We start from the raw sequence: 209,095 nt of genomic DNA on the forward strand, positions 1-209,095 counted from the left end.
TCTCTCTCCTCTTCCTCTGGTTCCCCCCCGCTCTCTCTCTCTCCTCTTCCTCTGGTTCCCCCCCCGCTCTCTCTCCTCTTCCTCTGGTCCCCCCCGCTCTCTCTCCTCTTCCTCTGGTTCCCCCCCCGCTCTCTCTCCTCTTCCTCTGGTTCCCCCCCGCTCTCTCTCCTCTTCCTCTGGTTCCCCGCTCTCTCTCTCCTTCCTCTGGTCACCCCCCGCTCTCTCTCCTCCTTCCTCTGGTCACCCCCCGCTCTCTCTCCTCCTTCCTCTGGTTCCCCCCCGCTCTCTCTCCTCCTTCCTCTGGTTCCCCCGCTCTCTCTCCTCTTCCTCTGGTCACCCCCCCGCTCTCTCTCCTCCTTCCTCTGGTTCCCCCCCGCTCTCTCTCCTCTTCCTCTGGTTCCCCCCCGCTCTCTCTCCTTTTCCTCTGGTTCCCCCCCGCTATCTCTCCTTTTCCTCTGGTTCCCCCCCGCTCTCTCTCCTCCTTCCTCTCGGTCCCCCGCTCTCTCCCCTCTCTCTCCAGTTCCCCTCCCCCATTCCCTTCGTTCCCCGCTCCCCCCTTCCTTTCTCTCCCCCTTCCTTTCTCTCCCCCTTCCTCTCTTTCTCTCCCCCTTCCTCCATCTCTCTCTCCCCTTCCTCCATCTCTCCCCCTTCCTCCCTCTCTCTCCCCCTTCCTCCCTCTCTCTCCCCCTTCCTCCCTCTCTCTCCCCCTTCCTCCCTCTCTCTCCCCCTTCCTCCCTCTCTCCCCCTTCCTCCCTCTCTCTCCCCCTTCCTCCCTCTTCCTCCCTTTCTCTCCCCCTTCCCCCCTCTCCCCCCCCCTCTCTCTCTCCTCTCTCCCCCCTCTCTCTCTCTCTCTCTCTCTCCTCCCTCTCTCTCTCCCCCTCTCTCTCTCTCCCCCCTCTCTCTCTCTCCCCCCTCTCTCTTCTCTCTCCATCTCTCCTCTCTCCCCCCTCCTCTCTCTCTCTTTCTCTCCCCCCTCTCTCTTTCTCCCCCCCCCCTCTCTCTCTTTCTCTCCCCCCCCTCTCTCTCTTTCTCTCCCCCCTCTCTCTTTCTCTTCCCCCTCTCTCTCCCCTCTCTTTCTCTCTTTCTCTCTTTCTCTCTTTCTCCTCTTTCTCTCTTTCTCTCTTTCTCTCTTTCTCTCTTTCTCTCTTTCTCTCTTTCTCTCTTTCTCTCTTTCTCTCTTTCTCTCTCTCTCTCTCTCTCTCTCTCTCTCTCTCTCTCTCTCTCTCTCTCTCTCCCTTCTCCTTCTCCTTCTCCTTCTCCTTCTCCTCACTGGGTGATATGTCCTTACTCGTGAGTGTCCTTACACCGGGGTATGTTGGTATAATCTGGTCCTATGATTGATGTCCCACAGGAGCAGTACTCCCCGGATACTCGCACATTGGAGCAGCAGCAAGAACTGCGCCGGCTGTATGAGAGGCAGCGGGCGAAAGGAGGAATCATCGACCTCGAGGCCGAGAGAAACCGCTTCTTCATCAGCATCCAGGGGGTGAGCAGTGGGGCGCGGGGGGCGAGATGGACGGGGCGTGCAGTGAGGCACAAGGGGCGAGCGGCAGAGCTGTGGGGCGAGCGGCAGAGCAGTGAGGCACAAGAGGCGAGCGGCAGAGCTGTGGGGCGAGCGGCAGAGCAGTGAGGCACAAGGGGCGAGCGGCAGAGCTGTGGGGCGAGCGGCAGAGCAGTGAGGCACAAGAGGCGAGTGGCAGAGCTGTGGGGCGAGCGGCAGAGCAGTGAGGCGCACGGGGCGAGCGGCGGTGCAGTGAGGCGCACGGAGCGAGCGGCGGAGCAGTCAGGCGCACGGGGCGAGCGGCGGAGCAGTCAGGCGCACGGGGGCGAGCGGCGGAGCAGTGAGGCGCATTGGGCGAGCGGCGGAGCAGTGAGGCGCACGGGGCGAGTGGCGGAGCAGTGAGGCGCACGGGGGCGAGTGGCGGAGCAGTGAGGCGCACGGGGCGAGCGGCGGAGCAGTGAGGCACACGGGGCGAGCGGCGGAGCAGTATTTGGGATACAATGTCTGCCTCTTGTTTTACCAGCCTCACCCGCCGGACCCTCAGACGGCCCTCCCGCCGGACCCTCAGACGGCCCTCCCGCCGGACCCTCAGACGGCCCTCCCGCCGGACCCTCAGACGGCCCTCCCGCCGGACCCTCAGACGGCCCTCCCGCCGGACCCTCAGACGGCCCTCCCGCCGGACCCTCAGACGGCCCCCCCGCCGGACCCTCAGACGGCCCCCCCGCCGGACCCTCAGACGGCCCCCCCCGCCGGACCCTCAGACGGCCCCCCCCCGCCGGACCCTCAGACGGCCCCCCCGCCGGACCCTCAGACGGCCCCCCCCGCCGGACCCTCAGACGGCCCTCCCGCCGGACCCTCAGACGGCCCTCCCGCCGGACCCTCAGACGGCCCTCCCGCCGGACCCTCAGACGGCCCTCCCGCCGGACCCTCTATCTAAGCACCATGGCTGCAGAAGAAGCGTTGGTGGCAGGAGGTCGGGGTTCAGAGGTCGGCAGCATTCAGCTAGGCCTCTTTACAGTGACCGGCCGGACACTTGGCAGCAGATGCGGGATTACAGCGAGGGGACACATGAGAGCAGAAGTGAGAGACGGGACGCGCGGCGCGCTCTGCGCCTCTCGCAGCGCATGCAATAGGGGGGCTGCAGACAGAGGGGAGGCGCATGTTTCTGCCATCTTTAAACCAGCTGTAACCAGAGACCGTGGAAGCTATGGGAGGTCCAAGTTCAGAGAGCGGCGGCGCTGTGCGTCTGGCCGCGCCGCGTCCCTAGGAAGGAGAGAGACCGTCTGCCCCGAGAGGACGGGAGGTCCAAGTTCAGAGACCGGCGGCGCTGTGCGTCTGGCCGCGCCACGTCCCTAGGAAGGAGAGAGACCGTCTGCCCGTGAACAGGAACAGTTCCTAACACTCATCATAAGCCTCAATGTCAGAGCACAGCACTGTGTATACTCTCTGCGGGAGTAATAAAGGTGTTGCACAGCACTGTGTATACTCTCTGCGGGAGTAATAAAGGTGTTGCACAGCACTGTGTATACTCTCTGCGGGAGTAATAAAGGTGTTGCACAGCACTGTGTATACTCTCTGCGGGAGTAATAAAGGTGTTGCACAGCACTGTGTATACTCTGCGGGAGTAATAAAGGTGTTGCACAGCACTGTGTATACTCTGCGGGAGTAATAAAGGTGTTGCACAGCACTGTGTATACTCTCTGCGGGAGTAATAAAGGTGTTGCACAGCACTGTGTATACTCTGCGGGAGTAATAAAGGTGTTGCACAGCACTGTGTATACTCTGCGGGAGTAATAAAGGTGTTGCACAGCACTGTGTATACTCTGCGGGAGTAATAAAGGTGTTGCACAGCACTGTGTATACTCTGCGGGAGTAATAAAGGTGTTGCACAGCACTGTGTATACTCTGCGGGAGTAATAAAGGTGTTGCACAGCACTGTGTATACTCTCTGCGGGAGTAATAAAGGTGTTGCACAGCACTGTGTATACTCTGCGGGAGTAATAAAGGTGTTGCACAGCACTGTGTATACTCTGCGGGAGTAATAAAGGTGTTGCACAGCACTGTGTATACTCTCTGCGGGAGTAATAAAGGTGTTGCACAGCACTGTGTATACTCTCTGCGGAGTAATAAAGGTGTTGCACAGCACTGTGTATACTCTGCGGGAGTAATAAAGGTGTTGCACAGCACTGTGTATACTCTGCGGTAGTAATAAAGGTGTTGCACAGCACTGTGTATACTCTGCGGGAGTAATAAAGGTGTTGCACAGCACTGTGTATACTCTGCGGGAGTAATAAAGGTGTTGCACAGCACTGTGTATACTCTCTGCGGGAGTAATAAAGGTGTTGCACAGCACTGTGTATACTCTCTGCGGGAGTAATAAAGGTGTTGCACAGCACTGTGTATACTCTGCGGGAGTAATAAAGGTGTTGCACAGCACTGTGTATACTCTGCGGGAGTAATAAAGGTGTTGCACAGCACTGTGTATACTCTGCGGGAGTAATAAAGGTGTTGCACAGCACTGTGTATACTCTGCGGGAGTAATAAAGGTGTTGCACAGCACTGTGTATACTCTCTGCGGGAGTAATAAAGGTGTTGCACAGCACTGTGTATACTCTGCGGGAGTAATAAAGGTGTTGCACAGCACTGTGTATACTCTGCGGGAGTAATAAAGGTGTTGCACAGCACTGTGTATACTCTGCGGGAGTAATAAAGGTGTTGCACAGCACTGTGTATACTCTCTGCGGGAGTAATAAAGGTGTTGCACAGCACTGTGTATACTCTGCGGAGTAATAAAGGTGTTGCACAGCACTGTGTATACTCTCTGCGGGAGTAATAAAGGTGTTGCACAGCACTGTGTATACTCTCTGCGGGAGTAATAAAGGTGTTGCACAGCACTGTGTATACTCTCTGCGGGAGTAATAAAGGTGTTGCACAGCACTGTGTATACTCTGCGGAGTAATAAAGGTGTTGCACAGCACTGTGTATACTCTCTGCGGGAGTAATAAAGGTGTTGCACAGCACTGTGTATACTCTGCGGGAGTAATAAAGGTGTTGCACAGCACTGTGTATACTCTCTGCGGGAGTAATAAAGGTGTTGCACAGCACTGTGTATACTCTGCGGGAGTAATAAAGGTGTTGCACAGGACTGTGTATACTCTGCGGGAGTAATAAAGGTGTTGCACAGGACTGTGTATACTCTGCGGGAGTAATAAAGGTGTTGCACAGCACTGTGTATACTCTGCGGGAGTAATAAAGGTGTTGCACAGCACTGTGTATACTCTGCGGGAGTAATAAAGGTGTTGCACAGCACTGTATACTCTGCAGGAGTAATAAAGGTGTTGCACAGCACTGTGTATACTCTGCGGGAGTAATAAAGGTGTTGCACAGCACTGTGTATACTCTCTGCGGGAGTAATAAAGGTGTTGCACAGCACTGTGTATACTCTGCGGGAGTAATAAAGGTGTTGCACAGCACTGTGTATACTCTGCGGGAGTAATAAAGGTGTTGCACAGCACTGTGTATACTCTGCGGGAGTAATAAAGGTGTTGCACAGCACTGTGTATACTCTGCGGGAGTCAATAAAGGTGTTGCACAGCACTGTGTATACTCTCTGCGGGAGTAATAAAGGTGTTGCACAGCACTGTGTATACTCTGCGGGAGTAATAAAGGTGTTGCACAGCACTGTGTATACTCTGCGGGAGTAATAAAGGTGTTGCACAGCACTGTGTATACTCCGTGTGGGCGTAATATCAGAATTGAGGTGTCGTATCGCATAGCATAATTATTGGAGAGATACTCGGCGAGCCTCGAGAGTAATAATTATTGGAGTGATACTCTGCGGGCCTCGGGAGAGTAATAATTATTGGAGAGATACTCGGCGGGCCTCGGGGGAGTAATAATTATTGGAGTGATACTCTGCGGGCCTCGGGAGAGTAATAATTATTGGAGTGATACTCTGCGGGCCTCGGGAGAGTAATAATTATTGGAGTGATACTCTGCGGGCCTCGGGAGAGTAATAATTATTGGAGTGATACTCTGCGGGCCTCGGGAGAGTAATAATTATTGGAGAGATACTCGCGAGCCTCGAGAGTAATAATTATTGGAGTGATACTCAGCGGGCCTCGGGGGAGTAATAATTATTGGAGAGATACTCGGCGGGCCTCGAGAGTAATAATTATTGGAGTGATACTTGGCGGGCCTCGGGGGAGTAATAATTATTGGAAAGATACTCGGCGGGCCTCGAGAGTAATAATTATTGGAGTGATACTCTGCGGGCCTCGGGAGATTAATAATTATTGGAGTGATACTCTGCGGGCCTCGGGAGAGTAATAATTATTGGAGTGATACTCGGCGGGCCTCGGGAGAGTAATAATTATTGGAGTGATACTCTGCGGGCCTCGGGAGAGTAATAATTATTGGAGTGATACTCTGCGGGCCTCGGGGGAGTAATAATTATTGGAGTGATACTCTGCGGGCCTCGGGAGAGTAATAATTATTGGAGTGATACTCAGCGGGCCTCGGGAGAGTAATAATTAATTGGAGTGATACTCTGCGGGCCTCGGGGAGTAATAATTATTGGAGTGATACTCTGCGGGCCTCGGGAGAGTAATAATTATTGGAGTGATACTCTGCGGGCCTCGGGAGAGTAATAATTATTGGAGAGATACTCGGCGAGCCTCGAGAGTAATAATTATTGGAGTGATACTCTGCGGGCCTCGGGGGAGTAATAATTATTGGAGTGATACTCTGCGGGCCTCGGGGGAGTAATAATTATTGGAGTGATACTCTGCGGGCCTCGGGGGAGTAATAATTATTGGAGTGATACTAAGCGGGCCTCGGGGGAGTAATAATTATTGGAGTGATACTCTGCGGGCCTCGGGAGAGTAATAATTATTGGAGAGATACTCTGCGGGCCTCGGGAGAGTAATAATTATTGGAGAGATACTCGGCGAGCCTCGAGAGTAATAATTATTGGAGTGATACTCTGCGGGCCTCGGGAGAGTAATAATTATTGGAGTGATACTCTGCGGGCCTCGAGAGTAATAATTATTGGAGTGATACTCTGCGGGCCTCGGGAGAGTAATAATTATTGGAGTGATACTCTGCGGGCCTCGGGAGAGTAATAATTATTGGAGTGATACTCTGCGGGCCTCGGGAGAGTAATAATTATTGGAGTGATACTCTGCGGGCCTCGGGGAGTAATAATTATTGGAGTGATACTCTGCGGGCCTCGGGAGAGTAATAATTATTGGAGTTATACTCTGCGGGCCTCGGGGGAGTAATAATTATTGGAGTGATACTCTGCGGGCCTCGGGAGAGTAATAATTATTGGAGTGATACTCTGCGGGCCTCGGGAGAGTAATAATTATTGGAGTGATACTCTGCGGGCCTCGGGAGAGTAATAATTATTGGAGTGATACTCTGCGGGCCTCGGGGAGTAATAATTATTGGAGTGATACTCTGCGGGCCTCGGGAGAGTAATAATTATTGGAGTTATACTCTGCGGGCCTCGGGGGAGTAATAATTATTGGAGTGATACTCTGCGGGCCTCGGGAGAGTAATAATTATTGGAGTGATACTCTGCGGGCCTCGGGAGAGTAATAATTATTGGAGTGATACTCTGCGGGCCTCGGGAGTAATAATTATTGGAGTGATACTCTGCGGGCCTCGGGAGTAATAATTATTGGAGTGATACTCTGCGGGCCTCGGGAGTAATAATTATTGGAGTGATACTCTGCGGGCCTCGGGGGAGTAATAATTATTGGAGTGATACTCTGCGGGCCTCGAGAGTAATAATTATTGGAGTGATACTCTGCGGGCCTCGGGGGAGTAATAATTATTGGAGAGATACTCGGCGAGCCTCAGGGGAGTAATAATTATTGGAGTGATACTCTGCGGGCCTCGGGAGAGTAATAATTATTGGAGTGATACTCTGCGGGCCTCGGGAGAGTAATAATTATTGGAGTGATACTCTGCGGGCCTCGGGGGAGTAATAATTATTGGAGTGATACTCTGCGGGCCTCGGGAGAGTAATAATTATTGGAGTGATACTCTGCGGGCCTCGGGAGATTAATAATTATTGGAGTGATACTCTGCGGGCCTCGGGAGAGTAATAATTATTGGAGTGATACTCTGCGGGCCTCGGGAGAGTAATAATTATTGGAGTGATACTCAGCGGGCCTCGGGAGAGTAATAATTATTGGAGTGATACTCTGCGGGCCTCGAGAGAGTAATAATTATTGGAGTGATACTCTGCGGGCCTCGGGAGAGTAATAATTATTGGAGAGATACTCGGCGGGCCTCGGGGGAGTAATAATTATTGGAGTGATACTCTGCGGGCCTCGAGAGTAATAATTATTGGAGTGATACTCTGCGGGCCTCGGGAGAGTAATAATTATTGGAGTGATACTCTGCGGGCCTCGGGAGAGTAATAATTATTGGAGTGATACTCTGCGGGCCTCGGGGGAGTAATAATTATTGGAGTGATACTCTGCGGGCCTCGGGAGAGTAATAATTATTGGAGTGATACTCTGCGGGCCTCGGGAGAGTAATAATTATTGGAGTGAGACTCTGCGGGCCTCGGGAGAGTAATAATTATTGGAGTGAGACTCTGCGGGCCTCGGGAGAGTAATAATTATTGGAGTGATACTCTGCGGGCCTCGGGAGAGTAATAATTATTGGAGAGATACTCGGCGAGCAGGAATATAAAATATAAAGAGACAGAATATAACTAATTTCATTTATTTATTATGGAAGATGAAGTATCTTTCATAGAATAACATGTACAAAAGGATACACACATTACACACACACCCCACACGCATGTATATAAACCCACACGCATGTATATAAATCCACACGCATGTATATAAACCCACACGCATGTATATAAACCCACACGCATGTATATAAACCCACACGCATGTATATAAACCCACACGCATGTATATAAACCCACACGCATGTATATAAACCCACACGCATGTATATAAACCCACACGCATGTATACAAAACCACACGCATGTATATAAATCCACACGCATGTATATAAATCCACACGCATGTATATAAAACCACACGTATGTATATAAACCCACACGCATGTATATAAACCCACACGCATGTATATAAACCCACACGCATGTATATAAACCCACATGCATGTATATAAACCCACACGCATGTACTGTACATAGGCGAGCACAATTAGCTCCTAGTTTATGATGTACAATGTTATCTTGTAATATAGTTATAGGAGCCCAACATGTCCCGGGACCCTGGGGTTTTACTTAAAGGCCCCTGGGGGGTGAGTATGGGTCGGTGATGGCAGTTAGGGCCCCTGAGGGGTGAGTATGGGTCGGGTGATGGCTGTTTAGGCCCCTGAGGGGTGAGTATGGGTCGGGTGATGGCAGTTAGGGCCCCTGAGGGGTGAGTATGGGTCGGGTGATGGCAGTTAGGGCCCCTGAGGGGTGCGTATGGGTTGGGTGATGGCACAGGGCAGTTAGGCCCCTGAGGGGTGAGTATGGGTCGGGTGATGGCAGTTAGGCCCCTGAGGGGTGAGTATGGATCGGGAGATGGCACAGGGTAGTTAGGGCCCCTGAGGGGTGAGTATGGGTTGGGTGATGGCAGTTAGGGCCCCTGAGGGGTGAGTATGGGTCGGGTGATGGCAGTTTAGGCCCCTGAGGGGTGAGTATGGGTCGGGTGATGGCAGTTAGGGCCCCTGAGGGGTGAGTATGGGTCGGGTGATGGCAGTTAGGGCCCCTGAGGGGTGCGTATGGGTTGGGTGATGGCACAGGGCAGTTAGGCCCCTGAGGGGTGAGTATGGGTCGGGTGATGGCAGTTAGGCCCCTGAGGGGTGAGTATGGATCGGGAGATGGCACAGGGTAGTTAGGGCCCCTGAGGGGTGAGTATGGGTTGGGTGATGGCACAGGGCAGTTAGGGCCCCTGAGGGGTGAGTATGGGTTGGGTGATGGCACAGGGCAGTTGGGGCCCCTGAGGGGTGAGTATGGGTCGGGAGATGGCACAGGGCAGTTGGGGCCCCTGAGGGGTGAGTATGGGTCGGGAGATGGCACAGAGCAGTTGGGGCCCCTGAGGGGTGAGTATGGGTCGGGAGATGGCACAGGGCTATTGGGGCCCCTGAGGGGTGAGTATGGGTTGGGAGATGGCACAGGGCTATTGGGGCCCCTGAGGGGTGAGTATGGGTTGGGAGATGGTAGTTAGGGCCCCTGAGGGGTGAGTATGGGTCGGGAGATGGCACAGGGCAGTTGGGGCCCCTGAGGGGTGAGTAAGGGTCGGGTGATGGCACAGGGCAGTTGGGGCCCCTGAGGGGTGAGTATGGGTTGGGTGATGGTAGTTAGGGCCCCTGAGGGGTGAGTATGGGTCGGGAGATGGCTCAGGGCAGTTAGGGCCCCTGAGGGGTGAGTATGGGTCGGGAGATGGCACAGGGCAGTTGGGGCCCCTGAGGGGTGAGTATGGGTCGGGAGATGGCACAGGGCTATTGGGGCCCCTGAGGGGTGCGTATGGGTCGGGAGATGGTAGTTAGGGCCCCTGAGGGGTGAGTATGGGTCGGGAGATGGCACAGGGCAGTTGGGGCCCCTGAGGGGTGAGTTAGGGTCGGGTGATGGCACAGGGCAGTTTAGGCCCCTGAGGGGTGCGTATGGGTCGGGAGATGGCACAGGGCAGTTGGGGCCCCTGAGGGGTGAGTAAGGGTCGGGTGATGGCACAGGGCAGTTGGGGCCCCTGAGGGGTGAGTATGGGTTGGGTGATGGTAGTTAGGGCCCCTGAGGGGTGAGTAATAATTAGGGTTATAGAGTAATAATTATTGGAGAGATACTCGGCGGGCCTCGGGGGAGTAATAATTATTGGAGTGATACTCTGCGGGCCTCGAGAGTAATAATTATTGGAGTGATACTCTGCGGGCCTCGGGAGAGTAATAATTATTGGAGTGATACTCTGCGGGCCTCGGGAGAGTAATAATTATTGGAGTGATACTCTGCGGGCCTCGGGGGAGTAATAATTATTGGAGTGATACTCTGCGGGCCTCGGGAGAGTAATAATTATTGGAGTGATACTCTGCGGGCCTCGGGAGAGTAATAATTATTGGAGTGAGACTCTGCGGGCCTCGGGAGAGTAATAATTATTGGAGTGAGACTCTGCGGGCCTCGGGAGAGTAATAATTATTGGAGTGATACTCTGCGGGCCTCGGGAGAGTAATAATTATTGGAGAGATACTCGGCGAGCAGGAATATAAAATATAAAGAGACAGAATATAACTAATTTCATTTATTTATTATGGAAGATGAAGTATCTTTCATAGAATAACATGTACAAAAGGATACACACATTACACACACACCCCACACGCATGTATATAAACCCACACGCATGTATATAAATCCACACGCATGTATATAAACCCACACGCATGTATATAAACCCACACGCATGTATATAAACCCACACGCATGTATATAAACCCACACGCATGTATATAAACCCACACGCATGTATATAAACCCACACGCATGTATACAAAACCACACGCATGTATATAAATCCACACGCATGTATATAAATCCACACGCATGTATATAAATCCACACGCATGTATATAAAACCACACGTATGTATATAAACCCACACGCATGTATATAAACCCACACGCATGTATATAAACCCACACGCATGTATATAAACCCACACGCATGTACTGTACATAGGCGAGCACAATTAGCTCCTAGTTTATGATGTACAATGTTATCTTGTAATATAGTTATAGGAGCCCAACATGTCCCGGGACCCTGGGGTTTTACTTAAAGGCCCCTGGGGGGTGAGTATGGGTCGGTGATGGCAGTTAGGGCCCCTGAGGGGTGAGTATGGGTCGGGTGATGGCTGTTTAGGCCCCTGAGGGGTGAGTATGGGTCGGGTGATGGCAGTTAGGGCCCCTGAGGGGTGAGTATGGGTCGGGTGATGGCAGTTAGGGCCCCTGAGGGGTGCGTATGGGTTGGGTGATGGCACAGGGCAGTTAGGCCCCTGAGGGGTGAGTATGGGTCGGGTGATGGCAGTTAGGCCCCTGAGGGGTGAGTATGGATCGGGAGATGGCACAGGGTAGTTAGGGCCCCTGAGGGGTGAGTATGGGTTGGGTGATGGCAGTTAGGGCCCCTGAGGGGTGAGTATGGGTCGGGTGATGGCAGTTTAGGCCCCTGAGGGGTGAGTATGGGTCGGGTGATGGCAGTTAGGGCCCCTGAGGGGTGAGTATGGGTCGGGTGATGGCAGTTAGGGCCCCTGAGGGGTGCGTATGGGTTGGGTGATGGCACAGGGCAGTTAGGCCCCTGAGGGGTGAGTATGGGTCGGGTGATGGCAGTTAGGCCCCTGAGGGGTGAGTATGGATCGGGAGATGGCACAGGGTAGTTAGGGCCCCTGAGGGGTGAGTATGGGTTGGGTGATGGCACAGGGCAGTTAGGGCCCCTGAGGGGTGAGTATGGGTTGGGTGATGGCACAGGGCAGTTGGGGCCCCTGAGGGGTGAGTATGGGTCGGGAGATGGCACAGGGCAGTTGGGGCCCCTGAGGGGTGAGTATGGGTCGGGAGATGGCACAGAGCAGTTGGGGCCCCTGAGGGGTGAGTATGGGTCGGGAGATGGCACAGGGCTATTGGGGCCCCTGAGGGGTGAGTATGGGTTGGGAGATGGCACAGGGCTATTGGGGCCCCTGAGGGGTGAGTATGGGTTGGGAGATGGTAGTTAGGGCCCCTGAGGGGTGAGTATGGGTCGGGAGATGGCACAGGGCAGTTGGGGCCCCTGAGGGGTGAGTAAGGGTCGGGTGATGGCACAGGGCAGTTGGGGCCCCTGAGGGGTGAGTATGGGTTGGGTGATGGTAGTTAGGGCCCCTGAGGGGTGAGTATGGGTCGGGAGATGGCTCAGGGCAGTTAGGGCCCCTGAGGGGTGAGTATGGGTCGGGAGATGGCACAGGGCAGTTGGGGCCCCTGAGGGGTGAATATGGGTCGGGAGATGGCACAGGGCTATTGGGGCCCCTGAGGGGTGCGTATGGGTCGGGAGATGGTAGTTAGGGCCCCTGAGGGGTGAGTATGGGTCGGGAGATGGCACAGGGCAGTTGGGGCCCCTGAGGGGTGAGTTAGGGTCGGGTGATGGCACAGGGCAGTTTAGGCCCCTGAGGGGTGCGTATGGGTCGGGAGATGGCACAGGGCAGTTGGGGCCCCTGAGGGGTGAGTAAGGGTCGGGTGATGGCACAGGGCAGTTGGGGCCCCTGAGGGGTGAGTATGGGTTGGGTGATGGTAGTTAGGGCCCCTGAGGGGTGAGTATGGGTCGGGTGATGGCACAGGGTAGTTAGGGCCCCTGAGGGGTGAGTATGGGTCGGGAGATGGCACAGGGCAGTTGGGGCCCCTGAGGGGTGAGTATGGGTCGGGAGATAGCACAGGGCAGTTAGGGCCCCTGAGGGGTGAGTATGGGTCGGGAGATGGCACAGGGCAGTTGGGGCCCCTGAGGGGTAAGTATGGGTCGGGAGATGGCACAGGGCAGTTAGGGCCCCTAAGGGGTGAGTATGGGTCGGGAGATGGCACAGGGCAGTTAGGGCCCCTAAGGGGTGAGTATGGGTTGGGTGATAGCACAGGGCAGTTAGGGCCCCTGAGGGGTGAGTATGGGTTGGGTGATGGCAGTTAGGGCCCCTGAGGGGTGAGTATGGGTTGGGTGATGGCAGTTAGGGCCCCTGAGGGGTGAGTATGGGTTGGGTGATGGTAGTTAGGGCCCTGAGGGGTAAGTATGGGTCGGGAGATGGCACAGGGCAGTTGGGGCCCCTGAGGGGTGAGTATGGGTCGGGAGATGGCACAGGGCAGTTGGGGCCCCTGAGGGGTGAGTATGGGTTGGGTGATAGCACAGGGCAGTTAGGGCCCCTGAGGGGTAAGTATGGGTTGGGTGATGGCAGTTGGGGCCCCTGAGGGGTGAGTATGGGTTGGATGATGCACAGGGCAGTAAGGGCCCCTGAGGGGTGAGTATGGGTTGGGTGATGGCACAGGGCAGTTAGGGCCCCTGAGGGGCGAGTAAGGGTCGGGTGATGGCACAGGGCAGTTAGGGCCCCTGAGGGGTGAGTATGGGTCGGGTGTGGCAGTTGGGGCCCCTGAGGGGTGAGTATGGGTCGGGTGATGGCACAGGGCAGTTTGGGCCCCTGAGGGGTGAGTATGGGTCGGGTGATGGCAGTTTGGGCCCCTGATGGGTGAGTATGGGTTGGGTGATGGCACAGGGCAGTTAGGGCCCCTGAGGGGTGAGTATGGGTCGGGTGATGGCAGTTAGGGCCCCTGAGGGGTGAGTATGGGTTGGGTGATGGCACAGGGCAGTTAGGGCCCCTGAGGGTTGAGTAAGGGTTGGGTGATGGCACAGGGCAGTTGGGGCCCCTGAGGGGTGAGTATGGGTCGGGTGGTGGCAGTTAGGGCCCCTGAGGGGTGAGTATGGGTCGGATGATGGCACAGGGCAGTTAGGGCCCCTGAGGGGTGAGTATTGGTCGGGTGATGGCACAGGGCAGTTGGGGCCCCTGAGGGGTGAGTATGGGTCGGGAGATGGCACAGGGCAGTTAGGGCCCCTGAGGGGTTAGTATGGGTCGGGAGATGGCACTGGGCAGTTAGGGCCCCTGAGGGGTGAGTATGGGTCGGGAGATGGCACAGGGCAGTTAGGGCCCCTGAGGGGTTAGTATGGGTTGGGTGATGGCACAGGGCAGTTAGGGCCCCTGAGGGGTGAGTATGGGTCGGGAGATGGCACAGGGCAGTTGGGGCCCTGAGGGGTGAGTATGGGTCGGGAGATGGCACAGGGCAGTTAGGGCCCCTGAGGGGTTAGTATGGGTTGGGTGATGGCACAGGGCAGTTAGGGCCCCTGAGGGGTGAGTATGGATTGGATGACGGCACAGGGCAGTTAGGGCCCCTGAGGGGTGAGTATGGGTCGGGTGATGGCACAGGGCAGTTAGAGCCCCTGAGGGGTGAGTATGGGTCGGGTGATGGCACAGGGCAGTTGGGGCCCCTGAGGGGTGAGTATTGGTCGGGATATGGCACAGGGCAGTTAGGGCCCCTGAGGGGTAAGTATGGGTTGGGTGATGGCACAGGGCAGTTAGGGCCCCTGAGGGGTGAGTATGGGTTGGGATATGGCACAGGGCAGTTAGGGCCCCTGAGGGGTGAGTATGGGTTGGGTGATGGCAGTTGGGGCCCCTGAGGGGTGAGTATGGGTTGGGTGATGGCACAGGGCAGTTAGGGCCCTGAGGGGTGAGTATGGGTTGGGTGATGGCACAGGGCAGTTGGGGCCCCTGAGGGGTGAGTATGGGTTGGGATATGGCACAGGGCAGTTAGGGCCCCTGAGGGGTGAGTATGGGTTGGGTGATGGCAGTTGGGGCCCCTGAGGGGTGAGTATGGGTTGGGTGATGGCACAGGGCAGTTAGGGCCCTGAGGGGCGAGTATGGGTCGGGTGATGGCACAGGGCAGTTGGGGCCCCTGAGGGGTGAGTATGGGTTGGGTGATGGCACAGGGCAGTTGGGGCCCCTGAGGGGTGAGTATGGGTTGGGTGATGGCAGTTAGTACCCCTGAGGGGTGAGTATGGGTTGGGTGATGGCACAGGGCATTTGGGGCCCCTGAGGGGTAAGTATGGGTTGGGAGATGGCACAGGGCAGTTGGGGCCCCTGAGGGGTGAGTATGGGTTGGGTGATGGCACAGGGCAGTTAGGGCCCCTGAGGGGTGAGTATGGGTTGGGTGATCGCAGTTAGGGCCCCTGAGGGGTGAGTATGGGTCGGGTGATGGCACAGGGCAGTTAGGGCCCCTGAGGGGTGAGTATGGGTTGGGTGATGGCACAGGGCAGTTGGGGCCCCTGAGGGGTAAGTATGGGTTGGGATATGGCACAGGGCAGTTAGGGCCCCTGAGGGGTGAGTATGGGTTGGGTGATGGCAGTTGGGGCCCCTGAGGGGTGAGTATGGGTCGGGTGATGGCACAGGGCAGTTAGGGCCCTGAGGGGGGAGTATGGGTTGTGTGATGGCACAGGGCAGTTGGGGCCCCTGAGGGGTGAGTATGAGTTGGGTGATGGCACAGGGCAGTTGGGGCCCCTGAGGGGTGAGTATGGGTTGGGTGATGGCAGTTAGGGTCCCTGAGGGGTGTGTATGGGTCGGGTGATGGCACAGGGCAGTTAGGTCCCCTGAGGGGTGAGTATGGGTTGGGTGATGGCACAGGGCAGTTGGGGCCCCTGAGGGGTAAGTATGGGTCGGGAGATGGCACAGGGCAGTTGGGGCCCCTGAGGGGTAAGTATGGGTTGGGTGATGGCACAGGGCAGTTAGGGCCCCTGAGGGGTGAGTATGGGTTGGGTGATGGCACAGGGCAGTTGGGGCCCCTGAGGGGTAAGTATGGGTCGGGAGATGGCACAGGGCAGTTGGGGCCCCTGAGGGGTAAGTATGGGTCGGGAGATGGCACAGGGCAGTTAGGGCCCCTGAGGGGTGAGTATGGGTCGGGTGATGGCACAGGGCAGTTGGGGCCCCTGAGGGGTGAGTATGGGTTGGGTGATGGCACAGGGCAGTTGGGGCCCCTGAGGGGTGAGTATGGGTTGGGTGATGGCACAGGGCAGTTGGGGCCCCTGAGGGGTGAGTATGAGTTGGGTGATGGCACAGGGCAGTTGGGGCCCCTGAGGGGTGAGTATGGGTTGGGTGATGGCAGTTAGTACCCCTGAGGGGTGAGTATGGGTTGGGTGATGGCACAGGGCAGTTGGGGCCCCTGAGGGGTAAGTATGGGTCCGGAGATGGCACAGGGCAGTTGGGGCCCCTGAGGGGTAAGTATGGGTCGGGAGATGGCACAGGGCAGTTGGGGCCCCTGAGGGGTGAGTATGGGTTGGGTGATGGCACAGGGCAGTTGGGGCCCCTGAGTGGTGAGTATGGGTCGGGAGATGGCACAGGGCAGTTGGGGGCCCTGAGGGGTGAGTAAGGGTCGGGTGATGGCACAGGGCAGTTGGGGCCCCTGAGGGGTGAGTATGGGTCGGGTGATGGCAGTTAGGGCCCCTGAGGGGTGATTATGGGTCGGGATATGGCACAGGGCAGTTAGGGCCCCTGAGGGGTAAGTATGGGTTGGGTGATGGCACAGGGCAGTTAGGGCCCCTGAGGGGTGAGTATGGGTTGGGATATGGCACAGGGCAGTTAGGGCCCCTGAGGGGTGAGTATGGGTTGGGTGATGGCAGTTGGGGCCCCTGAGGGGTGAGTATGGGTTGGGTGATGGCACAGGGCAGTTGGGGCCCCTGAGGGGTGAGTATTGGTCGGGATATGGCACAGGGCAGTTAGGGCCCCTGAGGGGTAAGTATGGGTTGGGTGATGGCACAGAGCAGTTGGGGCCCCTGAGGGGTGAGTATGGGTCGGGAGATGGCACAGGGCTATTGGGGCCCCTGAGGGGTGAGTATGGGTTGGGAGATGGCACAGGGCTATTGGGGCCCCTGAGGGGTGAGTATGGGTTGGGAGATGGTAGTTAGGGCCCCTGAGGGGTGAGTATGGGTCGGGAGATGGCACAGGGCAGTTGGGGCCCCTGAGGGGTGAGTAAGGGTCGGGTGATGGCACAGGGCAGTTGGGGCCCCTGAGGGGTGAGTATGGGTTGGGTGATGGTAGTTTGGGCCCCTGAGGGGTGAGTATGGGTCGGGAGATGGCTCAGGGCAGTTAGGGCCCCTGAGGGGTGAGTATGGGTCGGGAGATGGCACAGGGCAGTTGGGGCCCCTGAGGGGTGAGTATGGGTCGGGAGATGGCACAGGGCTATTGGGGCCCCTGAGGGGTGCGTATGGGTCGGGAGATGGTAGTTAGGGCCCCTGAGGGGTGAGTATGGGTCGGGAGATGGCACAGGGCAGTTGGGGCCCCTGAGGGGTGAGTTAGGGTCGGGTGATGGCACAGGGCAGTTTAGGCCCCTGAGGGGTGAGTATGGGTTGGGTGATGGCACAGGGCATTTGGGGCCCCTGAGGGGTGAGTAAGGGTCGGGTGATGGCACAGGGCAGTTGGGGCCCCTGAGGGGTGAGTATGGGTTGGGTGATGGTAGTTAGGGCCCCTGAGGGGTGAGTATGGGTCGGGTGATGGCACAGGGTAGTTAGGGCCCCTGAGGGGTGAGTATGGGTCGGGAGATGGCACAGGGCAGTTGGGGCCCCTGAGGGGTGAGTATGGGTCGGGAGATAGCACAGGGCAGTTAGGGCCCCTGAGGGGTGAGTATGGGTCGGGAGATGGCACAGGGCAGTTGGGGCCCCTGAGGGGTAAGTATGGGTCGGGAGATGGCACAGGGCAGTTAGGGCCCCTAAGGGGTGAGTATGGGTCGGGAGATGGCACAGGGCAGTTAGGGCCCCTAAGGGGTGAGTATGGGTTGGGTGATAGCACAGGGCAGTTAGGGCCCCTGAGGGGTGAGTATGGGTTGGGTGATGGCAGTTAGGGCCCCTGAGGGGTGAGTATGGGTTGGGTGATGGCAGTTAGGGCCCCTGAGGGGTGAGTATGGGTTGGGTGATGGTAGTTAGGGCCCTGAGGGGTAAGTATGGGTCGGGAGATGGCACAGGGCAGTTGGGGCCCCTGAGGGGTGAGTATGGGTCGGGAGATGGCACAGGGCAGTTGGGGCCCCTGAGGGGTGAGTATGGGTTGGGTGATAGCACAGGGCAGTTAGGGCCCCTGAGGGGTAAGTATGGGTTGGGTGATGGCAGTTGGGGCCCCTGAGGGGTGAGTATGGGTTGGATGATGGCACAGGGCAGTAAGGGCCCCTGAGGGGCGAGTAAGGGTCGGGTGATGGCACAGGGCAGTTAGGGCCCCTGAGGGGTGAGTATGGGTCGGGTGTGGCAGTTGGGGCCCCTGAGGGGTGAGTATGGGTCGGGTGATGGCACAGGGCAGTTTGGGCCCCTGAGGGGTGAGTATGGGTCGGGTGATGGCAGTTTGGGCCCCTGATGGGTGAGTATGGGTTGGGTGATGGCACAGGGCAGTTAGGGCCCCTGAGGGGTGAGTATGGGTCGGGTGATGGCAGTTAGGGCCCCTGAGGGGTGAGTATGGGTTGGGTGATGGCACAGGGCAGTTAGGGCCCCTGAGGGTTGAGTAAGGGTCGGGTGATGGCACAGGGCAGTTGGGGCCCCTGAGGGGTGAGTATGGGTCGGGTGGTGGCAGTTAGGGCCCCTGAGGGGTGAGTATGGGTCGGATGATGGCACAGGGCAGTTAGGGCCCCTGAGGGGTGAGTATTGGTCGGGTGATGGCACAGGGCAGTTGGGGCCCCTGAGGGGTGAGTATGGGTCGGGAGATGGCACAGGGCAGTTAGGGCCCCTGAGGGGTTAGTATGGGTCGGGAGATGGCACTGGGCAGTTAGGGCCCCTGAGGGGTGAGTATGGGTCGGGAGATGGCACAGGGCAGTTAGGGCCCCTGAGGGGTTAGTATGGGTTGGGTGATGGCACAGGGCAGTTAGGGCCCCTGAGGGGTGAGTATGGGTCGGGAGATGGCACAGGGCAGTTGGGGCCCTGAGGGGTGAGTATGGGTCGGGAGATGGCACAGGGCAGTTAGGGCCCCTGAGGGGTTAGTATGGGTTGGGTGATGGCACAGGGCAGTTAGGGCCCCTGAGGGGTGAGTATGGATTGGATGACGGCACAGGGCAGTTAGGGCCCCTGAGGGGTGAGTATGGGTCGGGTGATGGCACAGGGCAGTTAGAGCCCCTGAGGGGTGAGTATGGGTCGGGTGATGGCACAGGGCAGTTGGGGCCCCTGAGGGGTGAGTATTGGTCGGGATATGGCACAGGGCAGTTAGGGCCCCTGAGGGGTAAGTATGGGTTGGGTGATGGCACAGGGCAGTTAGGGCCCCTGAGGGGTGAGTATGGGTTGGGATATGGCACAGGGCAGTTAGGGCCCCTGAGGGGTGAGTATGGGTTGGGTGATGGCAGTTGGGGCCCCTGAGGGGTGAGTATGGGTTGGGTGATGGCACAGGGCAGTTAGGGCCCTGAGGGGTGAGTATGGGTTGGGTGATGGCACAGGGCAGTTGGGGCCCCTGAGGGGTGAGTATGGGTTGGGATATGGCACAGGGCAGTTAGGGCCCCTGAGGGGTGAGTATGGGTTGGGTGATGGCAGTTGGGGCCCCTGAGGGGTGAGTATGGGTTGGGTGATGGCACAGGGCAGTTAGGGCCCTGAGGGGCGAGTATGGGTCGGGTGATGGCACAGGGCAGTTGGGGCCCCTGAGGGGTGAGTATGGGTTGGGTGATGGCACAGGGCAGTTGGGGCCCCTGAGGGGTGAGTATGGGTTGGGTGATGGCAGTTAGTACCCCTGAGGGGTGAGTATGGGTTGGGTGATGGCACAGGGCATTTGGGGCCCCTGAGGGGTAAGTATGGGTTGGGAGATGGCACAGGGCAGTTGGGGCCCCTGAGGGGTGAGTATGGGTTGGGTGATGGCACAGGGCAGTTAGGGCCCCTGAGGGGTGAGTATGGGTTGGGTGATCGCAGTTAGGGCCCCTGAGGGGTGAGTATGGGTCGGGTGATGGCACAGGGCAGTTAGGGCCCCTGAGGGGTGAGTATGGGTTGGGTGATGGCACAGGGCAGTTGGGGCCCCTGAGGGGTGAGTATGGGTTGGGATATGGCACAGGGCAGTTAGGGCCCCTGAGGGGTGAGTATGGGTTGGGTGATGGCAGTTGGGGCCCCTGAGGGGTGAGTATGGGTCGGGTGATGGCACAGGGCAGTTAGGGCCCTGAGGGGGGAGTATGGGTTGTGTGATGGCACAGGGCAGTTGGGGCCCCTGAGGGGTGAGTATGAGTTGGGTGATGGCACAGGGCAGTTGGGGCCCCTGAGGGGTGAGTATGGGTTGGGTGATGGCAGTTAGGGTCCCTGAGGGGTGAGTATGGGTCGGGTGATGGCACAGGGCAGTTAGGTCCCCTGAGGGGTGAGTATGGGTTGGGTGATGGCACAGGGCAGTTGGGGCCCCTGAGGGGTAAGTATGGGTCGGGAGATGGCACAGGGCAGTTGGGGCCCCTGAGGGGTAAGTATGGGTTGGGTGATGGCACAGGGCAGTTAGGGCCCCTGAGGGGTGAGTATGGGTTGGGTGATGGCACAGGGCAGTTGGGGCCCCTGAGGGGTAAGTATGGGTCGGGAGATGGCACAGGGCAGTTGGGGCCCCTGAGGGGTAAGTATGGGTCGGGAGATGGCACAGGGCAGTTAGGGCCCCTGAGGGGTGAGTATGGGTCGGGTGATGGCACAGGGCAGTTGGGGCCCCTGAGGGGTGAGTATGGGTTGGGTGATGGCACAGGGCAGTTGGGGCCCCTGAGGGGTGAGTATGGGTTGGGTGATGGCACAGGGCAGTTGGGGCCCCTGAGGGGTGAGTATGAGTTGGGTGATGGCACAGGGCAGTTGGGGCCCCTGAGGGGTGAGTATGGGTTGGGTGATGGCAGTTAGTACCCCTGAGGGGTGAGTATGGGTTGGGTGATGGCACAGGGCAGTTGGGGCCCCTGAGGGGTAAGTATGGGTCGGGAGATGGCACAGGGCAGTTGGGGCCCCTGAGGGGTAAGTATGGGTCGGGAGATGGCACAGGGCAGTTGGGGCCCCTGAGGGGTGAGTATGGGTTGGGTGATGGCACAGGGCAGTTGGGGCCCCTGAGTGGTGAGTATGGGTCGGGAGATGGCACAGGGCAGTTGGGGGCCCTGAGGGGTGAGTAAGGGTCGGGTGATGGCACAGGGCAGTTGGGGCCCCTGAGGGGTGAGTATGGGTCGGGTGATGGCAGTTAGGGCCCCTGAGGGGTGATTATGGGTCGGGATATGGCACAGGGCAGTTAGGGCCCCTGAGGGGTAAGTATGGGTTGGGTGATGGCACAGGGCAGTTAGGGCCCCTGAGGGGTGAGTATGGGTTGGGATATGGCACAGGGCAGTTAGGGCCCCTGAGGGGTGAGTATGGGTTGGGTGATGGCAGTTGGGGCCCCTGAGGGGTGAGTATGGGTTGGGTGATGGCACAGGGCAGTTGGGGCCCCTGAGGGGTGAGTATTGGTCGGGATATGGCACAGGGCAGTTAGGGCCCCTGAGGGGTAAGTATGGGTTGGGTGATGGCACAGGGCAGTTAGGGCCCCTGAGGGGTGAGTATGGGTTGGGATATGGCACAGGGCAGTTAGGGCCCCTGAGGGGTGAGTATGGGTTGGGTGATGGCAGTTGGGGCCCCTGAGGGGTGAGTATGGGTTGGGTGATGGCACAGGGCAGTTAGGGCCCCTGAGGGGTGAGTATGGGTTGGGTGATCGCAGTTAGGGCCCCTGAGGGGTGAGTATGGGTCGGGAGATGGCACAGGGCAGTTAGGGCCCCTGAGGGGTGAGTATGGGTCGGGTGATGGCACAGGGCAGTTAGGGCCCCTGAGGGGTGAGTATGGGTTGGGTGATGGCACAGGGCAGTTGGGGCCCCTGAGGGGTGAGTATGGGTTGGGATATGGCACAGGGCAGTTAGGGCCCCTGAGGGGTGAGTATGGGTTGGGTGATGGCAGTTGGGGCCCCTGAGGGGTGAGTATGGGTTGGGTGATGGCACAGGGCAGTTAGGGCCCTGAGGGGGGAGTATGGGTTGTGTGATGGCACAGGGCAGTTGGGGCCCCTGAGGGGTGAGTATGAGTTGGGTGATGGCACAGGGCAGTTGGGGCCCCTGAGGGGTGAGTATGGGTTGGGTGATGGCAGTTAGGGTCCCTGAGGGGTGAGTATGGGTCGGGTGATGGCACAGGGCAGTTAGGTCCCCTGAGGGGTGAGTATGGGTTGGGTGATGGCACAGGGCAGTTGGGGCCCCTGAGGGGTAAGTATGGGTCGGGAGATGGCACAGGGCAGTTGGGGCCCCTGAGGGATGAGTATGGGTTGGGTGATGGCACAGGGCAGTTAGGGCCCCTGAGGGGTGAGTATGGGTTGGGTGATGGCACAGGGCAGTTGGGGCCCCTGAGGGGTGAGTATGGGTTGGATGATGGCACAGGGCAGTTAGGGCCCCTGAGGGGTGAGTATGGGTTGGGTGATGGTAGTTAGGCCCCTGAGGGGTGAGTATGGGTTGGATGATGGCACAGGGCAGTTGGGGCCCCTGAGGGGTGAGTATGGGTTGGATGATGGCACAGGGCAGTTGGGGCCCCTGAGGGGTGAGTATGGGTTGGATGATGGCACAGGGCAGTTAGGGCCCCTGAGGGGTGAGTATGGGTCGGGAGATGGCACAGGGCAGTTAGGGCCCCTGAGGGGTGAGTATGGGTCGGGAGATGGCACAGGGCAGTTAGGGCCCCTGAGGGGTGAGTATGGGTCGGGAGATGGCACAGGGCAGTTAGGGCCCCTGAGGGGTGAGTTTGGGTTGGGAGATGGCACAGGGCAGTTGGGGCCCCTGAGGGGTGAGTATGGGTCGGTAGATGGCACAGGGCAGTTGGGGCCCCTGAGGGGTGAGTATGGGTCGGTAGATGGCACAGGGCAATTGGGGCCCCTGAGGGGTGCGTATGGGTCGGTAGATGGCACAGGGCAGCTAGGGCCCCTGAGGGGTGAGTATGGGTCGGGTGATGGCACAGGGCAGCTAGGGCCCCTGAGGGGTGAGTATGGGTCGGGTGATGGCAGTTAGGCCCCTGAGGGGTGAGTATGGGTCGGGTGATGGCACAGGGCAGTTAGGGCCCCTGAGGGGTGAGTATGGGTTGGGTGATGGCACAGGGCAGTTAGGGCCCCTGAGGGGTGAGTTAGGGTCGGGTGATGGCACAGGGCAGCTAGGGCCCCTGAGGGGTGAGTATGGGTCGGGTGTTGGCACAGGGCAGTTGGGGCCCCTGAGGGGTGAGTATGGGTCGGGTGATGGCACAGGGCAGTTGGGGCCCCTGAGGGGTGAGTATGGGTCGGGAGATGGCACTGGGCAGTTAGGGCCCCTGAGGGGTGAGTATGGGTCGGGAGATGGCACAGGGCAGTTAGGGCCCCTGAGGGGTGAGTATGAGTCGGGTGATGGCACAGGGCAGTTAGGGCCCCTGAGGGGTGAGTATGGATTGGATGATGGCACAGGGCAGTTAGGGCCCCTGAGGGGTGAGTATGGGTCGGGTGATGGCAGTTAGAGCCCCTGAGGGGTGAGTATGGGTTGGGTGATGTCACAGGGCAGTTAGGGCCCCTGAGGGGTGAGTATGGGTCGGGTGATGGCAGTTAGGCCCCTGAGGGGTGAGTATGGGTCGGATGATGGCACAGGGTAGTTAGGGCCCTGAGGGGTGAGTGTGGGTCGGGTGATGGCACAGGGCAGTTGGGGCCCCTGAGGGGTGAGTATGGGTTGGGAGATGGCACAGGGCAGTTAGGGCCCCTGAGGGGTGAGTATGGGTCGGGTGATGGCACAGGGCAGTTGGGGCCCCTGAGGGGTGAGTATGGGTTGTGTGATGGCACAGGGCAGTTAGGGCCCCTGAGGGGTTAGTATGGGTCGGGAGATGGCACCGGGAAGTTAGGGCCCCTGAGGGGTGAGTATTGGTTGGGTGATGGCACAGGGCAGTTAGGGCCCCTGAGGGGTGAGTTTGGGTTGGCTGATGGCACAGGGCAGTTGGGGCCCCTGAGGGGTGAGTATGGGTTTGGATATGGCACAGGGCAGTTAGGGCCCCTGAGGGGTGAGTATGGGTTGGGTGATGGCAGTTGGGGCCCCTGAGGGGTGAGTATGGGTTGGGTGATGGCACAGGGCAGTTAGGGCCCCTGAGGGGTGAGTATGGGTTGGGTGATCGCAGTTAGGGCCCCTGAGGGGTGAGTATGGGTCGGGAGATGGCACAGGGCAGTTAGGGCCCCTGAGGGGTGAGTATGGGTCGGGTGATGGCACAGGGCAGTTAGGGCCCCTGAGGGGTGAGTATGGGTTGGGTGATGGCACAGGGCAGTTGGGGCCCCTGAGGGGTGAGTATGGGTTGGGATATGGCACAGGGCAGTTAGGGCCCCTGAGGGGTGAGTATGGGTTGGGTGATGGCAGTTGGGGCCCCTGAGGGGTGAGTATGGGTTGGGTGATGGCACAGGGCAGTTAGGGCCCTGAGGGGGGAGTATGGGTTGTGTGATGGCACAGGGCAGTTGGGGCCCCTGAGGGGTGAGTATGGGTTGGGTGATGGCAGTTATGGTCCCTGAGGGGTGAGTATGGGTCGGGTGATGGCACAGGGCAGTTAGGTCCCCTGAGGGGTGAGTATGGGTCGGGAGATGGCACAGGGCAGTTGGGGCCCCTGAGGGGTGAGTATGGGTTGGGTGATGGCACAGGGCAGTTAGGGCCCCTGAGGGGTGAGTATGGGTTGGGTGATGGCACAGGGCAGTTGGGGCCCCTGAGGGGTGAGTATGGGTTGGATGATGGCACAGGGCAGTTAGGGCCCCTGAGGGGTGAGTATGGGTTGGGTGATGGTAGTTAGGCCCCTGGGGGGTGAGTATGGGTCGGGTGATGGCACAGGGCAGTTAGGGCCCCTGAGGGGTGAGTATGGGTTGGGTGATGGCAGTTAGGCCCCTGAGGGGTGAGTATGGGTTGGATGATGGCACAGGGCAGTTGGGGCCCCTGAGGGGTGAGTATGGGTTGGATGATGGCACAGGGCAGTTAGGGCCCCTGAGGGGTGAGTATGGGTCGGGAGATGGCACAGGGCAGTTAGGGCCCCTGAGGGGTGAGTATGGGTCGGGAGATGGCACAGGGCAGTTAGGGCCCCTGAGGGGTGAGTATGGGTCGGGAGATGGCACAGGGCAGTTAGGGCCCCTGAGGGGTGAGTTTGGGTTGGGAGATGGCACAGGGCAGTTGGGGCCCCTGAGGGGTGAGTATGGGTCGGTAGATGGCACAGGGCAGTTGGGGCCCCTGAGGGGTGAGTATGGGTCGGTAGATGGCACAGGGCAGTTGGGGCCCCTGAGGGGTGAGTATGGGTCGGTAGATGGCACAGGGCAGCTAGGGCCCCTGAGGGGTGAATATGGGTCGGGTGATGGCACAGGGCAGCTAGGGCCCCTGAGGGGTGAGTATGGGTCGGGTGATGGCAGTTAGGCCCCTGAGGGGTGAGTATGGGTCGGGTGATGGCACAGGGCAGTTAGGGCCCCTGAGGGGTGAGTATGGGTTGGGTGATGGCACAGGGCAGTTAGGGCCCCTGAGGGGTGAGTTAGGGTCGGGTGATGGCACAGGGCAGCTAGGGCCCCTGAGGGGTGAGTATGGGTCGGGTGATGGCACAGGGCAGTTGGGGCCCCTGAGGGGTGAGTATGGGTCGGGAGATGGCACAGGGCAGTTAGGGCCCCTGAGGGGTGAGTATGAGTCGGGCGATGGCACAGGGCAGTTAGGGCCCCTGAGGGGTGAGTATGGATTGGATGATGGCACAGGGCAGTTAGGGCCCCTGAGGGGTGAGTATGGGTCGGGTGATGGCAGTTAGAGCCCCTGAGGGGTGAGTATGGGTTGGGTGATGTCACAGGGCAGTTAGGGCCCCTGAGGGGTGAGAATGGGTCGGGTGATGGCAGTTAGGCCCCTGAGGGGTGAGTATGGGTCGGATGATGGCACAGGGTAGTTAGGGCCCTGAGGGGTGAGTGTGGGTCGGGTGATGGCACAGGGCAGTTGGGGCCCCTGAGGGGTGAGTATGGGTTGGGAGATGGCACAGGGCAGTTAGGGCCCCTGAGGGGTGAGTATGGGTCGGGTGATGGCACAGGGCAGTTGGGGCCCCTGAGGGGTGAGTATGGGTTGTGTGATGGCACAGGGCAGTTAGGGCCCCTGAGGGGTTAGTATGGGTCGGGAGATGGCACCGGGAAGTTAGGGCCCCTGAGGGGTGAGTATGGGTTGGGTGATGGCACAGGGCAGTTAGGGCCCCTGAGGGGTGAGTATGGGTTGGGTGATGGCACAGGGCAGTTGGGGCCCCTGAGGGGTGAGTATGGGTTGGGTGATGGCACAGGGCAGTTAGGGCCCCTGAGGGGTGAGTATGGATTGGATGATGGCACAGGGCAGTTAGGGCCCCTGAGGGGTGAGTATGGGTCGGGTGATGGTAGTTAGGGCCCCTGAGGGGTGAGTATGGGTCGGGTGTTGGTAGTTAGGGCCCCTGAGGGGTGAGTATGGGTTGGGTGATGGTAGTTAGGGCCCCTGGGGGGTGAGTATGGGTCGGGTGATGCCACAGGGCAGTTCGGGCCCCTGAGGGGTGCGTATGGGTCAGGTGATGGCAGTTAGGGCCCCTGAGGGGTGAGTATGGGTTGGGTGATGGCAGTTAGTGCCCCTGAGGGGTGAGTATGGGTCGGGTGATGGCACAGGGCAGTTGGGGCCCCTGAGGGGTGAGTATGGGTCGGGAGATGGCACAGGGCAGTTGGGGCCCCTGAGGGGTGAGTATGGGTCGGGTGATGGCAGTTGGGGCCCCTGAGGGGTGAGTATGGGTCGGGTGATGGCAGTTGGGGCCCCTGAGGGGTGAGTATGGGTCGGGAGATGGCACAGGGCAGTTGGGGCCCCTGAGGGGTGAGTATGGGTCGGGTGATGGCAGTTGGGGCCCCTGAGGGGTGAGTATGGGTCGGGAGATGGCACAGGGCAGTTGGGGCCCCTGAGGGGTGAGTATGGGTTGGGTGATGGCACAGGGCAGTTAGAGCCCCTGAGGGGTGAGTATGGGTCGGGTGATGGTAGTTAGGGCCCCTGAGGGGTGAGTATGGGTTGGGTGATGGTAGTTAGGGCCCCTGGGGGGGTGAGTATGGGTCGGGTGATGCCACAGGGCAGTTGGGGCCCCTGAGGGGTGCGTATGGGTCGGGTGATGGCAGTTAGGGCCCCTGAGGGGTGAGTATGGGTTGGGTGATGGCACAGGGCAGTTAGAGCCCCTGAGGGGTGAGTATGGGTCGGGTGATGGCAGTTGGGGCCCCTGAGGGGTGAGTATGGGTCGGGAGATGGCACAGGGCAGTTGGGGCCCCTGAGGGGTGAGTATGGGTCGGGAGATGGCACAGGGCAGTTGGGGCCCCTAAGGGGTGAGTATGGGTCGGGAGATGGCACAGGGCAGTTGGGGCCCCTGAGGGGTGAGTATGGGTCGGGAGATGGCACAGGGCAGTTAGGGCCCCTGAGGGGTGAGTATGGGTCGGGTGATGGCACAGGGCAGTTAGGGCCCCTGAGGGGTGAGTATGGGTCGGGTGATGGCACAGAGCAGTTGGGGCCCCTGAGGGGTGAGTATGGGTCGGGAGATGGCACAGGGCAGTTGGGGCCCCTGAGGGGTGAGTATGGGTCGGGAGATGGCACAGGGCAGTTGGGGCCCCTGAGGGGTGAGCATTGGTCGGGAGATGGCACAGGGCAGTTGGGGCCCCAGAGGGGTGAGTATGGGTTGGGTGATGGCAGTTAGGGCCCCTGAGGGGTGAGTATGGGTTGGGTGATGGCACAGGGCAGTTGGGGCCCCTGAGGGGTGAGTATGGGTTGGGTGATGGCACAGGCTAGTTGGGGCCCCTGAGGGGTGAGTATGGGTTGGGTGATCGCAGTTAGGGCCCCTGAGGGGTGAGTATGGGTTGGGTGATGGCACAGGGTAGTTGGGGCCCCTGAGGGGTGAGTATGGGTTGGATGATGGCACAGGGCAGTTGGGGCCCCTGAGGGGTGAGTATGGGTCGGGTGATGGCAGTTAGGGCCCCTGTTGCTGTAGTAGTATGAGAGCTGAGATAAGGGCCATACAGGGAGCTGTGTGCGAAGCGGCGCTGGTTGTTGCAGGTGAGCCGCGGGGAGCAGACGTGCTGTTTGCATCGAGCAGTGGGACGGGTACAAATGAGGCCTGGACTCCCCGAGTCCCAGGGAGCTGAAGGGGGCGGAAAACATTCAGCAAAGGCTCAAACTCCCCAGAAACGTTGTGAGAAAGACGGGACGAGAATGCTTCAATCTGAAAAGTAGAGCTCAGTATTACCCTGAGAAAGGAGAGAGCAGCGATACAGGGGCAGATAAAGAGGGGTGGGGGAGCAGACAGTCTGTGAGAGGTGAGTGGGGGGGAGCAGACTGAGAGGTGAGTGGGGGGGGAGCAGACAGTCTGTCAGGTGAGTGGGGGGGAGCAGACAGTCTCTGAGAGGTGAGTGGGGGGAGCAGGCAGTCTGAGAGGTGCGTGGGGGGGAGCAGACAGTCTGTGAGAGGTGAGTGGGGGGGGAGCAGACAGTCTGTGTGGTGCGTGGGGGGGGAGCAGACAGTCTGTGAGAGGTGAGTGGGGGGAGCAGACAGTCTGAGAGGTGAGTGGGGGGGAGCAGACAGTCTGTGAGAGGTGAGTGGGGGGGGGAGCAGACAGTCTGTGAGAGGTGAGTGGGGGGGGAGCAGACAGTCTGTGAGAGGTGAGTGGGGGGGGAGCAGACAGTTTGTGAGAGGTGAGTGGGGGGGGAGCAGACAGTCTGTGGGAGGTGAGTGGGGGGGAGCAGACAGTCTGTGAGAGGTGAGTGGGGGGGGAGCAGACAGTGTGTGAGAGGTGAGTGGGGGGGGAGCAGACAGTCTGTGGGAGGTGAGTGGGGGGGAGCAGACAGTCTGTGAGAGGTGAGGGGGGGAGCAGACAGTCTCTGAGAGCTGAGTGGGGGGGAGCAGACAGTCTGTGAGAGGTGAGTGGGGGGGAGCAGACAGTCTGTGAGAGGTGAGTGGGGGGAGAGCAGACAGTCTATGTGAGTCTCACCACGCTGGCCGGGACCTTGATGGGATTCTTGAAGACTGTCCACACGACGGCCTCGTCACACGTCGGGGTAGTGAGAGAGCCCAAGTATCGAAAAAACTGACTGCGATCAACATCCCCCAAGAGAGCGTCCAGTGACACAGAGGAATTCAGAAGCAGCTTGGACCCTGAGATCACAAGAGTGTCAGAAACCAGAGAGATCACAAGAGAGTGTCAGAAACCAGAGAGATCACAAGAGAGTGTCAAAAACCAGAGAGATCACAAGAGTGTGTCAGAGACCGGAGATATCACAAGAGAGTGTCAGAAACCAGAGAGATCACAAGAGAGTGTCAGAAACCAGAGAGATCACAAGTGTCAGAAACCGGGGAGATCACAAGAAATTGTCAGAAACCAGAGAGATCACAAGAGTGTCAGAAACCAGAGAGATCACAAGAGAGTGTCAGAAACCAGAGAGATCACAAAAGTGTCAGAAACCAGAGAGATCACAAGAGAGTGTCAGAAACCAGAGAGATCACAAGAGAGTGTCAAAAACCAGAGAGATCACAAGAGTGTGTCAGAGACCGGAGATATCACAAGAGAGTGTCAGAAACCAGAGAGATCACAAGAGAGTGTCAGAAACCAGAGAGATCACAAGTGTCAGAAACCGGGGAGATCACAAGAAATTGTCAGAAACCAGAGAGATCACAAGAGTGTCAGAAACCAGAGAGATCACAAGAGAGTGTCAGAAACCAGAGAGATCACAAGAGAGTGTCAGAAACCAGAGAGATCACAAGAGAGTGTCAGAAACCAGAGAGATCACAAGAGATTGTCAGAAACCAGAGAGATCACAAGAGTGTCAGAAACCAGAGAGATCACAAGAGTGTCAGAAACCGGAGAGATCACAAGAGAGTGTCAGAAACCAGAGAGATCACAAGAGAGTGTCAGAAACCAGAGAGATCACAAGAGAGTGTCAGAAACCAGAGAGATCACAAGAGTGTCAGAAACCAGAGAGATCACAAGAGTGTCAGAAACCGGAGAGATCACAAGAGAGTGTCAGAAACCAGAGAGATCACAAGAGAGTGTCAGAAACCAGAGAGATCACAAGAGAGTGTCAGAAACCAGAGAGATCACAAGAGAGTGTCAAACCAGAGAGATCACAAGAGTGTCAAACCAGAGAGATCACAAGAGTGTCAGAAACCAGAGAGATCACAAGAGTGTCAGAAACCAGAGAGATCACAAGAGAGTGTCAGAAACCAGAGAGATCACAAGAGAGTGTCAGAAACCGGGGAGATCACAAGAGAGTGTCAGAAACCAGAGAGATCACAAGAGTGTCAGAAACCAGAGAGATCACAAGAGAGTGTCAGAAACCAGAGAGATCACAAGAGAGTGTCAGAAACCGGGGAGATCACAAGAGAGTGTCAGAAACCAGAGAGATCACAAGAGTGTCAGAAACCGGGGAGATCACAAGAGTGTCAGAAACCAGAGAGATCACAAGCGTGTCAGAAACCAGAGAGATCACAAGAGAGTGTCAGAAACCAGAGAGATCACAAGAGAGTGTCAGAAACTAGAGACATCACAAGAGAGTGTCAGAAACTAGAGAGATCACAAGAGAGTGTCAGAAACCAGAGAGATCACAAGAGAGTGTCAGAAACCGATGAGATCACAAGAGTGTGTCAGAAACCAGAAAGATCACAAGAGAGTGTCAGAAACCAGAAAGATCACAAGAGAATGTCAGAAAGCAGAGAGATCACAAGAGAGTGTCAGAAACCAGAGAGATCACAAGAGTGTCAAACCAGAGAGATCACAATGGTGTCAGAAACCAGAGAGATCACAAGAGAGTGTCAGAAACTAGAGAGATCACAAGAGTGTCAGAAACCAGAGAGATCACAAGAGAGTGTCAGAAACCGATGAGATCAGAAGAGTGTGTCAGAAACCAGAAAGATCACAAGAGTGTCAGAAACCAGAGAGATCACAAGAAAGTGTCAGAAACCAGAGAGGTCACAAGAGAGTGTCAGAAACCAGAGAGGTCACAAGAGAGTGTCAGAAACCGATGAGATAACAAGAGTGTCAGAAACCAGAGAGATCACAAGAGAGTGTCAGAAACCGGAGAGATCACAAGAGAGTGTCAGAAACCAGAGAGATCACAAGAGAGTGTCAGAAACCAGAGAGATCACAAGAGAGTGTCAGAAACCAGAGAGATCACAAGAGAGTGTCAGAAACCAGAGAGATCACAAGAGAGTGTCAGAAACCAGAGAGATCACAAGAGAGTGTCAGAAACCAGAGAGATCACAAGAGAGTGTCAGAAACCAGAGAGATCACAAGAGTGTCAGAAACCAGAAAGATCACAAGAGAGTGTCAGAAACTGGGGAGATCACAAGAGAGTATCAGAAACCAGAGAGATCACAAGAGAGTGTCAGAAACCGGGGAGATCACAAGAGAGTGTCAGAAACCGGGGAGATCACAAGAGTGTCAGAAACCAGAGAGATCACAAGAGAGTGTCAGAAACCAGAGAGATCACAAGAGAGTGTCAGAAACCGGGGAGATCACAAGAGAGTGTCAGAAACCAGAGAGATCACAAGAGTGTCAAACCAGAGAGATCACAAGAGTGTCAGAAACCAGAGAGATCACAAGAGTGTCAGAAACCAGAGAGATCACAAGAGAGTGTCAGAAACCAGAGAGATCACAATAGAGTGTCAGAAACTTGAGAGATCACAAGAGAGTGTCAGAAACTAGAGAGATCACAAGAGAGTGTCAGAAACCAGAGAGATCACAAGAGAGTGTCAGAAACCGATGAGATCACAAGAGTGTGTCAGAAACCAGAAAGATCACAAGAGTGTCAGAAACCAGAGAGATCACAAGAAAGTGTCAGAAACCAGAGAGATCACAAGAGAGTGTCAGAAACCAGAGAGATCACAAGAGAATGTCAGAAAGTAGAGAGATCACAAGAGAATGTCAGAAACCAGAGAGATCACAAGAGAGTGTCAGAAACCAGAGAGATCACAAGAGTGTCAAACCAGAGAGATCACAAGAGTGTCAGAAACCAGAGAGATCACAAGAGTGTCAGAAACCAGAGAGATCACAAGAGAGTGTCAGAAACCAGAGAGATCACAATAGAGTGTCAGAAACTTGAGAGATCACAAGAGAGTGTCAGAAACTAGAGAGATCACAAGAGAGTGTCAGAAACCAGAGAGATCACAAGAGAATGTCAGAAAGCAGAGAGATCACAAGAGAGTGTCAGAAACCAGAGAGATCACAAGAGTGTCAAACCAGAGAGATCACAAGAGTGTCAGAAACCAGAGAGATCACAAGAGAGTGTCAGAAACCAGAGAGATCACAAGAGAGTGTCAGAAACCGGAGAGATCACAAGAGAGTGTCAGAAACCGGAGAGATCACAAGAGAGTGTCAGAAACCAGAGAGATCACAAGAGAGTGTCAGAAACCAGAGAGATCACAAGAGTGTCAGAAACCAGAGAGATCACAAGAGAGTGTCAGAAACCAGAGAGATCACAAGAGAGTGTCAGAAACCAGAGAGATCACAAGAAAGTGTCAGAAACCAGAGAGATCACAAGAGAGTGTCAGAAACAGAGAGATCACAAGAGAGTGTCAGAAACCAGAGAGATCACAAGAGAGTGTCAGAAACCAGAGAGATCACAAGAGAGTGTCAGAAACCAGAGAGATCACAAGAGTGTCAAACCAGAGAGATCACAAGAGTGTCAGAAACCAGAGAGATCACAAGAGTGTCAGAAACCAGAGAGATCACAAGAGAGTGTCAGAAACCAGAGAGATCACAAGAGAGTGTCAAACCAGAGAGATCACAAGAGTGTCAAACCAGAGAGATCACAAGAGTGTCAGAAACCAGAGAGATCACAAGAGTGTCAGAAACCAGAGAGATCACAAGAGAGTGTCAGAAACCGGGGAGATCACAAGAGAGTGTCAGAAACCAGAGAGATCACAAGAGAGTGTCAGAAACCGGGGAGATCACAAGAGAGTGTCAGAAACCAGAGAGATCACAAGAGTGTCAGAAACCAGAGAGATCACAAGAGAGTGTCAGAAACCAGAGAGATCACAAGAGAGTGTCAGAAACCAGGGAGATCACAAGAGAGTGTCAGAAACCAGAGAGATCACAAGAGTGTCAGAAACCGGGGAGATCACAAGCGTGTCAGAAACCAGAGAGATCACAAGAGAGTGTCAGAAACCAGAGAGATCACAAGAGAGTGTCGGAAACTAGAGAGATCACAAGAGAGTGTCAGAAACTAGAGAGATCACAAGAGAGTGTCAGAAACCAGAGAGATCACAAGAGAGTGTCAGAAACTAGAGAGATCACAAGAGAGTGTCAGAAACCAGAGAGATCAAAGAGAGTGTCAGAAACCGATGAGATCACAAGAGTGTGTCAGAAACCAGAACGATCACAAGAGTGTCAGAAACCAGAGAGATCACAAGAAAGTGTCAGAAACCAGAGAGATCACAAGAGAGTGTCAGAAACCAGAGAGATCACAAGAGAATGTCAGAAAGCAGAGAGATCACAAGAGAGTGTCAGAAACCAGAGAGATCACAAGTGTCAGAAACCAGAGAGATCACAAGAGTGTCAGAAACCAGAGAGATCACAAGAGTGTCAGAAACCAGAGAGATCACAAGAGAGTGTCAGAAACCAGAGATATCACAAGAGAGTGTCAGAAACTAGAGAGATCACAAGAGAGTGTCAGAAACTAGAGAGATCACAAGAGTGTCAGAAACCAGAGAGATCACAAGAGAGTGTCAGAAACTAGAGAGATCACAAGAGAGTGTCAGAAACCAGAGAGATCACAAGAGAGTGTCAGAAACCGATGAGATCACAAGAGTGTGTCAGAAACCAGAAAGATCACAAGAGTGTCAGAAACCAGAGAGATCACAAGAAAGTGTCAGAAACCAGAGAGATCACAAGAGAGTGTCAGAAACCAGAGAGATCACAAGAGAATGTCAGAAAGTAGAGAGATCACAAGAGAGTGTCAGAAACCAGAGAGATCACAAGAGTGTCAAACCAGACAGATCACAAGAGTGTCAGAAACCAGAGAGATCACAAGAGTGTCAGAAACCAGAGAGATCACAAGAGAGTGTCAGAAACCAGAGAGATCACAAGAGAGTGTCAAACCAGAGAGATCACAAGAGTGTCAAACCAGAGAGATCACAAGAGTGTCAGAAACCAGAGAGATCACAAGAGTGTTAGAAACCAGAAATATCACAAGAGAGTGTCAGAAACCGGGGAGATCACAAGAGAGTGTCAGAAACCAGAGAGATCACAAGAGAGTGTCAGAAACCGGGGAGATCACAAGAGAGTGTCAGAAACCAGAGAGATCACAAGAGTGTCAGAAACCAGAGAGATCACAAGAGAGTGTCAGAAACCAGAGAGATCACAAGAGAGTGTCAGAAATCAGGGAGATCACAAGAGAGTGTCAGAAACCGGGGAGATCACAAGAGTGTCAGAAACCGGGGAGATCACAAGAGTGTCAGAAACCAGAGAGATCACAAGCGTGTCAGAAACCAGAGAGATCACAAGAGAGTGTCAGAAACCAGAGAGATCACAAGAGAGTGTCAGAAACTAGAGAGATCACAAGAGAGTGTCAGAAACCAGAGAGATCACAAGAGAGTGTCAGAAACTAGAGAGATCACAAGAGAGTGTCAGAAACCAGAGAGATCAAATAGAGTGTCAGAAACCGATGAGATCACAAGAGTGTGTCAGAAACCAGAACGATCACAAGAGTGTCAGAAACCAGAGAGATCACAAGAAAGTGTAAGAAACCAGAGAGATCACAAGAGAGTGTCAGAAACCAGAGAGATCACAAGAGAATGTCAGAAAGCAGAGAGATCACAAGAGAGTGTCAGAAACCAGAGAGATCACAAGAGTGTCAGAAACCAGAGAGATCACAAGAGTGTCAGAAACCAGAGAGATCACAAGAGTGTCAGAAACCAGAGAGATCACAAGAGAGTGTCAGAAACCAGAGATATCACAAGAGAGTGTCAGAAACTAGAGAGATCACAAGAGAGTGTCAGAAACTAGAGAGATCACAAGAGTGTCAGAAACCAGAGAGATCACAAGAGAGTGTCAGAAACTAGAGAGATCACAAGAGAGTGTCAGAAACCAGAGAGATCACAAGAGAGTGTCAGAAACCGATGAGATCACAAGAGTGTGTCAGAAACCAGAAAGATCACAAGAGTGTCAGAAACCAGAGAGATCACAAGAAAGTGTCAGAAACCAGAGAGATCACAAGAGAGTATCAGAAACCAGAGAGATCACAAGAGAATGTCAGAAAGTAGAGAGATCACAAGAGAATGTCAGAAACCAGAGAGATCACAAGAGAGTGTCAGAAACCAGAGAGATCACAAGAGTGTCAAACCAGAGAGATCACAAGAGTGTCAGAAACCAGAGAGATCACAAGAGTGTCAGAAACCAGAGAGATCACAAGAGAGTGTCAGAAACCAGAGAGATCACAAGAGAGTGTCAGAAACCAGAGAGATCACAAGAGAGTGTCAGAAACCAGAGAGATCACAAGAGAGTGTCAGAAACCGGAGAGATCACAAATGAGTGTCAGAAACCAGAGAGATCACAAGAGAGTGTCAGAAACCAGAGAGATCACAAGAGAGTGTCAGAAACCAGAGAGATCACAAGAGAGTGTCAGAAAACAGAGAGATCACAAGAGACTGTCAGAAACCGGAGAGATCACAAGAGAGTGTCAGAAACCGGAGAGATCACAAGAGAGTGTCAGAAACCGGGGAGATCACAAGAGAGTCAGAAACCAGAGAGATCACAAGAGAGTGTCAGAAACCGGGGAGATCACAAGAGAGTGTCAGAAACCAGAGAGATCACAAGAGTGTCAGAAACCAGAGAGATCACAAGAGAGTGTCAGAAACCAGAGAGATCACAAGAGTGTCAGAAACCAGAGAGATCACAAGAGAGTGTCAGAAACCAGAGAGATCACAAGAGAGTGTCAGAAACCGGGGAGATCACAAGAGAGTGTCAGAAACCAGAGAGATCACAAGAGTGTCAAACCAGAGAGATCACAAGAGTGTCAGAAACCAGAGAGATCACAAGAGTGTCAGAAACCAGAGAGATCACAAGAGAGTGTCAGAAACCAGAGAGATCACAATAGAGTGTCAGAAACTAGAGAGATCACAAGAGAGTGTCAGAAACTAGAGAGATCACAAGAGAGTGTCAGAAACCAGAGAGATCACAAGAGAATGTCAGAAAGCAGAGAGATCACAAGAGAGTGTCAGAAACCAGAGAGATCACAAGAGTGTCAAACCAGAGAGATCACAAGAGTGTCAGAAACCAGAGAGATCACAAGAGTGTCAGAAACCAGAGAGATCACAAGAGAGTGTCAGAAACCAGAGAGATCACAAGAGAGTGTCAGAAACCGGAGAGATCACAAGAGAGTGTCAGAAACCAGAGAGATCACAAGAGAGTGTCAGAAACCAGAGAGATCACAAGAGAGTGTCAGAAACCAGAGAGATCACAAGAGTGTCAGAAACCAGAGAGATCACAAGAGAGTGTCAGAAACCAGAGAGATCACAAGAGAGTGTCAGAAACCAGAGAGATCACAAGAAAGTGTCAGAAACCAGAGAGATCACAAGAGAGTGTCAGAAACCAGAGAGATCACAAGAGAGTGTCAGAAACCAGAGAGATCACAAGAGAGTGTCAGAAACCAGAGAGATCACAAGAGAGTGTCAGAAACCAGAGAGATCACAAGAGTGTCAAACCAGAGAGATCACAAGAGTGTCAGAAACCAGAGAGATCACAAGAGTGTCAGAAACCAGAGAGATCACAAGAGAGTGTCAGAAACCAGAGAGATCACAAGAGAGTGTCAAACCAGAGAGATCACAAGAGTGTCAAACCAGAGAGATCACAAGAGTGTCAGAAACCAGAGAGATCACAAGAGTGTCAGAAACCAGAAAGATCACAAGAGAGTGTCAGGAACCGGGGAGATCACAAGAGAGTGTCAGAAACCAGAGAGATCACAAGAGAGTGTCAGAAACCGGGGAGATCACAAGAGAGTGTCAGAAACCAGAGAGATCACAAGAGTGTCAGAAACCAGAGAGATCACAAGAGAGTGTCAGAAACCAGAGAGATCACAAGAGAGTGTCAGAAACCAGGGAGATCACAAGAGAGTGTCAGAAACCAGAGAGATCACAAGAGTGTCAGAAACCAGAGAGATCACAAGCGTGTCAGAAACCAGAGAGATCACAAGAGAGTGTCAGAAACCAGAGAGATCACAAGAGAGTGTCGGAAACTAGAGAGATCACAAGAGAGTGTCAGAAACTAGAGAGATCACAAGAGAGTGTCAGAAACCAGAGAGATCACAAGAGAGTGTCAGAAACTAGAGAGATCACAAGAGAGTGTCAGAAACCAGAGAGATCAAAGAGAGTGTCAGAAACCGATGAGATCACAAGAGTGTGTCAGAAACCAGAACGATCACAAGAGTGTCAGAAACCAGAGAGATCACAAGAAAGTGTAAGAAACCAGAGAGATCACAAGAGAGTGTCAGAAACCAGAGAGATCACAAGAGAATGTCAGAAAGCAGAGAGATCACAAGAGAGTGTCAGAAACCAGAGAGATCACAAGTGTCAGAAACCAGAGAGATCACAAGAGTGTCAGAAACCAGAGTGATCACAAGAGTGTCAGAAACCAGAGAGATCACAAGAGTGTCAGAAACCAGAGATATCACAAGAGACTGTCAGAAACTAGAGAGATCACAAGAGAGTGTCAGAAACTAGAGAGATCACAAGAGTGTCAGAAACCAGAGAGATCACAAGAGAGTGTCAGAAACTAGAGAGATCACAAGAGAGTGTCAGAAACCAGAGAGATCACAAGAGAGTGTCAGAAACCGATGAGATCACAAGAGTGTGTCAGAAACCAGAAAGATCACAAGAGTGTCAGAAACCAGAGAGATCACAAGAAAGTGTCAGAAACCAGAGAGATCACAAGAGAGTGTCAGAAACCATAGAGATCACAAGAGAATGTCAGAAAGTAGAGAGATCACAAGAGAGTGTCAGAAACCAGAGAGATCACAAGAGTGTCAAACCAGAGAGATCACAAGAGTGTCAGAAACCAGAGAGATCACAAGAGTGTCAGAAACCAGAGAGATCACAAGAGAGTGTCAGAAACCAGAGAGATCACAAGAGAGTGTCAAACCAGAGAGATCACAAGAGTGTCAAACCAGAGAGATCACAAGAGTGTCAGAAACCAGAGAGATCACAAGAGTGTCAGAAACCAGAAAGATCACAAGAGAGTGTCAGAAACCGGGGAGATCACAAGAGAGTGTCAGAAACCAGAGAGATCACAAGAGAGTGTCAGAAACCGGGGAGATCACAAGAGAGTGTCAGAAACCAGAGAGATCACAAGAGTGTCAGAAACCAGAGAGATCACAAGAGAGTGTCAGAAACCAGAGAGATCACAAGAGAGTGTCAGAAATCAGGGCGATCACAAGAGAGTGTCAGAAACCAGAGAGATCACAAGAGTGTCAGAAACCGGGGAGATCACAAGAGTGTCAGAAACCAGAGAGATCACAAGCGTGTCAGAAACCAGAGAGATCACAAGAGAGTGTCAGAAACCAGAGAGATCACAAGAGAGTGTCAGAAACTAGAGAGATCACAAGAGAGTGTCAGAAACTAGAGAGATCACAAGAGAGTGTCAGAAACCAGAGAGATCACAAGAGAGTGTCAGAAACTAGAGAGATCACAAGAGAGTGTCAGAAACCAGAGAGATCAAAGAGAGTGTCAGAAACTGATGAGATCACAAGAGTGTGTCAGAAACCAGAACGATCACAAGAGTGTCAGAAACCAGAGAGATCACAAGAAAGTGTAAGAAACCAGAGAGATCACAAGAGAGTGTCAGAAACCAGAGAGATCACAAGAGAATGTCAGAAAGCAGAGAGATCACAAGAGAGTGTCAGAAACCAGAGAGATCACAAGAGTGTCAGAAACCAGAGAGATCACAAGAGTGTCAGAAACCAGAGAGATCACAAGAGTGTCAGAAACCAGAGAGATCACAAGAGAGTGTCAGAAACCAGAGATATCACAAGAGAGTGTCAGAAACTAGAGAGATCACAAGAGTGTCAGAAACTAGAGAGATCACAAGAGTGTCAGAAATCAGAGAGATCACAAGAGAGTGTCAGAAACTAGAGAGATCACAAGAGAGTGTCAGAAACCAGAGAGATCACAAGAGAGTGTCAGAAACCGATGAGATCACAAGAGTGTGTCAGAAACCAGAAAGATCACAAGAGTGTCAGAAACCAGAGAGATCACAAGAAAGTGTCAGAAACCAGAGAGATCACAAGAGAGTGTCAGAAACCAGAGAGATCACAAGAGAATGTCAGAAAGTAGAGAGATCACAAGAGAGTGTCAGAAACCAGAGAGATCACAAGAGTGTCAAACCAGAGAGATCACAAGAGTGTCAGAAACCAGAGAGATCACAAGAGTGTCAGAAACCAGAGAGATCACAAGAGAGTGTCAGAAACCAGAGAGATCACAAGAGAGTGTCAAACCAGAGAGATCACAAGAGTGTCAAACCAGAGAGATCACAAGAGTGTCAGAAACCAGAGAGATCACAAGAGTGTCAGAAACCAGAAAGATCACAAGAGAGTGTCAGAAACCGGGGAGATCACAAGAGAGTGTCAGAAACCAGAGAGATCACAAGAGAGTGTCAGAAACCGGGGAGATCACAAGAGAGTGTCAGAAACCAGAGAGATCACAAGAGTGTCAGAAACCAGAGAGATCACAAGAGAGTGTCAGAAACCAGAGAGATCACAAGAGAGTGTCAGAAATCAGGGCGATCACAAGAGAGTGTCAGAAACCAGAGAGATCACAAGAGTGTCAGAAACCGGGGAGATCACAAGAGTGTCAGAAACCAGAGAGATCACAAGAGTGTCAGAAACCAGAGAGATCACAAGAGAGTGTCAGAAACCAGAGAGATCACAAGAGAGTGTCAGAAATCAGGGCGATCACAAGAGAGTGTCAGAAACCAGAGAGATCACAAGCGTGTCAGAAACCAGAGAGATCACAAGAGAGTGTCAGAAACCAGAGAGATCACAAGAGAGTGTCAGAAACTAGAGAGATCACAAGAGAGTGTCAGAAACTAGAGAGATCACAAGAGAGTGTCAGAAACCAGAGAGATCACAAGAGAGTGTCAGAAACTAGAGAGATCACAAGAGAGTGTCAGAAACCAGAGAGATCAAAGAGAGTGTCAGAAACCGATGAGATCACAAGAGTGTGTCAGAAACCAGAACGATCACAAGAGTGTCAGAAACCAGAGAGATCACAAGAAAGTGTAAGAAACCAGAGAGATCACAAGAGAGTGTCAGAAACCAGAGAGATCACAAGAGAATGTCAGAAAGCAGAGAGATCACAAGAGAGTGTCAGAAACCAGAGAGATCACAAGAGTGTCAGAAACCAGAGAGATCACAAGAGTGTCAGAAACCAGAGAGATCACAAGAGTGTCAGAAACCAGAGAGATCACAAGAGAGTGTCAGAAACCAGAGATATCACAAGAGAGTGTCAGAAACTAGAGAGATCACAAGAGAGTGTCAGAAACCGGAGAGATCACAAGAGAGTGTCAGAAACCAGAGAGATCACAAGAGAGTGTCAGAAACCGGAGAGATCACAAATGAGTGTCAGAAACCAGAGAGATCACAAGAGTGTCAAACCAGAGAGATCACAAGAGTGTCAGAAACCAGAGAGATCACAAGAGTGTCAGAAACCAGAGAGATCACAAGAGAGTGTCAGAAACCAGATATATCACAAGAGAGTGTCAAAAACTAGAGAGATCACAAGAGAGTGTCAGAAACTAGAGAGATCACAAGAGTGTCAGAAACCAGAGAGATCACAAGAGAGTGTCAGAAACTAGAGAGATCACAAGAGAGTGTCAGAAACCAGAGAGATCACAAGAGAGTGTCAGAAACCGATGAGATCACAAGAGTGTGTCAGAAACCAGAAAGATCACAAGAGTGTCAGAAACCAGAGAGATCACAAGAAAGTGTCAGAAACCAGAGAGATCACAAGAGAGTGTCAGAAACCAGAGAGATCACAAGAGAATGTCAGAAAGTAGAGAGATCACAAGAGAATGTCAGAAACCAGAGAGATCACAAGAGAGTGTCAGAAACCAGAGAGATCACAAGAGTGTCAAACCAGAGAGATCACAAGAGTGTCAGAAACCAGAGAGATCACAAGAGTGTCAGAAACCAGAGAGATCACAAGAGAGTGTCAGAAACCAGAGAGATCACAAGAGAGTGTCAGAAACCGGAGAGATCACAAGAGAGTGTCAGAAACCAGAGAGATCACAAGAGAGTGTCAGAAACCGGAGAGATCACAAATGAGTGTCAGAAACCAGAGAGATCACAAGAGAGTGTCAGAAAACAGAGAGATCACAAGAGACTGTCAGAAACCGGAGAGATCACAAGAGAGTGTCAGAAACCGGAGAGATCACAAGAGAGTGTCAGAAACCGGGGAGATCACAAGAGAGTCAGAAACCAGAGAGATCACAAGAGAGTGTCAGAAACCGGGGAGATCACAAGAGAGTGTCAGAAACCAGAGAGATCACAAGAGTGTCAGAAACCAGAGAGATTACAAGAGAGTGTCAGAAACCGGGGAGATCACAAGAGAGTGTCAGAAACCAGAGAGATCACAAGAGTGTCAGAAACCAGAGAGATCACAAGAGAGTGTCAGAAACCAGAGAGATCACAAGAGAGTGTCAGAAACCGGGGAGATCACAAGAGAGTGTCAGAAACCAGAGAGATCACAAGAGTGTCAAACCAGAGAGATCACAAGAGTGTCAGAAACCAGAGAGATCACAAGAGTGTCAGAAACCAGAGAGATCACAAGAGAGTGTCAGAAACCAGAGAGATCACAATAGAGTGTCAGAAACTAGAGAGATCACAAGAGAGTGTCAGAAACTAGAGAGATCACAAGAGAGTGTCAGAAACCAGAGAGATCACAAGAGAGTGTCAGAAAGCAGAGAGATCACAAGAGAGTGTCAGAAACCAGAGAGATCACAAGAGTGTCAAACCAGAGAGATCACAAGAGTGTCAGAAACCAGAGAGATCACAAGAGTGTCAGAAACCAGAGAGATCACAAGAGAGTGTCAGAAACCAGAGAGATCACAAGAGAGTGTCAGAAACCGGAGAGATCACAAGAGAGTGTCAGAAACCGGAGAGATCACAAGAGAGTGTCAGAAACCAGAGAGATCACAAGAGAGTGTCAGAAACCAGAGAGATCACAAGAGTGTCAGAAACCAGAGAGATCACAAGAGAGTGTCAGAAACCAGAGAGATCACAAGAGAGTGTCAGAAACCAGAGAGATCACAAGAAAGTGTCAGAAACCAGAGAGATCACAAGAGAGTGTCAGAAACCAGAGAGATCACAAGAGTGTCAGAAACCAGAGAGATCACCAGAGTGTCAGAAACCAGAGAGATCACAAGAGAGTGTCAGAAACCAGAGAGATCACAAGAGTGTCAAACCAGAGAGATCACAAGAGTGTCAGAAACCAGAGAGATCACAAGAGTGTCAGAAACCAGAGAGATCACAAGAGAGTGTCAGAAACCAGAGAGATCACAAGAGAGTGTCAAACCAGAGAGATCACAAGAGTGTCAAACCAGAGAGATCACAAGAGTGTCAGAAACCAGAGAGATCACAAGAGTGTCAGAAACCAGAAAGATCACAAGAGAGTGTCAGAAACCGGGGAGATCACAAGAGAGTGTCAGATACCAGAGAGATCACAAGAGAGTGTCAGAAACCGGAGAGATCACAAGAGAGTGTCAGAAACCAGAGAGATCACAAGAGTGTCAGAAACCAGAGAGATCACAAGAGAGTGTCAGAAACCAGAGAGATCACAAGAGAGTGTCAGAAACCAGGGAGATCACAAGAGAGTGTCAGAAACCAGAGAGATCACAAGAGTGTCAGAAACCGGGGAGATCACAAGAGTGTCAGAAACCAGAGAGATCACAAGCGTGTCAGAAACCAGAGAGATCACAAGAGAGTGTCAGAAACCAGAGAGATCACAAGAGAGTGTCGGAAACTAGAGAGATCACAAGAGAGTGTCAGAAACTAGAGAGATCACAAGAGAGTGTCAGAAACCAGAGAGATCACAAGAGAGTGTCAGAAACTAGAGAGATCACAAGAGAGTGTCAGAAACCAGAGAGATCAAAGAGAGTGTCAGAAACCGATGAGATCACAAGAGTGTGTCAGAAACCAGAACGATCACAAGAGTGTCAGAAACCAGAGAGATCACAAGAAAGTGTCAGAAACCAGAGAGATCACAAGAGAGTGTCAGAAACCAGAGAGATCACAAGAGAATGTCAGAAAGCAGAGAGATCACAAGAGAGTGTCAGAAACCAGAGAGATCACAAGAGTGTCAGAAACCAGAGAGATCACAAGAGTGTCAGAAACCAGAGAGATCACAAGAGTGTCAGAAACCAGAGAGATCACAAGAGAGTGTCAGAAACCAGAGATATCACAAGAGAGTGTCAGAAACCGGGGAGATCACAAGAGAGTGTCAGAAACCAGAGAGATCACAAGAGTGTCAGAAACCAGAGAGATCACAAGAGAGTGTCAGAAACCAGAGAGATCACAAGAGAGTGTCAGAAATCAGGGCGATCACAAGAGAGTGTCAGAAACCAGAGAGATCACAAGAGTGTCAGAAACCGGGGAGATCACAAGAGTGTCAGAAACCAGAGAGATCACAAGCGTGTCAGAAACCAGAGAGATCACAAGAGAGTGTCAGAAACCAGAGAGATCACAAGAGAGTGTCAGAAACTAGAGAGATCACAAGAGAGTGTCAGAAACTAGAGAGATCACAAGAGAGTGTCAGAAACCAGAGAGATCACAAGAGAGTGTCAGAAACTAGAGAGATCACAAGAGAGTGTCAGAAACCAGAGAGATCAAAGAGAGTGTCAGAAACCGATGAGATAACAAGAGTGTGTCAGAAACCAGAACGATCACAAGAGTGTCAGAAACCAGAGAGATCACAAGAAAGTGTAAGAAACCAGAGAGATCACAAGAGAGTGTCAGAAACCAGAGAGATCACAAGAGAATGTCAGAAAGCAGAGAGATCACAAGAGAGTGTCAGAAACCAGAGAGATCACAAGAGTGTCAGAAACCAGAGAGATCACAAGAGTGTCAGAAACCAGAGAGATCACAAGAGTGTCAGAAACCAGAGAGATCACAAGAGAGTGTCAGAAACCAGAGATATCACAAGAGAGTGTCAGAAACTAGAGAGATCACAAGAGAGTGTCAGAAACTAGAGAGATCACAAGAGTGTCAGAAATCAGAGAGATCACAAGAGAGTGTCAGAAACTAGAGAGATCACAAGAGAGTGTCAGAAACCAGAGAGATCACAAGAGAGTGTCAGAAACCGATGAGATCACAAGAGTGTGTCAGAAACCAGAAAGATCACAAGAGTGTCAGAAACCAGAGAGATCACAAGAAAGTGTCAGAAACCAGAGAGATCACAAGAGAGTGTCAGAAACCAGAGAGATCACAAGAGAATGTCAGAAAGTAGAGAGATCACAAGAGAGTGTCAGAAACCAGAGAGATCACAAGAGTGTCAAACCAGAGAGATCACAAGAGTGTCAGAAACCAGAGAGATCACAAGAGTGTCAGAAACCAGAGAGATCACAAGAGAGTGTCAGAAACCAGAGAGATCACAAGAGAGTGTCAAACCAGAGAGATCACAAGAGTGTCAAACCAGAGAGATCACAAGAGTGTCAGAAACCAGAGAGATCACAAGAGTGTCAGAAACCAGAAAGATCACAAGAGAGTGTCAGAAACCAGGGAGATCACAAGAGAGTGTCAGAAACCAGAGAGATCACAAGAGAGTGTCAGAAACCGGGGAGATCACAAGAGAGTGTCAGAAACCAGAGAGATCACAAGAGTGTCAGAAACCAGAGAGATCACAAGAGAGTGTCAGAAACCAGAGAGATCACAAGAGAGTGTCAGAAATCAGGGCGATCACAAGAGAGTGTCAGAAACCAGAGAGATCACAAGAGTGTCAGAAACCGGGGAGATCACAAGAGTGTCAGAAACCAGAGAGATCACAAGCGTGTCAGAAACCAGAGAGATCACAAGAGAGTGTCAGAAACCAGAGAGATCACAAGAGAGTGTCAGAAACTAGAGAGATCACAAGAGAGTGTCAGAAACTAGAGAGATCACAAGAGAGTGTCAGAAACCAGAGAGATCACAAGAGAGTGTCAGAAACCAGAGAGATCACAAGAGAGTGTCAGAAACCGATGAGATCACAAGAGTGTGTCAGAAACCAGAAAGATCACAAGAGTGTCAGAAACCAGAGAGATCACAAGAAAGTGTCAGAAACCAGAGAGATCACAAGAGAGTGTCAGAAACCAGAGAGATCACAAGAGAATGTCAGAAAGTAGAGAGATCACAAGAGAATGTCAGAAACCAGAGAGATCACAAGAGAGTGTCAGAAACCAGAGAGATCACAAGAGTGTCAAACCAGAGAGATCACAAGAGTGTCAGAAACCAGAGAGATCACAAGAGTGTCAGAAACCAGAGAGATCACAAGAGAGTGTCAGAAACCAGAGAGATCACAAGAGAGTGTCAGAAACCGGAGAGATCACAAGAGAGTGTCAGAAACCAGAGAGATCACAAGAGAGTGTCAGAAACCGGAGAGATCACAAATGAGTGTCAGAAACCAGAGAGATCACAAGAGTGTCAAACCAGAGAGATCACAAGAGTGTCAGAAACCAGAGAGATCACAAGAGTGTCAGAAACCAGAGAGATCACAAGAGAGTGTCAGAAACCAGATATATCACAAGAGAGTGTCAAAAACTAGAGAGATCACAAGAGAGTGTCAGAAACTAGAGAGATCACAAGAGTGTCAGAAACCAGAGAGATCACAAGAGAGTGTCAGAAACTAGAGAGATCACAAGAGAGTGTCAGAAACCAGAGAGATCACAAGAGAGTGTCAGAAACCGATGAGATCACAAGAGTGTGTCAGAAACCAGAAAGATCACAAGAGTGTCAGAAACCAGAGAGATCACAAGAAAGTGTCAGAAACCAGAGAGATCACAAGAGAGTGTCAGAAACCAGAGAGATCACAAGAGAATGTCAGAAAGTAGAGAGATCACAAGAGAATGTCAGAAACCAGAGAGATCACAAGAGAGTGTCAGAAACCAGAGAGATCACAAGAGTGTCAAACCAGAGAGATCACAAGAGTGTCAGAAACCAGAGAGATCACAAGAGTGTCAGAAACCAGAGAGATCACAAGAGAGTGTCAGAAACCAGAGAGATCACAAGAGAGTGTCAGAAACCGGAGAGATCACAAGAGAGTGTCAGAAACCAGAGAGATCACAAGAGAGTGTCAGAAACCGGAGAGATCACAAATGAGTGTCAGAAACCAGAGAGATCACAAGAGAGTGTCAGAAACCAGAGAGATCACAAGAGAGTGTCAGAAACCAGAGAGATCACAAGAGAGTGCCAGAAAACAGAGAGATCTCAAGAGACTGTCAGAAACCGGAGAGATCACAAGAGAGTGTCAGAAACCGGAGAGATCACAAGAGAGTGTCAGAAACCGGGGAGATCACAAGAGAGTCAGAAACCAGAGAGATCACAAGAGAGTGTCAGAAACCGGGGAGATCACAAGAGAGTGTCAGAAACCAGAGAGATCACAAGAGTGTCAGAAACCAGAGAGATTACAAGAGAGTGTCAGAAACCGGGGAGATCACAAGAGAGTGTCAGAAACCAGAGAGATCACAAGAGTGTCAGAAACCAGAGAGATCACAAGAGAGTGTCAGAAACCAGAGAGATCACAAGAGAGTGTCAGAAACCGGGGAGATCACAAGAGAGTGTCAGAAACCAGAGAGATCACAAGAGTGTCAAACCAGAGAGATCACAAGAGTGTCAGAAACCAGAGAGATCACAAGAGTGTCAGAAACCAGAGAGATCACAAGAGAGTGTCAGAAACCAGAGAGATCACAATAGAGTGTCAGAAACTAGAGAGATCACAAGAGAGTGTCAGAAACTAGAGAGATCACAAGAGAGTGTCAGAAACCAGAGAGATCACAAGAGAATGTCAGAAAGTAGAGAGATCACAAGAGAGTGTCAGAAACCAGAGAGATCACAAGAGTGTCAAACCAGAGAGATCACAAGAGTGTCAGAAACCAGAGAGATCACAAGAGTGTCAGAAACCAGAGAGATCACAAGAGAGTGTCAGAAACCAGAGAGATCACAAGAGAGTGTCAAACCAGAGAGATCACAAGAGTGTCAAACCAGAGAGATCACAAGAGTGTCAGAAACCAGAGAGATCACAAGAGTGTCAGAAACCAGAAAGATCACAAGAGAGTGTCAGAAACCGGGGAGATCACAAGAGAGTGTCAGAAACCAGAGAGATCACAAGAGAGTGTCAGAAACCGGGGAGATCACAAGAGAGTGTCAGAAACCAGAGAGATCACAAGAGTGTCAGAAACCAGAGAGATCACAAGAGAGTGTCAGAAACCAGAGAGATCACAAGAGAGTGTCAGAAATCAGGGCGATCACAAGAGAGTGTCAGAAACCAGAGAGATCACAAGAGTGTCAGAAACCGGGGAGATCACAAGAGTGTCAGAAACCAGAGAGATCACAAGCGTGTCAGAAACCAGAGAGATCACAAGAGAGTGTCAGAAACCAGAGAGATCACAAGAGAGTGTCAGAAACTAGAGAGATCACAAGAGAGTGTCAGAAACTAGAGAGATCACAAGAGAGTGTCAGAAACCAGAGAGATCACAAGAGAGTGTCAGAAACCAGAGAGATCACAAGAGAGTGTCAGAAACCGATGAGATCACAAGAGTGTGTCAGAAACCAGAAAGATCACAAGAGTGTCAGAAACCAGAGAGATCACAAGAAAGTGTCAGAAACCAGAGAGATCACAAGAGAGTGTCAGAAACCAGAGAGATCACAAGAGAATGTCAGAAAGTAGAGAGATCACAAGAGAATGTCAGAAACCAGAGAGATCACAAGAGAGTGTCAGAAACCAGAGAGATCACAAGAGTGTCAAACCAGAGAGATCACAAGAGTGTCAGAAACCAGAGAGATCACAAGAGTGTCAGAAACCAGAGAGATCACAAGAGAGTGTCAGAAACCAGAGAGATCACAAGAGAGTGTCAGAAACCGGAGAGATCACAAGAGAGTGTCAGAAACCAGAGAGATCACAAGAGAGTGTCAGAAACCGGAGAGATCACAAATGAGTGTCAGAAACCAGAGAGATCACAAGAGTGTCAAACCAGAGAGATCACAAGAGTGTCAGAAACCAGAGAGATCACAAGAGTGTCAGAAACCAGAGAGATCACAAGAGAGTGTCAGAAACCAGATATATCACAAGAGAGTGTCAAAAACTAGAGAGATCACAAGAGAGTGTCAGAAACTAGAGAGATCACAAGAGTGTCAGAAACCAGAGAGATCACAAGAGTGTCAGAAACTAGAGAGATCACAAGAGAGTGTCAGAAACCAGAGAGATCACAAGAGAGTGTCAGAAACCGATGAGATCACAAGAGTGTGTCAGAAACCAGAAAGATCACAAGAGTGTCAGAAACCAGAGAGATCACAAGAAAGTGTCAGAAACCAGAGAGATCACAAGAGAGTGTCAGAAACCAGAGAGATCACAAGAGAATGTCAGAAAGTAGAGAGATCACAAGAGAATGTCAGAAACCAGAGAGATCACAAGAGAGTGTCAGAAACCAGAGAGATCACAAGAGTGTCAAACCAGAGAGATCACAAGAGTGTCAGAAACCAGAGAGATCACAAGAGTGTCAGAAACCAGAGAGATCACAAGAGAGTGTCAGAAACCAGAGAGATCACAAGAGAGTGTCAGAAACCGGAGAGATCACAAGAGAGTGTCAGAAACCAGAGAGATCACAAGAGAGTGTCAGAAACCGGAGAGATCACAAATGAGTGTCAGAAACCAGAGAGATCACAAGAGAGTGTCAGAAACCAGAGAGATCACAAGAGAGTGTCAGAAACCAGAGAGATCACAAGAGAGTGCCAGAAAACAGAGAGATCTCAAGAGACTGTCAGAAACCGGAGAGATCACAAGAGAGTGTCAGAAACCGGAGAGATCACAAGAGAGTGTCAGAAACCGGGGAGATCACAAGAGAGTCAGAAACCAGAGAGATCACAAGAGAGTGTCAGAAACCGGGGAGATCACAAGAGAGTGTCAGAAACCAGAGAGATCACAAGAGTGTCAGAAACCAGAGAGATTACAAGAGAGTGTCAGAAACCGGGGAGATCACAAGAGAGTGTCAGAAACCAGAGAGATCACAAGAGTGTCAGAAACCAGAGAGATCACAAGAGAGTGTCAGAAACCAGAGAGATCACAAGAGAGTGTCAGAAACCGGGGAGATCACAAGAGAGTGTCAGAAACCAGAGAGATCACAAGAGTGTCAAACCAGAGAGATCACAAGAGTGTCAGAAACCAGAGAGATCACAAGAGTGTCAGAAACCAGAGAGATCACAAGAGAGTGTCAGAAACCAGAGAGATCACAATAGAGTGTCAGAAACTAGAGAGATCACAAGAGAGTGTCAGAAACTAGAGAGATCACAAGAGAGTGTCAGAAACCAGAGAGATCACAAGAGAGTGTCAGAAACCAGAGAGATCACAAGAGAGTGTCAGAAACCGGAGAGATCACAAGAGAGTGTCAGAAACCGGAGAGATCACAAGAGAGTGTCAGAAACCAGAGAGATCACAAGAGAGTGTCAGAAACCAGAGAGATCACAAGAGTGTCAGAAACCAGAGAGATCACAAGAGAGTGTCAGAAACCAGAGAGATCACAAGAGAGTGTCAGAAACCAGAGAGATCACAAGAAAGTGTCAGAAACCAGAGAGATCACAAGAGAGTGTCAGAAACCAGAGAGATCACAAGAGTGTCAGAAACCAGAGAGATCACCAGAGTGTCAGAAACCAGAGAGATCACAAGAGAGTGTCAGAAACCAGAGAGATCACAAGAGTGTCAAACCAGAGAGATCACAAGAGTGTCAGAAACCAGAGAGATCACAAGAGTGTCAGAAACCAGAGAGATCACAAGAGAGTGTCAGAAACCAGAGAGATCACAAGAGAGTGTCAAACCAGAGAGATCACAAGAGTGTCAAACCAGAGAGATCACAAGAGTGTCAGAAACCAGAGAGATCACAAGAGTGTCAGAAACCAGAAAGATCACAAGAGAGTGTCAGAAACCGGGGAGATCACAAGAGAGTGTCAGATACCAGAGAGATCACAAGAGAGTGTCAGAAACCGGAGAGATCACAAGAGAGTGTCAGAAACCAGAGAGATCACAAGAGTGTCAGAAACCAGAGAGATCACAAGAGAGTGTCAGAAACCAGAGAGATCACAAGAGAGTGTCAGAAACCAGGGAGATCACAAGAGAGTGTCAGAAACCAGAGAGATCACAAGAGTGTCAGAAACCGGGGAGATCACAAGAGTGTCAGAAACCAGAGAGATCACAAGCGTGTCAGAAACCAGAGAGATCACAAGAGAGTGTCAGAAACCAGAGAGATCACAAGAGAGTGTCGGAAACTAGAGAGATCACAAGAGAGTGTCAGAAACTAGAGAGATCACAAGAGAGTGTCAGAAACCAGAGAGATCACAAGAGAGTGTCAGAAACTAGAGAGATCACAAGAGAGTGTCAGAAACCAGAGAGATCAAAGAGAGTGTCAGAAACCGATGAGATCACAAGAGTGTGTCAGAAACCAGAACGATCACAAGAGTGTCAGAAACCAGAGAGATCACAAGAAAGTGTCAGAAACCAGAGAGATCACAAGAGAGTGTCAGAAACCAGAGAGATCACAAGAGAATGTCAGAAAGCAGAGAGATCACAAGAGAGTGTCAGAAACCAGAGAGATCACAAGAGTGTCAGAAACCAGAGAGATCACAAGAGTGTCAGAAACCAGAGAGATCACAAGAGTGTCAGAAACCAGAGAGATCACAAGAGAGTGTCAGAAACCAGAGATATCACAAGAGAGTGTCAGAAACCGGGGAGATCACAAGAGAGTGTCAGAAACCAGAGAGATCACAAGAGTGTCAGAAACCAGAGAGATCACAAGAGAGTGTCAGAAACCAGAGAGATCACAAGAGAGTGTCAGAAATCAGGGCGATCACAAGAGAGTGTCAGAAACCAGAGAGATCACAAGAGTGTCAGAAACCGGGGAGATCACAAGAGTGTCAGAAACCAGAGAGATCACAAGCGTGTCAGAAACCAGAGAGATCACAAGAGAGTGTCAGAAACCAGAGAGATCACAAGAGAGTGTCAGAAACTAGAGAGATCACAAGAGAGTGTCAGAAACTAGAGAGATCACAAGAGAGTGTCAGAAACCAGAGAGATCACAAGAGAGTGTCAGAAACTAGAGAGATCACAAGAGAGTGTCAGAAACCAGAGAGATCAAAGAGAGTGTCAGAAACCGATGAGATCACAAGAGTGTGTCAGAAACCAGAACGATCACAAGAGTGTCAGAAACCAGAGAGATCACAAGAAAGTGTAAGAAACCAGAGAGATCACAAGAGAGTGTCAGAAACCAGAGAGATCACAAGAGAATGTCAGAAAGCAGAGAGATCACAAGAGAGTGTCAGAAACCAGAGAGATCACAAGAGTGTCAGAAACCAGAGAGATCACAAGAGTGTCAGAAACCAGAGAGATCACAAGAGTGTCAGAAACCAGAGAGATCACAAGAGAGTGTCAGAAACCAGAGATATCACAAGAGAGTGTCAGAAACTAGAGAGATCACAAGAGAGTGTCAGAAACTAGAGAGATCACAAGAGTGTCAGAAATCAGAGAGATCACAAGAGAGTGTCAGAAACTAGAGAGATCACAAGAGAGTGTCAGAAACCAGAGAGATCACAAGAGAGTGTCAGAAACCGATGAGATCACAAGAGTGTGTCAGAAACCAGAAAGATCACAAGAGTGTCAGAAACCAGAGAGATCACAAGAAAGTGTCAGAAACCAGAGAGATCACAAGAGAGTGTCAGAAACCAGAGAGATCACAAGAGAATGTCAGAAAGTAGAGAGATCACAAGAGAGTGTCAGAAACCAGAGAGATCACAAGAGTGTCAAACCAGAGAGATCACAAGAGTGTCAGAAACCAGAGAGATCACAAGAGTGTCAGAAACCAGAGAGATCACAAGAGAGTGTCAGAAACCAGAGAGATCACAAGAGAGTGTCAAACCAGAGAGATCACAAGAGTGTCAAACCAGAGAGATCACAAGAGTGTCAGAAACCAGAGAGATCACAAGAGTGTCAGAAACCAGAAAGATCACAAGAGAGTGTCAGAAACCGGGGAGATCACAAGAGAGTGTCAGAAACCAGAGAGATCACAAGAGAGTGTCAGAAACCGGGGAGATCACAAGAGAGTGTCAGAAACCAGAGAGATCACAAGAGTGTCAGAAACCAGAGAGATCACAAGAGAGTGTCAGAAACCAGAGAGATCACAAGAGAGTGTCAGAAATCAGGGCGATCACAAGAGAGTGTCAGAAACCAGAGAGATCACAAGAGTGTCAGAAACCGGGGAGATCACAAGAGTGTCAGAAACCAGAGAGATCACAAGCGTGTCAGAAACCAGAGAGATCACAAGAGAGTGTCAGAAACCAGAGAGATCACAAGAGAGTGTCAGAAACTAGAGAGATCACAAGAGAGTGTCAGAAACTAGAGAGATCACAAGAGAGTGTCAGAAACCAGAGAGATCACAAGAGAGTGTCAGAAACTAGAGAGATCACAAGAGAGTGTCAGAAACCAGAGAGATCAAAGAGAGTGTCAGAAACCGATGAGATCACAAGAGTGTGTCAGAAACCAGAACGATCACAAGAGTGTCAGAAACCAGAGAGATCACAAGAAAGTGTAAGAAACCAGAGAGATCACAAGAGAGTGTCAGAAACCAGAGAGATCACAAGAGAATGTCAGAAAGCAGAGAGATCACAAGAGAGTGTCAGAAACCAGAGAGATCACAAGAGTGTCAGAAACCAGAGAGATCACAAGAGTGTCAGAAACCAGAGAGATCACAAGAGTGTCAGAAACCAGAGAGATCACAAGAGAGTGTCAGAAACCAGAGATATCACAAGAGAGTGTCAGAAACTAGAGAGATCACAAGAGAGTGTCAGAAACTAGAGAGATCACAAGAGTGTCAGAAACCAGAGAGATCACAAGAGAGTGTCAGAAACTAGAGAGATCACAAGAGAGTGTCAGAAACCAGAGAGATCACAAGAGAGTGTCAGAAACCGATGAGATCACAAGAGTGTGTCAGAAACCAGAAAGATCACAAGAGTGTCAGAAACCAGAGAGATCACAAGAAAGTGTCAGAAACCAGAGAGATCACAAGAGAGTGTCAGAAACCAGAGAGATCACAAGAGAATGTCAGAAAGTAGAGAGATCACAAGAGAATGTCAGAAACCAGAGAGATCACAAGAGAGTTTCAGAAACCAGAGAGATCACAAGAGTGTCAAACCAGAGAGATCACAAGAGTGTCAGAAACCAGAGAGATCACAAGAGTGTCAGAAACCAGAGAGATCACAAGAGAGTGTCAGAAACCAGAGAGATCACAAGAGAGTGTCAGAAACCGGAGAGATCACAAGAGAGTGTCAGAAACCAGAGAGATCACAAGAGAGTGTCAGAAACCGGAGAGATCACAAATGAGTGTCAGAAACCAGAGAGATCACAAGAGTGTCAAACCAGAGAGATCACAAGAGTGTCAGAAACCAGAGAGATCACAAGAGTGTCAGAAACCAGAGAGATCACAAGAGAGTGTCAGAAACCAGATATATCACAAGAGAGTGTCAAAAACTAGAGAGATCACAAGAGAGTGTCAGAAACTAGAGAGATCACAAGAGTGTCAGAAACCAGAGAGATCACAAGAGAGTGTCAGAAACTAGAGAGATCACAAGAGAGTGTCAGAAACCAGAGAGATCACAAGAGAGTGTCAGAAACCGATGAGATCACAAGAGTGTGTCAGAAACCAGAAAGATCACAAGAGTGTCAGAAACCAGAGAGATCACAAGAAAGTGTCAGAAACCAGAGAGATCACAAGAGAGTGTCAGAAACCAGAGAGATCACAAGAGAATGTCAGAAAGTAGAGAGATCACAAGAGAATGTCAGAAACCAGAGAGATCACAAGAGAGTGTCAGAAACCAGAGAGATCACAAGAGTGTCAAACCAGAGAGATCACAAGAGTGTCAGAAACCAGAGAGATCACAAGAGTGTCAGAAACCAGAGAGATCACAAGAGAGTGTCAGAAACCAGAGAGATCACAAGAGAGTGTCAGAAACCGGAGAGATCACAAGAGAGTGTCAGAAACCAGAGAGATCACAAGAGAGTGTCAGAAACCGGAGAGATCACAAATGAGTGTCAGAAACCAGAGAGATCACAAGAGAGTGTCAGAAACCAGAGAGATCACAAGAGAGTGTCAGAAACCAGAGAGATCACAAGAGAGTGTCAGAAAACAGAGAGATCACAAGAGACTGTCAGAAACCGGAGAGATCACAAGAGAGTGTCAGAAACCGGAGAGATCACAAGAGAGTGTCAGAAACCGGGGAGATCACAAGAGAGTCAGAAACCAGAGAGATCACAAGAGAGTGTCAGAAACCGGGGAGATCACAAGAGAGTGTCAGAAACCAGAGAGATCACAAGAGTGTCAGAAACCAGAGAGATTACAAGAGAGTGTCAGAAACCGGGGAGATCACAAGAGAGTGTCAGAAACCAGAGAGATCACAAGAGTGTCAGAAACCAGAGAGATCACAAGAGAGTGTCAGAAACCAGAGAGATCACAAGAGAGTGTCAGAAACCGGGGAGATCACAAGAGAGTGTCAGAAACCAGAGAGATCACAAGAGTGTCAAACCAGAGAGATCACAAGAGTGTCAGAAACCAGAGAGATCACAAGAGTGTCAGAAACCAGAGAGATCACAAGAGAGTGTCAGAAACCAGAGAGATCACAATAGAGTGTCAGAAACTAGAGAGATCACAAGAGAGTGTCAGAAACTAGAGAGATCACAAGAGAGTGTCAGAAACCAGAGAGATCACAAGAGAGTGTCAGAAAGCAGAGAGATCACAAGAGAGTGTCAGAAACCAGAGAGATCACAAGAGTGTCAAACCAGAGAGATCACAAGAGTGTCAGAAACCAGAGAGATCACAAGAGTGTCAGAAACCAGAGAGATCACAAGAGAGTGTCAGAAACCAGAGAGATCACAAGAGAGTGTCAGAAACCGGAGAGATCACAAGAGAGTGTCAGAAACCGGAGAGATCACAAGAGAGTGTCAGAAACCAGAGAGATCACAAGAGAGTGTCAGAAACCAGAGAGATCACAAGAGTGTCAGAAACCAGAGAGATCACAAGAGAGTGTCAGAAACCAGAGAGATCACAAGAGAGTGTCAGAAACCAGAGAGATCACAAGAAAGTGTCAGAAACCAGAGAGATCACAAGAGTGTCAGAAACCAGAGAGATCACCAGAGTGTCAGAAACCAGAGAGATCACAAGAGAGTGTCAGAAACCAGAGAGATCACAAGAGTGTCAAACCAGAGAGATCACAAGAGTGTCAGAAACCAGAGAGATCACAAGAGTTTCAGAAACCAGAGAGATCACAAGAGAGTGTCAGAAACCAGAGAGATCACAAGAGAGTGTCAAACCAGAGAGATCACAAGAGTGTCAAACCAGAGAGATCACAAGAGTGTCAGAAACCAGAGAGATCACAAGAGTGTCAGAAACCAGAAAGATCACAAGAGAGTGTCAGAAACCGGGGAGATCACAAGAGAGTGTCAGATACCAGAGAGATCACAAGAGAGTGTCAGAAACCGGAGAGATCACAAGAGAGTGTCAGAAACCAGAGAGATCACAAGAGTGTCAGAAACCAGAGAGATCACAAGAGAGTGTCAGAAACCAGAGAGATCACAAGAGAGTGTCAGAAACCAGGGAGATCACAAGAGAGTGTCAGAAACCAGAGAGATCACAAGAGTGTCAGAAACCGGGGAGATCACAAGATTGTCAGAAACCAGAGAGATCACAAGCGTGTCAGAAACCAGAGAGATCACAAGAGAGTGTCAGAAACCAGAGAGATCACAAGAGAGTGTCGGAAACTAGAGAGATCACAAGAGAGTGTCAGAAACTAGAGAGATCACAAGAGAGTGTCAGAAACCAGAGAGATCACAAGAGAGTGTCAGAAACTAGAGAGATCACAAGAGAGTGTCAGAAACCAGAGAGATCAAAGAGAGTGTCAGAAACCGATGAGATCACAAGAGTGTGTCAGAAACCAGAACGATCACAAGAGTGTCAGAAACCAGAGAGATCACAAGAAAGTGTCAGAAACCAGAGAGATCACAAGAGAGTGTCAGAAACCAGAGAGATCACAAGAGAATGTCAGAAAGCAGAGAGATCACAAGAGAGTGTCAGAAACCAGAGAGATCACAAGAGTGTCAGAAACCAGAGAGATCACAAGAGTGTCAGAAACCAGAGAGATCACAAGAGTGTCAGAAACCAGAGAGATCACAAGAGAGTGTCAGAAACCAGAGATATCACAAGAGAGTGTCAGAAACCGGGGAGATCACAAGAGAGTGTCAGAAACCAGAGAGATCACAAGAGTGTCAGAAACCAGAGAGATCACAAGAGAGTGTCAGAAACCAGAGAGATCACAAGAGAGTGTCAGAAATCAGGGCGATCACAAGAGAGTGTCAGAAACCAGAGAGATCACAAGAGTGTCAGAAACCGGGGAGATCACAAGAGTGTCAGAAACCAGAGAGATCACAAGCGTGTCAGAAACCAGAGAGATCACAAGAGAGTGTCAGAAACCAGAGAGATCACAAGAGAGTGTCAGAAACTAGAGAGATCACAAGAGAGTGTCAGAAACTAGAGAGATCACAAGAGAGTGTCAGAAACCAGAGAGATCACAAGAGAGTGTCAGAAACTAGAGAGATCACAAGAGAGTGTCAGAAACCAGAGAGATCAAAGAGAGTGTCAGAAACCGATGAGATCACAAGAGTGTGTCAGAAACCAGAACGATCACAAGAGTGTCAGAAACCAGAGAGATCACAAGAAAGTGTAAGAAACCAGAGAGATCACAAGAGAGTGTCAGAAACCAGAGAGATCACAAGAGAATGTCAGAAAGCAGAGAGATCACAAGAGAGTGTCAGAAACCAGAGAGATCACAAGAGTGTCAGAAACCAGAGAGATCACAAGAGTGTCAGAAACCAGAGAGATCACAAGAGTGTCAGAAACCAGAGAGATCACAAGAGAGTGTCAGAAACCAGAGATATCACAAGAGAGTGTCAGAAACTAGAGAGATCACAAGAGAGTGTCAGAAACTAGAGAGATCACAAGAGTGTCAGAAATCAGAGAGATCACAAGAGAGTGTCAGAAACTAGAGAGATCACAAGAGAGTGTCAGAAACCAGAGAGATCACAAGAGTGTCAGAAACCGATGAGATCACAAGAGTGTGTCAGAAACCAGAAAGATCACAAGAGTGTCAGAAACCAGAGAGATCACAAGAAAGTGTCAGAAACCAGAGAGATCACAAGAGAGTGTCAGAAACCAGAGAGATCACAAGAGAATGTCAGAAAGTAGAGAGATCACAAGAGAGTGTCAGAAACCAGAGAGATCACAAGAGTGTCAAACCAGAGAGATCACAAGAGTGTCAGAAACCAGAGAGATCACAAGAGTGTCAGAAACCAGAGAGATCACAAGAGAGTGTCAGAAACCAGAGAGATCACAAGAGAGTGTCAAACCAGAGAGATCACAAGAGTGTCAAACCAGAGAGATCACAAGAGTGTCAGAAACCAGAGAGATCACAAGAGTGTCAGAAACCAGAAAGATCACAAGAGAGTGTCAGAAACCGGGGAGATCACAAGAGAGTGTCAGAAACCAGAGAGATCACAAGAGAGTGTCAGAAACCGGGGAGATCACAAGAGAGTGTCAGAAACCAGAGAGATCACAAGAGTGTCAGAAACCAGAGAGATCACAAGAGAGTGTCAGAAACCAGAGAGATCACAAGAGAGTGTCAGAAATCAGGGCGATCACAAGAGAGTGTCAGAAACCAGAGAGATCACAAGAGTGTCAGAAACCGGGGAGATCACAAGAGTGTCAGAAACCAGAGAGATCACAAGCGTGTCAGAAACCAGAGAGATCACAAGAGAGTGTCAGAAACCAGAGAGATCACAAGAGAGTGTCAGAAACTAGAGAGATCACAAGAGAGTGTCAGAAACTAGAGAGATCACAAGAGAGTGTCAGAAACCAGAGAGATCACAAGAGAGTGTCAGAAACTAGAGAGATCACAAGAGAGTGTCAGAAACCAGAGAGATCAAAGAGAGTGTCAGAAACCGATGAGATCACAAGAGTGTGTCAGAAACCAGAACGATCACAAGAGTGTCAGAAACCAGAGAGATCACAAGAAAGTGTAAGAAACCAGAGAGATCACAAGAGAGTGTCAGAAACCAGAGAGATCACAAGAGAATGTCAGAAAGCAGAGAGATCACAAGAGAGTGTCAGAAACCAGAGAGATCACAAGAGTGTCAGAAACCAGAGAGATCACAAGAGTGTCAGAAACCAGAGAGATCACAAGAGTGTCAGAAACCAGAGAGATCACAAGAGAGTGTCAGAAACCAGAGATATCACAAGAGAGTGTCAGAAACTAGAGAGATCACAAGAGAGTGTCAGAAACTAGAGAGATCACAAGAGTGTCAGAAACCAGAGAGATCACAAGAGAGTGTCAGAAACTAGAGAGATCACAAGAGAGTGTCAGAAACCAGAGAGATCACAAGAGAGTGTCAGAAACCGATGAGATCACAAGAGTGTGTCAGAAACCAGAAAGATCACAAGAGTGTCAGAAACCAGAGAGATCACAAGAAAGTGTCAGAAACCAGAGAGATCACAAGAGAGTGTCAGAAACCAGAGAGATCACAAGAGAATGTCAGAAAGTAGAGAGATCACAAGAGAATGTCAGAAACCAGAGAGATCACAAGAGAGTTTCAGAAACCAGAGAGATCACAAGAGTGTCAAACCAGAGAGATCACAAGAGTGTCAGAAACCAGAGAGATCACAAGAGTGTCAGAAACCAGAGAGATCACAAGAGAGTGTCAGAAACCAGAGAGATCACAAGAGAGTGTCAGAAACCGGAGAGATCACAAGAGAGTGTCAGAAACCAGAGAGATCACAAGAGAGTGTCAGAAACCGGAGAGATCACAAATGAGTGTCAGAAACCAGAGAGATCACAAGAGTGTCAGAAACCAGAGAGATCACAAGAGAGTGTCAGAAACCAGATATATCACAAGAGAGTGTCAAAAACTAGAGAGATCACAAGAGAGTGTCAGAAACTAGAGAGATCACAAGAGTGTCAGAAACCAGAGAGATCACAAGAGAGTGTCAGAAACTAGAGAGATCACAAGAGAGTGTCAGAAACCAGAGAGATCACAAGAGAGTGTCAGAAACCGATGAGATCACAAGAGTGTGTCAGAAACCAGAAAGATCACAAGAGTGTCAGAAACCAGAGAGATCACAAGAAAGTGTCAGAAACCAGAGAGATCACAAGAGAGTGTCAGAAACCAGAGAGATCACAAGAGAATGTCAGAAAGTAGAGAGATCACAAGAGAATGTCAGAAACCAGAGAGATCACAAGAGAGTGTCAGAAACCAGAGAGATCACAAGAGTGTCAAACCAGAGAGATCACAAGAGTGTCAGAAACCAGAGAGATCACAAGAGTGTCAGAAACCAGAGAGATCACAAGAGAGTGTCAGAAACCAGAGAGATCACAAGAGAGTGTCAGAAACCGGAGAGATCACAAGAGAGTGTCAGAAACCAGAGAGATCACAAGAGAGTGTCAGAAACCGGAGAGATCACAAATGAGTGTCAGAAACCAGAGAGATCACAAGAGAGTGTCAGAAACCAGAGAGATCACAAGAGAGTGTCAGAAACCAGAGAGATCACAAGAGAGTGTCAGAAAACAGAGAGATCACAAGAGACTGTCAGAAACCGGAGAGATCACAAGAGAGTGTCAGAAACCGGAGAGATCACAAGAGAGTGTCAGAAACCGGGGAGATCACAAGAGAGTCAGAAACCAGAGAGATCACAAGAGAGTGTCAGAAACCGGGGAGATCACAAGAGAGTGTCAGAAACCAGAGAGATCACAAGAGTGTCAGAAACCAGAGAGATTACAAGAGAGTGTCAGAAACCGGGGAGATCACAAGAGAGTGTCAGAAACCAGAGAGATCACAAGAGTGTCAGAAACCAGAGAGATCACAAGAGAGTGTCAGAAACCAGAGAGATCACAAGAGAGTGTCAGAAACCGGGGAGATCACAAGAGAGTGTCAGAAACCAGAGAGATCACAAGAGTGTCAAACCAGAGAGATCACAAGAGTGTCAGAAACCAGAGAGATCACAAGAGTGTCAGAAACCAGAGAGATCACAAGAGAGTGTCAGAAACCAGAGAGATCACAATAGAGTGTCAGAAACTAGAGAGATCACAAGAGAGTGTCAGAAACTAGAGAGATCACAAGAGAGTGTCAGAAACCAGAGAGATCACAAGAGAGTGTCAGAAAGCAGAGAGATCACAAGAGAGTGTCAGAAACCAGAGAGATCACAAGAGTGTCAAACCAGAGAGATCACAAGAGTGTCAGAAACCAGAGAGATCACAAGAGTGTCAGAAACCAGAGAGATCACAAGAGAGTGTCAGAAACCAGAGAGATCACAAGAGAGTGTCAGAAACCGGAGAGATCACAAGAGAGTGTCAGAAACCGGAGAGATTACAAGAGAGTGTCAGAAACCAGAGAGATCACAAGAGAGTGTCAGAAACCAGAGAGATCACAAGAGTGTCAGAAACCAGAGAGATCACAAGAGAGTGTCAGAAACCAGAGAGATCACAAGAGAGTGTCAGAAACCAGAGAGATCACAAGAAAGTGTCAGAAACCAGAGAGATCACAAGAGTGTCAGAAACCAGAGAGATCACCAGAGTGTCAGAAACCAGAGAGATCACAAGAGAGTGTCAGAAACCAGAGAGATCACAAGAGTGTCAAACCAGAGAGATCACAAGAGTGTCAGAAACCAGAGAGATCACAAGAGTGTCAGAAACCAGAGAGATCACAAGAGAGTGTCAGAAACCAGAGAGATCACAAGAGAGTGTCAAACCAGAGAGATCACAAGAGTGTCAAACCAGAGAGATCACAAGAGTGTCAGAAACCAGAGAGATCACAAGAGTGTCAGAAACCAGAAAGATCACAAGAGAGTGTCAGAAACCGGGGAGATCACAAGAGAGTGTCAGATACCAGAGAGATCACAAGAGAGTGTCAGAAACCGGAGAGATCACAAGAGAGTGTCAGAAACCAGAGAGATCACAAGAGTGTCAGAAACCAGAGAGATCACAAGAGAGTGTCAGAAACCAGAGAGATCACAAGAGAGTGTCAGAAACCAGGGAGATCACAAGAGAGTGTCAGAAACCAGAGAGATCACAAGAGTGTCAGAAACCGGGGAGATCACAAGATTGTCAGAAACCAGAGAGATCACAAGCGTGTCAGAAACCAGAGAGATCACAAGAGAGTGTCAGAAACCAGAGAGATCACAAGAGAGTGTCGGAAACTAGAGAGATCACAAGAGAGTGTCAGAAACTAGAGAGATCACAAGAGAGTGTCAGAAACCAGAGAGATCACAAGAGAGTGTCAGAAACTAGAGAGATCACAAGAGAGTGTCAGAAACCAGAGAGATCAAAGAGAGTGTCAGAAACCGATGAGATCACAAGAGTGTGTCAGAAACCAGAACGATCACAAGAGTGTCAGAAACCAGAGAGATCACAAGAAAGTGTCAGAAACCAGAGAGATCACAAGAAAGTGTCAGAAACCAGAGAGATCACAAGAGAATGTCAGAAAGCAGAGAGATCACAAGAGAGTGTCAGAAACCAGAGAGATCACAAGTGTCAGAAACCAGAGAGATCACAAGAGTGTCAGAAACCAGAGAGATCACAAGAGTGTCAGAAACCAGAGAGATCACAAGAGTGTCAGAAACCAGAGATATCACAAGAGAGTGTCAGAAACTAGAGAGATCACAAGAGAGTGTCAGAAACTAGAGAGATCACAAGAGTGTCAGAAACCAGAGAGATCACAAGAGAGTGTCAGAAACTAGAGAGATCACAAGAGAGTGTCAGAAACCAGAGAGATCACAAGAGAGTGTCAGAAACCGATGAGATCACAAGAGTGTGTCAGAAACCAGAAAGATCACAAGAGTGTCAGAAACCAGAGAGATCACAAGAAAGTGTCAGAAACCAGAGAGATCACAAGAGAGTGTCAGAAACCAGAGAGATCACAAGAGAATGTCAGAAAGTAGAGAGATCACAAGAGAGTGTCAGAAACCAGAGAGATCACAAGAGTGTCAAACCAGAGAGATCACAAGAGTGTCAGAAACCAGAGAGATCACAAGAGTGTCAGAAACCAGAGAGATCACAAGAGAGTGTCAGAAACCAGAGAGATCACAAGAGAGTGTCAAACCAGAGAGATCACAAGAGTGTCAAACCAGAGAGATCACAAGAGTGTCAGAAACCAGAGAGATCACAAGAGTGTCAGAAACCAGAAAGATCACAAGAGAGTGTCAGAAACCGGGGAGATCACAAGAGAGTGTCAGAAACCAGAGAGATCACAAGAGAGTGTCAGAAACCGGGGAGATCACAAGAGAGTGTCAGAAACCAGAGAGATCACAAGAGTGTCAGAAACCAGAGAGATCACAAGAGAGTGTCAGAAACCAGAGAGATCACAAGAGAGTGTCAGAAATCAGGGAGATCACAAGAGAGTGTCAGAAACCAGAGAGATCACAAGAGTGTCAGAAACCGGGGAGATCACAAGAGTGTCAGAAACCAGAGAGATCACAAGCGTGTCAGAAACCAGAGAGATCACAAGAGAGTGTCAGAAACCAGAGAGATCACAAGAGAGTGTCAGAAACTAGAGAGATCACAAGAGAGTGTCAGAAACTAGAGAGATCACAAGAGAGTGTCAGAAACCAGAGAGATCACAAGAGAGTGTCAGAAACTAGAGAGATCACAAGAGAGTGTCAGAAACCAGAGAGATCAAAGAGAGTGTCAGAAACCGATGAGATCACAAGAGTGTGTCAGAAACCAGAACGATCACAAGAGTGTCAGAAACCAGAGAGATCACAAGAAAGTGTAAGAAACCAGAGAGATCACAAGAGAGTGTCAGAAACCAGAGAGATCACAAGAGAATGTCAGAAAGCAGAGAGATCACAAGAGAGTGTCAGAAACCAGAGAGATCACAAGAGTGTCAGAAACCAGAGAGATCACAAGAGTGTCAGAAACCAGAGAGATCACAAGAGTGTCAGAAACCAGAGAGATCACAAGAGAGTGTCAGAAACCAGAGATATCACAAGAGAGTGTCAGAAACTAGAGAGATCACAAGAGAGTGTCAGAAACTAGAGAGATCACAAGAGTGTCAGAAACCAGAGAGATCACAAGAGAGTGTCAGAAACCAGAGAGATCACAAGAGAGTGTCAGAAACCAGAGAGATCACAAGAGAGTGTCAGAAACCGATGAGATCACAAGAGTGTGTCAGAAACCAGAAAGATCACAAGAGTGTCAGAAACCAGAGAGATCACAAGAAAGTGTCAGAAACCAGAGAGATCACAAGAGAGTGTCAGAAACCAGAGAGATCACAAGAGAATGTCAGAAAGTAGAGAGATCACAAGAGAATGTCAGAAACCAGAGAGATCACAAGAGAGTGTCAGAAACCAGAGAGATCACAAGAGTGTCAAACCAGAGAGATCACAAGAGTGTCAGAAACCAGAGAGATCACAAGAGTGTCAGAAACCAGAGAGATCACAAGAGAGTGTCAGAAACCAGAGAGATCACAAGAGAGTGTCAGAAACCAGAGAGATCACAAGAGAGTGTCAGAAACCAGAGAGATCACAAGAGAGTGTCAGAAACCAGAGAGATCACAAGAGTGTCAGAAACCAGAGAGATCACAAGAGAGTGTCAGAAACCAGAGAGATCACAAGAGAGTGTCAGAAATCAGGGAGATCACAAGAGAGTGTCAGAAACCAGAGAGATCACAAGAGTGTCAGAAACCGGGGAGATCACAAGAGTGTCAGAAACCAGAGAGATCACAAGCGTGTCAGAAACCAGAGAGATCACAAGAGAGTGTCAGAAACCAGAGAGATCACAAGAGAGTGTCAGAAACTAGAGAGATCACAAGAGAGTGTCAGAAACTAGAGAGATCACAAGAGAGTGTCAGAAACCAGAGAGATCACAAGAGAGTGTCAGAAACTAGAGAGATCACAAGAGAGTGTCAGAAACCAGAGAGATCAAAGAGAGTGTCAGAAACCGATGAGATCACAAGAGTGTGTCAGAAACCAGAACGATCACAAGAGTGTCAGAAACCAGAGAGATCACAAGAAAGTGTAAGAAACCAGAGAGATCACAAGAGAGTGTCAGAAACCAGAGAGATCACAAGAGAATGTCAGAAAGCAGAGAGATCACAAGAGAGTGTCAGAAACCAGAGAGATCACAAGAGTGTCAGAAACCAGAGAGATCACAAGAGTGTCAGAAACCAGAGAGATCACAAGAGTGTCAGAAACCAGAGAGATCACAAGAGAGTGTCAGAAACCAGAGATATCACAAGAGAGTGTCAGAAACTAGAGAGATCACAAGAGAGTGTCAGAAACTAGAGAGATCACAAGAGTGTCAGAAACCAGAGAGATCACAAGAGAGTGTCAGAAACCAGAGAGATCACAAGAGAGTGTCAGAAACCAGAGAGATCACAAGAGAGTGTCAGAAACCGATGAGATCACAAGAGTGTGTCAGAAACCAGAAAGATCACAAGAGTGTCAGAAACCAGAGAGATCACAAGAAAGTGTCAGAAACCAGAGAGATCACAAGAGAGTGTCAGAAACCAGAGAGATCACAAGAGAATGTCAGAAAGTAGAGAGATCACAAGAGAATGTCAGAAACCAGAGAGATCACAAGAGAGTGTCAGAAACCAGAGAGATCACAAGAGTGTCAAACCAGAGAGATCACAAGAGTGTCAGAAACCAGAGAGATCACAAGAGTGTCAGAAACCAGAGAGATCACAAGAGAGTGTCAGAAACCAGAGAGATCACAAGAGAGTGTCAGAAACCAGAGAGATCACAAGAGAGTGTCAGAAACCAGAGAGATCACAAGAGAGTGTCAGAAACCGGAGAGATCACAAATGAGTGTCAGAAACCAGAGAGATCACAAGAGAGTGTCAGAAACCAGAGAGATCACAAGAGAGTGTCAGAAACCAGAGAGATCACAAGAGAGTGTCAGAAAACAGAGAGATCACAAGAGACTGTCAGAAACCGGAGAGATCACAAGAGAGTGTCAGAAACCGGAGAGATCACAAGAGAGTGTCAGAAACCGGGGAGATCACAAGAGAGTCAGAAACCAGAGAGATCACAAGAGAGTGTCAGAAACCGGGGAGATCACAAGAGAGTGTCAGATACCAGAGAGATCACAAGAGTGTCAGAAACCAGAGAGATCACAAGAGAGTGTCAGAAACCAGAGAGATCACAAGAGAGTGTCAGAAACCAGAGAGATCACAAGAGTGTCAGAAACCGGGGAGATCACAAGAGTGTCAGAAACCAGAGAGATCACAAGCGTGTCAGAAACCAGAGAGATCACAAGAGAGTGTCAGAAACCAGAGAGATCACAAGAGAGTGTCAGAAACCAGAGAGATCACAAGAGTGTCAAACCAGAGAGATCACAAGAGTGTCAGAAACCAGAGAGATCACAAGAGTGTCAGAAACCAGAGAGATCACAAGAGAGTGTCAGAAACCAGAGAGATCACAAGAGAGTGTCAAACCAGAGAGATCACAAGAGTGTCAAACCAGAGAGATCACAAGAGTGTCAGAAACCAGAGAGATCACAAGAGTGTCAGAAACCAGAAAGATCACAAGAGAGTGTCAGAAACCGGGGAGATCACAAGAGAGTGTCAGAAACCAGAGAGATCACAAGAGAGTGTCAGAAACCGGGGAGATCACAAGAGAGTGTCAGAAACCAGAGAGATCACAAGAGTGTCAGAAACCAGAGAGATCACAAGAGAGTGTCAGAAACCAGAGAGATCACAAGAGAGTGTCAGAAACCAGGGAGATCACAAGAGAGTGTCAGAAACCAGAGAGATCACAAGAGTGTCAGAAACCGGGGAGATCACAAGAGTGTCAGAAACCAGAGAGATCACAAGCGTGTCAGAAACCAGAGAGATCACAAGAGAGTGTCAGAAACCAGAGAGATCACAAGAGAGTGTCGGAAACTAGAGAGATCACAAGAGAGTGTCAGAAACTAGAGAGATCACAAGAGAGTGTCAGAAACCAGAGAGATCACAAGAGAGTGTCAGAAACTAGAGAGATCACAAGAGAGTGTCAGAAACCAGAGAGATCAAAGAGAGTGTCAGAAACCGATGAGATCACAAGAGTGTGTCAGAAACCAGAACGATCACAAGAGTGTCAGAAACCAGAGAGATCACAAGAAAGTGTCAGAAACCAGAGAGATCACAAGAGAGTGTCAGAAACCAGAGAGATCACAAGAGAATGTCAGAAAGCAGAGAGATCACAAGAGAGTGTCAGAAACCAGAGAGATCACAAGTGTCAGAAACCAGAGAGATCACAAGAGTGTCAGAAACCAGAGAGATCACAAGAGTGTCAGAAACCAGAGAGATCACAAGAGTGTCAGAAACCAGAGATATCACAAGAGAGTGTCAGAAACTAGAGAGATCACAAGAGAGTGTCAGAAACTAGAGAGATCACAAGAGTGTCAGAAACCAGAGAGATCACAAGAGAGTGTCAGAAACTAGAGAGATCACAAGAGAGTGTCAGAAACCAGAGAGATCACAAGAGAGTGTCAGAAACCGATGAGATCACAAGAGTGTGTCAGAAACCAGAAAGATCACAAGAGTGTCAGAAACCAGAGAGATCACAAGAAAGTGTCAGAAACCAGAGAGATCACAAGAGAGTGTCAGAAACCAGAGAGATCACAAGAGAATGTCAGAAAGTAGAGAGATCACAAGAGAGTGTCAGAAACCAGAGAGATCACAAGAGTGTCAAACCAGAGAGATCACAAGAGTGTCAGAAACCAGAGAGATCACAAGAGTGTCAGAAACCAGAGAGATCACAAGAGAGTGTCAGAAACCAGAGAGATCACAAGAGAGTGTCAAACCAGAGAGATCACAAGAGTGTCAAACCAGAGAGATCACAAGAGTGTCAGAAACCAGAGAGATCACAAGAGTGTCAGAAACCAGAAAGATCACAAGAGAGTGTCAGAAACCGGGGAGATCACAAGAGAGTGTCAGAAACCAGAGAGATCACAAGAGAGTGTCAGAAACCGGGGAGATCACAAGAGAGTGTCAGAAACCAGAGAGATCACAAGAGTGTCAGAAACCAGAGAGATCACAAGAGAGTGTCAGAAACCAGAGAGATCACAAGAGAGTGTCAGAAATCAGGGAGATCACAAGAGAGTGTCAGAAACCAGAGAGATCACAAGAGTGTCAGAAACCGGGGAGATCACAAGAGTGTCAGAAACCAGAGAGATCACAAGCGTGTCAGAAACCAGAGAGATCACAAGAGAGTGTCAGAAACCAGAGAGATCACAAGAGAGTGTCAGAAACTAGAGAGATCACAAGAGAGTGTCAGAAACTAGAGAGATCACAAGAGAGTGTCAGAAACCAGAGAGATCACAAGAGAGTGTCAGAAACTAGAGAGATCACAAGAGAGTGTCAGAAACCAGAGAGATCAAAGAGAGTGTCAGAAACCGATGAGATCACAAGAGTGTGTCAGAAACCAGAACGATCACAAGAGTGTCAGAAACCAGAGAGATCACAAGAAAGTGTAAGAAACCAGAGAGATCACAAGAGAGTGTCAGAAACCAGAGAGATCACAAGAGAATGTCAGAAAGCAGAGAGATCACAAGAGAGTGTCAGAAACCAGAGAGATCACAAGAGTGTCAGAAACCAGAGAGATCACAAGAGTGTCAGAAACCAGAGAGATCACAAGAGTGTCAGAAACCAGAGAGATCACAAGAGAGTGTCAGAAACCAGAGATATCACAAGAGAGTGTCAGAAACTAGAGAGATCACAAGAGAGTGTCAGAAACTAGAGAGATCACAAGAGTGTCAGAAACCAGAGAGATCACAAGAGAGTGTCAGAAACTAGAGAGATCACAAGAGAGTGTCAGAAACCAGAGAGATCACAAGAGAGTGTCAGAAACCGATGAGATCACAAGAGTGTGTCAGAAACCAGAAAGATCACAAGAGTGTCAGAAACCAGAGAGATCACAAGAAAGTGTCAGAAACCAGAGAGATCACAAGAGAGTGTCAGAAACCAGAGAGATCACAAGAGAATGTCAGAAAGTAGAGAGATCACAAGAGAATGTCAGAAACCAGAGAGATCACAAGAGAGTGTCAGAAACCAGAGAGATCACAAGAGTGTCAAACCAGAGAGATCACAAGAGTGTCAGAAACCAGAGAGATCACAAGAGTGTCAGAAACCAGAGAGATCACAAGAGAGTGTCAGAAACCAGAGAGATCACAAGAGAGTGTCAGAAACCAGAGAGATCACAAGAGAGTGTCAGAAACCAGAGAGATCACAAGAGAGTGTCAGAAACCGGAGAGATCACAAATGAGTGTCAGAAACCAGAGAGATCACAAGAGAGTGTCAGAAACCAGAGAGATCACAAGAGAGTGTCAGAAACCAGAGAGATCACAAGAGAGTGTCAGAAAACAGAGAGATCACAAGAGACTGTCAGAAACCGGAGAGATCACAAGAGAGTGTCAGAAACCGGAGAGATCACAAGAGAGTGTCAGAAACCGGGGAGATCACAAGAGAGTCAGAAACCAGAGAGATCACAAGAGAGTGTCAGAAACCGGGGAGATCACAAGAGAGTGTCAGATACCAGAGAGATCACAAGAGTGTCAGAAACCAGAGAGATCACAAGAGAGTGTCAGAAACCAGAGAGATCACAAGAGAGTGTCAGAAACCAGAGAGATCACAAGAATGTCAGAAACCGGGGAGATCACAAGAGTGTCAGAAACCAGAGAGATCACAAGCGTGTCAGAAATCAGAGAGATCACAAGAGAGTGTCAGAAACCAGAGAGATCACAAGAGAGTGTCAGAAACTAGAGAGATCACAAGAGAGTGTCAGAAACTAGAGAGATCACAAGAGAGTGTCAGAAACCAGAGAGATCACAAGAGAGTGTCAGAAACTAGAGAGATCACAAGAGAGTGTCAGAAACCAGAGAGATCACAAGAGAGTGTCAGAAACCGATGAGATCACAAGAGTGTGTCAGAAACCAGAAAGATCACAAGAGTGTCAGAAACCAGAGAGATCACAAGAAAGTGTCAGAAACCAGAGAGATCACAAGAGAGTGTCAGAAACCAGAGAGATCACAAGAGAATGTCAGAAAGCAGAGAGATCACAAGAGAGTGTCAGAAACCAGAGAGATCACAAGAGTGTCAGAAACCAGAGAGATCACAAGAGTGTCAGAAACCAGAGAGATCACAAGAGTGTCAGAAACCAGAGAGATCACAAGAGAGTGTCAGAAACCAGAGATATCACAAGAGAGTGTCAGAAACTAGAGAGATCACAAGAGAGTGTCAGAAACTAGAGAGATCACAAGAGTGTCAGAAACCAGAGAGATCACAAGAGAGTGTCAGAAACTAGAGAGATCACAAGAGAGTGTCAGAAACCACAGAGATCACAAGAGAGTGTCAGAAACCGATGAGATCACAAGAGTGTGTCAGAAACCAGAAAGATCACAAGAGTGTCAGAAACCAGAGAGATCACAAGAAAGTGTCAGAAACCAGAGAGATCACAAGAGTGTCAGAAACCAGAGAGATCACAAGAGTGTCAGAAACCAGAGAGATCACAAGAGAATGTCAGAAAGTAGAGAGATCACAAGAGAGTGTCAGAAACCAGAGAGATCACAAGAGTGTCAAACCAGAGAGATCACAAGAGTGTCAGAAACCAGAGAGATCACAAGAGAGTGTCAGAAACCAGAGAGATCACAAGAGAGTGTCAGAAACCAGAGAGATCACAAGAGAGTGTCAGAAACCAGAGAGATCACAAGAGAGTGTCAGAAACCGGAGAGATCACAAATGAGTGTCAGAAACCAGAGAGATCACAAGAGAGTGTCAGAAACCAGAGAGATCACAAGAGAGTGTCAGAAACCAGAGAGATCACAAGAGAGTGTCAGAAAACAGAGAGATCACAAGAGAGTGTCAGAAACCAGAGAGATCACAAGAGAGTGTCAGAAACCGAGGAGATCACAAGAGAGTGTCAGAAACCAGAGAGATCACAAGAGAGTGTCAGAAACCAGAGAGATCACAGGTGTCAGAAACCAGAGAGATCACAAGAGAGTGTCAGAAACCAGAGAGATCACAAGAGAGTGTCAGAAACCGGGGAGATCACAAGAGAGTGTCAGAAACCAGAGAGATCACAAGAGAATGTCAGAAAGTAGAGAGATCACAAGAGAGTGTCAGAAACCAGAGAGATCACAAGAGTGTCAAACCAGAGAGATCACAAGAGTGTCAGAAACCAGAGAGATCACAAGAGTGTCAGAAACCAGAGAGATCACAAGAGAGTGTCAGAAACCAGAGAGATCACAAGAGAGTGTCAAACCAGAGAGATCACAAGAGTGTCAAACCAGAGAGATCACAAGAGTGTCAGAAACCAGAGAGATCACAAGAGTGTCAGAAACCAGAAAGATCACAAGAGAGTGTCAGAAACCGGGGAGATCACAAGAGAGTGTCAGAAACCAGAGAGATCACAAGAGAGTGTCAGAAACCGGGGAGATCACAAGAGAGTGTCAGAAACCAGAGAGATCACAAGAGTGTCAGAAACCAGAGAGATCACAAGAGAGTGTCAGAAACCAGAGAGATCACAAGAGAGTGTCAGAAATCAGGGAGATCACAAGAGAGTGTCAGAAACCAGAGAGATCACAAGAGTGTCAGAAACCGGGGAGATCACAAGAGTGTCAGAAACCAGAGAGATCACAAGCGTGTCAGAAACCAGAGAGATCACAAGAGAGTGTCAGAAACCAGAGAGATCACAAGAGAGTGTCAGAAACTAGAGAGATCACAAGAGAGTGTCAGAAACTAGAGAGATCACAAGAGAGTGTCAGAAACCAGAGAGATCACAAGAGAGTGTCAGAAACTAGAGAGATCACAAGAGAGTGTCAGAAACCAGAGAGATCAAAGAGAGTGTCAGAAACCGATGAGATCACAAGAGTGTGTCAGAAACCAGAACGATCACAAGAGTGTCAGAAACCAGAGAGATCACAAGAAAGTGTAAGAAACCAGAGAGATCACAAGAGAGTGTCAGAAACCAGAGAGATCACAAGAGAATGTCAGAAAGCAGAGAGATCACAAGAGAGTGTCAGAAACCAGAGAGATCACAAGAGTGTCAGAAACCAGAGAGATCACAAGAGTGTCAGAAACCAGAGAGATCACAAGAGTGTCAGAAACCAGAGAGATCACAAGAGAGTGTCAGAAACCAGAGATATCACAAGAGAGTGTCAGAAACTAGAGAGATCACAAGAGAGTGTCAGAAACTAGAGAGATCACAAGAGTGTCAGAAACCAGAGAGATCACAAGAGAGTGTCAGAAACTAGAGAGATCACAAGAGAGTGTCAGAAACCAGAGAGATCACAAGAGAGTGTCAGAAACCGATGAGATCACAAGAGTGTGTCAGAAACCAGAAAGATCACAAGAGTGTCAGAAACCAGAGAGATCACAAGAAAGTGTCAGAAACCAGAGAGATCACAAGAGAGTGTCAGAAACCAGAGAGATCACAAGAGAATGTCAGAAAGTAGAGAGATCACAAGAGAATGTCAGAAACCAGAGAGATCACAAGAGAGTGTCAGAAACCAGAGAGATCACAAGAGTGTCAAACCAGAGAGATCACAAGAGTGTCAGAAACCAGAGAGATCACAAGAGTGTCAGAAACCAGAGAGATCACAAGAGAGTGTCAGAAACCAGAGAGATCACAAGAGAGTGTCAGAAACCAGAGAGATCACAAGAGAGTGTCAGAAACCAGAGAGATCACAAGAGAGTGTCAGAAACCGGAGAGATCACAAATGAGTGTCAGAAACCAGAGAGATCACAAGAGAGTGTCAGAAACCAGAGAGATCACAAGAGAGTGTCAGAAACCAGAGAGATCACAAGAGAGTGTCAGAAAACAGAGAGATCACAAGAGACTGTCAGAAACCGGAGAGATCACAAGAGAGTGTCAGAAACCGGAGAGATCACAAGAGAGTGTCAGAAACCGGGGAGATCACAAGAGAGTCAGAAACCAGAGAGATCACAAGAGAGTGTCAGAAACCGGGGAGATCACAAGAGAGTGTCAGATACCAGAGAGATCACAAGAGTGTCAGAAACCAGAGAGATCACAAGAGAGTGTCAGAAACCAGAGAGATCACAAGAGAGTGTCAGAAACCAGAGAGATCACAAGAATGTCAGAAACCGGGGAGATCACAAGAGTGTCAGAAACCAGAGAGATCACAAGCGTGTCAGAAATCAGAGAGATCACAAGAGAGTGTCAGAAACCAGAGAGATCACAAGAGAGTGTCAGAAACTAGAGAGATCACAAGAGAGTGTCAGAAACTAGAGAGATCACAAGAGAGTGTCAGAAACCAGAGAGATCACAAGAGAGTGTCAGAAACTAGAGAGATCACAAGAGAGTGTCAGAAACCAGAGAGATCACAAGAGAGTGTCAGAAACCGATGAGATCACAAGAGTGTGTCAGAAACCAGAAAGATCACAAGAGTGTCAGAAACCAGAGAGATCACAAGAAAGTGTCAGAAACCAGAGAGATCACAAGAGAGTGTCAGAAACCAGAGAGATCACAAGAGAATGTCAGAAAGCAGAGAGATCACAAGAGAGTGTCAGAAACCAGAGAGATCACAAGAGTGTCAGAAACCAGAGAGATCACAAGAGTGTCAGAAACCAGAGAGATCACAAGAGTGTCAGAAACCAGAGAGATCACAAGAGAGTGTCAGAAACCAGAGATATCACAAGAGAGTGTCAGAAACTAGAGAGATCACAAGAGAGTGTCAGAAACTAGAGAGATCACAAGAGTGTCAGAAACCAGAGAGATCACAAGAGAGTGTCAGAAACTAGAGAGATCACAAGAGAGTGTCAGAAACCACAGAGATCACAAGAGAGTGTCAGAAACCGATGAGATCACAAGAGTGTGTCAGAAACCAGAAAGATCACAAGAGTGTCAGAAACCAGAGAGATCACAAGAAAGTGTCAGAAACCAGAGAGATCACAAGAGTGTCAGAAACCAGAGAGATCACAAGAGTGTCAGAAACCAGAGAGATCACAAGAGAATGTCAGAAAGTAGAGAGATCACAAGAGAGTGTCAGAAACCAGAGAGATCACAAGAGTGTCAAACCAGAGAGATCACAAGAGTGTCAGAAACCAGAGAGATCACAAGAGAGTGTCAGAAACCAGAGAGATCACAAGAGAGTGTCAGAAACCAGAGAGATCACAAGAGAGTGTCAGAAACCAGAGAGATCACAAGAGAGTGTCAGAAACCGGAGAGATCACAAATGAGTGTCAGAAACCAGAGAGATCACAAGAGAGTGTCAGAAACCAGAGAGATCACAAGAGAGTGTCAGAAACCAGAGAGATCACAAGAGAGTGTCAGAAAACAGAGAGATCACAAGAGAGTGTCAGAAACCAGAGAGATCACAAGAGAGTGTCAGAAACCGAGGAGATCACAAGAGAGTGTCAGAAACCAGAGAGATCACAAGAGAGTGTCAGAAACCAGAGAGATCACAGGTGTCAGAAACCAGAGAGATCACAAGAGAGTGTCAGAAACCAGAGAGATCACAAGAGAGTGTCAGAAACCGGGGAGATCACAAGAGAGTGTCAGAAACCAGAGAGATCACAAGAGAGTGTCAGAAATCAGAGAGATCACAAGAGAGTGTCAGAAACCAGAGAGATCACAAGTGTCAGAAATCAGAGAGATCACAAGAGAGTGTCAAAAACCAGAGAGATCACAAGAGTGTCAGAAACCAGAGAGATCACAAGAGTGTGTCAGAAACCAGAGAGATCACAAGAGAGTGTCAGAAACCAGAGAGATCACAAGAGAGTGTCAGAAACCAGAGAGATCACAAGAGAGTGTCAGAAACCAGAGAGTTCACAAGAGAGTGTCAGAAACCAGAGAGATCACAAGAGAGTTTCAGAAATCAGAGAGATCACAAGAGAGTGTCAGAAACCGGAGAGATCACAAAAGAGTGTCAGAAACCGGAAAGTTCACAAGAGAGTGTCAGAAACCGGAGAGATCACAAGAGAGTGTCAGAAACCGGAGAGATCACAAGAGTGTCAGAAACCGGGGAGATCACAAGAGAGTGTCAGAAACCAGAGAGATCACAAGAGAGTGTCAGAAACCAGAGAGATCACAAGTGTCAGAAACCAGAGAGATCACAAGAGAGTGTCAGAAACCAGAGAGATCACAAGTGTCAGAAACAAGAGAGATCACAAGAGAGTGTCAGAAACCAGAGAGATCACAAGAGTGTGTCAGAAACCAGAAAGATCACAAGAGAGTGTCAGAAACCGGGGAGATCACAAGAGAGTGTCAGAAACCAGAGAGATCACAAGAGAGTGTCAGAAACCAGAGAGATCACAAGTGTCAGAAACCAGAGAGATCACGAGATTGTCAGAAACTAGAGAGATCACAAGAGAGTGTCAGAAACCACAGAGATCACAAGAGAGTGTCAGAAACCGATGAGATCACAAGAGTGTGTCAGAAACCAGAAAGATCACAAGAGTGTCAGAAACCAGAGAGATCACAAGAAAGTGTCAGAAACCAGAGAGATCACAAGAGTGTCAGAAACCAGAGAGATCACAAGAGTGTCAGAAACCAGAGAGATCACAAGAGAATGTCAGAAAGTAGAGAGATCACAAGAGAGTGTCAGAAACCAGAGAGATCACAAGAGTGTCAAACCAGAGAGATCACAAGAGTGTCAGAAACCAGAGAGATCACAAGAGAGTGTCAGAAACCAGAGAGATCACAAGAGAGTGTCAGAAACCAGAGAGATCACAAGAGAGTGTCAGAAACCAGAGAGATCACAAGAGAGTGTCAGAAACCGGAGAGATCACAAATGAGTGTCAGAAACCAGAGAGATCACAAGAGAGTGTCAGAAACCAGAGAGATCACAAGAGAGTGTCAGAAACCAGAGAGATCACAAGAGAGTGTCAGAAAACAGAGAGATCACAAGAGAGTGTCAGAAACCAGAGAGATCACAAGAGAGTGTCAGAAACCGAGGAGATCACAAGAGAGTGTCAGAAACCAGAGAGATCACAAGAGAGTGTCAGAAACCAGAGAGATCACAGGTGTCAGAAACCAGAGAGATCACAAGAGAGTGTCAGAAACCAGAGAGATCACAAGAGAGTGTCAGAAACCGGGGAGATCACAAGAGAGTGTCAGAAACCAGAGAGATCACAAGAGAGTGTCAGAAATCAGAGAGATCACAAGAGAGTGTCAGAAACCAGAGAGATCACAAGTGTCAGAAATCAGAGAGATCACAAGAGAGTGTCAAAAACCAGAGAGATCACAAGAGTGTCAGAAACCAGAGAGATCACAAGAGTGTGTCAGAAACCAGAGAGATCACAAGAGAGTGTCAGAAACCAGAGAGATCACAAGAGAGTGTCAGAAACCAGAGAGATCACAAGAGAGTGTCAGAAACCAGAGAGTTCACAAGAGAGTGTCAGAAACCAGAGAGATCACAAGAGAGTTTCAGAAATCAGAGAGATCACAAGAGAGTGTCAGAAACCGGAGAGATCACAAAAGAGTGTCAGAAACCGGAAAGTTCACAAGAGAGTGTCAGAAACCGGAGAGATCACAAGAGAGTGTCAGAAACCGGAGAGATCACAAGAGTGTCAGAAACCGGGGAGATCACAAGAGAGTGTCAGAAACCAGAGAGATCACAAGAGAGTGTCAGAAACCAGAGAGATCACAAGTGTCAGAAACCAGAGAGATCACAAGAGAGTGTCAGAAACCAGAGAGATCACAAGTGTCAGAAACAAGAGAGATCACAAGAGAGTGTCAGAAACCAGAGAGATCACAAGAGTGTGTCAGAAACCAGAAAGATCACAAGAGAGTGTCAGAAACCGGGGAGATCACAAGAGAGTGTCAGAAACCAGAGAGATCACAAGAGAGTGTCAGAAACCAGAGAGATCACAAGTGTCAGAAACCAGAGAGATCACGAGATTGTCAGAAACCAGAGAGATCACAAGTGTCAGAAACCAGAGAGATCACAAGAGTGTCAGAGACCAGAGAGATCACAAGAGAGTGTCAGAAACCAGAGAGATCACAAGAGTGTGTCGGAAACCAGAGAGATCACAAGAGAGTGTCAGAAACCAGAGAGATCACAAGTGTCAGAAACCAGAGAGATCACAAGAGAGTGTCAGAGACCAGAGAGATCACAAGAGAGTGTCAGAAACCAAAGAGATCACAAGAGAGTGTCAGAAACCAGAGAGATCACAAGAGTGGCAGAAACCAGAGAGATCACAAGAGAGTGTCAGAAACCAGAGAGATCACAAGAGAGTGTCAGAAACCAGAGAGATCACAAGAGAGTGTCAGAAACCAGAGAGATCACAAGAGAGTGTCAGAAACCAGAGAGATCACAAGTGTGTCAGAAACCAGAGAGATCACAAGAGTGTCAGAAACCAGAGAGATCACAAAAGTGTCAGAAACCAGAGAGATCACAAGAGAGTGTAAGAAACCAGAGAGATCACAAGAGAGTGTCAGAAACCAGAGAGATCACAAGAGAGTGTCAGAAACCAGAGAGATCACAAGAGAGTGTCAGAAACCAGAGAGATCACAAGAGAGTGTCAGAAACCAGAGAGATCACAAGTGTGTCAGAAACCAGAGAGATCACAAGAGTGTCAGAAACCAGAGAGATCACAAGAGTGTCAGAAACCAGAGAGATCACAAGAGAGTGTAAGAAACCAGAGAGATCACAAGAGAGTGTCAGAAACCAGAGAGATCACAAGTGTGTCAGAAACCAGAGAGATCACAAGAGAGTGTCATAAACCGGAGAGATCACAAGAGAGTGTCAGAAACCGGAGAGATCACAAAAGAGTGTCAGAAACCGGAGAGATCACAAGAGAGTGTCAGAAACCGGAGAGATCACAAGAGGGTGTCAGAAACCAGAGAGATCACAAGAGTGTGTCAGAAACCAGAGAGATCACAAGAGAGTGTCAGAAACCAGAGAGATCACAAGAGAGTGTCAGAAACCAGAGAGATCACAAGAGAGTGTCAGAAACCAGAGAGATCACAAGTGTCAGAAACCAGAGAGATCACAAGTGTCAGAAACCAGAGAGATCACAAGTGTCAGAAACCAGAGAGATCACAAGAGAGTGTCAGAAACCAGAGAGATCACAAGAGAGTGTCAGAAACCAGAGAGATCACAAGAGAGTGTCAGAAACCAGAGAGATCACGAGAGTGTCAGAAACCAGAGAGATCACAAGAGAGTGTCAGAAACCAGAGAGATCACAAGAGTGTCAGAAACCAGAGAGATCACAAGAGAGTGTCAGAAACCAGAGAGATCACAAGAGTGTGTCAGAAACCAGAAAGATCACAAGAGAGTGTCAGAAACCGGGGAGATCACAAGAGAGTGTCCGAAACCAGAGAGATCACAAGAGAGTGTCAGAAACCAGAGAGATCACAAGTGTCAGAAACCAGAGAGATCACAAGAGAGTGTCAGAAACCAGAGAGATCACAAGAGTGTCAGAAACCAGAGAGATCACAAGAGAGTGTCAGAGACCAGAGAGATCACAAGAGAGTGTCAGTAACCAAAGAGATCACAAGAGAGTGTCAGAAACCAGAGAGATCACAAGAGTGTCAGAAACCAGAGAGATCACAAGAGAGTGTCAGAAACCAGAGAGATCACAAGAGAGTGTCAGAAACCAGAGAGATCACAAGAGAGTGTCAGAAACCAGACAGATCACAAGAGAGTGTCAGAAACCAGAGAGATCACAAGTGTGTCAGAAACCAGAGAGATCACAAGAGTGTCAGAAACCAGAGAGATCACAAGAGTGTCAGAAACCAGAGAGATCACAAGAGTGTCAGAAACCAGAGAGATCACAAGAGAGTGTCAGAAACCAGAGAGCTCACAAGAGAGTGTCAGAAACCAGAGAGATCAAAAGAGAGTGTCAGAAACCAGAGAGATCACAAGAGAGTGTCAGAAACCAGAGAGATCACAAGAGAGTGTAAGAAACCAGAGAGATCACAAGAGAGTGTCAGAAACCAGAGAGATCACAAGTGTGTCAGAAACCAGAGAGATCACAAGAGAGTGTCATAAACCGGAGAGATCACAAAAGAGTGTCAGAAACCGGAGAGATCACAAAAGAGTATCAGAAACCGGAGAGATCACAAGAGAGTGTCAGAAACCAGAGAGATCACAAGTGTGTCAGAAACCAGAGAGATCACAAGAGTGTCAGAAACCAGAGAGATCACAAGAGTGTCAGAAACCAGAGAGATCACAAGAGAGTGTAAGAAACCAGAGAGATCACAAGAGAGTGTCAGAAACCAGAGAGATCACAAGTGTGTCAGAAACCAGAGAGATCACAAGAGAGTGTCATAAACCGGAGAGATCACAAGAGAGTGTCAGAAACCGGAGAGATCACAAAAGAGTGTCAGAAACCGGAGAGATCACAAGAGAGTGTCAGAAACCAGAGAGATCACAAGAGAGTGTCAGAAACCAGAGAAATCACAAGAGAGTGTCAGAAACCAGAGAGATCACAAGTGTCAGAAACCAGAGAGATCACAAGTGTCAGAAACCAGAGAGATCACAAGAGAGTGTCAGAAACCAGAGAGATCACAAGAGAGTGTCAGAAACCAGAGAGATCACAAGAGAGTGTCAGAAACCAGAGAGATCACAAGAGAGTGTCAGAAACCAGAGAGATCACGAGAGTGTCAGAAACCAGAGAGATCACAAGAGAGTGTCAGAAACCAGAGAGATCACAAGAGTGTCAGAAACCAGAGAGATCACAAGAGAGTGTCAGAAACCAGAGAGATCACAAGAGTGTGTCAGAAACCAGAAAGATCACAAGAGAGTGTCAGAAACCGGGGAGATCACAAGAGAGTGTCCGAAACCAGAGAGATCACAAGAGAGTGTCAGAAACCAGAGAGATCACAAGTGTCAGAAACCAGAGAGATCACAAGAGAGTGTCAGAAACCAGAGAGATCACAAGAGTGTCAGAAACCAGAGAGATCACAAGAGAGTGTCAGAGACCAGAGAGATCACAAGAGAGTGTCAGAAACCAAAGAGATCACAAGAGAGTGTCAGAAACCAGAGAGATCACAAGAGTGTCAGAAACCAGAGAGATCACAAGAGAGTGTCAGAAACCAGAGAGATCACAAGAGAGTGTCAGAAACCAGAGAGATCACAAGAGAGTGTCAGAAACCAGAGAGATCACAAGAGAGTGTCAGAAACCAGAGAGATCACAAGTGTGTCAGAAACCAGAGAGATCACAAGAGTGTCAGAAACCAGAGAGATCACAAGAGTGTCAGAAACCAGAGAGATCACAAGAGTGTCAGAAACCAGAGAGATCACAAGAGAGTGTCAGAAACCAGAGAGCTCACAAGAGAGTGTCAGAAACCAGAGAGATCAAAAGAGAGTGTCAGAAACCAGAGAGATCACAAGAGAGTGTCAGAAACCAGAGAGATCACAAGAGAGTGTAAGAAACCAGAGAGATCACAAGAGTGTGTCAGAAACCAGAGAGATCACAAGTGTGTCAGAAACCAGAGAGATCACAAGAGAGTGTCATAAACCGGAGAGATCACAAGAGAGTGTCAGAAACCGGAGAGATCACAAGAGGGTGTCAGAAACCAGAGAGATCACAATAGTGTGTCAGAAACCAGAGAGATCACAAGAGAGTGTCAGAAACCAGAGAGATCACAAGAGAGTGTCAGAAACCAGAGAGATTACAAGAGAGTGTCAGAAACCAGAGAGATCACAAGTGTCAGAAACCAGAGAGATCACAAGTGTCAGAAACCAGAGAGATCACAAGTGTCAGAAACCAGAGAGATCACAAGAGTGTCAGAAACCAGAGAGATCACAAGAGAGTGTCAGAAACCAGAGAGATCACAAGAGAGTGTCAGAAACCAGAGAGATCACGAGAGTGTCAGAAACCAGAGAGATCACAAGAGAGTGTCAGAAACCAGAGAGATCACAAGAGTGTCAGAAACCAGAGAGATCACAAGAGAGTGTCAGAAACCAGAGAGATCACAAGAGAGTGTCAGAAACCAGAGAGATCACAAGAGAGTGTCAGAAACCAGAGAGATCACAAGAGTGTGTCAGAAACCAGAGAGATCACAAGAGAGTGTCAGAAACCAGAGAGATCACAAGAGTGTGTCAGAAACCAGAGAGATCACAAGAGAGTGTCAGAAACCAGAGAGATCACAAGAGAGTGTCAGAAACCAGAGAGATCACAAGAGAGTGTCAGAAACCGGAGAGATCACAAGAGAGTGTCAGAAACCGGAGAGATCACAAGAGAGTGTCAGAAACCGGAGAGATCACAAGAGAGTGTCAGAAACCGGAGAGATCACAAGAGAGTGTCAGAAACCGGAGAGATCACAAGAGGGTGTCAGAAACCAGAAAGATCACAAGAGAGTGTCAGAAACCGGAGAGATCACAAGAGAGTGTCAGAAACCGGAGAGATCACAAGAGGGTGTCAGAAACCAGAGAGATCACAAGAGTGTGTCAGAAACCAGAGAGATCACAAGAGAGTGTCAGAAACCAGAGAGATCACAAGAGAGTGTCAGAAACCAGAGAGATCACAAGAGAGTGTCAGAAACCAGAGAGATCACAAGTGTCAGAAACCAGAGAGATCACAAGTGTCAGAAACCAGAGAGATCACAAGTGTCAGAAACCAGAGTGATCACAAGAGAGTGTCAGAAACCAGAGAGATCACAAGAGAGTGTCAGAAACCAGAGAGATCACAAGAGAGTGTCAGAAACCAGAGAGATCACGAGAGTGTCAGAAACCAGAGAGATCACAAGAGAGTGTCAGAAACCAGAGAGATCACAAGAGTGTCAGAAACCAGAGAGATCACAAGAGAGTGTCAGAAACCAGAGAGATCACAAGAGAGTATCAGAAACCAGAGAGATCACAAGAGAGTGTCAGAAACCAGAGAGATCACAAGAGTGTGTCAGAAACCAGAGAGATCACAAGAGAGTGTCAGAAACCAGAGAGATCACAAGAGAGTGTCAGAAACCGGAGAGATCACAAGAGAGTGTCAGAAACCGGAGAGATCACAAGAGAGTGTCAGAAACCGGAGAGATCACAAGAGGGTGTCAGAAACCAGAGAGATCACAAGAGAGTGTCAGAAACCAGAGAGATCACAAGAGAGTGTCAGAAACCAGAGAGATCACAAGAGAGTGTAAGAAACCAGAGAGATCACAAGAGAGTGTCAGAAACCAGAGAGATCACAAGAGAGTGTCAGAAACCAGAGAGATCACAAGAGAGTGTCAGAAACCAGAGAGATCACAAGAGAGTGTCAGAAACCAGAGAGATCACAAGAGAGTGTCAGAAACCAGAGAGATCACAAGAGAGTGTCAGAAACCAGAGAGATCACAAGAGTGTGTAAAAAACCAGGGAGATCACAAGAGAGTGTCAGAAACCAGAGAGATCACAAGAGTGTCAGAAACCAGAGAGATCACAAGAGAGTGTCAGAAACCAGAGAGATCACGAGAGTGTCAGAAACCAGAGAGATCACAAGAGAGTGTCAGAAACCAGAGAGATCACAAGAGAGTGTCAGAAACCAGAGAAATCACAAGAGAGTGTCAGAAACCAGAGAGATCACAAGAGAGTGTCAGAAACCAGAGAGATCAAAGGAGAGTGTCAGAAACCAGAGAGATCACAAGAGTGTGTCAAAAACCGGGGAGATCACAAGAGAGTGTCAGAAACCAGAGAGATCACAAGAGTGTGTCAGAAACCAGAGAGATCACAAGAGAGTGTCAGAAACCAGAGAGATCACAAGAGAGTGTCAGAAACCAGAGAGATCACAAGAGTGTCAGAAACCAGAGAGATCACAAGAGAGTGTCAGAAACCGGAGAGCTCACTAGCACGCAGAAAAACGGAAGAATATAGAAACCGCAGCCAGACAAAAGTGAATGAGAGTGTCAGAGGAACGCGTTACCCGGAGCGGAGACATGTCCTAATAAGTCAGACAAAGCTGTGAGATGGGAAGTGCTGGCGGTGACCGAGACCTGGGGGGAGAAGAGAGAGCCATGAAGGGAGCGCTGGCAACCCAACATCACAGGGCTGGTACCCCAACACATCACAGGGCTGGTACCCCAACACATCACAGGGCTGGCACCCCAACACATCACAGGGCTGGTACCCCAACACATCACAGGGCTGGCACCCCAACACATCACAGGGCTGGCACCCCAACACATCACAGGGCTGGCACCCCAACACATCACAGGGCGGGCACCCCAACACATCACAGGGCTGGCACCCCAACACATCACAGGGCTGGCACCCCAACACATCACAGGGCTGGCACCCCAACACATCACAGGGCTGGCACCCCAACACATCACAGGGCTGGCACCCCAACACATCACAGGGCTGGCACCACAACACATCTCAGGGCTGGCACCCCAACACATCACAGGGCTGGCACCCCAACACATCACAGGGCTGTCACCCCAACACATCACAGGGCTGGCACCCCAACACATCACAGGGCTGGTACCCCGTCACCCCAACACATCACAGGGCTGGCACCCCAACACATCACAGGGCTGGTACCCCGTCACCCCAACACATCACAGGGCTGGTACCCCGTCACCCCAACACATCACAGGGCTGGTACCCCGTCACCCCAACACATCACAGGGCTGGTACCCCATCACCCCAACACATCACAGGGCTGGTACCCCGTCACCCCAACACATCACAGGGCTGGTACCCCATCACCCCAACACATCACAGGGCTGGTACCCCGTCACCCCAACACATCACAGGGCTGGTACCCCGTCACCCCAACACATCACAGGGCTGGTACCCCGTCACCCCAACACATCACAGCGCTGGTACCCTGTCACCCCAACACATCACAGGGCTGGTACCCTGTCACCCCAACACATCACTGGGCTGGTACCCTGTCACCCCAACACATCCCAGGGCTGGTACCCCGTCACCTGTCACCCCAACACATCACAGGGCTGGTACCCCGTCACCCCAACACATCACAGCGCTTGTACCCCGTCACCCCAACACATCACAGGGCTGGTACCCTGTCACCCCAACACATCACAGGGCTGGTACCCCGTCACCCCAACACATCACAGGGCTGATACCCCATCACCAGTCACCCCAACACATCACAGGGCTGGTACCCCATCACCGGTCACCCCAACACATCACAGGGCTGGTACCCCATCACCGGTCACCCCAACAAATCACAGGGCTGGTACCCTGTCACCCCAACACATCACAGGGCTGGTACCCCGTCACCCCAACACATCACAGGGCTGGTACCCTGTCACCCCAACACACCACTGGGCTGGTACCCTATCACCGGTCACCCCAACAAATCACAGGGCTGGTACCCCGTCACGCCAACACATCACTGGGCTGGTACCCCGTCACCCCAACACATTACTGGGCTGGTACCCTGTCACCCCAACACATCACAGGGCTGGTACCCTGTCACCCCAACACATCACAGGTCTGGTACCCCGTCACCCCAACACATCACAGGGCTGGTACCCTGTCACCCCAACACATCACAGGGCTGGTACCCTGTCACCCCAACACATCACAGGGCTGGTACCCTGTCACCCCAACACATCACAGGGCTGGTACCCTGTCACCCCAACACATCACAGGACTGGTACCCTGTCACCCCAACACATCACAGGGCTGGTACCCCGTCACCCCAACACATCACAGGGCTGGTACCCCATCACCCCAACACATCACAGGGCTGGTACCCTGTCACCCCAACACATCACAGGGCTGGTACCCCGTCACCCCAACACATCAAAGGGCTGGTACCCCGTCACCCCAACACATCACAGGGCTGGTACCCTGTCACCCCAACACATCACAGGGCTGGTACCCTGTCACCCCAACACATCACAGGGCTGGTACCCTGTGACCCCAACAAATCACAGGGCTGGTACCCCAACACCCCAACACATCACAGGGCTGGTACCCTGTCACCCCAACACATCACAGGGCTGGTACCCCAACACCCCAACACATCACAGGGCTGGTACCCTGTCACCCCAACACATCACAGCGCTGGTACCCTGTCACCCCAACACATCACAGAGCTGGTACCCCAACACACCAACACATCACAGGGCTGGTACCCTGTCACCCCAACACATCACAGGGCTGGTACCCCGTCACCCCAACACATCACAGGGCTGGTACCCCGTCACCCCAACACATCACAGGGCTGGTACCCTGTCACCCCAACACATCACAGGGCTGGTACCCCGTCACCCCAACACATCACAGGGCTGGTACCCTGTCACCCCAACACATCACAGGGCTGGTACCCTGTCACCCCAACACATCACAGGGCTGGTACCCTGTCACCCCAACACATCACAGCGCTGGTACCCCGTCACCCCAACACATCACAGGGCTGGTACCCTGTCACCCCAACACATCACAGGGCTGGTACCCCGTCACCCCAACACATCACAGTGCTGATACCCCATCACCGGTCACCCCAACACATCACAGGGCTGGTACCCCATCACCGGTCACCCCAACACATCACAGGGCTGGTACCCCATCACCGGTCACCCCAACACATCACAGGGCTGGTACCCCATCACCGGTCACCCCAACACATCACAGGGCTGGTACCCCATCACCGGTCACCCCAACACATCACAGGGCTGGTACCCCATCACCGGTCACCCCAACAAATCACAGGGCTGGTACCCTGTTACCCCAACACATCACAGGGCTGGTACCCCGTCACCCCAACACATTACAGGGCTGGTACCCTGTCACCCCAACACACCACTGGGCTGGTACCCTATCACCGGTCACCCCAACAAATCACAGGGCTGGTACCCCGTCATCCCAACACATCACTGGGCTGGTACCCCGTCACCCCAACACATCACTGGGCTGGTACCCTGTCACCCCAACACATCACAGGGCTGGTACCCCGTCACCCCAACACATCACAGGGCTGGTACCCTGTCACCCCAACACATCACAGGGCTGGTACCCTGTCACCCCAACACATCACAGGTCTGGTACCCCGTCACCCCAACACATCACAGGTCTGGTACCCCGTCACCCCAACACATCACAGGGCTGGTACCCTGTCACCCCAACACATCACAGGGCTGGTACCCCGTCACCCAACACATCACAGGGCTGGTACCCTGTCACCCCAACACATCACAGGGCTGGTACCCCGTCACTCCAACACATCACAGGGCTGGTACCCCATCACCCCAACACATCACAGGGCTGGTACCCTGTCACCCCAACACATCACAGGGCTGGTACCCCGTCACCCCAACACATCACAGGGCTGGTACCCTGTCACCCCAACACATCACAGGGCTGGTACCCTGTCACCCCAACACATCACAGGGCTGGTACCCTGTCACCCCAACACATCACAGGGCTGGTACCCCAACACCACAACACATCACAGGGCTGGTACCCCGTCACCCCAACACATCACAGGGCTGGTACCCCATCACCCCAACACATCACAGGGCTGGTACCCCGTCACCCCAACACATTACAGGGCTGGTACCCCGTCACCCCAACACATCACAGGGCTGGTACCCTATCACCCCAACACATCACAGGGCTGGTACCCCGTCACCCCAACACATTACAGGGCTGGTACCCCGTCACCCCAACACATCACAGGGCTGGTACCCCATCACCCCAACACATCACAGGGCTGGTACCCCGTCACCCCAACACATTACAGGGCTGGTACCCCGTCACCCCAACACATCACAGGGCTGGTACCCCATCACCCCAACACATCACAGGGCTGGTACCCCGTCACCCCAACACATTACAGGGCTGGTACCCCGTCACCCCAACACATCACAGGGCTGGTACCCCAACACCCCAACACATCACAGGGCTGGTACCCTGTCACCCCAACACATCACAGGGCTGGTACCCCAACACCCCAACACATCACAGAGCTGGTACCCTGTCACCCCAACACATCACAGCGCTGGTACCCTGTCACCCCAACACATCACAGGGCTGGTACCCCAACACACCAACACATCACAGGGCTGGTACCCTGTCACCCCAACACATCACAGGGCTGGTACCCCGTCACCCCAACACATCACAGGGCTGGTACCCCGTCACCCCAACACATCACAGGGCTGGTACCCCGTCACCCCAACACATCACAGGGCTGGTACCCTGTCACCCCAACACATCACAGGGCTGGTACCCTGTCACCCCAACACATCACAGGGCTGGTACCCTGTCACCCCAACACATCACAGCGCTGGTACCCCGTCACCCCAACACATCACAGGGCTGGTACCCTGTCACCCCAACACATCACAGGGCTGGTACCCCGTCACCCCAACACATCACAGGGCTGATACCCCATCACCGGTCACCCCAACACATCACAGGGCTGGTACCCTGTCACCCCAACACATCACAGGGCTGGTACCCCATCACCTGTCACCCCAACACATCACAGGGCTGGTACCCCGTCACCCCAACACATCACAGGGCTGGTACCCCGTCACCTGTCACCCCAACACATCACAGGGCTGGTACCCTGTCACCCCAACACATCACAGGGCTGGTACCCTGTCACCCCAACACATCACAGGGCTGGTAACCCGTCACCCCAACACATCACAGGGCTGGTACCCTGTCACCCCAACACATCACAGGGCTGGTACCCCGTCACCCCAACACATCACAGGGCTGGTACCCTGTCACCCCAACACATCACAGGGCTGGTACCCATCACCCCAACACATCACAGGGCTGGTACCCCATCACCCCAACACATCACAGCGCTGGTACCCTGTCACCCCAACACATCACAGGGCTGGTACCCTGTCACCCCAACACATCACAGGGCTGGTACCCTGTCACCCCAACACATCACAGGGCTGGTACCCCGTCACCCCAACACATCACAGGGCTGGTACCCTGTCACCCCAACACATCACAGGGCTGGTACCCCATCACCCCAACACATCACAGGGCTGGTACCCCAACACATCACAGGGCTGGTACCCCGTCACCCCAACACATCACAGGGCTGGTACCCTGTCACCCCAACACATCACAGGGCTGGTACCCTGTCACCCCAACACATAACAGGGCTGGTACCCCGTCACCCCAACACATCACAGGGCTGGTACCCTGTCACCCCAACCCATCACAGGGCTGGTACCCTGTCACCCCAACACATCACAGGGCTGGTACCCCGTCACTCCAACACATCACAGGGCTGGTACCCCATCACCCCAACACATCACAGGGCTGGTACCCTGTCACCCCAACACATCACAGGGCTGGTACCCCGTCACCCCAACACATCACAGGGCTGGTACCCTGTCACCCCAACACATCACAGGGCTGGTACCCTGTCACCCCAACACATCACAGGGCTGGTACCCTGTCACCCCAACACATCACAGGGCTGGTACCCCAACACCACAACACATCACAGGGCTGGTACCCCGTCACCCCAACACATCACAGGGCTGGTACCCCATCACCCCAACACATCACAGGGCTGGTACCCCGTCACCCCAACACATTACAGGGCTGGTACCCCGTCACCCCAACACATCACAGGGCTGGTACCCTATCACCCCAACACATCACAGGGCTGGTACCCCGTCACCCCAACACATTACAGGGCTGGTACCCCGTCACCCCAACACATCACAGGGCTGGTACCCCATCACCCCAACACATCACAGGGCTGGTACCCCGTCACCCCAACACATTACAGGGCTGGTACCCCGTCACCCCAACACATCACAGGGCTGGTACCCCATCACCCCAACACATCACAGGGCTGGTACCCCGTCACCCCAACACATTACAGGGCTGGTACCCCGTCACCCCAACACATCACAGGGCTGGTACCCCAACACCCCAACACATCACAGGGCTGGTACCCTGTCACCCCAACACATCACAGGGCTGGTACCCCAACACCCCAACACATCACAGAGCTGGTACCCTGTCACCCCAACACATCACAGCGCTGGTACCCTGTCACCCCAACACATCACAGGGCTGGTACCCCAACACACCAACACATCACAGGGCTGGTACCCTGTCACCCCAACACATCACAGGGCTGGTACCCCGTCACCCCAACACATCACAGGGCTGGTACCCCGTCACCCCAACACATCACAGGGCTGGTACCCCGTCACCCCAACACATCACAGGGCTGGTACCCTGTCACCCCAACACATCACAGGGCTGGTACCCTGTCACCCCAACACATCACAGGGCTGGTACCCTGTCACCCCAACACATCACAGCGCTGGTACCCCGTCACCCCAACACATCACAGGGCTGGTACCCTGTCACCCCAACACATCACAGGGCTGGTACCCCGTCACCCCAACACATCACAGGGCTGATACCCCATCACCGGTCACCCCAACACATCACAGGGCTGGTACCCTGTCACCCCAACACATCACAGGGCTGGTACCCCATCACCTGTCACCCCAACACATCACAGGGCTGGTACCCCGTCACCCCAACACATCACAGGGCTGGTACCCCGTCACCTGTCACCCCAACACATCACAGGGCTGGTACCCTGTCACCCCAACACATCACAGGGCTGGTACCCTGTCACCCCAACACATCACAGGGCTGGTAACCCGTCACCCCAACACATCACAGGGCTGGTACCCTGTCACCCCAACACATCACAGGGCTGGTACCCCGTCACCCCAACACATCACAGGGCTGGTACCCTGTCACCCCAACACATCACAGGGCTGGTACCCATCACCCCAACACATCACAGGGCTGGTACCCCGTCACCCCAACACATCACAGCGCTGGTACCCTGTCACCCCAACACATCACAGGGCTGGTACCCTGTCACCCCAACACATCACAGGGCTGGTACCCTGTCACCCCAACACATCACAGGGCTGGTACCCCGTCACCCCAACACATCACAGGGCTGGTACCCTGTCACCCCAACACATCACAGGGCTGGTACCCCATCACCCCAACACATCACAGGGCTGGTACCCCAACACATCACAGGGCTGGTACCCCGTCACCCCAACACATCACAGGGCTGGTACCCTGTCACCCCAACACATCACAGGGCTGGTACCCTGTCACCCCAACACATAACAGGGCTGGTACCCCGTCACCCCAACACATCACAGGGCTGGTACCCTGTCACCCCAACCCATCACAGGGCTGGTACCCTGTCACCCCAACACATCACAGGGCTGGTACCCCGTCACCCCAACACATCACAGGGCTGGTACCCCGTCACCCCAACACATCACAGGGCTGGTACCCCGTCACCTGTCACCCCAACACATCACAGGGCTGGTACCCTGTCACCCCAACACATCACATGGCTGGTACCCTGTCACCCCAACACATCACAGGGCTGGTACCCCGTCACCCCAACACATCACAGGGCTGGTACCTCGTCACCCCAACACATCACAGGGCTGGTACCCCATCACCCCAACACATCACAGGGCTGGTACCTTGTCACCCCAACACATCACAGGGCTGGTACCCCGTCACCCCAACACATCACAGCGCTGGTACCCCAACACATCACAGGGCTGGTACCCCATCACCCCAACACATTACAGCATTGGTACCCTGTCACCCCAACACATCACAGGGCTGGTACCCCGTCACCCCAACACATCACAGTGCTTGTGCCCTGTCACCCCAACACATCACAGGGCTGGTACCCTGTCACCCCAACACATCACAGGGCTGGTACTCTGTCACCCTAAACACATCACAGGGCTGGTACCCCGTCACCTGTCACCCCAACACATCACAGGGCTGGTACCCTGTCACCCCAACACATCACAGGGCTGGTACCGCAACACCCCAACACATCACAGGGCTGGTACCCCGTCACCCCAACACATCACAGGGCTGGTACCGCAACACCCCAACACATCACAGGGCTGGTACCCCGTCACCCCAACACATCACAGGGCTGGTACCCCGTCACCCCAACACATCACAGGGCTGGTACCCCATCACCCCAACACATCACAGGGCTGATACCCCATCACCCCAACACATCACAGGGCTGGTACCTCGTCACCCCAACACATCACAGGGCTGGTACCCCGTCACCCCAACACATCACAGGGCTGGTACCCCGTCACCTGTCACCCCAACACATCACAGGGCTGGTACCCTGTCACCCCAACACATCACAGGGCTGGTACCCTGTCACCCCAACACATCACAGGGCTGGTACCCCGTCACCCCAACACATCACAGGGCTGGTACCCCGTCACCCCAACACATCACAGGGCTGGTACCCCATCACCCCAACACATCACAGGGCTGATACCCCATCACCCCAACACATCACAGGGCTGGTACCTCGTCACCCCAACACATCACAGGGCTGGTACCCTGTCACCCCAACACATCACAGGGCTGGTACCCCATCACCTGTCACCCCAACACATCACAGGGCTGGTACCCCGTCACCCCAACACATCACAGGGCTGGTAGCCCGTCACCCCAACACATCACTGGGCTGGTACCCTGTCACCCCAACACATCACAGGGCTGGAACCTTGTCACCCCAACACATCACAGGGCTGGTACCCTGTCACCCCAACACATCACAGGGCTGGTACCCTGTCACCCCAACACATCACAGCGCTGGTACCCTGTCACCCCAACACATCACAGGGCTGGTACCCCGTCACCTGTCACCCCAACACATCACAGGGCTGGTACCTCGTCACCCCAACACATCACAGGGCTGGTACCCCGTCACCCCAACACATCACAGGGCTGGTACCCCAACACCCCAACACCCCAACACATCACAGGGCTGGTACCCTGTCACCCCAACACATCACAGGGCTGGTACCCCATCACCCCAACACATCACAGGGCTGGTACCCCAACACCCCAACACATCACAGGGCTGGTACCCCGTCACCCCAACACATCACAGCGCTGGTACCCCGTCACCCCAACACATCACAGGGCTGGTACCCCATCACCCCAACACATCACAGGGCTGGTACCCCGTCACCCCAACACATCACAGGGCTGGTACCCCATCACCGGTCACCCCAACACATCACAGGGCTGGTACCCTGTCACCCCAACACATCACAGCGCTGGTACCCCGTCACCCCAACACATCACAGGGCTGGTACCCCATCACCCGTCACCCCAACACATCACAGGGCTGGTAACCCGTCGCCCCAACACATCACAGGGCTGGTACCCTGTCACCCCAACACATCAAAGCGCTGGTACCCTGTCACCCCAACACATCACAGGGCTGGTACCCCGTCACCCCAACACATCACAGGGCTGGTACCCCGTCACCCCAACACATCACAGGGCTGGTACCCTGTCACCCCAACACATCACAGGGCTGGAACCTTGTCACCCCAACACATCACAGGGCTGGTACCCCGTCACCCCAACACATCACAGGGCTGGTACCCCATCACCTGTCACCCCAACACATCACTGGGCTGGTACCCCGTCACCCCAACACATCACAGGGCTGGTACCCCGTCACCTGTCACCCCAACACATCACAGGGCTGGTACCCCGTCACCCCAACACATCACAGGGCTGGTACCCCGTCACCTGTCACCCCAACACATCACAGGGCTGGTACCCTGTCACCCCAACACATCACAGGGCTGGTAACCCGTCACCCCAACACATCACAGGGCTGGTACCCCGTCACCCCAACACATCACAGGGCTGGTACCCCGTCACCCCAACACATCACAGGGCTGGTACCCCATCACCCCAACACATCACAGGGCTGATACCCCGTCACCCCAACACATCACAGGGCTGGTACCTCGTCACCCCAACACATCACAGGGCTGGTACCCTGTCACCCCAACACATCACAGGGCTGATACCCCGTCACCCCAACACATCACAGGGCTGGTACCTCGTCACCCCAACACATCACAGGGCTGGTACCCTGTCACCCCAACACATCACAGGGCTGGTAACCCGTCACCCCAACACATCACAGCGCTGGTACCCTGTCTCCCCAACACATCACAGGGCTGGTAACCCATCACCTGTCACCCCAACACATCACAGGGCTGGTACCCCGTCACCCCAACACATCACAGGGCTGGTACCCCGTCACCTGTCACCCCAACACATCACAGGGCTGGTACCCTGTCACCCCAACACATCACAGGGCTGGTACCCTGTCACCCCAACACATCACAGGGCTGGTAACCCGTCACCCCAACACATCACAGGGCTGGTACCCTGTCACCCCAACACATCACAGGGCTGGTACCCTGTCACCCCAACACATCACAGGGCTGGTACCCTGTCACCCCAACACATCACAGGGCTGGTAACCCGTCACCCCAACACATCACAGGGCTGGTACCCTGTCACCCCAACACATCACAGGGCTGGTACCCCGTCACCTGTCACCCCAACACATCACAGGGCTGGTACCCTGTCACCCCAACACATCACAGGGCTGGTACCCCGTCACCCCAACACATCACAGGGCTGGTACCCTGTCACCCCAACACATCACAGGGCTGGTACCCGTCACCCCAACACATCACAGGGCTGGTACCCCGTCACCCCAACACATCACAGCGCTGGTACCCTGTCACCCCAACACATCACAGGGCTGGTACCCTGTCACCCCAACACATCACAGGGCTGGTACCCTGTCACCCCAACACATCACAGGGCTGGTACCCTGTCACCCCAACACATCACAGGGCTGGTACCCTGTCACCCCAACACATCACAGGGCTGGTACCCTGTCACCCCAACACATCACAGGGCTGGTACCCTGTCACCCCAACACATCACAGGGCTGGTACCCCGTCACCCCAACACATCACAGGGCTGGTACCCTGTCACCCCAACACATCACAGGGCTGGTACCCTGTCACCCCAACACATCACAGGGCTGGTACCCTGTCACCCCAACACATCACAGGGCTGGTACCCCGTCACCCCAACACATCACAGGGCTGGTACCCCGTCACCGCAACACATCACAGGGCTGGTACCCTGTCACCCCAACACATCACTGGGCTGGTACCAAGGCACCCCAACACATCACAGGGCTGGTACGCTGTCACCCCAACACATCACAGGGCTGGTACCCTGTCACCCCAACACATCACAGGGCTGGTACCCCAACACCCCAACACATCACAGGGCTGGTACCCTGTCACCCCAACACATCACAGGGCTGGTACCCCGTCACCCCAACACATCACAGGGCTGGTACCCCGCCACCCCAACACATCACTGGGCTGGTACCCCGTCACCCCAACACATCACAGGGCTGGTACCCCATCACCCCAACACATCACAGGGCTGGTACCCCGTCACCCCAACACATCACAGGGCTGGTACCCCGTCACCCCAACACATCACAGGGCTGGTACCCCGTCACCCCAACACATCACAGGGCTGGTACCACGTCATCCCAACACATCACAGGGCTGGTACCCCGTCACCCCAACACATCACAGGGCTGGTACCCAGTCATCCCAACACATCACAGCGCTGGTACCCTGTCACCCCAACACATCACAGGGCTGGTACCCTGTCACCCCAACACATCACAGGGCTGGTACCCCGTCACCCCAACACATCACAGGGCTGGTACCCCGTCACCCCAACACATCACAGGGCTGGTACCCTGTCACCCCAACACATCACAGGGCTGGTACCCCGTCACCCCAACACATCACAGGGCTGGTACCCTGTCACCCCAACACATCACAGGGCTGGTACCCTGTCACCCCAACACATCACAGGGCTGGTACCCCATCACCCCAACACATCACAGGGCTGGTACCCCGTCACCCCAACACATCACAGGGCTGGTACCCCGTCACCCCAACACATCACAGGGCTGGTACCCCGTCACCCCAACACATCACAGGGCTGGTACCCTGTCACCCCAACACATCACAGGGCTGGTACCCCATCACCCCAACACATCACAGGGCTGGTACCCTGTCACCCCAACACATCACAGGGCTGGTACCCCGTCACCTGTCACCCCAACACATCACAGGGCTGGTACCCTGTCACCCCAACACATCACAGGGCTGGTACCCTGTCACCCCAACACATCACAGGGCTGGTAACCCGTCACCCCAACACATCACAGGGCTGGTACCCTGTCACCCCAACACATCACAGGGCTGGTACCCTGTCACCCCAACACATCACAGGGCTGGTACCCCGTCACCTGTCACCCCAACACATCACAGGGCTGGTACCCGTCACCCCAACACATCACAGGGCTGGTACCCCGTCACCCCAACACATCACAGCGCTGGTACCCTGTCACCCCAACACATCACAGGGCTGGTACCCCGTCACCCCAACACATCACAGGGCTGGTACCCCGTCACCCCAACACATCACAGGGCTGGTACCCTGTCACCCCAACACATCACAGGGCTGGTACCCCGTCATCCCAACACATCACAGGGCTGGTACCCCGTCACCCCAACACATCACAGGGCTGGTACCCTGTCACCCCAACACATCACAGGGCTGGTAACCGTCACCACAACACATCACAGGGCTGGTACCCTGTCACCCCAACACATCACAGGGCTGGTAACCCATCACCCCAACACATCACAAGGCTGGTACCCCGTCACCCCAACACATCACAGGGCTGGTACCCCGTCACCCCAACACATCACAGGGCTGGTACCCCAACACATCACAGGGCTGGTACGCCGTCACCCCAACACATCACAGGGCTGGTACCCCGTCACCCCAACACATCACAGGGCTGGTACCCTGTCACCCCAACACATCACAGGGCTGGTACCCTGTCACCCCAACACATCACAGGGCTGGTACCCCATCACCCCAACACATCACAGGGCTGGTACCCTGTCACCCGAACACATCACAGGGCTGGTACCCCATCACCCCAACACATCACAGGGCTGGTACCCCGTCACCCCAACACATCACAGCGCTGGTACCCCGTCACCCCAACACATCACAGGGCTGGTACCCCGTCACCCCAACACATCACAGCGCTGGTACCCCGTCACCCCAACACATCACAGGGCTGGTACCCTGTCACCCCAACACATCACAGCGCTGGTACCCCGTCACCCCAACACATCACAGGGCTGGTACCCTGTCACCCCAACACATCACAGGGCTGGTACCCTGTCACCCCAACACATCACAGGGCTGGTACCCTGTCACCCCAACACATCACTGGGCTGGTACCCCGTCACCCCAACACATCAGAGGGCTGGTACCCCATCACCTGTCACCTCAACACATCACAGGGCTGGTACCCCGTCACCCCAACACATCACAGGGCTGGTACCCCGTCACCCCAACACATCACAGGGCTGGTACCCCGTCACCCCAACACATCACAGGGCTGGTACCCTGTCACCTGTCACCCCAACACATCACAGGGCTGGTACCCCGTCACCCCAACACATCACAGGGCTGGTACCCCGTCACCCCAACACATCACAGGGCTGGTACCCCGTCACCCCAACACATCACAGGGCTGGTACCCCAACACATCACAGGGCTGGTACCCCGTCACCCCAACACATCACAGGGCTGGTACCCCGTCACCCCAACACATCACAGGGATGGTAACCCGTCACCCCAACACATCACAGGGCTGGTAACCCATCACCCCAACACATCACAGGGCTGGTAACTCGTCACCCCAACACATCACAGGGCTGGTACCCCGTCACCCCAACACATCACAGGGCTGGTACCCCAACACATCATAGGGCTGGTACCCCGTCACCCCAACACATCACAGGGCTGGTACCCTGTCACCCCAACACATCACAGGGCTGGTACCCCGTCACCCCAACACATCACAGGGCTGGTACCCCATCACCTGTCACCCCAACACATCACAGGGCTGGTACCCCGTCATCCCAACACATCCCAGGGCTGGTACCCCGTCACCTGTCACCCCAACACATCACAGGGCTGGTACCCCGTCACCCCAACACATCACAGGGCTGGTACCCCGTCACCCCAACACATCACAGGGCTGGTACCCTGTCACCCCAACACATCACAGGGCTGGTACCCCGTCACCCCAACACATCACAGGGCTGGTACCCTGTCACCCCAACATGTTACAGAGCTGGTACCCCAACACATCACAGGGCTGGTACCCTGTCACCCCAACACATCACAGGGCTGGTACCCTGTCACCCCAACACATCACAGGGCTGGTACCCCGTCACCCCAACACATCACAGGGCTGGTACCCCGTCACCCCAACACATCACAGGGCTGGTACCCTGTCACCCCAACACATCACAGCGCTGGTATCCTGTCACCCCAACACATCACAGGGCTGGTACCCTGTCACCCCAACACATCACAGCGCTGGTACCCCGTCACCCCAACACATCACAGGGCTGATACCCTGTCACCCCAACACATCACAGGGCTGGTATCCTGTCACCCCAACACATCACAGGGCTGGTACAATGTCACCCCAACACATCACAGGGCTGGTACCCTGTCACCCCAACACATCACAGGGCTGGTACCCCGTCACCTGTCACCCCAACACATCACTGGGCTGGTACCCTGTCACCCCAACACATCACAGCGCTGGTATCCTGTCACCCCAACACATCACAGGGCTGGTACCCTGTCACCCCAACACATCACAGCGCTGGTACCCCGTCACCCCAACACATCACAGGGCTGGTACCCCGTCACCCCAACACATCACAGCGCTGGTACCCCGTCACCCCAACACATCACAGGGCTGGTACCCTGTCACCCCAACACATCACAGCGCTGGTACCCCATCACCCCAACACATCACAGGGCTGGTACCCTGTCACCCCAACACATCACAGCGCTGGTACCCCGTCACCCCAACACATCACAGGGCTGGTACCCTGTCACCCCAACACATCACAGGGCTGGTACCCCGTCACCCCAACACATCACAGGGCTGGTACCCTGTCACCCCAACACATCACAGCGCTGGTATCCTGTCACCCCAACACATCACAGGGCTGGTACCCCATCACCCGTCACCCCAACACATCACAGGGCTGGTACCCTGTCACCCCAACACATCACAGGGCTGGTACCCTGTCACCCCAACACATCACAGGGCTGGTACCCTGTCACCCCAACACACCACTGGGCTGGTACCCTGTCACCCCAACACATCACAGGGCTGGTACCCCGTCACCCCAACACATCACTGGGCTGGTACCCCGTCACCCCAACACATCAGAGGGCTGGTACCCCATCACCTGTCACCTCAACACATCACAGGGCTGGTACCCCGTCACCCCAACACATCACAGGGCTGGTACCCCGTCACCCCAACACATCACAGGGCTGGTACCCCGTCACCCCAACACATCACAGGTCTGGTACCCCGTCACCTGTCACCCCAACACATCACAGGGCTGCTACCCCGTCACCCCAACACATCACAGGGCTGGTACCCCGTCACCCCAACACATCACAGGGCTGGTACCCCGTCACCCCAACACATCACAGGGCTGGTACCCCAACACATCACAGGGCTGGTACCCCGTCACCCCAACACATCACAGGGCTGGTACCCCGTCACCCCAACACATCACAGGGCTGGTACCCCGTCACCCCAACACATCACAGGGCTGGTACCCCATCACCTGTCACCTCAACACATCTCAGGGCTGGTACCCCATCACCTGTCACCTCAACACATCACAGTGCTGGTACTCCGTCACCCCAACACATCACAGGGCTGGTACCCCGTCACCCCAACACATCACAGGGCTGGTACCCCATCACCTGTCACCCCAACACATCACAGGGCTGGTACCCTGTCACCCCAACACATCACAGGGCTGGTTCCCCATCACCTGTCACCCCAACACATCACAGGGCTGGTACCCCGTCACCCCAACACATCATAGGGCTGGTACCCCGTCACCCCAACACATCACAAGGCTGGTACCCCAACACATCACAGGGCTGGTACCCCGTCACCCCAACACATCACAGGGCTGGTACCCCAACACATCACAGGGCTGGTACCCCGTCACCCCAACACATCACAGGGCTGGTACCCCAACACATCACAGGGCTGGTACCCCGTCACCCCAACACGTTACAGGGCTGGCACCAGTAAAAAGGGGATTCATATCTGGTCAAAAGGTTTCATCATTGTACAGCACAATTACTGGGGAAGGGTTTCAGCGCGGCGCTGTCTGACGCCGGGGGAAGGGTTTAATCGTTGCGCAGCCTGACGCCGGGGGAAGGGTTTCATCGCTGCGCAGTCTGATATCAGGGGTAGGGTTTCATCACTGCGCAGTCTGATGCCGGGGGAAGGGTTTAATCTGCGCAGTCGGATGCCGGGGGAAGGTTTTCATCGCTGCGCAGTTAGAGGATTTATTTATTTATTTATAACATGTGTTACCAGGAAGTAATACATTGAGAGTTACCTCTCGTTCTCACGCATGTCCTGGGCACACAGTAAAACAAATAGTACATGTTTACAAATACTGTTACATGAGCAGGGTTTACATTATATACAAGACATTGCATGCACAGTTACAGATATATATTATAGGCGTATGTAACAGTTACAGATATATATTATAGGCGTATGTAACAGTTATAGACCAGATTAAAATGTGAGACAGCCTTAGATTTGAAAGAACTTAAAATGGTGGTGGATGTGAGAGTCTCTGGTAGGTTGTTCCAGTTGTGGGGTGCACGGTAAGAGAAGGAGGAGCGACCGGATACTTTGTTGAGCCTTGGGACCATGAACAGTCTTTTGGAGTCAGATCTCAGATGATAAGGGCTGCATGTGGTAGGGGTGAGGAGCTTGTTCAGATAAGTGGGTAGCTTGTCCATGAAGAATTTAAAGGCAAGACAGGAAAGGTGAACTTTGCGCCTAGACTCGAGTGATGACCAATCTAGTTCTTTGAGCATTTTGCAGTGATGTGTGTTATAGTTGCATTGCAGAACGAAACGACAAATTGAATTGTAGAAGGTGTCAAGTTTGCTAAGGTGGGTTTGGGGTGCCGAGCCATTTACTATGTCTCCATAGTCAATAATTAGCATCTGCTGTGCGATACGCTTTCTGACTATGAGACTTAGGGAGGATTTGTTCCTGTAAAGTACCCCTAGTTTGGCATAGATCTTGGTTGTCAGGGTATCAATGTGCATCCCGAATGTTAAGTGGGAGTCAAACCATAAGCCCAGGTATTTAAAACTAGTGACAGGGATTAGGGTGGTGTTAGCGTTGGTTCTGATCTGGAGCTCAGTCACTGAAAGCTTCAAAATGTAGTCTTGGTCCCAAAATACCATTGTTACAGTCTTGTCGGTGTTTAAAAACAGTTTTGTTTTGGGAAATCCAGTTTTCGAGTCTCAAAAAGTCAGGGCCCCAGAACAGAGCCTTGCGGGACGCCACAGGTGATATCCAGGGGGTTGGATTTAGAGGATGGTGTCGTGTTAGACGTAATATGACCACAAAAGTCCCTTCTGATGTTTTCTGTTTTCCAGATGAATAATATCTTAGGAAGTGTGGCTATAGAGATGTAAATGAAAGGGAGAGGTCCCAAAATGGGTCCGTCACCGGCATAATGGTTGCTGTGCATCTAGGGGGTACATGCGCTGGCTGTCTTTCCTTCCCCCCTCCCCCTACCACAAGGTTTGCCAGATTCGCGGGCATGCCAACGGGGGCAGGGGGGGGGGTACTCGCGTGGGCTATTTAAACCCTGCGCTTGCAGGAGCTGCTCACTGATTTTGTTTTTCCCACCCACCCGTCCCAGTGAGAATGTAATGTTGTGTTGTGCTATATCTGACTATATCTTATGAATCTGTTATCAGATCCATCGTCACAGCTTCGTCAGGCAAGTCATCGTAGGGACACCGTAAAGACCCGAAATGGGGCTCCACCCGATGCGGATGGGCCCCAGGTAACGGTCCCCCTGAAAAGATTGTGCGAGCTGGAGGCACCGACGCAGGCGGTCGGGCGCTGTACCCCTGGCACCAATCTTAGGTAGCTGGGCTCTATCCTATGCGGGTAGGCCCAGGTGGCCCTGACAAGGGGGACTGTAAGGGAGTGAAGAGGTTAACTACCTTCCTAGACTGCACGGGTGTTGGATTTCACACCTGAACAGGGAGGTGTGGACAATCAACTCCTGATGTAACAGGGATAAAAGTCAGGAAGCTCACAGAGACTGCTTTCCTCCACAGAGAGAGAGGAAGTGAAAGTTCTCCCAGCCAGGGAGAGTCTGGCTGTTATGGACCCTAGGACTGAAAGAAGCAGGCCTGCGGGATCCAGCTGGGAATCACACCCAGGATAAAGACAAGGACTAACAGATAAGCAAAAACCCTTTATTTTTCTGGCCAGGCTCTGTTACTTTGTTCCATATACCAGGGCATGTTTTGGGCTGGGAACCAGGTTAGTTGGCCAGCACCGTTAGCTAGGGACCTGCTGGTGTAGTTAGTTTCCCTAACGGGAATAGGATTTGATTTAATTATTTTTGTGTTTTGCCTTAAAGGGGCAGCAGTCCCAATGTTTTGGTTGCTGTTTGGTGGCAAATAAATCACTATAGTTAAGCGTAACCCTTGTCTGTGCATCTATCTGCCCTCGCCTACAGGCCGCTCCGTCACAGGGACCTAGGGTGAGCGGATGACGGGGCGGTTGAGAATATTCTCCTGGTAGATTAGGGCGGTTGGAGAAGGGCTCCCACCAGAGGATACCGAGAATAAGGATGACAAAGGACTAAGATTATGGCTAACAGTTATTTCCAAGTATTATTAAAACAATAAAGCTGTGACCAATTTTACTCACAAAACTGTGTCGTCTCAGTTTGTTAGGTGTAGGTAAGTAAACCACGCGGTTGGCACACTAAGCCTTTGAGTGTTATACACAGAGTAATGGGGAATTGGAGTGAAGGTGTGAGGTGGAGAAAGCAGAATATATATCGGGGTACCTCATATATAAATACACACACACCATATGTTTGTGTCACAGGGAAGAGGCAGCGACACGAGAATACGTCTGAGCACGGCTTTTATTCAGCTAAAAACAAGTATGAGTGAGAAATCTCCTCCTCAGTCAGACCGGGAGACCGAGAGCCCCCTACTACTAGCAGCTGCGTTCGTATAAACCCTAACCCTCCTCAGTCAGACGGGGAGAGCCCCCTACTACTAGCATCTGCCCTCTTATATAGCTGCATTTGTATAAAGCTGCCTGATTGCCTAGCTAAACTTTCTGGATTAAATCATGTGCCCTGACGATGGCCACGAGGTTGCATCAAGCGTGGGTGCTGAACAATGTTCTGATGGGTGCACCCTATTTCCCGGGCTTCAGGATCAGCCGATGGCACGAAAGCCAGGACCCCATCCAAGAGATGTGACTGGCTCAGACAGGAGTCAGGGTCCCGTCCCATCCCTGCCCCTCCTCTAATCTTCACCAGAGGGAGGGGGCCAAGCGACAGCCAATACCGAACGACTGCTGAAGACAAAGGAGGAGCCGGATGTGGCTGACCTTACCCTCAGTTTTTCGTAGCCTGGCTCAGAGAGTGGAGCTAACTTACCCTTTCTCCTACCGTTGCACTTTATCCACGCCTGCGATGGCGAACTGCGACTTTGCTTATTACCATCTTCCAGGTGGACTCCTGGTAGTGCAGGTTGATGAGACGCGATTCTTGAAGTGCCTGTGCCCTAAGTGTGACTTTCCAGGCGGGGACCTTGTCTGGGGAGCTATTTGCCCAAGGTGCGGAGCACGCTATCTCACGCCCATGCTGCTATGGCCTATGGTTCTTTCTTACTGAGAATCGACTGACCCCAATACCTGGGTGGTCGATGCCGCTAATTCAACTGCCTCAAGGTGGGAGGTTATAGAGGGTCTGTGTGCCCTGATGAGTAGTGTGTGTTACAATTCGGCTCCAGACTCGGTCTCCGCAGAGGAACCAGAGACGGTCAGGGAGCTGGAACCCTTCCAAGTGCCATCCGAGGTGTCATCGTTTTCATCCAGCCAGAGTGGCGGTCAGACGTCTGTGGTGCTTCGCCCGCTGGCGTGTACTCCTACAGACCGGACTATGGATGACAGCGGTACCATGTACCTCGAGCCAGGATGCAGTCCGGTCCCGAGGACAGCGATGGTGTTATCTGAGCTGCAGAGGAGCACCCATTCGTGGTGGTCCCCAGTATCCTGGTCGCTGAACCAGCATCCCGATCGGCGGGTCCCAGGTTTCCAGCAACACAGCGGAGCGGTGAGAGTTCATCTCCTCACTTCCAGCAGGAACTGATGGAGACTTTCAGTGAAAAGGTACCGGACAACAGCGATTTCTACACGGAGGACGTCGATCTCTATCCGAATCCTGCAAGATCAGCTGACGTCAACCGAGAGGCTACCGCCGGAGCGGATGAGGAACGGACTATTCCCGCTCCGGTGAGTACCACTATGACCAGCACTGGCGTGGGAAGATTTATGGACTCTATACGGTTACGCATGGAATGCAAGCCGGCTGCGACTGCGGTGAGCACTAAGACACTTATCCCAGAACCCTTGGCCGCGTACCCTGACCAGTTTATGGCTCTTAAGCCTACGCCAAAGCCAGATGCGGAACCATATACTGTCAGTATCGGGCTGGTATCCAGTCCGGAGGGGGCGTTAGACCAAGAACTCAGACCGAGACTTGAAAGACATTGTGGTCTCAAACCCGGGGATCAGTACCATTTTTACTGCCCTTCTGCTTTCCACTGTGTCTAACCGCTCTGCTCGGTGGGCTCGCAATCAGTTGCGATCAGCACTTTATTCTCAGCCATCGGGGTAGTGAGATTGAGTTGGAGTATAGTTCTGAAGTGGATGAAGAATCAGGGGGATCCTCTACTAGGGCCTTCAAGTTTAGGGAAGGTATTCCTCGCAGGGTCCCTGGTGGAGGTAACATAATGGAAAATTGGGATTCAGATAGTACCAAGGGGAATTGGAATTCTGAGTATTCCGATGAGAATTGGGATAGTGATTGGGAGGAGAATGATAATTTGGGAATATCTTCAGATGAGTGCTCGGGGTATGACTCTCCCGGACAGGTGGTGGCTATGCCTAGAGTAGTACCAGGTTGCCGATGCTCGGTGTGCTACATGGAGTATGGGATGTAGGAAGATCCATCTATATGGATAGGGTGGAGTATGTGTCAGAAAGGCATCTCTAACCAGAATACTTTCTGTAACTGTGTCTGATCGTACAGGGGCACTTGTCCGCAAACCAGACCCCGAGCATGTCTACTGAATAATACTAGGTTCTTCATGTTGGATGGAACCGGGATTGAGTTAAAGGAATGTTGTGCTTATGTTCTTAGTACTGATGTAACAGCAAAATGTCTATCATTGGATTGTTATGATTATGTACTACTTGTAAGGATCGGTGAGTCCCGCTACCCTCGGCGCGCCCCCTCTTTTTACCTCGGCCCGCGATCGGGTGCTCCGCTTCCCCTGCCTCCTGTGGCACGTCACCTGAGTCATCTATCAGCCGTCGGACTACGGGCGGACATAACGCGTGGAAGGTTATACCAAGCCCTCTGGTCCCTCCTCCGGGTTACGCCAGCGGGGGCATCATCGGCACGGGATGTGCGCGTCACCAGCCACCGCCTGTAAGCCCTCCCACACCTGTCTCCTGCACCAATCGCAGCAGGCGTTCCTGACGCGCCTCCTCTTGCCTTGTCCTCATTGGTTCCTGTTTGCCTTATATGCTCAGCCATTTCACTGGTTCATCGGCTGACCATAAACCTTTCTGTTCTCCTGACCTTGGCTATGTACGACCATCCGCACCTCTTCATCCCAACCCCTGCTAGCTCCTCGACGATCCGCTACTCTCCAATACTGACCTCGGCTAAGTACCTCCTACGATCAGCTACTCTCCAACACCGACCTCGGCAAGTATTACTGACCATCCAGACCTCTCCTACCCGACCCGGTTACCTCGACCAATCTACACTCCAGATGCGCCCACCTGCTGTGGGTTGGTGTTATATCAAATCCCCACCTCGGCCTCGCGGTCACGCCTTGTTTGTGGTGAGCGCGCCGTTACACTACTGTTCAGTACATTCTTCTGTTCGGTTTAGGTTAAGCATCTGAAGGATGGTACCCACAAATTTCGGTCCCAGTGAGGACATGGGAGTTTCCACCAAAGGGAGGGTGTAGGCAGGACTGGTTCTTGGCTACTAGTTTGCCTCCCTGGCAGTAAGTCCTGGTAAGAGCAGGCCTGCCAGTACATAGATAGATGAGGTAGCAAAGTGCTTAAATGCCAGGCCAAATCAGAATATAATGCCAGAACCAACATCCAAGGGAAATCAGAAATATTGAGTAGTGGAAATGCAGCTAACAATAATGGGTACAGTCCTCCTGAAGACAGGTAGTGGGTAGGGTAAGGCCACCCACGATCAATCTCATTGGTAGCTTCCCCTGTAGCAATAATTACTCACGTTCCTTGGTGTGGCTGGCTGGCTGTGCGGCTTCCAATGATGCTATGCAGAATATAGATGGTAGGAAGGAGTGCACGTGATAAAGAACATGGTGACGTTCGAAACGCGTTGGATTGGTCTCATGAAACAATAAAGTACCTTTTTTGATATTTGGATTTTGGGTCCTTTCCTGCTCCTTTTGGTTCGTGCGCTCCTCCCTACCATCTATATTCTGCCAGTACGTACCATGGGGTTTCCCCACTCCCAGCATTACTCTTGAGTGACAGGGGAGGAGATGGAACCAGGCCTGGGTTCTATCCAATTCTGGGTCAGACCGTGTGCCCTGCTCCTGGTTGTACTTAAGGGGATTGCCGCCCAAATGTAGCAGTGCCTCTCCCCACTGAGAGAGGCAGGTCACACACAGGTTGACTGAATACTGGCCTTCCCTGTTCCTCTCCCCCTTGGGGGAGAGTGAGTGTGCACCTTTCCCCTGATCCTGATAGAGAATCAGGGAAGAGCAAGGACTGCTACGAGGGCCCTTGATCTGTAGTGCAGGTCCAGGGACCATCCTTCAGCTGGAGATATCACCAGAGACTGCATTGGGCAGAAGCCTGCTGTGACTGCATTGTGCTGAACACAATAAACCGTTCCAGTTATTATACCTCCTGCCTGGTGTGTGATCTTTCTGGGAAAGGAGAGGGGATTGTGTTCTACTGTAGGAGGTCGCCTCCATACACCTGGAGCCTGCGGAAGATGGAGGCGCTGTACAACTAGAGATCTATGTCGGGTATGTACCCAGAAGCCTGTCCGGTGTCCCCACAAATATCGGTGGACAACTCAGCCCTCCTGCTAACCAACAGGTAGCATGCACCACACACGCTGTAATGGCAGAATCTCCCATCGTGTGGGGGAACCACTGTTACATATAAATACACACACACCCTACGTTTGTGTCGCAGGGAAGAGGCAGCGACACGAGGAGCTGCACTCCTGTATAGCTGCACTCCTGTATAGCTGCACTCCTGTATAGCTGCACTCCTGTATAGCTGCACTCCTGTATAGCTGCACTCCTGTATAGCTGCACTCCTGTATAGATGCACTCCTGTATAGATGCACTCCTGTATAGATGCACTCCTGTATAGCTGCACTCCTGTATAGCTGCACTCCTGTATAGATGCACTCCTGTATAGATGCACTCCTGTATAGATGCACTCCTGTATAGATGCACTCCAGTATAGATGCACTCCTGTATAGCTGCACTCCAGTATAGATGCACTCCAGTATAGATGCACTCCTGTATAGATGCACTCAGGTATACACTTTGTAATGAGGTACCCCGATATACAGATATCCTGCTTTCCCCACCTCACACCTTCACTCCAATTCCTCGTTACTCTGTGTATAACACTTATTTACATCTGCATGAGGAAGACACCTTTGTGGTGCTGAGAGCTTGCATTCTTTTTAACCACGAATTCGCAATTAAAGGTATCACTTCTACCCTACTTTTCTATGTCTAATGTTGCGCAGGCTGACGCTGGGGAAGGTGTTACTTGTTGCGCAGGCTGACGCTAGGGAAGGGTTACTTGTTGCGCAGGCTGACGCTGGGGAAGGAGTTACTTGTTGCACAGGCTGACGCTGGGGAAGGGGTTACTTATTGTGCAGGCTGACGCTGGGGAAGGGGTTACTTGTTGCACAGGCTGACGCTGGGAATGGGTTACTTATTGCGCAGGCTGGGGAAGGGGTTACTTGTTAAGCAGGCTGATGTTGGGGTTACTTGTTGCACAGACTGACGCTGGGGAAGGGGTTACTTGTTGCGCAGGCTGACGCTGGGGAAGGGTTACTTGTTGCGCAGGCTGACGCTGGGGAAGGGGTTACTTGTTGCGCAGGCTGACGCTGGGGAAGGGTTTACTTGTTGCGCAGGCTGACGCTGGGGAAGGGGTTACTTGTTGCGCAGGCTGACGCTGGGGAAGGGGTTACTTGTTGCACCGGCTAACGCTGGGGAAGGGGTTACTTATTGCGCAGGCTGACGCTGGGGAAGGGGTTACTTGTTGCACAGACTGACGCTGGGGAAGGGTTACTTGTTGCACAGGCTGACGCTGGGGAAGGGGTTACTTATTGCGCAGGCTGACGCTGGGGAAGGGGTTACATGTTGCACAGGCTGACGCTGGGAATGGGTTACATGTTGCACAGGCTGACGCTGGGAATGGGTTACTTGTTAAGCAGGCTGATGTTGGGGAAGGGGTTTCTTGTTGCACAGACTGACGCTGGGGAAGGGGTTACTTGTTGCGCAGGCTGACGCTGGGGAAGGGGTTACTTATTGCGCAGGCTGGGGAAGGGGTTACTTGTTGCACAGGCTGACGCTGGGGAAGGGTTTACTTGTTGCACAGACTGACGCTGGGGAAGGGGTTACTTATTGCGCAGGCTGACGCTGGGGAAGGGGTTACTTGTTGCGCAGGCTGACGCTGGGGAAGGGTTTACTTGTTGCACAGGCTGACGCTGGGGAAGGGGTTACTTATTGCGCAGGCTGACGCTGGGGAAGGGTTTACTTGTTGCACAGACTGACGCTGGGGAAGGGTTACTTGTTGCGCAGGCTGATGTTTGGGAAGGGGTTACTTGTTGCGCAGGCTGATGTTGGGGAAGGGGTTACTTGTTGCGCAGGCTGACGCTGGGGAAGGGGTTACTTATTGCGCAGGCTGGGGAAGGGGTTACTTGTTGCACAGGCTGACGCTGGGGAAGGGGTTACTTATTGCGCAGGCTGACGCTGGGGAAGGGTTTATTTGTTGCGCAGGCTGACGCTGGGGAAGGGTTTACTTGTTGCATAGGCTGACGCTGGGGAAGGGGTTACTTATTGCGCAGGCTGGGGAAGGGGTTACTTGTTGCACAGACTGACACTGGGGAAGGGGTTTCTTGTTGCACAGACTGACGCTGGGGAGGGGTTTCTTGTTGCGCCGGCTGATGTTGGGGAAGGGGTTTCTTGTTGCACAGACTGACGCTGGGGAAGGGGTTTCTTGTTGCACAGACTGACGCTGGGGAAGGGGTTACTTGTTGCGCAGCCTGACGCTGGGGAGGGGTTTCTTGTTGCGCCGGCTGATGTTGGGGAAGGAGTTTCTTGTTGCACAGACTGACGCTGGGGAAGGGGTTTCTTGTTGCACAGACTGACGCTGGGGAAGGGGTTTCTTGTTGCGCCGGCTGATGTTGGGGAAGGGGTTATTTGTTGTGCAGGCTGACGCTGGGGAAGGGGTTACTTGTTGCGCAGCCTGACGCTGGGGAGGGGTTTCTTGTTGCGCCGGCTGATGTTGGGGAAGGAGTTTCTTGTTGCACAGACTGACGCTGGGGAAGGGGTTTCTTGTTGCACAGACTGACGCTGGGGAAGGGGTTTCTTGTTGCGCCGGCTGATGTTGGGGAAGGGGTTATTTGTTGCGCAGGCTGACGCTGGGGAAGGGATTACTTGTTGCGCAGCCTTACACTGGGGAAGGGGTTTCTTGTTGCACTGGCTGACGCTGGGGAAGGGGTTTCTTGTTGCGCAGGCTGATGTTGGGGAATGGGTTTCTTGTTGCGCAGGCTGACGCTGGGGAAGGGGTTTCTTGTTGCGCAGGCTGACGCTGGGGAAGGGGTTTCTTGTTGCGCCGGCTGACGCTGGGGAAGGGGTTTCTTGTTGCACAGGCTGATGCTGGGAAGGGGTTACTTATTGCGCAGGCTGACGCTGGGAAGGGGTTACTTGTTGCGCAGGCTGACGCTGGGGAAGGGGTTTCTTGTTGCACAGGCTGACGCTGGGGAAGGGGTTACTTGTTGCACAGGCTGACGCTGGGGAAGGGGTTTCTTGTTGCACAGGCTGACGCTGGGGAAGGGGGTTCTTGTTGCACAGGCTGACGCTGGGGAAGGGGTTTCTTGTTGCACAGGCTGACGCTGGGGAAGGGGTTACTTGTTGCGCAGGCTGATGCTGGGGAAGGGGTTTCTTGTTGCGCAGGCTGACGCTGGGGAAGGGGTTTCTTGTTGCGCAGGCTGACGCTGGGGAAGGGGGTTCTTGTTGCGCAGGCTGATGTTGGGGAAGGGGTTTCTTGTTGCACAGGCTGACGCTGGGGAAGGGGTTACTTGTTGCGCAGGCTGACGCTGGGGAAGGGGTTTCTTGTTGCACAGGCTGATGCTGGGGAAGGGGTTTCTTGTTGCATAGGCTGACGCTGGGGAAGGGGGTTCTTGTTGCGCAGGCTGATGCTGGGGAAGGGGTTTCTTGTTGCGCAGGCTGACGCTGGGGAAGGGGTTTCTTGTTGCGCAGGCTGTCACTGGGGAAGGGGGTTCTTGTTGCACAGGCTGACGCTGGGGAAGGGGTTTCTTGTTGCACAGGCTGTCGCTGGGGAAGGGGTTACTTGTTGCGCGGGCTGACGCTGGGGAAGGGGTTACTTGTTGCGCAGGCTGTCACTGGGGAAGGGGGTTCTTGTTGCGCAGGCTGATGTTGGGGAAGGGGTTTCTTGTTGCACAGGCTGATGCTGGGAAGGGGTTACTTGTTGCGCAGGCTGACGCTGGGAAGGGGTTACTTGTTGCGCAGGCTGACGCTGGGGAAGGGGTTTCTTGTTGCACAGGCTGACGCTGGGGAAGGGGTTACTTGTTGCACAGGCTGACGCTGGGGAAGGGGTTTCTTGTTGCACAGGCTGTCGCTGGGGAAGAGGTTACTTGTTGCGCGGGCTGACGCTGGGGAAGGGGTTACTTGTTGCGCAGGCTGTCACTGGGGAAGGGGGTTCTTGTTGCGCAGGCTGATGTTGGGGAAGGGGTTTCTTGTTGCACAGGCTGATGCTGGGAAGGGGTTACTTGTTGCGCAGGCTGACGCTGGGAAGGGGTTACTTGTTGCGCAGGCTGACGCTGGGGAAGGGGTTTCTTGTTGCACAGGCTGACGCTGGGGAAGGGGTTACTTGTTGCACAGGCTGACGCTGGGGAAGGGGTTTCTTGTTGCACAGGCTGACGCTGGGGAAGGGGGTTCTTGTTGCACAGGCTGACGCTGGGGAAGGGGTTTCTTGTTGCACAGGCTGACGCTGGGGAAGGGGTTACTTGTTGCGCAGGCTGATGCTGGGGAAGGGGTTTCTTGTTGCGCAGGCTGACACTGGGGAAGGGGTTTCTTGTTGCGCAGGCTGACGCTGGGGAAGGGGGTTCTTGTTGCGCAGGCTGATGTTGGGGAAGGGGTTTCTTGTTGCACAGGCTGACGCTGGGGAAGGGGTTACTTGTTGCGCAGGCTGACGCTGGGGAAGGGGTTTCTTGTTGCACAGGCTGATGCTGGGGAAGGGGTTTCTTGTTGCATAGGCTGACGCTGGGGAAGGGGGTTCTTGTTGCGCAGGCTGATGCTGGGGAAGGGGTTTCTTGTTGCGCAGGCTGACGCTGGGGAAGGGGTTTCTTGTTGCACAGGCTGACGCTGGGGAAGGGGGTTCTTGTTGCGCAGGCTGATGTTGGGGAAGGGGTTTCTTGTTGCACAGGCTGATGCTGGGGAAGGGGTTTCTTGTTGCACAGGCTGATGCTGGGGAAGGGGTTTCTTGTTGCATAGGCTGACGCTGGGGAAGGGGGTTCTTGTTGCGCAGGCTGATGTTGGGGAAGGGGTTTCTTGTTGCACAGGCTGACGCTGGGGAAGGGGTTTCTTGTTGCACAGGCTGACGCTGGGGAAGGGGTTTCTTGTTGCACAGGCTGACGCTGGGGAAGGGGTTTTTTGTTGCACAGGCTGACGCTGGGGAAGTGGTTACTTGTTGCACAGGCTGTCGCTGGGGAAGGGGTTACTTGTTGCGCGGGCTGACGCTGGGGAAGGGGTTACTTGTTGCGCAGGCTGTCACTGGGGAAGGGGGTTCTTGTTGCGCAGGCTGATGTTGGGGAAGGGGTTTCTTGTTGCACAGGCTGATGCTGGGGAAGGGGTTTCTTGTTGCACAGGCTGATGCTGGGGAAGGGGTTTCTTGTTGCATAGGCTGACGCTGGGGAAGGGGGTTCTTGTTGCACAGGCTGTCGCTGGGGAAGGGGTTACTTGTTGCGCGGGCTGACGCTGGGGAAGGGGTTACTTGTTGCGCAGGCTGTCACTGGGGAAGGGGATTCTTGTTGCGCAGGCTGATGTTGGGGAAGGGGTTTCTTGTTGCACAGGCTGATGCTGGGGAAGGGGTTTCTTGTTGCACAGGCTGATGCTGGGGAAGGGGTTTCTTGTTGCATAGGCTGACGCTGGGGAAGGGGGTTCTTGTTGCGCAGGCTGATGCTGGGGAAGGGGTTTCTTGTTGCACAGGCTGATGCTGGGGAAGGGGTTTCTTGTTGCATAGGCTGACGCTGGGGAAGGGGGTTCTTGTTGCGCAGGCTGATGCTGGGGAAGGGGTTTCTTGTTGCGCAGGCTGACGCTGGGGAAGGGGTTTCTTGTTGCGCAGGCTGTCACTGGGGAAGGGGGTTCTTGTTGCACAGGCTGACGCTGGGGAAGGGGTTTCTTGTTGCACAGGCTGTCGCTGGGGAAGGGGTTACTTGTTGCGCGGGCTGACGCTGGGGAAGGGGTTACTTGTTGCGCAGGCTGTCACTGGGGAAGGGGGTTCTTGTTGCGCAGGCTGATGTTGGGGAAGGGGTTTCTTGTTGCACAGGCTGATGCTGGGAAGGGGTTACTTGTTGCGCAGGCTGACGCTGGGAAGGGGTTACTTGTTGCGCAGGCTGACGCTGGGGAAGGGGTTTCTTGTTGCACAGGCTGACGCTGGGGAAGGGGTTACTTGTTGCACAGGCTGACGCTGGGGAAGGGGTTTCTTGTTGCACAGGCTTTCGCTGGGGAAGAGGTTACTTGTTGCGCGGGCTAACGCTGGGGAAGGGGTTACTTGTTGCGCAGGCTGTCACTGGGGAAGGGGGTTCTTGTTGCGCAGGCTGATGTTGGGGAAGGGGTTTCTTGTTGCACAGGCTGATGCTGGGAAGGGGTTACTTGTTGCGCAGGCTGACGCTGGGAAGGGGTTACTTGTTGCGCAGGCTGACGCTGGGGAAGGGGTTTCTTGTTGCACAGGCTGACGCTGGGGAAGGGGTTACTTGTTGCACAGGCTGACGCTGGGGAAGGGGTTTCTTGTTGCACAGGCTGACGCTGGGGAAGGGGGTTCTTGTTGCACAGGCTGACGCTGGGGAAGGGGTTTCTTGTTGCACAGGCTGACGCTGGGGAAGGGGTTACTTGTTGCGCAGGCTGATGCTGGGGAAGGGGTTTCTTGTTGCGCAGGCTGACACTGGGGAAGGGGTTTCTTGTTGCGCAGGCTGACGCTGGGGAAGGGGGTTCTTGTTGCGCAGGCTGATGTTGGGGAAGGGGTTTCTTGTTGCACAGGCTGACGCTGGGGAAGGGGTTACTTGTTGCGCAGGCTGACGCTGGGGAAGGGGTTTCTTGTTGCACAGGCTGATGCTGGGGAAGGGGTTTCTTGTTGCATAGGCTGACGCTGGGGAAGGGGGTTCTTGTTGCGCAGGCTGATGCTGGGGAAGGGGTTTCTTGTTGCGCAGGCTGACGCTGGGGAAGGGGTTTCTTGTTGCACAGGCTGACGCTGGGGAAGGGGGTTCTTGTTGCGCAGGCTGATGTTGGGGAAGGGGTTTCTTGTTGCACAGGCTGATGCTGGGGAAGGGGTTTCTTGTTGCACAGGCTGATGCTGGGGAAGGGGTTTCTTGTTGCATAGGCTGACGCTGGGGAAGGGGGTTCTTGTTGCGCAGGCTGATGTTGGGGAAGGGGTTTCTTGTTGCACAGGCTGACGCTGGGGAAGGGGTTTCTTGTTGCACAGGCTGACGCTGGGGAAGGGGTTTCTTGTTGCACAGGCTGACGCTGGGGAAGGGGTTTTTTGTTGCACAGGCTGACGCTGGGGAAGTGGTTACTTGTTGCACAGGCTGTCGCTGGGGAAGGGGTTACTTGTTGCGCGGGCTGACGCTGGGGAAGGGGTTACTTGTTGCGCAGGCTGTCACTGGGGAAGGGGGTTCTTGTTGCGCAGGCTGATGTTGGGGAAGGGGTTTCTTGTTGCACAGGCTGATGCTGGGGAAGGGGTTTCTTGTTGCACAGGCTGATGCTGGGGAAGGGGTTTCTTGTTGCATAGGCTGACGCTGGGGAAGGGGGTTCTTGTTGCACAGGCTGTCGCTGGGGAAGGGGTTACTTGTTGCGCGGGCTGACGCTGGGGAAGGGGTTACTTGTTGCGCAGGCTGTCACTGGGGAAGGGGATTCTTGTTGCGCAGGCTGATGTTGGGGAAGGGGTTTCTTGTTGCACAGGCTGATGCTGGGGAAGGGGTTTCTTGTTGCACAGGCTGATGCTGGGGAAGGGGTTTCTTGTTGCATAGGCTGACGCTGGGGAAGGGGGTTCTTGTTGCGCAGGCTGATGCTGGGGAAGGGGTTTCTTGTTGCGCAGGCTGACGCTGGGGAAGGGGTTTCTTGTTGCACAGGCTGACGCTGGGGAAGGGGTTACTTTTTGCGCAGGCTGACGCTGGGGAAGGGGTTACTTGTTGCGCAGGCAGACGCTGGGGAAGGGGTTACTTGTTGCGCAGGCTGTCACTGGGGAAGGGGGTTCTTGTTGCGCAGGCTGATGTTGGGGAAGGGGTTTCTTGTTGCACAGGCTGACGCTGGGGAAGGGGTTACTTGTTGCGCAGGCTGACGCTGGGGAAGGGGTTACTTGTTGCGCAGGCTGACGCTGGGGAAGGGGTTACTTGTTGCGCAGGCTGTCACTGGGGAAGGGGGTTCTTGTTGCGCAGGCTGATGTTGGGGAAGGGGTTTCTTGTTGCACAGGCTGACGCTGGGGAAGGGGTTACTTGTTGCGCAGGCTGTCACTGGGGAAGGGGGTTACTTGTTGCACAGGCTGATGTTGGGGAAGGGGTTTCTTGTTGCACAGGCTGACGCTGGGGAAGGGGTTACTTGTTGTGCAGGCTGATGCTGGGGAAGGGTTACTTGTTGCACAGGCTGTCGCTGGGGAAGGGGTTACTTGTTGCGCAGGCTGCCGCTGGGGAAGGGGTTACTTGTTGCGCAGGCTGTCACTGGGGAAGGGGTTTCTTGTTGCACAGGCTGATGCTGGGAAGGGGTTACTTGTTGCGCAGGCTGACGCTGGGAAGGGGTTACTTGTTGCACAGGCTGACGCTGGGGAAGGGGTTACTGGTTGCGCAGGCTGTCACTGGGGAAGGGGGTTCTTGTTGCACAGGCTGATGTTGGGGAAGGGGTTTCTTGTTGCGCAGGCTGTCACTGGGGAAGGGGTTTCTTGTTGCACAGGCTGATGTTGGGGAAGGGGTTTCTTGTTGCGCAGGCTGTCACTGGGGAAGGGGTTTCTTGTTGCACAGGCTGACGCTGGGGAAGGGGTTACTTGTTGCACAGGCTGACGCTGGGGAAGGGGGTTCTTGTTGCACAGGCTGATGTTGGGGAAGGGGTTTCTTGTTGCACAGGCTGATGTTGGGGAAGGGGTTTCTTATTGCACAGGCTGATGTTGGGGAAGGGGTTTCTTGTTGCACAGGCTGACGCTGGGGAAGGGGTTTCTTGTTGCGCAGGCTGTCACTGGGTAAGGGGGTTCTTGTTGCACAGGCTGACGCTGGGGAAGGGGTTTCTTGTTGCGCAGGCTGTCACTGGGGAAGGGGGTTCTTGTTGCACAGGCTGATGTTGGGGAAGGGGTTTCTTGTTGCACAGGCTGACGCTGGGGAAGGGGTTTCTTGTTGCGCAGGCTGTCACTGGGGAAGGGGGTTCTTGTTGCACAGGCTGATGTTGGGGAAGGGGTTACTTGTTGCACAGGCTGATGCTGGGGAAGGGGTTACTTGTTGCACAGGCTGACGCTGGGGAAGGGGTTTCTTGTTGCACAGGCTGATGTTGGGGAAGGGGTTTCTTGTTGCACAGGCTGACGCTGGGGAAGGGGTTACTTGTTGCGCAGGCTGATGCTGGGGAAGGGGTTTCTTGTTGCACAGGCTGACGCTGGGGAAGGGGTTTCTTGTTGCACAGGCTGATTTTGGGGAAGGGGTTTCTTGTTGCACAGGCTGATTTTGGGGAAGGGGTTTCTTGTTGCACAGGCTGACGCTGGGGAAGGGGTTTCTTGTTGCACAGGCTGACGTTGGGGAAGGGGTTTCTTGTTGCACAGGCTGACGCTGGGGAAGGGGTTTCTTGTTGCGCAGGCTGACGCTGGGGAAGGGGTTACTTGTTGCGCAGGCTGACGCTGGGGAAGGGGTTACTTGTTGCGCAGGCTGATGCTGGGGAAGGGGTTTCTTGTTGCACAGGCTGACGCTGGGGAAGGGGTTACTTGTTGCGCAGGCTGACGCTGGGGAAGGGGTTTCTTGTTGCACAGGCTGACACTGGGGAAGGGGTTTCTTGTTGCACAGGCTGATGTTGGGGAAGGGGTTACTTGTTGCGCAGGCTGACGCTGGGGAAGGGGTTTCTTGTTGCACAGGCTGACGCTGGGGAAGGGGTTTCTTGTTGCACAGGCTGACGCTGGGGAAGGGGTTTCTTGTTGCACAGGCTGACGCTGGGGAAGGGGTTACTGGTTGCGCAGGCTGACGCTGGGGAAGGGGTTTCTTGTTGCACAGGCTGACGCTGGGGAAGGGGTTTCTTGTTGCGCAGGCTGACGCTGGGGAAGGGGTTACTTGTTGCGCAGGCTGACGCTGGGGAAGGGGTTACTTGTTGCACAGGCTGACGCTGGGGAAGGGGTTTCTTGTTGCACAGGCTGATGCTGGGGAAGGGGTTTCTTGTTGCACAGGCTGACGCTGGGGAAGGGGTTTCTTGTTGCGCAGGCTGTCACTGGGGAAGGGGGTTCTTGTTGCACAGGCTGACGCTGGGGAAGGGGTTTCTTGTTGCACAGGCTGACGCTGGGGAAGGGGGTTCTTGTTGCGCAGGCTGTCACTGGGGAAGGGGGTTCTTGTTGCACAGGCTGATGCTGGGGAAGGGGTTTCTTGTTGCGCAGGCTGTCACTGGGGAAGGGGGTTCTTGTTGCACAGGCTGACGCTGGGGAAGGGGTTTCTTGTTGCACAGGCTGACGCTGGGGAAGGGGTTACTGGTTGCGCAGGCTGACGCTGGGGAAGGGGTTTCTTGTTGCACAGGCTGACGCTGGGGAAGGGGGTTCTTGTTGCACAGGCTGATTTTGGGGAAGGGGTTTCTTGTTGCACAGGCTGACGCTGGGGAAGGGGTTTCTTGTTGCGCAGGCTGACGCTGGGGAAGGGGTTTCTTGTTGCACAGGCTGACGCTGGGGAAGGGGTTTCTTGTTGCGCAGGCTGACGCTGGGGAAGGGGTTTCTTGTTGCACAGGCTGACGCTGGGGAAGGGGTTTCTTGTTGCACTTCTGGACTTACATCAATGAAGAATCCCAGGACTGCGAGCCCAGCTGGGTCTTTCTTGGCATCTGCCACAGTTAGGTCCCCCTTTGTATGAACGATGTGCATCTACAGAGAGAGTGTGAGGGAGTGACGGTTAACCAGGCTCAATAATAAAGGTTCAGCACACTTGGTTATCCCTGATCCGTGTGTAGAGTGTCAGCTCTTGGACCCAACTGTCGCGTATGCATCACTGTGACTGTGTATAAATGATGTGACAATTCAGTATTTCTGTGTTTTGCCTTTCCAGGGGTGCTGGGCAGCGGAGCTCGTGAGGCTGTGAGTTTGAGGGGGGGGGGGGGGGGGGGGGTTTGCAGAGAAACTTCAATCAGATTGTTGCTAGGTATCGGGGTTCCTGAGTTACGGGGTACCCCAATGATGTACCCGGGAATCAGGTAAGATTCTCTGGCACATTGAGGCACAGTGCTCCGGCAAAATCCAACCCTGGAAACGTTCTTGCGACTAACCGCCAGTGTTTCCTGCTTCAGCACAAACTGGAAAAGTAAAGAGGGCATGGGGGATCAATGTATCCCCAGAATGGTCCCGGGGTCCCTCGCATAAGGTGGGATGCCCAGGCCATGCCCAAGTCACCCTGAACCTGGCATGGGGGTTCAGGGGGTGCTCTAGCTATGTTGGAAAGATGCAAGGGGTTTCATTGTGTGGGTGCAGTTTAAGTCGGGGTTGTGCAGTGTGCCAGGGATAAGGCTGGTGAGAATAGGGAACACATTCTTATTCTATCCGGGACACCGGACCAGAAGACTTATACCAGCTAAAACACAAAGCCACTTAAGCAGAGAGAATGTTATAAAAGGTTTTATTTAATAAATGTGAATGCTTATGGCCATGTACAGTATCTGTGGGATTCCAAGTCCGTGGTTCCGAGAGACCAGGTGGCTACCAAGCGTGGCGCCACTGAGTCTACTCGGGACCTGGAGTTGAAAGCCTCAGGGATGCCACGGTGTTAGAACAGGAGGAGAACTGTAGTTATACCTGAGTACCTCCGTCCTGGGCTATCCGGCCACCATTTGCCCTGCCCCAGACTCTGCGGAGCCTGGACAGCGAGTGGGCTCGATATGCTGAAAGGCCGAGTGCCAGGTTGGAACATGCCCCTTAGCAGAATCCAAATCGGTGCCCACCTGGCTTCAGAATACCGGCAAATCGGTGATAGGCTGGCAGGAGAATTCCCGCGCGCTGATTGGTTGTAGAGGTTTCCGAATGGGATTCTAAAACCTATAAGAAACCTTGCAGCCAATCAGGACCTCATATTCCAAGCGCCAAACCATCCGCGGCAAATACAAAGACGCTCTGTGAGGAACAGACGCCCGCCGGCTTCAGAGATTCTGACTGAAGAAATGTTCTAAGTCCCGCTTTTTGAGGACGTAGCGGTCGCGGCTGAGATTGCGCCGAATTGCGATCCAGGACTTTCATGAGTACCTCACGGGCATTGTCCCTCCCGGGCATTGTCCCTCCCGAGCATTGTCCCTCCCGGGCATTGTCCCTCCCGGGCATTGTCCCTCCCGGGCATTGTCCCTCCCGGGCATTGTCCCTCCCGGGCATTGTCCCTCCCGGGCATTGTCCCTCCCGGGCATTGTACCTCCCGGGCATTGTCCCTCCCGGGCATTGTACCTCCCGGGCATTGTACCTCCCAGGCATTGTCCCTCCCGAGCATTGTCCCTCCCGGGCATTGTACCTCCCGAGCATTGTCCCTCCCGGGCATTGTACCTCCCGGGCATTGGATTGGGCTCCTACAGAGGTCGGTTGTTAACTTTTCATTTTGAAGATTTATTTTGCTCAATCAAATGATCAGAGAGGGAGAGAGGGGCGCGTCTCTCTGTGTCTGTGTCTCTCTCTGTGTCTGTGTCTCTCTGTGTCTGTGTCTCTCTCTGTGTCTGTGTCTCTCTGTGTCTGTGTCTCTCTCTGTGTCTGTGTCTCTCTCTGTGTCTGTGTCTCTCTGTGTCTGTGTCTCTCTGTGTCTCTCTCTGTGTCTGTGTCTCTCTGTGTCTCTCTCTGTGTCTGTGTCTCTCTGTGTCTCTCTCTGTGTCTGTGTCTCTCTGTCTCTCTGCGTCTGTCTCTCTGCGTCTGTCTCTCTGCGTCTGTCTCTCTGCGTCTGTCTCTCTGCGTCTGTCTCTCTGCGTCTGTCTCTCTGCGTCTGTCTCTCTGCGTCTGTCTCCCTGCGTCTCTCTCCCTGCGTCTCTCTCTCTGCGTCTCTCTCTCTGCGTCTCTCTCTCTGCGTCTCTCTCTGCGTCTCTCTCTCTGCGTCTCTCTCTCTGCGTCTCTCTCTCTGCGTCTGTCTGTGTCCTCACCTCCATCGGATACTGCTTCCCACTCAGTCGATGCTCAGAGCCGGGAGATGTCCTGTTCCCCCAGTGAAAGTGAAAAGCAACAGCCTTGTATATGTTGGAGAGACTCCCTCCTGAGAGCGTCACTCCGTCACCCAGCGAGACCTCCACTACAAGGCAAAAAGAGACTGTCAGACAATGCGGGAAGCCAGTGAAGTGCATAGGGAGAGGTATTAGCAGCAGGGTGTTAGGGTGTATAGGGAGAGGTATTAGCAGCGGGATGTTAGGGTGTATAGGGAGAGGTATTAGCAGCAGGGTGTTAGGGTGTATAGGGAGAGGTATTAGCAGCAGGGTGTTAGGGTGTATAGGGAGAGGTATTAGCAGCAGGGTGTTAGGGTGTATAGGGAGAGGTATTAGCAGCAGGATGTTAGGGTGGAGATGGGAGAGGTATTAGCAGCGGGGTGTTAGGGTGTATAGGGAGAGGTATTAGCAGCGGGGTGTTAGGGTGTATAGGGAGAGGTATTAGCAGCGGGGTGTTAGGGTGTATAAGGAGAGGTATTAGCAGCGGGATGTTAGGGTGTATAGGGAGAGGTATTAGCAGTGGGGTGTTGGGGTGTATAGGGAGAGGTATTAGCAGAGGGATGTTGGGGTGTATAGGGAGAGGTATTAGCAGCGGGTGTTAGGGTGTATAGGGAGAGGTATTAGCAGCTGGATGTTAGGGTGTATAGGGAGAGGTATTAGTAGCAGGATGTTAGGGTGTATAGGGAGAGGTATTAGCAGCAGGGTGTATAGGGAGAGGTATTAGCAGCAGGATGTTAGGGTGTATAGGGAGAGGTATTAGCAGCGGGGTGTTAGGGTGTTTAGGGAGAGGTATTAGCAGCGGGATGTTGGGGTGTATAGGGAGAGGTATTAGCAGAGGGATGTTGGGGTGTATAGGGAGAGGTATTAGCAGCGGGGTGTTAGGGTGTATAGGGAGAGGTATTAGCAGCAGGGTGTTAGGGTGTATAGGGAGAGGTATTAGCAGCAGGATGTTAGGGTGGAGATGGGAGAGGTATTAGCAGCGGGGTGTTAGGATGTATAGGGAGAGGTATTAGCAGCGGGGTGTTAGGGTGTATAAGGAGAGGTATTAGTAGCAGGGTGTATAGGGAGAGGTATTAGCAGCGGGGTGTTAGGGTGTAATAGGGTGAGGTATTAGCAGAGGGATGTTAGGGTGTATAGGGAGAGGTATTAGCAGCGGGATGTTAGGGTGTATAGGGAGAGGTATTAGCAGCAGGATGTTAGGGTGTATAGGGAGAGGTATTAGCAGCAGGGTGTTAGGGTGTATAGGGGGAGGTATTAGCAGCGGGATATTAGGGTGCATAGGGAGAGGTATTAGCAGCAGGATGTTAGTGTGTATAGGGAGAGGTATTAGCAGCGGGATGTTAGGGTGTATAGGGAGAGGTATTAGCAGCAGGATGTTCGGGTGTATAGGGAGAGGTATTAGCAGCGGGGTGTTAGGGTGTATAGGGAGAGGTATTAGCAGCAGGATGTTAGGGTGTATAGGGAGAGGTATTAGCAGCAGGGTGTTAGGGTGTATAGGGGGAGGTATTAGCAGCGGGATGTTAGGGTGCATAGGGAGAGGTATTAGCAGCAGGGTGTTAGGGTGTATAGGGAGAGGTATTAGCAGCAGGGTGTTAGGGTGTATAGGGGGAGGTATTAGCAGCGGGATGTTAGGGTGTATAGGGAGAGGTATTAGCAGCGGGATGTTAGGGTGTATAGGGAGAGGTATTAGCAGCGGGGTGTTAGGGTGTATAGGGAGAGTGTGACAGTCAACCCCTATCAGTTATGCCTGGGAAACATATGTGTGAGTGCTGCATCCAGCACTCAGAAGGTTAACTCAGGAGGAAGCTAGGTAATCAGGATGTAAGCTGACACCTGATAGCCAGCAAGGTAGAAAAGGATCTTGTTACTGGCAGTAGCTGCCTGCTTTAGACCAGAGCACACTGCTATGTGAGCTGTTAGCCAGAGGGATTTCACCAAAGTCACTACTTCAACACAAGTAAGGATTGTTCATTTGTTTTCCTGACTGCTGAAGTACACTTATGGTTTGGTTATGGTCTAGCCAGCCAGCCTGCTAGATAGGCCTGGTGTGTTAGTCAGATCTCCCAATGTGGAGCAGGTTTTGTTTTGGTTTGAAGGGACAGTGTACCCGCATGTTATATTATGTTGTGGAGAAATAAAGCCACTGAAAGTTTTCATTATCCTGAAACTACACGTGTGGACTGTTCCCTGACCTCGGCTACAGGCCGTCCTGCCACAGGTGGTGTCAGAAGTGGGATGTCGGACGACCCCTGTATCTGAAGGGCCACACAGAGAAAAAAAAATGGAGAAATTTTTTTCTCAGTTCCTTGAGCAACAGCTCCAGCTAGCAGAGAAGCAAGCAGAGCGAGAGGCCCAGCAAGATGAGCGACAGGCCCGGCAAATAGAATGGAGGGCCAAGCAAGCAGAACATCAAGCTCAGTAAACTGAGCGACATGCCCAGCAAGATGAGCAACAGGCCCGGCGAGAGGAAAAGCTACTCCAACTGCTGGCCGAAGGCCGAGCCCCAGGCAGACCAGAGATTCCAAATAACCCACCAGTGATGCTGCCCAAAATGGAGCCAACCGACAACCCAGAGGCATTTCTCCTCACTTTTGAAAGGGTAGCCACGGCTGGACAGTTGAACGCTGGATAACGACTCTGGCTCCACTCCTCATAGGAGAAGCTCAGGCAGCCTATCAAGCTCTTCCAGCAGACGAGGCCATGGACTATCAGCAACTAAAGGCTGCTATTCTGGATCGCCTAGGCCTTACTCCAGAGACCTACCGTCAGTGGTTCCGGACAGTCAAATATACAAACAGAGACAGACCCCGGGTCATAACCCACCGCTTAGTAGACTTATGTACCAGGTGGATACAACCGGAGAAGCATACCAAGGCAGAGATCCTTGAACAGTTTGTGCTCGAGCAGTTCATACAGATACTGCCCCCCTCCTCCCGCTCCTGGATAAAAAGACACGCTGCATTTTCCCTGGATTCAGCGGTCCGCTTGGTGGAAAACTTCCTTGGCGACGACACCCAACAGGATAGCTGTGAACGGTCCGTGCAAACACCAGTTTCTTCCGGTGATACTAGAGGCAGGAGAGCAGACAATCGAGGGGTCTATAACCCGCCAGCTCGGGAGATCCAGTCAATCCGATCGGAAGACCCTTTCCCATCTCGGAGGGTTCCTGGTAAAAACTCATGCAGAGACGCCCGTCCCGGGTCCGAGGCCATTGGATCACTCAAGGGAGGCCGCCACCCACAGTATTCCCCGAAAACCTGGGCTTCAGTCACCCATCCGGTGGAGAGGATACCACCACCAACCAGAAGGGAGGATCCCATCCAACAGTGGAGAGGTCCAAACAACAAACCCCGCCGAGAGCTTCCGCTGACGACCGAGTTTGTGGACTCAGGAGATGATGAGATGGACTGTTCATATGGCAGAACCACTGCCACAGGTTGTCTCCGAGGGGACCACAATCCGTGGTTAGTCCCAGCATCTCTGGAGGGGAAAATAGTAAAACCCATGCTGGACTCGGGATCTGGAAAAACCCTGATCCTAGAGGGCCTAATTCCAAGCAACAGACTATCCTATGACTCTCCTTGGAATATCGAGTGTATCCATGGGGATACAAAGAGATACCCGACGGCGAACATTCTACTGCGTATCCAGGATCAAGAGGCTAGCCTAACAGTGGGAGTTGCTCCCTGGCTACCTGCTCCTGTTCTACTTGGCCGAGACTGGCCCTACTTCGAAACATTGTTGGCCCCTACTCCTACGGAGCCTACTTCTCTGGTACTGGAGAAGCCCGGAGACTTGTTCTCTTTTTCCCCAGAGATTTTTCCCCGTAGACACCATGTCCCAAAGACACGTAAACAGAGACGTGCGGAAAAAGAGGACTGGTTAAGAAAGGCTGGGACTCTTGGTAACATTAGTCAGCCCAAAGGACTGCAGGTCATGGCCGGAGATGACCAGGGTGGGGAACAGATAGATACAGGAATTTTGCCAGACCTGGATCTTCCTGACTTCCGTCAGAGGCAGAGGGAGGACCCAGCTCTGGCTAGACAATATGAGAAGGTGGTACAGGTCAACAACGAGATAATGGATGAACAAGGTGTAAGAGTGTTTCCACATTTTGAACTGTTGAATGACATCCTATATCGTGTGAATAAGGTTACACAAACAGGGGAGGTCATTCGACAGATGCTAGTCCCTAAAGGGTTGATTAAAACAGTGTTCACCCTAGCCCATACTCTCCCATGGGGTGGTCATTTGGGCAGAGATAAGACCACGGACCGCATCTCGTCCCGGTTTTACTGGCCAGGCATACATGCTGACATCATGAAACTATGTGAGACATGTCCTGAATGCCAGTTAACTAGCCAAAAAGGACAGAAGCCGACTCCCTTGGTCCCTCTGCCCTTGGTAGCCGTCCCATTCGAGAGAATTGGGGTAGATCTGGTTGGACCTTTAGAACCCTCTGCGAAGGGACATAAATTTATACTCGTTGTGGTAGATTATGCCACCAGATATCCTGAGGCCTTCCCTCTGAGATCAGCCACTGCTAAACAGGTTGCTCACAGGCTTTTAGAACTGTTCTCTAGGGTAGGACTTCCCCAAGTAATGTTAACTGACCAGGGAACAAATTTCATGGCAAAGTTAATGCAGGATGTCCTGAAGTTATTGGAGGTAAAATCCGTCCGGACCTCAGTCTACCATCCTCAGACTGATGGATTGGTAGAGAGGTTTAACCGTACTTTAAAAACTACGCTTAGGAAGTTTTTGGACACTGAAAAGCGAGCTTGGGATGAACTTCTCCCTTTCCTGTTGTTTGCAATACGAGAAGTTCCCCAATCATCCACAGGCTTCTCCCCGTTTGAGCTCCTATATGGACGCCAACCTCTGGGTATTCTCGACCTACTGAAGGAATCCTGGGAGGAGGAGCCCTCCCCCTCCAAGAATACCCTTCAGTATGTCATAGACCTTAGAAACCGCCTAGACATGATAGGTCAGTTTGTTAAGGAAAACCTCAAAGCTGCTCAAGAACGTCAAGAGAGGCAGTACAACCAAAATGCTCGCTTGAGGGTCTTCCAACCTGGGGACCAAGTGATGCTACTACTACCGACATCAGAGAGTAAACTCCTGGCGAAGTGGCAGGGTCCTTTCCAAGTTCTCCGCCGCACCGGGGAGGGGAACTATGAGATCTCTCAACCAGGATCCAGGAAGGGTAAACAAATCTACCACGTAAACCTCCTGAAACCCTGGAAAACGATGAGATCGCTGTTCATCCACCCTCGGGAAGGAGAGACGGATTTGGGTCCACAGCTTCCAAAGGGTAGTACAAACAATGACCAGCAGGTTCCCAAGGGAGGGCAGTTAACGACAGAACAAAGGTCAGACCTACTAGAATTATGTGACCAGTTCCCAGATGTTTTTTCTGAGCTGCCAGGGCAGACTGATTTAGTGTCCCATAGGATTGAGACAGAACCTGGCGTAAAAGTACGGTCCCGTCCCTATAGATTGCCAGAGGGCCGAAAAGACCTGGTAGAGAGGGAGATAATAGACATGTAGGAATTGGGCGTGATCGAGGAGTCCCACAGCGAATGGTGTAGCCCTATAGTGTTGGTCCCTAAACCAGATGGGAAGGTGAGGTTTTGCGTGGATCTGCGAAAGGTAAATGCTGTATCCAGATTTGATGCATATCCAATGCCTAGGGTGGATGAATTGCTTGATTCGCTTGGTAAAGCAGAGTATATCTCCACCCTAGATCTGACGAAAGGATATTGGCAGATACTTCTAGCGGAAGAATCCAAATGCAAAACTGCCTTCGCCACCCCTCTTGGTTTATACCAATTCGTCACTATGCCATTTGGGTTACATGGGGCTCCAGCCACATTCCAAAGGTTAATGGACAAGGTACTACGACCCCATAGGAAATATGCCGCGGCCTACTTGGATGACATTGTCATCTATAGCAGACACTGGCAGTCTCATATAAAAAGGTTAAGGGCAGTCCTAACGTCCTTAAGAGAAGCAGGGCTCACTGCAAATCCCAAAAAATGTGCCCTGGGTAAATCCACTACAAAATACTTGGGCTATGCCGTTGGGGGAGGGATAGTAAGGCCACTAGCTAGCAAGGTGGCCACCATAAAGGAAGTCCCCACCCCACAGACAAAGACACAGGTCCGCTCCCTTTTGGGGTTAGCAGGGTATTACAGGCGGTTTATCCCCAATTTTTCAGAAATATCTGCACCCCTAACAGATCTGACAAAAAAGAGTGCCCCGACCCAAGTTAAATGGTCTTGGGAGTGCCAAGACGCCTTTGACATGACAAAAAAGTGCCTGTCAGAGGGCCCCACTCTTCGGAGCCCAGATTTTAAAGAGTCCTTCATCATCCAGACGGATGCCTCAGAGGTAGGACTGGGAGCAGTGCTGTCCCAGCAATTTGATGGTGTTGAACACCCCATACTGTTCATCAGCCGGAAGCTGTTCCCAAGGGAAGTGAGGTATTCCGTCATTGAGAAGGAGTGGCTCGCTGTAAAATGGGCAATTGAGGCCTTGAGACATTATGTCGCCGGAGTACACTTTACCCTGGTCACTGACCATGCGCCCTTGAAATGGTTAAACACCATGAAGGACACAAACTCAAGGTTGACCAGGTGGTACATGGCCCTCCAACCCTTCTCGTTTGAAATACAGCATAGACCTGGAAAGGACCATGGAAATGCTGATTTTTTGTCAAGAGAAGGAGTGGAGGGTCGGGCTTCAGCCGTGTGGGACACTAGCCACACACAAACAGGGGAGGTATGTGACAGGGTGAAGTCAACCCCTATCAGTTATGTCTGGGAAACATATGTCTGAGTGCTGCATCCAGCACTCAGAAGGTTAACTCAGGAGGAAGCTAGGTAATCAGGAGGTAAGCTGACACCTGATAGCCAGCAAGGTAGAAAAGGATCTTGTTACTGGCAGTAGCTGCCTGCCTTAGACCAGAGCACACTGCTATGTCAGCTGTTAGCCAGAGGGATTTCACCAAAGTCACTACTTCAACACAAGTAAGGATTGTTCATTTGTTTTCCTGACTGCTGAAGTACACTTATGGTTTGGTTATGGTCTAGCCAGCCAGCCTGCTAGATAGGCCTGGAGTGTTAGTCAGTTTCTCCCAATGTGGAGCAGGTTTTGTTTTGGTTTAAAGGGACAGTGTACCCGCATGTTATATTATGTTGTGGAGAAATAAAGCCACTGAACGTTTTCATTATCCTGAAACTACACGTGTGGACTGTTCCCTGACCTCGGCTACAGGCCGTCCTGCAACAGAGAGGTATTAGCAGCAGGATGTTAGGGTGTATAGGGAGAGGTATTAGCAGCGGGATGTTAGGGTGTATAGGGAGAGATATTAGCAGCAGGATGTTAGGGTGTATAGGGAGAGGTATTAGCAGCGGGATGTTAGGGTGTATAGGGAGAGGAATTAGCAGCAGGGTGTTAGGGTGTATAGGGAGAGGTATTAGCAGCGGGGTGTTAGGGTGTATAGGGAGAGGTATTAGCAGCAGGGTGTTAGGGTGTATAGGGAGAGGTATTAGCAGCAGTGTGTTAGGGTGTATAGGGAGAGATATTAGCAGCAGGGTGTTAGGGTGTATAGGGAGAGGTATTAGCAGCAGGGTGTTAGGGTGTATAGGGAGAGGTATTAGCAGCAGTGTGTTAGGGTGTATAGGGAGAGGTATTAGCAGCGGGATGTTAGGGTGTACAGGGGGAGGTATTAGCAGCGGGATGTTAGGGTGTATAGGGAGAGGTATTAGCAGCGGGATGTTAGGGTGTACAGGGGGAGGTATTAGCAGCGGGATGTTAGGGTGTATAGGGAGAGGTATTACCAGTAGGGTGTTAGGCTGTATAGGGAGAGGTATTAGCAGCAGGGTGTTAGGATGTACAGGGGGAGGTATTAGCAGCGGGATGTTAGGGTGTATAGGGAGAGGTATTAGCAGCAGGATGTTAGGGTGTATAGGGAGAGGTATTAGCAGCAGGGTGTTAGGATGTATAGGGAGAGGTATTAGCAGCGGGGTGTTAGGGTGTATAGGGAGAGGTATTAGCAGCAGGATGTTAGGATGTATAGGGAGAGGTATTAGCAGTGGGATGTCAGGGTGTATAGGGAGAGGCATTAGCATTAGGGTGTATAATATAATGTGTGCCCTGTACCTGTGTGCCCGGTGTGGGTGGGTGCCAGCAGTGTGCCCTGTACCTGTGTGCCCAGAGTGGGTGGGTGCCAGCAGTGTGCCCTGTACCTGTGTGCCCGGTGTGGGTGGGTGCCAGCAGTGTACCCTGTACCTGTGTGCCCGGTGTGGGTGGGTGCCAGCAGTGTACCCTGTACCTGTGTGCCCGGTGTGGGTGGGTGCCAGCAGTGTACCCTGTACCTGTGTGCCCGGTGTGGGTGGGTGCCAGCAGTGTGCCCTGTACCTGTGTGCCCAGTGTGGGTGGGTGCCAGCAGTGTGCCCTGTACCTGTGTGCCCGGTGTGGGTGAGTGCCAGCAGTGTGCCCTGTACCTGTGTGCCCGGTGTGGGTGGGTGCCAGCAGTGTGCCCTGTACCTGTGTGCCCGGTGTGGGTGGGTGCCAGCAGTGTGCCCTGTACCTGTGTGCCCGGTGTGGGTGGGTGCCAGCAGTGTACCCTGTACCTGTGTGCCCGGTGTGGGTGGGTGCCAGCAGTGTACCCTGTACCTGTGTGCCCGGTGTGGGTGGGTGCCAGCAGTGTACCCTGTACCTGTGTGCCCGGTGTGGGTGGGTGCCAGCAGTGTGCCCTGTACCTGTGTGCCCAGTGTGGGTGGGTGCCAGCAGTGTGCCCTGTACCTGTGTGCCCGGTGTGGGTGGGTGCCAGCAGTGTACCCTGTACCTGTGTGCCCGGTGTGGGTGGGTGCCAGCAGTGTGCCCTGTACCTGTGTGCCCAGTGTGGGTGGGTGCCAGCAGTGTGCCCTGTACCTGTGTGCCCGGTGTGGGTGGGTGCCAGCAGTGTGCCCTGTACCTGTGTGCCCAGTGTGGGTGGGTGCCAGCAGTGTGCCCTGTACCTGTGTGCCCGGTGTGGGTGGGTGCCAGCAGTGTGCCCTGTACCTGTGTGCCCAGTGTGGGTGGGTGCCAGCAGTGTGCCCTGTACCTGTGTGCCCGGTGTGGGTGGGTGCCAGCAGTGTACCCTGTACCTGTGTGCCCGGTGTGGGTGGGTGCCAGCAGTGTACCCTGTACCTGTGTGCCCGGTGTGGGTGGGTGCCTGCAGTGTGCCCTGTACCTGTGTGCCCAGTGTGGGTGGGTGCCAGCAGTGTGCCCTGTACCTGTGGGCCCGGTGTGGGTGGGTGCCAGCAGTGTGCCCTGTACCTGTGTGCCCGGTGTGGGTGAGTGCCAGCAGTGTGCCCTGTACCTGTGTGCCCGGTGTGGGTGAGTGCCAGCAGTGTGCCCTCTACCTGTGTGCCCGGTGTGGGTGGGTGCCAGCAGTGTGCCCTGTACCTGTTTGCCCGGTGTGGGTGAGTGCCAGCAGTGTGCCCTGTACTTGTGTGCCCGGTGTGGGTGGGTGCCAGCAGTGTGCCCTGTACCTGTGTGCCCGTGTGGGTGAGTGCCAGCAGTGTGCCCTGTACTTGTGTGCCCGGTGTGGGTGAGTGCCAGCAGTGTGCCCTGTACCTGTTTGCCCAGTGTGGGTGAGTGCCAGCAGTGTGCCCTGTACCTGTGTGCCCGGTGTGGGTGGGTGCCAGCAGTGTGCCCCCTACCTGTGTGCCCGGTGTGGGTGGGTGCCTGCAGTGTGCCCTGTACCTGTGTGCCCAGTGTGGGTGGGTGCCAGCAGTGTGCCCTGTACCTGTGTGCCCGTTGTGGGTGAGTGCCAGCAGTGTGCCCTGTACCTGTGTGCCCGGTGTGGGTGAGTGCCAGCAGTGTGCCCTGTACCTGTGTGCCCGGTGTGGGTGAGTGCCAGCAGTGTGCCCTGTACCTGTGTGCCCGGTGTGGGTGATTTCCAGCAGTGTGCCCTGTACCTGTGTGCCCAGTGTGGGTGAGTGCCAGCAGTGTGCCCTGTACCTGTGTGCCCGGTGTGGGTGAGTGCCAGCAGTGTGCCCTGTACCTGTGTGCCCAGTGTGGGTGAGTGCCAGCAGTGTGCCCTGTACCTGTGTGCCCAGTGTGGGTGAGTGCCAGCAGTGTGCCCTGTACCTGTGTGCCCGGTGTGGGTGAGTGCCAGCAGTGTGCCCTGTACCTGTGTGCCCGGTGTGGGTGAGTGCCAGCAGTGTGCCCTGTACCTGTGTGCCCGGTGTGGGTGATTTCCAGCAGTGTGCCCTGTACCTGTGTGCCCAGTGTGGGTGAGTGCCAGCAGTGTGCCCTGTACCTGTGTGCCCGGTGTGGGTGAGTGCCAGCAGTGTGCCCTGTACCTGTGTGCCCGGTGTGGGTGGGTGCCAGCAGTGTGCCCTGTACCTGTGTGCCCAGTGTGGGTGGGTGCCAGCAGTGTGCCCTGTACCTGTGTGCCCGGTGTGGGTGGGTGCCAGCAGTGTACCCTGTACCTGTGTGCCCGGTGTGGGTGGGTGCCAGCAGTGTACCCTGTACCTGTGTGCCCGGTGTGGGTGGGTGCCTGCAGTGTGCCCTGTACCTGTGTGCCCAGTGTGGGTGGGTGCCAGCAGTGTGCCCTGTACCTGTGGGCCCGGTGTGGGTGGGTGCCAGCAGTGTGCCCTGTACCTGTGTGCCCGGTGTGGGTGAGTGCCAGCAGTGTGCCCTGTACCTGTGTGCCCGGTGTGGGTGAGTGCCAGCAGTGTGCCCTCTACCTGTGTGCCCGGTGTGGGTGGGTGCCAGCAGTGTGCCCTGTACCTGTTTGCCCGGTGTGGGTGAGTGCCAGCAGTGTGCCCTGTACTTGTGTGCCCGGTGTGGGTGGGTGCCAGCAGTGTGCCCTGTACCTGTGTGCCCGTGTGGGTGAGTGCCAGCAGTGTGCCCTGTACTTGTGTGCCCGGTGTGGGTGAGTGCCAGCAGTGTGCCCTGTACCTGTTTGCCCAGTGTGGGTGAGTGCCAGCAGTGTGCCCTGTACCTGTGTGCCCGGTGTGGGTGGGTGCCAGCAGTGTGCCCCCTACCTGTGTGCCCGGTGTGGGTGGGTGCCTGCAGTGTGCCCTGTACCTGTGTGCCCAGTGTGGGTGGGTGCCAGCAGTGTGCCCTGTACCTGTGTGCCCGTTGTGGGTGAGTGCCAGCAGTGTGCCCTGTACCTGTGTGCCCGGTGTGGGTGAGTGCCAGCAGTGTGCCCTGTACCTGTGTGCCCGGTGTGGGTGAGTGCCAGCAGTGTGCCCTGTACCTGTGTGCCCGGTGTGGGTGATTTCCAGCAGTGTGCCCTGTACCTGTGTGCCCAGTGTGGGTGAGTGCCAGCAGTGTGCCCTGTACCTGTGTGCCCGGTGTGGGTGAGTGCCAGCAGTGTGCCCTGTACCTGTGTGCCCAGTGTGGGTGAGTGCCAGCAGTGTGCCCTGTACCTGTGTGCCCAGTGTGGGTGAGTGCCAGCAGTGTGCCCTGTACCTGTGTGCCCGGTGTGGGTGAGTGCCAGCAGTGTGCCCTGTACCTGTGTGCCCGGTGTGGGTGAGTGCCAGCAGTGTGCCCTGTACCTGTGTGCCCGGTGTGGGTGATTTCCAGCAGTGTGCCCTGTACCTGTGTGCCCAGTGTGGGTGAGTGCCAGCAGTGTGCCCTGTACCTGTGTGCCCGGTGTGGGTGAGTGCCAGCAGTGTGCCCTGTACCTGTGTGCCCGGTGTGGGTGAGTGCCAGCAGTGTGCCCTGTACCTGTGTGCCCATTGTGGGTGAGTGCCAGCAGTGTGCCCTGTACCTGTGTGCCCAGTGTGGGTGAGTGCCAGCAGTGTGCCCTGTACCTGTGTGCCCGGTGTGGGTGAGTGCCAGCAGTGTGCCCTGTACCTGTGTGCCCGGTGTGGGTGGGTGCCAGCAGTGTGCCCTGTACTTGTGTGCCCGGTGTGGGTGGGTGCCAACAGTGTGCCCTGTACCTGTGTGCCCATTGTGGGTGAGTGCCAGCAGTGTGCCCTGTACCTGTGTGCCCAGTGTGGGTGAGTGCCAGCAGTGTGCCCTGTACCTGTGTGCCCGGTGTGGGTGAGTGCCAGCAGTGTGCCCTGTACCTGTGTGCCCGGTGTGGGTTGGTGGCAGCAGTGTGCCCTGCACCTGTGTGCCCGGTGTGGGTGAGTGCCAGCAGTGTGCCCTGTACCTGTGTGCCCAGTGTGGGTGAGTGCCAGCAGTGTGCCCTGTACCTGTGTGCCCGGCGTGGGTGAGATCCAGCAGTGTGCCCTGTACCTGTGTGCCCGGTGTGGGTGGGTGCCAGAAGTGTGCCCTGTACCTGTGTGCCCGGTGTGGGTGAGTGCTAGCAGTGTGCCCTGTACCTGTGTGCCCGGTGTGGGTGGGTGCCAGCAGTGTGCCCTGTACCTGTGTGCCCGGTGTGGGTGAGTGCCAGCAGTGTGCCCTGTACCTGTGTGCCCGGTGTGGGTGATTTCAAGCAGTGTGCCCTGTACCTGTGTGCCCAGTGTGGGTGAGTGCCAGCAGTGTGCCCTGTACCTGTGTGCCCGGTGTGGGTGAGTGCCAGCAGTGTGCCCTGTACCTGTGTGCCCAGTGTGGGTGAGTGCCAGCAGTGTGCCCTGTACCTGTGTGCCCAGTGTGGGTGAGTGCCAGCAGTGTGCCCTGTACCTGTGTGCCCGGTGTGGGTGAGTGCCAGCAGTGTGCCCTGTACCTGTGTGCCCAGTGTGGGTGAGTGCCAGCAGTGTGCCCTGTACCTGTGTGCCCGGTGTGGGTGGGTGCCAGCAGTGTACCCTGTACCTGTGTGCCCGGTGTGGGTGGGTGCCAGCAGTGTGCCCTGTACCTGTGTGCCCAGTGTGGGTGGGTGCCAGCAGTGTGCCCTGTACCTGTGTGCCCGGTGTGGGTGGGTGCCAGCAGTGTACCCTGTACCTGTGTGCCCGGTGTGGGTGGGTGCCAGCAGTGTGCCCTGTACCTGTGTGCCCAGTGTGGGTGGGTGCCAGCAGTGTGCCCTGTACCTGTGTGCCCGGTGTGGGTGGGTGCCAGCAGTGTGCCCTGTACCTGTGTGCCCAGTGTGGGTGGGTGCCAGCAGTGTGCCCTGTACCTGTGTGCCCGGTGTGGGTGGGTGCCAGCAGTGTGCCCTGTACCTGTGTGCCCAGTGTGGGTGGGTGCCAGCAGTGTGCCCTGTACCTGTGTGCCCAGTGTGGGTGGGTGCCAGCAGTGTGCCCTGTACCTCTGTGCCCGGTGTGGGTGGGTGCCAGCAGTGTACCCTGTACCTGTGTGCCCGGTGTGGGTGGGTGCCTGCAGTGTGCCCTGTACCTGTGTGCCCAGTGTGGGTGGGTGCCAGCAGTGTGCCCTGTACCTGTGTGCCCAGTGTGGGTGGGTGCCAGCAGTGTGCCCTGTACCTGTGGGCCCGGTGTGGGTGGGTGCCAGCAGTGTGCCCTGTACCTGTGTGCCCGGTGTGGGTGAGTGCCAGCAGTGTGCCCTGTACCTGTGTGCCCGGTGTGGGTGAGTGCCAGCAGTGTGCCCTGTACCTGTGTGCCCGGTGTGGGTTGGTGCCAGCAGTGTGCCCTGTACCTGTGTGCCCGGTGTGGGTGAGTGCCAGCAGTGTGCCCTGTACTTGTGTGCCCGGTGTGGGTGGGTGCCAGCAGTGTGCCCTGTACCTGTGTGCCCAGTGTGGGTGAGTGCCAGCAGTGTGCCCTGTACCTGTGTGCCCAGTGTGGGTGAGTGCCAGCAGTGTGCCCTGTACCTGTGTGCCCGGTGTGGGTGAGTGCCAGCAGTGTGCCCTGTACCTGTGTGCCCGGTGTGGGTGAGTGCCAGCAGTGTGCCCTGTACCTGTGTGCCCGGTGTGGGTGATTTCCAGCAGTGTGCCCTGTACCTGTGTGCCCAGTGTGGGTGAGTGCCAGCAGTGTGCCCTGTACCTGTGTGCCCGGTGTGGGTGAGTGCCAGCAGTGTGCCCTGTACCTGTGTGCCCGGTGTGGGTGAGTGCCAGCAGTGTGCCCTGTACCTGTGTGCCCGGTGTGGGTGGGTGCCAGCAGTGTGCCCTGTACCTGTGTGCCCGGTATGTGTGGGTGCCAGCAGTGTGCCCTGTACCTGTGTGCCCGGTGTGGGTGAGTGCCAGCAGTGTGCCCTGTACCTGTGTGCCCGGTGTGGGTGAGTGCCAGCAGTGTGCCCTGTACCTGTGTGCCCGGTGTGGGTGGGTGCCAGCAGTGTGCCCTGTACCTGTGTGCCCAGTGTGGGTGGGTGCCAGCAGTGTGCCCTGTACTTGTGTGCCCGGTGTGGGTGAGTGCCAGCAGTGTGCCCTGTACCTGTGTGCCCGGTGTGGGTGAGTGCCAGCAGTGTGCCCTGTACCTGTGTGCCCGGTGTGGGTGAATGCCAGCTGTGTGCCCTGTACCTGTGTGCCCGGTGTGGGTGGGTGCCAACAGTGTGCCCTGTACCTGTGCCCATTGTGGGTGAGTGCCAGCAGTGTGCCCTGTACCTGTGTGCCCAGTGTGGGTGAGTGCCAGCAGTGTGCCCTGTACCTGTGTGCCCGGTGTGGGTGAGTGCCAGCAGTGTGCCCTGTACCTGTGTGCCCGGTGTGGGTGGGTGCCAGCAGTGTGCCCTGTACCTGTGTGCCCGGTGTGGGTGGGTGCCAACAGTGTGCCCTGTACCTGTGTGCCCATTGTGGGTGAGTGCCAGCAGTGTGCCCTGTACCTGTGTGCCCAGTGTGGGTGAGTGCCAGCAGTGTGCCCTGTACCTGTGTGCCCGGTGTGGGTGAGTGCCAGCAGTGTGCCCTGTACCTGTGTGCCCGGTGTGGGTTGGTGGCAGCAGTGTGCCCTGCACCTGTGTGCCCGGTGTGGGTGAGTGCCAGCAGTGTGCCCTGTACCTGTGTGCCCGGCGTGGGTGAGATCCAGCAGTGTGCCCTGTACCTGTGTGCCCGGTGTGGGTGGGTGCCAGAAGTGTGCCCTGTACCTGTGTGCCCGGTGTGGGTGAGTGCTAGCAGTGTGCCCTGTACCTGTGTGCCCGGTGTGGGTGGGTGCCAGCAGTGTGCCCTGTACCTGTGTGCCCGGTGTGGGTGAGTGCCAGCAGTGTGCCCTGTACCTGTGTGCCCGGTGTGGGTGATTTCCAGCAGTGTGCCCTGTACCTGTGTGCCCAGTGTGGGTGAGTGCCAGCAGTGTGCCCTGTACCTGTGTGCCCGGTGTGGGTGAGTGCCAGCAGTGTGCCCTGTACCTGTGTGCCCAGTGTGGGTGAGTGCCAGCAGTGTGCCCTGTACCTGTGTGCCCAGTGTGGGTGAGTGCCAGCAGTGTGCCCTGTACCTGTGTGCCCGGTGTGGGTGAGTGCCAGCAGTGTGCCCTGTACCTGTGTGCCCAGTGTGGGTGAGTGCCAGCAGTGTGCCCTGTACCTGTGTGCCCGGTGTGGGTGGGTGCCAGCAGTGTACCCTGTACCTGTGTGCCCGGTGTGGGTGGGTGCCAGCAGTGTGCCCTGTACCTGTGTGCCCAGTGTGGGTGGGTGGCAGAATTGTGCCCTGTACCTGTGTGCCCGGTGTGGGTGGGTGCCAGCAGTGTACCCTGTACCTGTGTGCCCGGTGTGGGTGGGTGCCAGCAGTGTGCCCTGTACCTGTGTGCCCAGTGTGGGTGGGTGCCAGCAGTGTGCCCTGTACCTGTGTGCCCGGTGTGGGTGGGTGCCAGCAGTGTGCCCTGTACCTGTGTGCCCAGTGTGGGTGGGTGCCAGCAGCGTGGCCTGTACCTGTGTGCCCGGTGTGGGTGGGTGCCTGCAGTGTGCCCTGTACCTGTGTGCCCAGTGTGGGTGGGTGCCAGCAGTGTGCCCTGTACCTGTGTGCCCAGTGTGGGTGGGTGCCAGCAGTGTGCCCTGTACCTGTGTGCCCGGTGTGGGTGGGTGCCAGCAGTGTACCCTGTACCTGTGTGCCCGGTGTGGGTGGGTGCCTGCAGTGTGCCCTGTACCTGTGTGCCCAGTGTGGGTGGGTGCCAGCAGTGTGCCCTGTACCTGTGTGCCCAGTGTGGGTGGGTGCCAGCAGTGTGCCCTGTACCTGTGGGCCCGGTGTGGGTGGGTGCCAGCAGTGTGCCCTGTACCTGTGTGCCCGGTGTGGGTGAGTGCCAGCAGTGTGCCCTGTACCTGTGTGCCCGGTGTGGGTGAGTGCCAGCAGTGTGCCCTGTACCTGTGTGCCCGGTGTGGGTGGGTGCCAGCAGTGTGCCCTGTACCTGTGTGCCCGGTGTGGGTGAGTGCCAGCAGTGTGCCCTGTACTTGTGTGCCCGGTGTGGGTGGGTGCCAGCAGTGTGCCCTGTACCTGTGTGCCCGTGTGGGTGAGTGCCAGCAGTGTGCCCTGTACTTGTGTGCCCGGTGTGGGTGAGTGCCAGCAGTGTGCCCTGTACCTGTTTGCCCAGTGTGGGTGAGTGCCAGCAGTGTGCCCTGTACCTGTGTGCCCGGTGTGGGTGGGTGCCAGCAGTGTGCCCCCTACCTGTGTGCCCGGTGTGGGTGGGTGCCTGCAGTGTGCCCTGTACCTGTGTGCCCAGTGTGGGTGGGTGCCAGCAGTGTGCCCTGTACCTGTGTGCCCGTTGTGGGTGGGTGCCAGCAGTGTGCCCTGTACCTGTGTGCCCGGTGTGGGTGAGTGCCAGCAGTGTGCCCTGTACCTGTGTGCCCGGTGTGGGTGAGTGCCAGCAGTGTGCCCTGTACCTGTGTGCCCGGTGTGGGTGATTTCCAGCAGTGTGCCCTGTACCTGTGTGCCCAGTGTGGGTGAGTGCCAGCAGTGTGCCCTGTACCTGTGTGCCCAGTGTGGGTGAGTGCCAGCCGTGTGCCCTGTACCTGTGTGCCCGGTGTGGGTGAGTGCCAGCAGTGTGCCCTGTACCTGTGTGCCCAGTGTGGGTGAGTGCCAGCAGTGTGCCCTGTACCTGTGTGCCCGGTGTGGGTGATTTCCAGCAGTGTGCCCTGTACCTGTGTGCCCAGTGTGGGTGAGTGCCAGCAGTGTGCCCTGTACCTGTGTGCCCGGTGTGGGTGAGTGCCAGCAGTGTGCCCTGTACCTGTGTGCCCAGTGTGGGTGAGTGCCAGCAGTGTGCCCTGTACCTGTGTGCCCGGTGTGGGTGGGTGCCAGCAGTGTGCCCTGTACCTGTGTGCCCGGTATGTGTGGGTGCCAGCAGTGTGCCCTGTACCTGTGTGCCCGGTGTGGGTGAGTGCCAGCAGTGTGCCCTGTACCTGTGTGCCCGGTGTGGGTGAGTGCCAGCAGTGTGCCCTGTACCTGTGTGCCCGGTGTGGGTGGGTGCCAGCAGTGTGCCCTGTACCTGTGTGCCCAGTGTGGGTGGGTGCCAGCAGTGTGCCCTGTACTTGTGTGCCCGGTGTGGGTGAGTGCCAGCAGTGTGCCCTGTACCTGTGTGCCCGGTGTGGGTGAGTGCCAGCAGTGTGCCCTGTACCTGTGTGCCCGGTGTGGGTGAATGCCAGCTGTGTGCCCTGTACCTGTGTGCCCGGTGTGGGTGGGTGCCAACAGTGTGCCCTGTACCTGTGTGCCCATTGTGGGTGAGTGCCAGCAGTGTGCCCTGTACCTGTGTGCCCAGTGTGGGTGAGTGCCAGCAGTGTGCCCTGTACCTGTGTGCCCGGTGTGGGTGAGTGCCAGCAGTGTGCCCTGTACCTGTGTGCCCGGTGTGGGTGGGTGCCAGCAGTGTGCCCTGTACCTGTGTGCCCGGTGTGGGTGGGTGCCAACAGTGTGCCCTGTACCTGTGTGCCCATTGTGGGTGAGTGCCAGCAGTGTGCCCTGTACCTGTGTGCCCAGTGTGGGTGAGTGCCAGCAGTGTGCCCTGTACCTGTGTGACCGGTGTGGGTGAGTGCCAGCAGTGTGCCCTGTACCTGTGTGCCCGGTGTGGGTTGGTGGCAGCAGTGTGCCCTGTACCTGTGTGCCCGGTGTGGGTGAGTGCCAGCAGTGTGCCCTGTACCTGTGTGCCCAGTGTGGGTGAGTGCCAGCAGTGTGCCCTGTACCTGTGTGCCCGGCGTGGGTGAGATCCAGCAGTGTGCCCTGTACCTTTGTGCCCGGTGTCGGTGGGTGCCAGAAGTGTGCCCTGTACCTGTGTGCCCGGTGTGGGTGAGTGCCAGCAGTGTGCCCTGTACCTGTGTGCCCGGTGTGGGTGATTTCCAGCAGTGTGCCCTGTACCTGTGTGCCCAGTGTGGGTGAGTGCCAGCAGTGTGCCCTGTACCTGTGTGCCCGGTGTGGGTGAGTGCCAGCAGTGTGCCCTGTACCTGTGTGCCCAGTGTGGGTGAGTGCCAGCAGTGTGCCCTGTACCTGTGTGCCCAGTGTGGGTGAGTGCCAGCAGTGTGCCCTGTACCTGTGTGCCCGGTGTGGGTGAGTGCCAGCAGTGTGCCCTGTACCTGTGTGCCCGGTGTGGGTGAGTGCCAGCAGTGTGCCCTGTACCTGTTTGCCCGGTGTGGGTGATTTCCAGCAGTGTGCCCTGTACCTGTGTGCCCAGTGTGGGTGAGTGCCAGCAGTGTGCCCTGTACCTGTGTGCCCGGTGTGGGTGAGTGCCAGCAGTGTGCCCTGTACCTGTGTGCCCAGTGTGGGTGAGTGCCAGCAGTGTGCCCTGTACCTGTGTGCCCGGTGTGGGTGGGTGCCAGCAGTGTGCCCTGTACCTGTGTGCCTGGTGTGGGTGAGTGCCAGCAGTGTGCCCTGTACCTGTGTGCCCGGTGTGGGTGAGTGCCAGCAGTGTGCCCTGTACCTGTGTGCCCGGTGTGGGTGGGTGCCAGCAGTGTGCCCTGTACCTGTGTGCCCAGTGTGGGTGGGTGCCAGCAGTGTGCCCTGTACATGTGTGCCCGGTGTGGGTGAGTGCCAGCAGTGTGCCCTGTACCTGTGTGCCCGGTGTGGGTGAGTGCCAGCAGTGTGCCCTGTACCTGTGTGCCCGGTGTGGGTGAATGCCAGCTGTGTGCCCTGTACCTGTGTGCCCGGTGTGGGTGGGTGCCAACAGTGTGCCCTGTACCTGTGTGCCCATTGTGGGTGAGTGCCAGCAGTGTGCCCTGTACCTGTGTGCCCAGTGTGGGTGAGTGCCAGCAGTGTGCCCTGTACCTGTGTGCCCGGTGTGGGTGAGTGCCAGCAGTGTGCCCTGTACCTGTGTGCCCGGTGTGGGTGGGTGCCAGCAGTGTGCCCTGTACCTGTGTGCCCGGTGTGGGTGGGTGCCAACAGTGTGCCCTGTACCTGTGTGCCCATTGTGGGTGAGTGCCAGCAGTGTGCCCTGTACCTGTGTGCCCAGTGTGGGTGAGTGCCAGCAGTGTGCCCTGTACCTGTGTGCCCGGTGTGGGTGAGTGCCAGCAGTGTGCCCTGTACCTGTGTGCCCGGTGTGGGTGAGTGCCAGCAGTGTGCCCTGTACCTGTGTGCCCGGTGTGGGTGAGTGCCAGCAGTGTGCCCTGTACCTGTGTGCCCGGCGTGGGTGAGATCCAGCAGTGTGCCCTGTACCTGTGTGCCCGTGTGGGTGGGAGCCAGAAGTGTGCCCTGTACCTGTGTGCCCGGTGTGGGTGAGTGCCAGCAGTGTGCCCTGTACCTGTGTGCCCGGTGTGGGTGGGTGCCAGCAGTGTGCCCTGTACCTGTGTGCCCGGTGTGGGTGAGTGCCAGAAGTGTGCCCCCTACCTGTGTGCCCGTGTGGGTGGGTGCCAGCAGTGTGCCCTGTACCTGTGTGCCCGGTGTGGGTGGGTGCCTGCAGTATGTCCTGTACCTGTGTGCCCGGTGTGGGTGAGTGCCTGCAGTGTGCCCAGTACCTGTGTGCCCGGTGTGGGTGAGTGCCAGAAGTGTGCCCCCTACCTGTGTGCCCGTGTGGGTGGGTGCCAGCAGTGTGCCCTGTACCTGTGTGCCCGGTGTGGGTGAGTGCCAGCAGTGTGCCCTGTACCTGTGTGCCCAGTGTGGGTGAGTGCCAGCAGTGTGCCCTGTACCTGTGTGCCCGGTGTGGGTGGGTGCCAGCAGTGTGCCCTGTACCTGTGTGCCCGGTGTGGGTGGGTGGGTGCCAGCAGTGTGCCCTGTACCTGTGTGCCCGGTGTGGGTGAGTGCCAGCAGTGTGCCCTGTACCTGTGTGCCCGGTGTGGGTGAGTGCCAGCAGTGTGCCCTGTACCTGTGTGCCCGGTGTGGGTGGGTGCCAGCAGTGTGCCCTGTACCTGTGTGCCCAGTGTGGGTGGGTGCCAGCAGTGTGCCCTGTACTTGTGTGCCCGGTGTGGGTGAGTGCCAGCAGTGTGCCCTGTACCTGTGTGCCCGGTGTGGGTGAGTGCCAGCAGTGTGCCCTGTACCTGTGTGCCCGGTGTGGGTGAATGCCAGCTGTGTGCCCTGTACCTGTGTGCCCGGTGTGGGTGGGTGCCAACAGTGTGCCCTGTACCTGTGTGCCCATTGTGGGTGAGTGCCAGCAGTGTGCCCTGTACCTGTGTGCCCAGTGTGGGTGAGTGCCAGCAGTGTGCCCTGTACCTGTGTGCCCGGTGTGGGTGAGTGCCAGCAGTGTGCCCTGTACCTGTGTGCCCGGTGTGGGTGGGTGCCAGCAGTGTGCCCTGTACCTGTGTGCCCGGTGTGGGTGGGTGCCAACAGTGTGCCCTGTACCTGTGTGCCCATTGTGGGTGAGTGCCAGCAGTGTGCCCTGTACCTGTGTGCCCAGTGTGGGTGAGTGCCAGCAGTGTGCCCTGTACCTGTGTGACCGGTGTGGGTGAGTGCCAGCAGTGTGCCCTGTACCTGTGTGCCCGGTGTGGGTTGGTGGCAGCAGTGTGCCCTGTACCTGTGTGCCCGGTGTGGGTGAGTGCCAGCAGTGTGCCCTGTACCTGTGTGCCCAGTGTGGGTGAGTGCCAGCAGTGTGCCCTGTACCTGTGTGCCCGGCGTGGGTGAGATCCAGCAGTGTGCCCTGTACCTTTGTGCCCGGTGTGGGTGGGTGCCAGAAGTGTGCCCTGTACCTGTGTGCCCGGTGTGGGTGAGTGCCAGCAGTGTACCCTGTACCTGTGTGCCCGGTGTGGGTGGGTGCCAGCAGTGTGCCCTGTACCTGTGTGCCCGGTGTGGGTGAGTGCCAGCAGTGTGCCCTGTACCTGTGTGCCCGGTGTGGGTGATTTCCAGCAGTGTGCCCTGTACCTGTGTGCCCAGTGTGGGTGAGTGCCAGCAGTGTGCCCTGTACCTGTGTGCCCGGTGTGGGTGAGTGCCAGCAGTGTGCCCTGTACCTGTGTGCCCAGTGTGGGTGAGTGCCAGCAGTGTGCCCTGTACCTGTGTGCCCAGTGTGGGTGAGTGCCAGCAGTGTGCCCTGTACCTGTGTGCCCGGTGTGGGTGAGTGCCAGCAGTGTGCCCTGTACCTGTGTGCCCGGTGTGGGTGAGTGCCAGCAGTGTGCCCTGTACCTGTTTGCCCGGTGTGGGTGATTTCCAGCAGTGTGCCCTGTACCTGTGTGCCCAGTGTGGGTGAGTGCCAGCAGTGTGCCCTGTACCTGTGTGCCCGGTGTGGGTGAGTGCCAGCAGTGTGCCCTGTACCTGTGTGCCCAGTGTGGGTGAGTGCCAGCAGTGTGCCCTGTACCTGTGTGCCCGGTGTGGGTGGGTGCAAGCATTGTGCCCTGTACCTGTGTGCCCGGTATGTGTGGGTGCCAGCAGTGTGCCCTGTACCTGTGTGCCTGGTGTGGGTGAGTGCCAGCAGTGTGCCCTGTACCTGTGTGCCCGGTGTGGGTGAGTGCCAGCAGTGTGCCCTGTACCTGTGTGCCCGGTGTGGGTGGGTGCCAGCAGTGTGCCCTGTACCTGTGTGCCCAGTGTGGGTGGGTGCCAGCAGTGTGCCCTGTACATGTGTGCCCGGTGTGGGTGAGTGCCAGCAGTGTGCCCTGTACCTGTGTGCCCGGTGTGGGTGAGTGCCTGCAGTGTGCCCTGTACCTGTGTGCCCGGTGTGGGTGAATGCCAGCTGTGTGCCCTGTACCTGTGTGCCCGGTGTGGGTGGGTGCCAACAGTGTGCCCTGTACCTGTGTGCCCATTGTGGGTGAGTGCCAGCAGTGTGCCCTGTACCTGTGTGCCCAGTGTGGGTGAGTGCCAGCAGTGTGCCCTGTACCTGTGTGCCCGGTGTGGGTGAGTGCCAGCAGTGTGCCCTGTACCTGTGTGCCCGGTGTGGGTGGGTGCCAGCAGTGTGCCCTGTACCTGTGTGCCCGGTGTGGGTGGGTGCCAACAGTGTGCCCTGTACCTGTGTGCCCATTGTGGGTGAGTGCCAGCAGTGTGCCCTGTACCTGTGTGCCCAGTGTGGGTGAGTGCCAGCAGTGTGCCCTGTACCTGTGTGCCCGGTGTGGGTGAGTGCCAGCAGTGTGCCCTGTACCTGTGTGCCCGGTGTGGGTGAGTACCAGCAGTGTGCCCTGTACCTGTGTGCCCGGTGTGGGTGAGTGCCAGCAGTGTGCCCTGTACCTGTGTGCCCGGCGTGGGTGAGATCCAGCAGTGTGCCCTGTACCTGTGTGCCCGTGTGGGTGGGAGCCAGAAGTGTGCCCTGTACCTGTGTGCCCGGTGTGGGTGAGTGCCAGCAGTGTGCCCTGTACCTGTGTGCCCGGTGTGGGTGGGTGCCAGCAGTGTGCCCTGTACCTGTGTGCCCGGTGTGGGTGAGTGCCAGAAGTGTGCCCCCTACCTGTGTGCCCGTGTGGGTGGGTGCCAGCAGTGTGCCCTGTACCTGTGTGCCCGGTGTGGGTGGGTGCCTGCAGTATGTCCTGTACCTGTGTGCCCGGTGTGGGTGAGTGCCTGCAGTGTGCCCGGTACCTGTGTGCCCGGTGTGGGTGAGTGCCAGAAGTGTGCCCCCTACCTGTGTGCCCGTGTGGGTGGGTGCCAGCAGTGTGCCCTGTACCTGTGTGCCCGGTGTGGGTGAGTGCCAGCAGTGTGCCCTGTACCTGTGTGCCCAGTGTGGGTGAGTGCCAGCAGTGTGCCCTGTACCTGTGTGCCCGGTGTGGGTGGGTGCCAGCAGTGTGCCCTGTACCTGTGTGCCCGGTGTGGGTGGGTGGGTGCCAGCAGTGTGCCCTGTACCTGTGTGCCCGGTGTGGGTGGGTGCCAGCAGTGTGCCCTGTACCTGTGTGCCCGGTGTGGGTGGGTGCCAGCAGTGTGCCCTGTACCTGTGTGCCCGGTGTGGGTGGGTGCCAGCAGTGTGCCCTGTACCTGTGTGCCCGGTGTGGGTGGGTGCCAGCAGTGTGCCCTGTACCTGTGTGCCCGGTGTGGGTGGGTGCCAGCAGTGTGCCCTGTACCTGTGTGCCCGGTGTGGGTGGGTGCCAGCAGTGTGCCCTGTACCTGTGTGCCCGGTGTGGGTGGGTGCCAGCAGTGTGCCCTGTACCTGTGTGCCCGGTGTGGGTGGGTGCCAGCAGTGTGCCCTGTACCTGTGTGCCCGGTGTGGGTGGGTGCCAGCAGTGTGCCCTGTACCTGTGTGCCCAGTGTGGGTGGGTGCCAGGAGTGTGCCCTGTACCTGTGTGCCCGGTGTGGGTGGGTGCCAGCAGTGTGCCCTGTACCTGTGTGCCCGGTGTGGGTGAGTGCCAGCAGTATGTCCTGTACCTGTGTGCCCGGTGTGGGTGAGTGCCAGCAGTGTGCCCTGTACCTGTGTGCCCGGTGTGGGTGGGTGCCAGCAGTGTGCCCTGTACCTGTGTGCCCAGTGTGGGTGAGTGCCAGCAGTGTGCCCTGTACCTGTGTGCCCAGTGTGGGTGAGTGCCAGCAGTGTGCCCTGTACCTGTGTGGGTGAGTGCCAGCAGTGTGCCCTGTACCTGTGTGCTTGGTGTGGGTGGGTGCCAGCAGTATGTCCTGTACCTGTGTGCCCGGTGTGGGTGGGTGCCAGCAGTGTGCGCTGTACCTGTGTGCCCGGTGTGTGTGAGTGCCAGCAGTGTGCCCTGTACCTGTGTGCCCGGTGTGGGTGAGTGCCAGCAGTGTGCCCTGTACCTGTGTGCCCGGTGTGGGTGGGTGCCAGCAGTGTGCCCTGTACCTGTGTGCCCAGTGTGGGTGAGTGCCAGCAGTGTGCCCTGTACCTGTGTGCCCAGTGTGGGTGAGTGCCAGCAGTGTGCCCTGTACCTGTGTGCCCAGTGTGGGTGAGTGCCAGCAGTGTGCCCTGTACCTGTGTGCCCGGTGTGGGTGGGTGCCAGCAGTGTGCCCTGTACCTGTGTGCCCGGTGTGGGTGGGTGCCAGCAGTGTGCCCTGTACCTGTGTGCCCGGTGTGGGTGGGTGCCAGCAGTGTGCCCTGTACCTGTGTGCCCGGTGTGGGTGGGTGCCAGCAGTGTGCCCTGTACCTGTGTGCCCGGTGTGGGTGGGTGCCAGCAGTGTGCCCTGTACCTGTGTGCCCGGTGTGGGTGGGTGCCAGCAGTGTGCCCTGTACCTGTGTGCCCGGTGTGGGTGGGTGCCAGCAGTGTGCCCTGTACCTGTGTGCCCGGTGTGGGTGGGTGCCAGCAGTGTGCCCTGTACCTGTGTGCCCAGTGTGGGTGGGTGCCAGCACTGTGCCCTGTACCTGTGTCCCCGGTGTGGGTGGGTGCCAGCAGTGTGCCCTGTACCTGTGTGCCCGGTGTGGGTGAGTGCCAGCAGTATGTCCTGTACCTGTATGCCCGGTGTGGGTGAGTGCCAGCAGTGTGCCCTGTACCTGTGTGCCCGGTGTGGGTGGGTGCCAGCAGTGTGCCCTGTACCTGTGTGCCCGGTGTGGGTGGGTGCCAGCAGTGTGCGCTGTACCTGTGTGCCCGGTGTGGGTGAGTGCCAGCAGTGTGCCCTGTACCTGTGTGCCCGGTGTGGGTGAGTGCCAGCAGTGTGCCCTGTACCTGTGTGCCCAGTGTGGGTGAGTGCCAGCAGTGTGCCCTGTACCTGTGTGCCCGGTGTGGGTAAGTGCCAGCAGTGTGCCCTGTAACTGTGTGCTTGGTGTGGGTGGGTGCCAGCAGTATGTCCTGTACCTGTGTGCCCGGTGTGGGTGGGTGCCAGCAGTGTGCGCTGTACCTGTGTGCCCGGTGTGTGTGTGAGTGCCAGCAGTGTGCCCTGTACCTGTGTGCCCGGTGTGGGTGGGTGCCAGCAGTGTGCCCTGTACCTGTGTGCCCGGTGTGGGTGGGTGCCAGCAGTGTGCCCTGTACCTGTGTGCCCAGTGTGGGTGAGTGCCAGCAGTGTGCCCTGTACCTGTGTGCCCGGTGTGGGTGAGTGCCAGCAGTGTGCCCTGTACCTGTGTGCCCGGTGTGGGTGGGTGCCAGCAGTGTGCCCTGTACCTGTGTGCCCGGTGTGGGTGAGTGCCAGCAGTGTGCCCTGTACCTGTGTGCCCAGTGTGGGTGGGTGCCAGCAGTGTGCCCTGTACCTGTGTGCCCGGTGTGGGTGGGTGCCAGCAGTGTGCCCTGTATACCTGTGTGCCCGGTGTGGGTGAGTGCCAGAAGTGTGCCCTGTACCTGTGTGCCCGGTGTGGGTGAGTGCCAGCAGTGTGCCCTGTACCTGTGTGCCTGGTGTGGGTGGGTGCCAGCAGTGTGCCCTGTACCTGTGTGCCCGGTGTGGGTGAGTGCCAGCAGTGTGCCCTGTACCTGTGTGCCCGGTGTGGGTGAGTGCCAGCAGTGTGCCCTGTACCTGTGTGCCCGGTGTGGGTGAGTGCCAGCAGTGTGCCCTGTACCTGTGTGCCCGGTGTGGGTGAGTGCCAGCAGTGTGCCCTGTACCTGTGTGCCCAGTGTGGGTGAGTGCCAGCAGTGTGCCCTGTACCTGTGTGCCCGGTGTGGGTGGGTGTCAGCAGTGTGCCCTGTACCTGTGTGCCCAGTGTGGGTGGGTGTCAGCAGTGTGCCCTGTACCTGTGTGCCCAGTGTGGGTGGGTGTCAGCAGTGTGCCCTGTACCTGTGTGCCCGGTGTGGGTGAGTGCCAGCAGTGTGCCCTGTACCTGTGTGCCCAGTGTGGGTGAGTGCCAGCAGTGTGCCCTGTACCTGTGTGCCCGGTGTGGGTGGGTGCTAGCAGTGTGCCCTGTACCTGTGTGCCCGGTGTGGGTGGGTGCCAGCAGTGTGCCCTGTACCTGTGTGCCCGGTGTGGGTGGGTGCCTGCAGTGTGCCCTGTACCTGTGTGCCCAGTGTGGGTGAGTGCCAGCAGTGTGCCCTGTACCTGTGTGCCCGGTGTGGGTGGGTGCCAGCAGTGTGCCCTGTACCTGAGTGCCCGGTGTGGGTGAGTGCCAGCAGTGTGCCCTGTACCTGTGTGCCCGGTGTGGGTGGGTGCCAGCAGTGTGCCCTGTACCTGTGTGCCCGGTGTGGGTGGGTGCCAGCAGTGTGCCCTGTATACCTGTGTGCCCGGTGTGGGTGAGTGCCAGCAGTGTGCCCTGTACCTGTGTGCCCGGTATGGGTGGATGCCAGCAGTGTGCCCTGTACCTGTGTGCCCGGTGTGGGTGGGTGCCAGCAGTGTGCCCGGTACCTGTGTGCCCGGTGTGGGTGAGTGCTAGCAGTGTGCCCTGTACCTGAGTGCCCGGTGTGGGTGAGTGCCAGCAGTGTGCCCTGTACCTGTGTGCCCGGTGTGGGTGAGTGCCAGCAGTGTGCCCTGTACCTGTGTGCCCGGTGTGAGTGGGGGCCAGCAGTGTGCCCTGTACCTGTGTGCCCGGTGTGGGTGGGTGCCAGCAGTGTGCCCCCTACCTGTGTGCCCGGTGTGGGTGGGTGCCAGCAGTGTGCCCTGTACCTGTGTGCCTGGTGTGGGTGGGGGCCAGCAGTGTGCCCTGTACCTGTGTGCCCGGTGTGGGTGGGTGCCAGCAGTGTGCCCCCTACCTGTGTGCCCGGTGTGGGTGGGTGCCAGCAGTGTGCCTTGTACCTGTGTGCCCGGTGTGGGTGGGTGCCAGCAGTGTGCCCTTTACCTGTGTGCCCGGTGTGGGTGGGTGCCTGCAGTGTGCCCTGTACCTGTGTGCCCGGTGTGGGTGAGTGCCAGCAGTGTGCCCTGTACCTGTGTGCCCGGTGTGGGTGGGTGCCAGCAGTGTGCCCTGTACCTGTGTGCCCGGTGTGGGTGGGTGCCAGCAGTGTGCCCTGTACCTGTGTGCCCAGTGTAGGTGAGTGCCAGCAGTGTGCCCTGTACCTGTGTGCCCGGTGTGGGTGGGTGCCAGCAGTGTGCCCCCTACCTGTGTGCCCGGTGTGGGTGGGTGCCAGCAGTGTGCCCCCTACCTGTGTGCCCGGTGTGGGTGGGTGCCAGCAGTGTGCCCTGTACCTGTGTGCCCAGTGTGGGTGAGTGCCAGCAATGTGCCCTGTACCTGTGTGCCCGGTGTTGGTGAGTGCCAGCAGTGTGCCCTATACCTGTGTGCCCGGTGTGGGTGAGTGCCAGCAGTGTGCCCTGTACCTGTGTGCCCGGTGTGGTTGAGTGCCAGCAGTGTGCCCTGTACCTGTGTGCCCGGTGTGGGTGAGTGCCAGCAGTGTGCCCTGTACCTGTGTGCCCGGTGTGGGTGAGTGCCAGCAGTGTGCCCTGTACCTGTGTGCCCAGTGTGGGTGAGTGCCAGCAGTGTGCCCTGTACCTGTGTGCCCGGTGTGGGTGAGTGCCAGCAGTGTGCCCTGTACCTGTGTGCACGGTGTGGGTGAGTGCCAGCAGTGTGCCCTGTACCTGTGTGCCCAGTGTGGGTGAGTGCCAGCAGTGTGCCCTGTACCTGTGTGCCCGGTGTGGGTGAGTGCCAGCAGTGTGCCCTGTACCTGTGTGCCCAGTGTGGGTGAGTGCCAGCAGTGTGCCCTGTACCTGTGTGCCTGGTGTGGGTGAGTGCCAGCAGTGTGCCCTGTACCTGTGTGCCTGGTGTGGGTGAGTGCCAGCAGTGTGCCCTGTACCTGTGTGCCCGGTGTGGGTGAATGCCAGCAGTGTGCCCTGTACCTGTGTGCCCGGTGTGGGTGGGTGCCAGCAGTGTGCCCTGTACCTGTGTGCCCGGTGTGGGTGGGTGCCAGCAGTGTGCCCTGTACCTGTGTGCCCGGTATGTGTGGGTGCCAGCAGTGTACCCTGTACCTGTGTACCCGGTGTGGGTGAGTGCCAGCAGTGTGCCCTGTACCTGTGTGCCCGGTGTGGGTGGGTGCCAGCAGTGTGCCCTGTACCTGTGTGCCCAGTGTGGGTGGGTGCCAGCAGTGTGCCCTGTACCTGTGTGCCCGGTGTGGGTGGGTGCCAGCAGTGTGCCCTGTACCTGTGTGCCCAGTGTGGGTGGGTGCCAGCAGTGTGCCCTGTACCTGTGTGCCCGGTGTGGGTGGGTGCCAGCAGTGTGCCCTGTACCTGTGTGCCTGGTGTGGGTGAGTGCCAGCAGTGTGCCCTGTACCTGTGTGCCTGGTGTGGGTGCCAGCAGTGTGCCCTGTACCTGTGTGCCCGGTATGGGTGAGTGCCAGCAGTGTGCCCTGTACCTGTGTGCCCGGTGTGGGTGAGTGCCAGCAGTGTGCCCTGTACCTGTGTGCCCGGTGTGGGTGAGTGCCAGCAGTGTGCCCTGTACCTGTGTGCCCGGTGTGGGTGAGTGCCAGCAGTGTGCCCTGTACCTGTGTGCCCGGTGTGGGTGAGTGCCAGCAGTGTGCCCTGTACCTGTGTGCCCGGTGTGGGTGAGTGCCAGCAGTGTGCCCTGTACCTGTGTACCCGGTGTGGGTGGGTGCCAGCAGTGTGCCCTGTACCTGTGTGCCCGGTGTGGGTGAGTGCCAGCAGTGTGCCCTGTACCTGTGTACCCAGTGTGGGTGGGTGCCAGCAGTGTGCCCTGTACCTGTGTGCCCGGTGTGGGTGGGTGCCAGCAGTGTGCCCTGTACCTGTGTGCCCGGTGTGGGTGGGTGCCAGCAGTGTGCCCTGTACCTGTGTGCCTGGTGTGGGTGGGTGCCAGCAGTGTGCCCTGTACCTGTGTGCCCGGTGTGGGTGAGTGCCAGCAGTGTGCCCTGTACCTGTGTGCCCGGTGTGGGTGAGTGCCAGCAGTGTGCCCTGTACCTGTGTGCCCAGTGTGGGTGAGTGCCAGCAGTGTGCCCTGTACCTGTGTACCCGGTGTGGGTGGGTGCCAGCAGTGTGCCCTGTACCTGTGTGCCCGGTGTGGGTGGGTGCCAGCAGTGTGCCCTGTACCTGTGTGCCTGGTGTGGGTGTGTGCCAGCAGTGTGCCCTGTACCTGTGTGCCCGGTGTGGGTGAGTGCCAGTAGTGTGCCCTGTACCTGTGTGCCCGGTGTGGGTGGGTGCCAGCAGTGTGCCCTGTACCTGTGTGCCCGGTGTGGGTGGGTGCCAGCAGTGTGCCCTGTACCTGTGTGCCTGGTGTGGGTGTGTGCCAGCAGTGTGCCCTGTACCTGTGTGCCCGGTGTGGGTGAGTGCCAGCAGTGTGCCCTGTACCTGTGTGCCCGTTGTGGGTGGGTGCCAGCAGTGTGCCCTGTACCTGTGTGCCCGGTGTGGGTGGGTGCCAGCATTGTGCCCTGTACCTGTGTGCCCGGTATGTGTGGGTGCCAGCAGTGTGCCCTGTACCTGTGTACCCGGTGTGGGTGAGTGCCAGCAGTGTGCCCTGTACCTGTGTGCCCGGTGTGGGTGAGTGCCAGCAGCTTGCTGGCGTTGTTGTAGCTGCTGAAGGTGAAGGACCCCAGGCTGATATTGGGCTGCACAGAAATCTCAGGAATGTCTATGGGGGATTGACGGGACCCTGAACATGAGCCGAGAGCCCCCCATGAACTGGGACCTGTGAGGAGAGAGACTATATCATCCGCTGTAACCACTATACTTCTGTTAGTTAGCGTGCGCCAGTCTGTGTCCTCGGGTACATAACACCTGCGTGCGCCAGTCTGTGTCCTCGGGTACATAACACCTGCGTGCGCCAGTCTGTGTCCTCGGGTACATAACACCTGCGTGCGCCAGTCTGCGTCCTCGGGTACATAATGCCTGCGTGCGCCAGTCTGTGTCCTCGGGTACATAACGCCTGCGTGCGCCAGTCTGTGTCCTCGGGTACATAACGCCTGCGTGCGCCAGTCTGTGTCCTCGGGTACATAACGCCTGCGTGTGCCAGTCTGCGTCCTCGGGTACATAACGCCTGCGTGCGCCAGTCTGTGTCCTCAGGTACATAACGCCTGCGTGTGCCAGTCTGTGTCCTCGGGTACATAACGCCTGCGTGTGCCAGTCTGTGTCCTCGGGTACATAACACCTGCGTGCGCCAGTCTGTGTCCTCAGGTACATAATGCCTGCGTACGCCAGTCTGTGTCCTCGGGTACATAACGCCTGCGTGCGCCAGTCTGTGTCCTCGGGTACATAACGCCTGCGTGTGCCAGTCTGTGTCCTCGGGTACATAACGCCTGCGTGCGCCAGTCTGTGTCCTCGGGTACATAACGCCTGCGTGCGCCAGTCTGTGTCCTCAGGTACATAACGCCTGCGTGCGCCAGTCTGTGTCCTCGGGTACATAACGCCTGCGTGTGCCAGTCTGTGTCCTCAGGAACATAACGCCTGCGTGCGCCAGTCTGTGTCCTCGGGTACATAACGCCTGCGTGCGCCAGTCTGTGTCCTCGGGTACATAACGCCTGCATGCGCCAGTCTGTGTCCTCAGGTACATAACGCCTGCATGTGCCAGTCTGTGTCCTCAGGTACATAACGCCTGCATGTGACAGTCTGTGTCCTCAGGTACATAACGCCTGCGTGTGCCAGTCTGTGTCCTCAGGTACATAACGCCTGCGTGTGCCAGTCTGTGTCCTCGGGTACATAACGCCTGCGTGCGCCAGTCTGTGTCCTCGGGTACATAACGCCTGCGTGCGCCAGTCTGTGTCCTCAGGTACATAACGCCTGCGTGCGCCAGTCTGTGTCCTCAGGTACATAACGCCTGCGTGTGCCAGTCTGTGTCCTCGGGTACATAACACCTGCGTGTGCCAGTCTGTGTCCTCGGGTACATAACACCTGCGTGTGCCAGTCTGTGTCCTCGGGTACATAACGCCTGCGTGCGCCAGTCTGTGTCCTCAGGTACATAACGCCTGCGTGTGCCAGTCTGTGTCCTCAGGTACATAACGCCTGCGTGCGCCAGTCTGCGTCCTCGGGTACATAACACCTGCGTGTGCCAGTCTGTGTCCTCGGGTACATAACACCTGCGTGCGCCAGTCTGTGTCCTCGGGTACATAACGCCGGCGTGCGCCAGTCTGTGTCCTCAGGTACATAACGCCTGCGTGCGCCAGTCTGTGTCCTCGGGTAAATAACGCCTGCGTGTGCCAGTCTGTGTCCTCGGGTACATAACGCCTGCGTGTGCCAGTCTGTGTCCTCGGGTACATAACGCCTGCGTGTGCCAGTCTGTGTCCTCGGGTACATAACACCTGCGTGTGACAGTCTGTGTCCTCAGGTACATAACGCCTGCGTGTGCCTGTCTGTGTCCTCGGGTACATAACACCTGTGTGCGCCAGTCTGTGTCCTCGGGTACATAACGCCTGCGTGCACCAGTCTGTGTCCTCAGGTACATAACGCCTGCGTGTGCCAGTCTGTGTCCTCGGGTACATAACGCCTGCGTGTGCCAGTCTTTGTCCTCAGGTATATAACGCCTGCGTGCGCCAGTCTGTGTCCTCGGGTACATAACGCCTGCGTGTGCCAGTCTGTGTCCTCGGGTACATAACGCCTGCGTGTGCCAGTCTGTGTCCTCGGGTACATAACGCCTGCATGTGCCAGTCTTTGTCCTCAGGTACATAACACCTGCGTGCGCCAGTCTGTGTCCTCGGGTACATAACGCCTGCGTGCGCCAGTCTGTGTCCTCGGGTACATAACTCCTGCGTGCGCCAGTCTGTGTCCTCGGGTACATAACGCCTGCGTGCGCCAGTCTGTGTCCTCGGGTACATAACGCCTGCGTGCGCCAGTCTGTGTCCTCAGGTACATAATGCCTGCGTGCGCCAGTCTGTGTCCTCAGGTACATAACACCTGCGTGCGCCAGTCTGTGTCCTCGGGTACATAACACCTGCGTGCGCCAGTCTGTGTCCTCAGGTACATAACGCCTGCGTGCGCCAGTCTGTGTCCTCGGGTACATAACGCCTGCGTGCGCCAGTCTGTGTCCTCAGGTACATAACGCCTGCGTGTGCCAGTCTGTGTCCTCGGGTACATAACGCCTGCGTGCGCCAGTCTGTGTCCTCAGGTACATAATGCCTGCGTGTGCCAGTCTGTGTCCTCGGGTACATAACGCCTGCGTGCGCCAGTCTGTGTCCTCGGGTACATAACGCCTGCGTGTGCCAGTCTGTGTCCTCAGGTACATAACGCCTGCGTGCGCCAGTCTGTGTCCTCGGGTACATAACGCCTGCGTGTGCCAGTCTGTGTCCTCAGGTACATAACGCCTGCGTGCGCCAGTCTGTGTCCTTAGGTACATAATGCCTGCGTGCGCCAGTCTGTGTCCTCAGGTACATAACGCCTGCGTGCGCCAGTCTGTGTCCTCGGGTACATAACGCCCGCGTGTGCCAGTCTGTGTCCTCGGGTACATAACACCTGCGTGCGCCAGTCTGTGTCCTCGGGTACATAACGCCTGCGTGTGCCAGTCTGTGTCCTCAGGTACATAACGCCTGCGTGCGCCAGTCTGTGTCCTCGGGTACATAACGCCTGCGTGTGCCAGTCTGTGTCCTCAGGTACATAACGCCTGCGTGCGCCAGTCTGTGTCCTCGGGTACATAACGCCTGCGTGCGCCAGTCTGTGTCCTCGGGTACATAACGCCTGCATGTGCCAGTCTTTGTCCTCAGGTACATAACGCCTGCGTGTGCCAGTCTGTGTCCTCAGGTACATAACGCCTGCATGTGCCAGTCTGTGTCCTGGGGTACATAACGCCTGCGTGCGCCAGTCTGTGTCCTCAGGTACATAATGCCTGCGTGCGCCAGTCTGTGTCCTCGGGTACATAACGCCTGCGTGCGCCAGTCTGTGTCCTCGGGTACATAACGCCTGCATGTGCCAGTCTGTGCCTCAGGTACATAACGCCTGCGTGTGACAGTCTGTGTCCTCGGGTACATAACGCCTGCGTGCGCCAGTCTGTGTCCTCGGGTACAGAACGCCTGCGTGCGCCAGTCTGTGTCCTCAGGTACATAACGCCTGCGTGTGCCAGTCTGTGTCCTCAGGTACATAACGCCTGCATGTGCCAGTCTGTGTCCTCAGGTACATAATGCCTGCGTGTGACAGTCTGCGTCCTCGGGTACATAACACCTGCGTGTGCCAGTCTGTGTCCTCGGGTACATAACGCCTGCATGTGCCAGTCTGCGTCCTCGGGTACAGAACGCCTGCGTGTGACAGTCTGCGTCCTCGGGTACATAACACCTGCGTGTGCCAGTCTGTGTCCTCGGGTACATAACACCTGCGTGTGACAGTCTGCGTCCTCGGGTACATAACACCTGCGTGTGCCAGTCTGTGTCCTCGGGTACATTACGCCTGCGTGTGCCAGTCTGCGTCCTCGGGTACAGAACGCCTGTATGATGCGTAAGTGTAATGTTTAATAACTGTAGATATACTGTACATAAGGTTCTCTCACCACACAGTTCCTCTGTATAACACCAATCTAAACAAAAGGGAAGATAAAAGGTGTATCTATGTATTTATTTATTTATTTATTTATAACATGTGTTACCAGGAACAGTGAGAGTTACGTCTCGTTTTCATGTATGTCCTGGGCACAAATAATAGTGAAGACAAATAATACATGGTTACAAATACAGTTACATAATGAGCAGGGTATACATTATATACAGGACATTGCATGCACAGTTACAGATAATATATATTATGGGCATATGTAACAGTTACAGACCAGATTAAAATGTGAGACAGCTTTAGTTTATTTATTTATTTATAACGTGTTACAGGCAGTAATACAGTGAGAGTTACCTCTCGTTCTCACGCATGTCCTGGGCACAGAGTTATAACGTGTGTTACAGGCAGTAATACAGTGAGAGTTACCTCTCGTTCTCACGCATGTCCTGGGCACAGAGTTATAAGATGTGTTACAGGAAGTAATACAGTGAGAGTTACCTCTCATTCTCACGTATGTCCTGGGCACAGAGTTATAAAATGTGTTACAGGCAGTAATACAGTGAGAGTTACCTCTCGTTCTCACGTATGTCCTGGGCACAGAGTTATAACGTGTTACAGGCAGTAATACAGTGAGAGTTACCTCTCGTTCTCACGCATGTCCTGGGCACAGAGTTATAACGTGTTACAGGCAGTAATACAGTGAGAGTTACCTCTCGTTCTCACGCATGTCCTGGGCACAGAGTTATAACGTGTTACAGGCAGTAATACAGTGAGAGTTACCTCTCGTTCTCACGCATGTCCTGGGCACAGAGTTATAACATGTGTTACAGGCAGTAATACAGTGAGAGTTACCTCTCGTTCTCACGCATGTCCTGGGCACAGAGTTATAACATGTGTTACAGGAAGTAATACAGTGAGAGTTACCTCTCGTTCTCTCGCATGTCCTGGGCACAGAGTTATAACGTGTGTTACAGGAAGTAATACAGTGAGAGTTACCTCTCGCTCTCACGCATGTCCTGGGCACAGAGTTATAACATGTGTTACAGGCAGTAATACAGTGAGAGTTACCTCTCGTTCTCACGCATGTCCTGGGCACAGAGTTATAACGTGTTACAGGAAGTAATACAGTGAGAGTTACCTCTCGTTCTCACGCATGTCCTGAGCACAGAGTTATAACATGTGCTACAGGCAGTAATACAGTGAGAGTAACCTCTCGTTCTCACGTATGTCCTGGGCACAGAGTTATAACATGTGTTACAGGCAGTAATACAGTGAGAGTTACCTCTCGTTCTCACGCATGTCCTGAGCACAGAGTTATAACATGTGTTACAGGCAGTAATACAGTGAGAGTTACCTCTCGTTCTCACGCATGTCCTGGGCACAGAGTTATAACATGTGTTACAGGCAGTAATACAGTGAGAGTTACCTCTCGTTCTCACGTATGTCCTGGGCACAGTTAATATGACAAATAATACATAGTTACAAATACTGTTACATAAATGAGCAGGGTATACATTATATACAATACATTGCATGCACAGTTACAGATAATATATATTATAGGCGTATGTAACAGTTACAGATAATATATATTATGGGCGTATGTAACAGTTATAGACCAGATTAAAATGTGAGACAGCTTTAGATTTGAAAGAACTTAAACTGGTGGATGTGAGAGTCTCTGTTAGGTTGTTCCAGTTTTGGGGTGCACGGTAAGAGAAGGAGGAACGGCCGGATACTTTGCTGAGCCTTGGGACCATGAATAGTCTTTTGGAGTCTGATCTCAGGTGATAGGTGCTGCATGTGGTAGGGGTGAGGAGCTTGTTCAGATAGGTGGGTAGCTTGCCCAGAAAGTATTTGAAGGCAAGACAGGAAAGGTATACTTTGCGCCTAGACTCTAGTGTTGACCAATCTAGTTCTTTGAGCATTTCGCAGTGATATGTGTTGTTGTTGCATTGCAGAACGAAACGACAAATTGAATTGTAGAGGGTATCAAGTTTGCTAAGGTGGGTTTGAGGTGCCGAGCCATATACTATGTCTCCATAGTCAATAATTGGCATTAGCATCTGCTGTGCGATACGCTTTCTGACCAGGAGACTTAGGGAGGATTTGTTCCTGTAAAGTACCCCTAGTTTGGCATAGGTCTTGGTTGTCAGGGTATCAATGTGCATCCCGAATGTTAAGTGGGAGTCAAACCATAAGCTCAGGTATTTAAAACTAGTAACAGGGGTTAGGGTGGTGTTAGCGTTGGTTCTAATCAGGAGCTCAGTCGCTGGAAGCTTAAAAATTTAGTCTTGGTCCCAAATACCATTGTTACAGTCTTGTCAGTGTTTAAAAACAGTTTGTTTTGGGAAATCCAGTTTCCGAGTCTCATTAAGTCAGACTGAAGTATGTGTTGAAGGTCGGAGAGGCTATGGCTGTGTGCATATAGGATTGTGTCATCTGCATACATGTGTATTGAGGCTTCCTTACAAGCTGTGGGAAGATCATTGATGAACACTGAGAAGAGTAGGGGCCCCAGAACAGAGCCTTGCGGGACACCACAGGTGATATCCAGGGGGTTGGAGTTAGAGCCTGAGATGGACACATGTTGGGATCTACCTGGTAGGTAGGACTGAAACCAGTTTAAAGCATGCTTCCCTATTCCAGAGCTCTGGAGTTTGTTAAGCAGGATAGCATGATCAACAGTATCAAAAGCCTTTGCAAAATCTAGGAATACTGCACCAGTGAGTTGTCCCCGTTCCATTCCACACTGGATCTCATTGCAAACTTTTAGCAGGGTAGTTACGGTGGGGTGTTTGGGGCAAAAGCCAGATTGGAATTGGCTAGGGAAATTTGTCTTGTTATAGTAATCGCTTAATTGGGAGTGGACACATTTTCCATGACTTTGGATAGGATTGGGAGAAGGGAGGTTGGCCTGTAGTTTGAGACAGTGTTTTTGTCCCCACTTTTGAAGATTGGGACAACTCTGGCAGTTTTCCAGGTCTTAAGGATATGGCCTGCAGACAGGATAGAGTTGACTATGGAAGAAATTGGTTTGGCAATTGCTGGGAAACCAAGTCTTAGGAACCTAGATTGTAGTAAGTCAGGTCCACATTGGCTGCTTAGTTTTAATTTGAGGAGCACTTGTGTCATCTCCTCTTCGGATACTGGGCCAAATTAAAAATTGTGGGCAGTGTTGGGAGGGGGTGGAGCTGTGTGGGCAGTGTTGGGAGGGGGTGGGGCTGTGTGGGCAGTGTTGGGAGGGGGTGGGACTATAGAGGTACTCCCAGGATGAGATTCAGGTTTGGGGTTTGGGTTGCGTTTCGCTAATAAGTTCGTAGCACACCTCACAAAGTAATCATTGAATGCATTTGCAATGTCAGTGGGGTTTGTCAGAGTAATATCCCCCTTAGTGATATTACTTGGTTGTTGATGGTTAGGAGGCTTCAATATATTGTTGATAACCTTCCAGAAGTTAGCTGGGTTTGATGTGTTCTGGAGGAGATTGTCAGAGTAATATTGTGCGTTTGTGTGCCTTGTTTGCCTTGTGCACATGTTCCGCAGGCATCTGTAGTGATTGAGATCCTTGGTAGTGCCAGTTACTTTGTAGCTTTTCCACAAGGTATCCCTGAGCTGGTAGAGTGCAATAAGGTCAGGTGTTACCCATGGAAGGTGGGCCCCCCGTACCCTTATTTTGCGTAGTGGAGCATGGGTATCGCAGAGTTTTAAGATCTCTGACTGTAAATAGTCGAGCGCAGAATCAGGGTCGGGAATTAAATCGATTCTCTGCCATGGGCAGTTGGTAAGGTCATCCAGAAACTGTTGTGGGTTAAAGTTTTTAAATGTTCTATTTATGAAAGAACTTAAACTGGTGGCTGTGAGAGTCTCTGGTAGGTTGTTCCAGTTTTGGGGTGCACAGTAAGAGAAGGAGGAACGGCCGGATACTTTGTTGAGCCTTGGGACCATGACCAGTCTTTTGGAGTCAGATCTCAGGTGATAGGTGCTGCATGTGGTAGGGGTGAGGAGCTTGTTCAGGTAGCTGGGTAGCTTGCCCAGAAAGTATTTAAAGGCAAGACAGGAAAGGTGAACTTTGCGCCTAGACTCAAGTGATGACCAATCTAGTTCTTTGAGCATTTTTCAGTATATACATGCATACATATTGCTATATCTATTATCCTATAACTATTATAATATGTATGCATGTATATATATATAAATATATAGACCATACGATACCGGTTGCAACACGACATCAAGGGACAGCACGCAGTAAGTAAATCAAAAATGTTCTATATTTGATAGAAGACACAAAAACCGACGTTTCGGTCCCCCAGTGGGACCTTTCTCAAGGTGGTGCAATTGAATGCAGTGCACAATACATATATATACCCCAAACCCCAGTGCAATTCAACAAAACCAATCACAGTTAATGTGCCTCACCTGCCTATGTGACATGCATCCACAGTATCAGCAGGTAAAGAGCGGCCATTTTGAATATATTAACCCTATATTTGTTTACCTGATATGTGTTTGGGCATGCGCAAAAGGCTCAGGAATTGCATAATGTTACTGCTGAGAGACTACATAAGTCTGCCAGACCCAGCGATATCTTGGGTAACCGGAGAGAGTGCGCATGGGCTAAACTGATCTGGAGCTGATACCTGGATAGATTAACTATTTCAGGGACGTGCAAAATACACATTGTAACTGCAAGTTAAGCGAAACATGTGAAACACCTGATGTGCTCACCGTAAATGTGCAAAAAAATGTGAGGGATTAAAACATATATACACACGTGTAGATGACGTGGCTGACTGGAATCTAGGTCAGTATATAAATGCTGAAAGCACTCAGCCATATAACGCCTAATGCATAGTGTAAGAAATGATAATGCAATGATGACTCTATGTATCCTGTCAGGAAGCGACACCTTAAAACCCAACAAAAATACATAATGCAGACACTGTCACATAGAGAAACTGGTAATCAGTTAGAATAAATGCTGTGTCACACTCTCGGCAAACATGGCCACAGGTGGCTCTTGACTAAAAGGTTACCTGAGGAATCTGACACACAGTTTCGCTTCACTTGCAGTTACAATGTGTATTTTGCACGTCCCTGCAATAGTTAATCGGTATCGTATGGTCTGTTATTGCTTTATGGGATAAGCACCAAAACGTATTTACTTGCATATGGTGTGCCGGCTGTGCATTGGATTATATATATATATATACATGCATACATATTATATGAGGAGGAGTGAAAGGTACAGGACAGTTATAGGGGGAGGGGTCCCTGTAATAGAGGAGGGATAGGTACAGGACAGTTATAGGGGAGGGTCCTGTAATAGAGGAGAGATAGGTACAGGACAGTTATAGGGGGGAGGGGTCCCTGTAATAGAGGAGGGATAGGTACAGGACAGTTATAGGGGGAGGGGTCCCTGTAATAGAGGAGAGATAGGTACAGGACAGTTATTGGGGGAGGGGTCCCTGTAATAGAGGGGAGATAGGTACAGGACAGTTATAGGGGGGGGTCCCTGTAATAGAGGAGAGAGAGGTACAGGACAGTTATAGGGGAAGGGTCCCTGTAATAGAGGAGAGATAGGTACAGGACAGTTATAGGGGGAGGGGTCCCTGTAATAGAGGAGTGACAGGTACAGGACAGTTATAGGGGGAGGGTCCCTGTAACAGAGGAGTGATAGGTACAGGACAGTTATAGGGGGAGGGTCCCTGTAACAGAGGAGTGATGAAACATTACAGTTATAGGGTGGGATAGATACATGATTTAGGGGTCACATGATTTGTAGGGTTTTACCTGCTGTCGCTTGCTTGAGCGATACACCGATCATTATAAGGAGCATCTGATGTAGACGCCTCATTGTGATAAAGAACCTGGAAATACACAATATGTGCCGTATAGAGCTCACCGAGGCAGGCGTGGTCGTCCTCACTTTAATAGAGGTCCGTTACAGAGGGGATTCAGGGTAACACATACTGTACAGGGGTGAAATAGGAAACAATGAGTGGTCTCTAAACTATTAGTGATATCAGAGTAATAGGGTGAAGTGCGCCCTGCAGCTAGTCAGGGAGATACTCATCCATCAGGGCCTGGACATGGGAAGAAAAGACCGGCGCAAACTCCCATATAGCAGACAAACAAGAGAGGTGGGTAAAATAGTGTTTTAACTGCACATATTAGAACAGAGACATAGTATCACGTGAGAAAAAAGAGAATATGTGTTCACAGCGCTGATGCTCAAAGTGAATAATTGTAATATAAATCGATACTACAGTGATTACTATAACTTTTGCTTAAAAGTGAGGCTGCCTAGGCAAAAAATGACCAACACAGAATCAAACAACCCAAACAACAAATACACACAGCGGCGCCTAAAATACAATGAAATATCCCAGTGAATAAACTCTGACCAAATGTGCTGTGAGACTTCAGTCAAGGTCCTTCTCAGGGACTCTTTGAACACCGTGATTGGACTCGTCATTTGGTCAGAGACATAGTATCAGTCAAATAACCATGAAGAGTTCTCATAGTATCCGAGCACTGCAAATAACCCCAGATTGGTGGAATCTTGCAGGAGAACTCAGCTACGCTGGTACCGGCCGTGAGATGGAATCAAGTCCACAACTGCTGCACTTTTAAAGAGTCTATTTCTGTAGGGAAAGCATCCGCTCCCGGTTCCAAATGTACATACGTTCACTGTAATGCTAGGGGTATCTGCTCTGGTAGGGAAGGCACCCGCTCCCGGTTCCAAATGTACATACGTTCACTGTAATGCTAGGGGTATCTGCTCTGGTAGGGAAGGCACCCGCTCCCGGTTCCAAATGTACATACGTTCACTGTAATGCTAGGGGTATCTGCTCTGGTAGGGAAGGCACCCGCTCCCGGTTCCAAATGTACATACGTTCACGGTAATGCTAGGGGTATCTGCTCTGGTAGGGAAGGCACCCGCTCCCGGTTCCAAATATACATACGTTCACGGTAATGCTAGGGGTATCTGCTCTGGTAGGGAAGGCATCCACTCCCGGTTCAAGGCGTCCACACCTCGTGTCCCGCTCTGCTTAGCAGCTCAAGCTGAGGTGATCTCCATTTGGGAAACAGCTGAGAGGGAGGCGCTCAGAGATGACGTCACCGCGTAGACAGGAGCCCGATTAGTAGAACAGCCGCCAGTAGCTCAAAGCAAATGAATTCAGTGACAATTGGGAAAGTTCAAATGAACAAGTTGAAAAAAGGCTCAATGAGACCAGTAAAAGATAGCACAAAGTATCATCCAACGCGTTTCGTAGCAGGTGCTACTTCATCAGGGAGGGACCACAGAGGGAGAATATGTGCTATTTAAATCCACCTGTACCTTGGGATTGGTTGAGGTCCCAGGTGTTGGTGCTTGAGGCAAAACAGACCAGATTGGTAGATTGACATATAATACCTCTCACTCGGAAAAAGCAACAATATAAGACACAGAATTTAAATAATAAAAAATATTTTGGAAACAAAAAATGGAATTAGTATTAAAAAAAAACCATGTATGTCGTAGACACTTTAGAATGAACAAGGGGGGTTTCTATGGAAAGATAGAAACAATGCGTTAATATATTGATAGATATAGCAATAAAAAGAAACAGAAGGTGAAAACAAAAGCCTGTGGTAGAGTAAAAAAACTTCAAAGTGTATTAAATTCATCAGAGCCAACAAGGTAACGTTTCTGGACAGAGTCCAGTGAGTTGTTTGCTCTGAAGAAGGGACTCTTTGTCCAGAAACTTTACCTTGTTGGCTCTGATGAATTTAATACACTTTGAAGTTTTTTTGACACTGCCACAGTCTTCTGTGCGCTCCTTCTATTTCTTGTTTATTGCTATTACGTGGATCCAGCTTTGGGTCGCCGGGATCAGCAGGAGATAAGCACCAAAAGGGAATACACTGTATATTTATTTTTCTAAGCAGTGGTGTGCCATTTATACCTTCTCTTTTCCTAATACTGTATATTGATAGATGATATAGCTACCCCAAAGTATCATATATATTCATTGATATTTAGAAGTACAAATGACCATAGATTGAAGCTTCCCAAAAGCTTATTAGGAGCTAGAGAAATGGAGCGCAAAGTAGTATACCGAATATTGGTAATATGGGACTAAGCCCCCATACATGCTTTAAATCTGTGGGAGAATAGATCACCACACGCCACTTGGGGATAATTGAATATGATGGTGCTCATCTCCGATCAGGAAGCGGACTCCCAGGGCTGAGGTAGGGAAGCAAATTAACTGACCACAGCCCAGGAACAGAGTCCTGTAAGAGTTTCCGTAGTCGGTAAGCAGGCAGGGGTCAGGGCTGGTGGCAGTGGTGCAAAGTCCAGGCAACAGGCTAAGGGTCAGGGCAGGCGGCAGGCAGCGAGGTCGGGGTCACGGTTCAGGGTCAGCAACAGTGATTCCAAATTAACAGGCTAGCCTCCGGAACAGGGAAGCCACAGGAATAGCTCACGAAGAAGGAAGGCACAGCAACAGGCTAGGCACAGCAACAGGGAAGGCTCACAAACAAGGAAGGCTCAGCTACTAGATCCCAAGCTGGCCAGCTACACAGGGAAGGCTCACGAACAGGGAAACATATACAATGCTCAGGCAGGGGCTGGGAGTCACTGGCTGCTATTTAAATCCTTGAACAGGGGCAGCAAAGATGGCAGCTGCCAGTAATCAGAATGTCCAGAGCAGCCAGGTAAGGGCAGGTTCCAGCCAAAGCGATAACTCCAAAAGTTGCATTCCAATCAGAGATAAGCCGCTCTGAATATCAGGAGGGAGGAAGGGAGGAAGTTCCACCAAGATATTGAAATATTGAAATAGACTAGAGAAGAGAGAGCACATATTTTGGAAAACTGGCTAAAGACACAATACATTTTACATAGAATATTGAATAGATAATATTAATATACAAAATGATATTTGATAATGTACATAATCTAGTGCATATTTTTAGTAAAGGGAGAGGAAATCAAGATCCTCATTTAATCTTGCAGGAACCATAGTGTTACGTTGAAAGATCCAATAGGTTTCCTGCTTAGAGCGTGCTTTGACCCTATCCCCTCCCCTACTTGAACAGACTCAATGCCTTTATATTGAAGACATTTCGGATCCTTGTAATGGCAAATCTTAAAATTACATGAAACACTGTGTTTATCAAAACCAATTCGAATATTACGTACATGTTCTAGTATTCGCCTCCTTAAGTGTCTCCTGGTCCTCCCTATATACAGGAGACCAAAGGGACATCCAAGGAAGTACACAACGTGTGTAGTTGAGCAAGATATACAGTCATTGATAGTGTATGGACTAGATGGTGTGGAAGAAAATAAAGTTTTACGATCCTTGGGTAAATATTGACGAGCTAAACATTTCCTACATGGAAAATTGCTTATGGGTGTGACAGGAAACCAAGAGGATACAGAGATTGAAGGTAATTTTGAACCAATATCATAAGGGGCACTGGAGTTTTTAACATAACTCGGTTTCCTGAATAATATCTGAGGCTTGGTAGTGTCAGGATCGCTACTAGGCTCCGTCCCTCTGACGCATTATGCAACAGTACCTGCGGCGCACGCAGACTCCTGTCTGCACATGCGCACCTACATAATAATACACCTGCAGAGGCACGCCTCCGGCATGTCTCCGCGGCGCCTGCTCCCGCTGGTGATGCACTCGCCCCACACCGCGCTCCTCCTACGCGTGCACACAGCATGGCAGCTGATCCCAAGAAAGGTATCGGCTATCTCTCACCTGAAGCCAATCTCTCCTCCTCCTATCAGCTCGTAGCCTATGTCTGATGTCACTCCACTGCTGCCTCCTGATTGGTTCCCACCTCCTTCATTTACCTTGTCTGTTCCTGTGCAAGTTGCTGAGCATAAACCGATGTTTATGTGAAGTGCTCGCTGCTTCCTGTGTTTTGTCTCTTCTTGTGCCTTGCCTGACCTGTGTTGTGACCCCTGCTCGTACCTGGACCTGTCTCTTCTGTACCCCTGAATTTCGGCTTTTTATTTGACCCCCTTTCTCTCCTTGACCACAGCTTACGGATATTGACTACTCTTCTCTCTCCAACCCCGGACCATGGCAAGTACCACGACATACCCAAACTCTCCTATCCTGACCTGGCTACGTGACTCTGACTCTGCACTCCAGACCTGGTCCCGTGGTTGTAGGGCGGTTGTTATATACATCCCCACCTCAGCCCCATGGTCTAGTCTAGTTTGTTGTGAGTGCACGTAACAGGTAGACAATCTAGAACCCAACACTGGGTCACGACCCCAAATGTTCCAGTGTTTATGAATGATATGTCTAATAGCATTTCCTTACAATTTTATATTTAGTAATAAAGGGAATATTTATGGTATCCGAAGTCTGGGAAGTCGGGATTGAGCAATCCCTAGTGCTCAATAACTAATTTCTACCAAGGGTTCTAACTCGATGCCATGCTTTATTTAGTAAATCTGGTTGATAACTGTGACGATAAGAGCTAGCTGGCATCACAAAACTGGGATGAAGCCCAGCTAGCTACCCCTAAATTTACGTAATATGGCCACCTTTGTAAGGCTTATTTTGGCCAAATGTTCTCTAATATCTGGGGAAGAACAGGGAATGTGTAAATGTATTTCCATGTCTGTAAGAATGTATTTCAAAGTCTGTATTTGTTATGTATAAGCACTGTGATGTGATTTGGGAGTCCGCCCTGTAAAGTGTTAATTGGATTAAGTGAACAATCAGGGATGGGGATGGGTTCTTAGCACGCCCTCTGGCTGTTGTGGCACAAACTTAATCAATGCTCTGATTGTCCAGCAGCCCCCTCCCATGTAAAGGATAGCCACAGAGGGCTATATAAAGGGCGCTGCTGATCAGAAGTGGAGATCTACCTTCAGAGAGCATCTGAGAGCAAGAGAGGCTAACAGACTGAGAGACACTCTGGGAAGGAGTGTGGAGATCTACCCTCAGAGGACTATCTGAGAGACAGAGAGACTGGGAGACATTCTGTAAAAGAGTTTGATCTTTTACAGTGACCAGCTGGAGAAATATATCAGAGGGGCTGCTGTGTGATCAGCCCTCTGAGATCCTGGACGAGAAGCGGACAGGGCAAGCTTACTTGAAGCAGGCCCCTGCACCTAGCGAGGCTAGAGACTGCTCCCCAGGCCCCCAGTTGGTATTGTATCGTGTTTTGTGCATCTTTGTTTGTCTGCTGGCTGCCAGAATAAACCCCATTTTATTCAACAACTGTCACGTCTAGTGATCCCGGTGGTTTCGGTGAAAAAGTGCTGGTCTCCGGTGACAATAACCTCTAGAAATAAATGTGTCATATAGTTCCTTGGCCTGATGCCATATTGTGACTCCAATTTCATCTAAGCCTCGTGAATTGGCCCAAAGGGATATTTTCAATCCACTGTTTGTTATGAAGAACATCAAGAAACTGTTGATATCCACCTTTTTGAAGTGAGTAGTAGTAACATTGGTGCCATCATCCAATGCCTCAAGATGGATATCAAGACAATCTGTTGCAGATTCGTGATTCCAAGAGGTAAAAATCAGATTATTACTGTTTTTGTTAATGTGTTCCAAGAATAAAGATAAGGATTCCTCATCCCCATGCCATACCAAGAGGATATCATCAATAAAATGTTTACAAACTATAATCTGATGTGAATATGGATTATTGTGCCAAATTCAGCGATGCTCCCATGCCCCCATATACAAATTGGCATAACTAGGGGCAAAACGGGTACTCATCGCTGTACTGCATATTTGAAGAAAAAATTGGTCCAAAAAGACAAAATAATTGTGAGATAATATAGACTTCATGCATTTGCCAATAACATGTGAATTAGAAGGGAGTAAGGTGGAGTCTTGTAACAAAAAATATTCATTTGATTCTGTCCCCTTGTTGTGGGGGATACTTGTGTAAAGTGACTGAACGTCAACGGTACACAGATTGCAACTCGAAATCTTTGAAAGTGTTTAGAATTGAAGTCGAACCCTTCGTGTATTAAGGAAGTACAGGCACATATTTTTGGAGAAAACAATCCACGTGCTGGAAGTGAGGAACTTAATCCCTGAAATTATCGGGCACCCAGGGGGATTCGTGAGTGTTTTGTGTATTTTCGGTAAGTGGTATAGTATTGGAATTCTAGGGATAGGTTCAAAGAGGAATTGAAATTCAAATTTTGTTTGTACATCATAAGAAACAGCCTGGTCTAAAAGTTTTTTAAATTCCTCCACATATTGTTTAGTGGGGTGCTTAGGTAGAAGCAGATAGGAAGTAGAGTCAGACAATAGCCTAAAGACCTCATTTTCGTAGTCAGTGCTATACTGTACTACTCCTCCACCTTTGTCGGCTTCTCTAATAGTGATTTCTCTATTGAGTTTAAGAGATTTGAGTGTCTCATTTTCCACTCTGTTGAGAATATACCTTTTAGGTTTATTACAATTCTTAACCAAAGTGATACATTCCTTATTAACCAAATGATTAAAAGTTTCTATAAAGCTACCTTTTGAATTGGTAAAATTTTGAGGGAGGTTTAAATGGGGTATTATTAGTCCCTGATACAGTGCTATTAGTTGATGGTAAAACATCAGAGAGTATATCATTACAAGTTACTGCTAATTTGGAAATAGAACTAGACATATCATCAATTTGTATAGTGTCATTTGATATTCGGGATGGCTTATCTTGATTGGAATCAAACTTTTGGAGTTATCTCTTATATCAACAGCCTGTCTTAAGTTATCCCCAAGTGGCGTGTGGTGATCTATTCTCCCACCAATTTAAAATATGTATGAGGGCTAAGTCCCTTATTACCAATATTCAGTATACTACTTCGTATACTACTTCGTGCTCCATTTCACTATTTCCTAATAAGCTTTTGGGAAGCTTCAATCCATGGTCATTTGTACTTCTAAATATCAATGAATATATATATGAAACTTTGGGGTAGCTATATCATCTATCAATATATTAACCCATTGCATCTATCTTTCCATAGAAACCCCCCTTGTTCATTCTAAAGTGTCTACGACATACATGGTTTTTTTAATACTAATTCTATTTTTTAAGTTTCCAAAATATTTTTTATTATTTAAATTCTGTGTCTTATATTGTTGCTTTTTCCGAGTGAGAGGTATTATATGTCAATCTACCAATCTGGTCTGTTTTGCCTCAAGCACCAACACCTGGGACCTCAACCAATCCCAAGGTACAGGTGGATTTAAATAGCACATATTCTCCCTCTGTGGTCCCTCCCTGATGAAGTAGCACCTGCTACGAAACACGTTGGATGATACTTGTGCTATCTTTTACTGGTCTCATTGAGCCTTTTTTCAACTTGTTCATTTGAACTTTCCCAATTGTCACTGAATTCATTTGCTTTGAGCTACTGGCGGCTGTTCTACTAATCGGGCTCCTGTCTACGCGGTGACGTCATCTCTGAGCGCCTCCCTCTCAGCTGTTTCCCAAATGGAGATCACCTCAGCTTGAGCTGCTAAGCAGAGCGGGACACGAGGTGTGGACGCCTTGAACCGGGAGCGGGTGCCTTCCCTACCAGAGCAGATACCCCTAGCATTACAGTGAACGTATGTACATTTGGAACCGGGAGCGGGTGCCTTCCCTACCAGAGCAGATACCCTTAGCATTACCGTGAACGTATGTACATTTGGAACCGGGAGCGGGTGCCTTCCCTACCAGAGCAGATACCCCTAGCATTACAGTGAACGTATGTACATTTGGAACCGGGAGCGGGTGCCTTCCCTACCAGAGCAGATACCCCTAGCATTACCGTGAACGTATGTACATTTGGAACCGGGAGCGGGTGCCTTCCCTACCAGAGCAGATACCCCTAGCATTACCGTGAACGTATGTACATTTGGAACCGGGAGCGGGTGCTTTCCCTACCAGAGCAGATACCCCTAGCATTACCGTGAACGTATGTACATTTGGAACCGGGAGCGGGTGCCTTCCCTACCAGAGCAGATACCCCTAGCATTACCGTGAACGTATGTACATTTGGAACCGGGAGCGGGTGCCTTCCCTACCAGAGCAGATACCCCTAGCATTACCGTGAACGTATGTACATTTGGAACCGGGAGCGGGTGCCTTCCCTACCAGAGCAGATACCCCTAGCATTACCGTGAACGTATGTACATTTGGAACCGGGAGCGGGTGCCTTCCCTACCAGAGCAGATACCCCTAGCATTACCGTGAACGTATGTACATTTGGAACCGGGAGCGGGTGCCTTCCCTACCAGAGCAGATACCCCTAGCATTACCGTGAACGTATGTACATTTGGAACCGGGAGCGGGTGCCTTCCCTACCAGAGCAGATACCCCTAGCATTACCGTGAACGTATGTACATTTGGAACCGGGAGCGGGTGCCTTCCCTACCAGAGCAGATACCCCTAGCATTACAGTGAACGTATGTACATTTGGAACCGGGAGTGGGTGCCTTCCCTACCAGAGCAGATACCCCTAGCATTACCGTGAACGTATGTACATTTGGAACCGGGAGCGGGTGCCTTCCCTACCAGAGCAGATACCCCTAGCATTACCGTGAACGTATGTACATTTGGAACCGGGAGCGGGTGCCTTCCCTACCAGAGCAGATACCCCTAGCATTACCGTGAACGTATGTACATTTGGAACCGGGAGCGGGTGCTTTCCCTACAGAAATAGACTCTTTAAAAGTGCAGCAGTTGTGGACTTGATTCCATCTCACGGCCGGTAATTAGGGCAAGATTCCACCATGTATATGTGACTAGCGATCTGTGCGCCCCTTAATATGAGATGTATATGTGACTAATGATCTGTGCGCCCCTTAATATGAGATGTATATGTGACTAATGATCTGTGCGCCCCTTAATATGAGATGTATATGTGACTAATGATCTGTGCGCCCCTTAATATGACATGTATGTGATTAATGATCTGTGCGCCCCTTAATATGAGATGCATATGTGACCTATGATCTGTGCGCCCCTTAAAAGGAGATGTATATGTGACTAGCGATCTGTGCGCCCCTTAATATGAGATGTATATGTGACTAGCGATCTGTGCGCCCCTTAATATGAGATGTATATGTGACTAATGATCTGTGCGCCCCTTAATATGAGATGTATATGTGGCTAGCGACCTGTGCGCCCCTTAATATGAGATGTATATGTGACTAGCGATCTGTGTGCCCCTTAATGAGATGTATACGTTACTAACAATCTGTGTGCCCCTTAATATGAGATGTATATGTGACTAGCGATCTGTTGGCCCCTTAATATGAGATGTATATGTGACTAACGATCTGTGCGCCCCTTAATATGAGATGTATATGTGACTAATGATCTGTGCGCCCCTTAATATGAGATGTATATGTGACTAATGATCTGTGCGACCCTTAATATGAGATGTATATGTGGCTAGCGACCTGTGCGCCCCTTAATATGAGATGTATATGTGACTAATGATCTGTGCGCCCCTAATATGAGATGTATATGTGGCTAGCGATCTGTGCACCCCTTAATATAAGATGTATATGTGACTAGCGATCTGTGTGCCCCTTAATATGAGATGTATATGTGAATAACGATCAATGTGTCCCCATTAATATGAGATGTATATGTGACTAGCGATCTGTGCGCACCTTAATATGAGATGTATATGTGAATAACGATCAATGTGTCCCCATTAATATGAGTTGTATATGTGACTAGCGATCTGTGCGCACCTTAATATGAGATGTATATGTGAATAACGATCAATGTGTCCCCATTAATATGAGTTGTATATGTGACTAACGATCTGTGCTCCCCCTTACTGATGGATCTATATGTGACTAACGATCTGTGTGTCCCCTTAATATGAGATGTATATGTTACTAATGATCTGTGTCCCCCCAATAATATGAGATGTATATGTGACTAACGATCTGTGCGCCCCTTAATATGAGATGTATATGTGACTAACGATCTGTGCGTCCCCTTAATATGAGATGTATATGTGACCAACGATCTGTGCACCCCCTTACTAAGAGATGTATATGTGATTAATGATCTGTACGTCCCCTTAATATGAGATATATATGTGACTAACGATCTGTGCGTCCCTTACTGAGAGATGTATACGTGACTAACGATCGGTGCGTCCCCTTAATATGTGAATAGCGATTTGTGCCCCCCTTTATATGAGATGTATGTGATTAACGATGTGTGCGCCCCCTCACTGAGAGATGTATATGTGATTAATGACCTGTGCGTCCCTTACTGAGAGACGTATATGTGATTAACGATCTGAGCGTCCTTTACTGAAAGATGTATATGTGACTAGCGATCTGTGCGCCGCTTAATATGAGATGTATATGTGACTAGCGATCTGTGCGCCCCTTAATATGAGATGTATATGTGACTAATGATCTGTGCGCCCCTTAATATGAGATGTATATGTGGCTAGCGACCTGTGCGCCCCTTAATATGAGATGTATATGTGACTAATGATCTGTGCGCCCCTAATAAGAGATGTATATGTGGCTAGCGATCTGTGCACCCCTTAATATAAGATGTATATGTGACTAGCGATCTGTGTGCCCCTTAATATGAGATGTATATGTGAATAACGATCAATGTGTCCCCATTAATATGAGATGTATATGCGACTAGCGATCTGTGCTCCCCCTTACTGATGGATCTATATGTGACTAACGATCTGTGTGTCCCCTTAATATGAGATGTATATGTGACTAACGATCTGTGTGCCCCCTTAATATGAGATGTATATGTGACTAACAATCTGTGCGCCCCCTTACTGAGTAAAGACACTGAGTGGCACTGAGAGTTTTAAGCAGGGGAGCCTGGTTCAATTCCCGGTGTCAGCTCCTTGTGACCTTGGGCAAGTCACTTTATCTCCCTGTGCCTCAGGCACCAAAAACATAGATTGTAAGCTCCACAGGGCAGGGACCTGTGCCTGCAAAATGTCTCTGTAAAGCGCTACATAAAACAAGTAGTGCTATACAAGAACATGCTATTATTATTATTATTATTATTATATGTGACTAACAATGTGTGCGCCCCCATATGAGATGTATATGTGACTAACGATCAGTGCGCCCCTTAATATGAGATTTATTTGTGACTAACCATGTGTGCGCCCCCTTAATATGAGATGTATATGTGACTAACGATCTGTGCACCCCTTAATATGAGATGTATATGTGACTAACGATCTGTGCACCCCTTAATATGAGATGTATATGTGACTAACGATCTGTGCACCCCTTAATGAGATGTATATGTGACTAGCGATCTGTGCATCCCATAAGATGAGATGTATATGTGACTAGCGATCTGTGCGCCCCTTAATGAGATGTATATGTGACTAACGATCTGTGCGTCTCATAAGATGAGATGTATATGTAACTAACGATAACTGCGCCCCCTTAATGAGATGTAGAGGTGTCTGCTTCCATCCCTACCATCACACAGCACGTTCTCCCTGCCACGCGGATAACTCCCATGCACCCTGTAGCCGTCACTCCTGTCACTGCACCCTGTAGCCGTCACTGCACTTCTGTCATGTTCTGCAACACTATCTGCTATTCAATTATTTACCAGTTTCTATTTATTGTGGTCAGAGTGGTCTCACCTCTGCGTGGCGGTCACAGCGGTCTCACCTCTGCGTGGCGGTCACAGCGGTCTCACCTCTGCGTGGCGGTCAGAGCGGTCTCACCTCTGCGTGGCGGTCAGAGCGGTCTCACCTCTGCGTGGCGGTCACAGCGGGGTCTCAGCGGTCAGAACGGTCTCTTTTGGGCAGAGCAGTCTCTCCTCTGCGTGGGGTTCAGAGTGCTCTCTGCATGGTGGGCAGAGCAGTCTCTCCTCTCTGTGGCAGTCAGAGCTGTCTGGGGTAGGTACATATCTAAGGTCTGGTTTATATACACCCCTGGACCCTGCCTGTGGGACATTAGCATACTAAGAAGCCTGGGGCAAGGACAGAGGTTGGAACAGATTCTTTGCCTGAGGTCGTACAAAGTGAAAGTGTCAGATCCAACACGAAACGGAAATCATGTCACGCTGCATAAAGGCTGAGCGTGGCTACCCCGAGGCGTACTTACCCCCACCTACAAACTGAGGCAACACCATTTTGTGGAAGTAAAACATTTTGGTCAAAGCTTTATTACTTGAACAACATTTGAAAATAAACTGTCAGCCAGTCAATAGTCATTTGTCGTCTGATGGGAACCCTTCTCCAAACCGCCCTATTCTCGGTATTGTCTGGTGGGAACCCTTCTCCAAACCGCCCTATTCTCGGTATTGTCTGGTGGGAACCACTCGCCAAACCGCCCTATTCTCGGTATTGTCTGGTGGGAACCACTCGCCAAACCGCCCTATTCTCGGTATTGTCTGGTGGGAACCACTCGCCAAACAGCCCTATTCTCGGTATTGTCTGGTGGGAACCACTCGCCAAACCGCCCTATTCTACCATCAGACGGGTGCCCTTCTGCAGACCACCATGTTCTCCACCTACACCTCGCCCCCTTCTGGCTACCTGGGCCTAACCACATAAGTTAGCGCTCAGCTTCCTAAGACTTGTAACAGGGGTACAGCCCGACAGCATGAGTCGGTGCCTCCGGCCTGCACAATCTCATTGGGGGTACTGGCCTGGCAGTTCCACCACCCGGATGCCCCATTAAGGCTAATTACTGGGGACTCACCCCAACCCAAGATGTGACCACGCGACCCGACTGCTTACTGCCAAAAATATCCATGCCTTCATCAGGTGCACCCCGTCTCGCCTATGCCAAGTACGCCCCCTGTCCTTGAATGCCACATGCTTTTCTATCAGCCCGCTGGATGCCCCCCTCCATACCAGCCTTGGTATGATCTCGGACCATCACTCCAGAGGGCTTTAAATCTGGCGCAGTCTGCGTGCATCTGGAGACTTGGTTGCCGCCACTTCATTCGCGCCCAGGTTAATTATCACGTGAGGCTTCCTTCCATAGGTCTGACAGCGCGCTTGTGGTGGTTGGCACCATCCCCAGCACATTCCTCGCTTACTCAGCCATTGTATGCTCGTGCTCTTGTGGAATTCCCAGCATGCTCGCTGCCCGCTCACAGGTCCAGTGAATGAAGAAATGACCAGTCAGCCAGACTTCCCGCGCTGCACCTGCTATTACCACATGATTGTCTCGTTACTCGTCTGCCGGGGCCTAATGTGCCCGTTGTAAGCATTTTGATTACCACCTTAATCTGAGCGATAGGCAGACCCTGCTCGGAGGGTACCGTTGCCGCCCCAATCCTAAATGAGTGGATCCACAGGAATATATGCCTCCTGCTTTTAGGCAGCATTCGACTCCCCTGACGAAGTGACATCATCGGGGAGGCAGCGAGCGGAGGGATTCCCTGAGCAGCACCGACATCATCGGGGAGGCAGCGAGCGGAGGGATTCCCTGAGCAGCACCGACATCACCGGGGAGGCAGCGAGCGGAGGGATTCCCTGAGCAGCACGACATCATCGGGGAGGCAGCGAGCGGAGGGATTCCCTGAGCAGCACCGACATCATCGGGGAGGCAGCGAGCGGAGGGATTCCCTGAGCAGCACCGACATCATCGGGGAGGCAGCGAGCGGAGGGATTCCCTGAGCAGCAGAGACATCATCGGGGAGGCAGCGAGCGGAGGGATTCCCTGAGCAGCACCGATATCATCGGGGAGGCAGCGAGCGGGGGGATTCCCTGAGCAGCACCGACATCATCGGGAGGCAGCGAGCGGAGGGATTCCCTGAGCAGCAGAGACATCACCGGGAGGCAGCGAGCGGGGGGATTCCCTGAGCAGCACTGACATCACCGGGGAGGCAGCGAGAGGAGGGATTCCCTGAGCAGCACCGACATCACCGGGGAGGCAGCGAGCGGAGGGATTCCCTGAGCAGCAGAGACATCACCGGGAGGCAGCGAGCGGAGGGATTCCCTGAGCAGCAGAGACATCACCGGGAGGCAGCGAGCGGAGGGATTCCCTGAGCAGCAGAGACATCATCGGGGAGGCAGCGAGCGGGGGGATTCCCTGAGCAGCACCGACATCATCGGGGAGGCAGCGAGCGGAGGGATTCCCTGAGCAGCAGAGACATCACCGGGAGGCAGCGAGCGGGGGGATTCCCTGAGCAGCACCGACATCATCGGGGAGGCAGCGAGCGGAGGGATTCCCTGAGCAGCACCGACATCATCGGGGAGGCAGCGAGCGGAGGGATTCCCTGAGCAGCAGAGACATCATCGGGGAGGCAGCGAGCGGAGGGATTCCCTGAGCAGCAGAGACATCATCGGGGAGGCAGCGAGCGGAGGGATTCCCTGAGCAGCACGACATCATCGGGGAGGCAGCGAGCGGAGGGATTCCCTGAGCAGCACCGACATCATCGGGGAGGCAGCGAGCGGAGGGATTCCCTGAGCAGCACCGACATCATCGGGGAGGCAGCGAGCGGAGGGATTCCCTGAGCAGCACCGACATCACCGGGGAGGCAGCGAGCGGAGGGATTCCCTGAGCAGCACCGACATCATCGGGGAGGCAGCGAGCGGAGGGATTCCCTGAGCAGCACCGACATCATCGGGGAGGCAGCGAGCGGAGGGATTCCCTGAGCAGCACCGACATCATCGGGGAGGCGGCGAGCGGAGGGATTCCCTGAGCAGCACCGATATCATCGGGGAGGCAGTGAGCGGAGGGATTCCCTGAGCAGCACCGACATCATCGGGGAGGCAGCGAGCGGAGGGATTCCCTGAGCAGCACCGACATCATCGGGGAGGCAGCGAGCGGAGGGATTCCCTGAGCAGCACCGACATCATCGGGGAGGCAGCGAGCGGGGGGATTCCCTGAGCAGCACCGACATCATCGGGGAGGCAGCGAGCGGAGGGATTCCCTGAGCAGCACCGACATCATCGGGGAGGCAGCGAGCGGAGGGATTCCCTGAGCAGCACCGACATCATCGGGGAGGCAGCGAGCGGGGGGATTCCCTGAGCAGCACCGATATCATCGGGGAGGCAGCGAGCGGGGGGATTCCCTGAGCAGCACCGACATCATCGGGGAGGCAGCGAGCGGAGGGATTCCCTGAGCAGCAGAGACATCATCGGGGAGGCAGCGAGCGGAGGGATTCCCTGAGCAGCACCGACATCACCGGGGAGGCAGCGAGAGGAGAGATTCCCTGAGCAGCACCGACATCATCGGGGAGGCAGCGAGCGGAGGGATTCCCTGAGCAGCACCGACATCACCGGGGAGGCAGCGAGCGGAGGGATTCCCTGAGCAGCACGACATCATCGGGGAGGCAGCGAGCGGAGGGATTCCCTGAGCAGCACGACATCATCGGGGAGGCAGCGAGCGGAGGGATTCCCTGAGCAGCAGAGACATCATCGGGGAGGCAGCGAGCGGAGGGATTCCCTGAGCAGCACCGACATCATCGGGGAGGCAGCGAGCGGAGGGATTCCCTGAGCAGCACCGACATCATCGGGGAGGCAGCGAGCGGAGGGATTCCCTGAGCAGCACCGACATCATCGGGGAGGCAGCGAGCGGAGGGATTCCCTGAGCAGCACCGACATCATCGGGGAGGCAGCGAGTGGGGGGATTCCCTGAGCAGCACCGACATCATCGGGGAGGCAGCGAGCGGAGGGATTCCCTGAGCAGCACGACATCATCGGGGAGGCAGCGAGCGGAGGGATTCCCTGAGCAGCACGACATCATCGGGGAGGCAGCGAGCGGAGGGATTCCCTGAGCAGCACCGACATCATCGGGGAGGCAGCGAGCGGAGGGATTCCCTGAGCAGCACCGACATCATCGGGGAGGCAGCGAGCGGAGGGATTCCCTGAGCAGCACCGACATCATCGGGGAGGCAGCGAGCGGAGGGATTCCCTGAGCAGCACGACATCATCGGGGAGGCAGCGAGCGGAGGGATTCCCTGAGCAGCACCGACATCATCGGGGAGGCAGCGAGAGGAGAGATTCCCTGAGCAGCACCGACATCATCGGGGAGGCAGCGAGCGGGGGGATTCCCTGAGCAGCACGACATCATCGGGGAGGCAGCGAGCGGAGGGATTCCCTGAGCAGCACCGACATCATCGGGGAGGCAGCGAGCGGAGGGATTCCCTGAGCAGCACGACATCATCGGGGAGGCAGCGAGCGGAGGGATTCCCTGAGCAGCACCGACATCATCGGGGAGGCGGCGAGCGGAGGGATTCCCTGAGCAGCACCGACATCATCGGGGAGGCAGCGAGCGGAGGGATTCCCTGAGCAGCACCGACATCACCGGGGAGGCAGCGAGCGGAGGGATTCCCTGAGCAGCACCGACATCATCGGGGAGGCAGCGAGCGGAGGGATTCCCTGAGCAGCACCGACATCATCGGGGAGGCAGCGAGCGGAGGGATTCCCTGAGCAGCACCGACATCATCGGGGAGGCAGCGAGCGGAGGGATTCCCTGAGCAGCACGACATCATCGGGGAGGCAGCGAGCGGAGGGATTCCCTGAGCAGCACCGACATCATCGGGGAGGCAGCGAGCGGAGGGATTCCCTGAGCAGCACCGACATCATCGGGGAGGCAGCGAGCGGGGGGATTCCCTGAGCAGCACGACATCATCGGGGAGGCAGCGAGCGGGGGGATTCCCTGAGCAGCAGAGACATCATCGGGGAGGCAGCGAGCGGGGGGATTCCCTGAGCAGCACCGACATCATCGGGGAGGCAGCGAGAGGAGAGATTCCCTGAGCAGCACCGACATCACCGGGGAGGCAGCGAGCGGAGGGATTCCCTGAGCAGCACCGACATCACCGGGGAGGCAGCGAGCGGAGGGATTCCCTGAGCAGCACCGACATCATCGGGGAGGCAGCGAGCGGAGGGATTCCCAGAGCAGCACCGATATCATCGGGGAGGCAGCGAGCGGAGGGATTCCCTGAGCAGCACCGACATCATCGGGGAGGCGGCGAGCGGAGGGATTCCCTGAGCAGCACCGATATCACCGGGGAGGCAGCGAGCGGAGGGATTCCCTGAGCAGCACCGACATCACCGGGGAGGAAGCGAGCGGGGGGATTCCCTGAGCAGCACCGACATCATCGGGGAGGCAGCGAGCGGAGGGATTCCCTGAGCAGCAGAGACATCATCGGGGAGGCAGCGAGCGGGGGGATTCCCTGAGCAGCACCGACATCATCGGGGAGGCAGCGAGCGGAGGGATTCCCTGAGCAGCACCGATATCATCGGGGAGGCAGCGAGCGGAGGGATTCCCTGAGCAGCACCGACATCATCGGGGAGGCAGCGAGCGGAGGGATTCCCTGAGCAGCACCGACATCATCGGGGAGGCAGCGAGCGGAGGGATTCCCAGAGCAGCACCGATATCATCGGGGAGGCAGCGAGCGGAGGGATTCCCTGAGCAGCACCGACATCATCGGGGAGGCGGCGAGCGGAGGGATTCCCTGAGCAGCACCGATATCATCGGGGAGGCAGCGAGCGGAGGGATTCCCTGAGCAGCACCGACATCATCGGGGAGGCAGCGAGCGGAGGGATTCCCTGAGCAGCAGAGACATCACCGGGGAGGCAGCGAGCGGAGGGATTCCCTGAGCAGCACCGACATCATCGGGGAGGCAGCGAGCGGAGGGATTCCCTGAGCAGCACCGACATCATCGGGGAGGCAGCGAGCGGAGGGATTCCCTGAGCAGCACCGACATCATCGGGGAGGCAGCGAGAGGAGAGATTCCCTGAGCAGCACCGACATCACCGGGGAGGCAGCGAGAGGAGAGATTCCCTGAGCAGCAGAAACATCATCGGGGAGGCAGCGAGCGGAGGGATTCCCTGAGCAGCAGAAACATCATCGGGGAGGCAGCGAGCGGAGGGATTCCCTGAGCAGCAGAGACATCATCGGGGAGGCAGCGAGCGGAGGGATTCCCTGAGCAGCACGACATCATCGGGGAGGCAGCGAGCGGGGGGATTCCCTGAGCAGCACCGACATCATCGGGGAGGCAGCGAGCGGAGGGATTCCCTGAGCAGCACCGACATCATCGGGGAGGCAGCGAGCGGAGGGATTCCCTGAGCAGCACCGACATCATCGGGGAGGCAGCGAGCGGAGGGATTCCCTGAGCAGCACCGACATCACCGGGGAGGCAGCGAGCGGAGGGATTCCCTGAGCAGCACCGACATCATCGGGGAGGCAGCGAGAGGAGAGATTCCCTGAGCAGCACCGACATCATCGGGGAGGAAGCGAGCGGAGGGATTCCCTGAGCAGCACCGACATCATCGGGGAGGCAGCGAGCGGAGGGATTCCCTGAGCAGCACGACATCATCGGGGAGGCAGCGAGCGGAGGGATTCCCTGAGCAGCACCGACATCATCGGGGAGGCAGCGAGCGGAGGGATTCCCTGAGCAGCAGAGACATCACCGGGAGGCAGCGAGCGGAGGGATTCCCTGAGCAGCACGACATCACCGGGGAGGCAGCGAGCGGAGGGATTCCCTGAGCAGCACCGACATCATCGGGGAGGCAGCGAGCGGAGGGATTCCCTGAGCAGCAGAAACATCATCGGGGAGGCAGCGAGCGGAGGGATTCCCTGAGCAGCACCGACATCACCGGGGAGGCAGCGAGAGGAGGGATTCCCTGAGCAGCACCGATATCATCGGGGAGGCAGCGAGCGGGGGGATTCCCTGAGCAGCACCGACATCATCGGGGAGGCAGCGAGAGGAGAGATTCCCTGAGCAGCACGACATCATCGGGGAGGCAGCGAGCGGGGGGATTCCCTGAGCAGCAGAGACATCACCGGGGAGGCAGCGAGCGGAGGGATTCCCTGAGCAGCACGACATCATCGGGGAGGCAGCGAGCGGAGGGATTCCCTGAGCAGCACCGACATCATCGGGGAGGCAGCGAGCGGAGGGATTCCCTGAGCAGCACCGATATCATCGGGGAGGCAGCGAGCGGAGGGATTCCCTGAGCAGCACCGACATCATCGGGGAGGCAGCGAGCGGGGGGATTCCCTGAGCAGCAGAGACATCATCGGGGAGGCAGCGAGCGGGGGGATTCCCTGAGCAGCACCGACATCATCGGGGAGGCAGCGAGCGGAGGGATTCCCTGAGCAGCACGACATCATCGGGGAGGCAGCGAGCGGAGGGATTCCCTGAGCAGCACGACATCATCGGGGAGGCGGCGAGCGGAGGGATTCCCTGAGCAGCACCGATATCATCGGGGAGGCAGCGAGCGGAGGGATTCCCTGAGCAGCACCGATATCATCGGGGAGGCAGCGAGCGGAGGGATTCCCTGAGCAGCACCGACATCACCGGGGAGGCAGCGAGCGGAGGGATTCCCTGAGCAGCACCGATATCATCGGGGAGGCAGCGAGCGGAGGGATTCCCTGAGCAGCACGACATCATCGGGGAGGCAGCGAGCGGAGGGATTCCCTGAGCAGCACCGACATCATCGGGGAGGCAGCGAGCGGAGGGATTCCCTGAGCAGCACCGACATCATCGGGGAGGCAGCGAGCGGAGGGATTCCCTGAGCAGCACCGACATCATCGGGGAGGCAGCGAGCGGAGGGATTCCCTGAGCAGCAGAGACATCATCGGGGAGGCAGCGAGCGGAGGGATTCCCTGAGCAGCAGAGACATCATCGGGGAGGCAGCGAGCGGAGGGATTCCCTGAGCAGCAGAGACATCATCGGGGAGGCAGCGAGCGGAGGGATTCCCTGAGCAGCACCGACATCATCGGGGAGGCAGCGAGCGGAGGGATTCCCTGAGCAGCACCGATATCATCGGGGAGGCAGCGAGCGGAGGGATTCCCTGAGCAGCACCGACATCACCGGGGAGGCAGCGAGCGGAGGGATTCCCTGAGCAGCACCGACATCACCGGGGAGGCAGCGAGCGGAGGGATTCCCTGAGCAGCAGAGACATCACCGGGGAGGCAGCGAGCGGGGGGATTCCCTGAGCAGCACCGACATCATCGGGGAGGCAGCGAGCGGGGGGATTCCCTGAGCAGCAGAGACATCACCGGGGAGGCAGCGAGCGGAGGGATTCCCTGAGCAGTCCACTCTGGTGGCGGCCGCAAAAGGAGAGAGAGTTAGAACTTACCTTGGCAGTCTGCATAGGATCCCGGACTCTCAAAGGTCTGAGCCCCCCCCGCTGGGAGCCTGCAGTGTGCCTGATTCGATAGATAACAGCGCCTCCACCTGCGCGGGATCCTAACTATGTGGGATAACCCCGGGCAGGAACATATATGAGTAATACACGCCAATATGGTAAAACAGTAACTCTTTACTTTTAGCCTATAAACCGGCATAACCACGAACAACACTTATATCATAAACCTCAATACTGAATGCTAATGAGGTACAGCTACACACCAAGCCTCGCACGGCTGTAACCTCCCCCCACCGAGCCTCGCACGGCTGTAACCTCCCCCCACCAAGCCTCGCACGGCTGTAACCTCCCCCCACCAAGCCTCGCACGGCTGTAACCTCCCCCCACCGAGCCTCGCACGGCTGTAACCTCCCCCCACCGAGCCTCGCACGGCTGTAACCTCCCCCCACCGAGCCTCGCACGGCTGTAACCTCCCCCCACCGAGCCTCGCACGGCTGTAACCTCCCCCCACCAAGCCTCGCACGGCTGTAACCTCCCCCCACCAAGCCTCGCACGGCTGTAACCTCCCCCCACCAAGCCTCGCACGGCTGTAACCTCCCCCCACCGAGCCTCGCACGGCTGTAACCTCCCCCCACCGAGCCTCGCACGGCTGTAACCTCCCCCCACCGAGCCTCGCACGGCTGTAACCTCCCCCCACCGAGCCTCGCACGGCTGTAACCTCCCCCCACCGAGCCTCGCACGGCTGTAACCTCCCCCCACCGAGCCTCGCACGGCTGTAACCTCCCCCCACCGAGCCTCGCACGGCTGTAACCTCCCCCCACCAAGCCTCGCACGGCTGTAACCTCCCCCCACCAAGCCTCGCACGGCTGTAACCTCCCCCGCCGAGCCTCGCACGGCTGTAACCTCCCCCCACCGAGCCTCGCACGGCTGTAACCTCCCCCCACCGAGCCTCGCACGGCTGTAACCTCCCCCCACCGAGCCTCGCACGGCTGTAACCTCCCCCCACCGAGCCTCGCACGGCTGTAACCTCCCCCCACCGAGCCTCGCACGGCTGTAACCTCCCCCGCCGTGTCCTCCGAGTCCCGTACCCACCCCAATGTGAGAGGCAGCGCTACCCACTAGACTAGGTGTGGGGTTGGTGCACGTACAGTATACCACTGAATTTATTTGCACCAATCACCATCTATAGACATTGCACTCCCAGTGTATAAATTGGGGGCTGTTCCCCTCCTGGGGTATCTCAGATGAAGTCACCTAGTGGCGAAATGCATTACGAGTTAGTGTTGGAGCATTTGCCACCAGCTAGCATGAGCTAGAACCCGTTGCCTTAGCTGCAGCACTCCTAGGCTGTGCAGAGGCATCCTGTATGATCACAGAGCTTTGTCAGCTGTTTGGAGACCAGCTACTGCGGGCCCAGGGAATCCCTTTCCTGATACAGGAAGTAGTCATATGATTTTAAACGTATTGCGAGGGAGTGGGGGCTTCTATATACAGTAGAGTTGTTAGGTACCGGCCGGGTGCATCCAGCACCCGAGCGCGCCGCATGACAACAGACAGGATCCGCTGATCCAGCGATGGAGTCCGCCTCCGCGTGGGGTGGTATCCGGCTGGAGTGTCCCACACTGTCGAGAGTCTCTATGCCTTTCGGTGGTGGTCTCCTCCCAGACCACCGGCCACAACTGCTGCGCGGCGTTAACCCCTGTCTCTGTCTAAGGGCCTGTCCCTGTCTAAGGGCCTGTCCCTGTCTAAGGGCCTGTCCCTGTCTAAGGGCCTGTCCCTGTCTAAGGGCCTGTCCCTGTCTAAGGGCCTGTCCCTGTTTAAGGGCCTGTCCCTGTCTAAGGGCCTGTCCCTGTCTAAGGGCCTGTCCCTGTCTAAGGGCCTGTCCCTGTCTAAGGGCCTGTCCCTGTTTAAGGGCCTGTCCCTGTAGCAGTCACAAACTATACAGGGGAGTCGGAGCCTAGCTGAGGCCTAAGGGGGTCTCTGGGGCCACTGGCTCCCTGCACATGCACACCCTACCCATCTGCTATCCCAGCTCCAAATGACTAGCGTGGTGCAGATGCGGCAAATGTATCTACTTCGTGCCTAGAAGCTCGCAGCCCTATTGGCTGTTGGGTCTCACATGTTCCTGCAGCCCCTGTGCATGATGGGGCTTGTAGTCGCTGTGGAGCCTGCTCGCAATGCCCGACGCTGTCCCTATCTCCTGCGCGACTCTTCCTCTACTGGCAACGTTCCCTCTGCCCACCCTGCGCTGCGCTCTGTATACAGGAAGGCTGCGGTTTCTATCTGTGCTTCTCTCTGCCCACCCGGCGCTGCGCTCTGTATACAGGAAGGCTGCGGTTTCTATCTGTGCTTCTCTCTGCCCACCCGGCGCTGCGCTCTGTATACAGGAAGGCTGCGGTTTCTATCTGTGCTTCCCTCTGCCCTCCCTGCGCTGCGCTCTGTATACAGGAAGGCTGCAGTTTCTATCTGTGCTTCTCTCTGCCTACCCCGCACTGCGCTCTGTATACAGGAAGGCTGCGGTTTCTATCTGTGCTTCCCTCTGCCTACCCCGCACTGCGCTCTGTATACAGGAAGGCTGCGGTTTCTATCTGTGCTTCCCTCTGCCCACCCTGCGCTGCGCTCTGTATACAGGAAGGCTGCGGTTTCTATCTGTGCTTCTCTCTGCCTACCCTGCGCTGCGCTCTGTATACAGGAAGGCTGCGGTTTCTATCTGTGCTTCCCTCTGCCCACCCTGCGCTGCGCTCTGTATACAGGAAGGCTGCGGTTTCTATCTGTGCTTCTCTCTGCCCACCCCGCACTGCGCTCTGTATACAGGAAGGCTGCGGTTTCTATCTGTGCTTCCCTCTGCCCACCCTGCGCTGCGCTCTGTATACAGGAAGGCTGCGGTTTCTATCTGTGCTTCCCTCTGCCTACCCTGCACTGCGCTCTGTATACAGGAAGGCTGCGGTTTCTATCTGTGCTTCTCTCTGCCCACCCTGCACTGCGCTCTGTATACAGGAAGGCTGCGGTTTCTATCTGTGCTTCTCTCTGCCCACCCTGCGCTGCGCTCTGTATACAGGAAGGCTGCGGTTTCTATCTGTGCTTCCCTCTGCCCACCCTGCTCTGCGCTCTGTATACAGGAAGGCTGCGGTTTCTATCTGTGCTTCCCTCTGCCCACCCTGCACTGCGCTCTGTATACAGGAAGGCTGCGGTTTCTATCTGTGCTTCCCTCTGCCTACCCTGCACTGCGCTCTGTATACAGGAAGGCTGCGGTTTCTATCTGTGCTTCTCTCTGCCTACCCTGCGCTGCGCTCTGTATACAGGAAGGCTGCGGTTTCTATCTGTGCTTCTCTCTGCCTACCCTGCTCTGCGCTCTGTATACAGGAAGGCTGCGGTTTCTATCTGTGCTTCCCTCTGCCTACCCTGCACTGCGCTCTGTATACAGGAAGGCTGCGGTTTCTATCTGTGCTTCTCTCTGCCTACCCTGCGCTGCGCTCTGTATACAGGAAGGCTGCGGTTTCTATCTGTGCTTCTCTCTGCCTACCCCGCACTGCGCTCTGTATACAGGAAGGCTGCGGTTTCTATCTGTGCTTCTCTCTGCCTACCCCGCACTGCGCTCTGTATACAGGAAGGCTGCGGTTTCTATCTGTGCTTCTCTCTGCCTACCCTGCACTGCTCTCTGTATACAGGAAGGCTGCGGTTTCTATCTGTGCTTCTCTCTGCCTACCCCGCACTGCGCTCTGTATACAGGAAGGCTGCGGTTTCTATCTGTGCTTCTCTCTGCCCACACTGCGCTGCGCTCTGTATACAGGAAGGCTGCGGTTTCTATCTGTGCTTCTCTCTGCCTACCCTGCACTGCGCTCTGTATACAGGAAGGCTGCGGTTTCTATCTGTGCTTCCCTCTGCCCACCCTGCGCTGCTCTCTGTATACAGGAAGGCTGCGGTTTCTATCTGTGCTTCTCTCTGCCCACCCTGCACTGCGCTCTGTATACAGGAAGGCTGCGGTTTCTATCTGTGCTTCTCTCTGCCTACCCTGCGCTGCGCTCTGTATACAGGAAGGCTGCGGTTTCTATCTGTGCTTCTCTCTGCCTACCCCGCACTGCGCTATGTATACAGGAAGGCTGCGGTTTCTATCTGTGCTTCCCTCTGCCTACCCTGCACTGCGCTCTGTATACAGGAAGGCTGCGGTTTCTATCTGTGCTTCTCTCTGCCTACCCTGCACTGCGCTCTGTATACAGGAAGGCTGCGGTTTCTATCTGTGCTTCTCTCTGCCTACCCTGCGCTGCTCTCTGTATACAGGAAGGCTGCGGTTTCTATCTGTGCTTCTCTCTGCCTACCCTGCACTGCGCTCTGTATACAGGAAGGCTGCGGTTTCTATCTGTGCTTCTCTCTGCCTACCCTGCGCTGCGCTCTGTATACAGGAAGGCTGCGGTTTCTATCTGTGCTTCTCTCTGCCTACCCTGCACTGCGCTCTGTATACAGGAAGGCTGCGGTTTCTATCTGTGCTTCCCTCTGCCCACCCTGCGCTGCGCTCTGTATACAGGAAGGCTGCGGTTTCTATCTGTGCTTCCCTCTGCCTACCCTGCACTGCGCTCTGTATACAGGAAGGCTGCGGTTTCTATCTGTGCTTCCCTCTGCCTACCCCGCACTGCGCTTTGTATACAGGAAGGCTGCGGTTTCTATATGTGCTTCTCTCTGCCTACCCAGCACTGCGCTCTGTATACAGGAAGGCTGCGGTTTCTATCTGTGCTTCCCTCTGCCCACCCTGCGCTGCGCTCTGTATACAGGAAGGCTGCGGTTTCTATCTGTGCTTCTCTCTGCCTACCCTGCACTGCGCTCTGTATACAGGAAGGCTGCGGTTTCTATCTGTGCTTCTCTCTGCCTACCCTGCACTGCTCTCTGTATACAGGAAGGCTGCGGTTTCTATCTGTGCTTCTCTCTGCCCACCCTGCGCTGCTCTCTGTATACAGGAAGGCTGCGGTTTCTATCTGTGCTTCCCTCTGCCTACCCCGCACTGCGCTCTGTATACAGGAAGGCTGCGGTTTCTATATGTGCTTCTCTCTGCCCACCCTGCACTGCGCTCTGTATACAGGAAGGCTGCGGTTTCTATCTGTGCTTCTCTCTGCCTACCCTGCTCTGCGCTCTGTATACAGGAAGGCTGCGGTTTCTATCTGTGCTTCTCTCTGCCTACCCAGCACTGCGCTCTGTATACAGGAAGGCTGCGGTTTCTATCTGTGCTTCTCTCTGCCTACCCTGCACTGCGCTGTGTATACAGGAAGGCTGCGGTTTCTATCTGTGCTTCCCTCTGCCTACCCTGCACTGCGCTCTGTATACAGGAAGGCTGCGGTTTCTATCTGTGCTTCTCTCTGCCTACCCTGCGCTGCGCTCTGTATACAGGAAGGCTGCGGTTTCTATCTGTGCTTCCCTCTGCCTACCCTGCACTGCGCTCTGTATACAGGAAGGCTGCGGTTTCTATCTGTGCTTCTCTCTGCCTACCCTGCACTGCGCTCTGTATACAGGAAGGCTGCGGTTTCTATCTGTGCTTCTCTCTGCCTACCCTGCTCTGCGCTCTGTATACAGGAAGGCTGCGGTTTCTATCTGTGCTTCCCTCTGCCCACCCTGCGCTGCGCTCTGTATACAGGAAGGCTGCGGTTTCTATCTGTGCTTCTCTCTGCCTACCCCGCACTGCGCTCTGTATACAGGAAGGCTGCGGTTTCTATCTGTGCTTCCCTCTGCCTACCCTGCACTGCGCTCTGTATACAGGAAGGCTGCGGTTTCTATCTGTGCTTCCCTCTGCCTACCCTGCACTGCGCTCTGTATACAGGAAGGCTGCGGTTTCTATCTGTGCTTCTCTCTGCCCACCCTGCGCTGCGCTCTGTATACAGGAAGGCTGCGGTTTCTATCTGTGCTTCTCTCTGCCTACCCAGCACTGCGCTCTGTATACAGGAAGGCTGCGGTTTCTATCTGTGCTTCCCTCTGCCCACCCTGCGCTGCTCTCTGTATACAGGAAGGCTGCGGTTTCTATCTGTGCTTCTCTCTGCCCACCCTGCTCTGCGCTCTGTATACAGGAAGGCTGCGGTTTCTATCTGTGCTTCTCTCTGCCTACCCTGCACTGCGCTCTGTATACAGGAAGGCTGCAGTTTCTATCTGTGCTTCTCTCTGCCCACCCTGCGCTGCTCTCTGTATACAGGAAGGCTGCGGTTTCTATCTGTGCTTCCCTCTGCCCACCCTGCGCTGCTCTCTGTATACAGGAAGGCTGCGGTTTCTATCTGTGCTTCTCTCTGCCTACCCAGCACTGCGCTCTGTATACAGGAAGGCTGCGGTTTCTATCTGTGCTTCTCTCTGCCTACCCCGCACTGCGCTCTGTATACAGGAAGGCTGCGGTTTCTATCTGTGCTTCTCTCTGACCACCCTGCGCTGCTCTCTGTATACAGGAAGGCTGCGGTTTCTATCTGTGCTTCTCTCTGCCCACCCTGCGCTGCGCTCTGTATACAGGAAGGCTGCGGTTTCTATCTGTGCTTCTCTCTGCCCACCCTGCGGTGCTCTCTGTATACAGGAAGGCTGCGGTTTCTATCTGTGCTTCCCTCTGCCCACCCTGCGCTGCTCTCTGTATACAGGAAGGCTGCGTACTTCGGAGGAGTGAGACCTGCTGTAGATGAGTAACCACTAGAGACATATTTCTGTACCATGCTGATATTTTAGCTCTGTTTGTGAGTGTGCTACCTTACATTTTTTCAAGTTTGGCATTAAACAATTTACAGATTTACAGTATGGGGCACGCGCTTTTCTGTTTCCTTTTCTAATATATATATAGAGTGTTCGACAAATCCAGTCAACTACAGGCCCGTCGGCCTGAATTTGACCCCGTGGCGACCTCCTCATGGCCGCCCAAGCAGGGCGGGATTAGGGCGGGACTAGGTGGCGAGAAGATTTTTTGGTTCGGCGAGTAGATTTTTGGGTGATTTGTCAACCACTGTGTGTGTGTGTGTGTGTGTGTGTGTGTGTGTGTGTGTGTGTGTGTGTGTGTGTGTGTGTGTGTGTATATATATATATATATAGGAACCATGTTGAATGGTTTTGAAGCAAAAGGTGGCACTGTGTGCTCATTTGCATGTCATTTCCCAGAATCCCTTGTTGCAGTGGAAGTGCTGTGTGCTGGGTGATAATGGTGAAAGGCGGGGTTGCAGACCTGTCTAAGACATGCAAATGAATATACAGTAATATCACCCATTTAGATTTACAATTAAGGAATGATAACATTTTGAGACAAGGAAGGGTAGACTAGGGAAAAGGAATAGGGTAAACAGACACGAAAGGAAAGGAATAAAAACCTAATAGCAAAAAATGCCAAAAAAATTATTATTAATAAGTAGATAAATACAATCGCTGGACACGCCGACAGCTATCCTCAGGAACAACCTCCTTCCTCAATAACTACAATACAAAAAAGGACAGCACGACTCCCATAGTGTGAAAATGTACAATCAAGTTTAATGATGCAATATAAATAGATTACAGCCACTCATAAGAGTAAAATGGATAAAGCGCATAGAAACGGTGATTGAAACACTGAGCAGATATCACCTTTAGTCCCACGCTGAAGCTCCAGTGCAGCAGTGTACTGCAGAGGCACTTCCGCGTCAGATTCCGGACACAATCTGGGAGTGTGCGTCCGCACTGTATACACTTGCAGACTCACGAAAGAACCCACAGCAACACTACTCTGTCGCCCTCGCGACGACGATGATATATAATCATTATAACTATTGTGTGTAATAAATATATATATATATATATGTATGTATGTATATAAAATTGTGGGTGTCTGTGAGCTGTAGACATGAGGCTCTCTGAAGGACATGCGGTGGTGGAGGACACACTGATTGTCACGGGACATACTGTACGTGACAGAGACAAACCCATAACTGTCATAAACCGTCCCGGAGTGTAAAGAGACAGCTTACACCTGCTTGAATGAACCTGTCTCTTCTGGATGAAGATCAGATCTGCCAGGATACCTGTACAGACTGTATCACATAATGCATAGTGAATCCCATACAGACTGTGTCACATAATGCATAGTGAATCCCATACAGACTGTGTCACATAATGCATAGTGTATCACATACAGACTGTATCACATAATGCATAGTGAATCCCATACAGACTGTGTCACATAATGCATAGTGAATCCCATACAGACTGTGTCACATAATGCATAGTGTATCACATACAGACTGTATCACAAAATGCATAGTGTATCACATACAGACTGGATCACATAATGCATAGTGTATCACATACAGACTGTATCACATAATGCATAGGGTATCACATACAGACTGGATCACATAATGCATAGGGTATCACATACAGACTGGATCACATAATGCATAGGGTATCACATACAGACTGGATCACATAATGCATAGGGTATCACATACAGACTGGATCACATAATGCATAGGCTATCACATACAGACTGGATCACATAATGCATAGTGTATCACATAATGCATAGTGTATCCCATACAGACTGTATCACATAATGCATAGTGTATCCCATACAGACTGCATCACATAATGCATAGTGTATCCCATACAGACTGCATCACATAATGCATAGTGTATCCCATACAGACTGTATCACATAATGCATAGTGTATCACATACAGGCTGTATCACATAATGCATAGTGTGTCACATACAGACTGTATCACATAATGCATAGTGTATCCCATACAGGCTGTATCACATAATGCATAGTGTATCCCATACAGACTGTATCACATAATGCATAGTGTATCCCATACAGACTGTATCACATAATGCATAGTGTATCCCATACAGACTGTATCACAAAATGCATAGTGTATCACATACAGACTGGATCACATAATGCATAGTGTATCACATAATGCATAGGGTATCACATACAGACTGTATCACATAATGCATAGGGTATCACATACAGACTGGATCACATAATGCATAGGGTATCACATACAGACTGGATCACATAATGCATAGGGTATCACATACAGACTGGATCACATAATGCATAGGGTATCACATACAGACTGGATCACATAATGCATAGGGTATCACATACAGACTGGATCACATAATGCATAGGGTATCACATACAGACTGGATCACATAATGCATAGGGTGTCACATACAGACTGGATCACATAATGCATAGGCTATCACATACAGACTGAATCACATAATGCATAGGGTATCACATACAGACTGGATCACATAATGCATAGGGTATCACATACAGACTGTGTCACATAATGCATAGTGTATCACATACAGACTGTATCACAAAATGCATAGTGTATCACATACAGACTGGATCACATAATGCATAGTGTATCACATACAGACTGTATCACATAATGCATAGGGTATCACATACAGACTGTATCACATAATGCATAGGGTATCACATACAGACTGGATCACATAATGCATAGGGTATCACATACAGACTGGATCACATAATGCATAGGGTATCACATACAGACTGGATCACATAATGTATAGGGTATCACATACAGACTGGATCACATAATGCATAGGGTATCACATACAGACTGGATCACATAATGCATAGGGTATCACATACAGACTGGATCACATAATGCATAGGCTATCACATACAGACTGGATCACATAATGCATAGGGTATCACATACAGACTGGATCACATAATGCATAGTGTATCACATAATGCATAGTGTATCCCATACAGACTGTATCACATAATGCATAGTGTATCCCATACAGACTGCATCACATAATGTATAGTGTATCCCATACAGACTGCATCACATAATGCATAGTGTATCCCATACAGACTGTATCACATAATGCATAGTGTATCACATACAGGCTGTATCACATAATGCATAGTTTGTCACATACAGACTGTATCACATAATGCATAGTGTATCCCATACAGGCTGTATCACATAATGCATAGTGTATCCCATACAGACTGTATCACATAATGCATAGTGTATCCCATACAGACTGTATCACATAATGCATAGTGTATCCCATACAGACTGTATCACATAATGCATAAGGTATCACATACAGACTGGATCACATAATGCATAGGGTATCACATACAGACTGTATCACATAATGCATAGTGTATCACATACAGACTGCGTCACATAATGCATAGTGTATCCCATACAGACTGTGTCACATAATGCATAGTGTATCCCACACAGACTGTATCACATAATGCATAGTGTATCCCATACAGACTGTATCACATAATGCATAATGTATCCCATACAGACTGTATCACATAATGCATAGTGTATCCCATACAGACTGTATCACATAATGCATAGTGTATCACATACAGACTGCGTCACATAATGCATAGTGTATCCCATACAGACTGTGTCACATAATGCATAGTGTATCCCATACAGACTGTATCACATAATGCATAGTGTATCCCATACAGACTGTATCACATAATGCATAGTGTATCCCATACAGACTGTATCACATAATGCATAGTGTATCACATACAGACTGTATCACATAATGCATAGTGTATCACATACAGACTGCGTCACATAATGCATAGTGTATCCCATACAGACTGTGTCACATAATGCATAGTGTATCCCATACAGACTGTATCACATAATGCATAGTGTATCCCATACAGACTGTATCACATAATGCATAATGTATCCCATACAGACTGTATCACATAATGCATAGTGTATCCCATACAGACTGTATCACATAATGCATAGTGTATCCCATACAGACTGTGTCACATAATGCATAGTGTATCCCATACAGACTGTATCACATAATGCATAGTGTATCCCATACAGACTGTATCACATAATGTATAGTGTATCACATACAGACTGTATCACATAATGCATAGTGTATCCCATACAGACTGTATCACATAATGCATAGTGTATCACATACAGACTGTATCACATAATGCATAGTGTATCCCATACAGACTGTATCACATAATGCAGTGTATCCCATACAGACTGTATCACATAATGCATAGTGTATCCCATACAGACTGTATCACATAATGCATAGTGTATCCCATACAGACTGTATCACATAATGCATAGTGTGTCACATACAGACTGTATCACATAATGCAGTGTCACATACAGACTGTATCACATAATGCATAGTGTATCACATAATGCATAGTGTGTCACATACAGACTGCATCACATAATGCATAGTGTATCACATACAGACTGTATCACATAATGCATAGTGTATCCCATACAGACTGTATCACATAATGCAGTGTATCCCATACAGACTGTATCACATAATGCATAGTGTATCCCATACAGACTGTATCACATAATGCATAGTGTATCCCATACAGACTGTATCACATAATGCATAGTGTATCACATAATGCATAGTGTATCCCATACAGACTGTATCACATAATGCATAGTGTATCACATAATGCATAGTGTATCCCATACAGACTGTATCACATAATGCATAGTGTATCCCATACAGACTGTATCACATAATGCATAGTGTATCACATAATGCATAGTGTGTCACATACAGACTGCATCACATAATGCATAGTGTATCCCATACAGACTGTATCACATAATGCATAGTGTGTCACATACAGACTGTATCACATAATGCAGTGTCACATACAGACTATCACATAATGCATAGTGTATCCCATACAGACTATCACATAATGCATAGTGTATCCCATACAGACTGTATCACATAATGCATAGTGTATCCCATACAGACTGTATCACATAATGCATAGTGTATCACATAAGGCATAGTGTCACATACAGACTGTATCACATAATGCAGTGTCACATACAGACTGTATCACATAATGCATAGTGTATCACATAATGCATAGTGTGTCACATACAGACTGCATCACATAATGCATAGTGTATCCCATACAGACTGTATCACATAATGCATAGTGTGTCACATACAGACTGTATCACATAATGCAGTGTCACATACAGACTGTATCACATAATGCATAGTGTGTCACATATAGACTGTATCACATAATGCAGTGTCACATACAGACTGTATCACATAATGCATAGTGTATCACATAATGCATAGTGTATCCCATACAGACTGTATCACATAATGCATAGTGTATCACATAATGCATAGTGTATCCCATACAGACTGTATCACATAATGCATAGTGTGTCACATACAGACTGTATCACATAATGCATAGTGTATCACATACAGACTGTATCACATAATGCATAGTGTGTCACATAGAGACTGTATCACATAATGCAGTGTCACATACAGACTGTATCACATAAGGCATAGTGTATCACATAATGCATAGTGATTCCCATACAGACTGTATCACATAATGCATAGTGTGTCACATACAGACTGTATCACATAATGCATAGTGTATCCCATACAGACTGTATCACATAAGGCATAGTGTATCACATACACTGTATCACATAATGCATAGTGTATCACATACAGACTGTATAACATAATGCATAGTGTGTCACATACAGACTGTGTCACATAATGCATAGTGTGTCACATACAGACTGTATCACATAATGCATAGTGTATCCCATACAGACTGCATCACATAATGCATAGTGTATCCCATACAGACTATCACATAATGCATAGTGTATCCCATACAGACTATCACATAATGCATAGTGTATCCCATACAGACTGTATCACATAATGCATAGTGTATCCCATACAGACTGTATCACATAATGCATAGTGTATCCCATACAGACTGTATCACATAATGCATAGTGTATCCCATACAGACTGTATCACATCATGCATAGTGTATCCCATACAGACTGTATCACATAATGCATAGTGTATCCCATAATGCATAGTGTATCCCATACAGACTGTATCACATAATGCATAGTTTACCCCTTCCAGACTGTATCACATAATGCATAGTGTATCCCATACAGACTGTATCACATAATGCATAGTGTATCCCATACAGACTGTATCACATAATGCATAGTGTGTCACATACAGACTGTATCACATAATGCATAGTGTATCCCATACAGACTGTATCACATAATGCATAGTGTATCCCATACAGACTGTATCACATAATGCATAGTGTATCCCATACAGACTGTATCACATAATGCATAGTGTATCCCATACAGACTGTATCACATAATACATAGTTTATCCCATACAGACTGCATCACATAATGCATAGTGTATCCCATACAGACTGTATCACATAATGCATAGTGTATCCCATACAGACTGTATCACATAATACATAGTTTATCCCATACAGACTGTATCACATAATACATAGTTTATCCCATACAGACTGTATCACATAATACATAGTTTATCCCATACAGACTGTATCACATAATACATAGTTTATCCCATACAGACTGTATCACATAATACATAGTTTATACCAGCGTTTCCCAAACTTTTTTTTTCCGTGACCCGGTTATTTTTGAACTTCTCCTTCGTGACCCACTAAAAAATTTTATCGCCTATACTGGCCTATAGGGCCTGCACAGACACACACACAGCCACTGATACACTGACACACGCAGCCACTGACACACGCAGCCACTGACACACGCAGCCACTGACACACACACACACGCAGCCACACTGAGACACTGCTACACACACACACACACACACTGATACACACACACAGACACTGCTACACACACACAGACACTGCTACACACACACAGACACTGATACACACACAGACACTGATACACACACAGACACTGATACACACACAGACACTGATACACACACAGACACTGATACACACACACAGACACTGATGGAGGGGGGACTGGGTGGGAGGGGGAGGGGGGACTGGGTGGGAGGGGAGGGGGGACTGGGTGGGGGGGATGGGGGACTGGGAGGGGGGACTGGGACACTTGGGTGGGAGGCAGTGACTGGGTGGGTGTGTGGGAGATGGTGGGTGAGTGACTGGGTGGGTGGGAGACAGTGGGTGGGTGGGTGACAGTGACAGTGACAGTGACTGGGTGACAGTGACTTTGACAGTGACTAGGTGGGTGGGTGACAGTGACTGGGTGGGTGGGTGACAGTGACTGGGTGGGTGACAGTGACTGGGTGGGTGACAGTGACAGTGACAGTGACAGTGACTGGGTGGGTGACAGTGACATTGACAGTGACAGTGACTGGGTGGGTGACAGTGACATTGACAGTGACATTGACAGTGACTGGGTGGGTGGGTGACATTGACTTGACATTGACTGGGTGGGTGGGTGACAGTGACTGGGTGGGTGGGTGACATTGACTTGACATTGACTGGGTGGGTGGGTGACAGTGACTGGGTGGGTGGGTGACAGTGACTTGGTGGGTGACAGTGACTGGGTGGGTGACAGTGACTGGGTGGGTGACAGTGACTGGGTGGGTGACAGTGACTGGGTGGGTGACAGTGACTGGGTGGGTGACAGTGACTGGGTGGGTGGGTGACAGTGACTGGGTGGGTGACAGTGACTGGGTGGGTGACAGTGACTGGGTGGGTGGGTGACAGTGACTGGGTGGGTGACAGTGACTGGGTGGGTGACAGTGACTGGGTGGGTGACAGTGACTGGGTGGGTGACAGTGACTGGGTGGGTGACAGTGACTGGGTGGGTGACAGTGACTGGGTGGGTGACAGTGACTGGGTGGGTGACAGTGACTGGGTGGGTGACAGTGACTGGGTGGGTGACAGTGACTGGGTGGGTGACAGTGACTGGGTGGGTGACAGTGACTGGGTGGGTGACAGTGACTGGGTGGGTGACAGTGACTGGGTGGGTGACAGTGACTGGGTGGGTGACAGTGACTGGGTGGGTGACAGTGACTGGGTGGGTGGGTGAGTGACAGTGACTTGACAGTGACTGGGTGGGTGGGTGACAGTGACTGGGTGGGTGACAGTGACTGGGTGGGTGGGTGACAGTGACTGGGTGGGTGACAGTGACTGGGTGGGTGGGTGACAGTGACTGGGTGGGTGACAGTGACTGGGTGGGTGACAGTGACTGGGTGGGTGACAGTGACTGGGTGACAGTGACTGGGTGACAGTGGTGGGTGACAGTGACTGGGTGGGTGGGTGACAGTGACTGGGTGGGTGGGTGACAGTGACTGGGTGGGTGGGTGACAGTGACTGGGTGGGTGGGTGACAGTGACTGGGTGGGTGGGTGACAGTGACTGGGTGGGTGGGTGACAGTGACTGGGTGGGTGGGTGACAGTGACTGGGTGGGTGACAGTGACTGGGTGGGTGACAGTGACTGGGTGGGTGACAGTGACAGTGACTGGGTGGGTGGGTGACAGTGACTTGACAGTGACTGGGTGGGTGGGTGACAGTGACTGGGTGGGTGACAGTGACTGGGTGGGTGACAGTGACTGGGTGGGTGACAGTGACTGGGTGGGTGACAGTGACTGGGTGGGTGACAGTGACTGGGTGGGTGACAGTGACTGGGTGGGTGACAGTGACTGGGTGGGTGACAGTGACTGGGTGGGTGACAGTGACTGGGTGGGTGACAGTGACTGGGTGGGTGACAGTGACTGGGTGGGTGACAGTGACTGGGTGGGTGACAGTGACTGGGTGGGTGGGTGACAGTGACTGGGTGGGTGGGTGACAGTGACTGGGTGACAGTGACTGGGTGGGTGGGTGACAGTGACTGGGTGGGTGACTGGGTGGGTGGGTGACAGTGACTGGGTGGGTGACAGTGACTGGGTGGGTGACAGTGACTGGGTGGGTGGGTGACAGTGACTGGGTGTGTGGGTGGGTGACAGTGACTGGGTGGGTGGGTGACAGTGACTGGGTGGGTGGGTGACAATGACTGGGTGGGTGACAGTGACAGTGACTGGGTGGGTGACAGTGACTGGGTGGGTGACAGTGACTGGGTGGGGTGACTTACCTTGCCGCCGGACGCTTTCCCCTGCTGCCCCCGATATCCCCTGCTGGCCGGGACGGGAGGTGGGCTTGAGGGCACGGGAGGTGGGCTCGGGAGGGGGTGGCACGGGAGGTGGGCTCGGGAGGGGGTGCCCCGGGAGGTGGGCTCGGGAGGGGGTGCCCCGGGAGGTGGGCTCGGGAGGGGGTGCCCCGGGAGGTGGGCTCGGGAGGGGGTGCCACGGGAGGTGAGCTCTGGAAGCGGGTCGCGGGAGGAAGCAGGCCGCAGAGGAGCTGGTACTTCCTCCTCCGTCCCACGTTGGGAGTGGGGGGGAGGAAGGGAGCGGGCCCTGCGCATGCGCGCGGGACCGCGGGGGGAATCGCTGCAATTTTTTTAAACTCAAGCGGGGGGGGGGGGGACTAGGAGGAGACACCGGGCGGCCAGCCTCGCTGCGACCCGGCAATTTTGGTGCCGTGGCCCGGTGCCGGGTCGCGACCCACCATTTGGGAAACCCTGGTTTATCCCATACAGACTATCACATAATGCATAGTGTATCCCATACAGACTGTATCACATAATGCATAGTGTATCACATACAGACTGTATCACATAATGCATAGTGTATCACATACAGACTGTATCACATAATGCATAGTGTATCACATACAGGCTGTATCACATAATGCATAGTGTATCACATACAGACTGTATCACATAATGCATAGTGTATCCCATACAGACTGTATCACATAATGCATAGTGTATCACATACAGACTGTATCACATAATGCATAGTGTATCACATACAGGCTGTATCACATAATGCATAGTGTATCCCATACAGACTGTATCACATAATGCATAGTGTATCACATACAGACTGTATCACATAATGCATAGTGTATCACATACAGGCTGTATCACATAATGCATAGTGTATCACATACAGACTGTATCACATAATGCATAGTGTATCCCATACAGACTGTATCACATAATGCATAGTGTATCCCATACAGACTGTATCACATAATGCATAGTGTATCACATACAGACTGTATCACATAATGCATAGTGTATCCCATACAGACTGTATCACATAATGCATAGTGTATCACATACAGACTGTATCACATAATGCATAGTGTATCACATACAGACTGTATCACATAATGCATAGTGTATCCCATACAGACTGTATCACATAATGCATAGTGTATCACATACAGACTGTATCACATAATGCATAGTGTATCCCATACAGACTGTATCACATAATGCATAGTGTATCACATACAGACTGTATCACATAATGCATAGTGTATCACATACAGGCTGTATCACATAATGCATAGTGTATCACATACAGACTGTATCACATAATGCATAGTGTATCCCATACAGACTGTATCACATAATGCATAGTGTATCCCATACAGACTGTATCACATAATGCATAGTGTATCCCATACAGACTATCACATAATGCATAGTGTATCCCATACAGACTATCACATAATGCATAGTGTATCCCATACAGACTATCACATAATGCATAGTGTATCCCATACAGACTATCACATAATGCATAGTGTATCCCATACAGACTGTATCACATAATGCATAGTGTATCACATACAGACTATCACATAATGCATAGTGTATCCCATACAGACTGTATCACATAATGCATAGTGTATCCCATACAGACTGTATCACATAATGCATAGTGTATCCCATACAGACTGTATCACATAATGCATAGTGTATCCCATACAGACTGTATCACATAATGCATAGTGTATCCCATACAGACTGTATCACATAATGCATAGTGTGTCACATACAGACTGTATCACATAATGCATAGTGTATCCCATACAGACTTTATCACATAATGCATAGTGTATCCCATACAGACTGTATCACATAATGCATAGTGTATCCCATACAGACTGTATCACATAATGCATAGTGTATCACATACAGACTGTATCACATAATGCATAGTGTGTCCCATACAGACTGTATCACATAATGCATAGTGTATCCCATACAGACTATCACATAATGCATAGTGTATCCCATACAGACTGTATCACATAATGCATAGTGTATCCCATACAGACTGTATCACATAATGCATAGTGTATCCCATACAGACTGTGTCACATAATGCATAGTGTATCCCATACAGACTGCGTCACATAATGCATAGTGTATCCCATACAGACTGCGTCACATAATGCATAGTGTATCCCATACAGACTGCGTCACATAATGCATAGTGTATCCCATACAGACTATCACATAATGCATAGTGTACCCCATACAGACTGTATCACATAATGCATAGTGTATCCCATACAGACTGTATCACATAATGCATAGTGTATCACATACAGACTGTATCACATAATGCATAGTGTATCAAAAAGAGACTGTATCACATAATGCATAGTGTATCACATACAGACTGTATCACATAATGCATAGTGTATCACATACAGACTGTGTCACATAATGCATAGTGTGTCACATACAGACTGCGTCACATAATGCATAGTGTATCACATACAGACTGTATCACATAATGCATAGTGTATCACATACAGACTGTATCACATAATGCATAGTGTATCACATACAGACTGTATCACATAATGCATAGTGTATCAAATAGAGACTGTATCACATAATGCATAGTGTATCCCATACAGACTGTATCACATAATGCATAGTGTATCCCATACAGACTGTATCACATAATGCATAGTGTATCCCATACAGACTGTATCACATAATGCATAGTGTATCACATACAGACTGCATCACATAATGCATAGTGTATCACATACAGACTATCACATAATGCATAGTGTATCCCATACAGACTGTGTCACATAATGCATAGTGTATCACATACAGACTGTGTCACATAATGCATAGTGTATCCCATACAGACTGTATCACATAATGCATAGTGTATCCCATACAGACTGTGTCACATAATGCATAGTGTATCCCATACAGACCGTATCACATAATGCATAGTGTATCCCATACAGACCGTATCACATAATGCATAGTGTATCCCATACAGACCGTATCACATAATGCATAGTGTATCACATACAGACCGTATCACATAATGCATAGTGTATCCCATACAGACAGTATCACATAATGCATAGTGTATCCCATACAGACTGTCACATAATGCATAGTGTATCCCATACAGACTGTATCACATAATGCATAGTGTATCCCATACAGACTGTATCACATAATGCATTGTGTATCCCATACAGACTGTATCACATAATGCATAGTGTATCCCATACATACTGTATCACATAATGCATAGTGTCACATACAGACTGTGTCACATAATGCATAGTGTGTCACATACAGACTGTGTCACATAATGCATAGTGTATCCCATACAGACTGTATCACATAATGCATAGTGTATCCCATACAGACTGTATCACATAATGCATAGTGTATCCCATACAGACTGTATCACATAATGCATAGTGTATCCCATACAGACTGTATCACATAATGCATAGTGTATCCCATACAGACTGTGTCACATAATGCATAGTGTATCACATACAGACTATATCACATAATGCATAGTGTATCCCATACAGACTGTATCACATAATGCATAGTGTATCCCATACATACTGTATCACATAATGCATAGTGTGTCACATACAGACTGTGTCACATAATGCATAGTGTATCCCATACAGACTGTATCACATAATGCATAGTGTATCCCATACAGACTCTATCACATAATGCATTGTGTATCCCATACAGAATGTATCACATAATGCATAGTGTATCCCATACATACTGTATCACATAATGCATAGTGTGTCACATACAGACTGTGTCACATAATGCATAGTGTGTCACATACAGACTGTGTCACATAATGCATAGTGTATCCCATACAGACTGTATCACATAATGCATAGTGTATCCCATACAGACTGTATCACATAATGCATAGTGTATCCCATACAGACTGTGTCACATAATGCATAGTGTATCCCATACAGACTGTATCACATAATGCATAGTGTATCCCATACAGACTGTATCACATAATGCATAGTGTATCCCATACAGACTGTATCACATAATGCATAGTGTATCCCATACAGACAGTATCACATAATGCATAGTGTATCCCATACATACTGTATCACATAATGCATAGTGTGTCACATACAGACTGTGTCACATAATGCATAGTGTATCCCATACAGACTGTGTCACATAATGCATAGTGTATCCCATACAGACTGTATCACATAATGCATAGTGTATCCCATACAGACTGTATCACATAATGCATAGTGTATCCCATACAGACTGTATCACATAATGCATAGTGTATCCCATACAGACTGTATCACATAATGCATAGTGTATCCCATACAGACTGTATCACATAATGCATAGTGTATCACATACAGACTGTATCACATAATGCATAGTGTGTCCCATACAGACTGTATCACATAATGCATAGTGTATCCCATACAGACTATCACATAATGCATAGTGTATCCCATACAGACTGTATCACATAATGCATAGTGTATCCCATACAGACTGTATCACATAATGCATAGTGTATCCCATACAGACTGTGTCACATAATGCATAGTGTATCCCATACAGACTGCGTCACATAATGCATAGTGTATCCCATACAGACTGCGTCACATAATGCATAGTGTATCCCATACAGACTGCGTCACATAATGCATAGTGTATCCCATACAGACTATCACATAATGCATAGTGTACCCCATACAGACTGTATCACATAATGCATAGTGTATCCCATACAGACTGTATCACATAATGCATAGTGTATCACATACAGACTGTATCACATAATGCATAGTGTATCAAAAAGAGACTGTATCACATAATGCATAGTGTATCACATACAGACTGTGTCACATAATGCATAGTGTATCACATACAGACTGTATCACATAATGCATAGTGTATCACATACAGACTGTGTCACATAATGCATAGTGTGTCACATACAGACTGCGTCACATAATGCATAGTGTATCACATACAGACTGTATCACATAATGCATAGTGTATCACATACAGACTGTATCACATAATGCATAGTGTATCACATACAGACTGTATCACATAATGCATAGTGTATCAAATAGAGACTGTATCACATAATGCATAGTGTATCCCATACAGACTGTATCACATAATGCATAGTGTATCCCATACAGACTGTATCACATAATGCATAGTGTATCCCATACAGACTGTATCACATAATGCATAGTGTATCACATACAGACTGCATCACATAATGCATAGTGTATCACATACAGACTATCACATAATGCATAGTGTATCCCATACAGACTGTGTCACATAATGCATAGTGTATCACATACAGACTGTGTCACATAATGCATAGTGTATCCCATACAGACTGTATCACATAATGCATAGTGTATCCCATACAGACTGTGTCACATAATGCATAGTGTATCCCATACAGACCGTATCACATAATGTATAGTGTATCCCATACAGACCGTATCACATAATGCATAGTGTATCCCATACAGACCGTATCACATAATGCATAGTGTATCACATACAGACCGTATCACATAATGCATAGTGTATCCCATACAGACAGTATCACATAATGCATAGTGTATCCCATACAGACTGTCACATAATGCATAGTGTATCCCATACAGACTGTATCACATAATGCATAGTGTATCCCATACAGACTGTATCACATAATGCATTGTGTATCCCATACAGACTGTATCACATAATGCATAGTGTATCCCATACATACTGTATCACATAATGCATAGTGTCACATACAGACTGTGTCACATAATGCATAGTGTGTCACATACAGACTGTGTCACATAATGCATAGTGTATCCCATACAGACTGTATCACATAATGCATAGTGTATCCCATACAGACTGTATCACATAATGCATAGTGTATCCCATACAGACGGTGTCACATAATGCATAGTGTATCCCATACAGACTGTATCACATAATGCATAGTGTATCCCATACAGACTGTATCACATAATGCATAGTGTATCCCATACAGACTGTATCACATAATGCATAGTGTATCCCATACAGACTGTGTCACATAATGCATAGTGTATCACATACAGACTATATCACATAATGCATAGTGTATCCCATACAGACTGTATCACATAATGCATAGTGTATCCCATACATACTGTATCACATAATGCATAGTGTGTCACATACAGACTGTGTCACATAATGCATAGTGTATCCCATACAGACTGTATCACATAATGCATAGTGTATCCCATACAGACTCTATCACATAATGCATTGTGTATCCCATACAGAATGTATCACATAATGCATAGTGTATCCCATACATACTGTATCACATAATGCATAGTGTGTCACATACAGACTGTGTCACATAATGCATAGTGTGTCACATACAGACTGTGTCACATAATGCATAGTGTATCCCATACAGACTGTATCACATAATGCATAGTGTATCCCATACAGACTGTATCACATAATGCATAGTGTATCCCATACAGACTGTGTCACATAATGCATAGTGTATCCCATACAGACTGTATCACATAATGCATAGTGTATCCCATACAGACTGTATCACATAATGCATAGTGTATCCCATACAGACTGTATCACATAATGCATAGTGTATCCCATACAGGCAGTATCACATAATGCATAGTGTATCCCATACAGACTGTATCACATAATGCATAGTGTATCCCATACATACTGTATCACATAATGCATAGTGTGTCACATACAGACTGTGTCACATAATGCATAGTGTATCCCATACAGACTGTGTCACATAATGCATAGTGTATCCCATACAGACTGTATCACATAATGCATAGTGTATCCCATACAGACTGTATCACATAATGCATAGTGTATCCCATACAGACTGTATCACATAATGCATAGTGTATCCCATACAGACTGTATCACATAATGCATAGTGTATCCCATACAGACTGTATCACATAATGCATAGTGTATCCCATACAGACAGTATCACATAATGCATAGTGTATCCCATACAGACTGTATCACATAATGCAGTGTCACATACAGACTGTATCACATAATGCATAGTGTATCCCATACAGACTGTATCACATAATGCATAGTGTATCCCATACAGACTGTGTCACATAATGCATAGTGTATCCCATACAGACTGTATCACATAATGCAGTGTCACATACAGACTGTATCACATAATGCATAGTGTATCCCATACAGACTGTATCACATAATGCATAGTGTATCACATACAGACTGTATCACATAATGCATAGTGTATCCCATACAGACAGTATCACATAATGCATAGTGTATCCCATACAGACTGTATCACATAATGCATAGTGTATCCCATACAGACTGTATCACATAATGCATAGTGTATTCCATACAGACCGTATCACATAATGCATAGTGTATCCCATACAGACTGTATCACATAATGCATAGTGTATCCCATACAGACTGTATCACATAATGCATAGTGTATCCCATACAGACTGTGTCACATAATGCATAGTGTGTCACATACAGACTGTATCACATAATGCATAGTGTATCCCATACAGACTGTATCACATAATGCATAGTGTATCCCATACAGACTGTGTCACATAATGCATAGTGTATCCCATACAGACTGTGTCACATAATGCATAGTGTATCCCATACAGACTATCACATAATGCATAGTGTATCCCATACAGACTGTATCACATAATGCATAGTGTATCCCATACAGACTGCGTCACATAATGCATAGTGTATCCCATACAGACTGCGTCACATAATGCATAGTGTATCCCATACAGACTGCGTCACATAATGCATAGTGTATCCCATACAGACTGTATCACATAATGCATAGTGTGTCACATACAGACTGTATCACATAATGCATAGTGTATCCCATACAGACTGTATCACATAATGCATAGTGTATCACATACAGACTGTATCACATAATGCATAGTGTATCCCATACAGACTGTATCACATAATGCATAGTGTATCCCATACAGACTGTATCACATAATGCATAGTGTATCCCATACAGACTGCATCACATAATGCATAGTGTATCCCATACAGATTGTATCACATAATGCATAGTGTATCCCATACAGGCTGTATCACATAATGCATAGTGTATCCCATACAGACTGTATCACATAATGCATAGTGTGTCCCATACAGACTGTATCACATAATGCATAGTGTGTCCCATACAGACTGTATCACATAATGCATAGTGTATCCCATACAGACTGTATCACATAATGCATAGTGTATCAAATAGAGACTGTATCACATAATGCATAGTGAATCACATACAGACTGTATCACATAATGCATAGTGTATCACATACAGACTGTATCACATAATGCATAGTGTATCAAATAGAGACTGTATCACATAATGCATAGTGTATCACATACAGACTGTATCACATAATGCATAGTGTATCACATACAGACTGTATCACATAATGCATAGTGTATCACATACAGACTGTATCACATAATGCATAGTGTATCAAATAGAGACTGTATCACATAATGCATAGTGTATCCCATACAGACTGTATCACATAATGCATAGTGTATCCCATACAGACTGTATCACATAATGCATAGTGTATCCTATACAGACTGTATCACATAATGCATAGTGTATCAAATAGAGACTGTATCACATAATGCATAGTGTATCCCATACAGACTGTATCACATAATGCATAGTGTATCCCATACAGACTGTATCACATAATGCATAGTGTATCCCATACAGACTGTATCACATAATGCATAGTGTATCACATACAGACTGCATCACATAATGCATAGTGTATCACATACAGACTATCACATAATGCATAGTGTATCCCATACAGACTGTGTCACATAATGCATAGTGTATCACATACAGACTGTGTCACATAATGCATAGTGTATCCCATACAGACTGTATCACATAATGCATAGTGTATCCCATACAGACTGTCACATAATGCATAGTGTATCCCATACAGACTGTATCACATAATGCATAGTGTATCCCATACAAACTGTATCACATAATGCATAGTGTATCCCATACAGACTGTATCACATAATGCAGTGTCACATACAGACTGTATCACATAATGCATAGTGTATCCCATACAGACTGTATCACATAATGCATAGTGTATCACATACAGACTGTATCACATAATGCATAGTGTATCACATACAGACTGTATCACATAATGCATAGTGTATCCCATACAGACTGTGTCACATAATGCATAGTGTATCCCATACAGACTGTATCACATAATGCATAGTGTATCCCATACAGACAGTATCACATAATGCATAGTGTATCACATACAGACTGTATCACATAATGCATAGTGTATCCCATACAGACAGTATCACATAATGCATAGTGTATCACATACAGACTGTATCACATAATGCATAGTGTATCACATACAGACTGTGTCACATAATGCATAGTGTGTCACATACAGACTGCATCACATAATGCATAGTGTGTCACATACAGACTGTATCACATAATGCATAGTGTGTCACATACAGACTGTATCACATAATGCATAGTGTATCACATACAGACTGTATCACATAATGCATAGTGTATCAAATAGAGACTGTATCACATAATGCATATTGTATCCCATACAGACTGTATCACATAATGCATAGTGTATCCCATACAGACTGTATCACATAATGCATAGTGTATCCTATACAGACTGTATCACATAATGCATAGTGTATCAAATAGAGACTGTATCACATAATGCATAGTGTATCCCATACAGACTGTATCACATAATGCATAGTGTATCCCATACAGACTGTATCACATAATGCATAGTGTATCCCATACAGACTGTATCACATAATGCATAGTGTGTCACATACAGACTGTGTCACATAATGCATAGTGTGTCCCATACAGACGGTATCACATAATGCATAGTGTATCCCATACAGACAGTATCACATAATGCATAGTGTCACATACAGACAGTATCACATAATGCATAGTGTATCACATACAGACTGTATCACATAATGCATAGTGTATCACATACAGACTGTATCACATAATGTATAGTGTATCCCATACAGACGGTATCACATAATGCATAGTGTATCCCATACAGACAGTATCACATAATGCATAGTGTGTCACATACAGACAGTATCACATAATGCATAGTGTATCCCATACAGACTGTGTCACATAATGCATAGTGTATCACATACAGACTGTATCACATAATGCATAGTGTGTCACATACAGACTGTATCACATAATGCATAGTGTATCCCATACAGACTGTGTCACATAATGCATAGTGTGTCACATACAGGCTGTGTCACATAATGCATAGTGTGTCACATACAGTGGTAGGGTATGGAACGGGTATGGAAGGATGATGGTTGATTTACTGACATTATTGCCGGACTATAAGGAGGCAGAAAGCTAAAAAAAAAAGAAGAGGGACGAGGAGGAGGAAGATAGGGAAAGGAGGCAACTCCCAAATCTTTTGGGGGCTTGCTGCAGGCCTTGACGATTGTAGTCAGCGTATTAGTGTCAGTGGGGTACAGGGGGTCGTTTTAGGCAAGAGTGCAACGGCTGCGGGGGTAACCACCCGATGACTAAGTGCTTTCAAAAGGGCAAGGATGGGTTTACGAGAGGAGCATGTGGAGAGGCTGGAGCAAGGACACCCGGTCAACGTCGATAAGATGGCACCGCCGCTACCCGAATAGGGAGATATAGTCCCTATCAGGGACACAGAGATATACATCTATAAGGGGCGCAGAGATATACATCTATCAGGGACGCAGAGATATACATCTATCTTTCAGGGGCTTTCAGCGTTTCCCGTGGTGGCGGCCGTGAACGGGCTTTCAGCGTTTCCCGTGGTGGCGGCCGTGAACGGGCTTTCAGCGTTTCCCGTGGTGGCCTGGTTTATTATTCCAAAGTGCCTGGATTATAATATCTGGTTCAATGCTAAACACGCTCGGGTTTGGATAACAAGATGGCGGATGCCGTTTCTCATTTTCAGTTCCGGGAGTGGGTCCCGGGGGCGCCTACGACGGAAGAACCATGCCCATGGCAGCTGTGGCAGGATATACCAGGGCTTGGGAGGAATGGCGGGCCTGGTTAAGTGCAGCGGGAAGTACAAAGGCCTGAGAGCGTAACGAGGAAACCAGGGATAACATAGTAAGGTTCCTGGTAAAGAAACGGGAGTTGGGAGGAGCAGCCTCAATGATAGCAGCAATTCCAGAACCATTAGGAGTAAAAGTGCATTAATAGAAGTGCAGAAGTGTCACCGTGTCTCGGGGGTACCTAGCAGAGGTGTAAGACATTTAATGCGGTGGAAGTGTCACCGTGTCTCGGGGGGTACCTAGCAGAGGTGTAAGACATTTAATGCGGTGGAAGTGTCACCGTGTCTCGGGGGTACCTAGCAGAGGTGTAAGACATTTAATGCGGTGGAAGTGTCACCGTGTCTCGGGGGGTACCTAGCAGAGGTGTAAGACATTTAATGCGGTGGAAGTGTCACCGTGTCTCGGGGGTACCTAGCAGAGGTGTAAGACATTTAATGCGGTGGAAGTGTCACCGTGTCTCGGGGGTACCTAGCAGAGGTGTAAGACATTTAATGCGGTGGAAGTGTCACCGTGTCTCGGGGGTACCTAGCAGAGGTGTAAGACATTTAATGCGGTGGAAGTGTCACCGTGTCTCGGGGGGTACCTAGCAGAGGTGTAAGACATTTAATGCGGTGGAAGTGTCACCGTGTCTCGGGGGTCCCTAGCAGAGGTGTAAGACATTTAATGCGGTGGAAGTGTCACCGTGTCTCGGGGGGGTACCTAGCAGAGGTGTAAGACATTTAATGCGGTGGAAGTGTCACCGTGTCTCGGGGGTACCTAGCAGAGGTGTAAGACATTTAATGCGGTGGAAGTGTCACCATGTCTCGGGGGTCCCTAGCAGAGGTGTAAGACATTTAATGCGGTGGAAGTGTCACCGTGTCTCGGGGGTACCTAGCAGAGGTGTAAGACATTTAATGCGGTGGAAGTGTCACCGTGTCTCGGGGGTACCTAGCAGAGGTGTAAGACATTTAATGCGGTGGAAGTGTCACCGTGTCTCGGGGGTCCCTAGCAGAGGTGTAAGACATTTAATGCGGTGGAAGTGTCACCGTGTCTCGGGGGGTACCTAGCAGAGGTGTAAGACATTTAATGCGGTGGAAGTGTCACCGTGTCTCGGGGGTACCTAGCAGAGGTGTAAGACATTTAATGCGGTGGAAGTGTCACCATGTCTCGGGGGGTACCTAGCAGAGGTGTAAGACATTTAATGCGGTGGAAGTGTCACCGTGTCTCGGGGGTACCTAGCAGAGGTGTAAGACATTTAATGCGGTGGAAGTGTCACCGTGTCTCGGGGGTACCTAGCAGAGGTGTAAGACATTTAATGCGGTGGAAGTGTCACCGTGTCTCGGGGTACCTAGCAGAGGTGTAAGACATTTAATGCGGTGGAAGTGTCACCGTGTCTCGGGGTACCTAGCAGAGGTGTAAGACATTTAATGCGGTGGAAGTGTCACCGTGTCTCGGGGGTACCTAGCAGAGGTGTAAGACATTTAATGCGGTGGAAGTGTCACCGTGTCTCGGGGGTACCTAGCAGAGGTGTAAGACATTTAATGCGGTGGAAGTGTCACCGTGTCTCGGGGGTACCTAGCAGAGGTGTAAGACATTTAATGCGGTGGAAGTGTCACCGTGTCTCGGGGGTACCTAGCAGAGGTGTAAGACATTTAATGCGGTGGAAGTGTCACCGTGTCTCGGGGGGTACCTAGCAGAGGTGTAAGACATTTAATGCGGTGGAAGTGTCACCAAGTCTCGGGGGTACCTAGCAGAGGTGTAAGACATTTAATGCGGTGGAAGTGTCACCATGTCTCGGGGGTACCTAGCAGAGGTGTAAGACATTTAATGCGGTGGAAGTGTCACCGTGTCTCGGGGGTACCTAGCAGAGGTGTAAGACATTTAATGCGGTGGAAGTGTCACCGTGTCTCGGGGGTACCTAGCAGAGGTGTAAGACATTTAATGCGGTGGAAGTGTCACCGTGTCTCGGGGGTACCTAGCAGAGGTGTAAGACATTTAATGCGGTGGAAGTGTCACCGTGTCTCGGGGGTACCTAGCAGAGGTGTAAGACATTTAATGCGGTGGAAGTGTCACCGTGTCTCGGGGGTACCTAGCAGAGGTGTAAGACATTTAATGCGGTGGAAGTGTCACCATGTCTCGGGGGTACCTAGCAGAGGTGTAAGACATTTAATGCGGTGGAAGTGTCACCGTGTCTCGGGGGTACCTAGCAGAGGTGTAAGACATTTAATGCGGTGGAAGTGTCACCGTGTCTCGGGGGTACCTAGCAGAGGTGTAAGACATTTAATGCGGTGGAAGTGTCACCGTGTCTCGGGGGTACCTAGCAGAGGTGTAAGACATTTAATGCGGTGGAAGTGTCACCATGTCTCGGGGGTACCTAGCAGAGGTGTAAGACATTTAATGCGGTGGAAGTGTCACCGTGTCTCGGGGGTACCTAGCAGAGGTGTAAGACATTTAATGCGGTGGAAGTGTCACCATGTCTCGGGGGTACCTAGCAGAGGTGTAAGACATTTAATGCGGTGAAAGTGTCACCATGTCTCGGGGGGTACCTAGCAGAGGTGTAAGACATTTAATGCGGTGGAAGTGTCACCGTGTCTCGGGGGTCCCTAGCAGAGGTGTAAGACATTTAATGCGGTGGAAGTGTCACCGTGTCTCGGGGGTACCTAGCAGAGGTGTAAGACATTTAATGCGGGTGGAAGTGTCACCGTGTCTCGGGGGTACCTAGCAGAGGTGTAAGACATTTAATGCGGTGAAAGTGTCACCGTGTCTCGGGGGTACCTAGCAGAGGTGTAAGACATTTAATGCGGTGGAAGTGTCACCGTGTCTCGGGGGTACCTAGCAGAGGTGTAAGACATTTAATGCGGTGGAAGTGTCACCGTGTCTCGGGGGTACCTAGCAGAGGTGTAAGACATTTAATGCGGTGGAAGTGTCACCGTGTCTCGGGGGTACCTAGCAGAGGTGTAAGACATTTAATGCGGTGGAAGTGTCACCATGTCTCGGGCAGGGTACCTAGCAGAGGTGTAAGACATTTAATGCGGTGAAAGTGTCACCAGTGTCTCGGGGGTACCTAGCAGAGGTGTAAGACATTTAATGCGGTGGAAGTGTCACCGTGTCTCGGGGGTACCTAGCAGAGGTGTAAGACATTTAATGCGGTGGAAGTGTCACCGTGTCTCGGGGGTACCTAGCAGAGGTGTAAGACATTTAATGCGGTGGAAGTGTCACCGTGTCTCGGGGGTACCTAGCAGAGGTGTAAGACATTTAATGCGGTGGAAGTGTCACCGTGTCTCGGGGGTACCTAGCAGAGGTGTAAGACATTTAATGCGGTGGAAGTGTCACCGTGTCTCGGGGGTACCTAGCAGAGGTGTAAGACATTTAATGCGGTGGAAGTGTCACCGTGTCTCGGGGGGTACCTAGCAGAGGTGTAAGACATTTAATGCGGTGGAAGTGTCACCGTGTCTCGGGGGTACCTAGCAGAGGTGTAAGACATTTAATGCGGTGGAAGTGTCACCGTGTCTCGGGGGTACCTAGCAGAGGTGTAAGACATTTAATGCGGTGGAAGTGTCACCGTGTCTCGGGGGTACCTAGCAGAGGTGTAAGACATTTAATGCGGTGGAAGTGTCACCGTGTCTCGGGGGTACCTAGCAGAGGTGTAAGACATTTAATGCGGTGGAAGTGTCACCGTGTCTCGGGGGTACCTAGCAGAGGTGTAAGACATTTAATGCGGTGGAAGTGTCACCGTGTCTCGGGGGTACCTAGCAGAGGTGTAAGACATTTAATGCGGTGGAAGTGTCACCGTGTCTCGGGGGTACCTAGCAGAGGTGTAAGACATTTAATGCGGTGGAAGTGTCACCGTGTCTCGGGGGTACCTAGCAGAGGTGTAAGACATTTAATGCGGTGGAAGTGTCACCGTGTCTCGGGGGTACCTAGCAGAGGTGTAAGACATTTAATGCGGTGGAAGTGTCACCGTGTCTCGGGGGTACCTAGCAGAGGTGTAAGACATTTAATGCGGTGGAAGTGTCACCGATGTCTCGGGGGTACCTAGCAGAGGTGTAAGACATTTAATGCGGTGGAAGTGTCACCGTGTCTCGGGGGTACCTAGCAGAGGTGTAAGACATTTAATGCGGTGGAAGTGTCACCGTGTCTCGGGGGTACCTAGCAGAGGTGTAAGACATTTAATGCGGTGGAAGTGTCACCGTGTCTCGGGGGTACCTAGCAGAGGTGTAAGAATACGCGACTCTGTAGATAGCTGTATGTG

General features: G+C 52.2%; 1 protein-coding gene across 1 annotated transcript; it reads right to left on the minus strand.

Annotated features, from left to right (window-relative positions):
- Positions 1–27,616: 27,616 nt before the first annotated feature.
- LOC142485933 (carbonic anhydrase 4-like) lies at positions 27,617–169,382 on the minus strand. Its single transcript, XM_075584596.1, has 9 exons — positions 169,142–169,382; positions 157,294–157,472; positions 151,499–151,525; positions 147,557–147,721; positions 118,188–118,333; positions 115,864–115,953; positions 82,078–82,147; positions 28,997–29,160; positions 27,617–28,231 (listed from the first exon to the last, which is right to left on the minus strand). The coding sequence occupies exons 2-9, from the start codon at positions 157,355–157,357 to the stop codon at positions 27,980–27,982; spliced, it is 978 nt and encodes a 325-aa protein (XP_075440711.1). The 5' UTR covers positions 157,358–157,472; positions 169,142–169,382; the 3' UTR covers positions 27,617–27,979.
- Positions 169,383–209,095: the final 39,713 nt, after the last annotated feature.

The sequence above is a fragment of the Ascaphus truei genome, unplaced genomic scaffold, assembly GCF_040206685.1.
Source record: "Ascaphus truei isolate aAscTru1 unplaced genomic scaffold, aAscTru1.hap1 HAP1_SCAFFOLD_667, whole genome shotgun sequence".
NCBI lineage: Eukaryota > Metazoa > Chordata > Amphibia > Anura > Ascaphidae > Ascaphus > Ascaphus truei.

Bases quoted from the DNA above. Each gene is read 5' to 3' on its own strand.
- LOC142485933 (XM_075584596.1), bottom strand. From the start codon at position 157,357: ATGAGGCGTCTACATCAGATGCTCCTTATAATGATCGGTGTATCGCTC. The intron at 115,954-118,187 runs GTGAGGACACAG...CTCTCTCTGTAG, and splicing joins GGAAGCAGTATCCGATGGAG to ATGCACATCGTTCATACAAA. The intron at 28,232-28,996 runs GTGAGACTCACA...TCTACTTTTCAG, and splicing joins TCAAGGTCCCGGCCAGCGTG to ATTGAAGCATTCTCGTCCCG.